Source organism: Mobula hypostoma, chromosome 4 (genome assembly GCF_963921235.1).
Source record: "Mobula hypostoma chromosome 4, sMobHyp1.1, whole genome shotgun sequence".
Taxonomy (NCBI): domain Eukaryota; kingdom Metazoa; phylum Chordata; class Chondrichthyes; order Myliobatiformes; family Myliobatidae; genus Mobula; species Mobula hypostoma.
The window spans coordinates 65,905,925-66,194,282 of record NC_086100.1 but is presented as its reverse complement, the minus strand read 5'-3'; the positions used below and the strand labels follow the sequence as shown (position 1 = coordinate 66,194,282).

Sequence of the window (288,358 nt, the reverse complement as noted above, 5' to 3'; positions counted from 1 at the left end):
GAAATTCAAGCAACACACATCAAAGTTGCTGGTGAACGCAGCAGGCCAGGCAGCATCTCTAGGAAGAGGTACAGTCGACGGTTCGGGCTGAGACGTCGACTGTACCTCTTCCTAGAGATGCTGCCTGGCCCGCTGCGTTCACCAGCAACTTTGATGTGTGTTCCTGGAGTTACACACTGACTTTGATTCTTTGCAGAAATGGGACCCGCTCTCAGGGCCTCACTACCAGGAGCTTTTCGATACGCCAAGGACACGGCCTGGAAGACTAGCACGCCTTCAGAGTGCCAGATTTTTGTGACTCTGGAGGCGGCGGGTTCGAGGTCAGTGCCACCACCTGATGTGTGATGCAAGTACTCAGAAGATCGAAAGCGAAAGCCCAGAGACCCGAGTTCTTTAGGCACAGAGCTCGGAAAAAGCAATGCAACAGATTTTTATCACCGTAAATCGGCGAGTTGTTTTCTTATCTCTTCTCTCTCACTGTGAAACGGAGACAACTCTTCTTCCCTTAATAGGGAGATGGAGTGCCTGTGGTATGTCAAATTACAGGTTGAATGAGTAGTCTTTGGGGTACTGCAAGTCTGTGTCTTTATTGATGCTTTGCTGCTCGCTTGACTGCTCGGTGGAGGGTGTAGATGCTTTTTTGCTGGTGGGGGAGGGAGGTCATCGCTTTGCTGCTGCTTATGTGTGGGAGGGGGAGCTGGGGGGCTTTGCGGTTTTAACATTTAACTGTCATTCATTCTTTGGGGCACCCCACTGTTGTTGTGAATGGTTGTGAAGAAAAAGAATTTCAGGATGTATATTGTATACGTTACTCTGACATTAAATGTACCTATTGAAACATATAACGTGAAAAATAGCAGACCCAATACCAACATCTGCAGAACACTATTAGTCACTGCCAACCAAATGAAAAGGCCTCATTTATTCCCACTCTTTGCCTGCTATCAGTCAACTAAGCTTTTCTCCATGCTAGAAACTTTCCTGTAATACCATGGGCTCTTATCTCATTTAGCGACCTTATGAATGACATTTTGTCAAAGGCCTTCTGACAATCCAGATAACATCTACTGACTCTCCTTTGTCTATCCTACCTGTTGTTTCCTCAAAAATTCCAACAGGCTTGTCAGGAACATTAACAAGAAGATATCTGAATCTCCATAGTTATCTCTTCTTTTTCCTGGATTCAGTGAGTACAACGCAAAACTCACAATTTGGATTTGGCATGATCCTGAACCATGAATGAACTAGTCTCAAATAGTGAGCAGACTGAACGGCATTTCATAGTCTGCCTCATGCTGCAATTGCAGGTGTCAGGTATTGTGGAAAGACCCCGTTTCGCTATGGCTGAAGTCAAATCCAAACTAAAATTTATTATCAGATTATATGTATGTATACTACCTTGAGATTAATTATTTTGCAAGCATTTACAGGAAAATAACAAAAAAAGAATTTATGAAAAACTTATACATAAACAAAGACTGACAAACAACTAACTTGTAAAAAAGACAAAATGTGCAAATAAAAATCATACTGAAAACATTAGTTGTAAAGAGTCCTTGAAAGTGAGTCTGTAGGTTATGGAATCAGTTCAGAGTTAGGGTGAGTGAAGATATCCATGCCATTTCAGTAGTCTGATGGTTGTAGGCTAATAACTATTCCTAAACCAGGTGACGTGGTAGCTGAGGCTCCTGTCCTTCCTCCCTGATGGAAGTAGTGAGTAAAGAGCTGGATGGAGAAGGTCCTTAATGGTGGCTGCTGTTTTCTTCTGGCAGCGTACCATGTAAATATGCTCATTGGTGGGGTGAGCTTTACCTATGATGCACTCAGCAGTATCTACACTTTTTGTAGACTTTTCCATTCCTGGGCACTCGTGTTTTCATACCAGGCTGTGATGCAATTGATTAGGATACTCTCCACTGTGCATCTATAGAAATTGGTCAAAATTTTTGGTGATATGCCAATTCTATGAAAACTTCTAAGCAAGTAGAGGGGCTACTTCTAAGCAAGTAGCGTATAAGGGCCATCCTTCGTTGTGATCCAAGGAACTTACTGACCCTCTCCACTTCCATTCTCTGAATGCGGACTGGCTCCTGGACCTCCGGCTTCTTCCTCTTGTAGCTAATAATCAACACCTTAGTTTTGCAGATGTTGAGTAAGAGGTTGTTGTTGTGGCACCATACAGCCTATACAGGTCTTCCAGATGATCCATTCCTCAACTATCCTTGGAGAAAACTATTCATGAAGACTAAAGATAATTTAGAAGCACAGAAGATGTGAGAGATCTGAAATAAATGCATGAAAGGCTATAAAATACTGAAGAGGTCTGGTGGTATCTGTGAAAAGTTAACAGTTAAAATTTCAGGTCAGGGACTCTAAGAGATGATCATCAAACTGGTCAGGTTTCTATTGCAGCCAGCACTGATGCAGCTGAGGTCAATTTATTTTGCTTGGGAGGAGCATTCCCACACTGTATCAGCACACAGGGCACTGGAATAATGAGGGGCAAGTACAGGGGTGCTGACTGTGAGTGATAATGTAACCATTCCAGCTGATGTACAGCATTTCATTCACATCCACAGCTGAAGAGAGTGGCCAGTGATTTGTTTGGCTTTGTTTTGCAGTTTTACTTTAACTCACAGTACAATAGCTAGTCCCACTGAGTAGTGCCACTGCTATAGTATCACCATATCTTTGGTATAGTTCAAACTGCATGTCTGGATAGATCAGTTGGCCAATTGTCTGAATGTTAGAGAGCAAGGATGCTAGTATATTTCCTCACAAGCATCAGTGGCTGTGTTTTTTCGCCAAGTTCCACATTAAACGTTGGCAAGTGGTTGGATCTTTAAAAAAGAATCAAAGATTGACAGTGCTGTATGCTGCTGATATATCAACATCAATAATTAGGCAGTTTTTATGGTAAAGCAACATAATGCATTTGATTTATTTATTTGTTAGGTGGTTATCGTTACTTGTGATGAAACTACTCAGAGGTGGCAAGCCAACAGCACATGGACCCGAGATGGCTCTGCAAAAATGCGGTTGACTCACAGAATGCAGTGCTGCCCTTCTAATCTTTAAACCCCAGTTAAACTCCATCCATAATAAAAAGATACATAATGATTATTTTTAAATTTAAGTTCAAGTTTATTGTCATTGAACCTTATACATGTGTACTGCCAAGCAAAACAACCTTCCTCTGGACCAAGGTACAAAAAAAAAGTGTATATAACACCAATACACAACACATAAAGTAATATTACCTAAACAAACTAACAAGCAATAATATGCATTTATGACACAAAACATAGAAACATAGAAAACCTACAGCACAATACATGCCCTTTGGCTCACAATGCTGTGCTGAACATGTACTTACTTTAGAAATTACCTAGGGTTACCATAGCCCTCTATTTTTCTAAGCTCCACACACCTATCCAGGAGTCTCTTATAAGACCCTTTTGTATCCGCCTCCACCACCATCGCCAATAGCCCATTCCACGCACTCACCACTCTCTGCGTAAAAGAACTTACCCTTGAGATCTACTCTGTACCTACTTTCAAGCACCTTAAAATTGTGCCCTCTCATGTTAGCCATTTCAGCCCTGGGAAAAAGCCTCTGACTATCCACACAATCAATGTTTTTCATCATCTTAGACACAAGTTGAAATATAAACAGTATAATGCTACTGGTGCTTCATAGGTGAAGTGACGGATGGTGGCAGGGAGTTCAGTAATCTCACAGCCTGGGGGAGGAAGCTGTTTCCCATTTTAACAGTCCTTGTCCTAATGCTACGGTACCTCCAGCCTGATGGTAGGGGGTTAAACTGATTGTTGAATGGATGGCAGGGATCATTGACAATGTACTCTGCACTCTTGATAAATATCTTCGATGGGTGGAAGAAAGACCCCAATAATCCTCTTAGCAGTCCTAACAATCCTTTGTAGGGAATTGCAGTCAAATGCCTTGCAAATTCCATACCAGACAGTGATTCAGACTGGTATTGAGGGACCAGCTAAGATCGTCCATTATGTGCATTCCCAGAAACATGGTGCTCCCGACTCTCTCCATGGAGGATCCATTTATGCACAGTGAGGAGTGGGCAGCCTACACCTTCTTAAAGTCCACAATCATCTCTTTGGTCTTGTCCATGTTGAGACTAAAGTGTTGTGCTCACACCATTCTACCAGCCACTCTACCCCCTCTCCGTATGCCATCTCATTGTCATTGTTGATAAGGCCAGCCACTGTTGTGTCATCAGTAAACTTGATGATTCAAATTGAACTGGATCTCATAGCGTAGTCATGCGTCAGCAGCATGAAGAGCAACTGCTTTTTCACTGCCAATTGAAATAGTGAATGGTGTTTGGCAACCTGGAGTAGTGAGATTTGTTCACAGGAAATGGCTCACAGTGGCTTTGGTGTCAGATAGAGAGTTGTGAGAACATGTGATGTGGGATGATATGTTTTAAAATCCTCGCAGACCTGATGCATATATACGGATCAGTAAACGGTTGCCGTTGGTTTCACCCTGCCTCTATTGTTTATTCTGTTGTTTGTGATATTCAGTGATAATGATGGTAAGTACTGTATGCAGTTTAGCACCTGCATGAATATTCATGTGAGTCATTATTTTCAATGATGAACTTGGTCAAGTCTAATTATAAGAATAGACTTACCGATGAAACTGGTGCTACATATATAGCTCTCAAAACAACCAAATACAATCAGATATAAAGTATTGGTCATCGTGCATACTCCCCGAGACCATGTGGCTTTCCTCTGTATGTTCCAGTTTCCCCCCACATTCCTATCTCCTGTGGGTTAGTTGGTCACATGGCTGTCATTGGGCGATGCAGGCTTATTGGACCTATAGGGTCTTTTACTGTGCTGTATCCTTAAATTAAAAAAAATCTGTTCAAAATTATTGTGGCACAGGAGAGGACTTCTTTTGAAGATGATCGCTAATTTAGACACATGCTCTCAAAAATGTTTGCATCCCTGACAGAGGTAGAAATAATGCATTCAATTTATGTATTTGGGAAGAATTATGATTTATCTGAGATCACTATCTTTTCGAAAAATATGCTCATACAAATCTGTAGACCCTAAACAGAACATTTTTAATTTTGTTTAGTATTACAATTTTCAATTGATTTAAATGTTCAGAAAATTTTTGTTAGGGAGCATATTTAGTAAAGTAAAATTTTATTTACTTCCATCTGGTGTAGATTTTAGTATAGCAATAGTTTATGCACAAAGTCATAGAGTCATAGAGCATGACAGCACAGAAACAGACCTTCGGCTTATCAAGTCCATGCTGACCTATTTTTCTGCCTAGTGCCATTAATCGCACCCATAATGTAGCCCCATAACCCTCTATACCCCTCTTATTCAACCTCCTCGTAAACATTGCAATTAAACCCGCATCCACCACTTCTGCAGTCAGCTATTCCACAGCCGCACCACCTTCTACATGAAGGAGAACCCCTTCAGGTTCCGCTTAAATAGCTCACCATTCACCTTAAACCTATGACCTCTGGTTCTAGTCTCACCCAACCTCAAGGGAAAACGGTTGCAGGTTACATTATCTATACCCTCATAATTTTATATACATCTGTAAGACCTCTGCTCAATCTCATCTGCTCCAGGGCTAGACACAGCTTAAATGCCATCTAGTAATTTGCTAATGTTGTTGGCAAGGAGGTGTGTGGGAGTGAGATAGATCATTTGGTTGAGTGGTATCACAACAAAAACCTCACACTCAATATTAGCAATACCAAGGAATTGAAAGTTGACTTAAGGAAGGGGAACACACACCAGTCCTCACCAAAAGATCAATGGTGGAAAGGGGAAGTAGCTTCAAGGTCCTGAGCAATAACATCTTAGTGTATATACCCTGAGCACAACACATTGATACAACCATAAAGAAGACATACCAGTGGCTGTATTATATTAGGAGTTTGAGATATGGGTTGTCACCAAAAATCCTTGCATATTTCTACAGATATTCAGCGGACCACAGAACCTGGTTTGGAGGATCCAATGCATAGGATCACAAGAGCCTCCAGAGGGTTATCAACTCATCCAGTTTGATCGCAGGCACAACTCTTCCCACCATCCACTGCATCTTCAAGAAGTGCCTCAAGGAAGCAGCATCCATCATTAAAGACCCTCATCATCCAGAAAATACCCTCTTTGCATTACAATAATTGGGGCGGATGTATGGAAGCCTGAAGACCCACACTCAATGTTATAAGAACAGCTTCTTCCTCTCCACCATCAGATTTCTGAATGGTCCATTAATGTATCAACACTACCTCATTATTCATCTTCTGAACTATTTAACTGTTTTTGTAATTTTTGGTGATTTTTATGTCGTGCACTATATGGCTGAACTCTGCCATGGATGGTCCCAAGCCTGGCTGTGGAAGGAGGGTTGGGCGTGCAGCTAACATCCCCATCCCATAAAAACCCAGACCTACAGAAGCTCCAAAGACCTCATCCCTGGGAGAGGAAAGATCTTCAAAGATGGGAACACCAGGGAACAACTTGAAAGACAGGCTCAGGACAGATGTTAGCAGCTGTTGTTCCAGTAAGGGTAATGGGATTAAGAAGAAGAAGAAAACTGTTCTGCTGCTGCAAAACAATAAATGTCATGACATACTGTTTGTCAGTGATAATATGCCTGATTCCAATTCTGATTCTGATCATGGCTGAAATTCAAGATAAGATGATGTCTTTCTTTTTTGAGATACAGGAGATATTGACAATTCTCCATTTGTAGTCTTCCTGCAGTGTGGTGTGAACTATCAATTTGCATTTAAGATGTTCTCATATTGACATTAGTAAGACTATTCTAGATATTTACCCAGCAACAATGAGAAGTGTGACATACTGTATGTCTGTGTTGGAAAGTAACTTTGAGGTGATTATGGTCCCATGACATTGTTGTTCAAATTCCTCATTCCCAAAGCCACATCAACTGGCAAAATAACTTTAGTGAGTTGCTACAAATCATTCTGTATTTATTACATACACATAACCAACACAAATGCCTGATCAAATCAAGAGGTATTAGGTTCAGACACGGGCAATATTCAGCTGCTCTATGATATGTGCAGAACATTAAATTTCTTACACCGTGGGGGTGCATCCATTGAGGTGGTGAGTGTTGTAACATGTTCTTGGTTTGCCCATTGTAGGAATTAATAAACCTGGAGCTAATTAATAAACCTAAACCTAAAAAATTTAACCAATTTCCCCCGGGATCAATAAAGTATGACTATGACTATCAGAGTTAAAACATGTATTTCAGAAGGCTAAATCCCTGCCCTACCCTTCTAGTAATTGTGTTGCTATGGGTAATCGAGTTTAAGTTCTCGTCAGTAACTTTTCATTAGATTGATATTATCATCTCATACATGTGTTTAATATTCTCATTATACTTCTATGTCAACATCAGTAACAAAATAATGAGAGCCTTAAATTGTGATTTTACTCCCTCCTTGCAAATCCCACTGCTTTATCACAGTTCTCAGAATACCCTGAAGCAATCCTCATTCAATAAATTACTTTGAAGTACATCGACAACTATTTCGGCAGAAGTACAATCTTACAAATGGCAGCAAGCAAAATGAATGATTTTTAGCTGTGAGGCTTGATGGAAGAATATTGACCAGTCAACCAGGACTTGAAATCATGCCATGAGCTCTGTCACAACCAGCAGAATAGGCAGAGAGATTAATATCTTTGCACCCAACAATACACGCGCTTCTGTCTACACTAAGCTATTGCTATCATGCATAGCTTTGGGGATGAACTCAAATATACTACCATTTCTCTTAGAGCTCAAAATTATATTATATAAACCACTTTCATGTGGTAAGTTTGGGAATGAGAAAACACCATGCCTGAAGGGAATTCTGTTTATGACTCTCTGACTAGCGATAACATTTTGATTAACAGCCAGCTGTACTGTTATCTGTGCCATTAGTACACAGAATAGAGCAGATAGATACAGATGACAGCATCATTTTGAGAAAATAAACCAGGCTTTGCTGCAGAAAATATGAACATCAAATCATGTTTTTATATCAGCATTGGGTAACTCTGATGCCAAACGAGCAACATAACAATAATTCATCATAAATGGTGTGGATTGCATTTCCAGTCAGATTTTAGAATCCGATGCAAAGTATTTTATAAGTTACATGAGTCCACTGTTTACATCTTGGCTCACTGTCCATTAATCAATTCAACTTTAAAGACTGAATAGATTATTACAATGTTGCACTCAAAGAATCTTATCGTCAACCTGGTGTTTGCTCTGTAATTTGCTTGACTAGATATATGAAAGCTGAATGAGGATCTTTTATCAGAAATGCAAAGATCATATGATAGAAATAATATCTACTTTTATTGAAGCAATCCACACAAACTGCAGGAGGATCTCAGCAGGCCAGGCAGCATCTATGGAAAAGAGTACAGTCGATGTTTTGGGCTGCGACCCTTCAGCAGAACTGGAGCACTAGCGGCAAACCAATCAATTTGAAGAGAGAGACAGCTTTGCACAGATTGGAGAGAAAAGTTTAAAAAAGGAACATTTTGCGGCACTCAGCACATTAGAGGCGGACCAAATGATTTGAAGAGAGAGAGAGCTTCACACAGGTCAGGGAGCAGAGTTTAAGAAAGGAGTGTTTCGCGGGGCTCAGCGCATTAGAATAGTGGGTATGACTGTGAGGCCAGGTTTCTGTTCTAGGTGTCAGATGTGGGATGTCCAGGAGACTTCCAGCCTCCCTGATGGCCTCATCTGTGTCAGGTACATCGAGAGGCAGTTCCTTAGAGACCGAGTTTGGGAACTGGAGCTGCAGCTCGATGACCTTCGGCTTGTTAGAGAGAGTGAGGAGGAGATAGGCAGGATCTATAGGCAGGTAGTCACTGCAGAGCCACAGGAGACAGATTAGTGGAAGAGGGAAGGGAGAGCGTCAGGTAGTGGAGAGCACCCCTGGGGACAACCTACCTGGGGGAAGCAACAGTGGCACTGAGTTTGGCTCAGAAGGAGAGGGAACGGAAGAGGAGGGCAGCAGTAATAGGGGCTCTATAGTTGGGGGATAGACAGATGATTCTGTGGATGCCAAAAAGAAACAAGGATGGTAGTTTGCCTCCCAGGAGCCAGGGTTCGTGACGTTTCTGAGCACGTCCACAATATCCTGAAATGGAAGGATAAGCAGCCAAAGGTCATGGTACATATTGGAACCTATGGCATAGGTAGAAAAAGGGTGGGGAGGTCCTGAAAGCAGACTACAGGGAGTTAGGAAGGAAGTTGAGAAGCAGGATCTCAACGGTAGTAATCTCGGGATTGCTACCTGTGCCATGCAACAGTGAGTATAGGAATAGAATGAGGTGGAGGATAAATGCGTGGCTGAAGGATTGGAGCAGGGGGCAGGGTTTCAGATTTTTGAATCATTGGGACCTCTTCTGGGGCAGGTGTGACCTGTACAAAAAGGATGGGTTGCACTTGAATCCAAGGGGGACCAATATCCCGGCGGGGAGTTTTGCTAATGCTACTGGGGAGGATTTAAACTAGATTTGCAGGGGGTGGGAACTGAAGTGAAGAGGCAGAGGATGGGGAGGTTAGAGCACAAGTAGAGACAACTTGTAGGGAGTTTGTGAGGAAGGATAGGCAGATGTTAGAGCAAAGATGCACATAGCCTGATGGCCTGAGATGTGTCTATTTTAATGCAAGGAGTATCATAAACAAGGAGGATGAACCTAGATCGTGGATCAATATGTGGAACTGTGATGTTGTGGCCATTACAGAGACCTTGATGTCTCGGGAGCAGGAATGGCTGCTGAGTGTGCCAGGCTTTAGATGTTTAAAAAAAGAACAGAAAGGGAGGCAAAAGAGGTGGGGGGGCATGGCATCCCTAATTAGGGATAGTGTCATGGCTGCAGAAAAGGAGGAAGTCATGGAGTGATTGTCTACTGAGTCAGTGTGGGTGGAAGTCAGAAACAGGAAAGGGGCAATAACTCTACTGAGTGTTTTTTATAGACCCCCCAATAGTAACAAGGATATCGAGGAGCAGATAGGGAGGCAGATTCTGGAACGGTGCAATAATAATAGGGTTGTTGTGATGGGAGATGTTAACTTTCCTAATATTGGTTGGCATCTCCTTAGCACAAGGGGTTTAGATGGGGTGGAGGTTGTTGGATATGTTCAGGAAGGTTTCCTGACGCAATATGTAGATAATGTCAGATCTCTCGGTGGGAGATCATTTTGGAGGTAGTGACCACTACTCTATCTCCTTCACTATAGCGCTGGAGAGGGATAGGAGCAGACAATTTGGGAAAACATTTAATTAGGGTAGGGGGAAATATGATGCTATTAAGCAGGAAATTGGGAGCAGATGATCTCAGAGAAATGCATGGCAGAAATGTTCAGGGATCATTTGCATGGAGTTCTGCATAGGTATGTTCCATTGAGGCAGGATAAGGATGGTAGAGTTAAAGAATCATGACGTACAAAGTATGTAGAAAATCTAGGTAAGAAGAAAAGAAAAGCTTATGAAAGTTTGAAGAAACTAGGTACTGTTAGAGCTCTAGAGAATTACAAGGTTGCTAGGAAGGAGCTTAAGAATGGAATTAGGAGAGCCAGAAGGGGCCAGGAGAAGGCCTTGGTGAGCAGGATTAAGGAAAACCCCAAGGCATTCTACAAGTATGTGAAGAGCGAGAGGATGAGCCATGTGAGAATAGGACCAATCAGGTGAGATAGTGGAAACATGTGCATGGAGTCGGAGGAGGTCGTGGAGGTACTTAATAAATACTTTACTTCAGTATTCTCCAGGGAAAAAGACCTGGATGACTTACAGTGGACTGAAATGCTTGAGCATGTAGTCATTAAGAAAGAGGGCGTGCTGGAGTTTTTGAGAAGCATTAAGTTACATAAGTCACCAGGACCGGATGAGATATACCCCAGGCTACATTGGGAATCGAGGGAGGAGAATGCTGAGCCTCTTACAATGATCTTTGTCTCTTCAGTCGGGCCAGGAGAAGTACCAGAGCATTGGAGGGTTGCAAATAGCTGCTCTACCTGACTCTGCTTTGGACACTTTTAACTTGCACCGGACACTTATAACTTGATTTTAACTGACATGTGGCTGTTGTGTTTTACTACTTATTGTTATGTTTATTATTTAGTGTTGCGCTTGTTATGTTATGATTGTACAGCTCCTGAGAAACGCTGTCTCATTCTGCCCTGCAGTGCTGATGTACGGTTAGAATGACCATAAAGTTTTTTGAATCTTGAATCTTGAATCTTGAAATGTTGTTCCGTTGTTCAAGAAAGGGAGTAGCGATAACCCAGGAAGTTATAGACCAGTGAGTCTGACTTCAGTGGTCAGCAAGTTGTTGGAGAAGATCCTGACAGGCAGGATTTATGAGCATTTGGAGAGACATAATCTGTCTCTTGGAATGCACTAATGGAAACGGATACAACAGCCTCTTAGACAGGTGCATGGAGCTTGGAAAAATAGAGGGCTATGTGCTTGAGAAATTCTAGGCAGTCTCTAGAGTAGGTTACATGGTTGGCGCAACATGGTGGGCCGAAGAGCCTGTAATGTGCTGTAAATTTCTATGTTCTATGTTAGGTTAAAAAAAAGATGAGGAGTTAGAGTTAGAAGGTGGCGGGGGGGGGCAGGGGAGGAAGAAACACAAGGTGATAGGTGAAACTGGGAGGGGGATGGGTGAAATAAAGTGCTGGGAAGTAGGCATCCCTGGAAGAAATTTTGCAGTGCAGTAATCCAATCACAAACAAAAGAAAATCTGAAGATGCTGGAAATCCAAGCAACACACACAAAATGCTGGAGAAACTCAGGAGGCCAGGCAGCATCTATGGAAAAGAGTAAGGTTGAAATTTCAGGCCGTGACTCTTCAGCAAGACTGGAGAAAAAATATGAGGAATCAGCTTATTTGATTTTATCTTCCCTCATAATGTGTTATCTTTTTATCCCCCTCTGAGGCCCTTCTGAAAATGCTTCTTCCCGGAACAGGAGCAATAACCAAAACTTCAGTCAAGAGTATTATAAGGACAAACTAAGTGCTAGGTGAGCTGCAGAATTAGTCTGGTGAAGACTCAGTATCATTGTCTTCCATGAAGATAACTTCATTTCATAATTCCTCAGCCCCACATAAAATGCAAGCACACATATCATTTGCTTCCTGTACTCTCCATTCAGTTATCTTCTACCAATCCTGATAGATGATTATCAACAATTTTTTTGATTCTTCCTCAGACTCATGGCCACTAAATGTTTCATTGGCTGAACACATTTTATCACAGCCATTCATTGGTGCACTGTTTCTCCCATTGAAGAAAACACCACAAAACTCAGAGGGAGAGAATTGGAACAGTTAATAATGACAGTATCTCCAGTTGAACTCTGTCTTTTTGTGTGTCTCCCCCTAGCCGTCAGTCTGTGGTTTTGTATTGCTATGTGCTCCTGTCCCCGTTCCTGCTCTACTCCGGCCCCTGTATTACTGAGTACTCTGTCTCTCATCTGCTTCTCATTATTACCTGTACTGCTGCCACCTGTGTCTCATTGTGCTCCACCTATCATCTGCCTCTCTGTTTATTGTCAGTGTATTTCAGTCCTGTGTCTTCACTTATTTGATGCCAGATTGTGCTAAAGAATTTTCCTGAACCTTTCCAGCATTTGTATCTCTACTCTATCTGTGTGTGTGATTTGTATTTCTACTCTATCTGTGTGTGTGTGTGTATATATATGTGTATGTGTATACATATATATATATATATATATATTTATACTCACTCTGCCTGTTTCATGATTCTGGTGTTTGGATTTCTCTAGATGTTTTGATCTCTGCCTGAACTTTGATGCTGACTTTGTTTGTACCTCAGGTTTGTACTCTGTCCATCAGAATATCGGCTCTGCCTGTTTCCCAATTCTGTTTTTTTTTTGGATTTTTCTGGATGTTTTGATCTCTGTTTGAACTTCAATGTTGACTTTGTTTGCACCCTGGGATTTGTTACTTAACTAATATCACTGTGTGCACAGTACTGGGTCTGTGATTGGATCCTTACTGCAGTGTCCTGACATTACAATCTGGCCAGAATGGATCCAGCAGACCTCAGTTGCCTGGAGCTGCCCTGAAACAACAGGTAGTGATGCTGGGTAAATACCAGAACCAGCTGGACTCTGTTCAGGGCAGTGGAGTTGCTTTCTACCAATGCAGCTGATCTTCTGGACCCAGTCACTCCAGTTGTCCCAGAGCACCGACCAACATGCTGCAACTGCATCTTCTGCCCTGCCCTCCAGGTCTTTGTATGCTCCTGCCATCCAAGAGCCCCGTCTGCCCCCTCTAGAAAAGCACTCAGGTGAGCCGCTCTCTTTCCCAGTGCACCCTCATTTTTGAATTACAGCCAACAACATTTCCAACTGATTGAGCCAAGGTAGCCTACATCATCACCCAACTGTCCAGTCGGGCAAGAGAATAGGGAACAACCATCTGGGAGGCAAGCTCCCCTTTCTGCATCAGTTTTCAGTTATTTTCTGAGGAGATGAGGAAAGTGTTTGATCGCTCCAAACATGGGAGAGAGGCTGCCTGTGAAATGCTGCACATGCACCAGGGGCACAGATCTGTCAGATTACGCCATAGAGTTCCAGACCCTAGCCACCTCCAGTGGCTGGAACTCGGAGGCACAGTACGACATCTGTAGCTGCCTGATGCCAACTGAAAGACAAAGGAGAATCAGCATCTGCCCCTGTCTGTACTGTGACCAACCAGGACATTTCATCTCCACCTGCCCAGTAAAAGCCAAGCACTCACCAGTAGGACAAGGAGTACTGGTGAGCGTGACCCCTGTCCGGCCCCACTCGACGCCACTAACTCTCATACCTGCTTCTCTGGAGTGGGGTGTTCAATGCCGAGCGGTCTTTATCTAGGACGACTCTGGTGCGGAGGGGTGTTTTATCGATTCCGGCTTGGCTGCCCAGTAGGGATTACTCACGTCTGCTCTCCAGTCACCATTAATGGCCAAAGCCTTGAACAGTCAGAGACTGGTTAATATCACCTATGTCACACCCCCGGTGAGTCTCAGTTTATCTGGTAACCATCATGAACAGTTAACCCTTTATGTTATTGACTCTCCTTAAGCTCCTATTCTCCTGGGCCATCCCTGGTTAGTTAAACACAACCCCCACATTGACTGGCTCAGTCGCAAGATTGTAGGCTGGAGCCCATTCTGTCACTCCCACTGTCTCCACCATGCTCAGATCCCCCTGAGGAATTTCCAGACCTTAGTGCCATCCCTCCTGAATACATGGACCTCAAGGCTGTGTTCAGCAAGTCCCGGGCCACTTCCCTGCTGCCCCATCGTCCATATGATTGCACCATTGACCTCTTGCCTGGCACATCTCCCCCAAGAGGCTGCCTGTATTCTCTGTCCGTACCTGAAACAGAAGCCATGAAAAGTCCATTTAGAGCCTCTGGCTGCAGGCATCATCCGGCTGTCTTCCTTCCCTGCTGGTGCCATTTTTTTTCCTTTCTTGAAAAGAAGGACGGCTCCTTGTGCCCATGCATTGATTGATGGGGACTGAATAAAGTCACTGTTAGGAACTGTTACCTTCTTCCACTCATGACCTCAGCATTTGAACTACTACAAGGAGCCTCAGTTTTCACCAAGCTTGATCTCCATAATGCCTACCATCTTGCCCGCATCCATGAAGGGGATGAGTGGAAGACTGCCACTGGCAGCACCAGAGATGTTTTCCTTGCTGGTGCTACAGTGGGGCTGAATTATTCAGTGATGGTGCTGAGGGATGTACAGTATGGTAATATGTATTCGCAAGGCCAGATGCGTGGTGTTCAAAAGTCAGTTTCAAGCATTATGTGCCTACTATAAATGCCTCTGTTGATTCACAAGCAACAGTAATTGATAGATCTAATATAGAAGTGAACTGTGACAGTGTCAGCAGCATCGGAGACAACCCGGGCTACACAGAGCATAAACAAACAAACCAACAGAGCATCCGACCCACAGCGCACAACATGAATCACGCACCAATCCCGCAATCAGCAGCAAATGTGTGCTTTTCAACTGAAAAACACAACACTAACCCACGATTTCCACTGCTATTCGCATTACATAGACAGACAATGCCAAAAGATACACCATTATTAAAGTCAAATAAGGCAAACAACAGATGCAAGGCTTTACCAGGAATTGGACAAATCGTAATCTGACCATGCAATACCTCAATTAGTTTGGCTACTGAATTTAAAACAAAAATCAACAGAATCACCGCTTGGAAGTCTAAGCAAAACCAGTCAGCTTAATAGCAGTAAATGTAATAGTTTAGGATTTGCAGGAAACATAAGGACTATGGGGTATGCACCACAAAATAACAATTATAATCAGTATTAGTCTAGGCCCAAATTTTTAAAAAAATCAACTGCACTCACCATTGATGTTTTCAGAGAAGCATAATCTGTCTATTGTTGTGATTGGTGGCGAAAGCATCAGTGATTTTCTGGATGTCAAGTGCTTTGGTCCTCCGGCTGTTTATGGCCAACTGTCTTTTCTTTTTAGTCAGAAGTCTGTCTATAACTGGATAGAAACAGTGCTTGCGAAGGTCCTCAGTGGATGTGACAGGTGTGTGTTCAGCTTGAGCCTCAACAACAAAATCATGTAGGCGGCAGGGTGACTGGGCCTGTCTCCTTTCATGTGGTCTGCTCTGTATACCGACCTTGACGCACAGGTCCCTAGCTCTTGCCTGAATTTCGCTCCATGATTCCTCTCCCCGTTTTGCTGAGAGTGCATCGATAACAGACTGAGCCAAGTCCATAGCGGATGAAAGCTCCAAAATGGGAGATTGTAGCTGGTCTGACATGGACTTGGGGACTCGGAATAAATCCTCAAACAGAGTGAGAAGTAAAGCAAACTGCTCATCAATCAGTCCATTTACAGCTCTGGCCTCCGTTTTCCTCCATGCATTTGATTGACCCATAATATTCTGTAGTGCAGCTAGAATGGCAGGGAGTGATTTCCTTATAGCACACAAAGCTGTATACTGCCATGCCCAGCATGTATCTGACAAGTTTTTCAACTCCACGGGCTGTACAGTTGATTCCAGTTCTCTGTGTTTCTTTGTGAAAAGATTGTGGGCAACAGAGTTCAAAAAGAAGTTGTAAAGCAGCTGCACAGTTTCAAAAAACTCACCCGCTTGTTGTACATTGCTCACAACATCCACTAAAATAAGGTTAAGTTTGTGAGAATGGCAGTGTATATATAATGCTGCGGGACCTCTTTCCTGAACCTCTCTTGTACCCTGTTATTGCACCCGGAAATAACTGCCGCCCCGTCATGACACTGACCTATACACACATTCTTATCAATAAAACACTGGGCGAGTGTCTGTTCAATGCTTTTAAGAAACAACTCTGCGTCCAACCCTTCTGCTGGAGTGAAGTGCAAGAATTCTTCAAGCATTTTCATTATTCAAATACCACACCACCACTGATATTTGGTCCTTTTTACTCAAGTCTTTACTTTCATCTACCACAATGGCAAAATGCCCAGCCTCCTTGATTTCTGCACTTATTTGATGTCTGACCATATCTGCCATATACCCATAATTTCATTTTGGATATTGTGATGGCTGTTTTTTGCATTTCCAGGACTGTCCTCTGTTTTATTTTTTAGCTACAGTCTTATCAAACTGCCCAATTACACTGAGCAACTCAACAAAGCTTCCCCTATTGCCAGATCCATCATCCTCCCAGTGTCCTCGCTGGGCAGTGCCTTGGCACGCATTACAGCATAGAGACTCAACCACTGCTCTCATATACTCATGATTTTCTTGGACAATCTTTGCATATCCTTTATCAGGCATATTTCCCAATCTTGAACCGTCTTGTTTTCTCAATCAGAATTCAGCCCATGCCTCCATAGCAAACTTATGAGCTGCATTTACATGGTTGGTTTTGAAAGCTGTTGTAGGTTTCTGCTAGTTGCGGTAACCAGTGACAGTGAAGGTAGACTCAGAATAGAACCCATGTCCTCCACACAGGAAATGCCGGCATGCGAAGTAGTATTTTTCATGATCAAATATTCCAGCCAGAAGTACAGGTCAAACCAGCCACAAATAAAACTCCTTTGCTGATTACCAAACTGTTGCAAAGGGTACTTTTTCAATGCTGGCCGACGGGGTCCTTCCTTAGGCTGCTGGCTAACATCACTAACAATATTCCCACGAGCACAAAGAGCAGCTTCATCCATGTTCTCTTCTGAATCCCACTCCATTTCTTGTTCCTCTACTTCACCCTCACACTCCTTCGATGAACTGCTGTCATCTTTATCCCCACTTATTACTTTCTGCAGGTCACTTTCAATTAAGACAGGCTCAGGCTGAGACACCACTGATTCCTCTGGATGAGGTCGTTTCCTCACTAAAAATCAATCCATTTTTCACACCGGCCAAAATAATGCAGGTGCCAGGCCTCACGTTAGCTTGTAAAAGCACAATGTGTGTGTGTGTGTGTGTGTGTGTGTGTGTGTGTTTCATCCATTAGTCTCACGAGACCATGGATCTGCGCCTGGATCCTGCACAATGTATCAGTCTCTCGCGTGAGTGAGAGTGAGTGACATCACCACCTTAAGTGCTCTTAGATCAGCTTAACTGATCTGAAGACAGCAACGGCGAGACATTGACAACGAACGAATAAGCAGAGTGTAGAGTGGATCTGACCTTAGACCAGCACAGAGTTTATAACTTTATTGCTGCGTGGGAGCTATGGTAATTGGGGACGCTGTTTCACTAGATCAGTGGGAGAAACAGGTTGTATTCAAAACTATACAGAGAAAGCAGTTGCAATTTGTATATGAAATTTCAGTCAATTTCTTGGTGGTGCTATGGTGGTGCTATTGTAATTTCTGCTGGTGCTATAGCAGTGGTCCCCAACATCCGGGCCGCAGACCAATACATTGCTGTGAAGAATGCAGCCGTGCAGCGGTAGCCGGAACGCACCCAGCATATCTTTAAGAAAAAATCTGAAATAAACAAGCCAGTTAATTAGGTGCCGCCCGGCACGTAAATGTCGGCTCAGATCAGAGGCGATTGCCGATTGCGTTGCCTCTGATCTAGGCTGACATTTACGTGCCAGGCAGCACCTAATTAATTAGCTTGTTTATTTCAGCATTTTTCATAAAGATGTGCTGGGTGCGTTCTGGCTACCGCTGCACCGTTGCACTCTTCGCGGCAATGTATCGGTCTGCGGCCCGGAGGTTGGGGACCACTGTGCTATAGCACCAGCAAACACCACCTCAGCACTGCCACTGAAAACTGCCTTCAACACTACCTCAGGCCATTACGAGTATCTGGTCGTGCCATTCAGTCTCACCAGTGCCCCTGCAGTCATCCAAGCTTTGGTAAATGATGTTCTCAGGGACATGCGGAACCAATTTGTTTTTGTGTATCTCGATATTTTGATTTTTTTATTCTAAGTCCCTTGTTGAACACACAGATCATGTCTGCAGAGTTCTCCAGCGCCTTCTGGAGAACCAGCTCTTTGTGAAGGCTGAGAAATGTGAGTTTCATCGCAATACAGTCTCCTCCCTGGGGTATGTATTTACAGGCGGTTCCATTCAGATGGACCAACAGAAGGGCAAGGCGATAGTCGAATGGCCCCAACCTTTGACTTGTTGGGAGTTACAACGCTTCTTGGGCTTCACTAACTTCTATCGCGTTTCATCAGAAATTACAGTACACTGACTGCACCACTCACTGCTCTTACCTCACCAGCTGTCAGATTCTCCTGGTCCCCTGCTGCTGAAAAAGCATCCTCTGACCTGAAGGAACGTTTCACCTCTGCCCCCATCCTGATTCAACCCGACAACAACCGGCAGTTCACTGTGGAGGTGGATACATTTGACATTGACGTAGGAGCTGTTCTCTCTCAGCACTTGGCCAAGGATGAGAAGGTACACCCCTGCGCCGCCTTCTCTCACTGCCTCACTCCCACGAAGCAGAATTATGATATCGGAAACCGGGAGCTGCTGGCTGTGATGCTAGCTCTGGAGGAGTGGAGGCATTGGCTGGATGGAGCAAGGGTGCCATTCTTAGTGTGGACTGATCACAAGGATCTGGAATATATCCGTACGGCCAAGCATCTCAACTCCCGTTAAGCTCGTTGGTCCCTGTTTTTCTCAAGATTCAATTTTACTCTGTCCTTCCACCCAGGTTCCAAGGATAGAAAACCTGATGCCCTCTCCTGAAGATTTCCCTCCTCTGAGTCCCCTGAAATATCCAATGTCATCCTCCCTACTCATTCTCTTGTGGGTGCAGCGCAATGGGACATTGAAGCCAGGGTGCAAGCTGCTCAACAGAGCGAGGCAGCCCCTAGTCAATGCACCACTAACCGTGTTTATGTTCCCAGCTCTGTCCGCTCACAGGTATTACAGTGGGGTCATTCCTCCCAGTTATCCTGTCACCCAGGAACCAAGTGTACTCAGGCCTTCATCAGTCGGCAGTTCTGGTGGCCCTCCATGGGAGATGACATCCACAACTTTGTCTCAGGCTGTTCGGTCTGTACTCAAGGCAAGAACTGTAACCGGTCACCTGCTGGTCTGTTACAACCCCTGTCTATCCCCAAGAAACCATGGTCCCACATTGCCCTGGATTTCGTCACCAGTCTTCCCCCATCAGATGGTAACACCACCATTCACACAGTAGTTGATCGTTTCTCCAAGTCTGTACACTTCATTCCTTTATCTAAACTCCCCTCTGCCAAAGAAAAGGCCAAATTACTAGGCCAAACTGCATGTTTTAAATTACATGGTTTACCTGTCGATGTTATGTCAGACAGGGGCTCTCAATTCACATCCAGCTTCTGAAAGGCATTCTGTAATCTTCTGGGTACCTCCGTAGTCTGTCTTCAGGATTCCACCCACAGACCAATGGCCAGACCGAGTGGACCAACCAACAGCTGGAGACAGAATTGCGGTGTCTGGTTTCCCGAACCACTCTCCGTGGAGTCAGCAGATACCCTGGGCCGAGTACACCATAAACTCTCATCCATCCTCATCCACTGGTCTGTCCCCCTTCGAGTGCTGTCTTGGCTACCAACCTCCACTGTTTCCTGCCCAGGAGGAGGATTAGATTATTAGATTAGATTAGATTATGAGCACACTCAGTCCTCTTTTATTGTCATTTAGAAATGCATACATGCATTAAGAAATGATACAATATTTCTCCGGAGTGATATCACAGGAAACAGGACAAACCAAAGACTAATACTAACAGAACCACATAATTATAACATATAGTTACAGCAGTGCAAAGCAATACCATAATTTGATGAAGAACAGACCATGAGCATGGTAAATAAAATCTCAAAAGTCCCCGAGTCAATCAACTCCCGAGTCCCCAATAGCAGGTGGCAAAAGGGAGAAACGCCCTGCCATAAACCTCCAGGCACCGTCAACTTGCCGATGCCTTGAAAACAGCCGACCACAGCCGACACTAAGTCCATCCATCCGAAAACTTCGAGCTTCCGACCAGCCTCTCCAACACAGCCTCCCGAGCGCCATCCTCTGCCGAGCACCTTCAATCTAGCCCTAGCCGCTGAAACAAGCAAAGCCGAGGATTTCGGGGCCTTCTGCTCCGGAGATTCCAGTTACCACACAGTAACAGCGGCAGCAAAGCGGGCATTTCAAAAGTTTTCCAGCTGTTCCTCCGTACTGTCACATCCGTCTCCATCAAATCAGAATTGTGCACGGTCTTCTACTTGACAGATAACAGACATCATCACCGAAGTGGCCGCGTGCACTGCTGTCACACCGCCATCTTCTCCTCCTCCTCAGGTCGGCGTTCCATCTGTCGAGGCATTCATCCACCATTGTCAACGGACGTGGAGGCACACTCGCTCTGCCCTTCTCCGTGACTCTGTTCAGATCAAGCATCAAGCTGACCGCCATCGCTCCAAGGCCCCAAGTTACCACCAGGGACAGCGTGTGTGGCTTTCAACCCGAGACCTGCCCCTCAAGGTGGATTCCCGCGAGCTCCACGCCCCCCCCCCCCGGCTTCATCGGCCCCTTTCCCATTGCTAAAGTCATCAGTCCTGCTGTCGTCCGTCTCAAGCTCCCCTCCACTCTCCACCACATTCATCCCACCTTCCATGTGTCCTACATCAAGCCTTTCATGAGCCATTCCCTGTGCCCCTGTTTTGATATCTGCTTGAACTTTGACATTGACTTTGTTTGCATCTTGGAATTTGTTACTCAATTAATATGACAGCATGCACAGTACTGGGTCTGCAATTGGATCCCTGCTCCAGTGCCCTAACAGATAATTGCAGGTGAGGAAGTACTGTGTCCTGTCCCCAAACCTCCACCCCCACCCCCCATGGCTCATCAATGGATCAGAGGCCTTCACGGTGCTTCAACTTTCGGATATTCGTCGCTGGGGCCATGGCCTCCAGTACCTTGTGGACTGGGAGGGCTATGGTCCTGAGGAGAAGTGCTTGTCCCCGCCCTTAACATCCTAGACCCTTCTCTCATCAGGGACTTTCATCGCCAGTTCTACCTGCCATGACACCAGGAGGTGACCATAGAGGGGTGTACTGTCAGTATCTCCAGTTGGACTCTGTCTTTTCGTGTTTTTCCCCACCCCCCCTAGCATTCAGTCTGTGGTTTTGTATTGCCATGTGTCCTGTCCCCTCACCTGCTCTACTCCAGCCCCTTTATTATTCAGTACTCCGTCTCTCAACTGTTTCTCATTATTACCTGTATTGCTGCCACCTGTGTCTCATTGTGCTCCACCTATCATCTGCCTCTCTGTTTGTTGCTCAGTGTATTTTAGTCCTGTGTTTTCACCTGTTTGTTGCCAGATTGTGTCAGTGGATTTTCCTAAGCCTTTCCAGCATTCGTATCTATCTGAATATTGACTCTGCCTGTTTCCCAATTCTGGTTTTTTGGATTTCTCTGGATGTTTTGATCTCTGCTTGAACTTTGACACTGACTTTGTTTGCACCTTGGAATTTGTTATTCAATTAATATCACTGCACGCACAGCACTGGGTCTGCAATTGGATCCCTGCTCCAGTGCCCTAACAGATAATTGCAGGTGAGGAAGTACTGGAATTCTCCTAATTCAGAGCTCCTTTTCAGCAGAAATGGAGAGATTGTGATCTCCCTGCCAGCTCTACTAGGGCAAACACAAAGTCACCCATAAGCAATCTAATTCTCAGTGATGTTGGCTAGATTTTAACAGTAAAACAAGATTATTTTCTTGAAAATGTACCATTTGTATCTTGCTAGTACTGTTATTTTCCTTTCCATGAAAAATTTCAGATGTGCAAAACCAATGGAAGGATCTCATAAGTGATAAATCACTGAGAATGTGTTTATCATGGGAGTTGTGCTTAAGATGCAACAGTGTGGCTCTTATTCTTTGAAGGCAAGGCAGTGTATTTTGTAAGGCATTTGACATGGGTGGTCGATCTAGAAGGTTCAGACATTTGGCATTCAAGATAAGGTGGTAAATTAGATTAGATATTGGCCTTGTTGGAGAAGCTAGAGAGTGGTAGTAGATAGTTGCTGCTCTGACAGGAGGCTTGGGACTAGTGGTGTGGCACAGGGATTGGGTGCTAGGTCCATTGTTGTTTGTCATCTATATCAATGAACTGGAGGATCTCCATGGTTAACTGGACCAGCAAATTTGCAGATTACACCAGGATTAGGGATGTAGTGGATAGCAAGGAAGGCTATCATGCCTTGCAGCCAGATCTGGACTAGCTAGAAAAATGGACTGAGAAATGGCAGATGGAATTTAGTGTTGAGTGTAGAACCAACCAGGTGAATGGTAGGGCACTGAGGAGTGTGGTAGAACAAAGAGATCTGAGAAAACAGGTCAATGATTCGTTGAAAGTGGGTCACAGGTAGATGGGGTCATTAAGAAATCATTTGGCACATGAGCCCTCAGATGATAGTATTGAGTACAAGAGTTGGGATGTAATGTTGAAATTGTATAAGACATTGGTGAGACCTAATTTGGAGTATTGTGTGTAGTTTTGGTCACTTACCTATTAGAAAGATGTAAATAAGTTTGAAAGAGCACAGAAGATACTGCTAGGTCTGGAGCACCTGAGTTAAAGGAAAAGGTTCAATAGGTTAGGACTTTATTCCTTGGAATGTAGCAAACTGAGAGGAGATAGATTGGGTGAACCAAATTGGTAAGGGTGCTGAGGAAGTGGATTTCTTGGAATGTATGTGGGATGGTTTTTTGAACCAACATGTCGAGGAACCAACTAGAGAGCAGGCTATTCTAGACTGGGTATTAAGCAATGAGTAAGGGTTAATTAGCAATCTTGTTGTGAGAGGCCCCTTGGGTAAGAGTGACCATAATATGGTGGAATTCTTCATTAAGATGGAATGTGACATAGTTAATTCAGAAACAAAGGTTCTTAACTTAAAGAAGGGTAACTTTGAAGGTATGAGACGTGAATTAGCTAAGATAGACTGGCAAATGACACTTAAAGGGTTGACGGTGGATATGCAATGGCAAGCATTTAAAGATCGCATGGATGAACTACAACAATTGTTCATCCCAGTTTGGCAAAAGAATACATCAGGGAAGGTGGTGCACCCATGGCTGACAAGGGAACTTAGGGATAGTATCAATTCCAAAGAAGCAGCATACAAATTAGCCAGAAAAAGTGGCTCACCTGAGGACTGGGAGAAATTCAGAGTCCAGCAGAGGAGGACAAAGGGCTTAATTAGGAAGGGGAAAAAAGATTATGAGAGAAAACTGGCAGGGAACATAAAAACTGACTGTAAAAGCTTTTATAGATATGTGAAAAGAAAAAGATTGGTTAAGACAAATGTAGGTCCCCTACAGACAGAAACAATTGATTATGGGGAGCAAGGACCTGGCAGACTAATTCAATAACTACTTTGGTTCTGTCTTCACAAAGGAGGACATAAATAATCTTCTGGAAATAGTAGGGGACAGAGGGTGCAGTGAGATGGAGGAACTGAGGGAAATACATGTTTGTAGGGAAGTGGTGTTGGGTAAATTGAAGGGATTAAAGGCAGATAAATCCCCAGGGCCAGATGGTCTGCATCCCAGAGTGCTTAAGGAAGTAGGCCAAGAAATAGTGGATGCATTAGTGATAATTTTTCAACACTCTTTAGATTCTGGACTAATGTAACCCCTCTTTTTAAAAAGAAACCGGGGAATTATAGACCAGTTAGCCCAACATTGGTGGTGGGGAAAATGCTAGAGTCAGTTATCAAAGATGTGATAACAGCATATTTGGAAAGCGGTGAAATTGTCGGACAAAGTCAGCATAGATTTGTGAAAGGAAAATCATGTCTGACGAATCTCATAGAATTTTTTGAGGATGTAACTAGTAGAGTGGATAGGGGAGAACCAGTGGATGTGGTATATTTGTATTTTCAAAAGGCTTTTGACAAGGTCCCACACAAGAGATTAGTGTGCAAACTTAAAGCACATGGTATTGGGGGTAAGGTATTGATGTGGATAGAGAATTGGTTGGCAGACAGGAAGCAAAGAGTGGGAATAAATGGGACCTTTTCAGAATGGCAGGCAGTGACTAGCGGGGTACTGCAAGGCTCAGTGCTGGGACCCCAGTTCTTTACAATATATATTAATGACTTAGATGAGGGAATTAAATGCAGCATCTACAAGTTTGCAGATGATACGAAGCTGGGTGGCAGTGTTAGCTGTGAGGAGGATGCAGGGTGACTTGGATAGGTTAGGTGAGTGGGCAAATTCATGGCAGATGCAATTTAATGTGGATAAATGTGAGGTTATCCACTTTGGTGGCAAAAACAGGAAAACAGATTATTATTTGAATGGTGCAACGAGATCTGGGTGTCATTATACACCAGTCATTGAAAGTGGGCATGCAGGTATAGCAGGCGGTGAAAAAGGCGAATGGTATGCTGGCATTTATAGCAAGAGGATTCAAGTACAGGAGCAGGGAGGTACTACTGCAGTTGTACAAGGCCTTGGTGAGACCACACCTGGAGTATTGTATGCAGTTTTGGTCCCCTAATCTGAGAAAAGACATCCTTGCCATAGAGGGAGTACAAAGAAGGTTCACCAGATTGATTCCTGGGATGGCAGGACTTTCATATGATGAAAGACTGGATCGACTAGGCTTATACTCGTTGGAATTTAGAAGATTGAGGGGGGGATCTTATTGAAACGTATAAAATCCTAAAGGGATTGGACAGGCTAGATGCAGGAAGATTGTTCCTGATGTTGGGGAAGTCCAGAATGAGGGGTCACAGTTTGAGGATAAAGGGGAAGCCTTTTAGGACTGAGATTAGGAAAAACTTCTTCACACAGAGAGTGGTGAATCTGTGGAATTCTCTGCCACAGGAAACAGTTGAAGCCAGTTCATTGGCTATATTTAAGAGGGAGTTAGATACGGCCCTTGTGGCTAAAGGGATCGGGGGTATGGAGGGAAGGCTGGTACAGGGTTCTGAGTTGGATGATCAGCCATGATCATCCTGAATGGTGGTGCAGGCTCGAAGGGCTGAATGGCCTACTCCTGCACCTATTTTCTATGTTTCTATGAGATTTGATAGGGGTATAGATAGGGTAAATGCAAGTAGACTTTTTTTTTCCCCACTGAGATTGGGTGGGACTACAACCATGAGTTAAGGGTGAAAGTTGAAAAGATTAAGGGGAATATGAAGGAAATTTCTTCACTCAGAGGGTCGTGAGAGTGTGGAATGAGCTGCCAGCACAAATGGTGAATGCGAGCTCAATTCTAACATTTAAGAGAAGTTTCAGTACTTAGATGGTAGGGGTATGGAGGGCTATGGTCCCAGTGCAGGTTGATGGGAGTAGACAGTTTAAATGGTTCAGCATGGACTTGATAGGCCGAAGGGCTTGTTTCTGTGCTGTACTTCTCTGACTTCCTTGGTGGTTATTAATTCAGGGAGTAACAACATATAGTGTTGGCAAAGTACTGCAGTGAGTCTGTATCAAAGCAAGCAGGCCTCTCCAACCTCTCAAATAGACCTAAATTCCTTTTCCAAGAATCCAGAACAACCAGCCTTTCCATGCTCAGTCTTCACTGGCAATCATTACAAAGTTGCCACCTTCTGTGAATATAGCTGCAAATTCTATGGATATACTGGCTAATTGAGTGGTGTCACAGCGACAACTTTGTACTCAACATCAGTAAGACGAAAGAGCTAATTGTGGACTTCAGAAAGGGTAAGAAGACGGAACACAAACCAATCCTCATAGAGGGATCAGAAGTGGAGAGAGTGAGCAATTTCAATTTCCTCGGTGTCAATATGAGGATCTAACCCGGTCCCAACATATCGATGCAGCTATGAAGGAGGCAAGATAGTGGCTACACGCACAGAATGCTGGTGGCTATATTTTATTATGAGTTTGAGGAGATTCTATTTGTTGCTTAAAACACTTTAAAACTTCTACAGATGTACCATGGAGAACATTCTGACTGGCTGCATCACTGTCTGGTATGCGGGGGGGGGGGGCGGTGTCTACTGCACAGGATCGAAACAAGCTACAGAAAGCTATAAAATTGGTCAGCTCTATCATAGGTGCTAGCCTCTGTAGTATCCAAGACATCTTCATGGAGCGGTGCCTCTGAAAGGACTCCCATCACCCAGGCATGCCCTTCTCTCAGTTTTACTATCAGGAAGGAGGTACAGAAGCCTGAAGGCACACACTCAGCAATTCAAGAACAGCTTCTTCCCCTCTGCCATCTGATTTCTAAATGGACATTGAACCCATGAACACTACCTCGCTTTTTCTATTAATTCTGTTTTGCACTATTTTTAATTTAACTATTTAATATACATATACCTGCTGTAACTTATTTATGTATTCTCTATATTTATCATGGATTGCATTGTATTGCTGTCATTTAACCAATTTCACAAATATGCCAATGATATTAAATCTGACTCTGAATCTGAACATCAAATGAGCTGACACGGTCCTTGGCCTTTAGTTGTCAACACTGAGAAATTAGTGTTAGAGTATATTATAGGTTTGCACCAAGCTATTCTCCAGTACGATTAAAGTGCAGTTGTCTCATGAAGAAGAGAGGTAGAGGTGCTACCTCACTCAGCTTACTCTGCTTTCCCATCCATCATGCAATCGTCAGTCAGTCCCTGCTTTGTACGTTGTATGAGGTGAATCACATGGGCTGTGGCTGTCATCTCAAAAAGCAGCTGCTGGTGTTCAGCTGATCCTACGTCAGCGAGTTGCAGAGACCACATGGATGCCCACGTTGTGCAGAATGACCTGTACCACATATCTATTGCTCCTGTCCATTGCTGCATTCCATGTGATGTCCAACAATAGAACTTGTCTTGCTCTGTATTAAATGGGAATCAAACTTTCTCATTTACTTCAAAGGGAATTTTAAGCCTGGTAATCAGGATACAAAATATGAGTTGATTTGTGTTACTTAATTTAGTTTGTTGTCTTACATTAATTATCAATGATTTGACATGTTTTGTATTGCCTTCTGTTGTTAATTTTTTATAATTTACTACAATTTTAATAATTCTAAATATCTTGGAATAGAAATGATAAATAAAAACTGTTGCAATTACCTCTAAGCTTTAACAAACGACTGTGCTCTTCCCCACTTCTAACTCCCTGCCAGAGACAGCTAGAGCATACTACGGTGAGACCCAGGAATACTGCCAGACCCACTTGCTGCTGAGACCCAACCTCACCTGGCTGGACATTTCCATGCTGTGACAGATCAGATTATTGAGTCTGCAGCAAGTGCAGGCAGGCAGAGTCCACAAGCAATATGCATTTGGCCCATTTTCAACGTGGAATGTTACTATATTAATTTGGCTTCATTTAATAGATTCTTATGAAACCAACTCCAGAAAATAAATCAATAGTGAAACTAATTTTGGGATAAATGATTTAACATCTTCAATTGATAGCTGACATTATTAAGAGTTATATATATTATGATATACATAATTAGTGGAACATATTTAGAATTTTCCTGACTAAGTATATCTTAACAGAAAGGGAATAGTTAAATTCTACTATGCCCAGAACATCAGAAAATCAAAGAATGATTTAATAGCTCTTCCTCACTCTAAAATTTAGTATAATTGGTGCTTTAGTCACTGTGCAATAATTCATCATGACTTGTTTGATTTTTCTCCCTGCATCTCCTGAATGCACAAAACGTGGCTTCAAAAATGTTGGCAGTCCTCCAATATTTACCCACATTGTCATTATTCATTTACTAGCCTTGATGCTGGAAGTCAACAGACTTTCAGCTACAAATTACATCTATGTGGTGCCTTTGTAATGTAGAGAAATTTTCAAAGGAAAAATAGTGACATAGCACTTCTGCAAAGGTCAGCAGCATAAGGAGGACAAGAGGTAACTTGATGGAGGGCTTTGAAGGAGAATTTTGCAGACTGCAGGGTTTAGAGATTTGATAGTCATCTCCAGAAGCACTTTTGGCTTCCTCTTTCATTTGCAGCATGATATCAGTCCTTATAATCAGACTATCTTCATTTCATCAACTTTATTTCTCCATGCCCTGTAACTTCCATTATTTGGCCAGAAATGATTAATCCCTTAAATAAATCAGGTAGCTTGCTGCCATATCCAAAGAGGAACAGAGAAATCAAGGACAGGACCTTGGCATATGCTGGAGTTTACTGTTTTGGCACAGGAGAAAGAGGCTGCTCAAACTGTGCTGGCAGTTTGAGATAAGTTGGAATGGAAATACATGCAGACTATTCTAGAGAGGTAATCACGAAAGACAGGGACTGAGAAAGTTTAAAAGCATTGATCATATAAGATCAAGAAGGCATGGTATTTCAAGATCAGAGTCAAAGCATGATGGTGTCTACAGAAAAATTGGAAATGAAAGAGAGGAGATTTGAATGGTGAATTTGAACTCAGATCTTTATCATCATTAAGTGGCTTTAACGCAGAGCACTAAATTGCTTTTTAATAATTTAAATAAAATCCCCAGCTTTAAACTTAAGCACATCCAACAAGTATTACTGGATAACGATCTCAGGAAGCAGGTATCAACCTTGTAGACGCACCTTGCAGGATCTAAATTGTGAAGCACATAAACCAATAGACATTAGACAGTGCTAGATGATCCCACAACCACTAAGTCAAAGCAGAGCTCAATAACACTCCCAGTTTTAAACAAAAAGCAGTATAGATAATCAAAGAGAGATGAAAGAAGCTGTATGGACATCCCTCAGTATTTAGTCACCAATAACATTTGTACGGGCTTACTGCCTAAATAACACCAAAATGACTCAACTCCAATATCTCATTGCAGCCTGAAACTAGTGATGAATGTCAGAAGATGGGGAGATAGGAGTAGTTGCTCCTCTGATAGTGATTGGAACATTAGCAAAATTGGAATAACTTAGGTTTGAAAGAAAAATCTAACTGTGGCTGGACTCCGAACAATTACTAAATAAAATAACTGTTGTTTTCAGAGGCTATTCATCCCAACTCCATTAAAATCTTAGTCTGAATTGTCTCGTGCACCTATAATGATCTATTCCATCATCTTTTTCTCTCTGCAATATTGTCTGGAGTGAGGCAATTCATTAAAGAGTCCACAGTGCACAACTCCTTTCGCCACTCCTTCAGAAAGGAAGTGATCAAGAGCAGTCCAGATCAGTGACAGGAAAATACCTAGGCTTGGGTAGATGTGTGACCTATTCCATAAACACAAGAGATTCTTTAGATACTGGAGGTCCAGAGTAACACACACATAATGCACAACCAACTCAAGTCATGTGGTATCTATGACGAGGATTAAACAGTCAACGTTATGGGCCAAGACCCTTCATCAGGAGTGACATATTCCTCTCCAAATCACGTGTCATCTTGGCAAAATGAAGTTCCCAACTGAACACCACTCTGGAGGCAACACTGCCACAGCGTAGAGTTCAAACAGGAGATCTGTTTTCATGGCGATAAAAATAGCCATCTCTCACACCCCATAAAGATGAGTAAAGAAAAATGACCTTTTTCTTTCCCTGGCTGGTGACAATAGTAAGCAATTGTAACCTGCCAATTTCTGTTCTGAGTATGATCATGTAACACAAAACACACCAAAGAATTAATTCAGGGCCTTTTTGATCAGCAGGGCTTAATGCATTAAACCATTAGAAACCAGTTAATTCACTATATGAACTTTGGAAAATGAAACGAAAGAAGAATTGCTTGTGAAATATCTACTAAATTGGAGAGGATAACTGGTTCAGTTTCTTCAGCTGGCAAGAATCCATTCTAAATTATTACTGAAAATGTGACAAGTAAAGTGTTTTTTGTTAAAATGATGATATAATATTGGCAACATGCCAGCAAGGCATTTTGAATTTGCACTAAAGCATAGCTGTACAGCAGTTGTGCATGGAATAGTGATACCCTCAGTAATTCCATCCTCCCACTCATTAAACCATGCCCAATTAGAACATTGCTTTGTCAGGGGAGCCTCCATCCTCAGAGTCAAACATGTCATATTGCTCTTGATGGGTGCTTTAGATTGCAGCTTCTCAACCTAAGGCCAGGGATTTTGGACAGTGGCAGATTTGCAAGGATAAAAACACAAAAGCTCTGTTGGATGGTAGCATCAGGTAAAGACAGAGGCAGCAGCATTTACTTCATTATGAGTTCATGGTGGTGGATAGACATAGCAGTTCTGTCTCAGTCCTGCTCCTCTGACCTGGGAGATCAAGTATCATCCATTCTATCTGCTGAGGAATTTCTCTGCTGTCATCCTGGAAACAGTACACATTCCACTCCTGGCAAATGTCAAACAGGCACTGAAGGAGTTGAGCAGTGTGATCGGCAGTCCCAAGGCAGTGTAGCCTGATGCCTTCCCCAGTATTGTGGTGTCTTCAAACAGGCCAGCTTGAAGGTGTCTCTGATAATCAGCCACCAACATGTCACCTGTGAAACCAGAAGAAACAACACTCAACCAATGCTACAACACCAACAAGAATGCTTTCTGCTTCATCCCATGGTTACTATTTGGAAAGTCTGATCGCCGGTCTGTACTTCTACTCCCGACATGCGGGCAAAGGCTAAGGGTTGCAACACCAGTGATGAGGACCGAGAAGGTATGGTCAAGGGAGACCGCAGAACACTTACAGGACTGCTTTGAATTGGTGGACTGGATCATATTCAGGGGTTTATCTTAGGATCTGAATGAATACCTTATGGCCATCACTAGTTTTATGAAGACCTGCATGGATGTGTGTGTGCACCTTCAAGAACATATAGAATCCTCCCACTCCAGAAGCTCTGAAGTGAAACAGAAGGTTTACAGTCTGCTGCAGCATTGAAGACTGGTGATCCATTAGCTATAAGAAGTTCAGGTACAACCTACAGAAGGCAATTGTGGAAGTGAAAATGTAATTCCATGTGAAATTAGAGACACTATTAGATACACAACAGCAGTGTCGGAGTTTACATTGCCATTACTTCCTATAAGGCAAAATCTGATTGAGTAAATGACAGTGATGCTTCACATTTTGATGAGCTCAGTGCTTTTTATGCATGTTTTGAAAGAGGGGATAACAGTATACCTGTGTGAATCCCCACACCATCTGGCAACCCTGTGATCTCCATCTTGCAGGCTGACGTCGAATCATCCTTCAAGAGGGCGAACTTTCACAAGATGTCAGGCCCCAGTGGTGTATCTGGCAGGATACTGAAAACCTGTGCTGACTAACTTCTCATTTCTACTATTGGGTAGAAGTACAGAACGCTGAAGACCCTCAGTAGATGTTTTTGGAACAGCTTCTTCCTCTCTGCCATCAGATTTCTGAACGGTGAATGAACACCATCTCATTATTCCTCTTTTGCAGTACTCAGTTATTTTTGTAACTTATGGTCTTACACTGTACTGCTGCTGCAAAACAACAAGTTTCATGACACTTGTCAGTAATAATAATCCTGATTCTGCTGTCATCGCGGGAAAGGATAACAGGTTGTGTTGTCGTCAGTTTTGTGCCAGTCTTCAAGGCAATCTCATCAGTTCCATTCCTCAACTCCCTATGCCCCACAACATTTTCTTCCTCATTTCTTTCTTATTATTGCACAGAAGGAGAATATTTGAACTATTGAGTCCAGGCCAGCTCCCAGCAGAGCAATTTCATCAGTCTCAATTCCCTTCATTTCCTGAAGCACTACAAATTATTTCTCTCACATGGCCAAAAATTTCCCTTTGTTTCTTTTTGCCACTTAACTCCATGAGGAGTAATTAACAATAACCAACAAGGAGTAATTTATAACAGCATGTCTTTGGCAGAGCAGCATTTAACAGTAATCTGCTGTATGTGATAGCTGTAAGAATGTGAAAGCACGACACAGACAATACCCAAGAATAGGACTGAACCGGGTCCCTGAATCTGTGAGACAAACTCCTCACAGCTTCTCTTTTACTAACTGCTCACTAACTGCTGCAGCTTCTCTTTTGAACGTAGCAATTAAATCTATTTCCTCCATCCGTTCAGACAGTGAATCTCACATAATGACAAATACTTATATGAAAATTTCTTTCATTATGTCATACCTGGTTCTTATGCCCCAAACCCATTAATTCCGTGCCTTCTTGCCATGAACCTTCCAGCAACGGAAACAGGTTTTCTAATGTATATGTACTTTGTTCAGACAGTTCACAGTTTTGAACATTTCCATCAAATCAGCTCTCAAACTTTGTTTATCTAACAAGAACACCCCAGCTTATCAAATCTTCAATTCCAACCAAAGTTGTATTTCATTGAGCTTCTACATAACATTGATTTTAGGTTCTAAATTTCTATTATAAACCTTAAGCTGCTCTCTGCTATTTTTTATCTTCCTAATCTCTTTCTCCACTGGTCCTATCATGCTTAAAGACTGGTACACCAATGTTCACTGTGCTCTCATTGAACTTTCAGTCTTCCTCCTCTTTTACCACACTTCAGGCAGTTTGCAATTTGAGACATCCAAAATGAAGAAAGCAGAAGACTTGGTTGTGGTGAGAAAGATGTAAAAAAGGCATGCTTAAAAAGCAGAACAGAATTTGGGACAGGGAGAGTGGAAAAAGAAAAGAAAGTTGAGCTTGAAAATAAATGCTCAACATCAACTCCTTAAGTCGCTTTGGCAACAATAATCTTAATAAAAATCCTTGCCACAACTCTGCCCCTTTCCTTTTCTAGTCCTGATAAAAATTTTCAGCTGGAAACACTGACTGTTCCCTTCTTGATTGCTACCTGATTGGCGGAGTTCCTCCAGCATTTTGCGTTGGTTGCACAATCTCCTTCTTGGCGTTTAGAGCAGGATGGAGCATGTCTTCTTTTCTGGTTAAGTTATCCATATTCAATTGTATGCCACCTTCTCCTTTGAGAGTGGGGTTAAGTGTCATTGAGCATCATGCAAATTGTTAATGCAATTTGTTTCTCATGGTTGAATAGTTGGCAGGGTGTAGAAGCTATAAGAATAGGGGTATGAGACATATGACAGTGCTAAACGTTTGCAGGTGCAGTGAAGCATATGAATGTTTGATAGCAGTCCAATTAAGAGAGATTTTTGTAAATTGAGTGGCAAGGCACTGGTGAATTAAGCATCAGCCTGGTATGAAGAATGAATAGGTTGAGTTTTGTCTCCTTAGAACAAAGGAAAGCTGATTTGATTGAAATATTAAATTTTGCAAGATTCTGAATAAAATAAACAAAAAAGATGGGGAAGAAGACTAGAAGAGGATTCTGAGGGGGAGATCTCATAGATGCAAGCACAACTTTGAAAAGCATTCGAATTGAATTGACTGTATTTCTTACTTCCTTCACATACATGAGGATTAAAAATCTTTGTTACGTCTCCATCTAAATGTGCCATGTGCAATCATTGTAATTTGTAATAATTTATAATAGAAGAGTCAATGTTATATAGAGTACACTCAAATCAGTGTGAGTTCATCAGTCTGGTGGCCTGGTGGAAGAAGCTGTCCCAGCGCCTGTTGGTCCTGGCTTTTATGCTGCGCTACTGGTCCCCAGATGGTTGCAGCTGGAATAGACAGTGGTTGGGGTGACTCGGGTCCCCAATGATCCTACGGGCCTTTACACACACTTGTCTTTGTAAATGTCCTGAATCATGGGAAGTTCACAACTACAGGTGTGCTGGGCTGTCTGCACCACTCTCTGCAGAGTCCTGCGATTAAGAGAAGTACAGTTCCCATACCAGGCAGTGATGCAGCCAGTCAGGATGCTCTCAATCGTGCCCCTGTAGGAAGTTCTTAGGATCTAGGGGCCCATACCAAACTTCCTCAACTGTCTGAGGTGAAAGAGTACACTGTTGTGCATTTTTCACCACAGAGCTGTGTGTACAGACCACGAGATCCTTGATGATGTGGATGCCGAGGAACGTGAAGCTGTTTACCCTCTCAACCCCAGATCCATTGATGTCAATAGGGGTTAGCCCATCTCCATTCCTCCTGTTATCCAAAACCAGCTCCTTTGTTTTTGGAACATTGAGGGACAGGTTGTTTTCTTGAAACCAGTGTGTCAGAGAGATGACTTCTTCCTGTAGACCACATCGTTATTGTTTGAAGTAAGGCCAATCAATGTAGTATCATCATCAAATTTAATTAGCAGATTGGAGCTGTCGGTGGCGATGCAGTCATGTGTATACAGGGAGTAAAGAAGGGGACTCAGTACGCAGCCCTGAGGGGCTCCTGTATTGAGAGTCAGAGGGTTAGACTAAACAGTAAGAAACTTTTTTTAATTGTGTCTAATACCAAAGAGCATAATCTCAAAGTGAAGGTAAAAGTTTTGGAGGGAATCTGAAGAATATATTTTTTCATTATGGTGGTTGGAATCCACGATGTACTGCCTGAGAAGGTGATGAAAAGACTGAATCTCACATAATCTGGATGAGTGTTTGAATTTCCAAGGCATTTTAAACTATAGAGCAGGTGCTGGTAATTGGGATAGGTGAAGGACTGAGGGTCTTATTCCTAAACAGTATGACTCTACAGTTCTATTGCTCGGGCTTTTGGCAAGCCATGACAGTTGAAGGTTCATTCTCTAACCCTGTGGTCATTAAGCTTTTTTGAAATCACATCCAGGCCTGTTTAACAGTGCTTTCTGCAGTCAAAACACAATGAGTGTGGTGAGTTTCTTACAACCGTTATGAATGCAAGATGCATCACCTTCTCCCCCCATGTCTCCAACAAGATCACTGACACAGAACCTGGTTTCACATCCTATTCCACAGACATTTATTATTTTCCCTTTTCCAATTAGCAACAGCTGTGGAATGCCACCCAGCACCTGTTTTGGCCAGAATGCACTTTTCCCCGAGTAGGCCAGCTTTAGTTAGTACCCATGGAAACCATAGAAAAACTACAGCACAGAAACAGGCCTTTTGGCCCTTCTTGGCTGTGCCGAACCATTTTCTTCCTAGTCTCACTGACCTGCACACGGACCATATCCCTCCATACACCTCCCAACCATGTATCTGTCCAATTTATTCTTAAATGTTAAAAAAGAACCCACATTTACCACCTCGTCTGGCAGCTCATTCCACACTCCCACCACTCTCTGTGTGAAGAAGCCCCCCCAATGTTCCCCTTAAACTTTTCCCCCTTCACCCTTAACCCATGTCGTCTGGTTTTTTCCCCCTTGCCTCAGTCGAAAAAGCCTGCTTGCATTCACTCTATCTACACCCATCATAATTTTATATACCTCTATCAAATCTCCCCTCATTCTTCTACACTCCAGGGAATAAAGTCCTAACCTATTCAACCTTTCTCTGTAACGGAGTGTTTCAAGTCCCGGCAACATCCTTGTAAACCTTCTCTGCACTCTTTCAACCTTATTAATATCCTTCCTGTAATTTGGTGACCAAAACTGAACACAATACTCCACATTCGGCCTCACCAATGCCTTATACAACCTCATCATAACATTCCAGCTCTTATACTCAATACTTTGATTAATAAAGGCCAATGTACCAAAAGTTCTCTTTATGACCCTATCTACCTGTGATGCCACTTTTAGGGGATTTTGTATCTGTATTCCCAGATCCCTCTGTTCTACTGCACTCCTCAGTGCCTTACCATTTACCCTGTATGTTCTACCTTGGTTTGTCCTTCCAAAGTGCAATACCTCACACTTGTCTGTATTAAACTCCATCTGCCATTTTTCAGCCCATTTTTCCAGCTGATCCAAGTCCCTCTGCAAGCTTTGAAAACCTTCCTCACTGTCTACTACACCTCCAATCTTTCTATCATCAGCAAATTTGCTGATCCAATTTACCACATTATCATCCAGATCATTGATATAGATGACAAATAACAATGGACCCAGCACTGATCCCTGTGGCACACGACTAGTCACGGGCTTCCACTCTGAGAAGCAATCCTCTACTACCACTCTTTGGCTTCTTCCATTGAGCCAACGTCTAATCCAATTTACCACCTCTCCATGTATACCTAGCCACTGAATTTTCCTAACTATCCTCCCATGCGGGACCTTGTCAAAGGCCTTACTGATGTCCATGTAGACAATATCCACTGCCTTTCCTTCATCCACTTTCCTAGTAACCTCCTCGAAAAACTCCAATAGATTGATCAAACATGACCTACCACGCACAAAGCCATGTTGACTCTCCCTAATAAGTCCCTGTCTATCCAAATGCTTGTAGATTCTGTCTCTTAGTACTCCCTCCAATAATTTACCCACTATTGACGTCAAACTTACTGGTCTATAATTTCCCAGATTACTTTTCGATCCTTTTTTAAACAACAGAACAACATGAGCCATTCTCCACTCCTCTGACACCTCACCCGTAGACACCAACATTTTAAATATATCTGCCAGGGCCCCTGCAATTTCAACACTAGTCTCCTTCAAGGTCCGAGGGAATACCCCGTCAGGTCCTGGGGATTTACCCACTTTAATTTGCCTGAAGATAGCAAGCACCTCCTCCTTTTCAATCTGTACAGTTTCCATGATCTCACTACTTGTTTCCCTTAATTCCATAGACTTCATGCCAGTTTCCTTAGTAAATACAGATGCAAAAAAAACGTTTAAGATCTCCCCCATTTCTTTTGGTTCTGTACATCAGGGGTCCCCAACCTTTATCGCACTGCGGGCCGGTTTCATATTGACAATATTCTTGCGGACCGGCCGACCCGGGGGAGAGGGTACGGTTGCCAACGGACGAGAGTAGCAGTCAAATACACTGGGTTTACCCCGAGAAAGACTACAATGACCATGAAGCCTTGCGCGAGCACCAGCGTGCATGCGTGTACGGTTTTTTTCTACAAGTCGTTTTTGGCGATTCTGTTCGGGGGATCTTAATCACGACCGGAATATCGGTGATAAGTGGCTAATACACTCAATTTCCTTTCTAAAAGGGTTTATCTAACGAATTTAATATTAAACACACAGCGCATATTTTCCTCGCATGAATATAGTGATAAGTCAATTGTCAGGGGAGCTTGAAGTAAGTTTTGAACGAACTTCCAGTAGAAGTGGTAGAAGCAGGTTCGATATTATCATTTAAAGAAATATTGGATAGCTATATGGACAGGAAAGAAATGGTGGGTTATGGGCTGAGTGCAGGTCGGTGGGACTAGGTGAGAGTAGCGTTCGGCACGGACTAGAAGGGCCGAGATGGCCTGTTTCCATGCTGTAATTGTTAAATAGTTATATAAGTCAATAGCATCATAACATTTTAAGTAACGTTTGGATATTAAACACGCAGCGCATATTTTCCCCGTATGAGCATATAAAATCATTGCAACACACCAATATCGCTGAATCAGCGGGAGCCCTGAGTTTATTTTCCTGCAACAAGACGGTCCGATCGAGGGGTGATGGGAGACAGCGATACTCGAAGGGGGTTCCTTATGTCCAGTCTATTCCTCAATTTAGTTTTCGTTGCATTCATTGCAGAGATATGTTGGAAATGGAAGCAACGTTTTCAGTGCCTTCGTGGCTATCTCAGGATTTTTACCTTTGACTTTGATCCAGAATGCCGGCAGAGATGTTATGTCCAACAGACTTTCCAGCCCGCCGTCATCTGCAAACTTGAGGAGTTGATCTCCTTCCCGCGCTGACATGGATGACGCGTGCGTAATGACCTCGCATGCGTACTAGCTCAACAGTGGGCATGACAAGGAATGAGGAAAGGTGCAGCTGACTCCTGTCGCCAAATCGTATCGCTTCCTCATGGCTCGGTAACGCATGCTTTGCGGCCCGGTGGTTGGGGACCACTGCTGTACATAGCCGACCACTCTGATCTTCAAGAGGACCAATTTTATCCCTTACAATCCTCTTAAACTTAATATACCTGTAAAAACTCTTTGGATTATCCTTCACTTTGACTGCCAAGGCAACCTCATGTCTTAGCCCTCCTGATTTCCTTTTTAAGTATTTTCTTGTACTTTTTATACTCCTCAAGCACCTTATTTGCTCCCTATTTCCTATACATGTCATACAACTCTCTCTTCTTCTTTATCAGAGTTGCAATATCCCTTGAGAACCAAGGTTCCTTATTCCTATTCACTTTGCCTTTAATCCTGACAGGAACATACAAGATCTGCACTCTCAAAATTTCTCTTTGAAGGCTTCCCACTACCGATCACATCCTTGCCAGAGAACAACCTGTCCCAATCCACGCTTTTTAGATCCTTTCTCATTTCTTCAAATTTGGCCTTCTTCCAGTTTAGAACCTCAGCCCTAGGACCAGATCTATCTTTATCCATGATCAAGTTGAAACTAACGGTGTTATGATCACTGGAACCAAAGTACTCCCCTACACACTCTTCCGTCACTTGTCCTAACTCATTTCCTAATAGGAGATCTAATATCGCATCCCTTGTAGTTGGTACCTCTATATATTGGTTTAGAAAACTTTCCTGAACACATTTTACAAACTCTAACCCATCTAGACCCCTAACAGTATGGGAGTCCCAATCAATATGTGGAAAATTGAAATGTCCTACCACCACAACTGTATGTTTCCTGCAGTTGCCTACTATCTCTCTGCAGATTTGCTCCACCAATTCTCGCTGACTATTGGGTAGTATATAATACAACCCCACTAATGTGGCCATACCCTTCCTGTTTCTCAGCTCCACCAATAAGGACTCAGCAGACAAGCCCTCTAATCTGTCCTGCCTGAGCACTGCTGTAACATTTTCCCTGACAAGCAACGTGACCCTTGGCACGTAATTCATCTGCACTGGCTGTTTACTAAAATCACTATAAATAACAAGCACCATGGAGTGGTCATGCTACAAGTATTCCATTAAATGCACACAGAGTGATTTGAAAGTTTGATTTTTGTAAGTTTGCTGCATTTTATCTACAGCTTTTGACACTCCCTTTAACCAGTTTTCTGAACGTTGCCACAGAATGTTGCAGGTCTGCTGTGTATTCCTCAGTAAGCCTGTGAACTTGGTACGTGTGGTTTCCTACTTAAATCCTAATACTTAAATTGAAGATTACAAGGAATGATTTAATACCCAAGCTGAGAGCCAACTTGTCCTTTCTAAGTTGATGCCAGACAGCCCATTTGCTATCTTAATTACCTTCAGTTCTGAAGTGCATGATAGTTTATGGGTGAATTGGCATGTTCTGTTCTGGTCTTTGTGCTTGCTTACAGTAAGGGCAAATGCAGGAATTTAAGTTTGTCAGTTTATGGACAGACATACAAGCACTCATTGAACATTAGGGGCAAGCATGTGCATGTGCATATAACTTCAAATTACACAGTTGTTTTGGATGGTTATTGCCAGAGAGATGCTGTGTTTCTCCATGCTTCTACCTTTTTGTGTGGCGCATTTCCAGCACACTAATAGAAATCCAGACAACTGTAAATGTGTGAATATGTATAAAACATACAGGACATGCACATGCAATTCATAAAGCATGAGGCTCAAACATTGTTTAATCAGATCATTTTTCACGATAAGTAAAATTAGGGCAAAACCTCGGTAATATGATAAAGATCTTAAATAACATAGACTTGAAAATCCTCATCTGAAATTCGAGGTCAGATATCAAGAATTCAACTGAAGTGTATCAGCTCGAATAATCAAATAAAGGTCAGACACAAAAAGCATAAGTGGCTCCTTCAAAAGCTTTAAAGATATCCTTTTGTTTTTGAGTAGTTAATATTTGCTTACGCATTCCTAGGCTGGGACATGCTGCAACAGTTACATCCACTTCAATGATCTCTTCATGTGTAGATAAATATACAGATGGACACACTGACACAGATACTGTGACCTCCCAGGAACTTACCCTGAAATGTGGAATGACAGAGATGAATTGCTTTTGATCTTAAGGCTAAGAAGTGAAATTATTTGCTATTTGGAGAGACTTTGGCAGAGTTGCAGATAAAAGATGATGGAAATATACAGTAACTATAAAAAGTATTCAGCCCCCCCCCTTGGAATTTTCATGTTTTATTGTTTTACAACATTGAATCACTGTGGATTTAATTTGGCTTTTTTTGATAAGGATCAATAGAAAAATATTTTTTCATGTCAAAGTGAAAACAGATCTCTACAAAGTGATCTAATTTAATTACATATACAAAACACAAATCAATTGATTGCATAATTACTCACCTCCTTCAAGTCAGTATTTAGTAGATGCACCTTTGGCAGCAATTACAGCTTTGAGTCTGTGTGGATAGGTCTCTATCAACTTTGTACATCTGGACACTGCAATTTTTCTCCATTCTTCTTTACAAAACTGCTCAAGTTCTGGCAGATTCGATGGGGATCATGAGTGAAGAGCACTTATCTCAACCACAAATTCTCAATTGGATTGTGATCTGGAATCTAACTTGGCCCCTCTAGGACATTAACTTTGTTGTTTTTAAGTCATTTTTCTGTAGCTTTGGCATTATACTTGGGGTCATTTTCTTGCTGGAAAACAAATCTTCTCCCAAGTTGCAGTTCTCTTGCAGACTGCATCAGGTTTTCCTCCAGGATTTCCCTGTATTTTGCTGCATTCATTTTACCCTCTACCTTCACAAGCCTTCCAGGGCCTGCTGCAGTGAAGCATCCAAACAGTATGATGTGGACACTACCATGCTTCACAACCGGGATGGCATGTTTTTGATGACGTGCGGTGATGGCTTACGCCAAACATAGTGTTTAGTCTCACGGCCAAAAAGCTTAATTTTGCTTTCATCAGACCTTAGAACCTTCTTCCAGCTGACTCCAGAGTCTCCCACATGCCTTCTGGCAAACTCTAGCCAAGATTTCACGTGAGTTTTTTCAAACAGTGGCTTTCTATTTGCCACTCTTCCATAATGCTGTGACTGGTGAAGTACCCGGGTAAAAGTTGTTGTATGCAGAGTCTTTCACATCTCAGCTGCTGAAGCTTGCAACCTCCAGAATTGTCATAGGTTTCTTGGTGGCCTCCCTCACTGGTCCCCTTCTTGCACAGTCAAAAGGTCCCCTTTTTGAGGACAGCCTGCTCTAGGCAGATTTACAGCTGTGCCATATTCACAATCAGAGCTAGGTTTATTATCACTGGCACGTGATGTGAAATTTGTTAACTTAGCAGCAGCAATTCAATGCAATAAATAATCTAGCAGAGAGAGAAAAAAATAAAATACAAATAATAATAAATAAGCAAGTAAACCAATTACATTCTTTCCATTTCTTGATGATTGATTTAACTGTACTTCAAGGGATATCCAGTGACTTGGAAATTTTCTTATATCCATCTCCTGACTTGTGCTTTTCAATAACTGCTTCGCGAAGTTGCTTGGAGTGTTCTTCTGTCTTCATGGTGCAGTTGTTGCCAGGATACTGACTCAGCAGCAGTTGGACCTTCCAGATACAGGTATATTTTTATTACAATCAATTGAAGCACCTTGACTGCACACGATGATCTCCATTTAACTAATTATGTGACTTCTAAACCTGATTGGCTGCACCAGTGATGATTTGGTGTGTCCTATTAAAGGGAGCGAACACTTATGTAATCAATTAATTTGTGTTTTAAATTTGTAATTAATTTAGAACACTTTGAAGAAATCTGTTTTCATTTTGACACAAAAGCGACTTTTTCTGTTGATCAGTGTTAAAAAAGCCAAATTAAATCCACTAGTTTCAATGTTGTAAAACAATGAAACATGAAAACTTCCAGGGGGCGGTGGGGGGGGGGCAGTGAATATTTTTTGGGCACTGTATTATCCAGGATTTCATAATTGTACTGAACAAACTTAACCAGATGTTAACAAGTTAGTAAATTTAGACAACAGTGCAGAGCATAGTGATTGGCTTGTCCATGAGGGCATTGACCTCCACGTTGTGGAGTGGGAGACGGCACTGAGCTGTAGTCTCCGTTGAGGTTGTGGCTCAGACCGAGTTGATTATTTAATTATTTTTTTTAGATTCATAGGAATGATCTGCGAGACAGAGAGGGGAGTTAGGGCTCATGTTAGGGTTGAGAGACAGTCATGTGTGGGAGTTAGGCCAGAGTCTAGACCTCTGCTGTGCTTGAAGACCAGCTAAGTGTACATAGGATGAAGCACATCCGTGGTCAGATGTCAGGCCTGCAGACCATTAAGGACAATGGCTGGAGAACATTCCTCCAAGCCTCCACCCCTCCGAAGGTCAATGAGTCTTTGGCAAGTTCCAGGATTAGAGCTCCATGCATGAGGACTGCTGATCCTCTAGCTATGCAAATAAGCAAGACCAGAGTTCAAAGCCTAGTGCTCAGGGTCCTGGACATCAGAGAACCCAGTGTTCAGGGTCCTTATTCAATGTCCTCATCAAGTCCAGGGGTTGATATTAAAGATTGAACTCCAAAGGTTAGTGGAGCTGTGCATCCAGAAGTCAAGACATGATGGCTGGAGTTCTAAAACCATAATAAATAGGAGCAAAATTAAGTCATTTGGCCTATCGAGTCTGTTCAACCATTCCTTCATGGTTGATTTTTATCCCTCAGAACTCCATTCTCCTGCCTTCTCTCTGTAACCTCTAATGCGTTTAATAATCAAAAAGAATTATCAACCTTCACTTTAAATACACCCAATGACTTAGCCTCCACAGCTGTCTGTGGCAATGAATTCCACAGGTTCAATGCCCTCTGGCTGAAGGAATTCCTCCTTATCTCTGTTCTAAAGGGATGTCCTTCTATACTGAGGTTATCCTCTAGTCCTAGTCTACCACGAGAGGAAACATCCTCTCCGCATCCATTTTATATTTGATAGGTTTCAATGATTTCACCTCTCATGCTCCTAATCTACAGTGAGTACAGGCCTAGAGACATCAAATGTTCCTTATCCGTTAACCTTTTTGTTCCTGGAATTATTCTCATGATCTCTTTTGGACCCCCACCAATGCTAATGCGTAAAGGGCCCAAAACTGCTCACAATTCGCCAGGTGCAGTCTGACCAATGCTTTATAAAGCTTCAGTATTACAACCTTGCTTTTATATTATAGTCCTCACAAAATGAATGTTTACATTGCATTGATCCTCACCACAGACTCAAACTACAAGTTAACCTTTAGAGAATCCTGCATGAGGACCTTCAAGTCCCTTTGCACCTCTGATTTCTGAATTTGCTCCGTATTGAGAAAGTAGTCTACACCTTTATTCCTCCTACTGAAGTGCATGACCATACACCTCTCTGCACTAAGTTTTCATCTGCCACATCTTTGCCTATTCTCGTACTCTAGGTCCTACTGCAGACTTCCTACTTCCTCAGCACTACCTGCCCTTCTTCCTGACATGGTCACATTTGCAAACATGGCCACAAAACCATCAATTCTATTATCCAAATCATTGACAAATAATGTGAAAAGAAGCAGTTCCAGCACTGCCTCTGCAGAACACCACTAGTCACTGGCAGCCAGGTAGAAAAGTTCTCTATTTTTGCCACTATTTGCCTCTTGCCAGTCAGCCAATCTTCTATCCATGCCAGTACCTTTCCTGTAATACTATGGGCTCTTATCTTGTTAATCAGCCTCATGTGCAACACCTTGTCAAAGGCCTTCTGAAAATCTAAATAAACAACATCCACTGACTCTCCTTTGCCTATCTGGCCTGTTACTTCTGAAAGAAATTCCAACATATTTGTCAGACAATATTTTCTCTTAAGGGAATGATGCTGACTTTGTCATATTTCATCACCCGGCTCCAAATTCCTCGAAGCCTGATCCTAAATAAAGGACTTCAATGTCTTACAACCACAGACATCATACTAACTGGCCAATAACTTCCTGTACTTTGCCTCACTCCCATCTTAAAGTGTGAAGTGATATTTGCAATTTTCCAGTCCTCTGGAACCATTCCAGAACCCAGTGATTTTTCAATGATCACTATTAAGGCCTCCACAATCTCTTCATCTACCTCTTTCAGAACCCTGAGGTGTCATCCATTTGGTCCAGGTGATTTATCTACCTTCAGACCTTCCAGCTTCCCAAGCACCTTCTCCTTAATAATAGAAACTACACAAACCACTGCTCCCTGACAATCTCAAATTTCTGGCATACTCTTGGTACCTTCCATAATGAAGACTCTGGGCGCTCCAAATTCCTCCCACAGTCCAAAGACATACTGATTGGTAGGTTAATTAGCCATTGTAAATTGCCCTGTGGTTAGGCTGGGATTAAATCCGAGGATTGTTGGGCAGCGTGGCTCAAAGGGTCAGAAGGGCCTATTCACACTATACCTCAACAAATAAATAATAATAAAATACTTATTAAGTTAATCCACCATTTTGTCCCTCATTTTATCTCTCTAACATCATTTTCCTGCAGTCAGATATCCACTCTCACCTCTCTTTTACTCTTTATATATCTCAAATATATACCTTCATATTTCACCTTTTCTCTCAGTTTTCTTAGATGCCTTCTGTTGGTTTTTAAAAAGCTTTCTAATCCTCTAGCTTCCCTCTAATTTTTGTTATATGCCCTCTCTTATCTTTGACTTCCCTTGTCAACCATGGTTGCCTCATCTTCCCTTTAAGATACTTCTCCTTTGGGATGAATCTATTCTATGTCTTCTGAATTGTTCCCAGAAACTCCAGCCATTGCTGTTCTGTTATCATCCCTGGTAGTGTTCCCTTCCAATCAGCTTTGGCCAGCTCCTCTCCCAAGCCTCTGTAATTCTGTTTACTCCATAGTAATACTTTATTTTCTCCTTCTCAAACTGCACGGTAAATTCCATCATATTATGATCACTGCCTGAAGATAAGGGTTCCTTTACCTTAAGCTCTCTCATAGAATCTGATTCACTGCACAACATCCAATCTGGAATTGGCTTTTATCTAGTGGGCTCAATCACAATTTGCTCAAAATAGCCATCTCGTGGGCATTCTACAAATTCCTTCTCTTGGAATCCACCATCAACCTGATTTTGCCAAGCTACCTGCATATTGAAGATCAAAGATTCAAAGGTTCAAAGGTGGATTTATTATCAAAGTATACAACTCTGAAATTCTTCTTCTCTGCAAAGCCATGAAACCAAGAAAGAAAAGAGAGGAAGCACAATCATCAAACCCCAATTCCCCCTTCCCGCACAAAAAAAATCAAAAATGGACCAAGCACATTAACCTCCCCCCCACCACACAAAAAAGTGAACAAAAACAGAACAGGTACATCGATTCTCAAATCCCTTGCCTGCACAAAAAGAAACAAACAAAATGGAACAGGCATATTGATTCTAAAACCCCTCCCCACACAGAAAGAAACAAGAAAGATCAGACAAAAAACACAGAATATGAAAAACTAAAGACTAAAAAAAAGTCTAAAGTCCAAGTTCATATTCAAAACGCTGAAAACCTGGGTAACATTCTTCGGACACAGTGGTAGGCTCTCCCCACTCCTGTAGCAGAGCAATCAAAATATGTGCAACTGGCATTTACCTTCCACATTCACCTCGATGTTTCAATTTCCCTCATCGCTTTAATCAGCGCACAATGGAAGCTTTAATCGGTGAAATGGAGTCGAACGTCACTCATGCCCTACCCCACAGCCTGCCCACCACAAGGTTTACCCACGCCGCCTCTGAATCCTGGAATCCTCTCGGAGACTGCTGAGTGCTGAAGCACCCAAACGATCTCCAAACTTTCACATTCACCTCGATATTTCAATCTCCCTCGTCGCTTTAATCAGCGTACAATGCAAATTTTAATCAGTGAAATGGAGTCGAGCATCAGCTCATGCCCCGTCCCAAGGCCTGCCCGCCATGAGGTCCGTACACACTGCCTCTGCCTTCTGGAATCCCAGACAGAAGTACAATGCAAGAATATATAAAGGAAGCCCTTGCTATGGGACTCATTCAGCCCTCCACCTCACCAGCTGGCGCGGGCTTCTCCTTTGTACAAAAAAAGGATGGGGGCAGGCGGCCATGTTTTGATTATAGAGGATTAAACTGCATAATAGTCAAGAATCATTACCTCTTGCCACTCATAAACACTGCCTTTGAGATTCTCCAAGGGGCAAGAGTATTCTCTACGTTAGACCTGTGGAGTGTGTACAATCTGTTCTGTATAAGGGAAGGCAAGAGTGAAAAACTGCATTCAATACACCAGCGGGGCACGATGAGTACCTGGGTGATGCCCTTCAGCCTTGTGAATGCCCCAGCAGTTTTTCAGGTTTTATGAACAATGTGCTCTGGGATACTGTCTGTAAGTATGCCTTTGTCTACTTGGATGATATCCTAATCTTCTCAAAGTCCATGGAGGAACACGTCATTCATGTCAGGGACATTTTAAAGAGACTTCTAGACGATGGACTTTCTGTCAAGTTGGAAGTTTGAATTTCCTGTGATGACTGTTTCATTTTCGGGTTTCACCATCTCCCATGGCAGTCTCAAGATGGACCCCATGAAAACTCAGGCAGTCAGAGATTGGCCACACCCAAACAATGGTTCACATCACTCCCAACTTGGTTTCACCTAACCCAGACCTTCCCTTCATCGTGGAGGTAGACACCTCGGATATTAGAGTGGGTGCAGCATTATCTCAATGGTCTCGATCATCTTCAGACAATAAACTGCACTCGTGTGCACTCTTCTCCAGGTGGCTATGCCCAGCAGAGAGGAACTATGAAATTGCGAATCAGTTAAGTTGGCATTGGAGGAATGGTGAAAGGAGCTTGAGGGGCCAAGAACCCTTTCATTGTCTGGACAAATCGCAAGAACCTGGCTTATATTCAGGAGGCCAAGAGACTGAATTCTAGGCAGGCCAGGTGGTCTCTTTTCTTCAACCATTTTAACTTTGTCCTGTCCTATTAACCAGGGTCAAAGAATTGAAAACCGGATGCCTTGTCTTGTCAGTTCAGTGAATCTGAGGAGAGGAGCGACTTACCACCATTTTGCCCCAAACAAAGGTGATAGCGCCAATCAGTTGGGGAACTGATGAGTTTGTTTGCATTGCCCAGGCACAAGGGGAGACGCCCAAGGATGGTCCTCCAGGTTGACTGTCCGAAGCTCCATCAGTTCACATGTATTCCAGTAGGGTCATTCAGCGAGAATGACCACTCACCCAGAGACTGCAGGACCCTTGAGTTCATCAAGATAAGTTATTGGTGATCTCAAATGGCATAAGAAGTTTGGCAATACATGCTGGCATGCGAGGTTTGCGCTCAGAACAAGGAGCCCCATACCCAAACCCAAGGGTTTTTCCATCCTGCACTTGTTCCAGACAGACCATGGGCACACATCTCCATGGACTTTGTCATGGGTCTTCCTCCTTCCAGGGGGAAGACCATTGCCATGGTAACTGTTGATCGATTTTTAAAAGCCTGCAGATTCATTGCCTTGGACCAGCTACCATCTGTGGTGGAGACAAATGAAATTGTCCTAGATCAGGTCTTCAGAATCTATAGTTTTCTGGTGGACGTAGTCACAGATCGTGGTTCACAATTTGCATCACATTTCCAGAGGGCTTTTGGCAAGATGATTGAGGCAATAGTGAGTCTTTTCTCTGGATTTCACCTGCAGTCCAACAGCCACACAGAGCAGGTGAACCAAGATTTGGAACATACCCGAAGGTGCCTGGCCTCAGAAAGAATGGATGAGTGGAATGATCATTTCATGTAGGCAGAGGTCACCCTCAACACTTTATGGCATTTGATACATAGGATATCCCCTTTTGAATGCCAATTTGGGTATTTAGTGACACTCGTCCCTGAGGAGGAGACCAAGGTTGGGGTTCCTGCACTGAAAATCTCATCTGACACTGCAAAGAGAAATGGACTAGGGCAAGGGAGATTTTGCTAGCCTTTACCCAGAAGGCTGAAATAAAGGCTAATTGCAAGAGCATACAGGGATCAGATTTGCAGCCTGGGCAACATAGTTGGCTATTGACTCAGGATTTGCCTCTTCAGGTGGTGTCTAGGAAATTGGAGCCCAAGTTCATTGGACCCATCAAGGCTCTCAGGAAAGTAAAATCTGGTGGTTTACACCTTACAGCGACCCAAGACACTCAAGGTCAATCCCAGTTTCCATATTTGCATATTTAAACCTGTGAACACCAGTCCTTTAGCCCCACCACCATCAGTCCCACCACCACCCAGGTTTGTTGATGGGAAACAGGTCTTCACTGTGAGAAAAAATATTAGAATCACGGGGTGTTTGGCAGTTCCACATGGACTGGGAGGGATTTGGACCTGAGTAATGGTGCTGGGTTCCTGAAAGGGACATCTTGGATCTGGCTGTTATCCATGACTACCATCATTATCTCTCCAAGCAGCCAGATCCGTCAGGAGTCAGCTGTAGGGGAAGGGGTCCTGTTATGACATGCACCCAACCTTGTCAGCTTCTGGAGTTTAGACGCTCTAACTCTCTAAGTGTTCAGGACTGTCCTGCTAATTAGCAATCACGTTTTGGGCAACAAGAATTGAGTATTTAAAGAGCACCCGAAGGGAGCCTCAATGCTCAATTGTAAGCCTAAGTAGAGATATCATCCAGCGCTTAGTTTTTGCTCAGTTCTCGTTCCAGCTTTATATTGTGTCTTGATCCTTGCCTCGGATATTCCAGCACTTGGGTCCAAACTATCTTCGCCAAGGTCTCTTGTCACATAACCAACACAATCTAAGGATGTGCTGGGGCAGCCTGCAAGTATTGCCCCCAGCACCAACATAGCATGCCCACAATGCTCATCAGAACACTGAAGAACACAACAATACTAAACACAATAATCAACAATGCAACAATAGAAAAAATAAGTCCCTTTTCCTCCCACCCACCCACCCATCCATGCAAATACCCCGACCTCCATCCCCAGGACAAGCTACCTCCAGTCTTCAACTTGCAATGAGCTTGCAGATTTGTAGACAGTGGACTTGTAGACTCAAGGCTGGTGAGATGTGGGAACTCTGGGAAGCCTCCAGTCCCCCTGGTAATTCCATCTGCACAGTGCATAGAGTTGCAGCTCCTTACAAACTGTGTTATGGAACTGAAGCTGCATCTGGAGCTGCAGATGATACGGGAAAATGAGGAGGTGATAGATAGGAGCTACAGGGAGGTAGTCACCCCTAAGTTGCAGGAGGCAGGTAGCTGGGTGATTGTCTGAAAAGGGAAAGGGACTAGGAAGGCAGAGGAGCAGACCAGGCATTCTGTCGATTTGAAAGAGGCATCCAGATGGAATGCTGCCTCTCAGGTGCCAAGGTCAGGGATATCTTGGACTGTGTCCACAACATTCACAACTGGGAGGGCAGATCCAGCAACAAGTCTTGTAGATATTGATACCAGTGGCATATGTAGGAAAAGGGATGAGGTTCTGAAGAGAGAATATAGGGAAGTAGATCAAAAGCTGTAAAGCAGGACCTTGGGGTAGTAATCTCTGGATTGCTACCTGTGTCACTCGCCAGTGAGGGCAAGAATAAGATGGTTTGGCAGATGAATGTGTGGCTGAGGAGTTGATGCAGGGGGCAGAGTTTCAGATCTCTGTATCATTGTGATACCTTCTATTGAAGGTATGACCTTCACAAAAAGGATGGTTTACACCTGAACTCGAGGGGGACCACTATCTTTGTGAGTAGCTTTGCTAGAATTGTTGAGAAATTAAACTAATTTGGCAGGTGGGTGCAGTGTGTAGTGAGTCTGAGGAAGGACCAACAGCTGATAGGGCAAAATTGCAGTCAGTCGGATGGGTTGAATTGTGTCTTTAAACTAAATTGTAGGTTCAACAGTTCAACAGTTTGGAAAAGAGACGATGAAGTCAAAGGAAAGCAAAGTGCAGGAGAGATGATGAAAGTCTCCAGGATAAGTAGAAATACAAAAAGTTTTGAAAAGGATAGGAATTTAATTGCTGCAACATGGGTGGATTAGAAAAGGGAGATGAATACAGGACTCGAGGTATTATATTTGAATGCATGCAGCATATGGAATAAGGTAGATGATCTCATAGTGCAGTTTGAAATTGGCAGGTATGATGTGGGCATCACTCAGTCATGGCTGAAAGAAGATCATAGTTCGGAGCTTAACATCCAAGAATACAAAGGACAGGCAGGTAGGTAGAGAGGGTGCGGTGACTCTGTTGCTAAATCAAATGCTTAGAAAGAGATGACATAGGATTAGAAGATATAGAAACCTTGTGGGTAGAGTTAAGAAACAGCAAGAGTGAAAAGACCATGGATGTGATTCTGGACCACATGGAGAGCAAGTACCAGGCAGAAAATCGATAGCACATTCATAGGGTCGGTGTGGTGGAAGAGTCGAGACTTTTCCCTTGCTGAAGTCCTCTTCAAGGTCCTTTTATATGGAAGGATCTTCGACCGGCCTGGGTGTTAGAAGTTCTTCTGAAACCTCCTTCTAGGACAACTCTTGAGGCTTAATGGGTGGCAGAGTGTTTCGATCAACCTCCGACTCTCCTCCCTAGGCTCACTACGCTTCAGCATATCCTCTCAGGATAGCAACAAGGTGTCACAGATGGTCCTTGAGCCTCCGAGAACAGGCTCCAAGAGTCTGCTTTTAGGAATTGTCCCGTTAGTCCATACCTCACACTGACATCTGTCCCCTTGCTACCTGTTGGCCTCGGGACAGTCTGTGTGTCAGAAAACCATAAACATACTCTCTACCAGTAACTGGACCAAGCAATGAATCTCCTCTCCCTGCAGTCCACAGATAGGTTATGCTGGGACAGCCAACGGTACCCAAGGATCTGGGGTATGAGTGGAGAGTCAATGATGTAGAAACTAATGTCTTCCACATGATTCCCTATCCTCATCTGCAAAACCACAGTCTGTTGCTGGATCTGCCCAGAACCTAGCAGATGACCGTCCAAGACAGTTGCGGACACGGACTGGCTCAACTCTCTCAGTGGTACGTTGAGGAGACAGGCGGTTCCCAAGTCCATAAAACTACCTGCTGCTTCAGAGTCCACAAAAGCCTTCACCTGCCTTAAATTCTTACCGCAGGTGGACTCCACCATCAGCACAAAAGCAGAATCCATGGGATTGGGAGTAGTGGCTCCTACCATCACAGCCATCCCAACACTGGATGGACTTTGCAGTTCTCCAGGCAGCTATGGCTTCGGACATTTGGCCCGCAGATGACCTGCCTCCCTGCAGTAAAAGCAGCAGCCTTGATTCCAACGCCAGGACCTCTTAATGGCAGCCTCATGTAACCGATCTGCGTGGGCTCGATGGAGACCCAAGCAGGAGATGGCTAGTCATGGTCTGAGATTCGGAGGTGGAGTTGGAATCATAATAGATTAAAGCTGGGCTTAGACTAGCCCTTTGGCCTCATGATTTAATCCCTCTTACTCACTGTCAGACTCTTTTTAAGGTGGATGGACTGATCAATGAGGACCTCTAAATCCTCTGTTGGCTTTCCCAAGGTGAGGGCATCCTTTAATTCATCCCGGAGTCCATAACAGTACAGATTATCCAAGGCATTCCCATTCCAAAAGCTCTCTTGCGCAGAAGTTTGGAACTCGATAGTGTAGTTGGCCACTGACCGACTTCCCTGAGGCAGCTTCATCAGAACATCTGAGCCTTTGTTTGTGCCAGTGGGATGATAAAATACCTTTCTCATGGTGGCCATGAATTCTTCCAAATCAGGGAAAATCTCCAACCTTCATTCCCAATTGATGGTGGCCCAGGCGAGGGCTATCCCAGTCAGGAGAGAGATCAAGAAGGCCACTCTTCCGCACTCTGAAGGGAACTGGGACAGCTGGAGTTCTAACACCAATGAGCATTGAATGAGGAAGATGTGACAAGAACACATGTCTCTGTCAAATCGCTTCAGGGTCGGAAGATATACTGGTCCCACTGAGCGACCAAGAGCTTCACCTGAGTGACTCGGTCATCCTCCTTGCGAAAGCTGGGATATGGTGGCCTGGAGGTCATGTATCTCCAGGTTCTGTCTGGCAATCCTCTCGGTCCGGGTGGCCATAGCAGCCGAGAGACCCTGATACCCCGCTGGATTCCTGTTGGCACAATCATACTGTGACGAGAAACCTTGATGAGGATGGTTTGGACACAAGCGCTGGAGTATCCAAGGCTGGACAAGGTATAAAGCTGGAATGAAAACTGAGCAAAAACTAAATGCTAGGTGATATCTCTTGCTTGGCTTACAATTGAGCACTGAGGCTCCATTCAGGTGCTCTTTAAATACTCAGATCTTGGTGCCAAAAACATGATTGCCAATTAGCAAGCCGGTCCTGAACCCTGAAAGGGGCTGTGCCAGCTATTCTCACTCCAGAGAATGAGAGCATCAACCGCTGGAAACAGGCACGGTTGGGCACGTGCATTAACAGGTTGTTCACATAAATAACACATTTCACCCTATGTTCTGATATACATTTGATAAGTAAAATAAATGTGAATCTGAATCAGAAGATTAAAAATAAACTAATGTTGAGGCACATGTTATTGGAAATATTTGTATATCCATCATACAATTGTGGCTACTTGAATGTCCAACAAAGAAAGCTAACTTTTAAAGTATCAAATTAAAGGGAATTTATTCTTCCTTAACTGCAGTTGCTTTGAAATCGGTTTGTCCTGTAAACATATCCGCCCAACTTGAAGGTCTATCTGTTTTGTAATCTGAAGTGTGCAATAGATGTCCAATCCCTATACTGTACACCTCCATTCCCTGTCAAGAAGGCCTCAAAGCCCTCCACTACTTTCTGGATGATAGACCTCACCAGTTCCCCACCACCAGTACCCTCCTCCGGTTGGCAGAACTGGTTCTCACACTCAATAACTTCTCTTTTGGCTCTTCCCACTTTCTTCAGACTAAGGGTGTAGCTATGGGAACTCACATGGGCCCTAGCTATGCCTGCCTCTTCGTTGGTTATGTGGAACAGTCTGTGCTCCAAACCTATTCTGGTACTGCTCCCCAACTTTTCCTTCGGTACATTGACGACTACATTGGTGCTGCTTCCTGCACCCATGCTGAGCTCGTCAACTTCATCGACTTTACTCCTAACTTCCACCCAGCCCTCAAATTCACTTCTCTCCCCTTTCTCGATCTCTCGGTCTCCATCTCTGGAGACAGACTGTCCACTGACATCTTCTACAAGCCCACTGACTCTCATAACTACCTCAACTATGCCTCTTCCCACCCCGCCACATGCAAAAATGCCATTCCCTATTCCCAGTTCCTCCATCCCCGCTGCATCTGCTCTGAAGATGAGGTTTTCCGTTCCAGGACATCTCAAATGTCCTTTTTCTTTAAGGATCGTGGTTTTCCTTCTGCTATCATCAATGATGCCCTCACCCACATCTCCTCCATTTCCCACACTTCGGCTCTCACCCCATCCTCCCGCCACCACAACAGGGACAGAGTTCCCCTTGTCCTCACCTACCACCCCACCAGCCTCCAGATCCAGCACATTATCCTCCGCAACTTCCGCCACCTTCAACAGAACCCCACCGCTAAGCACATCTTTCCCTCTCCACCCCTCTCCGCTTTCCGCAGGGATCGGTCCCTCCACGACTCCCTGGTCCACATGTCCCTCCCCACGGATCTCCCACCTGGCACTTATCCCTGTAAGCGTAAGTGCTACACCTGTCCCTACACCTCCTCTCTTGCCACCATTCAGGGCCACAAACAGTCCTTCCAGGTGAGGCAACACTTCACTTGTGAGTCTGTTGGGGTCATCTATTGCATCCAGTGCTCCCAGTGCGGCCTCCTCTACATCGGTGAAACCTGACGCAGATTGGGGGACTGCTTCGTCGAGCACCTCCGCTCCATTCGCCATAACAGACAGAATTTCCCAGTAGCCACCCACTTCAACTCTGCTTCCCACTCCCATTCAGATATGTCCATACATGGCCTCCTCTACTGCCATGATGAGGCTAAACTCAGGCTGGAGGAGCAACATCTCATATACCGTCTAGGTAGTCTCCAGCCTCTTGGTATGAACATAGAATTCTCCAACTTCCGGTAATTCCATGCCCCTCCCTTCCTCTATCCCTATGTCACTCTGTCCCCTCCCCCAGCTGCCTATAACCTCCCTCATGGTTCCGCCTCCTTCTACTACCCATTGTGTTTTTCCGCATTCTTTCTTCACCTTTCCTGCCTATCACCTCCCTGCCTCCCCTCCCCCACCCTTTTATCTTTCCCCTTACTGGTTTTCACCTGGAACCGACCAGCCTTCTCCTTCCCACCCTCCCCCCAACTTCTTTATAGGGCCTCTGCCCCTTCCCTCTACAGTCCTGACGAAAGGTTCCGGCCCGAAACGTTGACTGATTGTTTCTACGGATGCTGCCCAACCTGCTGATTTCCTCCAGCGTTTTGTGAGTGTTGCTTTGACCCCAGCATCTGCAGAGTATTTTGTGTTTACAAGCCAGATAACTCCATGCATGGGGTTGAAGTTCACTAGACAGAGAGTCAGTGTGAGTGTTGTAGAGGGAAGTTCATGGATCAGCGGCAATGGATTGGTAGAGGTTAAAGTTGGTTTCCAGAGGTCATTGGGTGAAGTGTGTTAGATGATGGGGAGATGCTGGAAGGAATGGGATGAGTTGGGGGTTGTGCTTCTCTCATAGTCAGGATGGGAAGAGTTACTTTGGTACTTGATGATTATGATAGCTCTTTGGAGTTGCGACCAGCATCAGTGAGAGTTGGTAGTTAATAGTGAAAAACAATTGATTGTTAGGAATGTCCCATTGGGTTAGATTCAGTAGGAATTGCATATCAGTGTGTGCAGGCAATGCAGGTTCAGTACAGGAGAAAAGAGCACAAAGAATGGGAGAGGATTCTGTGAGCTGCCTTAATGCCTGTCGCCCAGTAGCATTCACATTGAGAGGTTCAGGACTAGACCGAACTCCTGCCTCAGCAAGGACCTGGACCCATTGCAGTTTGCCTATCGCCACCATAGGTCAATGGCAGACGCAATCTCAATGGCTCTCCATGCGGCTTTAGACCACCTGGACAACACAAACACCCACGTCAGGATGCGGTTCATCGACTATAGCTCAGCATTTAATACCATCATTCCCACAATCCTAATTGAGAAGTTGCAGAACCTCTGGGCCTCTGTACCTCACTCTGCAATTGGATCCTCAACTTCCTAACTGGAAGACCACAATCAGTGTGAATTGGTGATAATATATCCTCCTCGCTGACGATCAACACTGTGCGCAGCTCAAGGGTGTATGCTTAGCCCACTGCTCTACTCTCTATATATACACAACTGTGTGGCTAGGCATAGCTCAAATACCATCTATAAATTTGCTGATGATACAACCATTATTGGTAGAACCTCAGGTGGTGACGATAGGCCGTACAGGAGTGAGATATGTCAACTAGTGGAATGGTGCCGCAGCAACAACCTGGCACTCAACATCAGTAAGACGAAAGAGCTGATTGTGGACTTCAGGAAGGGTAAGACGAAGAAACACATACCAATCCTTATAGAGAGATCAGAAGTGGAGGGAGTGAGCAGTTTAAAGTTCCTGGGTGTCAAGATCTCTGAGGATCTAACCTGATCCCAACATACTGATGCAGTTATAAAGAAGGCAAGCAATGGCTATACTTTATTAGGAGCTTGAAGAAATTTGGCATGTCAACAAATGCATTCAAAATTTCCATAGATGTGGAGAGTATTCTGACAGGCTGCATCACTGTCTGGTATTGGGGGGGGGGGGGCTACTGCACAGGACCAAAAGATACTGCAGAGGGTTGTAAATCTAGTCAGCTCCATCTTAGGTACTAGCCTATAAAGTACCCAGGACATCTTCAGGGAGCGGAGTCTCAGAAGGGCAGCGTCCATTATTAAGGACCCCTCCAGCACTCAGAGCATGCCCTTTTCTCACTGTTACCATCAAATAAGAGGTACAGAAGCATGCAGGCACATGCTCAGTGACTCAGGAACAGCTTCTTCCCCTCTGCCATTCGTTTCCTAAATGGACATTGAACCCTTGGACACTACCTCACATGTTTTAATATACAGTGTTTCTGTTTCTGCACATTTTTAAATCCATTCCATATACATATACTGTAATTGATCTACTTATTTTTTTTCTCTTCTATATTATGTATTGCATTGAACTGCTGCTGTTAAATTAACAATTTTCACATCACACGCAGGTGATAATAAACCTGACTCTGATTGTGGAACTTGGAAAAATCACTTCACATAGAACATCAGCGCCAGAAGCAGATCTCCACAGACAGTGTAGAAGCAACCTCTTGTAAGTAATATGAAAATATGCTTCTGGTGACTATCCCATGGACTGTTTGTATTACTCATGTGTTGAAAAGTGTGCAGTGATATCCATTTGGTGGTTGCTTTCCAAGGAATGCCACTGTTTGCCTGGAATCTCAATGTATCGGAACCAGGAATCTATTCATACTATGGCCTCAATTTTCAGCAGTGTTTCTTGCTTCATAGGGGCTATTTTCCTGAACAATAAAGTGAACAAATTCTACTTGCCCAGGCTCTGTTGTTAGTGGTTCTAGACCCTCTTCATTAGATTTCCGCACACTATATTGCTTCAAGAATTCATTGATTAGAAAGCAATGAGGCAGCATGTGGGGCAGACACAGACTGATGGCAGAACTGCAAATAATACAATAGGATTCATTCCCACCCTCCCTCCACATTTTACTGAGCCTACTCATTTGAGAGAACATGATTCCTGCTAGTCAAAGACTGCATGTCGATATAATGTACAGATTTTTAACGTAAAATCACTGAGGTCAATTTTTTTTTTGATTTTCCACTTTTCTTCTTTCTTGAATGCACTGATTCATACAGTTCTGGAAATTTCAGTTTAGCTTGCTTTACTTCACTTATCTGAGGATTTGCTGAGAAATAAGTATTTGCACAAACCACTGAACAGCGGGGCTGATTACATCCCATCCTCAATCAACAATTCCTTTTCTGTGCTTTCCAAGGGGATAAGTGGATTTAAAATTTGTCAGGAACACTACTGCCTGTCCCCACCCTTCTCTCCACCACACTACTATGATTTCCTGAGAAGTGCCAAGGACAATTATATAGCTTCTTCTATTACTAAAACCAAAATAAGCCAATCTAAATTTCATGTACCTCATACTGGATTTGTTTTTGGTTTGGAGGCACTGAAGTTGTTACCAGTTGAGCCACTTTTAAACTATCAGTCTTGAGACTCTGTAACATTTCTCTTAATGCCTCTGACATTCAGGTCTAATTACCCTGTTTTCCACAAAGGCATCTTTCAACACACCCCACTCAACCCATTCCCACACACTACAAGCATCAACGTATCTGAAATCTTTAACTGGTTCCACAGGGTTTTCAAAACAAAAGCCTTTAATCCACATTTTGCATATAATACAGATTCTATCATGTATATCTTGGATCTTATATTTAATTGGCTATTGTTGTCAGGGGCCTCCCACACAAAACTGGAGCAAAGGCCTTCACTTCACATTGATTTAACCTATCAATTTTAAGTATTAAAGAATTTCCAAACCATTGACTCGTGCGGCATATTAATTGCCTTCCGAAAGCAATGCCTTTGAAATGTTTGAGTATAAGCTTTTCAAAGATTAGTTCTTGCAAGAGACATTCAAGTCTCAGCTGGTGAAGTACTTCAGCTGAATTGTACACCATGCTGCTACTTGGAGTGATTAGAAACCAACTTTTTTTAGAATCTGACATCTGGTTCACATTACCTTGTGTGTGCAAGATTGTGCTGAATGATTGTTCTAATCACTTTACACAACATACCATCCTTAGCAGGCTTGAGTCTCAGGCTGGTTTGTCATGTGTTAATATCATCATGGTTTCCCCTCAGTGATACACAATTTGCCTTTCAAGTGAAAGGCTACAGTCAACAGTACTGATGAATACCTTAAAAATATAAAAGCACTTTTTTACTGAAGTAATATCTATCTCAGTAATGCTGCCTTTAAATTTCTTTCAAAAAGACTCCAATATAAGCTTCTGACATGTTGCCAAAATTCTTTTTGTTACCTCCATGCTTGAATATTCAGTTCCAAAAATAATAAACTTACAGTACAATGGTGGAGAACACAGGTTTTTATGTAGGAATGGGGGATTTGGCAGGGATTTGATGAATGGATGGAGGAGAGTGATGTATTTTGAAACAGAATTTTCCCCCAAAGGAACAATTGACAAAACTGCCCCTTTTTCCCATGTACTAAGTAGAAAAAGGGTTCAAATAGCAAACAACTGATATATTCCCACTGCTGCCTGCCTTCTCTGCTTCATTCCGTTTAGCTTTACACTTTTGATGTCATTCTGAACTCATTTTAACTGGGGGTTTTTTGGCCATCTTTTCCAAGTGCCAATGTGACACAATGTTCAGAAGATTACATAACATCGCCTTCTGTCATATCTCTTATTCTAACCCTTGCTAATCCCCTTGGCTGTGATTGGAAATTTGTTACTGCCAAAAAAACAATCTTCTGACTTTAACCTGAACTCATTTCCAGTTTCTCAAGGCAGGATACGGTTAGTGTTACTTAACATCAGCAGCTCTGAACTATTTTAACACACACACCTTTCCATCAGCAAAAGCAGTCAGATTTCTACCTGTAGGGACATTAATGATCTTGAGAACAACTTATTTTACTGTTAAACATTCTAAAATAGATTGGACAATTTTCAGCTATACAAAACTTCATATTGACGACTAGAGGAACAGATTGGCAATTGAAGTAAACTTGGCGACATTCCTTCTTCTCATCTTGAAGTGATTCTGGTTATTGGAATAAATAAATTCAGTTCCATTTCTCTACCCTTATCCTTTGTTGAACTTGCACACAATGGCATATTTGACACGAATAATGTCAGATTTTTTCCCCCAGTGGACAAACAGTACAAAGTGGCTAAATAACAAGAGAACACACACAAAATGCTGAAGTGTGTCAGCAGATCAGGCAGCATCTGTGGAAAGGAATAAAGAGAGGATGTTTCAGACTGAGACCTTTCATCAGGATAAAATTACACAGCAAAATATATGTAATACATTATTTCTCTTTCTTATGCTAGCATTGGCATAGGACTTAGTTCTCCCTTCCATCAGTATTTCCTCCTAAGATTCTGATTTTCATAAGTAACCACCAGTTGGAAGGAGTGTCACGTTAAGACTAGTATTTAAGCACTCATATTATTCACACGTGTCCAGTTCCGGCAAAGTCATGAGTTAGCAGTGATAAGTAGGAACCCTATTTGATTTTCAGCTCCAGATTGTGCATTATAATTGTCATAGAGTCAAGGTATCATAGATCACTACAGCACAGCAGCAGGCCCAGTGGCCCTTCAAGTCCATGCTAAACCATTAATCTAACTAGTCCAATTGACCATTCCTCTCCCATCCAAATACCTATTCAAATTTCTCTTAAATATTGAAATCAAACCCGGCATCTACCATTTGCGCTAACAACTTGTTCCACACTCTCACCACCCTCTGAGCAAAGAGGTCCCCCTCATGTTCCCCTTAAACATTTTATCTTTCACTCTTAACCCTTAACCTCTAGTTGTAGACTCACCCAGCCTCAGTGGGAAAAGGCCTACTTACATTTACCCTATCTATACCCCTAACAATTTTGTACACTGTACCTCTATCAAATCTACCTTCAATCTTTCATGTTCCAACAAATAAAGTTGTAATCTATTCCACCTTTCCCTATAATTCAGATTCTCAAGTCCCAGTGGCATCTTTGTAAATTTTCCCTGCACTCTTTCAATCTTGCTTACATCTTTCCTTTATTAAGTAGGTGACCAAAACAGGACACAATACTCAAAATTAATCTTATACTAATTTTGTCCTATACAAATACAACAAAACATCCCAATTCCTGTACTCAATATATTGGTTTATGAAGGTCATTGTACCAAAAACTTTCTTTATGACCCTATCTGTGTACACGTGGCCAAGTGGTTACGGAATTCGACTAGCGATCTGAAGGTCGTGAGTTCGAGCCCCAGCCGAGGCAACGCGTTGTGTCCTTGAGCAAGGCACTTAATCACACATTGCTCTGCGATGACACTGGTGCCAAGCTGTGGGGGTTCTAATGCCCTTCCCTTGGACAACATCGGTGTCGTGGAGACGGGAGACTTGCAGCATGAGCAACTGCCAGTCTTCCATACAACCTTACCCAGGCCTGCTCCATGGAGAGTGAAGACTTTCCAGGCACAGATCCATGGTCTCGCAAGACTATCGGATGCCTTAAATGTGTACACTCACAAGGAATTATAGGTCTGTATTCCCAGATCCTTCTGCTCCACAGCACTCCTCACTGCTATACCACTCACAGTGTAAAACTTTCCATGGTTGGTCCTCCAAAAGTGCAACACGTCACATTTGCCTTCATTATGTTCCATCTGCCATTTTTCAGCCCATTTTTCAAGCTGGTCCAGATCACGCTGGAAGGTTTGATAGTCTTCCTTGCTGTTCACTACACCCCCAATCTTTGTGTCATCCTCAAATTTGCTGTCCAGTTTACATTATCATCCAGATCATTGATATAGATGAGAAACAACAATAGACCCAGCACTGATCCCTGCAATACTCCACTAGTCATGGGACTTCAGTCAATAAGGCAACCACCTACATCCACTCTCCAGCTTCTCCCACAAAGCCAATGTCTAATCCAATTTACTAACCTCATATTGAGTGCCAAGCAACTGAACCGTTTTGACCCATCTCCTGTGGGGGACTTTGTCAAAAGCATTGCTAAAGTCCATATAGGCAACATCCACTGCCTTGCATTCATCAACTTTCCTGGCAACTTACTTGAAAGATTCTTTACAATTGGTTAGACATGACTACCAGGCACAAAGCCATGTTGACTATCTGCGACCTGTGTAGGGTCCACGATCTCTCTGCTGCATTGCCTTGTATATATAGGCTCTGTGTCCATCTCCAGAGTAAGTACATATGCAAGAGATTGGTTTAAGATCTCTCCCATCTTTTTTGGCTCCACACATAGAATATCACTCTATAGTATTCCAGAGGACCAATTTTGGCCCTTGCTATCCTTTTGCTCTTAATATATCTGCAGAAGCCCACAGGATTCTCCTTCACCTTGTCTGCTCGAACAACCTCATGCCTTCTTTCAGCCCTTTCCTTCTTAAGTGTCGTTTTGCATTTCTTATACTCCTCAAGTACCTCATTTGTTCTTGCCTGCCTATACCTGCTACGCACCTCCTTCTTTTTCTTGACCGGGAAGTCAATATCTCTCAAAAATTAAGGTTTCCTTATTCGATTATCCTAGCCTTTTATTCTGACAGGAACGTACAAGTTCCGTACTTTCAAAATATCACTTTTGAAGGCCTCCCACTTACCAAATACACCTTTGCCAGAAAACAACCTATCCCAATTCACATTTGCTAGATCTTTTCTGATACCATAAAAAGTGGTATCTCCAATTTAAAATCTCAACCTGAGGACCAGACCTAGCCTTTTGCATAATTGCCTTGGAAGTAATGACATTATGATCACTTGATGCAAAAATCTTTGCCTACACGAACTTCTGTCACTTGCCAAGTCTTATTCCCTAATACGAGATCTAGTATCTCTAGTTGGGACTTCTATGTCCTAATAAAGGAGACATTCCTGTATACATTTGACAAACTCTTTCCCATCCAGTCCTTTTGCAGTATAGGAATCCCAGTCAATATGTGGAAAGTTAAAATCACCTACTATCACAACCTTATGTTTCTTGCAACAGTCTGTGATCTCTTGACAAATTTGTTCCTCTCAATCCTGCAGACTGTTGGATGGTCTATAATATAATCCCACTAATGTGGCTATGCCTTTCTTATTCCTCAGCTTTCCCCATAAATCCTCAGTAGACGAGCTCACTAGTCTGTGCTGACTGAGCACTTCTGCGACACTTTCCTTGACTCGTAGCACCACCCTTCCCTATTTAATCTCTTCCGCTCTGTGACGTCTAGAACAACGCTACCCCTGGAATATTGAGCTACCAGTCTTGCCCCTCCCGCGACCAAGTCTCAGTAATGGCTATAATATCATTATTCCATGTGCTGATCCATGCCCTGAGCTCAACCACATTTCCTACGATACTCCTTGTATTGAAATATACACAGCTCAGAATATTAGTCCCACCATGCTCGTTCTTTTGATTCCTGACCTAGTATGTAGGCTTAATAACCTCTTTCTCCACAACCACTCCACTATCTGCACTGGCACTCTGGTTCCCATCCCCCTGCAACTACAGTTTAAACACCACCCCCCTTCTGCAGCACTAGCAAACCTTCCCATTCGGCTCATTTAGGAAATCCTGATCTTGGATTATTTCCATCTGTGTCGGTTAAAGTTTCCAGGTTCCAATTGTCAATTAATTGTTTGCTATTTAAGAAATCTGCAAGTATTTTCACATTTGAGGTTCATATTATGTGTGAAGGGCCACAAAAAAAGCTTGTCAATGTTAAATACATATCACATTCTGAAAGAGATTCTTTTTAAAATAATCAGGAATATTACATTTACAAAGTTTATAATGTTTAAAGAACTATTTAATTCCATTTCTCATTACTGATGTTAGTTTTTTATGAATTAAATAATTGCAATTATTTAAAGAAGGTTACGATTTATCATGATGTTGAGTGACCACACAATTTGGCACTATTGTTTCCATATACCCTGTCTCCAATAGTTTAAAGGAAAAGTCACCGGACTGTTGTATAACTTGTTTCTTCCCTTTAATTCCTTAATAATATAAGGAGGATTACTTAAAATGGCAGCCTGTTTTCTTAAGATTAAGAGAATAGGATTTTTTCCTTCATTGAACTCAAAGATTCAATACTTAAAGAAGTTAGAGACTTTTTTAACTAAGCATGAGTTAGGATTAAAAGGGAGAGCTTTAGAGCACAGGATATTTTTTGCTGTAAATCTGCCAGTGCAGGAGCTGGATTGAATCAGTTGAGCAGGAGTCTTAGGGTTAGGTCGGTATGATCAGAACCATTGTGCCATTAGTGCAGTAGATGTATAAATAAGCCTGACTGAGCCCGTTTCAAAACTTCCTCAAAATTCCCAGCACAATTGCAGTGTAAGAGAGAATGCATGTCATTTCCTCTCCAGGATGCATTATTGTAATTAAGCAGCCGTTGCAGTATTTACACCATTTTGATCTGGAAGAGAGGATGGGGATTATACAGTAGTTAAAAACCACTGATCTGTGAAAGAGGTCCTTGCCTAGCCTAGTCAGAATAGATACCTCTGATCTGTGAAAGAGGTCCTTGCCTAGCCCAGTCAGAATAGATATCTATATCTTGCCCTCGAGGGTGCTTAACAATTGTTTGGCTTATCGGTAACGGTTTACAACAGTCACACAAGATAACATCTTAACCAGCAATTTAGCAGAGTAAGAAAAGGAATTAATGAACTAATTATCTTCCCTCAGTCTTTCAATCAGATGTCAATTGATAGGGAATTGATGTCACTACAAGAGGCTTCTAAATGCAGATCAGAACTGTTTCACACTTAGTACCCTATCATCCCCAAAAGTAAACAGCTTCTACAATAATTTAGGGTGTATGATGATTATTGAATCACATTTGATTTATTAGAATTTTAGTAATTTAAAGGTATTGTATCAAGAACATGATTAAAGGCAAAGATATTTCCTTTACAAGTGAGGTATAAAATCATCAACAGCAAATTTTAACCTCCAAAAGAAGAATACAAAATGCATGAACTTAAACAAATATAGTGACAGATATTAATGTTTACAGAAAGAAGGGAAATTATGATAGCATCTTGTATTTATATTATCTTCTAATTTTATTCTAATCTTCACTGATTCCTGTATCAGGTCTTAAGCTGCAAACTTGGGAATATCATGCTGTGCCCTGAACACTTTGTAGACAGACTTTTCATTATGCCTGAATTATTTTCTGTGCTCCAGCCCTCCTGAAACTGCAAACTATAAATCATGGTTCTGCACTTTCCACATGACACGCAGTCCAGATGCTAATAGAGTATATTTAATGAAAAAAAAACCTTCATTTCATGTTAATGCCATATCTTTAGATAAATCTGAAGAAATACTCTTCTTTATTCTATTTTTTACCGTAAAATTATATGGCATCCTTGGGAAGCACTTAAAATAATTAGTACAGAAATATTATCTACATCAGACATTATTGTGGCAAAAATATACATTGTCTTTGTACCATTATAACTTGGATTACCACAGCATTTTTAAGGTAGAAGTTGGTTGGACAGAAGTACATGTTGAGCTAAATACACAGTAATCCTTAATGAGATTATGAAGTGGAGCAAGCATTTGAAGGAGCAGTGGAAATCAAATCCCCGAGAACAAGGCCTCAGTGGTTGAACATATAGCTGCCAGTACTGGGGGCCAGGCTGAGAGTTATACAGAAGGCCAGTTTATAAGGCCGTGGGGGTGGAAAGAACTGGAGTGATAAGGAATGTAAGGCCATTAAAGGATTTACTTGTGAGGGAGAAAGTTTTAAACTGCATGGAACCTAATCAAAGAATTAATTAAATTCATGGCAAAGAAGGAAGACTTTCAAACTATAGTGTACACACCAGCCAAAAAAGAACCACTACATTATCAAGATTAGCCCAGCTCCCCTTGTCCATGGGGTAGAGCACATCAAATGATCATCTAAGTCTCCTCCACCACCTTTCTGCAATGTTTCAGGCTGTCTGGCTGGAATTTACCTCAGTTCTCCTCTAATCCTTCTTTTGCTGTAAATTTAGGCCACCTAGTTATATAATTAAATAATCAGAATCGGGTTTAACATCACTGGCATATATCATGAAATTTGTTGTTTTGCAATACATAATTTAATAACTATAAAGTACAATAAGAAATATATGTATGAAATTAATTAAATAAAAAATATTGAGGCAGTATTCATGAGTTCATTGTCTATTCAGAAGTCTGATGGCGGAGGGAAAGAAGCTGTTCTTAAAATGTTGAGTTTGTGTCTTCGGGTTCCTACACTTCCTCCTTGATAGTAGCAATGAGAAGAGGGATGCCCTGGGATGCCCGGATGATAGATGCCACCTTCTTAAGGCATCACCTTTTGAAGGTGTCCTCAATACTGGGGAGGCTACTGCCGATGATGAAGCTGGCTGTGTTTACATCTTTCTACAGCTTTACCTGATCCTGTGCAGTGGCCCCTTCAAATCAAATGGTGAAGCAAATAGTTAGAATGCTCTCCATGGTACACCTGTAAAAATTTGTGGGAGTCTTTGGTGACATTTCAAATCTCCTCAAACTCCTAATGAAATACAGCCGCTGTCGTGCCTTCTTTGTAATTGCATCAATCTACTGGGCCCAAGATAAATCCTCGGAGATGTGCACACCCAAGAGCCTGAAACTGCTCACCATTTCCACTGCTGATCCCTCAGTGAGGACTTGCATATGTTCCTAAAGTCCACAACCAATTCCTTGGTCTTACTGAAACTGAGTGCCAGGTTGTTGTTGTTGTTGTTGTTGTTGTTTTAATAAATTCATAAAATTCATTTTATTGAGAGAGGGAACAGTGCAGATAAACACACTAGGTGTCTTGGTGAGTCTAACTGTTTTTAGAATATTCATTGCAGAAGCGGCAGCCAGCAGGTTCTCAAACTGGTCCCGATTTACTTTGGCCCCCAGCATTCAGGTTACACCTCAAGGCAGCGCCAACTGGTGCAGAGAGATCTGCCAATTTTTTTTTAATTTTTGAAATTATGCATTCAATGCCAAGTGCATGAGGGAAATCCACCCATAATGTAATTTGCAACAGTGATGAAGCACTGAACCTCACAGTCCAAACCCACTTTAGAGGTCATCCAGTCTCATCTAATGAGATTAGGTTTCAGGCCATCACTTTGGAGGAGGAAACTGGGTTACAGTAAAATTGGAGACATTTCAACACTGTTGGTTGGACAATAGGAGACCAGCCTCCAGTGACTCTCCTTCAGTAAACTAGATGCAGTTGAAGAAAACAACATACTTCTGTAATGGAAAGGTGATGGACAGGGTACTGCTGAAGTGAACTTTACCCTGTCTCAACAACAGTTGCCAGACCTCAAAGTAGACTCCAAATAACCCCAAATTATTAATTTCTGAACAGAAACACATCCACAGGTTACTGCTCAAAAACAGCAACTTAATGGAACATATTATATCTATTCAGAGCTGGCAAATGGCAGCACTCCAGCAGCAAAACAATAATCTTTTGGTTGCCACATGTACTATAAAATAGACTTTCAGTGAATCCACAACTTAGACTGGCAGTTCCAAAAATATAAGAAAAAGATAATTCAGATGTTGACCCAGGGCTTCTTGACATCAGATCCATACAAGTACCCTTACTAGATTACACTATTCAAACTTGTTTTGCAATACAAATTAGAAGGCCAGGTTGTAGTTTCAACACCACTTAACCAGTTGATCTGTCTCACTCCTGTATGCCTCCTCATCCCCATTATGAAATTCTGCCAACGATAATTATGTCATCAGCAAAGTTATAGGTGGCGCTTGAACTGTGCCTAGCCACTTAGTAATGGGTGTGGAGACAGTAGAGCAGTGGGCTAAGCACGCATCTTGAGGTATGCCAGTATTGATGGTCAGCGAGGAATATTTGTACTTTTCTTAACTTGGTCTCTCTTAAATTCTCAAAACTTCACATGCTTCAGTCAAATTTCCCTCACACTCAGTCATGCAGAACAGTATAACCAAACATGTCCAGCCATGCCAACAGCCTCATAAATCTTTTTTTGTCTGTGTAATTTTGGATAGTTTTACATCCTTCTTCCTATGTGGTGGTTCTGGAGGTTAGTTGGAATCCATCTGTCCCAAAGGACAATGGATCATCATCATCATCATCACAAGCCTAGGCGGACAGTATGGAGATCCTGAGATGCCCTGTTTTCAAGATCCCGTTCTTGGCCTCACCAGTGTAGTCCAAAGGAAAGCTTACGAAGCAATACATTTGGCACCAGCTTGGCTGCAGGAGCTGCTGGAAGGATGTTCAATGATGTCCAGCCGCTATAGTGGCTCCACTTCAGATTTGCTGTCTGGGTTTACTCCTGTAGCCTTCGTCTCTCCTAAGGATGCCCACAAAGCAGTGGGGCTATTTACCCATAGCTGAAGATCTGGTTCATGAGCAAAATTCCGTGTCCATATGCCGGTAGACCTGTGTGCTACATGTGTAGGGACCAGGCCTCCTTCCATGTCCTCTATAGTTCAACCTGAGTCCGAAAGGAGTTCAATTTCCATGTGTCGCCAGCGAGGTGGGAGAACATGAGACTTGCTGTTGGACAGGCTACGTACTGGGAGGAAGAAACTTACACATTCAGCTCTCCTTTTTGCGAGACTCCTAGCCAGGAGTGGAAGCTGAAAGTGAGTGCGACAAGCACTACCCACTACACTACCACACTAGATGTGTCACAGCAACCATTTTGACACCTATGTGGTAACCATAACTATATTCACCACTTCAGCAGTGATCTGCCTCGTGTTTTACTCTATCTACCATCATTATCATCCTAACTTCGTGCCCTACTTCCTTTGGAAATCAGTGGACATGCACCCAAAACCCCTCCGTTCTATTTATCATCTCAATGACCTCCCAGTTCATTGCCCATTCCATTTCCTTGCCTGGCCTTCATGAAACCACTACTTCTATAGGTTAAACCTATGTTCTACTTTTTCAACTCTCTCGTCAATCCATCTATGTCTTTAATTTGAGAAGTAGGAACAGTTGCAATGGGGGAGTAAAATTTTGATGGCAACATTCTGGATGGAGAAATGCAGTAGATCCTGCTCAGATGAAATTTTGAATAGCTGTATCTTGCTGTGCCATTTCCACAGATGAGTGTTAATTCAGTGGGTGGGCTGCAGCAGTAGTGGGGTAGAAAACATAATGGAGGAAGAAATATTTATGGAAACAAAAAGGTAAGATGCAAACATCATTCAGGTTTGAATATGATGCTGGGATACTGAGCACCTGAAACTGTTGCCAGAAGGGATGGATTCAGTGCCAGAGCAGTAAGGAAAGATTTCCATAGATGCTGCCTGACCTGCTGAGTTCCTCCAGCATTTTGTTTTCGTTGTTTTGGATCTCCAGCAGAATTTCTCGTGATAGGAAAGATTGCTTTAATTTTCTCAAAGAGCAATTTATGATAATTGCAGCACATCCCACTTCAGATTTTGAGCTTTAGTTTGACACTACAGAGTGAACACAGAGATCCATGGGGTGATGGAGCAGTAGTGTTGAGTGTCATCAGCATACACATGAAAGCTAACCCTTTTCCTGGTGTAGTGCAACTTTTGAGAGCTATTTAGCTGAGAGATAGTTTTAGCTCTTTTCAGTGGCATTTTCAGATGAGCCGTGAAGAGCTCAATTCCCACTTTAGAAACTTCAGAGAAGTCTCAGCTGCAACTTCAGTTCAGTAGAACAGGAAGATTCAGCTGTATTAACTGTCTTCTGGCCAAAACAGACAATTTCATCACTAACATGATGCACTTTGTGGAGTTTATTAAGCTGGCATGAGGGGAAACAAGAGTGATGAAAGAATTGGAATTGGGAGTAGAGCAGTTTAGTACATACCTGGCGATGAGTTTGGCTTGGTCAGCAAAGGGAGGTTAACAGTAGAGGTGGCCAAATGATGGTTTTAGTCCAAACAGCAAAGCTATCCATTAGCCATGTGCATATTGTGGAAGATGAAAGCAGAAGAGCTGAGAAAGAAGGGTTTAGGATCTTGATACTGTTGAACTAAGAAAGTCATGGGATTTTGACCCTAGAATAATGGACAGTTTTAATTAAGGAGAGTTAGGCTGAACTGAAGTGATAACTGAGACTTTTGTGAAGTTTCTGATTTATTAATTCATTGGATCTTGTGAAGTATTACAGAACTAAAAAAGCACCAGATACATTTACTGAGCACATCAGCGAAGGAGGCTATTAAGCCCATTATGTCCATGCCAGTACCTAGCAGAAAAGTGCCAACAATCCCGTTCCCTTCATTTTCTCCCTGACTTAATCTCAATTTCCCTTACTATGTATACTTACAGTAAAAGTCAATTTGAAGTAGCCACTAACCCATCAACGACCTTAGGAATGTGGGAGGAAAGTGGAAGAAATACACGTGGCCACAAGGAGGCCTTGCAAACTCCACACAGACAGACCAGGGGTCAGGATTAAATCCGTGTTTTGGATCTGTGAGTCCATGGAACAATTCATCTTCATTACCCACACAAGTTGTTGCCCTTGGACTCAGAGATGATAATCTTGATGTGAGACAGTCCAACATTTTAACCTTTTTCCAGCCCTTTTCTTCCTTATCCTTTAAATTCAAGAAAATTAATTTCTTATCAACATTGATCCATCAGCAGAAAGCAACTCCATGCATATCTTTTTACTGAATGAGCACTTTGCTAGTGCATTTTTTGCTGAAGGTATTTGTGCATAAAATAACTGACTTGCATGTGACTTTATTTATAACAAGGAATTTTATCATCACAGATAAAATGTAATGGAAACCAAATGAATCCTGTTCTTGGGATCGAGCCACCTAAAATGTTCTTGAGACGGAACCATCTTCACATTTACTTTACAATGTCAAGTAATATGCAAATAAAAATCCTGTGTGAATATTTTCAGAACTAGCTAATCTTCAATCGAATGAAATGTTACTGTGGAAAACAAAGAACCCCTTACAAATGATTACAGATAATGATCAGCTTGCTTAAAGGTCACCTACTCCAATTTGCCATAAAGCATTTGTAGCGAAATCCCCGAGGCTGCTTTCTCAATCTATGCTACCTGTCCTTTCCACACTCTGGCACTATTTATCACTCATTACATAATTAATCTCACAGATTACAGGAGGATTTAATCACTGATTGGAGTCAGTTCCTATAACTGCAGTTCTAAGGAATGAGAAGCTGATTCTTTTTGTACCCAATGAGAATATTAGACTTTCTTTTTCTGAGCGTAGATGGGTTGATATACGAAAGCACTTCAGCTATTACCTGTGATTTATTCAGCAATGCACCAGGGAACAGGCCGTTCTGGCATTTTGAGCCACCCCGTCCGCCAATTTAACCCTAGTCTAATCAGAGGACAATTTACAATGACCAATTAGCCTGCTAACCAGTATTCTTTGGATTCTAAGAGGAAATCGGAGCACCCAGAGAAAATCCACGCGCACATGGGAAGGAATGTACAAACTTGCTTACGAAGGACACTAGAATTGAACTCCAAGCTCCAACACCCCAAGTGGTAATAGCATCGCACTAATTGCTACACTACCACGGTGCCCCGATTGATTCCATCTCCCGTACCAAGGGTAAGAATAAACTTGTTAAGTAATGCAGACTTGCTAAAGTAGATTGAGTTAATGTTGCTTTACAGTTAAGGCAACTATATGATTTTCAATTTTGTAGACTCATGCCTTCTGTGGTGCAGGATTTCCCACTGAAGGACACAATGACTGAACCTCAACAAAGGTTTAATGAGAAAATTACCTACAATGCACACTGAGCAGCTGGAACGTATGGTTAAAAGAAACATCTATTTGTTCACAGAATGTATAGGGTGCTCAAAGCCTGTGCCCCTCAGCTATGTGGAGTACTTCGCCATGTATTCAACCTGAGCCTAAGGCTCCGGAGGGTTCCTGTACTGTGAAAAACGTCCTGCCCCGTCCCTGTGCCGAAGACGCCACGCCCCAGCAGCCTCAATGACTACAGACCAGTGGCATTGACCTCCCACATCATGAAGACCCTGGAGAGACTTGTTCTGGAGCTGCTCCGGCCTATGTTCAGGCCACACTTAGATCCCCTCCAGTTCGCCTACCAGCCCCGACTAGGAGTTGAGGATGCCATCGTCTACCTGCTGAACCGTGTCTATGCCTACCTGGACAAGCCAGCGAGCACTGTGAGGGTCATGTTTTTTGACTTCTCCAGTGCGTTCAACACCATCCGCCCTGCTCTGCTGGGGGAGAAGCTGACAGCGATGCAGGTGGATGCTTTCCTGGTGTCATGGATTCTTGATTACCTGACTGGCAGACCACAGTACGTGTGCTTGCAATACTGTGTGTCCGACAGAGTGATCAGCAGCACTGGGGCTCCACAGGGGACTGTCTTGTCTCCTTTTCTCTTCACCATTTACACCTAGGACTTCAACTACTGCACAGAGTCTTGTCATCTTCAGAAGCTTTCGGATGACTCTGCCATAGTTGGATGCATCAGCATGGGAGATGAGGTTGAGTACAGGGCTACGGTAGGAAACTTTGTCACATGGTGTGAGCAGAATTATCTGCAGCTTAATGTGAAAAAGACTAAGGAGCTGGTGGTAGACCTGAGGAGAGCTAAGGTACCAGTGACCCCTGTTTCCATCCAGGGGGTCAGTGTGGACATGGTGGAGGATTACAAATACCTGGGGATACGAATTGACAATAAACTGGACTGGTCAAAGAACACTGAGGCTGTCTACAAGAAGGGTCAGAGCCGTCTCTACTTCCTGAGGAGACTGAAGTCCTTTAACATCTGCCAGATGATGCTGAGGATGTTCTACGAGTCGGTGGTGGCCAGTGCTATCATGTTTGCTGTTGTGTGCTGAGGCAGCAGGCTGAGGGTAGCAGACACCAACAGAATCAACAAACTTATTCGTAAGGCCAGTGATGTTGTGGAGATGGAACTAGACTCTCTTACAGTGGTGTCTGAAAAGAGGATGCTGTCCAAGTTGCACGACATCTTGGACAATGTCTCTCATCCACTACATAATGTACTGGTTGGGCACAGGAGTACATTCAGCCAGAGACTCATTCCACCGAGATGCAGCACAGAGCGTCATAGGAAGTCATTCCTGCCTGTGGCCATCAAACTTTACAACTCCTCCCTTGGAGTGTCAGACACCCTGTGCCGATAGGCTGGTCCTGGACTTATTTCATAATTTACTGGCATAATTTACATATTACTATTTAACTATTTATGGTTCTATGACTATTTTATTATTTATGGTGCAACTGCAACAAAAACCAATTTCCCCCGGGATCAATAAAGTATGACTATGACTATGTATACAAAGGGAAATTACTGTCATGCTGATAGTAATGAGATGACTTTCTCTCTCTCTCTCTCTCTCTCTCTCTCTCTCTCTCTCTCTCCCCCCTCTCTCTCCCTCTCCCTCCTCCCTCTCCCTTCCCTTCCCCCTCCCCCCTCCCCCTCTCCCCCTCTCCCCTGTTTCTTTCTCTCTCTCTTTTCATCTTCAGAGTTGAGAGGCAAAAAAGGTGCACACAAAGTGTTCAGGAACAGGGATTAGCAGTCCAAAAGTGTTGGATTAAAGGTAGGCACGGTGGAATGCCTGTACAGATTTTGGGGAGGCAACAGTCCATGGGAAGTCCACGGTCCCTTTTTATCAATGTGTTTTTTTTTCAATACATGATTTGTTAATAGTGGTTCATATTTAACAAACCTGTTCAAATCAATGTAAACCAACTTCATTTTTGACTATTAGCTCAGCATAATGCAACTTGTGCACAAGTACAGGGGTGAGATATCAATAATACAGTCTCAGGTTTTAACACATGAAAATACATGATAACAGGTATGTTGCAGTGGAAAGTTAATAAACATGCAACTAAAAAGATACATAATTCACCACAGCATGAAAATAAAGGAAAATTCAGACTATCATTAACTCTCAACTTCAATGTCTTCCAGCAAGAATCAATTTTGTTTGCATTAAGAATTGACAAGTTATTTCCATGCATACACAACTATGTGACTAAACGTTACTATGAAAGGGCCAATAACCCTACTGACCTACCAGAAGCCCAAATGGGTGGTCAATTAAAATTGGCCAGCAAATGGACTTGTTGACAGACCAGACCATTAAAGCTGTTCCCCTTTACTCTAATATGTCCTTTTGGGTTAGTAGCAAAAATATGTTTAAAGCTGGTGGAATCCTTCAATAAGAATATAATCAATGTAGAATTATTTCTTGAAGATTCAGCTCTACCTTTTATTGGTGATCCATGAGAAAATTGTTGTATGCTCTCAACGTTCCTCAACCATTATGCCTCTCCCCAACCTTTCCAAACACAAGGTTTTTCTTGAAGCCCTTGTCCACAGTTGAGTTTGTCTTATTGAAGCAAGACTGGAATTTCATTCCACTCTCTTGACCAGTTTTAGGCTGGCAGCTGATTGTTAATTGCAGCTAACAAAGATGTTAAATTCACTTGACTAAAGTCACTAAAAAAAATGCTGCAAGATCAAGGGTTATTTTACTTAGTATTCACCTCAACCCCTCTACCCACCTGATACCAATTTCCATTTAAAATTGACCCTGACATCTCTGGATCTGTATTAGCTTGGATTGTTTTTCAATTCCACAAAATATCAAAGTATTATTTGGCTGTGTCCATTGCAAAGCATTGAATTTAGTGATTGTGTCTGTTGCGGTACTGCACTAAGCTACTATGTTTCAATCACATTTTGAAATAGGAGGGAAAATAAGTTATTTTAAAACAAGGGCACAGTAGTGCAGCTAGTAGAGTTGCTGCCTCACTACTCCAGAGGATAAAATTCAATCTGGACCGCTAATGCATACCTGCTTGGAGATTTCATGTTCTCCCTCTGACTGGGTTTCCGTCAGATGCTCCTGTTTCTTCCCATACCAAGACATTCAGAGTGGTGAGTTAAATAGCCACTATAAATTGTGAGTAGGCAAGTAATAGAATTAAGCAGGAGTTGCTGAGAATATGGGGAGTATAAAGAAAATGAGTTTATGGATGGTTGCTGGTAGTGTGAGCTTGGTTTGCTGAAGGGTTTGCTTAGGTAATGTTTCTCTCTAAGAACCTGTGAAAAAAATTATGTCTTCACAAGATGTGAAGATAATTCTGTTGAAGGTTTGCCCAAAACTGCTCCTGTGCTAATAATCTGGTTGAAATCCTTTGGATTAATACACAGTTGATAAGATAAATAGATCTATGCTCACAATCAAAGCTTGCCATGTAGTGTTAAGAGGTTAATGTTGTTATAATATGCAAATGCTGGATCAGCTGTAACTCTAAAGAGCTGAGTAATAAGAATCGAGCATTAGCAGAACATTATGCTGTCAGAAAATAAATAATTTATCCATATTTAAATGAACTTTCTTGCTCAGGTCATAAGCCTCTAAAACTAAATCATTCCCCTAATGTACAATTTTACATTGTCATTTTAAAAATTATTTTGCACACTAATGAGTTTCTTCAAATCATTATATTAACAGGATAATGTTCAAGACTATATCCTGTCAACTGAACACAAAATTTTAAAAATACTCCAGTTGTTAATTACTGCTAAAAATGATAAGACTTTCAATATTATCTTATTACAGAACAGACGTTTTTCCCTTTCTTAGGTTTGCCTTAAAATTTTGAATTTTAGGAAAACAGACTTGAATAATGTTACAGATTTTTAAATTGCGGTAATTAGGAAAACCTATGTATTTATTCCAGAATTAAAATTGAGATATGAATTTAACAGTTCAAAGTAAGCTTTCAAAAACACTTACAAATGTAATATTTATTGTGGAGAAGAAATGCCTAGAACCCATTGAAAATCCAATGAATGAAAAAGTAGCCCATGGGAATGCACTTCCAAATGATGAGTGTTTTAACTAGAAAAGAACTTATGCATTTCATTTGTGACTCAGATCACATCTTCAAGTTGCTTTATAATTTCATGAGCACTGAGAGAAGGTAGTCATTATCCACTGTAGAGTCTGTCCCAGGAAAATAAGGTCCATGGCATGATGGATCTCAAATTTAGCTCTAAAAACTAATCAGGCTAAATTGAATGAAACCAGAAAATGTTCCTGAGGTTCACAATATTTGCTTAATCTGTGCGAGCAGCACACAAAATTATCACTGCATGTACAGCACACAAAATTCATTGTTATTGTATTGATTTTAGAACCCATTCAGTGCACAACACATCATCATAGGCCAATCTCTTGAGCACCAATTCAAGCAGGTTTTCTGTAGTTAAAGGTCACAATCAATCTTAAAGAAAAAATTGCAGTGGGTGATGGAAGATGTTCTAAAGAGACCATGGACAATGTGGCCCATTCTGGGAGACACAGCCTCATAATTTTCTGAAACTGCAGTAGAAACTTCAATAAAGAGCTGCAAAAGAGGACAGATTTCCTTTACCTGAAGGGGTGAAAATAAAAACAATTCAAAAATGTGCTGTATAGGTACTGGGGGAAGCAGTTCTGGGACTGAAAACAAGTAGTCAGGCCCAGAGAGCCTAAATGCAATGCCACAGAAATGTCACCACCACAGTTAAGATCAATGAATAATCTTCAAGTGATACATCATACCCGGTACTTGCCTCACGCAGTGCTTAATGCACTGCACACTCATCAATCACCATCAATAGTTTCTAACAGTCAAGGCTTGATCCTGAATTTCATATCCTCTGCCTCTCCCCCGCCCTTACTGTTTTAGGCCTCAGATCTAATCCTCAGAACCTGAAAACAGTAACAACTATTCAACACAATGCCACATTATACAAACAGAACATTTGCTTGTATCACTTTATCCCCAGGGAAGAGAATATCCCCCACTTGCACACTTGGAGTATTTTATTCAGTTCTGGTCCTCTCATTATAGGAAGGATGTAGAAGCTTTAGAAAAGGTGCAGAGAGATTTACTAGGATGATGCCTGGATTAGAGAGCATGTCTTAAGAGGACAGGTTAAACGGGCTAAAGCTTATCTCCTTGGAGTGACAGTAGTGTATAAAATGCTTAGAAGCGTCTTCTCAGTGGCTACTTTGTTTGGAACCTTCTGTACCTAAGGAAGAGGCCACTGAGTGTATGTTCATGATATTCTGCTGCTGTAGCCTATCTACTTCAAACTTCAATGTGTTGTACATTCAGAGATGTTCACAGCGCTGTTGTAACACAAGATTATTTGAGTTACTGTCAACTTCCTAGCAGTTTGAGCTTGTCCAGCCATTCTCTTCTGACCTCTCTCGTTAACAAGGCACTTTCACCCAGAGATCTGCCACTTGCTGCGTGTTTTTCTTGCACTATTTTTTTGTAAACTCTATTTTTTGTTGTTCCTGAAAATCCCAGGAGATCAGCAGATTCTAAGATACTCAAACCAACCCATCTGGCACCAACCATCATTCCACGATCTTAGATCACTTAGATCACATTTCTTCCCCAGCCTGATGTTTGGCCTAAACAACTGAGCCTCTTGATTATGTCTACATGCTTTTGTGCATTGAGCTGCTGCCACATGATTTTCTGTTAAATATTTGCATTAACGAGCAGGTGCACAGATGTACCTAGTAAAGTGGCCAAAAGGGTAGATAAAGTGGACAGCCAGAGACTTTATCTCAGGGATGAAATGGCTAACGCAAAGCAGCATAATTTTAAGGTGATTGACAAAAAAAGTATAGGAGATGATGTCAGTGGTAGATTTTTTTAATAGAGGGTGTGGTGGATAAATGGAATATGATGCCAGGTGTGGTAGGAGAGGCAAGTACTTTAGGGACATTTAAGAGACTCTTAGATAGGCACATAGATGAAAGAGAAATTGTGGGTTATGTCAGAGGGAAGAGCTAGATTGAACTAATAGGATGGAATTCAACATTTCTGTTGGGCAAAAAACCACAAAATCGGCAAGAGATCCACAACTTTCTTGTGGTTGGGAGGTTTGCATACCTCAATGACATGGAGACCTATGCTGGCTGGAGTCAGGGCCTTATGCTTTAGCTCTTGGTAAAGTCACCCATGCCAGACAGGTCAAAGAGTAGAGATCAGACTAAAGGAGGTCCACCAATCCTCCAGGTTTGAAGGTTCATCTCAGTGCTAACAAGCCTGACCGGTTAAACAGAACTGTTATGGAAATAGCAATGAAGAACCCTTCTGCACCTGTGTGTGACAGTATTCCTGAATCTCCACTTGGGATTTGCACGGCTGACTGTAGTGAAAACTGAGAGAAAGCTACTGCACAATGAAGGAAGCCCTGAACACCACTGCTCAGGACAGATGGAGATGGAGGAACTTCATTGCTGCTCTAAGTGCCAGTGGCATAACAGGCAGTAGGTAAGTAAGAAACCACAGAAACTGCCAGCATTCTCATATCGAATGGTCCACTCTTCTCCGATGACCCTCACCTCTCCAGACCCTTCCCCAAAAGTCACTGAATCACGAAGAGTAAACGTAAATCTTCCAAGTTCTGAATTTCCATTCACTACACTGCATGGAAATTTAGAAACATGCACCCTGTCCCCACCTCTCCAGTTGGCATCTGCCAGCCCCAATAAGGCTGCTGACTACCAGCCTTTTCCCTCCAACCCCTAACCTGCTCTCAGTCCTGGATGGCATATTTTCCTCTCTGCCTTCTGTCACATATGAAGTAAGAAGTATAATGTCAATTCTGTAATACCTGAGACAGCACACAAATAAGCAGCAGAAATGCCACAACAAAATTAGTGGAGGCTGCTTTCAGAATTAGCGGGCAATGAATGCATTAAGGACCGCTATAATTTCTAGGCTATTACTTTTTCGTGAATAATTTGCTGCTCAGTATTCTGCATTCTCTGTTGTAATACATCAGTAACTTCAGATCCTGTGCAAACTCTCAGAAATATGGATATACAGGGATGAGATTGGTTAGTCTATTCATAGAGTTAGAATGACAAAGGAAAAGTGAAAGCATCTCTTTTACTATTATTTATTCTATCTTTATTGATAGTCAAACATTATTTTGCACAGAATCTTTACATAGTGTGTAAAGCTTTGCGAAAGGTCTGTATACTTAAAAAAAAAAGTGAAAAGATGGTCTGCTGAAAGAGGTGAGACTTTCTACCAGCAGATGGTACGTTTTCTGAAATAGACAAATTTAAGCTTTTTGGGCCACTGTTATGTTTGATCTTTAACAAAGACAAACTTGATTGAGTAAAAACATGAGAACTATTTCATTTACAGCTTTAAACAATGGCTTCAGCTCGATCACATTGCACTTGAGACCTTCAGTCCACCAAAAGCATGTGTGTGTGTTACGTTCACCAACATCCACTTCCAGTTCCGGCTGAATCACCCGAATTGCACACTGGAAATTGAAGTTCTTTATTATGTACAGACATAATAACACATCTTCCACCTTTAAAAAATAAACACAATAGTATGCCCTCATAAACCTGCAATACACAATAATACTTTCTAACGAAGATATTTACATTAACCAATTGTAATAAGCAAATAGTCTCTTATCCACTTAGCTACTCTCAATCTGTCTCTGTGGTGTCTTAATGATTCCTTTTTGGAGTGCTATTTGTTTTCACTTGCTGTGTTAATACCAGTGTCCTTTTGAGAACTCTGATCTGCGTGTTCCTTTCTTTCACCTCCTTCTGCCAAGATCCTACCTGTTCACCTCTGTTCTTGTTCTTACAGTGTGACCATAATTCACTCCACGTGCCTCAGACTGGAGCCCTAGACTACAGCCATGTGATCAGTGAGTCTTTGCAGAAGTTCCAACTGATTCTGTCTCAATTCGCAGAGCTCCTTCTGTTGGCTGTGTATCATAGATAGCAGCTCCTCCAGTGGGTTTATGTTAAACTGTTGCTGTTGTTCTGACATTTGGGTCTGTGTGGTCTCTCTATCTTCCTTTTTATTTTTCCTCTTCAACTTCAGAGAGGATCATGGAGATATTCTTGATTTCCAGTCTTTAACTGGAAGTCGATGAGAGACAGATTTTGAAGCAAAGCTGCATGATGTGGAAGCCATACTGGTGACTTCTTCATCATGACCATTCTGATCAGCACTGGCATCCTGACTGTCATGCTGGTGTAGCTGATACAGATGAGTATGGAAGGTGGGTTTCTTGGGCTTCTCTTGCATAAGAATCTCTCATTGATGCTGTTATGAGTTTCTTGAGACACATCAGATAAGCTTCCAAGCCCTTCAAAGACATTTTCATACTCCTTATTGAGAGTTGCCTGGACATCTTTGGTCTGTGAAGCCACTACAAAATCTCTTTCCACCAGATTGAGCCTTTCGTATGCAGTCAGACCTAATATTGGCTGTACTCACTTTTCAAAAATCAATAGCTGTCCCTTGTGCTTGAAGGTCACTACAGTTCCCTTTTACTGGAGCATTTTCTCCAGAATAGCCTGTCACTTTTAACTTCACTGGGTAAATCTTGCTCTTTACTTTGAGAGTCTTGTAATCATCCATAGATAACAGATTTACCTGGGCTCCAGTGTCAAGCTTGAATGGAATTACTGTCTATTCATAGTCACTGGAGCAATTCATTCTGTTTTACCAGCACCAGCAGTCTGTAGAGAATCTATCAAAGACTTCTTCCATTTCCTCAGCAACCATGTGCACGTTTCTCTTGGTAGCCTTGCTGCACTTTGTGAAGTGATTCCTCTTCCCACAATAATTGCAGGATTTTCCGTGAGTAGGACATTTCATGTGCCTACCTCTGCATTTGTTGCATTTATTGTTTGAGACTATCTCTTTGGTTTGTGGTTTATTTGTGAAACGTCTTGTGTTCTGCCCCCACGTTCACAGCGTGCGCTGTTGTTTCTGGTCCATGTAGCTCTTTAGCTTGTGCTCGTGTGGTCTCTGATGCCCTACACATGGTCACAGCCTTTTCTAGCATTAAATCTTTTCTACAGAGCAGGCTTTTTCTGAGCCCATTATCAGGAATTCTACAGACTATTCTATCTTTAACTAGGGAGTCTCTCAAACCTCCAAACTCACAAGGTGTATTCCATGTGAAAGGCTCAGCTAAGCATTGGTCAAAGTGAACACCTTGTTTCTGGTCACAAGGAAATATTTAATAGCTTTTAAACATGACTTTTTTTTTACCTGGGACAAATACTCCTCAAATTTTGTCAACAGAGTGTCCAATTTAAAGTCAGTCTCGTCATTTTGAAAGCTATTGCAGATGTCCAAATCGTCTTCGCCAATTACGTGTGGAAAGGTAGACACTCTCAATTTTCCTTCTGCAACTCCAGCTCTACTCGCTGCTAAATATAAATTGCATCACTGTTTGAAGCATTTCCAATTATCACCTAGATAGCCAGTGAACTGCATAGGTTATCATAATAGAATTTTTTTGGGCTTCTCTTACCTCAATTTCTTGGTGAACTTCGAGACAGCATGCTCTCTTGCCATCAGAACCTAGCATCTCTTACTTAGTCACTTGCAACATTGATTCGTTCTGGCCTCATGCCGACTTCTGACACCATGTTATGTTTGTTCTTTAATAAGGACCAACTTTCCTGAGTAAAACTGCCAGAACTATTTTGTTTACAGATTTACAGAACAGCTTCAGCTGGACCGCATTTTATTCAGGGCTTTCAGCCTGCCAAGAGCGTGTGTGTGTGGCACATTCACCAATGGCACTTCCAGTTCCGGCTGAACCGCTCACATTGCACACTGGGAACTGAAGAACTTTATTATGTACAGACATAGTAACACAGCCACAATACAGAATCTTACAAATGGGGCAGAAGAGAATTTAAAATAGTCACCCTGGTGGATTTTGGTACCCGGAACTGAAGTGAAGTAAAGCTAGAAAGTGAACTTTTTGCTTTTAAGTTTAATAAATTAAACACAAGATTACTTGATGCTGATGTTTGTGGAGTGTTCTTGTTCCCTGTACTAACATCCAAGCTTAATGTGTGCAGAATTTTCCCCAAAAGAACTGACAAGCACCTGAACAATACAGGCTCAGATTTTCGAGAATGATTGAGTGCAGACAGTTTAGATTGAACTACTTTGCAGCAAGGGGGAAATTAAGGAAAGCATTTCTCAAAATATATCTGAGGCAGATAGCATGGGAATTTATATAGTCTTCTAAAGGAGCAGACAATTAAGAATATCAATTTTAGGGAATGGTTAAATAAATTCTTTTCAAAAACTATTTTTTAATAGCCAGATAAAGAAGAAAGACCTCTGCTTGCAATTGGTCTATAAGCAGATGATTCAGATTGACACTACATTCAGGAAATGAATGAGATCCGAGGAATTAACTTTGTCAAAATAACTTCATCAAGCTCATTCTAACTTTAGCATGAATCCACAGAATGATCCTATAATTAGAAACATTCATTCTTTTGCAGATAAAAAAATAATGTAAATACTAGTGGAAATCTGTTGAAAATTTAGTGCAATTTGCAAATAACTATATCAAAGAACTCTTGATGATTGTAGAGGAAACATGCAGCATTTTTTTTGTCATTTCCTTAACTAAAAGTTCTTCATACCAAACGGCTGAAGAAATACTCATTACATGGTTTATGTTGACATTACTATGAACCACCAGAAATTAGCTCCTTTTTTACTGAATTGTAAATTATTTTCAAATGCTTGGGACAGTATGCCCCCTTTGTGCACTGAACAGCATGGTGACATACCAGAGCAAATGCTTCTGCCGATTAGTGTGTGATTGCAGCTGTCGTGCCATTGCAGGAAAGGAGGATAGCAGGAAAGTTAGCTCAGTTAAGGACAAACCAAGAGTGGCCAGAATTTCTTATCCCTCAGTCACTGGTTAAATAGCAATCATAGTGGTGAGCTAATACATTGCTGCAGACAACTTAAAAGGAGAAATTACAGAGGGCCAAAATTCATCCATGTGTCAAAAAGTACACTGATCTAGGAGACCCAACAAATGTTACACATTTGTCCACCGTCAACCTCTCCTTCCCTTCACCCCGCCCCATCATAAGAATAAAAACATGCTTGTGGAACTGCTTTCTTCTAGGAATACTTTGGCCACAGGTCACAGGGGAGTGGTTGTAATTGGGGATGTCCTGGTTCCTCTGGGCAGTGAAAACAGGAAGATCAGGACTTAAAGTTTGGAGAATAGTAACTTGAGAGTTAGATCCAGAGATTAGTGGGTGTACAGAAAGTGGAGAATGGATTTCAATTAGCTGTGGATGTGGAATGGATTTGAGTGAGGTGTAAGTAAAAGTGTTAAAGGTAATCTCCTTGCTGAAGGGTATATGGTGATGCACTTGATTAAGGTTGATCCATTCAAATTAGTAAAAACACCTGGCTTTTAAAAACCTGCTTCTGCATGCGTATCACATGGCATATATTCACAGCCTCTGTATATACATATGTACGTTGCAAGTAACATCAATAGATGTTTTGCACTCATCTCATGTCATTTTGTTCTGTAGGGAGCCTCTGTACCTAAGCAGGGATGCATAGAAGACCCAAAATTGATCAAATGTTTGTTCCAAGACAGGGGTTCCCAACATTTTTTGTGGCATGGACCCCTCCCATTAACTGAAGGGGCCATGGAGCCCAGGTTGGGAACTACAGTTCTAAGAGATTTGTGTAATATATATCAGATAATTTTTATTAGAGTTTTGATTAAATTTCTTGAATAAAGTGCAAAAATAATTACACTGCCTAAAAACTTCTAAAAATTAGAACAAGTTAACAGACATTTTCTTTAAGAATTTTTATTGGATTCTTAATACACAATTACAATTTAAGGAGACATCACAAAACTAAATTATTAGAATTCTTGATTCATTAAAACAAAAATAGAATATTATATTTCATGTGCCATTCAGAAAGGTTCATTAATGGATTATTCTAATATAATTTATGTGTCCTAATTAAGTGAAGAATAAGTTTTCTCTTTGCTATCATTCACATTTGCAATACTTATAAAAACTTGACTGATATAATTGATATATTAGATCTGCATATTATTTGGTTATGCTAAGTAGATTCAATTTTACATATGTTAACCTCAGGGTAATTGGAAAATAAATGCTCATTTCTGAAAATGATCTGTATTTACAAATTTATGCAATGCTAGCTTAGTGTTGAACATTATGCTGTGAAGTATTATAAATAATGTATTCAGTACACTGTATGAGACGTCTTTCATGCATTGTCAAAAAAGTTCTGTTCAAACAGAATTATGCTGGTGTAATCACGAGGAATTCTGCAGATGCTGGAAACTCAAGCAACACACATCAAAGTTGCTGGTGAATGCAGCAGGACAGGCAGCATCTCTAGGAAGAAGTACAGTCGACGTTTCAGGCCGAGACCCTTCGTCAGGATGGATGTGTGTTGATGTGTGTTGCTATGCTGGTGTAATAGCAGTTCTCTTTGTTACCACCAAATAGTAGTTATTACTAACAAGCCAGTTATCAAAACATTTGAAAGAATGCAACTGTTAATGTGTAACGATGCATATCTTTGAATATGTTCCATTACAATGCAAAAACTTGTTGAAATTTCCAGACATTTTTCCTTCTATTCACCATATTTAATTAAGACAGTATTTAAAATAAACCATAAAGACCAATTCTAATTACAGTCATACATGCTCCAGGAAACCCAGGTTTCCTTCCATACTCTAGGTGTTGGGTGTTCAGATCAGTTCCACATCTCAAAGACATGCAGCTTGGTAGAGTGATTGGCTGGTGTAAATGACTGCTTAGTGGAGGTTCGTAGCAAAACATAATCAAATGAGAATTGATGGGCATGTGTGAGAGAGGGAATAGGCTGCAGAGGTACAGGGAAATAATGAGAGGGGAAAGGCAGTAATGGGATTGCTTACCTGGGATGACCATTTTAAGTATATGATAAAGAGGTGTTCCTTTATCTGTGACTACACTCACACTGCTGGTACACTAATTCAAGTGAAACCCTCACCAACTGATGTGACATCGATCTCGCAGTCTGTTAATCCTCACTAGAAATGTTTGGACAGTTTGGAAACCAAGAGAACATAGGAGTCACTGGTTGGTATGACCAGAGAGAAGCCATTCAATTTGTCTGACAGGGTTTAAGTAGCGACAATAACAGCAAAGAGAAAGAAAGGAAAGGAAACAATAATGGAGATGTGAAATACAGAAAATAGCCATTGTTACATTATGAGCTGCATTCTCCTTATTCTAATGAAATTTCATTGGCCTGAACTATTAGCTCTGTTTCTCTTAGAATAAATACTGTCTGACCTACTGAGCTTTTTCAACATTTCCTGTGTTTATTATTTCCTGCAGGCAATAGAACAAAGAATTCCCGTCACAATTGCATAAGGAAACATTGATACTTTCCTGGTTAGGCAACCTTGCACAGGAACCAAATCTGATACACGTCAGGGAACTTTCCTAAAGATCCCTGTTGTCAACTAATTTCTGAGTATATTCTACTCTCAGCCATGGCCTTTTCGTTATTCTAAAAAAGTTATCATTTGGCACAGGTGAAACACAGAAAAAACTTACTGGCAGCAAACAAAACTACTAACTACTTTATTAAGTACACTTTTTCTGGAAAGTGACCACTGCCTGAACTTCCCTTTTGGAGTTGAGCTTTCGAACCGCCTGTACGACTTGACATTTTTGTGGTGGTGTGAACTGAAGTCTCAAAGGTACAGGACGGTTGCAGTTTTGTGTATACAGATCAAATCAAGGTGCCGGGACCCAGGCCCGAAAGCAAGGAACAAGCAAGTTAATGGCCATTGCTAGAGCAGACGGGTGATTCAAATTGGTGGATCCAAGGTGAGGCAAGGAAGTGGAGCCCATGCCTGAGAGTGAGGAACAAGCTGATGTTTAATTGATTGAAGTGTCAGACCAGATTGGAAAGGTCGAGTATGGGTCAAATTGAGGCAGTGGTGCCTAGGCCTGAAAGCATACTGAAGTGGCAAGACCCGGGTCTGAAGTGAGTAATGAGCCGAGCTCTGGCTGATTTAAGCACCAGGCCACAGTGGAAAGGTCAAGGTGTCAGGGCCGGTGGCAAGGGATGGGCCAGTGTTCAGCTCACTACTCGGCAAGTTTTACTCACCTCTGTGCTGAACTGAGGCCTGCAACTAATGAGCTCCTGGAACGGCTGTGACTGGCTTCATGGCTGTTCTGAATGATATTTGCTTACTTTTTATTGTTTGCAGGATTAGTTTTTTTTTGCACATTGCGTGCTTAACAGTGTTCTTTTTCTATGGGTTCTATTGAGTTTCTTTGCTTTTGTGACTGCCTGTAAAGAGACAGATCTCAAGGTTATATATAGTATAGATAGTTGATAATAAATGCACTTTGGACATTGAACTTTGAATAATGATTCACCTGGTTAATTTGGCAGAAGACTCACTCTGTGATTTAAATCACATCTGCCTCTGATTCCATTAATCTTATATTGTGGAAATATTGCTTCTACACTTCTCCTGATTTGACGATAAGTGAATATTATATCCATTGTACGTATAGATTCCACTCTGCATAACTGGGAACATCTTTGCAATCACATGGAGTGGGTGGTTGAGAAAGCTTCAACCTATGAAGGTCTGGAAGAAGCAACTGTGAATTTGAGACAAGTTCTTCACCATCAAAAACCAGAACTCCAAAAATATCCACTTCTGAGGCATTGTTGTTTTTTGTTTATGACATAAACTTTTCTAATTCTCGTTGATGAGGGATGGTAAAGTGAACAAAATACTTTGCTGTGGGATTAGGTGGAAGGATACACTCAAAATAGAATCACAGTTGATGAGTTCCTCAAAGTGTACCTTCCTTGTGGAAGCCAACCGCCTCTCTGCTGTTAATAAATTCTCCTCTAAGTCGAGTAGGCCCTTGCAAGTTCAGGCAGTGCTAAAGAATTCATGCATATCATGGTTATCAATAAATTGCTGTATTTATTCCAGCCACTATTTGTTCATTAGATCCCAGATATTCTTCTAGACTTTAACCTTCAGGTGGCTCTTGGGCTGTTTCTTTTCCCTTGAGTCATGATGCAGTTTCCAATCTATGAACACTCTGTTTTTCTAGTAGACTAACTCCTAGGTCTTTTGATCATTCTCATTCTGTCCTGGATTTATCCTGTAGAGATGTGTAAAGTCTCATCACAGGTGCTAATTATGGTGAATGTCTGGGCAGTCCAGATACTGTGGATGATCCAGCTATTGTTAACTGAAAGTTGGACAATGGTTTGCGAGTTATCTTTGTGGAGTCATTTAAGAATTTGAACATTAATTTATTTTCTTGAGGCAATGGTTTCATTTCTACTATTGCTGGGGCCGGGCTGATGGAGATAATAGAGCAAATTACAGAATGGTTGGGGGAGAGGTAGTACGAAGATCTCTCACTTGGACCATGTCCTAATCTAACAGTTTGCAGTAAACGAATTGGGGTTGTTACAATGAAGTTATGAGGCCTTGTGCTGGTCTCTTTGAGGAGACAGGATGATTGTTGCAACAGGACTGTAACGCAAGCATTTGGTCAGAAGAAAATCTCCAATAAATTTAACCCTCCATGTTAGAGTGAAATAGAGGGCCTAGAGGAAGACACGTATCAAAGGGAAAGTCTGAGTTGTTAGAGCAATTAATGAACGAGAGTGAAGGCTACTACAAAAGATGAACGTCCTCTTCCATTTTGCCTCTGGAAGACTGTGTGCCAAACATCTTTCTCTTTGATGCTAGAATATCTTACCCAGAGAGGAGATGTCATTCCCAAAGTATCCAAGTCAAAGGGCTATGATAGCTCAAGTTCAAGTTCAAGTTTAGTGTCATTTCACTCTGTGTGTGTGTGTGTGTGTGTGTGTGTGTGTGTGTGTGTGTGTATTTAGAACCAAATGAAACCACATTCCTCCGAAACATGGTGCATCCACACAACATATATTAAGCACAGCACATAAACCAAAATATGATATTGTAAATAAGTTAACAAAATATAATCCAAATGCATGTAGTAAAGTACAGCACAGGTAAACAGTAAATTGTACAGTAAACAGCTTGCTGTCCTAGTGACGAGATCTTGGTGGTGGCTGGATATTCATTAGTCTAACAGCCTGACAGAAGAAGCTGATAACCAGTCTGGAAGTTCTAGTCCTGATGCTTCTGTACCTCCTTCCTGACAGTAGTGGGTCAAAGAGATTGTGGGATAGGTGGCAGGGATTCTCAGCAATGTGTTGGGCCGTTCATCTGCAATTCTCCTGGTAAATGTCACAAATAGGAGGGAGGAAGACCCTAATGATCCTCTCAGTTGTTTTTACTGTCGTTCTGTAGGGTCTTCGGTCCGATACCTTGCAGCTTTTGTACCACACAATGACGAAGCCAGACGGGACGTGCTCAATGGTCTTGCTGTAAGAAGTTGTTAGAATGGGGCAGAGACCTTGCACACCTCAGTCTCCTGAGAAAGTGTAGATGCAGCTGTGCCTTCTTGACTAGTGAGGAGGTGTTGTGGGGCCAGCTTAGATCATCTGAAATGTGCACACCCAGGAACTGTGTGGTCTTCACCCTCTCCATGGCAGAGCTATTGATGTACAATGGAGCATGGTCAACCTGGTCCTTTCTGAAGCCACAGTTGTCTGTTCTGTCTTGTTCACGATAAGACTTGGGTTATTATTCTCGCACTATTTACACGCCTCACTACCTCCTCTCTGTATTCTGACTCCTCATCGCTGCTGATGAGGCCAGAGTGATTTTCAGGTTTTTCACTGTTGATGATGTTCTTGAAGTTCTGGTAGTCCAGGTCCCAAACCACACCAAGGACTTGGTGTGGCTTATGGATACATGAGAGACTGCAGATGCCGGAATCCCATCACCCATTTTCATTCCTCTCCCCACTCCTTCCAACTGTCCACTACACCCACACAAAACACAAGATTCTCCACCCCACCATTTGGTTCTGGTTCCTACTGGCATTTCACCTCTCCCCTGACAAGGTGCCGCACATGAGGCTGCTTAGCAAGATAAGAGCCCATGGAATTACAGGGGCATTACTAGCATGGGCAAAGCATTGGTTGATTGGCAGAAAACAGGAGAATAAAGGGATCCTATTCTGGCTGGCTGCCAGTAACCAGTGGAGTTCCACAGGGGTTGGTGTTGCGACTGCTGCTTATTACAATGTATGTCAATGACTTGAACTAAGGTATTAATGGATTTGTGGCAAAATTTGCCGATGACACGAAGATAGGTGGAGGAGCGAGTATTATTGAGGAAACAGAAAGGATGCAGAGAGACTCAGATAGTTTAGGGGAATGGGCAAAGAAGTGGAAAATGAAATACAATGTTAGAAAGTGTATGGTCATGCACTTTGGTGGAAGAAATAAACAGGCAAACTCTTATTTAGATGCGGAGAGAATTCAAAATGCAGAGATGCAAAGGGACTTGGGAGTCCTTGTGGAGGATACCCTGAAGTTTAACCTCCATGTTCAGTCAGTGATGAAGAAGGTGAATGCAATGTTGGCATTCATTTTTAGAGGTATAGAATATAAGAGCAAGGGTTGGATGTTGAGGCTCCATAAGGCACTCGTGAGACCACACTTGGAGTATTGTGTGCAGTTTTGGACTTCTTATTTTAGAAAGGATATATTGGCATTGGAGAGGGTTCAGAGAAGATCACGAGAATAATTCCAGGAATGAAAGGGTTACTGTATGAGGAATGTCTGGCAGCTCTTGGGCTATATTCCCTGGAGTTCAGGAGAATGAGGGGGGATCTCATAGAAACATTCTGAATGTTAAAAGGCCTGAACAGATTAGATATAGCAAAGTTATTTCCCATGGTAGGGGAGTCTAGGACAAGAGGGCATGACTTCAGGATTGAAGGATGTCCAATTAGAACAGAGATGCGGAGAAATTACTTTAGTCAGAACGTAGTAAGTCTGTGGAATTTGTTGCCACGAGCGGCTGTGGAGGCCAAGTCATTGGGTGCATTTAAGGCAATGATAGATAGGTTCTTGATTAGCCAAGGCATCAAAGGCTATTGGGAGAAGGCAGGGGAGTGGGATGTCTGGAAGAATGGATCAGCCATGTTTGAATGGCAGAGCAGGCTCGATGGGCAAATGGCCTACTTCTGCTCCTATATCTTATGGTATTTTGGTCTAATGATTCCCAATCTCACCTCCTTTACTTATCAGAGTTCAGCTCTGGTAACCCTTTGTGTTACTGCATTTCTCTGATGTCTATAGCCTTCACACTCCCTCTCACCACCTTCCTCCATCTGCCTCTCCATACATATACATCTTTTCCCTATCTTTGTTAGCCTCGATCTATCATTCGCTTGCCACAATTTACCAACTCCACCCGACTCCCCTTCCCTACCTGTTACAACATGTTTGTTATCTTACACCCCTTCTCAGTCCACCAATCAGCTTGAACTCCTTTCCCACCACTCCCTTCCCTTTATACCCACCAGCTTGCCTCTCCTCTGGTTGAGGCAGGTACAATAACAACACTTAAAAGACATTTGAACAATTACATGGATAGGAAATGTTTAGATGGATGTGGGCCAATTATGAAGAAATGGGACTAGCTCAGGAGGCTGGAATGGATAAGTTGAGCCAAAAGGCCACGATCCATCCTTATAGATCTTCGACTCCATGTCAAAGTGAGGTAATGATCCAGTGGCATGAAGCTCCAACATGAGGAGAGAACAGGCTCTCAATATCGACAAGTCGATGCCCTTGCCAATAGCCTGCTCCTCACATCATCTCCACTAACCTTGACATTTTTCCTTTTGCTCTTGATCCTTCCTATCTCTGCTTTAGTGTCCACCACTCTGTCATCTCACCTCAGATTGACTCCCTCACTCCCCTCATTCTTTATTGAACCCAGCCACTTATCCCCTCCTTCCATGTTTGCACCAAGCACCATCATCTTCCCATCCGCCATCAGGTTTTCTCCTTTCTCCTGCTCTCCATATCACTTCCCCTATTACAAGACTTCTCTTTAACCTACTGCTCTCTCTGAATACAGAGTGATGTTCTCATGGCAATGGGTTGGACTTGTGCAAGGTGACTAATGTTAATGGTCTCAAGTCAATCGGCAGGTGCTGTGGTGAGCCCCAAAAATGTGGCTATGAAAAGAGGGAGAAAGAGAAGGCGGAGTCCTCTTCCCCTCAGTACCCTTCTCCTTCAATCACTCCCTTCCTTCTTTGACGCTTCCTCTATTTTTTTCCCCTCAGCACCCTAGGTCTTTCGATCATTCCAGCCTCTTCAAGTGACAGTGGCCACATCTGGGCTCCTTGCACCTTTCCCTGTAAGGCCCCAAGGGAAAGCTGCTCACCTGGTGTTAGTAAATCATTGTTGCCCTGATCTCAGATCATCAACATACTGGTTGTGAGTTCAAAGACCACAATGGTTATCCCTAAACACATATGTGCCTGTTCCCTTTAAACCCACAGCGCCTCTGTTTCCCACACTCCCTTTAATTTCCCAGGCCTCTGGCTCCCATGCTCACTAAATCCACTTACGGCTGTGGCATTTTTGTTTTGTTTTCCATCTCATGTGCAGTGGTATCACTGAGGAATTCGAGGTCAACAAGGCAACAGCTGGTAAAGTGTTGACCTGTATCTGACTGTGCCTCACCCCAATCTCAGAATAGAGCAGTTTCCTGCTGCAGCATTTAGCTGTTTCTACAGCTCACAGTCTATATCTTCCTGAGTATGGACTGTTGAATCAATGCCAATCTGAGGCAGTTCTATGATCTTCGTTACTAACAGCATGACTGAGGCCCTTATTTTCAGAGTGTTTGATCTTCTAAGTGCCTGGTTTTCTGCACCTTTTACAGAGTGTCATGAGGGTTTGTAGATCCCCAAGAGATTTGAGAAAGCAAGAGCTTTTTCACTGTTTGATGTTCAGTTGTTTTCTTCCTTGGGCGAAAGTGATAAACTCACTGCTGGAGATTTGCAACTAACAATCACTCCATTTACACAACATCCTGCAGTTGCAGATGGTGAAGTGGCTGATGCACAAGGCAGTGAAAGCAAAACTTTACAGACAAATTAGTAATTCTGCTTTAGCCGTTGAACACAACAACGTCTCGTGCTTCCCCCATTTGTTCTGCAAAATGAGAGGCCAAAAGATTTTTAAAGGGAATGTTCCTATCCTCATAAATGTATTGTGGACCACCCTCAATTCTCTCCATTGGTTGACACCTGCTCTTCAAGCAATAAGTGTTGACCTCAAGCTCAGGCCATTTAGGAAAGTATCAGTTCTCGGACTCCCAATTCTCTGACCAGCTAAGAAGAATCACTGGGAGGTCTGGTAAGTGTCTTCTAATGACTCCTAACCTAATAATGGTGGTGGTGGTCTCCATGGCATTTAGATTGAACACCAGAAACATTGCTGAATTCTGTCCATTCCGATCATACGTTTAAAATTGCCACCCGTGTCCATTTTATTTTGGTAATTGAATTAAAATGCCGGTAGATCAGCGGAGATTGTTGCCTCTCTGTCCACCCACTATGCATTCTCTTCCTCCTTGCCCAACCTCTATATCCCTGATGGTAATTTCCTCATTATTTCTGATGGTAGCAAGAGGTCAAAGTTCAAAGTGTACAACGACAACAAATGGCATAAATACAAAAAAATGAAAAAAAAGAAAAAATAATAAATAAATAAGCAATAAGTATCGAGAACATAAGATGAAGAGTCCTTGAATCTAAGCTATAGGAACAGTTCAGTGATGGGGTGAGTAAAGTTGAAAGAAGTTATTCCCTCTGGTTCAAAAGAACATAAGAACATAAGAAATAGGAGCAGGAGTAGGCCATCTGGCCCATCAAACCTGCTCTGCCATTCAATAAGATCATGACTAATCTGGCCATGGACTCATCTCCCCCTACCTTCCTTTTCCCCATAACCTTTAATTCCCCTACTATGCAAAAATCTATCCAACCTTGTCTTAAGTATACTTACTGAGGTAGCATCCACTGCAGAGAATTCCACATATTCACCACTCTCTGGGGAAAAGCAGTTCTTCCTCATCTCCATCCTAAATTTACTCTCCCAACTCTTGAGGTTATGTCCCCTAGTTCTAGTCTCATCTACCAGTGGAAACAACTTCCCTGCTTCTATCTTATCTATCTCTTTCATAATTTTATATGTTTCTAAAAGATCTCCTCTCAGTCTTCTGAATTCCAGCGAGTACAGTCTCAGGTGACTCAATCTCTCCTCATAGTCTAACCCCGTCATCTTCGGGATTAACCTGGTGAACCTCCTCTGCATCACCTCCAAAGCTGGTATATCCTTCCTCAAGTAAGGTGACCAGAACTGCATGCAGTGCACCAGGTGTGGCTTCACCCTCTACATATGCAGCATAACCTCCCTGCTCTGAAATTCAATTCCTCTACCAATGAAAACCAACATTCAATTTGCATTCTTGAAAGCCTGCTGCACCTGCAAACCAACCATTTGCAATTTATGCACAAACACTCCCAAGTCCTTCTGCAATCTTTTACCATTTAAATAATAATCTGAACTTCCATTTTCCCTTCCAAAGTGGATGACCTCGCATTTACCAACATTGAACTCCATCTGCCAGACCCTTGCCCATTCACTTAACCCATCTATATTCCTCTGCAGACTGTCCGTATCCTGTACACAATTTACTTTTCCACTCAATTTAGTGTTATCAGTAAACTTAGATACACTACACTTGATCCTCTCTTCCAGATCGTTAATTTATATTGTGAACAGTTGCGGGCCCAGTACCGACCCCTGTGACACATCGTTCACCACTGATTGTCGACCAGAGAAACACCCATGTATCCCAACGCTCTGCTTTCTATTGGTTAACCAATTCTCTATCCATGCTAACACATCACTCCCAACTTTATCCATCCTAATCTTATGGATAAGTCTCTTATGTGGCACATTATTGAACACCTTCTGGAAAACCAAAGTGAATAACGTCCATCTGTTCCCCTCTATCCACTGCGCTCATTATATCCTCAAAGAACTCCATTAAGTTTGTGAAAAAGGACCTGCGTTTGCTGAATCCATACCGCATCTGCCTGATAGATCCATCTCTTTCCAGATGCCTTGCTATTTCTTATTTAATGACAGCTTCAAACATTTTCCCAACTACAGATGTTAAACTAACTGACCTCTAGCTACCTGCCTTTTGTCGATGTCTTTTTTTGAACAATGCTCCGTATAGATGTGCTCAATGGAGAGGAGGGTTATACCCATGATGGACTGGGCTGTATCCTCTACGTTTTGTAGGATTTTCCATTCAAGGGTAATAGTGTTTCCACACCAGGCCATGATGCAACCAGTCAATATAGTCTCCACCAAGCATCCATAGAAGTTTGTCAAAATTTTTGATGCTATGCTAAATTATCACAAATGTATAAGGAAGTAGATGTGCTGCCTACTTTCTTCAAAATTACACATACATGCTGGACCAAAGATAAATCCTCTGAAATGATAACATTGAGGAATTTAAAGTTACTGACTCTCTCCACCACCGATCCCCCAATGAAGACTGGTTGATGGGCCTACTGTTTTCTCCTCTTGAAGTCAATTATCTATGATGGGTCTCACCAATATACAGGAGGCCACAACAGAAGCAGTAGATGCAGTAGATGAACCCAACAGACTAGCAAGTGAAGTGTCACTCACCTAGAAGGACTATTTGGGGCCCTGAATGGTAGTGAGGTTTGAGGTGTTTGAGCAGGTGTGGCACTTGTTCCGCATGCAAGGAGACCTAGCGTAGATTGGGAGACTGCTTCACCGAGCACCTTCCCTACATATGCCACAAAAAGCAGGGTCTCCTGGTAGCCACCTATTTCAGTTCTACTTCCCATTCCCATTCCAGCATGTCATTCCACAATATCCTCCTCTACTGCCACAATGAGGCCACACTCAGGATGGAGAAGGAAAGCCATCTGGGTAACCTCCAGTAACTGCCCCCTCCCCACCTCCTCTCCTTCACCACTCCCCATTCCTGTTTGCCTCTCTCACCTTATTTCCTTACCAGCCCATCACCTCCCTACAGTGCTCCTTCCCCTTCCCTCTTTTCCATTGTTCTTCTGTCCTCTCCTATCAGATTCCCCCTTCTCCCACCCTAATCTTTTTCCAGCAATCAACTTCCCAGCTCTTCACTTCTCCTCCCCCTCTCCCAGTTTCACCTATCACCTGCTACCTTGTACTCCTACCTCCCCTCATCCCATCTTCTCTTTTTGACTTTTCTCCTTCCTTTTCAGTCCTGAAGAAGAGTCTTATCCTGAAACAGTGACTGTTTACGCTTTTCCATAGATGCTGCCTGGCCTGCTGAGTTCCACAGGCATTCTGTATGTGTTTCTTTGGATTTCCAGCATCTGCAGATTTTCCTGTGTTTGTGTCACCTATGTCACTTGGTTTCACTTTGTAAGAAGTAACTAGATTCAAGTCTTGCCACAGCTGTCAAGCATCCTTCAGTGATTCAAGTTTGGTCCAGAATTGCCACATTGCACGTGAGATGGCTTTCCAGAGATTGTACCAGGATGTCTTGTATTTTACTTGATCACCAAACCTAAATGCCTCTGATCTGACCCTCAGCAGATTGTGCATCTCATGGTTCACCAAGGGCTTCTGATTGGGGAAGACTCTGAATGATTCTGTGGGGACACACTCATCTACGACTGTTTTTTTATGAAGTCCATGACAACCGCGTTGCATTCATTCAGATCCTTTGATGAATCCTTGAACACGGCCCAATCCTCTGACTCAAAGCAATACTGTGCCTCCCACAATCACCTCTTTGTTGTCCTTATCTCTGGAGCCTTGCTCATTACCCTTGCCTGTATGCAGGTAGGACAAGGACAGCCAATGATCAGATTTCACAAAATGTTTTCTAGGTATGTATTCAGTAGGCATTCATTATTGTAATATAGTAAGTGTGTAGTGGACTAATGTGTGCAAACCCTGGTTCTGCAGGTTATATGCTGGTGGGATCTCTTTAAGCAAGTCTGATTGAAGTCCCCGACTATGATTGGGAATGTGTTGGGATGCATCGTTTATTGTTTGATGATGGCAATTCAGTGTCTTGAGTGCCTGGTAGAATAGTCAGCAGTTAATCATCAGATATTCCACATTGGGAGAACAAGTGTGCAACAAACTGCCTGAGAACCACAAAAGGTTTACCCTGAAACATAGACTCCACCTTTTTCCTTCTCCAAATCAGCAGTTTGGTCCATCCTGGGTATCAAAAAGCCTTTGGGTCATACCTACATATCCAGTATGTCTGGAGTGAGCCATGTCTCCATGAAACACAGAACACAGCAACTTCTCATTTCCCTCCGACACAGCGATCTTGCCCTTAAGTCTTCAGTCTTGTACTCCAGCAACGGTACATTTACTAACAAGTTGCTGGATAGAGGAACTTTCGTTGTTTGGCATTTCAGTCTGGCTTAGAGACCTCCCCTCCTCTCGCTCTTCCAGCCATGGCAAAATACTTTTATACTCTTAAAGGTGCCATACCTATATGCTTGAGAGTTAAATCCACTGACTCCTACAGAAGATCATGGAATCACTAGTTCACTGAGATGGTTCAAAATTCTGATAAAGTTAACAGTAACCATTTAAATTTACTTTCTACCTATTTTGTGTAAATCATAAGTACTGGTCAACTTGCCAAGCAAATAAGAATTACGCTATGAAAACTACAAGTCAGTATACAAATTCTGACCAAGCGTACTGAAAATTTGTATAATATGACTGAGCACCCTGAATAACCCTGTTTTGATAAACAACACCATGCTCACTATGCCATTTAATAACACTAGACCACCATGTCCACCATCTGATATTATTAAATGTTCTCCATTTCGAAAGACTGGCATTACCAGAACTCTAATAAATCAACATCAATATGTGGGTGGCAGAGAGGCATGGATCCATGTTGAATCCTGACTTCTGGTGCTGTCCTTGTGGAGATTACATGTTCTCCCTTTGATTCCAGGAGCTCTGATTTCCTCTAACATCCCGAAGGCATGCATGCAATTCCATGTACTGTAAGTACTCTGGTCTCGACTTCCATTATTTATTTCTGTATGGTCTTTAGCCTACCAGGTTCACATCAACCACCAATTTATGTTAATCCTTCACTGATCCAATTTTTCAAAAAAATTCTCACATTCTTATCAAGCACCCCCGCCCCCATCCCAAGATGCTATCATTCCCTTCATACAAAGAGCAATCCACATGTCTTTGGAACATGTGAAGAAACCCATACTGTTACATGAAGAATAAGTAAATTCCACGCAGATTGAAAACCCACAGTCAAGTTTGAACCCAGGTCTCTGTGTCGCAGGCAGTTGAACCCTGACCCAAAAATGTCAACCAATCCTTTGTCTTCACTGATACTGTTTGATTCTGTGAGTTCCTCCAGCAGTTTTGTTTTCGCTCCAGTCTCCAGGTCCTGCAGTCTCCTGTGTCTCACTTCTGCTAGTGATGTCACTGTACCACCCATTTGTTTAATGATGTTTCCTTCCATCTTTTCATTTCCATTTGTAAACTTCTAAGTTTTTGATTTGTTTATGCCAACGTTCAATCTAATTGCCCTGTGCATCAGGACAGCCATTAATTAATTCTTGTATATTCATCCACTGTGAGGTAATGTTATTGAATGTGTATTTGTGTATGAGACAGCATAGGGTGAATAATTCTGCCTTATAGCCAAATATTAATCTCACTGCCACACAACTGATGAATGATTTAACTCCCTCAAGAAAGACCAGATGTATAGTTAAATATTCACCTTCCTCTCTGACTCAGTGGCAGATTATGACTGCAGAAAATTCTCATAAATGATCCTCAGCATCACCTTAATGAGTAAATTTCTACCATTTTACTGAAAACTAATTTGGTAAAAGTAATTGAAGCAAGTATGGTTTGGGGATCATGGGAATGCTCGATAAAATTTATCACTGTGCTAGTACTCTTTTTTTAATGAAATTGATATGTGAAGTTACTCGCGGCATAGAGATGTGGCTGTCTGTGCCATTCGGATTTGCTGGAAGAGCTGACATTATCTTTATTTACAGAATCTTTTAATTCTTTTCCCTAAAGCTTACTATTAATGTTGGCAAGTGCCCTCTGCAATATTATAAGGTATGAAAGCTGCATAGGACTGAGCTGGAATGCTCGCTGAGACATGTAAATTAATTTAACTATATTGCTTTCTGAAAACAAAATATTAGCCTCAGCTGGATTCAGAGTGTGAAAAGAATAAAAATCCTGTTGATCTCTTGTAATACAGCAACAAGTAAAGATTCAATTAAAATATATACTGTATATATACTTTATTTCTTAATCAGGTGCACTAATGTCTGACATAATTCCAAATTGCTTGCTGAATCTTAACTTTACCCCTTAATATCAATCATAATTGTGTAAAATACTGCTAATCCAAGTCAATTCTGGATAAAGCCTACCTAATAAAATTCTAGATGTGCTTAGAAGAAATTAGTCTTGGTGTAGTACGATAAACTTATCAAGCATTCCAAGGGTAAATGCTGGGACCACTTTCTCTCTTTGCATGTTTTAATGGTTTGAACTTGCTTGCAGGAAAACAATCCCTAAAGTTGCCACAGGTGCAATAGTGGGAGATTTGACAGACAGCAAAAAGGTACAATTTGTAAAAAAAAAGGTGGAGATAGTTTAATGGAACAGGCAACAAGTGGTAGAGGTAATTTAATGTACAAACGTTTGTAGATAAATGTGAGGGTAAAGAGAGAATGTCACTGTGCTCAAGGAAAGGGCACAGAAGGATATGGACGGTCAGCTAGCACCTTGGGATTTTAGTCCAGATTATTTTCTTTGTCGAGAAATTGGCTATTCAAAGAACTTCAAAAGGAGCTATTATTTCCATAGTGTTTTTTTTTCAGAAGACTGCATTCAGAAAATCTGCATGCTATAGGTAAGGTAGCTAGTTGAGATTCCAGTTCAGTTCAGCAAGATAGCTTCATTCATAAGAGGCTGTATTTTTTTAATTATCTGAATTGCAAAATATTAATGTTCCTTATCAGCGACGATATACTATTGTGTTCTCTGTAGCTCTGAGATTCTTCCAGATGCGTTTCACAGCCCACATTAACCACGTCTACTCCTAGGGGAGTTGGGCAGCGACCAGTCAACAAGAAGGTTTAGATAAAAAGAGCTAACTTTCAATCAGGTCCGCAATCTAGCTTTAAAAGGCAGAGCTTCGGGGCAGTTTCTCTGAGTTGAGCTGTGACCAATCAATGAGAGGGATTCATTAGAATGGGCAAATAAAAATAACTCCAGTGCAAGCGGAGTGGCAATTCTTCTGAGTGTGCAGATTTAGGGTGGCTTTGGCTCATCAGGCTTAAGTGAGATCAGGCTTGGGCCAGGTAAAGTATCTGGTCAGTGTCTCTCTTTTTGTTCTTATTTGTTCATTCCAAGTCTGTTAAGGTATAGTAGTACAGTGAGAATGGCTCCAGGGCAGTGTTTTGTACTGTGTGTGGGATGTTGCAAGTCTAGGAGACCTCCAGTCTCCCAGGTAAACACATCTGCACCAGCTGCACCAAACTGCAGCTCCTGGGAGAACGTATTAAGGAACTGGAGCTGCAGTTTGATGACCTTTGACTCATATGGGAGACTGAGGAGGTGATAGACAGGAGCAACAGGGAAGTAGTCAGCCCTAGCTTGCAGGAGATAGGTAACCTGGTGACTGTCAAGAAAAAGAGGGGACATGCACTTTCCATTGCAGAGTGCCTCTCTAGTCATCCTGTCAATAGTAAGTATACATCTTTAGATATTGTTGAAGGGGATGACCTACCGGCGGGGGGGAGGGGGGTGGGGGTGGTGACAGGGTCTCTGGTACTGTGGCTCAGAAGAGCAGAGAGGTGAAAGGGAGAGCAGTGCTGATAAGAGATTTCATAGTCAAAGGAAAAGAGACAAGATTCTGTTGGCTCGATAGGATACCCGGAAGGTATGTTGCCTTCCTGGCGCTAGGGTCAGGGATGGGTTGGATCAGGTCCATGGCATTCTCAAGGTCAAGGGTGAGCAACCAGAAGACTTGGTGTTTATTGACATTGGTGACATAGGTAGACAAGGTAAAGAGGTCCTGAAGAGAGATTTTAGGGATCTAGGTAGAAAGCTGAAAAACAGGACGTGGAAGGTAGTAGTCTTTGGATTGCTGACAGTGCCAGGCACCAGTGAGGGTAAAAATAGGATAGTTAGGCAGGTGAATGCATGGCTGAGAAATTGGTGCAGGGGGCAGGGTTCAGATTTATCAATCATAGGGATCTCATCTGGGGAAGGTACGACCTGTACAGAAAGGATGGGTAACTCCTGAACCCGAGGAGGTCCATAATCTTCATGGGCATGGTTGCTAGAGTTGTTCAGGAGGGATTATACTAATTTGGCAGGGGTATGGGAATGGGAGTGATAGTGCTGATTATGACATATTTGATCTACAAACTAAGTTAATGTGTAGTAAGACTCCTAGCAAGGAGAGACTGATAATAGGGCAAAATTGCAGTCAACAGGATGAGTTGCAACGTAAAAGGTGGACAAAATTGAAAAAGCTGAATACAGGACTGAAGGTGTTATACTTGAATGCACACAGTATACAGAATAAGGTAGATGAACTTCTAGTACATTTGCAGATTGGCAGATATGATTTTGTATGAACCACTGAATTATGGCTGAAAGAAGATTATAGCTGGAAGCTTAACTTCCAAGGGTACACATTATCTCAAAAGGACAGGAAGGTAGGCAGAGGGGGTGGCATGACTCTGTTGGTGAGAAATGAAATCAAATCATTAGAAAGAAGTGAGGTAGAGTCAGAATGTGTTAAATCATTGTGGGTAAAGCTCAGGAACTGCGAGGGTAAAAAAGAGCCTGAAAGGAGTTACATACAGACCCCCAAACAGTTGTAAGGATGTGTCCTCCAAATTACAACAGAAGATAGAAAATGCATGCCAAAAGGGCAATGCTACAATAGCAATGGGGAATTTCAGTGTGCCTGTAGATTTGGAAAATCAGGTTGGTGCTGGATTCCAAGAGAGGTAATTTCTAGAATGCCTACGAGATAGCTTTTTAGAACAGTTTGTGGTTGAGCCCACTAAGAGATCAGCTATTTTGGAATGGGTGTTGTGCGATGAACCAGAATTGAATTGAGAGCTTATCGTAAAAGAACCATCAGGGGCAAATAAATTCACCCTGAAATTTGAGAAGGAGATGCTAAAATAAGATGTATCAGTATTACAGTGGAGTAAAGGGAATTACAGAGGCCTGAGAGAGGAGATGGCCAGAATTAATTGGAAAAGAACACTGGCAGGGATGATGGCAGAGCAACAATGACTGGAATTTCTGGAAGCAACTTGGAAAGCACAACATTTATAATCCCAAAGAGGAATAAATATTCTAAAGGCAAGATGACACAACAATGGCCAACAAGAGAAGTCAACATAAAAGCCAAAGAGAGGACTTACACTAGAGCAAAAATTATTGGGAAGTTGGAGGATTGGGAGCTTTTAGAAACCAACAGAAGGCTACTAAAAAAAAGACATTAAGAAGAAAAAGGTTAAAGAGGATACTAAAAGTTTCTTCAGATACTTAATGTGTAAAAGAGATGTGAGAGTGGATATCGGACGACAGGAAAACAATGCTGGAAGATCGAAATGGGGGACAAGGAAATGATGGACAGACTAATTAAGTATTTTGCATCAGTCTTCATGCTGAAGAGACTAGCAGTATGGTGAAAGTTTCAGTGAGTCAGGAGTCAGAAGTGTGTGGAATTGTCATTAGGTGGATGTTTTTCAGGAAACTGGAAGGTCTGAAGATAGATAAGTCACCTGGACAGCATGGTGTACACCCCAGGGTTCCAAAGGAGATTGTGGAGGCGTTAGTAATGATCCTTAAAGAATCACTAGATTCTGGAATGATTACAGTAGCCTGGAAAATTGAAGAAGACAGGAAATTATAGACCAATTAGTCTGACCTCAGTGGTTGAGAAGGTATTGGAGTTGATTGTTAAGGATGTGGTTTGGGGGTACTTGGAGGCACGTGATAATATAAGCCATAGTCAAGATAGTTTGCTCAAGGAAAAGTCTTGCCTGACAAATCTGTTGGAATTCTTGAAGAAATAACAAGCAGGATAGACAAAAGAAAATTGGCTGATGTTGTATACTTGAATTTTCAGAAGGCCTTTGACAAGGCACCCCATATGAGGCTGCTTAACAAGATACAAGGCCATAGTGTTACAGGAAAGATTCTAGCATGGATAAAGCAATGGCTGATTGACAGGAGGCAAAGAGTGGGAATAAAGGGAGCCTTTTCTGGTTGGCTGCTGCTGACTAGTGCTGTACCACAGGGGTCTGTGTTGAGACAGCTTGTTTATACGTTATATGTCAATGACTTGGATGACAGAATTGATGGCTTCATTGCAAATTTTGTGGATGATACTAATATAGGTGGAGGGGCAGGTTGTTTTGAGGAAGTAAAGAGACTACAGAAAGACAGATTAGGAGAATGGCCAAATAAGTGGCGGATGGAATACAATGTCAGGAAGTATACATCATGCACTTTGGTAGCAGAAAGGAAAGGGCAGACTATTTTCTAAATGGAGAGAAAATACAAAAAACCGAGTTGAAAAGTGACTTGGGAGTCCTTGTGCAAGATTCTCTAAAGGTTAATTTGCAAGCTGAGTCACCAGTGGTGAAGAACACAAATTCAATGCTAGAATTAATTTCAAGAGGACTAGAATGTAAAAGCAAAGATGTAATGTTGCTATTTTATAAAGCACTGGTGAGGTCTCACTTAGAGTATTGTGAGCAGTTTTGGGCCTTCATCTGAGAAAGGTTGTGCTGACATTGAGATAGTTCAAAGGAGGTTCACAAAAAAAGATTCCATGATTGAATAACTTGTCATATGAAGTTTGATAGCTCTGGGCCTGTTTTCACCAGAATTCAGAAGGATGAGGGTGACCTCATTGAAAAATATCGGTGAAAGGCCTTGATAGAGTGAATGTGGAGAGGGTATTTCCTATGGTGAGAGGGTCTAGGACCAGAGGCCACAGACTCAGAATAGAGGCTTTTTGAACAGAAATGAGAAAACATTTCTTTAACCAGAGAGTGGTGAATCTGTGGAATTCAATGCCTCAGGCAGCTGTGGGGGCCAAGTCTTCACAAATATTTAAGGTATAAGTGGATACATTTTTGATTGGTCAGGACATGAAGGGATACCGGGAGAAGGCAGGAGATTGGGGCTGAAAGAAAAAGTGGATCAGCCATGATGAAATGGCGGAGCAGACTCAATGGGCCAAGTGGCCTAATTCTGCTCCTATATCTTATGTTATTATGGTTTTATGTGACTCATTGTGGGCCTACAACTCCCAGAGGTGAACCAAACAAAACTGGCTGACATGTGGGGAAGGGAGGGAGAAAATAAGCAAATAATATTTCAAAGCTTTTTCAGATAGACGGGTCTTTGGCTCTTTTCCACTACTGGCAAGGTGCCGGTCTGATGATCTAAGTATATTGAGTGGCTACCTCTAAAATGCTTGTATGGAATGGGCAGCAGTCCCAGTATTTAAAAGACCCTTTTCTCTAAAAATCTGGAACAGGGCCATGTGGCAAAGAACTGCAGCATGCTTTTATTTCAGGTAATCAGACACCCAAGCATACAATTTCTTTTTGTCAGCTTGTCTGCAGATGTGGCATTATATCCAAGGAGAGCAAAAGACTTCTTACTGGTATCATGGCCAACAACTGTCTCTCAAAAAGTGCCCAGAATATCTGGTCATTATCAAATTAGTGCTTGTGAAATATGGATGCATGCAAATTGGGCATTGAGTTTCCATCAACAAAATGGCGCAAAATTTCAGCATTGCCCAACAGAAAATATGTATGGATGTGTTCAGAAGAACAATATGATTATTATCTATTTCCAGGTCAGTTTTCATCCAGAAATCGAGCCAAGCATTTCTTGTGAGAAAATGTGCTTGTCATCTGATCTGATTCCTATGTCAGAATCTCTTAACTTTACATTGTTACTAATGAAATGCTGCTTTTGGAGCAAACCTGGAGCAATTAATCCATGCTGTCCTGTAAGTGCCCATTGTTGGACTGGTCTTCACGGTGCATCATCATGTCTCACTTCTAATTTTCATTGTTCCAGCATCTCTCCACTGTACTGACGGGGCCTCATCCATTATTCCAACCCTGAACAAACAGCGTTGTGCTTGTAGGCGCCGTACTTCATAATGCCATAGACAGGGTTCAGTCCTGACCTCGGGTTCTGACAATGTGGAATTTGCATGTTCTCCCTGTAAGACCATAAGATATAGGAGCAGAATCAGGCCACTGGGCCCATCGAGTCTGCTCCACCATTTCATCACAGTTGGTTCATTTTACCTTTCAACCATAATCTCCTACCTTCTCTCTACATCCCTTCATGCTCTAACTAATCAAGAATCTATCAACCTCTGCCTTAAATATACCCAATGACTTGGCCTCCACAGCCACCTGTGGCATTGAATTCCACAGATTCACCACTCTCTGGCTAAAGAAATTCCTCTTCATCTCAATTCTAAAAGAACACCCCTCTATTCTGAGGCTGTGTCCTTTGGTTTTAGAGTCCCCCACCCTAGCAAGCATGCTTTCCATGTCCACTCTGTCGAGATATTTCAATATTCAATAGGTTTCATTCTTCTGAATTCCAGAGCGTAGAAGACTACAGCCATCAATCACACCTCAAATAACAAGCCTTTCAATCCTGGAATCATTTTTGTGAACCTCTTTTGAACCCTCTCCAATGTCAGCACATCTTTTCATTGATAAGGGGCTCACCAGTGCTTTATAAAGCTTCAACATTACATCCTTGTTTTTATACTCTAGTCTACATTGGTTGTGTCTAGTTGGTAAAAATAACCTCCACATCCCAAAGTTCCATGGGTTGACGAGTTAATTTGCCATTATAAATTGCCCCTGTGCAAGTGAATGAAAGACCTGAAGGAAATTGATGAGAATAGAGAAAGGGATTACTGTAGGGATGGTGCAGGCTCATTGAACCAAACATCTTGTTTCCATGCTGTGGCTCTGTATAAGTATTTGTGATTTCACATCTCCTCCAGTCTAATTAGAGGGCCTTTTCTCCCAGCTCCCCTAAATCTCCAGCAGTCAAACTGACTGCTGATCTCAGTACCTATCCCAGTCTCCACCCTTCTGGTCAGATCATTCACACTGCTGGAGATAGCAAACCCCAGCTCGATCAGGGATTGCTAGTCCTCAGTCATTGCAGGATGATTTCAACTGCTTATAGGAGCCATAGAAGCCTTGGCAAAAATGATTGTGTTCTGCCTTTGGGGTGCCCTCGAATTTCTAAGCCTGTAATTACATTCAGATATACACCATGCTTCTAGCACGCTTGAAGATAACCATGCTGTTGTGTGGCAAATTTATATTTCTGATATTCAAGCTCCGAAATATGGATATTTTTGTCTACCTCCGTACAGTGTGCAATAGGAAACTATTTTTTGTTAAAATTTTCAAAACTGGTGTACTGGAAAGATCAATGCATGGTCAATATCTTTTTTTTGCATAAAGGAAATGATTGAGGTTTTGATTATCAATTATCCAAGTTGATTATCTGTTGTCCATGTGCGTGGCTACCAATGTTGTTAAAGTTTTGAAGAAAAGACTTACAGTACATTCATACTAACTAATCAAAACTTCAGATAATCTAAGACAAATAACATGCAATGCTATAATCTCTGAAGTATATTTATTGTTGTAAAGAGCAGAGAAAGCATCTTATGCCCAACAGGGCTCTGTAAACAACAAGATAATAATGACCAAACTTTGTTTCTAAGTGTTTATTGAGAAATACGTTATGCCACAACTTAATTAAGAAATCCTTTGTTCTTCTTAAGCATAATGCTATGAACTCTTTTATGACCTTGTTTTAATAAGCTAAAGCCATGTAGATTACCAAAACACAGAACAAGTAAGATACCTCCCTATCACCGCCCCCCACTTCCCTCATCTTCAGTTCCCCATTCGGTCTCCCCTCTTACCTCTTCTTCTCACCTGTCTATCACCTCCGTGGTGCCACTCTTCCACCCCTTTCTCCCATGGTCCGCTCTCCTCTCCTATCAGATTCTTTCTCCTCCAGCCCTTTACCTATTCTACCTATCACTTCCCAGCTTCTTACTTCATCCCCCTCCCCCACCCACCTGGTTTCACGTATCACTCTCTAGGCCATGCTCCTTTCCCTCCCGCCACTTTCTTATTCTGGTTTCTTTGCCCTTCCTTTCCAGTGCTGATGAATGGTCTTGGCCTGAAATGTTGACTGTTTATTCCTGACCTGCTGAGTTCCTCCAGCATTTAGGTGTTGCTCTGGATTTGCAGCATCTGCAGAATCTCCTGTGCTTAAGACACCTATTGTTTGTTCAGATAGGACCACTCTATTTATTAGTTGTCAAAAATAACTAGTTCTACTTTGGAATAATCCCTGCACCAGCAGCGAATCCCTTAACCTCCATCAAGTCTCAATAAAGAATCAAATTGAGTAAACTATCATCAGTAAAGCTCTGACATTCAACAGAATTGGTTGGATCAAGTACCGGTTTTAGCAACTTGTCAAAGGGAGTTAATTGGCTTTTTGAATCTTATGTCACCGATTTGGCCAAGTGGTTAAGGCGTTCATCTAGTGATTTGAAGGTCGCTAGTTCGAGCCTTGGCTGAGGCAGCGTGTTGTGTCCTTGAGCAAGGCACTTAACCACATATTGCTCTGCGACGACACCAGTGCCAAGCTGTATGGGTCCTAACACCCTTCCCTTGGACAACATCGGTGGTGTGGAGAGGGGAGACTTGCAGCATGGGCAACTGTGGGTCTTCCATACAACTTTGCCCAGGCCTGCGCCCTGGAAACCTTCCAAGGCGCAAATCCATGTTCTCATGAGACTAACGGATGCCTATGATAATACAGACAAACTGTTCAGACATTATCATTCTATAAGGGGTACCAGTGCCTTAAGTGTTTGCTGATTCCACCCTAACACTAGGGAAAATTGTAGGTTGCTCTGTCGAAAAGCACCCCAACCTGGCCTTCACCTGTCTCTGCATATGAATGAGAAGAGAGGGCTTGAATGACAGAAAAGAAGAGGTGGAGCTTGTTGTTTGTTTAGTGGATGAGGGGTGGGGTGGATGATGGTTGTGAAGGGTCAGAGGCAAGAACAAATGCACAGCATTAGATATACCTGGAAATGGGCTAACTCTGTACAGAATTCAAACTGCTGTCTCTTAAATTAAATTAACAACCTCTTTCTCAATGTCAACAAGACAAAGGAGATGGTTATCGACTTCAGGGGTTCTCACATCACTCACTCTTTACATCAGTGCCAGCAGTTTTAACCTCCTGGGAGTACCCATCTCGCACAATATCTAATGGTCCCAGAATACCTTGCTCACAGTCATAAAAAGCTCACCAACGCCTCGACTTCCTGAGGAAGCTGAAGCAAGCCGGGCTATGCTCATCAACAAGCAGGACCTGCTACAGATGTGCAGTAGAGAGCAATCCAACGTGCAGAATCACGGCATAGTACAGAAAATGCGCTGCAGCGGACAGGAGGGCTCTACAACACGCCCTCAAGATTGTCCAATGCATCATCGGCACCAGCCTACCTGCTATCAAGACCATATACATTATAAAAAAGGTGCCTGAAAAACCCGGCAGTATTACGCAGGATCCCACCCCCAGCAACCTAACTATATAAAACTAGCCTAATCAAAGGACAATTTACAATGACCAGCTAACCTACTAAACAGTACATCTTGGACTGGGGGCAGAGACTTAGAGCATTTGGAAGAGATCCATGTGGCTCACAGGAAGAATTTACAAACCCCTTACAGGCAGTGTCAGAACTGAACTCTGAACTCCGACACCTAGAGCTGTAATAGCATTGCATTAAGTTCTACACTGCTGCAGCGCCCACAATAATGATAAATAATCATCTAATCCCCTACATGATTGTTCCAACATTGTCAGGTCTTGTTGACCTTTCAGCATATGAAAAGAGAATGTGTTCTAACAGAGGTGGAATTGCATGAATACTCCATAAAGTATCTAGGACAGCAAGCAGCTGCTGAAGATAAGTGGATATTCAAGTCTTCAAAAGAATATTGTTTTACTTTTTTTTTAAATTTAGAGATAGAGCACGGTTAACAGGCCCTTCCGGTCCAAACAGCCTGCGATGCATAATTCCATCCATGTGCCCAGTTCATTTATCAACCCCATACAGCACTTGCAACATGGGAGAAAAACCTTGCAGTCACAGGGAGAGGAATTTCAACCTTACAAACAATAAATTTCCCTCATTCAGATGATTGCACAAAGTGAGTTTGGATGGTCTGTTGAATAATGTCATTATTATTTAGTCCATCTTGAGGATATAGGACAGGATTAGTTACTGTTTTACTGCCAGTTAAATTCATTAAGGAAAATATGACTCCCTTAAACTATTGCTTATAGGTTATCTGAGCTGTAATGCAGTTGCAGAATGCTAATTATATCCATTGATAGTTTTCTCCTCCCTTCCAAAGGTGGAGGTTGATGGGAAAAAGATCATGAATTGGTACCAATGTGCTAATAATTTATCAGCGTACAATTTAAAGGTAGAAAAGCCGATCAAATGTTGAATTGTATAGGAATAGTGTCACAGGAGAGTTCCAGCTAATACTTAAGATCTACAAATTCTGTGATGTAGCAGGGAAATAAATTTGTTTTCTCTTGCGTTCTGTAAGACTGGAGCTGAAAATATAGTCCCCACCATACCATGAACCAATTACATTTTTCTAGACTGGGGATCAATACCACAAACTTCCTGGTGAGATTACCCCAGTCAGGGGAACTTGTGATCGGTTTTAAGGAAATTTTAGTTGGGTTCAGTACACTGTTGGTGAACAAATGGAAGACAACAATAAAAGAGCATTTAACTTTGAACCCCATAAGTGTTAGAGGGCAGATGAAGCTACACCTAGGCCCTTTCCTTATAATGATTAGGGCCATCATTGTTCTTTCCTTTCACCTGAACTTTTTGTCTTTCAGTATTGATAACAAGGGGACAGATGGGTGGTAGTGAATTGGCCTTCACAATATTTCCAGCGCAGACTGAAAAGGTGGGGAAGAGGTGAGCTGTAGAAAATATGAAATTACAATTGAGGAGGGAAAGTACACCTCAAAACCTGCTCTCCATTTATTCCAAGTCAAGCCCCTTTCCAGAATTGTCTAATTTTTAGAAGAAACTCCAGACCATATTTTCCCAATACACCTTACTGCTAGGAGTCATGATAAAGTTGTGTTCTTTTGAAAGCATGATAAAGTAAAACATAGAAACTAAATCCTTAAGAATGAATTTGAATTCCAGTCATTGCATTTGAATAAATTATGCAAATTAAAACATTAAATAACAAAAATATGAGTTGCTCATCGTCTGGAGGAGTATGAAGTCACCAAACAGTTATTATTTTGCAGTGTCACAATTTTAGTTATAAATGTCATGTTTGATCACTTCAATTGTAAAAATCCAGAAAAATAATAAAGCACTTGAATTTATCAATATAGAACTAAACCTTAACCAGCCTTTAGATGGAGCATTTAATCACTAGTCACACCTTATTGAATTAAAAATACAGATGCTTACAGCCATTTTCATAATAAAACCAAATGAACTGTACACTGAGTTATAGAATGAAGGCATCAAAAACCAATTATCCTCGCAAATTAACAATAGCATATATTTCGTTTGCATTCATTACAATGAGGGAAATAAGTCAAAATGTTCTTTACACACAGAGAAGTCTCCAGGTATTCATTACATACAGAAGATGTTTTCAAGAACTCATTCTGTAGAAATACCTGACCACCCAATGCATAAAAGTGCTTTTTTGTGTGTGTATAGAAAGATATCTCCAAATGCTCATTACATAGAAGAGATATCTGAGTACTCATTGCATACAGAGTGGTTGTTATATAAAATCTCAGATCTCCCAGTATGCACAGAGTATTCAAAACATTTTGAGAAATATCTTCTGATATTCCATTCATGCAAAAATTCATTTTGAGTTACATATTATGCATAGAAGAAATGCAGGATTCTGCATGTGCTGGAACTCACAAAATGCTGGAGGAACTCTGCAGGTCAGACAGCTAAGGAGGGAAAAATGGTCGACAGGGTATCTCAGAGCACAACACACAGAGAAAGACTTCTTCAAGAACTTGTTACAAGTAGTGACATCTCCAAGCACTTAATGCATGCAAAAAGTTCATGATCTCATGGCATTATTTGAAAATGAGCAAGGAGATCCCCTGTTTCCTGACCGACATTCATGCCTTTTTAATCCTCAGGACAAAAGCAGCTAAATTGGACCATTTAATTACATTTGCTGTCATGGGACAGCGCTGTGTGTGAAGTGATTGTCAACCTGCTTCAGATAATACATTTCATAGCTAATTAATTGACCAGAGAAGGAGGTTAGGAAAACCAAATATTTTTGTCTGCATTTTTTCATGACAATGTCTATTAAGTTCAGACATGAGGAAATCTGCAGATGCTGGAAATTCAAGCAACACACACAAAATGCTGGTGGAACGCAGCAGGCCAGGCAGCATCTATAGGAAGAGGTACAGTTGACGTTTCGGGCCAAGACCCTTCATCAGGACTAACTGAAAGAGATAGTAAGAGATTTGAAAGTGGGGGGGGTAGGGGAGATCTGAAATGATAGGAGAAGACAGGAGGGGGAGGGATGGAGCCAAGAGCTGGAAATTTGATTGGCAAAAGGGATACAAGGCTGGAGAAGGGAGAGGAACATGGGACGGGAGGCCTAGGGAGAAAGAGAGGGGGAGGGGAGCACCAGAGGAAGATGGAGAGCAGGCAAGGAGTTATTGTGAGAGGGACAGAGAGAGAAGAAAAGAGAGAGGGAAAAAAGAATGAATGAATGAATGAATAAAAGAATAAATAAATAAAAGAATAAATAAATAATAAATAAATAAGGGATGGGTTAAGAAGGGGAGGAGGGGCATTAATGGAAGCTAGAGAAATCAATGTTCATACCATCAGGTTGGAGGTTACCCAGACGGAATATAAGGTGTTGTTCCTCCAACCTGAGTGTGGCTTCATCTTGACAGTAGAGGAGGACATAGATAGACATATCAGAATGGGAATGGGACATGGGATCCTGCTTTCTCTGTCTGCCAGAGGAAGCAGGATCTCCCAGTGGCCACACATTTTCATTCCATGTCCCATTCCCATTCTGATATGTCTATCCATGGCCTCCTCTACTGTCAAGATGGAGCCACACTCAGCATGGAGGAACAACACCTTATATTCCGTCTGTATAGCCTCCAACCAGATGGCATGAACATTGACTTATCTAACTTCTGTTAATGCCTCTCCTCCCCTTCTAACCTCAGCCCTTATTTATTTATTCCCCCCCCTTTTTTTTCTCTCTCTCTTTTTCTCTCTCTGTCCCTCTCACAATTACTCCTTGCCTGCTCTCCATCTTTCTCTGGTGCTCCTCTTCTCCTTTCTTTCTCCCTGGGCCTCCTGTCCCTTGATCCTGTCCCTTCTCCAGCTCTGTATCCCTTTTGCCAATCAACTTCCCAGCTCTTAGCTCCATCGCTCTCCTTCCTGTCTTCTCCTATCATTTTGGATCTCCCCCTCCTCCTCCCACTTTCAAATCTCTTACTAGCTCTTCTTTCAGTTAGTTCTGATGAAGCATCTCGGCCCGAAACTTCGACTGTGCTTCTTCCTATAGATGCTGCCTGGCCTGCTGCATTCCACCAGCATTTTGTGTGTGTTGCTTCTATTACGTCCAGGTTTTTTTATGCATTACCTGATTTTCAGATAACATTGCATAACTTGAATATGAAAAATTAATTGGAAATGTGTCAAATGACAGGGGCAGCTACAGAACAGAATCTGCCTAAAACTGCATCTTGTGAACTGTGATCATAATTCTTGCTTGTCGGATACCTAGAGTCAGAGGTGAAATCAAAGTATATACTTAATATCCTGAAGCCTGTGTACAGAATGCTGTAGTGTAAAAGCTTGTAGAATTATATACTATTACTTACTAACATATAACTTCACAAATGAAATGTTTTATTAAAGCTAATATTTATCTCAATGATTTGAAGTGGAGTGCATTGTGGCCACTTCTCCAAGAAGTACCAGCATTTTACCCACATTCCTGCATCTGTAGACAAATACAAAAACACTTTATGCTGACTGACATTTCGTTCCACCTACTTCCCAAAGCTAGTTGTAAAAATAGATCCAATAACACCACCAATATGAGTAAATACCTGACTGCCACTTCAAAAATGTTTACATTACTTTACGCTATGCAGTCAATGCTGTTGCATGGAAGGCATGTACAGTAGTTAGGAATGGGTTCTAACTGATCAGATCTAAGAATTCCAGCAATACTGTGTTAACTTTAGGTCTTGGTTAGCAAAGGAGCAGATTCAAAGACATGGCATCTCCTCCAAGGACATTTTCTGTCCCCAGGTAACAAAAGACTTGCATATTCAATTACTGTAACAGTCAGCCAAATCCTTAAATCTGCTTTCATACCCTGCAGATTATGATCCAATACTCATCTGTAAAAATGGCCCCATGCAACCTTGCATAAAGAAATATTCCCACCATTCTTTCATACAATATTGCCCCTGTTTCATTAGCTATTAAAAATAGCATTTGTTTAGTTTCTCTATTGCAACTGGACTGAAGTATTTAGAGTTTCAAACCCTGAAAAGCTTTTCCTTCAATTATTCTCATCACTGTAAAGTTATTTCGATTACATTTTCATCCTCCATTATTTGGAAGTTTTTCTTTTATCTATCTGGCTTTCCATTTAAAGTAATAGTAATGATCTGATCTTAGAAGGTTAGCTGTAAACAGCCCATTTTTGAACATTTTCCAATAGCCAGTCTGGGAAATGTTAGTGTACTTGGATTCTTCGAGTCATCGTCAGCATCACAAAGGTTAACTGCTTTGTTTTGAAGATTTATAGAAAACCTAGAAGGTACAAGAATTAGCTTGCAATTTTATTCTGGATGCCATTTTTGTGGTTTGGTGATTGCACAACTAAGGTACATGATATTGCAAGAAGCCAAGTGAAGAGATGAATATTTGGTAGTCACCATCCCGACCACGGTCAGTTCATTGTTCCGGAAGTAGATTGCTACTTCAGCGACCACCAGTTGTATACATTCAAAGTTTTAACCACATTTTTAAGAAAATGTTGTTATGTTTTGTAACTCCAAAACATAAAACCAATTGAAAGAAAACATGGTGCTGGGCGATACATGTGCTTAGTTTGTTTTTACTTTCAGTGAGCTGCGTACTTATGACATGGTGGCCAATCACATAGAACCCGTAATGCACATAATGAATTATGTAAACAACAAAGGATGCATAATCAAACAATGTATTTACAATGTCACTCAAATATTACTGAAAAATTAAATACATGACACTCTTCCCTGCTTATCTATAAAATCCAACTCAATATAGAAAGCATACAGCATATATATAATACAACTACTATACAGACATACATAACATAGACATTTTTAAATTGTCCCATTCAGGCTTAAAGATTTAACCACTGTGGAGAATTTCTTACTCTTGTGGGACTATGTCTTTCCCGACAAGGAGGGTCACTCTGCTTGGCAGGTGAGACATATGGCTGTGAAACAATCTCAGGTTTCGGGGCCTTCCATGGTGGTTGTAGGAACTGATTCTGGCACTGCAGGAACTGATGCTGACAGCTCTGGTCACCTTTCTTCAGGATGTGTTGGCGTCCTGAACAGTGCATAGTAAGCTGCTCGATCTGCTGATTTATCCCAAACCACCAGTCAACGCTCAAGCCAATGCTTTCACTTTGATCACGCCTAGATGACCACCATATAGTTCCTCCAACTTTAGCTCTCAGCTTGGATGTACAACAGCTTTTAATCTCCACATAAGGCAACCTCTGTCAGGGCAGATTCATCCCAGTGCTGGTAAAAATGGGGAACAGGAGTTTCTGCTGCATATTTCAGCAATTTTGAGTGGCCATATAGACTTAAGACAGTGTGATGCCGTTTCTGGTTTCCCTTTGGGCCATTTCTGCCACAAAGAGACACAATTACAAGATTGAATTCAAGAGGATAACTAATAATGGAAACGCTGATGGATTGTCCCATTCACACCTGGAAAAGGAAATGCCTGAAAAAAATTACAAAAGGGCTCACTCCTCTTGACATATTCTCCCTAATGCAAGTGAAAAGTCTCCCTGCCCATCTCTGCATTTGTGGTGCTGCTGTTAATGGAACACCCTTCTGTGGATTCACCTGTACCAGAAATCAAGGAATCCTGGACAATGTGGATGAAAATGTATGAGTACTGTGTCTGCCATTAGCATTTCCTTTACCCTTTCGAAAGCCACTTCACATTGCTTTGTTCATTGCCAGTTCTTCCTAATCTGTAGGAATGAGTTCAAGGGTTGGAGCACAGAGGCCAGGTTTGGCAGGATACTGCTGACAAGTCCTAAATAGGACCACATCTGTGACACGTCCTTTAGCCTTGGGACATCCACCACTGTTTGAATTTTCTCAGCACATTTATGGAATTCTTGTGCATCAACGGTGTGACCACAGTACGTGATGCTTGGTTTAACTAATTCATAGATTCTGTTTAGACATTACAATTTTGTTCACCCTCCCTTTCATTCCTAACTGCAACTCAATTGCACCTCTGACTGCCATTTCCATTGATACAGCGATTTCAACTCTTCTTCTAAATGTGAGTTGTGCTTCAGTTAGGAGCTGTTTTTGAATGCTTTCTTGTAAGATTCCACAAACTAAATAATCTCTCACTGCATCAATAAGCCTGTCACTAAATGGAGCATTGCCCCCTGGACAGAAATCTGACAAAGGTTCACATTCCATGCTATGACAGAGGACTGTCGGAATAATCTGTCAAGTCTCTAGGTCCCTTTGATCGATCTACAGGAGCGTATAGGGTGGTCTCCATTTGAACACCAACAAGGACCTTATATCATTGGCACACCCTCCAAAAGTGTTCTTTTGTTCTCTGGCCCAACCATTGAAATGGCCTTGCTCACTTGTGTTCTCTCCTATCCAGGCCTTCAGATGCTCTGTGCAATTTCTTCTCTCTTTCTCAGTCTGCCAGGGCATCATAGTTGTGGAACTTGATGTATTTGCTATAACTTGGATCCCATCCCATCTATTTTCTCAATGTATTTCAATTCTTGTCTATGTAGCTATGTAGCTAATCAACTACCTCCCAGAACTAGCTTTCATTACAAAGTATGATTACCATTATACTGCAACACTTCATTCACAGCTTGCTGACATGCTCTCATTCTCTCTCTCATTCTGTCTTCTGCACTTGCAATCACATTCCTTTTCATTTGCAGACCTGCTTCCTTCAGGAGTGGTCAGATTTGAAGCAAACGGCTGGTGCTCATCACTTAGATACTCTGTAATGACATTGTTACTGGGTGGACTTGGTCCCTTGATCTGCCTGTGAGGGCGATAAGAAGGTGAGTCATACCATTTAATCTAAATCCAGTGTTTTCTCTGGCTGCCCAGCACACAAATGCAGGTGTCGCTTATCAGGAGCACCATTTATGACTCTATCTAGCTGGGAGTGTAACCTTTTATGCAGCTCCCTTATCATGACTTGGTCACCCAGTTATGGGAGGATTATAACAGCATTGTGGGTGTACCTACACCTCAGGGACTGCAGTGGTTCAAGAAGGCTAGTCATTACCACCTTCTCAAAGGCAACTATGGATGGGTAATGAATTCTGGCTCAGCTGGCAATGCCCGCATTCCATAAATGAATAAATTTAAAAATTCTCACCATCTGGCTTTCTTTGATTAGTATTTTCCTGCTCTTTTGTTCTATCCCTCAACATTCAAGAGCAAGGATGTAATACTGAGGCTTTATAAGGTGTTTGACAGACTGCACTTGGAGTATTGTGAGCAGTTTTTGGTCCCTTATAAAACAAAAGATGTGCTGGCATTGGGGAGGGTCCAGAGAAGGTTCACAATAATAAGTCCTGGAATGAAACGGTTAATGTATGAAGAACATTTGATCCTCTAGGCCCGTATTCGCTGGAATTTAGAAAAATGAGTGAAGGTCTCATTAAAACCTATCGAATATTGAAAGGTCTAGATAGAGTGGATGTGGAGAGGATGTTTCCTATACTGGGTGAGTCTAGGACCTGAGGACACAGCCCCAAAATTGAAGGAAGTCCATTTAGAACAGAGATGAGGTAAATTTTTCTTCAGCTAGAGGGTGGTGAATCTGTGGAATTCATTGAAACAGACAACTCTGGAGGCCAAGCCATTGGATATATTAAAGGTGGAGGTCGATAGGTTATTGAATAATCAGGGATAAAAGATTACAGGCAGAAGGCAGGAGAATGGGGTTGAGAGGGATAATAAATCAACCATGATGGAGCAAACACAACGGGCAAATGGCCTCATTCTGCTCCAATCTCTTATGGTTTTATGGTCTAGCTATTTAAGATGGTTACAATGGTCCATCACATCTCCATATATTTGTACTAAATTGTCACTTATGACTTATTTCTCATCACTTTCCATTTCTGTAGTGTCATGCTTTGCTGTGGCTTTCTTTGACCTGTGAAATGCACATTAATTCCCTTTCTGCTCCTTCTTCACCCCCTTCATGTATGCCTTTACTTTAATTGCTGCTCCCTCGACAGCCAGATACACCAACAGTTCTTGATTGTGTTTGGCCCCTACCCTTGCATCCAGAGCACTTATATCCACAGTGATGAAGTGCTTTGAGAGGTTGGTGTGAAACTTATCACTCCCAAGAAGCAACTTGGCTCAGCTCCAATTTGTCTACTGTCACAATAGGTCTACAGTAGATGATATTTCATTGGCTCTACACTCAACCCTGGAACATCTGGACAGCGAAGATGCATATATCAGGATTTTCTTCATCAACTACAGCCTGGCATACAATATTGTCATTCTTTCAAAACTAATCAATAAGCTTCAAAACCTTGGCTTCAATACCACCTTGTGCAAATAGATTCTTGATTTTCTCACTTGCAGATTCTAGTCAGTTCAGTTTGGCAATAACATCTCTTCCGCAATCTCCAGCAGCACACGTGCACCACAAGGCTGTGTGCTTGGCCCCCTGCTTTACTCGCTTTATACTTAGGACTGTGAGGCTAAACACAGCTCCAGTGCCATATTTTAGTGTGCTGACGACACCACTGTCGTAGGCTGAATTAAATTTGGTGACTCATCAGCATGTAGAAGGAAGATTGAAAATCTGGCTGAGTGGTGCCACAACAGCAGCCTCTCACTCAATGTCAGCAAGAGCGAGGAGCTGATTATTGACTTCAGGAGGAGGAAACTGGAGTTTCATAAGCCAGTCCTCATCAGGGCAGCAGGGGCAGAGAGGGTTTGCAACATTAAATTCCTTGGCGTTATCATTTAAGAGGATCTGTCCTGGATCCAGCATGTAAATGAAATTATAAAGAAAGCATGGAAGCACCTCTATTTCCTGAAAAGTTTGTGAAAATTCAGCAAGACACTTAACACTTTGATAAACTTCTATAGATACATGATGGAGAGTATATTGACTAGTTGCATTGTGGACTGTTATGGAAACACCAATGTCTTTGAATGGAATATCCGACAAAGAGTTGCAGATCTTGCCCAGTCCATCACAGGTAAATCCCTTCCCACCATTGTGCGCATCTACACGGAGCACTGTCACAGGAAAGCATCATTCATCTGCAAGGACCCTCACCATAGGCCATGCTCTCTTCTCACTGCTGCCATCAGAAAGAAGGTATAGGAACCTTAGGACCCACACCGCCAGGTTCAGGAACAGGTGTTACCCTTCAGCCAACAGGCTTTAGAACCAGGGGGATAACTTCACTCAACTTCACTCGCCCTATCACTGAATTGTTCCCATGATCTATGGACCCACTTTCAAGGACTATTCATCTTGTGTTCTCAACATTTATTGATTCGATTGTGTTTCTTAGATTTACTGTGTATGCCTGCAATAAAATGAATCTCAGGGTTGCACTGTATGTGGTGACATACCGTATATATACTTTGTTAATAAACTTACTTTGAACTTTGCCTCCCCCTGACATGATTATAAGATTATAAGGCATATGAGCAGAATTGGGCCATTCAGCCCATTGAGTCTGCTCTGCCACTCCATTGTGGCTGAATAGTTATCTGTCTCCGACTCACTCTCCTGCCTCTCCTCATAACCTTTGAAGTCCTGAATAATCAAGAACCCATCAACCTCAAATTTAAATATCTTCAATGACCCAGCCTCCACAGTCATCAATGGCAATAAATTTTATAGATCCATGGCTTCTGCCAAACAAAATCCCACTTCATCACTGTTCTAAAGGGACATCCTTGAATTCTGAAACTGTGCCCTCTGGTCCTAGACTCCCCCACTATAGGATACTTCCTCTCCACATCAACTCTATGTTTGATAGGTTTCAATGAGGTCACCCCTTCAAAACAACAGCAAGTGCATGCTCAGAGCCATCAAATTATCACCAAATGTTGACCATTTTCTTCCCTGAATCGTTCTTGTGAACATCCTCTGTGGCATCTCCAATACCAACACATCCTTTCTTAGGAAAGCAGCCCAAAACTGCTCCCAATTCTCCAAGTGCGGTGTTGACCAGTGCCTTTAAAAGGCACAGCACTACCTCCTTGCTTTTATATTCTATATACTTCTTGAAATTTATTCCAACATCACATTTGACTCAACTGACAGTTAACCTTTCAGAAAATCCTGCATGAGGACCCCCAAGTCCCTTTGTACCTCTGATTTCTGAATTTACTCCCCATGTGTGTATATAAATAAATAACAGATGGGGTACGAGGGGGAGGTGGGGCATTAGCGGAAGTTTGAGAAGTCAATGTTCATGCCATCAGGTTGGAGGCTACCCAGACGGAACATAAGGTGTTGTTCCTCCAACTTCCGCTAATGCCCCACCTCCCCCTGGTATCCTATCCGTTATTTATTTATATACACACATTCTTTTTCTCTCTCTCCTTTTTCTCCCTCTGTCCCTCTCACTATACCCCTTGCCCATCCTCTGGGTTTTCCCCCCTCCCCCTTTTCTTTCTCCCTAGGCCTCCTGTCCCATGATTCTCTCATATCCCTTTTGCCAATCAACTGTCCAGCTCTTGGCTCCATCCCTCCCCCTCCTGTCTTCTTCTATCATTTTGGATCCCCCCACCCCCTCCCACTTTCAAATCTCTTACTAACTCTTCTTTCAGTTAGTCCTGACGAAGGGTCTCGGCCCGAAACGTCGACTGTACCTCTTCCTAAAGACGCTGCCTGGCCTGTTGCATTCACCAGCAACTTTGATGTGTGTTGCTTGAATTTCCAGCATCAGCAGATTTCCTCGTGAGTGCCCTATACCATCCCACACTCACACATTCCACGTGCATTTAGCTTCTACTAATTCATGTATGTGTACATTTTGGGTGTATCTCGTGAATTTCAATCATTGTTTGATGCCCTGTACTGGTAATGTAAATCACCTCTCCAGTCATTGGCAAGAGTTGATTAGTTAATTTTACTAATAACTCTGTGTGCACATTACTTTACTGGCCCCCTTTAAACCTTTTGTGTACATCTTTGGTTGACCGGTACTGGCAATAGACGCTGCCAGCAGCTGTTTGTCTGTCCTGTCTAGCTTTATGATCTGGTTGGCCGTCAGATCAGACTGAGAGAGCACTACTGTGATTTCTGCAAGTTTTACTGGCTGATTCTCACACTTTCCTCCCTTTTTAGGACACTGCCTCCAACCCTGGTCTGAGAGGCCACCGTCAAAATAATAGACATAGTCATACCCCTCTATGTCTACTTCAATAGTTCCTTGCTAGATGCCCCGGTTGCTGGCACACAAAGCAAATCTTCAGTATCTTTTCATTCACTATGGACACCTTGCTGCCTTTCTTCCCCCTCTTCTGGTCTATCTCCTGAGCCCATGATACCATTAGAGGATAGGTTGATCCCACTGCTATCCGCAAGTCTGTACTGTGCTTTAAGTAGCAGAGGTATATATTTAACAATCTATTGCCTTTTCCAGGGAAACACACCCAAAATGCTGAAGGAACTCCACAGGTCATGCAGCATCTATGGAAATGAATAGATAGTGGACATTTCGAGCCAAGACCTTTCTTCTGGACTCTTTCCCATTATAGTTTCAATGAGACAGTATCAAAATGCCCCACATTCAATGACTGGTTTCACTCACTAGGAAGTATCAATTGGAAGTCAAGTTGTAGACAGGTTTTATTTCCTGAATACTGGTTTTCAGTTTAGATAATCCATAATTATGCTATCCATAATTTCATAACTCCAGAATGATCCATAACACCCACAATCTGAGAAACGGTACACAACATTCACATCAAATGTCGTCTTTACATAGGGAAACTTCAGGCAAAATTATCAATTATCTTTTGGCAAAGGAGATCTTGTATTGCAGACCAAAATGTTAAGAGGCACTGACAAGGCAGAGCTCTAGGGTCTCTTCAAATGAACTGGCTGCTATGCACAATATTGCAAAAATTCTTAATCTAAATTTGTAAACACAAAACACTCTGCAGATGCTGGGTTCAAAGCAACACTCACAACACGCTGGAGGAACTCAGCAGGTCAGGCAGCATTCATGGAAAAGAACAGTCAACGTTTCGGGCCTGACGAAGGTTTCCGGCCTGAAACATTGACTGTTCTTTTCCACAGATGCTGCCTGACCTGCTGAGCTTCGCCAGCGTGTTGTGAGTGTTGTTAATGTAATTTCATTCCTCATATGTTGCCACTGTGAATAGTATTCTATTTCAGTCAAGCAATTGAGCAATTTTCTTTCAATCATTTTTCCTAAAGAAATTGATTAAATTTTCCTGAAGATGTTGCCACTGGGGTGCCGTTCCACCAATGTGAGCTTTGACAATGTGTATTTGTTTTATATTCAACCACAAGAGCCATTACATAGAAAAAGGATGGTGAAGCTAATTAAATAGAATGGGAGTTGTAGCTGTATTGTGTACAAAAGTTTATGAAGTTGCAAATAAAGAGGTTTCAGCATCACTTCAGTGGGTCCAATTGTTGCCTGGTAGAGTTTCCATGTGACTATTTTCATCCATTTTGCTTAATGTTCACGTCAAAAATTTTAGCTGTTACCATAGGTTTCTGTGCTGTGAACTCTACAAAATCCATGGCAACCTCTTAACGAGGAGAGCAGAACGAGCAGTAGTTAGGCATATGTAGAGAGAGCAGGTGAGAGGAAGCTGTTCAAAATGCAATACAAGATGCTGGAGGGACTCAACATCTGCAGTCACTTGTATCTCAATGAAAAATACAATCTCACTTTAGGAAGCTTGTTTATCACATTGGAAATTGCAGCTTACAATTGGGCATGCTGCTCAAATCTCTATTTGATCAGGAGGGTACATCTTTAATTATGCCCTGGAGATAAAATGTTCTGTTCCTCAAACTGGGGCCTTCCCATTCCCCGCCCGTCTGCTTCAGGCCTGTGTTAAGATTAGATCTTTGGCAAGTCTTTTGATAATTATTTCACTTTGGCAAGGCACTGTGTAAAATTAGATAGTTAGAAGTAAAGGAGTATATATGCATTGTGGATATTGTATGCCAGAATTGCCTTGTATGTACTGTGAAACCAATTATTTTGATCTAGACAAACATTTCAAAAAGTTGGAATTTTGAGTATTGGGTAGCAATTTAATATTTTTGCAAATAAGAAGCACTTATAGTGATGTTAAAATAAAGTGTTTTGCTTTTGGCTGGATTTTATGTCTACCAGGTCACTCAGTAAACCTCAGACTGTTAAAACGTTTTTTGTTTGAAGGTGCGGGTAGGAAAAATTGATTTATTTGTTTAATATATTTCAGTCCCTGAAGAGCACTCTAACAAGTTGGCAAGAAACAAGATTGAAAGTAGACAGATTTGAAGGCATTAAATCATATCCAAAACTCTTTTTGATTTAAATACATAGAAAGTAAAAGTTCTGTTACTCTGTGCCAATTATTTATTTCAATCCAATTTCAGGACCACTCTCTCTCTCTTCCACCAATCTGATAGTTTTGTCTTTTAACACCAGCTGTCCTTCAGTTTCTGGCCGAGATGGCTAATTTAATGCTAATTAATGTTTTCCAATTGCTTGTCCACCATCAGATTCTGAATGAGTAGAAGTTCACTTTCTCACAATCCTGGTAAACCCAAAACCATCATTTGTGGACCTGTGGGGATTTACATAGTTATGGACCTGATTTAATCTACCCGCCCAACTGCCCCTATTGAGAAAAGTTGCTTGATTTACTGCCTTGACATACTGCTTCAAGATGGTTGTATTTTCTGCCTTATATTCAGCCAACTGCTATAATCGTGCTTTTCCACCACTGGAACATTGCTTGTTTTTGCTTCTACACTTACTCCATCATTTAGCCACCTCTCCTCTCCCAAAAGTTGCTGAAATTCTGCTCTAAACACAAACACTCATGATTACATCACACTCCTCATGGGCCACCATGTTACACCCTGCACAAATACCAGCTAAACTCTAGTCTGCCAGTTGACATTCTCACAGGCCCATTTGCTTGCTTAACTTAAAATTCAGCTTTACCTTGTTGGAGTGCTGAAATGTCATTGTGTGTGGCTCTAGTTCCAACTCAGATCCCCCTTTTTTTCTGCCAGCCCCAACAAGGAAAACATCAGATCGGCTCTAAATGAATTTTGAACAACATTGGGATTGTTTCCTGCTGGAATGATGTAGTAAACGATGAATTGTGTGTGTGGGTCCATTCTTTCAGTGTGACAGACACTTTAACTACATAGTAGTTAGGAAGGATGTAATTTCTTAACATCCCATGACTGTCAGACATCAACAGGCCATATTATGGCCAACAGGGAAGAGGGAGAAAGGGAGAGAGATTTGCAGAGGGAAATTTTATTCTCTCTCTCTCCTGCCATCCATAAGGATCTTTAAGAAAGAAGCTAAATGGAAGAGATGCCAGGAAGCAAAAATTAAGAATAATTAAGCAATGTCATTAAAAAATTATGCCCTCTTTATGGATGTCGTGGGGACCACTACTTAACTCTACATTCCGCCCTTTAATGTACATAAATGCACACCTTTCTGAAAATACCCCCATCCCCATGATCCTGGACACCATGAGTATCTCCACTGATTTTATAACTAGATGGGCTAATTTTTTATGGCGTGCCAAATGATGGTTATTTTTATTTTCCGCCAGCAACTCCATTTCTTTTGGGAAGGCTTCAAACTCATGATGCACAACAGTTGTTGTCATTAGGTGCATAACTGGGAAAGCCACAGAAACAATACCTTAGATTCCGATGGCAATTGCATCATTCATTTTCCAAAGGATGTGAATTCATCCAACACAATTTATTACAAATTGTTGTGCAATCGATTTTCTGGGGAAACCTCTTCTACCTCTTTGTGCCTCAAGGAATCCATTGGTAGATTTGTGTCTCAAAAAATCTCAAGTTACACTCTAGTCTTTCCGAAAAGCTTGCTGAAATTTGGGCAGTCCTTCCCACTGACTGTAAGAATTAGCTTACATCTCCTCTCTCTCCTTCACCAGAAAAGCAATCATCAATCATCAACAATTACAAATTTGTCACCCCAAATTCACAGTCCCAATGTTCCACGACATCATCTCCCTTGCCTTAAATCTTCCTGAAACTCTCCTCTTACGATGTGTAATGGTGTCTTCTCCATCAGAAAAGTAAAATAGTTGTTGAACTGGAGGCAGCTCCATTTTGTGAACTGAAACCTGCAAGAAAATGGATTACATAGAAGCAAAATTATTTCACTAAAACTCTTTGCAAGCAGCATGTGAAATGAGCGAAGGAAAACCACATGTTTAACTATTGCAACACCTAGACTTCATGCTTAACTATATTTTCTGTTTCAGGGAGCCTTTCATTTTTATTGCTCTACAGACTAGTGAAAGGTTTTAAAGCTAAGTGAAGTGCAGCATTAATCATTGCTGCTTTAATATTTTGCCTGGCAGCAACAGTGAATTACTTTTGTTGTTGGCAGTGATCAGTTACTGCTGAACTGCCAGAATTATGTGTGAAGATTGGCAGTATTACCTACCCAGCGACTAAACCAGACATCTGCTACATTTTGACAAAAGCAGCATCAATAAAGCCTAAGTGAATTCTATCTTGGAATGAAGAAATACTGATTAAAACCAAATTCATTTTTTAAGTTTTCAACAATCACTCAACTAAGAATGAAACTTAAGTAACATGGAATGAATGTTATGATTGCCTTCTTGTTGAATGTGGGTGAAAGTTTTTTTCTGTTCATTAGCTGCAGTGAAATTCTAAACCTGTTTATAAAACACATTTTTTGTGATTTTACATATACTTAGGAGGAAAACTCTCCGATAATATTTCATACTCTCATTCATTTGATTGTTTCAACAATTAATATAAAGCCAATTCCCCCAAGTAATAAAATTTTAATCCTTCCACATTTATGTAAATTGTTTACTATTAAGTTTGAATATATTTTCAAGAAATACAGATTATCTAACAAAATCAACAATGAAAGAAAATTAGCGCAAAATGATTAAAGAATTCAGATGGTGGAAGTAACATTAACCTTGTCATCTGACAAAAAAATGACAAGATTGAATGAATTAGATCTTGCACAAATTTGTTTCCATTGCAAAAGGCAGTTGCTTGAAACATAAACAATCAGCTAGCTTGCATACAATTAAAGTCAAAAATTAAGTTTAACCTTTTCTCATGTTCTGTATATCAATACAATTTCAATTAGTTTGTTGTAAATCAAACAGGTAAAAGACATTTTACACACATGTAGTCTTTCTGGTACTCTGGGATGTCTAAAACACTTTACAGCCAATAAAATATCTCTTAAAATGTGTTCATTTTGGTAATAGAGAAAATATGACAGCTGATTGGCACACAGCAAAATCCCACAAACAACAATGCCCAAGTCTTCCTCCTCATGAACTAATCAAATAATATGGATCTCATAAGAGCTCTGGCTTGATATATAAATACTCTCTTGAAGCATCAGATAATTTCAGGCTGGCCAGTAGTAGAGTTGAGTACTATAATTGACTTCAGTACCGTTAGATGAAAACTAAATTGATGATTTCCTAACTATTTCTGACTAACAGAATTTGGTGAAGTTGTGAGGCTGCCTGCTGGCACAGTCAAGAATAATGATTACCTGCAGTGTACTGGGGCAACCTTCTTTGAGCATCTTTCCAATAAATGGATGTTACCTCAGGAGAGGTGGAAGAGTGCAGGAAACTAATGGAAATATGACAACTCTTTGAAAAATTGTTTGGAATGAGTAAAAATGGAATTCGCTCTGAAGAAACTGGTGGAACTGAAGACCTGCCAAATCCCTATGGAAATCACATCATTTATGTTGGTGAAAGGAGAACATAAGATGTTCTGATCATTGTTTCAATCATCTTCAGATACACATTTTCAAAAAGGATTGGAAGTTAACTATTGTATTACTCCTAAGCAAAAAAAAAATCAACTGACACTTCACAAATTGGTCCAATATCACATCTGAAAAAACAGTGGATCCATCATTTGAGATCACACTAGTAAGTACATAGAAATTATGAAATTATGACATTGGCATAAATTTGTTAAAGATAGGATATGTTTGACTAAGTAAATGAAGTATAAAAGTAGTTATACAGTGAATAGTCATTCATAAATTATTTATTTAAATGATTCAGAACAGACTTGTAATTAATAAAAAAAAAACAGACATTTAAGTTAAAAGGAAACTGAGTAACAGCAAAATGATGACAGGAAACAAATTGAGAACTGGGTATCAGTTCGAAGTGGTGCAACCCAGAAACCACCTTGGACAATTATCAAGCACTTCCGCTCCGTCCGACACAAGGGGGACTTCCAGATGGTCAAATATTTTAATTCCGATTCTCATTCCTGTTCTACGTTTTGGTCCATGGCCTCCTCTTGTTCCAAAATGATTCATTGATTGCCTATTAGACATTTTACAATAAGAGATTCAATCCTGCTTCTGTACTCATACGAAAAGCATGTCAGTCCATGTGCTTCCTCTTGTATCAGGGTGGAGGAGCAATTCCCTCATACTCCATCGAGGCAGCCTTCAGCCTGATGGCATGAATATCGGTGTCTCCTTTCGGTAAACGAATTCCACCCCCCCTCCGATCTAATCCCCACTCTGAGCTTTCACCACTTTTCACCTGCCTATTACTTCCCCTGGATCCCCTCCTCCTTCGCTTTCTCCTATGGTCCACTATCCTCTCCAATTTGATTCCTTCTTCTCCAGCCACCTGGCTTTACCTATAGCCTTCCATCTAGCCCCCTTCCCCTCCCTTCACCTTTTAATTCTAGCATTTACCCCCATCCTTCTCAGTTCCGAAGAGTGGTCTTGGCCCAAAACATTGACTATCTATTCATTTCCGTAGATGCTGCCTGACCTTCTGAATTCCTCCAGCATCTTATGTGTGTTGCTTTGGATAATTGTACTTCAGCACTGAAGTCACAAGATTAAAATTTCCTGATAATGAAAGTGAGTCATTTAGGAATCAGCAGTATTGACTATAAAATACTTTGGAAAGACCTTGAAGGAGTTCAAGCAAAGTGGCACTCAATGTCCAAAGTGTGAGTTAATCCACTTTGGTAGAAAAAAAATGAGAAACAGGAGCATAAGCTCCAGACAAATTTGCTGAACGATGTGGGTGAACAGCTTTTGAGGGGGAGACTGATTTATTTGTAGCAAGAAATTGCATCCAAACGCATAGAATTGTGCTGTTTTATTTGTTTCAAGCCTGAAAATGCAATCACAGACACCAATTTTTAGGTGGCATGAGGTTGTATCACAGGATAGAAATGATTGTGAATTCTGATTGATTGCTTATTGAGCATTTTGCAATGAGAGATTCAATCCTGCTTCTATACTCATACGAAAAGTATGAAACTGCATACAGGAATGATATCAGTCATCATTCAAGACATAATTGATGTTCCCCCTGCAATTAACTCATAATATGGGCCACAGTCAGCACATTGGTTCAGAACAGTAGAAGCAAGCACTGCACCTGTGCTATTTAAAGGAATCATCATTTACTTCTAGTTTTGTTGGGGATTCTCTTAGAGTAAGGCTCTCTAGCGTCACATTCCTGTTTCAGATTTCTGAGAATTTTTAATGTGAAGTGTTTTGTTTTGATTGTTTTAATGGTTTTACTGGGTCTCCAGAATGACCAGAATGATAGGAGAGGGGTCAAAGGCAAAGTTTTGAAGAGGCCAATAATGAAGCAAAAGAATCCAAATCAGGTTTAATATCACTGACATATGTCGTGAAATTTGTTAACATAGCGATAGCAGTACAATGCAATACATGATAATACAGGGAAAAAAGTAAATCAATTACAGTGAGTATATATATATATATGTGTGCTTATTAAATAGTTAAATTAAAAATAGTGCAAAAACAGAAATAATAAGAGTGAGGTGGCATTTATGGGTTCAATGTCCATTTAGGAATCAAATGACAGATGGGAAGAAGTTGTCCCTGAATCACTGAGTGTGTGCCTTTAGGTTTCTGTACCTCCTTCCTGATGGTAACAATGAGAAGAGGGCATATCCTGGGCGATGGGGGTCCTTAATGATGGATGCAGCCTTTCTGTGACACCGCTCCTTGAAGATGTCTTGGATACTACGAAGGGTAGTATCCAAGGTGGAGCTGATTAATTTTACAACTTTCTTTAGCTTCTTCCGATCCTGTGCAGTAGCAACTCCCCCTCCCCCCGATACCAGACAGTGATGCAGCCTGACAGAATCCTCTCTACGGTACATCTGTAGAAGATTTCAAGTGTCATAGGTGACAAACCAAATCTCCTCAAACTGCTAATAAAATATAGCTGCTGTTTTGCCTTCTTGATAGCTGCATCAGTATGTTAGGACATGGTTAGATCCTGAGAGATCTTGACACCATGGAACTTGAAATTGCTCACTCTCTCTGCTTCTGATCTCTCTATGAGGATTGGTTCGTGATTCCTCATCTTTCCCTTTCTAAAGTCTACAATCAGCTCTTTCGTCTTACTGATGTTGAGTGTGAGGTTACTGCTGCAACACCACTCAAGAAGCTGGCATATCTCACTCCTGAACTGACTCTCATCTCCATCTGAGATTCTGCCAGCAATGGTTGTATCATCAGCAAATGTAGAGATGACATTTGAGCTATGTCTAGCCACATATAGGTATAGAGAGAGTACAGCAGTGAGCTAAGCATACATCCCTGCGATGCATCATTGTTGATCGTCAGTGAGGAGGAGCTGTTAATACCAATTCATACAGATAATGGTCTTCCAGTAAGGATCCAGTTGCAGAGGGAGGTACAGAGACCCAGGTTCAATAGGTTATCGATCAAGACTGTAGGAATAATGGTGTTAAGTGTCAATGAACAGCATCTTGATATAAGTGTTTGTACTGTCCAGGTGATCTAAGGTCATGTGAAGAGCCATTGAGATTGCATCTGCTACACACCTATTGAGGTGGTACGCAAATTGCAGTGGGTCCAGGTCCTTGCTGAGGCAGGAGTTGATTCTGGCCATAACCAACCTCACAAAGCATTTCATCACTGTAGATGTGAGTACTACTGGATGATAGGTATTAAGGCAACTCACACTACTCTTCTGGGAACTGGTATAATTGTTGCCTTTTTGGTGGGATCTTCTGACCATAGCAATGAGAGGTTGAAAATATCTTTGAATACACCTGCCAGTTTTCCGAGCCTTACCAGGTACTCCATCAGGGCCTGCCACTTTAAGAGGGTTCACCTTCCTGAAATACAGCCTGACATCTGCCTTCAAGACAGAGATCAGGTGCAGAAGGGTTCTTCACAGCTGTAGTTACATTTTCCCTTTCAAAGCAGGCATAAAAGGTGTTGAGCTTATCTGGTAGTGAAGCATCACTGCTATTCATGCTACTGGGTTTTGCTTTGTTGGAAGTAATGTCTTGCAAACACTACCAGAGTTGTCCTGCATCCAATGTTGCTTCCATCCTCACTCAGAATTGTTTCTTCGCTCTTGAAATAGCTCCTGAAACAAGTCATTCCTGGTTTTCTTATATAGGCTGCGGTTGTCAGATGTAAATGCCACAGATCAAGCCCACAGAAGACAACAAACTTCCTGGTTCATCCATGGATATTTGTTTGGGAATGTACAGCAAGTTTTCAAGGCGCACGCTCATCTACACAGGTTATAATGAAGTCGGTAACAACTGCAGCATATTCATCCAGATTTGACGATGAATCCATAAATACAGTCCTGTCCACCCATTCAAAGTAGTCCTGTAAGCACTCCTGTGCTTCCCTTGTCCAAACCTTCTTGGTCCTCACTTGGTGCTGCAGTCTTCAGTCTCTGCCTATACTTAAGGAGTAGAAGTACAGCCAGGTGATCAGACTTCCAGAAGTGTGGACGTGAAATAGCATGGTAAGCACTCTTCATGGTGGTGTTACAGTGATCCAGTGCATTGTTTCCTGTGGTTCTATAAGTGATTTGTTGATGGTAATTACTTAGTGATGTTCTCAAACTGGCCTGATTAAAATCCACTAAAATGATGATGAAGACATCAGGGTGCGCTATTTCATGCATGTTGATCATATCGCTCAGATCACCTAGAGCTTGTTTGATATTGGTCTGAGGTGGCATGTACACCACTACCAAAAAGATCACTGAAATCTCCCATGGCAGGTAAAATGGACAAAACTTATTTGCGAGATATTCCAGATCTGGTGAGCAGAACTGGGACATCACTGATACATTTGTGCACCAAGAGGAATTGATCATAAGATCATGATCATGAGTTGATCAAGTCTTTAGGTATGACAGAAGCCCATTGACTGCCTGTCCCACCTCCTGCAAGAGCATTCGAAGAGTTAATCATTGCGTTGCAAGATGCTTTTCTGGCTAAACACTGAAAAGTGTGGAAGGTTGAAATATGTATTTGTGTGATTGTAGCACTAATTGTGTGATTGTTAGGTCTAAGATTATTGCTCTTTAAGTGATGGGGATTTAGCTGGTACTTGATACATGAATTTTTTTTTGCTGCTTCAACTGGTTTTGATCATTCATAAATTCCTTCAAGCACTGTGACCAAGTCCTCGGAATTACTGTTGACACTGACCTCTCACCAATGCTTCCTTCTTTTCCCTCATCCTCGATGGGTTTCCTGTGTCCTTAACTGTGCCATGCCAATCTCCAGGTGTTCACATCTTCCACTCTGATGTCATTGCTGTAAGTGTAGCCTACTCTCGGGTCTATTGTACATTCTTCTCTACGACCCTCCCCCAATTGCAACTGGATTTGGTAATAAATCCTCTAAGAAGTGCAGGTGTGGCATGAGTTCATTCTTACTAGTCTCAGCTGGGGATCTGGATTCCTAAAATCGCTTGTGGTTAATGTGTGTAAATCAGGAAAGTGTCACCAATAGCAGCTGATTGCAGAAAAATCAAGTCAGACCGCACGTTGTGCCATTTTAATGAATGAAATCAGGAGCTTCAATCTCTACTAATATTTATTTTGAAGTTTGTGCATCTTCTCTAAACTAGTGCATTCAGACACCGAAATGAAACATTTTTTGTTCCATAATAAAATTTGATTTAAAGAGGAACATTCAGTCTTTTAAATACAGTAGTTAAAAATAGAATAGATTTATAATTAAGTCATCTAATGCTTTCTGTAGCGTTCACTTGTCCCATTAGTAAGCTTGTATATTATCCATAATATTATTAATATATACAATATTTTAGAACAGTGCTAACAAAACAGGCATGATGATTTCAATTAGTGAAATCAAAATTTTAATTAGTAACTTTTTCGGGTGTGAGTGATGTTAATCTTGAACTGACATAAGAAACTGTACATTTATTTGAATAAACATTATGTATTTTTAAATCTGTTTGTCCTCTCCTTTTCAAGTGATTGCATTTTTTTTTAAACCAACCATTACAAATGAGAGGAAGCAACATCTGTGTTGGTGGCATAGTGACCCAGCAGGTAATGCCACTGCCTCACATCTCCAGCAACCAGGCCTGACCTAGAAATGAGTGTAAAGGAGGTTAGCGTAAATGTGTCCGAGACAATAATTAGACCAGTTATAACATAAGAATGCTCAGTTACAGAAACAACACTGAAGCCTTTGAGAACAGAAGTGCATTTGCCGATATTGCAGATTCACCAGGATGATGCTAGCACTAGCCTGCTAGGAAAAGCAAGCTCAGAGGAAAATTAATGGAGCCTTTCAAAATTATGAAGGGCTTTGACAGTGATTAAGGAAAAGCCATTTCCTCTCACTGGGGAGCCAGTGACAAGAGGTCATCAATTTACAATTCTCATTGAGCAGGAAGAGAAGTTAGAGGAAACTTCTTGATTCAGAACGCTGTGGGAATAAGTGCCACAACTTGAAGAAGCTGTTCTATCTCTTAAGAGAAAAAAAACATAAACATTCAATTTGGATAAGTTTTGTCAGTTGCCTACAAAGTATTGTCGAGTTTCACCAGTGCCATCTTGGAACAAGGTTTTGTTCCCAGATGAGCTATATGCCTTTTATCCTCTCTTTGCCTGTCAAAACATCTTCACAAACTCAGACAATTCCTGATGACCCTGTGATTTCAGTCTCTGAGGCCTGCGTGAGACCTTCAGGAGGGAGAACCCACGGAAAAAATGGGGTTTTTGGCCAAGTACTGAAAACCTGTGCTGAACAGCTGGCTGGAGTGTTCACTGATATCTTTAACTTCTCACATTGGCAGACTGCGATACACACCTGCTTCAAGCAGGCTCCAATTATACTGGTGCCTAAAAGGAGTGTGGTAACCTCAATGACTATCATCCAGTAGCACTTACATCCACTACGACGAAGTGCTTTGAGAGGTTGATATCAACTCCTGCCTGAGACGCAACTTGTTTCCATTCCAACTTGCCTCCTGCACAACGGGTCCACAGAAGTTGTCATTTCACTAGGTCTTCACTCTACCCTGGAATATCTGGACAGTAAAGATGCATACATCAGGATGCTCTTCATTGACTATAGGCTGCCATTCAATACTATCATTCCCTCAAAAGCTCCAAGACGTAGGCCTCATTACCTTCTTGTGCAACTAGATCCTTGATTTCCTCACTTGCAAACTCCTGTCAGTTTGGATTGGCAACATCTGCACAATCACCATCAGCACAGTGTACCATAAGGCTGTGTGCCTCGCCCCCTACTCTACCCACTATGTACTGTGAGGTTGTGCACAGCTCCAATGCCGTATTTAAGTTTGCTGATGACATCACTGTCATTGGCCAAATCAAGGGTGGTGACAAGTCAGCATACAGTATAGGAAGGAGATTGAAAATTTGACTGAGTGGTGTCACAACAACCTCTCACTTAATGTCAGCAAAGGTAGTTGATTATTGACTTCAGGAGGAGCAATTTGGAGGTCCATGAGCCAGTCCTCAGCGGCGGATCAGATATGAACAGCGTCAGCAATTTAAATTCCTTGGTGTTATCATGTCAGAGGATCAGTTCTGGGCCCAGCACATGAATGCCGTTACAAAAAAAAGCACTGCAGCACACTTACTGTCTTGTAAGTTTGAAAATGTTTGTCATCTAAAACTTTGACAAATTTCTATAGATGTGCAGTGGAGAGAGTATGGTGACTGGTTGCAACACAGTCTGGTATGGAAACACCAGAGCCCCTGAACAGAAAAGCCGACAAAAAGTTGTGGATACAGCCCAGCCTTTCACAGGTAAGGCATTCCCCACTGTTGAGCACGTCTAGGTGGAGCACCGTTGCAGGAAAGCAGCATCTAACACCAGAGATCCTCACAATCCAGGCCATGTTCTCTTCTTGCTGCTGACATCAGGGAGAGGTACAGGAGTCACCAGGTTCAGGAACAGTTATTACCCCTCAACCATCAAGCTGTCAAACTAGGGGGGATAACTTCACTCACCTCAACACTAAACTATGACCTGTGGACTCATTTTAAAGGACTCTTCATCTCATGTTCTTGATATCTATTGCTTATTTACTTACTATTGGTTGTATATGATAACACATATGTACTTTGATAATAAATATATTTTGAATTTTGATTTGAAGTGATATTCTGTTTAATAGAATGTCTGCGTGTTTCATTAAAATACCAGCAGCTACAGTAAATTGAGATTTTCAGTATTTTATGTTGTAGGTTTTAATGGCTCATTTGCTCTCATATTATGTTTCTCTGCATTGCTCATTGATTAAGAAACAAGGCAGAAAGTTCGAAATAACTTTCAGTCCTTCTATTCAGATCTAGCAAGTGAGATGTAGGTCAATTGAGATCATGATTCCTCTATCATTTAATACCCTTGACAATGTAAACACCTGTGTGAATACGTATAGCTCACCTCATGACTGATGATTCTGCGGAGAATTTGTAATTCCCTCCTCATTAACCAACCTCTCCCTGATCTCTAAGCCTACATATTGAAATTCTGAAGTCAGTGACAAGCTATTACTGAGATGGCAGTGAATCAAACTACCTGCTCGGTTACTAGCCTCAGTGCCGTGTCTCGGGTGGAGCACTGGATGTACTTTGTATTTGGCTCCTCTGCATTACATCCGCCAAAGGATGTGGAGGCAAATATATTTTTAATTCACTCTGCTTTACTTGTTTAACTTTCTGATAGTCAAATGAAACTATTCAGAAGCTTTTGAAACAGGGAGCTGTTAGTAGGTCATAAATGTGGTCTGTGGAAGAAACCAGGATGTACTACCAGCCTGTTCTGCTTCTTGGGATGCCACTCAGTCAGCCATTCTTATTCTAATCAAGTGAGTTCAGACAGACTCCTCAGGTAGTCATTTCGGGTAGCAGACCGCATCTGTTGTGATCAGACCAATACGATTCCAATTTCAATTTCTTTTTGAATGATTGCTGTATGTGTTTCTGACTATTCTCTAAAAACCTCTGCTAATATACATGTTCCTCATTGTCTATCTAACTAATCCACCAATTGTTTTTTCTATACTGTAAGCACTTTCTTGAGTTCATCTAATCTCTTGTACTGATGTTTCCTCTCTCACTTTAATGAACAACATCCATGACCTTCTCTTCCATTTGTGGCCCGGATTAGAATGGGAACTCGTACTGCAAGGTTTCAAAGAACAGAAGTCAATACTGAATAATTAATTGAATAATTGAAAACTAAAAACAATAATTGAGCATTAATCATTCTCCCAAACAAAGACTGTGCTATAACTACTTTATTTTGTATGCACTTTCTGTGCAGTTTTTGTAACTATTATTTTACAATGTACAAACTAGGTACAAAAGATTCTCAAGACCATAAATAAATGACATAAGTTACATGTACCTAAAATTCAAATAAAAAAAATACAAAATAACACAGCAAAAAAAATCTATGCCTAACTCGTCAAAGGTATAAAGTAAAGTATTGGACTGTTAGAAGAATTCCAGTTTGAACTAAATTAAAATATGCTGTACACTTTTATTCAGAAGACCACACACAGTCTTGTACTTATCCAATCAGGTCCAAGCAGGAATACAAAAAATAGATCTATGTCATTTGTTTAAAATTAGCATTTAAGAGAATACTGCTTAAGACAGAAGAACGTGAAATGTAAATGAAAATATCAGTTACAGTTTACGATAACTTTGAAAGAATTATGTCATAATTGTCACACACTATAACAAAAATGTGCACCAAGCTGTAAAAATTTCTACCAAAATGTTCTGAAAGAAAAATGAGCAGGTGTTGAATAAGAAATTTTTGACATGATCAAATGTATACCAAATGACAGTGGCACAATTTGAAAAACTACTTCAATAAAACACACGTGTACAGCTCAGTGACAGGTCTGGGGATCTGGTCCTATATAACAAATTCCATACATTTTTAATAGCTAATAATAGTATTTTGAACAGGTTGTCACATTAGGCGTAGCAGTGACATGCAGAAGTCCACAATGTTTAGTTATCTTACACACTACATTCCACTTGTGATTTTCCAGAACAGATGCTGAACTTTGTACACTTGAGAGTTTTCTTTTTTTTTGCTTTGAATTTGGGCTTGTCTGAAGCTGGTGTTTTTGAAGCTGAGTTCCTTCTTTGGATCTGATCTTCGTGGGAATAGCTACTGTGGGATTTTCCATGTTCATTGTTGTTCCTAGTTCCGAGTTCCCAGTGCTTACATGAGGTTATTAGGCAGTTCATTCAGTTCTAAAGCAAAGCAAGGGATAATTAATGCTTTTTTTGCATAGTGCAGTAATGATGATTATATATTATATTTAAAGATTAAATCAATTTTGTTTAGTTAATCATTGTTTTAAATCAATCTTTATAGAATATTGTTCATAAGAAACAATTTTATCAGCTACATTTAATCCCCAGTTTGTCATCAATCAATGTCACTATATTTAACCACAATGGGTTCACACCATGTGATGTACTTTTCCATTAAAATATATTTGCATTATTGTAATCAACTTTTAAAGGGAACTTATTTTACATAATAACTCCTAGTTGCAGCCACTAATACACCAGGTTTATGTATTTTGTGAAGGGCCCTGGCAATGAGATAAATCATCTCATTTGTTAAACATGATGCAGTCTATTTAGATCAGATGCATTAAGACTTCGAGAATGCTTAGCATCCACCCTGGCATGGACAAATACATGGAAGATATACCTGGAGTCCTGGAACTTGAAGTAGGCTTCCCTCCTTCCTGGAAAATATCTCCATCTAATAAGCCTTGATTTAATTGGGGTTTGAAGATTTGCTGAACCATTTAGACTTACAAATATTTAACTCTAATAGTACCTCTATTAAACTTCCCGTGATATCTTGCTTTTAACTGAAATTCAACTCTTGCAACCAATTAAGCATGAATTATTCTGCTGTAAATAAGCCAAAATACTTGCTCCAAAATTTTTGTCCTTAAACATAAGTAGTTGGCTTCAACAAAATCAGATAAGCTAAGCCACATAAAATGGGGGGGGGGGGGGGGTTGCGGTGGCTGTGTAATTTACTTCAGCCCAAGGAGGTAATTAACCTACTATTGCTTTAGTTGGAAAGCAGAAAATTCACCCATCTCTGATCATCATTTATTTGAAAAACACTTATGATGACCCTCCTCCAGTGCGTCCCCAAACTCTCGCTGACTCACTGAAGAGCCTGTTGCCATTCAGTTAAGGAAAGGCTCATTAAATGTGACACTAGATGCCAATGGATTATTCCAATGGGAGAAAAGCTCAGAGAGCTGTATTTGTTTGAACTACTTGGTTTATTCAATGAACATGCACCAGTTTGCCCTGGCTTTAGTATGGACTGAATGTAGACAGTTGGACTGTCATATCCATGGTAAACCCTGGCCAGTGGAGGTCTCCATGTACCAGTTGCTTTGAGTGATCTAATTTCTCTATTTTTTTTTGGTGGAAGGAAGGAGAGAAATTTTATAAATAGATAAAAATTTAAAATGGAATGTCAAAATTCATTACCTAACAGTTACATAAAAGAACAAAAGGGAATTGATACGATTATTGCACAAAAAACTGTGTTCCATTCTGACCTATTTAATTTGCAAAAATATAATGGACTAAGTGCACCAATGATTTTCATTAAATTAAGAATGATTGACTGTTTTCAGATGCTCTAGTGGTTTCTGAGAAGCGATTTACAAAGCACTTAGATCAAGCTGGCCACCTTCACCTGCCAGCCTGGCCTCCTTTTCTTGATGAAGTTGAGCACCTCCTCCTGTAGGCAGCATATGGTTGGTGGGACACACATGTAAAAACTTCATCAGAGGAAAGTTGGAAGCATTTCAAACATCACACTGGATAGAAAAATGGATCCAGAAAGATGTCGCAGCAATAAGCTGGCCTAGAAATTTTTATTTTATTATCTATTTATTGAGATACAGCATGGAATACGCCCTTAGGTCCTTCGAGCTGTGCAGCCTAACAGTCCCCCAGTTTAATGCTCCCTAATCATGGGACAATTTATCATGATCAATTAACCTATCAAGCAATATGCCTTTGGACTATGGGAGGGAACCAGAGCCCCTTGAGAATACTCACACGGTCATGAAGAGAATATGCAAACTCCTTACAGGCAGTGGCAGGAAAGCATATAAAATGGGTGGTGTGAGGCTGATGTTTTCTTTTTGTGAGGATGTGCTACTGAAAATTATACCCTGCATTAAGACAAAAGGTGTTTTATATACAAGAACAGGTCTTGCATGATTATTAACCTCATTACTGTTCCCTCCATAGTGATTGTCACTGGGAAATGAGTGGAGGTTCTGGTTCTCGCAGAAAGATGGTCATGACACACCTAGTCTGTTCTGCAAGAGCATGTACCATCAGATTGATATGTATGTGCAAATGCAATGCGTGGAAAAGGCACAACTTTGAAAGGAAAAGATGCCTAATGCAATCGGATGTTGCTGTGCATGTTCAGACACCTTCATGCATTGCCCTGTCCTTTAAGAATCCATGTAAGAATCAATGTTTAGAAATAAATTCACCAACTTTCAAAAGATTATGTTTGTGATGACTCAATTGTCAAAGTAATTTTTACCTCATTATCTTTTGTAGTTGGTTGCAATAAATTCACTCCATTGTTAATTGGTATTTCCTTGGTCAACATTTGATGGTCCTCCATTCCAAAAAATTATTTAGACACTTCTCGATGGAAGAATTTGCCACTATATTTGTGTTAGGCTCATTCTAAGTTACATGACAGTTTAAATCACTATATTTCATAACTGTAATCCTCAGGTCTGCCTGCTCAATTCAGCAAAGTTTTGGAAGAACATAGTGGCAGTTTACAGAAATCTCCACATATGACGCAGTCATTGAAAGGGCATTGTTATTCATGATGCACCGCAAGTCAAGATTGTATCTGCAGGAATGTCTTGGGAGAGCTTCAAATCAGCTTTTCAAATCCTTCATTAGCAAGCCATGTAGGAAAAGTAATCTTCAATCCAGTGATTATTCAAAAACCACTGAAATGTGGTATGAGTAATGGTATTAATAGATTGGCTCCTTTGTGATTGTTCATCCAAGAGAAACAGGAATTTAAAAACAAATATACTGTACATCCAATCCAGTTTCCTCTTATCAGGACGAAGGTCTCTATAAGTCATACGATGGTCATGAAGTTCAGCATTCTGTCCTCAAATCAAGCAAAATCACTGACAAAATATCCGTATATCAAAGGGCAACAATGAAGTAAAAAGTGCAGTTCTTTTCCTGTTAAAGTGCATGAATGAGGTAAACTAATTTCATTGAGTTTTTCAAATGGCTCAGACAGGAACCATTCTTCCCTGCATCTGTTGCACCTGGGCCCTCATTCCCTGGACGCTGCTCAGGATCTTGTTCTGGTGCACCATTGTTGTGATTCCAATGCGGACCAGGTCACTATAGAAACAAATAGTAAATGACAAGAGTCAATATATTGTTCTTTCAAAAGCATTTTATATATTCCTTAATATAACAGAAGATGCATGGAGATTGCAATTTTCTACAGGTCTGCCATTTATTTTCATTTAGATTTGCAGTAAAATTGTCCTCATGAAAGGATTCTATCTTTAGGCAGTTTTTGCCATTTGCAGCAAACTTACAAGGCAATTTACCAACAAAAGAAAATCTGCAGATGCTGGAAATCCAAGCAATACACTTTTGTTTTTTAATCCCATAGTAATGAATTCCAGTCCTTTGGTCGGAAGTACTAAGTAAGTAGAAACTACAATCCATGTACTTGGATTCAACATGCTAAATGCCATTAACAACTGAAGACAGAACCTATATTTCCCTTACCTTGGAAATGTAAGCTCATGGCCCACAGGCTGGGCTGAAAGGGACTAGACAATACTCTAGCCATGGTAGTATTAATGTAGTGAATAAGCTATGGGGTTTGAATTCCACTGTGGCAGATAGGGGATTTAAATTCAAATACTGAAATAAAGCTCGTCTCAAATTGGTAACCATAAAACCACCAGATTGCCAGTCAATACCAAAACATCTTCCTTTTAATCACTGCTTTTAATGGCAGGAAATCTCTCACTTTTACCTGCTATTGACCACAATACAAGGCTCAACCCTTGAATGTGGTTGACATTTAACTTGATGCAGTTCAGGAGTCATCAAGCAAGGACAATCAATGCCTTCACTGTCAATGTTGTTCCTATCCCCTGAAGGGCGTGGGGGTCAGTGGCAAGGAGAAACCTGAGTCAGGGTGCTACAATTGTCTTAGTAACAGTGCTAAGTCCTGTTGAAGTGTCTAGGCCTGAAACGTTGACTGTGATGCTGCCTGACCTGCTGAGCTCCTTCAGCATTTTGTATGTAACTCTGGATTTCCAGCAGCTGTAGAATACTGTATTTACGATTAGCAGTAGTGCTCTGTCTTCTGAAGCCATCTATATATTTGAACACTAATTTGAGCTGATACTTTGTGTTGTAATGGAGATGTACAACTGATAAATCATGTCTTTCAGATTTGATATTGAACAAAGCCCAACCTATCCTTCCAGGTAAAAGATACCATGAAAATAACTAAATGCCATACTAGGTCTACAGTGAATGCAATCTTACTGGCTCTCCAATCGGCCTTGAATCACCTGGACAATAGAAATACTTCTGTAATAGTCTCCCCAGCATCAAGGACACCTTCAAAATGTGATGCCTCAGGATGTCGGCATCCATCACCCAAAATGTGCCCTCTTCTCATTGCTATCATCAATGAGGTACAGGAGCCTGAACACTTAAGGCTGATTTACACTTGTGCCTACGCAAGTGGCCTCCGCCGTTGTGAGCATTTATACTTGTGCGTTGGTGTGTTTGCATCATGCTGCAATTCACTGCTAAAACGCTAGTTGGTGATGGGGTTTCTATGCCACTGTGTTGTGTTTCTTCGTGTTGAAACTTAACACGAAGAAACTCAAACTTTAAACAATGGAGACTGAAAACTGAAGGAGGGTGAATTTTCTGTGCTTCTCCGGCCACTGAGAGACATGGATGAGGAAATGCATTTCAAATATTTTCGGATGTCGGCAGGTAGACTTGACAATTTGGTTCATCGTCTCCAACCATTTATTTCACATCAGTGTATGCACAGTATTTTCAGAGACTGGTAATCACCATTCGAGTTTTAGCTTCAGGTGGAAGTCAACAGGCTGTAGCAGCTAGCTACAAACTGGTGTCAAGCACAGGGTCCTCCGTAATTTCAGAGGTCTGTAAAGGTTTATGGAAAGCATTGCAGCCAGAGTTCCTTTCCTGCCCTTCATTCGCCCAATGGGAAGCTATTGCAGTGTAGGATGACATGCAATGCTACCAGGCGGACCAATCACAGTTGTTTTAGTCTGCTTCGCCGCAATACGTAGTTACATTTTTGGGAGAGGTGTGCGTCAGGCTACGGCGTAGATACAGCATAGGGTTCATGGCTACGCCGTACCTGCAGTGCACATTTGACACACAAGTATAAGTCAGGCTTTACACTCAATGTTTCAGGAATAGCTTCTTCCCCTCCACCATCAGATTTCTGAATGGACAATGAACCCATGATAATTACCTCAGTAATACTTTTCCTCTCTTTCGCACTACTTACCTTCGGCCTTTAGGCTCTATAATGGGTCAACCTATAGCTGGGGAAGTGATGACACCCTTCCTGTTAGACTGTTTGAGGTAACTTATTTTTTATTCTTTCTTACTTCTCTTCTTATATTTGTATACTTGTCATCCTACTGTGACACTGTAATTTCCTTTGGGATCAATAAATATCTATCTACTTATTTAATTTAAATTTTATATATACTTATTGTAATTTATAATTTTATTATTACATATTGCAGTGTACTGCTGCTGCAAAACAACAGGTTTCACGACATATGCCAGTGATATTAAACTTGATTCTGATAGGGCCAAAGAAATCTTTTTGGTTCTTGGGCAAATACTTAACATTCAAGCTGCACCATCTGAAGCAGATGAATTGGTCATTTATCTCACTGATGCTAGTGGAACCATGTATGTAAATTAGCTGCCACATTTGCCTCCATTACAAGACTGTCAACAATTCAAAGAGTGTATTTGGATGACTTAAGTTCATTTAAGAAGTTATCCAAGTCCCTGTACTTTCTGATTAAGTTCAAGCAAATTACTGTTGAGGAAGACAACTTCCCTTTCTATTATCAAGTTCAAATATGAACAGTTACATAGAGATTCTCATGTATCTATTTTACTCCAGAAGAAACTCAGCAGCTTACTGTATCAGTAACTATGAGAGCCAGTATGAGAGCTACTCAAAAGTAGTTAGTGCGTGAATTCTTTTACAGCTGTCCATCAGGTGGTGTGGTTCTTCTGTCTTCAAATATTTGGTGTAGCATTTAAAAATGTATTGAATCTCACATGGCAAATACACATTTCATTCCAATCACCATACAAGTGTTGGTACTTACTCTTGGTTCATGTGTACTACAGACTCTAGAGAGGTGTATCCTGCTGCTGTGAAGTTATCTTTGTATCTATCCATCTTAATAACCTGAAGCCAGTCATCAACAGAATCCAAAGCAGAGAAGTCAGGTGTGCCTGGGTCTAACAAAGCAGTGGAGGGCCTATGGGGAAAGAAAATGAATATATCTTTAAAATAAACCATGAAATATAATGGTTTGAGAAAGGACTTCCCTACCCAATACATCTACATTATACACTACTAGGTGAAGAAGTTGTATTAATGTGTAGGATTTGTTAAATTCTGGAGTAAATTGCCAATTTATGCAGAACAGCACTGATATGCTCTTTTATTTCCCAAAAAGCTGGCAAAGTGCTTGGTTCTGATCGCAATCATAGAATATAAAATTTATTTGGAATATTCAGTGAGCTCCTTGTCACACTCACAGCCTGAGTCAAGCACTGGGAGCATACAGATCTCCTGCTTAATTAGCGAAGAAGTCCACCACCTTCCATGGAAGAGTCTACAGTTCCTCCATGAACCTCATCATTCACCTCAACCCACAAACCAAATCAACCTCAACCTCAACAAATAACCTGAAAAAAATGCAGACAGATCCTACAAAGGTTTGCTTTTTATAGATGGCAGCACTGGGAATTCCAAAAACAGTCTATAAAATTAACATTTATTTAGCTCCTCTGTTAAACATAATTCCCCTTTTTGTTACGTTATGTCTTAAAACTTTAATAACAGTAACCATCAGTATTATATTCTTTGATGTACTCTTAATTATAAAGAACTGGAAGTCAGGGCTTTCTACTAATAATACTGGAAAGTAAATTATAGAAATCTTATTAAGCTGAGCATTACAAGTTAATTTTATAATCTGCTAGCACAACAGGCACCTTCCTTCCCATAACCTCTTTCAGAATGGTTTAATAATGATTAATGAGGAAAGAAAGCATAAAATTTGTGTTTCTATTGATAACATCCTGCTCATTTATTGTTAAGCAGAAGTGTAGGGCCTTTGAGGCAAACAGTAATTCAGCTGAATACAGTTCAGCAATCGGCTTAATATTCATCTGAATACCTCCTTCGGCTCTTTTGAATGATTAACCTGCATAATATGGATGCGTTGTGGGCTCCTGGTCTGACAAATTTAAATCAATTTGAAAAAAGATGTGCCAACTAATAGCCCCAAAGTAACACACACAAAATGCTGAAAGAAGTCAGCAAGTCAGGAAGCATCTATGGAAATGAATAAAACAGTCGATGTTTTGGGCCAAGACCATTCATTAGGACTAGACAACAAGGGGGAAGATGCCAGAATAGCTCCAGGGTAGCTATTACCTATTGAACTCATGTAAAGGTCAATCATATCTAGTAATAATCTGTAACAGCACCAGCAAAGAACTTTGTGGTATTTCTCTCAGTGTTATGATTTGGAAAGACATCCACTATGTTGGTAATCACCGCAATCATTTCATTGCGTACAAAATAAGTAAATAATACTAAAACATTTGATATAGGACAACTATGTTGAATCTTATTTTTAATTGTTATATTCTTTAATTAAGGACTAGTTTAAAGAATTAAATACTTAATTTGAGAGACGTTGAAGGACTGAAATGTATTAAGCAAGGTGTTTCAATGTCCTTTATAGCCAATGAAGTACTTAAGTATTTTTCTCTGAAAATTCGAGAGAAATTCAGTCAATTTGCACATAGCAAGTTCACATGAACAGTAATGTCATTACGAAGACAACCTGTTTTAACAACGTTGCCTAAGGTGTAAAGATTGAATAATTTCCCCAGCCTTTCTCCAAAGAATACTCTGGGATCCTTACATCTATTTGACAGAGGAAACTGAATTTTCTGGGACTTAGGCCTCTGAAGTAGGACTTCGGCGTCTGAAGAAAAGAAGGCTAAACCAAAGTGAGCTTTGAGGAGCATGAGAGTGAAAACAATGTTTGCATTCATTTTAACTTTGCAGCAGAAACAGTAAGAACTACTATCTTGGTTACCTTGATCAGAATCATCAGCTGAATATTTTAATTCATTAGATGTAGCATAATTAGAAATAAGCAATTGAAAGTGACAATTGCAAAATTAAAAGTCAATAATAAGCGACTTGCAGAGAAAAATCTTAGATCTATCTTTACATGTAACACTTTATAATACTGACCTTGTATTCTCATTCACTGCTGTTCTTTTTAAGCTGCTTGGATTTCGAATCAGCTTGTCCAATATGTTGACAATCTGCACAAACTTGGGCCTGTCATTGCGTTCTTTTTGCCAGCAATCCAGCATTAACTGATGAAGGGAGACGGGGCAATCCATGGGAGGTGGCAATCGGTAACCTTCCTCTATCGCTTTAATCACCTGCAATAGCAACAAATTATTAAAGAGTGGTTCAGACCTTCTGGCCCTTCAAGTCTGCTCCAAGATTCTGGGTGACCACCTGCCTTAGCTCTAAATTTCCTGCAATATCTCCATTTCTTGATAACTCAAAAGTTTATTGATCTCTGTTTTGAATGAACCCAGCAAAAAAACCTTGGGTATAAGATTACAAATCAGCACCACCCGCTGTGTGAAGAAATCTCTTCTGCCTCAATCTTAAAATACCTGTCTCTCATTCTGAGAGTGTAATCGCTGATTCAAGACTTGACAGCTAAGGAAGAATTGTTTCTATATCTAGGCTGTTGGGCCCTGTAAGAATTTTGTAACTCTGATTGAGATCATTTTTAATTCTTCTGAGTTCTCCAAAGAATACAGACAGGCCTGCCTCCTCACATTGTAAACCCTCCGTCCCTTGATATGGTCTGATGAATATTTGTTGCTCTCCCTCTATGGCAACCAAATTCATTGGGTTTAAATCAATTTTTCTGACTTTGTATTCACATTCTAACTTACTTCTGTATGAACTGGTTCATGTCAGATGTAAAGAAGTTATCAGTGTTAAGTTATCCACTCTAGGATTTGTTTGCTCTCCTTGTACCTATTTTCCTGATGACTATACCTGTGCAAGATGAGCACCAACAGATCAGTGTGGTATCTCACCTAATCACATGTAGCTATAGACCAGGACCCTTTCACGCCCACCTCCCACCTCCATGGTAACTAAAACTAGCTGGATTTACGGAGTGCAATGAAGAAAGGCAGGTTGACAGCAAAAGAGCTAGCTGAAGGAAACAATTCCAGAGGACTGATCCTTACTGGCTTACGTCACTGCAATTCACAAGCATAGCACACACCAATGGATAACACAAGGTCTTCCCTGCTCGTGTGACTGAATCCCACAACACTGACTGTTTCTGTCCACTCCATGACTGAAATAAGAAGCATTTCCACTGAGTAATTAACCAGAGAGCATAAATCTAGCAATTCAGGAGAAAAAGATTGTTATGAAGCATGCTATTAGCATCTGACACACTCCACTAAGAACAGTGAAGAGAAGAAAATCTATAATACCTTTTCAAATGATAATGAATACCTAGAAGTAACACACAATTTGCTGGAGGAACCTAACGAGCTGAGCAATATTTTATTTTTATTTAGAGATGCAGCACAGTGCACTCTTCCGGCCCAATACACTCTCGTTGCCTAGTTACATTCATGTGACCAATTAACCTACCAACGCACATCAAAGTTGCTGGTGAACGCAGCAGGCCAGGCAGCATCTCTAGGAAGAGGTGCAGTCGACGTTTCAGGCCGAGACCCTTCGTCAGGACTAACTGAAGGAAGAGTTAGTAAGAGATTTGAAAGTGGGAGGGGGAGGGGGAGATCCAAAATGATAGGAGAAGACAGGAGGGGGAGGGATGGAGCCAAGAGTTGGACAGGTGACTGGCAAAAGGGGATATGAGAGGATCATGGGACAGGAGGGCCGGGGAGAAGGAAAAGGGGGAAGGGGGAAAAACCCAGAGGATGGGCAAGGGGTATATTCAGAGGGACAAAGGAGATTGAGAGAAAGAATGTGTGTATAAAAATAAGTAACAGATGGGGTACGAGGGGGAGGTGGGGCATTAGCGGAAGTTAGAGAAGTCAATGTTCATGCCATCAGGTTGGAGGCTACCCACTCTCCTTTTTCTCTCACTCTCCTTTTTCTCCCTCTGTCCCTCTGAATATACCCCTTGCCCATCGTCTGGGTCTGAAACGTCGACTGCACCTCTTCCTAGAGATGCTGCCTGGCCTGCTGCGTTCACCAGCAGCTTTTATGTGTGTAGCTTGAATTTCCAGCATCTGCAGAATTCCTGTTGTTTGCGAATTAACCTACCAACCCATCTTTGGAACATGGGACGGAACTGGAGCACCCAGAGGTAATCCATGCTGTCACAAGGAGAATGTACAAACTCCTTACGGACAGCAGTGGGAATTGAAATTGAGTTGCTGGTGCTGTAACTGTGTTACCCTAAGAACTATGCTACCTACTGTACATCGGTGGGAGATTTTAAATTGTTGATGTTTCGGGTTGAATGCAGCATTTCAACCCAAAACATCAATAACTTATTTTTTTCCATAAATGCTACTTGATGCAATGAGTTCCTCTAGCAGATTGTTTGTGCCTCAGGTTTACAGCATCTGCAGTGCCTTATGTCTTGGAAGTGAATATCTGTTTGATTAAGGAAACTATTACATTAAACATTCTGAGGCACAGGTTAAGGAAATTGGCTGAAGTGAAAAGCTATCTCAGCCACACACACAAAATGCTGGAGGAACTCAGCAGGCCAGGCAGCATCTATAGCAAAGAATAAACAGTCGGCGTTTCGGACTGAGGCGCTTCATCAGGACGTTCCGTGTGTGTTGCTTGGATTCACTGCATCTGCAGATTCTCTCGTCTTTGAGCTACCTCAGCCAATGGGTGCATACGGCCAGAATGTCTGCTTTACCTTCCTGTTTAGTTTTCATGGAAAGGGTGCAGCTCCTTTAAAAAAACACACCCAAAGGAATCAAATTGACCACATTTCATTGGAGTGATTTCCTATGATGCTCTGTTGAAGAGCAGCAGGGGTAGACAAGATCAGGTGTCACTACAAAATGCTGATTTTTTTTTGCGCTTATGTTTAGCATAAGTTACCAATTTAGTAAAAGAGTTGAAGCTTAAACACAAAGAGGCCAGCTAAAGCATTGTTAGAGAGTTGTTTTTCATTACATTTTCTGGAAGCGTTTAAGGAAACGATTCTCATTGGTGACCAGACTAGACCTGAGATGTGGAGAGCAGCCAGCTGTTTGGCAGGAATATCTGTTTTAATGTCTCAATATGTTCCAGTTTTGAGGACCAACAGGTCATTATAAAATGCGGAGTGTTACTTACAGGTGTACAGTCTTTTGCTGCACACCTATTGGGAAAGGTGAGGGCTTTTGGAACGGACCCCAAGAGTTTCTGAGCCACTTTGTCAAGTCTTCAGTTATATACATTTAAGATTTATTTGAACATTATTTAATGGTTTACCTAAAAAAGTGTGGTCCTATGGTTTAGATCTGATTTTAGGAGTCACCAGAAGAGTGGGAATGTTTGGTGTCTTGCAAGGAGAAAGGGGAGAAAGCTCCTAGGACATCAAAGCAGTATAGTGGTTAGCACAATGCTTTACAGTACAGGTGACTTGGGCTCAATTCCCACCACTGCCTGTAAGGAGTGTGTACGTTCTCCCCTGACTGTGTGGGTTTCCTCTGGGTACTCCGGTTTCCTCCCAAAGTCCAGAGATGTACCAGTTGGTAGGTACATGGCTCCAGGGTGACCAGAGATGGGAGCTCAACATTCAGGGATATTCAATATTCAGGAGGGATAGACATGAAGGAAGGGGAGGTGGGGTGGCGTTGCTGGTTAAAGGAGAGATTAACGCAATAGAAAGGAAGGACATAAGCCGGGAAGATGTGGAATCGATATGGGTAGAGCTGCGTAACACTAAGGGGCAGAAGACGCTGGTGGGAGTTGTGTACAGGCCACCTAACAGTAGTAGTGAGGTCGGAGATGGTATTAAACAGGAAATTAGAAATGTGTGCAATAAAGGAACAGCAGTTATAATGGGTGACTTCAATCTATATGTAGATTGAGTGAACCAAATTGGTAAAGGTGCTGAGGAAGAGGATTTCTTGGAATGTATGCGGGATGGTTTTTTGAACCAACATGTCGAGGAACCAACTAGAGAACAGGCTATTCTGGACTGGGTTTTGAGCAATGAGGAAGGGTTAATTAGCGATCTTGTCATGAGAGGCCCCTTGGGTCAGAGTGACCATAATATGGTGGAATTCTTCATTAAGATGGAGAGTGACATAGTTAATTCAGAAACAAAGGTTCTGAACTTAAAGAGGGGTAACTTTGAAGGTATGAGATGTGAATTAGCTAAGATAGACTGGCAAATGACACTTAAAGGATTGACTGTGGATATGCAATGGCAAGCATTTAAAGGTTGCATGGATGAACTACAACAATTGTTCATCCCAGTTTGGCAAAAGGATAAATCAAGGAAGGTAGTGCACCCGTGGGTGACAAGAGAAATTAGGGATAGTATCAATTCCAAAGAAGGAGCATACAAATTAGCCAGAGAAAGTGGCTCACCTGAGGACTGGGAGAAATTCAGAGTTCAGCAGAGGAGGGCAAAGGGCTTAATTAGGAAGGGGAAAAAAGATTATGAGAGAAAACTGGCAGGGAACATAAAAACGGACTGTAAAAGCTTTTATAGATATGTAAAAAGGAAAAGACTGGTAAAGACAAATGTAGGTCCCCTGCAGACAGAAACAGGTGAATTGATTATGGGGAGCAAGGACATGGCGGAACAATTGAATAATTACTTTGGTTCTGTCTTCACTAAGGAGAACATAAATAATCTTCCAGAAATAGTAGGGGACAGAGGGTCCAGTGAGATGGAGGAACTGAGGGAAATACATGTTAGTAGGGAAGTGGTGTTAGGTAAATTGAAGGGATTGAAGGCAGATAAATCCCCAGGGCCAGATGGTCTGCATCCTAGAGTGCTTAAGGAAGTAGCCCAAGAAATAGTGGATGCATTAGTGATAATTTTTTAAAACTCATTAGATTCTGGACTAGTTCCTGAGGACTGGAGGGTGGCTAATGTAACTCCACTTTTTAAAAAGGGAGGGAGAGAGAAACCGGGGAATTATAGACTGGTTAGCCTGACGTCGGTGGTGGGGAAACTGCTGGAGTCAGTTATCAAGGATGTGATAACAGCACATTTGGAAAGCGGTGAAATGATCGGACAAAGTCAGCATGGATTTGTGAAAGGAAAATCATGTCTGACGAATCTCATAGAATTTTTTGAGGATGTAACTAGTAGAGTGGATAGGGGAGAACCAGTGGATGTGGTATATTTGGATTTTCAAAAGGCTTTTGACAAGGTCCCACACAGGAGATTAGTGTGCAAACTTAAAGCACACAGTATTGGGGGTAAGGTATTGGTGTGGGTGGAGAATTGGTTAGCAGACAGGAAGCAAAGAGTGGGAATAAACGGGACCTTTTCAGAATGGCAGGCGGTGACTAGTGGGGTACCGCAAGGCTCAGTGCTGGGACCCCAGTTGTTTACAATATATATTAATGACTTGGATGAGGGAATTAAATGCAGCATCTCCAAGTTTGCGGATGACACGAAGCTGGGTGGCAGTGTTAGCTGTGAGGAGGATGCTAAGAGGATGCAGGGTGACTTGGATAGGTTGGGTGAGTGGGCAAATTCATGACAGATGCAATTTAATGTGGATAAATGTGAAGTTATCCACTTTGGTGGTAAAAATAGGAAAACAGACTATTATCTGAATGGTGGCCGATTAGGAAAAGGGGAGGTGCAACGAGACCTGGGTGTCATTATACACCAGTCATTGAAAGTGGGCATGCAGGTACAGCAGGTGTTGAAAAAGGCGAATGGTATGCTGGCATTTATAGCGAGAGGATTCGAGTACAGGAGCAGGGAGGTACTATTGCAGTTGTACAAGGCCTTGGTGAGACCACACCTGGAGTATTGTGTGCAGTTTTGGTCCCCTAATCTGAGGAAAGACATCCTTGCCACAGAGGGAGTACAAAGAAGGTTCACCAGATTGATTCCTGGGATGGCAGGACTTTCATATGAAGAAAGACTGGATGAACTGGGCTTGTACTCGTTGGAATTTAGAAGATTGAGGGGGGATCTGATTGAAACGTATAAGATCCTAAAGGGATTGGACAGGCTAGATGCAGGAAGATTGTTCCCGATGTTGGGGAAGTCCAGAATGAGGGGCCAGTTTGAGGATTGAGGGGAAGCCTTTTAGGACCGAGATTAGGAAAAACTTCTTCACACAGAGAGTGGTGAATCTGTGGAATTCTCTGCCACAGGAAACAGTTGAGGCCAGTTCATTGGCTATATTTAAGAGGGAGTTAGATATGGCCCTTGTGGCTACGGGGGTCAGGGGGTATGGAGGGAAGGCTGGGGCGGGGTTCTGAGTTGGATGATCAGCCATGATCATAATAAATGGTGGTGCAGGCTCGAAGGGCCGAATGGCCTACTCCTGCACCTATTTTCTATGTTTCTATGTTTCTATGTTAATTGGTCATTGTAAATTGTCCTGTGATCAGGCTAGGGTTAAATTGGGGGATTGCTGGGCAACACAGCTTGAAGGGCCAAAAGGGCCTATTCCGTGCTGTATTTCAATAAATAAATAAACATGAGGCATCTGCTATAGGAGAGAGGGATGGAAGGACAAAGTAAATTCCCACCCCCGCAAGAACAGGACTTCCATTCCTTTCAGAAATTCCTCCACCTGCAGCTTCGGAGTCATCCTGAAACTGCTGATTTAAGGCAGCAGTAGACTAGACATCAGTGAGGTGCATTTGTGGAGATGGATATGTCACTCCACAACAATAATACCTGATCATCTGTATGTTATATCTGCAGGAATATCTGTTTTACTATCTCAATATGCTCAAGTTATGATGACCAACTGTTCGGAACAAAAAAGATTTTCAAATCGGTATGTCTTATTAGTGCAGCACCAATTGGAGACAGCTTCCAACCTTTTATCCTAAAAAAATAATAGACTCAAATTAAACAAACTTACGTCTTGATTGGACATATCCCAGTAAGGCCGCTCTCCATAGGACATAACCTCCCACATCACAATCCCATAACTCCAAACATCACTTGCTGAGGTAAACTTGCGATAAGCAATTGCTTCAGGTGCTGTCCACCTGATTGGGATCTTTCCGCCCTGTAAACAAGAATTTGATCATCAGTTAGAAGGCAAAAGTTTGTTGTGCTGCCTCTGGTCATTTGATCATCTTACCCTGGCTTCCAGCACAAAGATCCAATTGTTGAGCTAGGTGAGTGTGGCCTTACCCGTGTGGTATACGCTGCCTCTGGATCATCTTCAAGAACTCGGGACATGCCAAAATCAGAAACTTTGCAGACTAAATTACTGTTCACAAGAATATTCCGAGCAGCCAAATCTCGGTGCACATAGCTCATATCAGAGAGGTACTTCATTCCTGAGCCAATTCCGCGCAGCATTCCCACCAGCTGAATAACGGTGAACTGGCCGTCATTCTTCTGTAAACAACACAAATCAAGTTCACTTCTACGATAATAGAGCAGGACTACATCTTAGAAAGAGTCTCTTTCCCAAAAAAAATGCATTTTCTTCAGAGCCTGACAATGACTTACCCTGAGGAATGCATCCAGAGATCCATTTTCCATGTATTCAGTTATGATCATTACCGGTTTACCTAGAGTTTCAAACAAAATGGAATTATTTGCCAAACATTTCCATTAATGAGATGAAAATGAGATACAGAGAATTACATTGGCTGTACTGTCATTTATCATGATAGATCTAATTTAATTAAAAATGCCACAATCTATGCCCTAGATGCATAGAAGTCTGGATGATTTATTGAATAACACGTTGGACACCATCTGTCAGATTAACCCTTACTAGTTATATATTTGCAAGGTCTTGTGTAATTTAGAGAATGTCTCTGGAGTTTAGCTGCTTGAAAGAAGTTCGTCTTTCCTTCCCATTCTTTACGCCGACTCTAGGGATCATAATTGCACCTTTTTAGGACATGACATGTTGCCACAAATTGATTTCACAGGTCCTTCTTGAAGCTGTACCTACTCACTGGAGCTATTTTCCACTCTGGCACTAATAATAAAAAGTGGAAGAAAAATCAGATAAGAATATACTCGGTTGCTGGTCTCTGTCAATTTAACAAGTGTACAAACAGTAAAATCTGTGCTACTACAATGGGGAATAAGGCATTAAAAATTTAGATGCCAGTGGTTGTTCACTGAAGTCACTAAGCAAAACCTGCTACATTCCAAATCAAATGTAGTTTAATTTTACACATGTAGTTCCTGATACATTACTGAAGATAATTATTTTAAGATTCTATTTAAATGCACTATAAGCTACCCCAACTCTAAATTGTTCATTTGGAATTTAGTTAGCAAGACACCAGTAGTCCTAAGCAGAAACATCTATTCTTCATGTGCAGAAGTGGCCTGTGTCTGCTCGCCGACTATTGACAATGAGAGGCATCACAATAGATGTAACCCTGTCCACACCTTATATTTACTAACTCAGTCACCAGATAGCAAGTGGATCCAGGAATGTGACTAATCTGGCTCTTCTTCCCTCCTCCCCCACATTCTCACAACCTCAATTCAGGAGTGCCAAAATCCTGCTGGATTACACAGGTCTACCCAGCTCAATACCACAGCAGACTCTTATTCCCAATTACTAACTTTATCACAGCAAGTCTCAAGAGAAGATTTCAGTTATACATGCAATTAATCTGCTAATAGCAGTTTTTCTCTCTTTCAGGACAGTGAGAAAAAAGATGGCTGTATGTTACAACATGACATAGTCTCAACTCTGCAGACCAGGTTCGTATTCAAGTCAGAACACGACGTGTTGAAGTGACAGCTTAGAGGCAATTCTGGAACTAAGGTTGGGGACTTGATTTGCATTTTTTATTTTTTGTTTACTAAATACTGTCTATTATCATACCTATCAAAATCTAGCTGAGATGAATGTTTTATTAAGTGACAGCCATTAGAGAAGCAGGAACAAGGGCAAATGTGCTCATTACGGTTCTGTACAGTCTGCTGGGTATCAAGCAATAGGATACAATAGGTCAGGTTACACATTCTCTAAATTTAAATAGCAATTTCTAAAAACTGCTTTTACAAAGAAATATTCTTCTGTTACTGCTATGCTTGCAGATGAGTTGCAATGCTTAATTGTTGCACATTTATCTAGAGAAGCTTGACTTCTTAGTCACAAGGGAAGAATGAAATTCTTGTGCATGAACATTTATAACATCTCATCCTTTCACAGGCAGGTAGCCTTAGATATGGTTTACGACAAAAAGGAATTGTTTTGCTGCTTAATATCGAGTTCCTTGCCATCTGTTTTCACCTATCCCATGACACCCTGCCAAGTCTGTCACAGTTTCAAAAAATATCCCGGCCTAAATAGACCTAGATATTAATTTCACTGCAAATCTTAGTACAAGCTGTCTAAGGATAGAATGTCAATTTGCACCATAAACTCATTTGAATCTGCCACAAAGATTAATGACTTGTGTTCCAGGGCTTCTCCCTTGTTATTTATCAGAAAGTGTCCCATCTGTCATTTCTAGATGAATGTATACGGCATTTATGCACAGTCCGTTCACTGGACCTACATTTTGTAACAACTCCCTCCAAGTGGATGATGTTCGGGTGATCAAACTGGCCCATGATGCTTGCTTCACTCAGGAAATCTCGTCTCTGTTTATCAGTATAGCCAGCTTTCAGGGTCTTGATGGCAACACAGATCTCTCTCTTGCCTGGCATTTTCAATCGTCCACTACATACTTCGCCAAATTCACCTGTGGAAAAGAATAGGACATATGATCAAAAATGGCAGACTTAGTCCCTTGGGCCAATCCCAGCAATCAACAAGGTCATGGCTGATCTTTGAAATAATGGTATGTACAAGCTTCCTTCGATAGTAACTCCTAACTCCAGATGAAATCATAGAACCATACAGAATGAAAACAATCCTTTGGCCCAACTCACCTATGCCAACTGTCATTCTAACTGAGCTACTTCCATTGTCTGTGTTTACCCATATGCCTCTGAGCCTTTCCTATCCACATAACTGCTAAGTTCCTTCTGAACCTTGCAATTGTACTCACATTTGCCACTTCATCAAGCAGCTTGTTCCACATACCTGCCACTTTCCATGTAGAAAGTGTTGCCTGTCAGGATCTCCTTTCTCCCCACTCAGCTTAAATCTATGCCCTCTAGTTTTAAACTCCCCTAACCTGGAAAAGACTGACTCTTCACCTTATCTATGACCCACACAATTTTGTAAACTACAATAAAGTCACCCCTCAGTCTCCTACACCCCAGAAAGTGCCCCAGCCTTTTCTTAGAACTCAAGCCCTCCAGTCCTGATAACATCCTTGTGGATATTTTATGTACCCTGTTCAGATAATTGACATCCTTCCAATAGTTCAGTGATCAGAACAAAACACAATACTCCAAGTGTGGTCTCCCGAACGATTTGTACTGTTAATCCTTCTCCTGAGATCACATCATGATTTTGCTTGACAGTAAATTATCAATGTAAGAATTGAATTAACAAATAGTTTTTGCATCAGTTGCTAAGTTCTACTACTCCTTTTCTTGGAAGTATTTTCTAGCTTCAATGCTGACAGTTTTGGCTATAAATTTTAGGTACACATTCTCCAGTCCTAGATTCTCAAACCAGCAAGAATACTTGTTCTTAATTTACCCTATCAATTTTCCTTCCTATCTCAAACTTCAAACAGAACAGCCCTTGCTTTTCGAAACACTGGGGAATTCCACCCTAGTTTCTGCATCTCTTCACGTAATTTAACTTAGGAATATAGGTGTCATTCTCGTCCATCTACACTGCAGCTCCTCCGAGGCCAAAATATTTTTCCTATGTTGTAGGTACTTCAAACAGAGAACTCCAGATGTAGTCTAGTTAATGTTTTGCAATGCTGTAGCATATTTTTATGCAATTACATTTTTTTATTTAGTTGTAGAAAGCACTTATCCTAACAGCCTTAATTTCATCCCAATTAATGAAACGTGGATGAACATAGAACAATACAGCACAGGAACAGGCCATTTGGCTCACAATGTTGTGTCGAACCAGCTAAAAAGCAAATCAAAAACACTCAGACACTAATCTCTCCTACCTACACCATGTCCATATCCCTCCATCTTCCTCATATCCTTGTGCCTATCCAAGCGTCTCTTTAAAGTTTAGATGTTTTTTGTCATGGGCCAACGGGCCAGTTTCCGTGACCCTAAAACTCATGGTCACAATTCACAACTATGGAACTATTTTCTACCATAATCTATAACATTTCTTTTTACCTAAAAGTTTACAAAGCAGTGGTGGTTATCCTAATTAAATGCAGTGTGCTGTTAATAATGGACTGCTAAAGTGGCAAAGCTAAACTACGGACAACCTTTCCATTCCCTAAAGACTGAGCTAATCAATACTACACCCAATGGATCAGATCACAAAAACTCTTTTTACCAGATACAGTCATGAAAGCTGGAAGACAATTAAGCAACCAACAGGAGGAAGTTCCATGACCATCTCTAACCTCTGGAGTTCAAAGGATATGACCAGAGAGAACCTAGCATAAACATTAATGATTCTATAATCTTCTGAGATTAGCCTTGATTTGCAGAAGAGCAAGCATCTAAATCCTTCTTAATCATGGTATGCAAAATAGTTCTGTTCCTTTGCATCTGCTGCCTCACCTTTATCAAGCAATTTTCAACAAGAAAGTTTAAAAATATAGTGTCCAACCAGAAAGCTGATCATAAATACACTCTGGTTCAATCTATAAATATATTGTCTCAATAACTTACCTACACCAATCACTCTTTCAATCTTAATACAAGAAGCATCAATTTCTTTGGCAAATTCATGAACAGCTTGATTGGGATCTTCATATGTGAAAGGGTCGACATATGTCCTCACCCCTTTAAAATACACACAATAGAAAAAAAATATTTTTCAGTGTTTATGCAAATTGATGTGAAGGGAATATATGTTTCCATTATAAACCAACAAAACATTGTTAATTCTGTAAACACAAGGAAACCTGCAGATGCTGGAATTTCAAGCGACACACGTAAAAGTTGCTGGTGAACACAGCAGGCCAGGCAGCATCTCTAGGAGGAGGTACAGTCGACGTTTCGGGCCGAGACCCTTCGTCAGGACTAACTGAAAGAAGAGCTAGTAGTACTAGCTTTTCTTTCAGTTAGTCCTGACGAAGGGTCTCAGCCCGAAACGTCGACTGTACCTCTTACTAGAGATGTTGCATTGTTAATTCTGTACCATTATAATGTAGCAATATCAGCATTTTACAGGGAGGAATCTGTTCACCAATCTTTCTCTCCTGATCTCCCAGACACCAGTGTTTGGCTTCAGAACAAACTTGTATATCTAATACTTGTTTCCTGATGCATGTTTTTGGATGGTAATTGACTGACTGTCAGCCAGCCTTTCATCCACTGAAGGACTGTAAAAACTCGACATCTGACTTTACATAACAGCTTGTAACATGAGTAACTGGATAAAGATCTGGAGATGGAATCTTAGTTCCTTCATGCTCCAAAGCCTGAGGCAAATTGTGCTTCCTAAAGTTGCTCAGCTAAATTAACACAGATCAAGATCCAGCTGAGATTTTAGAATGGTTAGTATTTTTTTAACTACATGCCAACATACTGTGAGGTATGAGTATAAGTTTGTTATCCTTTTATCAACAACAACATTTGTGAGTTCTTTGAAGTTTGTTGAATTGATGTTTAAAGGCACAAAGCAGATTTCTATATGATTTGGCATAAGGAATGCTCTCAAGGACATTTCTCTGATTTGAAATGAATATTAATAACAACATAAATTTGGCACCAACAATATTACAATATGGAAACCACTTGTATTTGAAGTAACTTATGTACAGTCTTCTGTATGGTATTAGTCTGGTGTTAGTCTTGAAATAAGATAGCAGGTCCTCCTGGCTCAGAACTTAAAAGACACTACCTGATCTCACAAACCCACTCCAACTTTATCCTAATGTCAGATCAATATAGTATGGTGATGCAAGTAGGGTGCCCACATTTTTAATAACATTTCAAAGAAATGAATGCTCAAAAGACAGCCTTGAGAGTTTACAGATCTGAGCCTGGATATCTACCCAGAGCTCTCAAAATAAATAACCACCAGGATGAAAGACTATTGTTACCTAGTAGAACGGAATTAGTACAAAGGGCTGATCTACAATGCTGAGCCCTGTAAATTCTTTAACACATTCTCTTTAGGTACAAAAGTGCAAATACCTTTCTGGTATAAATTGTTGCTTAATATCACATACCTTGCCCATTATGTAAATGCTTCTCCTCATCTGCATCCTGCTTGGCTTTACTGTATTTTCTGCGTCTGCATAGACAGAAAATAAAGCATTAAGATTAATGACAATAGGGAGGTGGGGGGGGGGCGGAAATTAGGAATTCAAGACCACCTGCTTAGCTGGGAATGCACCCCACCGTTCAAACATTCAATTGTACTTTTTTGCTTTGTAATTATAGGTCTGGGTCTCCTCCCCCTCGTCCCTACTTGCATGACTGTCACCTGCTGAACTTTGCCTGGGGTAAGACACTGCTGTGTATCATTAACCACTGAGAAAGCTGGAGAACTCATTAGCCACTCATGGAACAAGGGAAATGAATGTTAATAGCCAGTTGCAGACTTAGAAAATAAATTGACATTTGGAGATGGCTTACCTGACTAAGCCTGAATAGAATAAGGAAGCCTTTGTAACTGTTTGACTTATGTAATTAGAAAGGTTTATGTGGAATGACAGGGCACAGGTAGAGAGTGCTTTGATAAGCAGCAGGGGTCAGAAGGGTCCGCAGATTGTAGGTGAGACAGAGGGGACATCCTCTGCAGGCTGCCAAAGCACAAACAATACAGTATTAACATGGTTGGATTCACTCAAGGGGGCAAAACAGTTGGAGTCTCAACGCCAATGCTTTGTTCTTGCTGCCATTATTATTCAAAGACTAGATAAAGACGAGAATAAAAGATATTGGCAATGGGTAAACTTTTCACTGATAATATTGTCAAACCTCTGACTTCAATCTGCCCTGCTCGTACAAGAGAAAAGGAGGTAAACCTTGATTACTTTTTCTTTGAATATGTAGAATGCTGATGAAGGATTAATTACTGGGATCACTCTGTAGCAGATCATTGACCAGGATTCAGTGAAAGGTTTATGCAGCTAAAGAAGATGCCAGAAAATGAAACCTTTGTGTTAATTTTGACAATTAAGAGCTTTTGTTCATTTGGAAAAACAAGAATAAAAAAAGTCATGCAATGTTTTTAAATCCAAATACAAGATTAACTTAACATCCTTGTTTGTGACCTCAGTATAGTTTAACAAATAGTACATGGGAAGGGGTCTTGCTCTAACCTGTAGGAAGTTATTTACAGCTATCAGATGCTCCATGTGGATCATTTAAAAATACTTTGTTTCAGTGTAGATTAGCATTATGTCGGCAAGTGGATAAACACAATGCTAGCAATGGGGACATCCAAGCCCATACTCTTTCCATCAGAATTAATTCTCAGTGTGTACTCTCCCACTGTGATGGAACAGCATCGTTATCAGCTGTGATTCAAATAAGGTAGGCTTTGATAATTCACTCAAATTGGTGTAAAGCATTTCACAAAGAGACTTTCAATAGGAAGCCGCATTGGACAACAATGTGGGCCATTCAATCTTTATTATCTTGTTTACTATTTAAAAAAGTCATGGCTGATCTTTTATCTCATCATCACTTTCCCATACTAACCAAAACTCTATCTATCTTTGTCTTGAATATTACTGATCCTCCTCAGATCTCTTGGACAGAGAATTCTAAAGATTCACTACTCTTTGGAATTTAAAACAAAACATAATTTCTGAATGGATAATCATTCCCTCATTGTTAGATACTCCCTTGTGGTAGATACTCCACTCAGGGTAAACATCATCTCTATACTAGTTCTGCCAAGTCATGTAAAAATGTTAGCAACACACACAAAATGCTGGAGGAACTCAGCTGGCAGGCAGCATCTATGGAACTGTGTAAACTGTTGATGTTTCGGCCCGAGACTCTTCATCAGGATGTGATGAACATTTCAATAAAATCCTTACACATTCTTCTAAATTCAAAGGAGTACAGAGCCAGCTTTTAATTTTTCCTGATACAACAAACCCAGCATCCTACAAATTAACTTCATGAACCTCACTTTTGCAAATTTAAACTTTCTTTGGTAGGGAGACCAGACTTGTATCCAACATATTTGGAGCACTGGTATTAGAATTCATATAATTGGTGCAAGACATTTCTAGTCTTGTACTCAATACTCCTTCAGTCAAAGGTCGACATACTGTTTGCTTTTCCAATTGCTTGCTATCTCTGTGTGTTATCATTGAATGATGCATTTACAAGCTCTTTCACACCTTTCAATTCCTGAGGTATCAGATAATTTAAAAAATACTTGTTTTTTTTCATTACCAGAATGGATGATCTCACATATTTCCGTATTGGATTTCATTTGCTTAGCTGACTGAAGCCTATCAGCATCTGTTTCAGAGGTTATACTCCCACCCATCTTTGCTGCAACTTTGGATATATTACACTCCATCCTCTCACTCACAGCATGGGTCTAGACTGTGAGCATCGAGATCCTCAGAGTCCAGCAACATTCCACTGCTCCCAACTTCCTAGCCTGTAAATGACTGGCTGCATTACTGTCTGGTATGGCATTTCAAATGGAAAGGGACATAAGAAACTGCGGAGTTGTGGACCTAGCCCAATGCATCACAGGCACATTCCTCCCCACCACTGGTAGTATCTACAAGAGACTACCTCAGGAAGGCAGCATCCATCATCAAAGATCCCCACCATCCAGGCCGTGCCACCTTCGCAGAGCTGCCATCAAGAGGGAAGCACAGAAGCCTGATGTCCCACACCACCAAGTTGCAGAAAAGTCACTTTCCTTCAATCATTTGGTTCTTGAACCAACTGACATAACCCAAATTATTGCAGTTCAGCAATACTATGATCACTTTGCACTTAAAGAAGAACTTTTGTTCTAACCTGTGTTCTTTCATGTAAAAATTCAGAATCATTTACTTTTAATTTATGATTTTTTCTTCAGAATGCTGTTTATAGTTGCTATGTATCTTTGATATTGCTGCATGTACGTTTTTCATTGTACCTGTGCATACAGATGTAGATGACAATAAACTTGAATTTGACTTTAAATAACCATTTCGATACACACCAGTATATTAGCTCTACTCTTGTTTAATATACTTTTGTGTGGCAGCTTATTCAAAGCTTTTTGAAATTGTTGATGTATTACATCGGCTGGATTTGGATGTCACAGTGAATGTTTAAGCAGAGGAAGAACCCAAAAAGTCCATAAAGTGTTTGCCTTCTCTTCAGTATATTTATTCCATTATTCCCACTAAATTATATAATCCCAAATGCCTGGAAATACTTCACCTTCAGGTATTTAAACAACTTGCTTATTAAAGTTGTTAAATCTGCCTCTACCAATATTGCATTCTAAATTATTATAAATTGAAGGGGAAGTAATTTTAATCCCCACCTGTGCTCCCTTTATCAAATACCTCCAAGTCCTTAGTTAATTAATATTAATTTCAGTACCTAATCGATACTTAACCTTTTCTGGATAAAGAAAAAAACATTTAATTCTTTCTGTTCTCTGCCAAAAGAAGCTGAACCAAACATAGTTCAACTTCAACTAAATCATCTACCCCTGAATAATATGGTCATTTGAGTATTCAATGCTATGCTTGACTATCTAACATAAATCATGAAATAAGCTGGAATCTATATGGTCTATGTTGTCTACTATAACACATCATAAATGTGTAGAAATTATTGGGCATTTCTGAATGAGCACGAGATCATCCGAAACGGAATGACAAATATTTTGTCAGAAGCACTGCGATGGGAAATTCTGGAGCATACATGACTCAAACTAATAAGTGTAACAACATGGGATCCAATTTCCAATTCAGTGTATTCTGCATACTGCTATAGCTAACAGAATCAAAAATTCACAGGCAAATTAAAATTATAGCTACATACTTAAGCATTCATACCTGATGTCTTTAGTTACTCATTTTATCTGCCTCCTTCCAGTAAACATCAGGAAATCACATTTTGCTTCAATTGCTCTTTCAAGCAAATATAAATCCTATGTAAGTATTCTTACATCAAAACAACCTGCTCACCTATTACATCCTCCTGAAATCCAAATACCAAATTAATTATGCACATAAAGCAGAAATTCTAATTTTCAGTGATGCATGTATGTTAGAACTGATGTAAAGAATTGGAATAAGCTTGAAACAATGTCGTTCCTGTTCCTCTTCCACTTTATCAACATCTACGCAATGCCCATCCACATGACACCTGGCTGCAACTGTTTCTATATAAAAAGAATGTAGTTCCATAACATTCCTGTCCAAATCTATTACTTATTCCACTATTGACTTGTTCCATAGCCCTGCAAACATTCCCTATTTGCTTTTCCCCCAGTTTATTACAGATTTTTGGGCTTTGACAGATTAGTTGGCTCACCCATAAGTAAACAGCGCTGAAGTACTTTAAATAAAAAGCAATCTTTAAAAGGCAAGGAGCAGAATTCAATCGATTTCCATCTGTGATTTATTGCGATCCACAAGCATGGCTGTTATCACCAGATTTAAGGCTCCTTTGTAGTAACATAAACAGTAGTTCACCTTTGAACAGCAAATGCACAAGATTGCTCCCGACATGGCAAAACTGGTTACCCCACCAGTTTTCTTCTGACAATTTTCCATCTGATACAAAAAAAATCAATGAGGCCAAAGGTGAACATTTCATTTTCTAAGAATGATCCATGGAGAGCCAATCACCAGATCCTGTTTATCAAAGCCTGAGAATAACAGTATTTATAGCACAGAATTCATCAGCTTCTACATTCAATGAATCTCAATGCTCTTAGGTGGCAAGTCATAATTAGAATTCCAATGAATAGTGCCATCAATCCTGTCTTAAATAATAAAGCCATCAAAATAAATGGATGTGATATTAAACTATCATGCTTGTCATTACTACGTCCTATTACAGTGGCTTTTAATAAAGATTTCTCAGCAAATTATGCTGTCTGTTACTTTTTGCTTTGTTTCCTGGAAACAGCTTCAGGTTAGAATATCTCTGTACAATTATTCATGATGTATTACTCAGAATAATATAACCTGACAGATGTTTCAAGGTTACCAGAGTTGGAGTTTGGCAAGAAATACAAGCGACCTGCAGAGTATTTTGGAAATTTTAAGCGGTCTGAGTAAAGTTGTATTTTGCTGTGATATGCTTTCCCAGGTTAATGCAAACAAGAATTTTTTTTATTGTATCATAAGACGCCAAGTCAATATCATATGATATTTAATGAATACTGAAGTTTGATATTTTTAAAAAATTGCTTTCAGTTATATTTTGGAATTTCTTTTAGAAATAGTAGACAGATTGGTCCATTGGAGGGCTTTTGTTTTGCTTTTCAACTTCTTCCTTCTCAGTGGAAGTATAATTTTATGGTACCAGGTGTAGCCTAATCAGTAGCAACATTGATCTTCACTGCAAAAGAAAAGAAAATCAGGTGTAGTTTAAAACTGGTGATCTGCTAGTTCCCATTTTGTCAGCTATTCTGGCTGAGAGCAATTTTAGCCCCTTGTAATCTAGACAAAGTTATGATCAATCTTAAATAAAGATTGAAGCCAGGTTTGCTGAAGTGATCCGATTTTAGTGGAATCATTTTGTTAATAGTTAAGTGAGTTGAAGGGTGAGAGAGCAGAAACAAGATAAGGGACATTGTGAGAGCTGTGAAATGCTGGTCAGAGCTGTTCTGGAAACTTCAACAAGAAAACTAGAAATGGCCAGCAAATCAGGCAGCTTCTGTGAAGAGAGTAAAATGGGTCAGCTCTGAGAAATAGTAGTCAGAGCAAGATATCTAAAATGTACCCAAAAAGAAGATGAGGTGTCTTTCCTTGATGGAACAATGCAGAAAGCCAATTAGGAGTGGAAAGAACAACTAAAGTGACAGTCAACTGGAAGTGCTGAGTTGCCTACGCAGACTGAATAGAAGTACCACCCAAACAATTAACTAATTGGCATTTAACTTCTCCAATATAGAGAAGACCACATTGTGAGCACCAAGTGTGGTACATTCATTTGCAAGAATGCAAGTCAATTACTGACACACCTGCAAAGGCTATTTGGGTTTCTGGATGGTGGAAGGGAAGGAGGGGCAAAATGACAAGTGCTGCATCCCCTCCAGCGGCGCAGGAAAGGACTGTGAGAAAGGTTGTTGGAGATAGAATAAAATACCAGGAAGCTATAAACAGAATGACTTCTTTGGAATGCTGGGAAGAGAAGGGAAAATTGCCTAGCAATGGAATTATCAGTGAAGGTGGCATAAATTGTGAAGAATGATCTATTGAAAATGGAGGCTGGTGGGAACAGGAGGGCCAGGGTTACTCTATCCTTGGTCTATTTAGAATGAGATTAGGTGAGAACAAAGCAGCAAGAATTAAGATGTGAAAAGTTCAAGGGCTCTGTCAAGGTAACTCAGAGGCAATAATGTGAAAACTTAATGTCCAAAAAGCCAAATTTAACTGGGAATAAAAAGGGAAATCTCTGTACAATGTATAATTATACCATGCACAAAAAAAGATTATTGTGGTTGTTGTAAATTAGCTATCTCTGTTCTAGGATATCAGTGTAGGAATTGCTCAGGGTGTGTTCCTGCAGCTGCTTCATCAATGACTTCCCTCAGCTATGCCAGATGTCAGGATAATCACAGCTGGTTTGATGGTAGTCAGTTTTGATCATAAGTCCTTGGATTTTCAACAGTCTTTTCTTGCCTGCACATTTGGGCTTGGATGGATAAAATGTCATGCAATGTTCTTGTGACATTATCGACAAGTAGTAACCCTATTCAACAAAGAGTAGTCTAACTACCTGACCACTGTTGCTGAATCTTTGACCACCTGTAACCTAGAAACCCACATCACCATGATGATAAATAGATTAGTACTGATTACAACACCAGGATGTTCCACAGCAAGTGGCTCAGCTTTTTACTCCCCCATGATCTCTCTCTTCATCAGTGAAAATGAACAATCAGAAACGCTATGGAATACTGTGTGCCTAAGTGAGTGTGGTTCCAATATCTTTCAAGCATCCGACACTGTCCAGGACAAAATGGTCTACTCCCATCTACCAGCTCAGATGCTCCTACTCTTCACCACTCATGCATTCTGGCTACAATTTGTAACAAGAAGAACTGCATCAGATCATCAACAACATCACTTTAGTCCCTCACTTCTACAACCAAGGGGTCCGCCATTCAAATAAAACAGCATCACCAGCAAAACACACTTAATATAAAGCAGCATCCCATCTTGGAAATAGGAGATCATCCCATTGATTATCACTGAGTCCAAATTCTGTCGCAACCCCCCGCCCCCCCAACAAACCAGGAAGTAGATTATCCAAACAATGTATGGGGATTCATGAAGTCAGTAAGTCGATTCACTAACAGTTGCTCAAGCGAGATTACAGATGGATAATAAGAACTGGCTTTGCCAAAAATATATTCACAGCACATGCATGAAAAAGAAAAAAATTGTCAGTAGCATGTCTTTAGCTTTCAGTCGTCGAGCAGCTGGTGCATTGATTGAAAGAATCAGATCTTACCTCCTACTTATAACAAAGGCTGAGATGAGTATCACAAGTAGAACTGCACTTCCAGCCACGGACACCAGCAAAACTGTGGGGCTGGCACCATCACCAATGATAGCTGAAGGAGCTAGAGATGAGCAGAATATTTGCATTGATCAATAGAGACACTTTGCTTTGAAAGATAGGAAAAATTGGAGATGGGGTTGAATTTAATGAAACATTAAAACTTTAATGTGGCTCAGTCAAGAAGAACATGATCACATCTTCCCGAGTTAATTACGGATCTTTGCTGAATTCAGCTAGGCTCAGCCAGAACTACCGTATCAGTTGAGTTCACCTACTGACAGTTACCCAGCCTGGAAAGAGTAAGCTGCCCCATAGGTTGAAGGGCAGTTGTAGCTTGAACTGAAAAGCTGTTACTTTTGAATAGCTTGTTGGCACTCTCTGCCACACACAGGGGTCACATACAGGAGACGCAAAGATGTTTCTGGGTAGGTATTGCTTACAGACGCAGCTCAATATAATATGCAACGTAAATTGAGAAAATCAATGGGAACAGCATTGACTGAAAAGATATCTGAATTGCTTAATACCTGAGTTGGTTATGAACTGAAATGGGGCACTGAACTCGCCATATCCTGCAGCTGTTCGTGCACGAACATGAAACATATAGGCTGTTAAGGGGTTCAAGCCTTTGATTTCTGTATTTCTGGAGAGAGTTTTAACAATCCTGTAACTGCGTTCATTTTGATCCTACAAAGAAATCAATCATATGTTAGTAAGGAAATGGTAATACAATGAATTAACACACAGACTAAAAAATACGTTAGTTCTGTGTTCAGTATGTGCTCTACCCCAGGGAGGAAAGGAGGTTCTAAAAAGAGCTTACTGACATGATTTTTCAGTTCATTGTGGTAGAGAGATTACATTTACTGTTGCAAACTGCATACTTATGAACCTACGATCTGCCTATGCCTTAAGAAGAAACCGAAAGAAAAAAATATGAGCAAATGAACAAGTATGACCACTGTTTGAAAGCGCTGGTAAAGGCTCAATGCACTGTGGTATTGTATATTTTGTAAATATTGTACATTCGGGCGCTACGGTTAGTGTAATGCTATTACAGCACCAATGACCCAGGTTCAATTCTGCCACCACCTGTAAGGAGTTTGCACATTTTCCCCATGACCACATGGGTTTCCTCCCACATTCTAAAGATGTACTAGTTAGTACATTAACTGGTCGCAAGGATGTGATTGGGCATGTTAGTACGTTAACTGTTCACAAGGATGTGATTAGGCAGTGTGGGCCTGTTGAGCAGAAAGAGCCTGTTACCAAGCTGTATCTCTAAATAACAAATAATAATTTATGTAACTTGACAGCTACAGATCACTAACCTTTTCATAGTACTTGATCTCATACTCCAGTATAACACCGTTTGGTCTCTCAGGTTCTGGCCAGACCAAAGTAACACCATGTCTTGTTATCTCTTTAGCTTGAATTATGCCAACAGAAGATGGAGCTGAGTGGAATAAATACAGTAGATTACCTTTAGAAATTAATTCACTCGCTAAATATGAGACTTCAAGCAGAAATAATCTTTTGCAGGCATTGCAGGGGCATTTTTTTAAATGATCTTCAGTGAAATTCAATATATTTCCCCATTAACCAAGACAATTTCCAACTTAACTGCTTTCTTGAAGAATGTATGCAGTAGGAATAAATGTTGATTCTTTTCCCAGTATTCATGAACCTTTGCACATTTTGCACCTGAAGTTTCTGGCATCTGACTTCAAATACTGAATGTGCCTTAAGAAGGAGCAGAATGTGCTCGGTTTACATTTTTAAGGATGTTGAGTCTTAAGGAAATCCATTTTCAGGTCAATTGAGAACATGGCCTTCTGTAGCCTGTGCAAATGATTTCACATTGATTGAAGATTGATTCCTGCTGTCACTAAAGGCCGTGCCCCTGCTGTTATTTGCCAATATCACTAGATGCAATGATGTACTCAAATTAAATTTGTCTCAGAGAGCCAGTCTTCTTTTTATCAAAAGTGTGCTGTCATTGATTCCAACTACTTTGACTAAAAAGTCCATCACTTTCAAACTGAACTAAACAAGACATCAATAGTCACAGCTTTATGCCATAACTCAACTGATAGCACTCGAATCTCTGAGTTGGAAAGTTGTGGATTCAAGTCTCACTGTTAAAACTTAAGCTCAGAAATTAAGGTTGACACTCCAGTGCAGTGCAGAACGAGCATTGTGCTGTGCTGCCTTTATAATGAGCTGTCAAATTTAGGTCCTATCTGCATCTCTCAGATTGACAGAAAATATCCCATTGCACTATTTTAATAACAGCTAGGGAATTATCCACAATACCTTGATCAATATTCATCCCTCAATCAACATCATTTCAAAAGATTAACATTATGACAAATCCATTTCTGGAACCTTGCTCTGCACAAACTGATCGCTTCATTACATTTTGACATCTAGCTAATTGGGTGTAAATCACTTTAGTTCAGAGTATATAGTATTGTATGTATATGTCGCAATATACTACCCTGAGATTCATTTTTCTTTCAGGTATTCACAGTAGAACAAAGAAATATAATAGAACCAATGAAGAACTACACAAAACAGCCACTGGGCAAATCACTGGTTCAGAGGAAATACCATATTGCCTTCTAAATGCAGGCTTTCCTTTCTTTCAAATACACAGAGAGGGGGCACTGACTATGGAAAACAGTAAGCATAAATAGTCACCTGAGCAAAGAAATGAATTGAAATGATAATAGAAGCCAACAGCTTTTGTGCTATTTTCTACTATGATACACAAACAATATTTATGCTTACTTCATACTATTTTCAAATACTTATAATCGCCATCTGAACAAAATGTCAATTATTGCTTATGGTTGTGTAGATTATCTTTAAGCAAATTTTAAAACAAGACAAATGTCATGGTTTAGAAAAAGGAAAGCTCTATTTGAGCTTCTAATCCTGCTTGCCAGCTGCAGCTTTCAGAGAAGTGCTGGGCTTGGCAGCAGAACCTCCATGTTTGAACAGTCTCCTGAGGCTCACTGTCAAAAAATGGTCCTTGGTCAAGAAACTAAAATGTTTAATTCCAGCCAAGAGCTACTGCCCAAACAAGTTTCAGAAAGAGAAACTAGCACTGATATTCCATATTTTACTTCTGCATACAGCAGATAACCTAATTATTTCCCTTCCCTAGTTTTCCCCGATGGCTGGCATCAATATTGCTCTTAAATTAGCTTGTGAGTTCTTGCTGGCAAATTCATGGGAAACACTACTTTCACCAAACAGAAAATCTTGTAACAGCACATACCCAGGAATTCAGAACTGAATATAAAATTCCAGAGTGAAAAGGGACAATGACCACTTCGGCCTCTTTTGAAAATTCAGCCACATGCTTCTGAACGTGAATCAATTTTGTCCCTCTGATACCATGTCTATGATAAGCAAACAGGATATAATTTCCTGTGCAACTTTCCTTTTACAGAGAGGACTTTGGACTAAGGCGTAATCAGTTACTTCCTGGATGACCTGCACTTCACAGACCAGCACTGGGCCGAGACCCCTTCAGCTCACCCTATCTTACTCTGTGTAAATATGGCCACCACACAGCACTCAGCCATCTTGATCTCAATTACCTGGGGCAGAGCTTCAACCAACATAACCTTGTGAGGCCCAGGCTCTAGTGCCCTGATCTTCCCATCCCATCACCTGCCTAGTTTTCCAGTGCAGCTATCAATTTGCAATCTTATACTACGTTTTTCACTGACTGCCCTATCCTTAGCCAGATCCCACTTCATGAACCTGACTGAAGATCCAGACCTCCAGTGCTTTCCCTGCCCACTGACTGCAGCACATGTCCCTACCCTCCAACACCACAGTGATACCACAAGTGTCAATGCTCTATCTTCCACCATCACCATAGAATAGAACCCCACACTCAAAAGTAACACACTATAGGCTCTAATGCCCCATATCAGTTACAATGTCAAAATGAGAGTGTGAGGTCCTTTAACATTACCTCAACCCCATGCACTGTATGGATCTGAGAATACCTATAATCAATGGCATCCAATTTGGTCAGTGAGGCACTAGAGGTACCTTCAATGAAAATCAGTCACTCCTTTCAACTCAGTGAAGAATGAAAAGGAAAACTGATTCTATAATATTTCATACTATTATTGAATGACGTAAGATATGGAGAGTATCAAGCATTTCCCTTCAAGTAATTTATTTCAATAATATTTTGTAGTGAAGTATGACTGGTACACCTTGAAACAGCACTTGTGGAACTAACATTAAATATATGGGGCTTTGCAATCTGTGTCCCTCTGTATTTAACTGGAAATAAAGAAGTGCTGAAAGTCAATTTTACTGTGACATTGACTTTATAGTATTACAGCAGCAATGTGCAAGACAGAAAATGTACATTTCACATTATTCGTTTCAGATAAGAATCCAGAGGATTTTCATATTCATACATTAAAATATACTTCGACTTAACAAAACATAGTTGGTTTGTCTCCGCCAATTCAATCCATCAAATGTGTGTGTTTTCTTAAAATCTGGTAATGAAGACTTATGACCTGCCAAGAAAAACATAGCATGCTACTGCATATATTTCCTACAGAGTTGGCCTCAAATCTAAATATCAAAACAAAACATTCAGCTTGAAAGCAATTTGTGAGTGATGTTTTAAAGAAAAATTTAATTTTCCCTATTAATTTTAAATATTTCATGAGTGCCTAATTTTTGCAAACAGATCAAAGAGCAAAGGACAATTTTTTGCTGCGTTAAAATCAAATTGAAAAATTGTTCATGTTTCTAGATTTTTCATATAAGAAGTTACATTACTGAATGGAATCCTTATATAAGCAAAAAGGTAAGTAGTTAACCTATTACTGAACCCTTCCGTCAAAAACACAACTCATTGATCATTTTGCTGGAACTGCTGTTCTATTCCAGTAAATAGATTTGGTCGAAATATGTCATCTGTACTTCTAATGTGTTATGGCTATCTTTTAACAATTAAGCATGTCCATTTGTGTTCTCAGATCAATCATGTCAAAACAAATCAACAAAAAATGAATTTGAGAACCTCCAGAGATTTGGAAAGTATGGAATAATTTAGACTTTTAGTATGAGTGATCAGCACAAGGCTGGTTTTAGCAATTTTCATGATTCTTGACCATTGATCCTGTGTGATGCCTTCCCCTGTATCTCATGTAATTCTAGTAATTCCGTGCACCACACATAATGCAGTGTCCACTTACAGCACTTTGTCGATACAGAGTTGCTGCTGTTGATTAAAGCGCACAGAATAATGGACAGATTGAGTGGGGCTTAAATGGATGAAGCTTGGCCAAGACATTCAGAAACATAAGATATTACGTGAACTCAGAAGTTGTATTCAAACATTTACTGAACCACTCATATTTTTCTCCTGCCTTCAACTCTGATTTGATTCATTAATTCATAAATGGCTAAGAAATTAATCTTTATTTATAAGGAGTCACATCTTGAGGAAGATGTCTCATCGAATGTATATCACAGATCCTTTTGACACAACTAAATAAGGAACTCAGTAAGTAAACAGCATCTATAGATGGGAATAAGCAGTTGACTTTTCGGGCCAAGGCCCTTCATCAGGACTGAAATGTCAACTGTTTATCCTCTCCGTAGATGCTACCTACCTTGCTGAGTTCTTGCAGCATTTTTACATTAAAGTTCAATAGATGTTACTGTAGCCTAATCCACATTGTGCAGCTGTTCAAATACACCTATCCAACTCAAGAGCACTAGAAATGAACAAAGGTATGGATGTTTTCCATGCCAAAATCACAAGAGTGTGGTGGAAATTTCCAAATGATTATAGCAAGGAAAGATAAACTACTCATGGGAAACAATGCCCAATTTTGAGAACAGTAAAAACTACTGTCAATATTATCGATGCAGGTGCACTGTTCTAGTGTTTTTGCGAAGTGCTTGGTTATCTGTTGCTAATTAAGATATTGATTTTCTCTGTTAGTAACTTATACAATGAATGCTGATTGATTATTCATTTTGCTATGGCACCGTTTATATAGAGTGGGAAACTGAAGTTAGTAACTTAAAGTCTGACAACGTTTGACAGAAAATTAACTCATTAATTTCCAGCAGCAGTTACTCCGACTCTGATGCTGTCCTTGCCTCCACTGCACTTAAAAACTTCCAAGTCAGAATCGATACAATGTGATCATGAATAGGAAAATTCACCAAGCTGCTCAGTCCATGTAGTGCTTCTAACACTATTCCTCTAAAATAAAGGACAGTACTTACCCACATTGGATTTGTCCTGCCTTTTGTAAGCAAAATTGTTAAGTTGAAGTTGTAACTGTTCTGAAATAGAGATACGAGTTCTGAAGCATAAATTTCAGTACTATAGCCCAGATTATCATCTGGTCCCATAGTCTTTGCTGTATCCAGTTCCCTCAATTGCCTCTTGATATTACATGTGAGTGGATTACAAATTGGAAGCAGCAGGCCATTCAGCTCCTCAAGCCTACACCCATATTTAATGAAATCATGGGTGATTTGATTTGGCTGAAGACAGGATTATGTCTTAGTGGGTGAAGCTGAGAGGGATCACTCATTTAGCATACCTGGGGGAAATTATTGTGAATATTTTCACTCTGACTTTTGCACCCTCATGCTGGGCCACACCATGGCTGAAGACTGGGATTCTCTCAGAGCCTCTTCCTTCCATTAACTCTAATTGTCCACCCATTGTGCAAAAAAGGACAAATTACACCTCAGAACAACCAAAGTGTTTTCCACTGGGTGAAGTTTGCTGTTGTAAAAGCGCTGATGCAGGAGCCAAAGTGTGTTCACCATTGAAACAAATGGCCACATCAATTGTCACCAAGAGCAACCCACCACCTCCCTGCCTCCTGACCATATCAATTGCTCGAGGCTTTGGTAGAAGCAAAAAAAAAATCCAATGGCAATTTTACTGGGAGAATACCCCGCTCTTTGAATATTATCAAAGGGCCTTTTACATCTGAGACAGCTGACAAAACTTTGCTTTAAATTACATCTGAAAGCCCTCCAGCCACCCAGCATTCTTTCAGCTGTGTAGTGAGGTGTCTGCCTAGAATATGTGCACAACTCTCAGGAGGGGACAAGCCCACCATCTTCCAAGACAGAGGTAAACCAGCAACAAATTACTTGAGCAGCTGATCCTGATGGAGCACAATAGAATGTTTTGAAGGAAATTTTCCTGAATCTTAAGATATCCCAAGTGGATTTGTAAATACTGAACTGGCTCAAGTGCCTTTATGCAAGTTGCTATACTGCACATTGCAAAGCAAGAATTAGTTCTGAACGTGTCATTTATTCAAGTTAAAATATCATGAAAATATTTTCAAAGATTCAAAGTACACTTGTTGTTGAAAGAATGTATGCAGTATACAATCCTGAGATTCATTTTTCCCACAGACAGCCACGAAACAAAGAAAACCATGGACCCCGTTCAAGGTATAAACATTAACCCCCCCCCCCCGGTGCAAAAACAAATCACACAAACGGCAACAAAGAAAGAGCTAAAAACACAGAATCAAAGAGTTCAGACACATTCAGTTCAGCTCAGTGCTTGTTATCTGCGTGCTGCCCCGATTCAAAAACTCCCAAAAATAGCAATAACAAAAGGGCAACTGAATATTGTGATTCAAAATGAGAGTTCATTTTATAATCATATATAAAAACAAAACATATTGCCTACTTTTAATTCACCAAAGAAAAGTTGTTCTGACATTTAGGCAACTGAATGCTTCACAATGTTTTTTCCAATTACATAACATATAATTATTGTTCTTCTACTGTATCATGAACAGTAATGGGGGTTATAGTTATCAAGTAATTATTTCAATGGTATGAGTTAAAAATTCTCCATATATTTTCATGGAAACTACCTGGATCCAATTTACTTTGACATTTTAAGGATGGACATTTCTTCCACGATTTGGTTAGACATTTTCCTTTCCTTGTTGCATTATCAGTTGTGTGGTTGCGACTGCAAGATGAGCAGTTAGTTTAAGAGAACTAGACATAACAAGTTGTTAACGGAAGGTGTATTGTTATCTGGATTTCTACTGATACGTCTCATATTTACGAACGTATCCAAGCAAGACTTATTTACCATTTTATTTTCACCAGCTAATAATTATCTGGAAGCCTAGGAAATTCAGCTGCTACAAATACTTTGTTTGCTTGCAAGAGAAACGGTTTTTTCATTAGAGAAAAATAAATTCTAAATATTATTAATTCTTACATTATGATATAACTTTAAAAATTCTGATTGACAGAGTTTTTAGAATACACAGATTATCATTGATTTTTCTTCACTCTCAACCTTTCATAGGATATCGGAAATATCGTTACTGTTCTTCAGTCTCAGGAAATGAGCAAGGCAGTTGTACAGTCCCTCTCTATATCAGGGGCAGTTGCTCACTCAAAGTAGGATAACAATCATAAAATTAAAATGTTTCCCTGTGGAATACTAATTCAAAGCTGAATCCGTTTTATAACTTCAGTCAATCAACTGACAACGTCCAAAATTCTGACTGGCAGTTAATTAGTATTGGTTGCCAAGAAGATCATAACTCAAGGACAGAAAGCTAGAAAATAAACCATCTCATCATAGATTCTCGAAAATATACCGAAAATGAAACACCTTGCAAGTACATTGTTATCGTTCCTGGTCTTGCTAACAGCAGCTTTTTACTACCTGAATATATTTCTTAAAACATAGGTTTTTACAAAAAGGAAGGATAGTCGAAGCATTGTTAGAATAAAAGAATCTTAACAATATATCTATGGAGCAAAAACATCAATTAGTATAGCAATTCAGTGGGTAAAGATTTTAATTCTTTAAATGAAAGAGTTCCTACATGTTATGCTGTCAGGAACATTCTGCTGCAATTAAACCACGCAAAGGTAAAGTGGTTGTAATCTGATGCTTAGGGCCTGCTACATTTCTGAAGGAATGTATGATAGGAAGGGAAAGATAAAAGAATTTGGTCTATAACCTCCTCTTTAATGATGGCCTGTGCACTTTGAGGAATGCGGTTACATTTTGCCTGAAACTAACTTACCATCTGTTCTGTTTATAGTTAAATGACACAAAGCTTTTTATGAGCAATAAAACTTCCATTACACACCAGGAAAATGAAGGTATTTGGGATGACTGTGTATTGAGATAAACTTGACAGTGAACTAGTGGACTGGCTCCAGCCTGACTTGATGTATTCATAGAAGAAATTGTTGGGGAAACTCAAAAGACATTAATGATATTGAGCAGGACAAACAAGAGGCTTTTAGCTAAAATACATTTTGATCCTCCAGTATAGCCAGTCAATCACAACAAAACGGGAGCAGAATTTGTTCATGATATTTCCTGGTTTAAAATTCACTGAGTTCCCAATGAATTTGTATTGAGGCAGGAAGAATATCTTCTGTGTGCTTGGTGCTCCTGTATAGTCAAATATCCAGATAACTCTTAGAGGTGTAGAGGTGTAATAATAAAAAATGTGGGTTTTGGTTAAGATGGCATGTAAGGAGGAGAGACTGATAATTTAGCTGAAGTGCATTTTTATAAGGCAAGCTGAAGGAGGAGATGTCAATAAAGAAATGGGGGAAGTGTTATGAAGCATCGACTCCAGAATAGAGGGTGGATATAAAGGTAACAATGAATGCAGGATGGTAACTGCTGTTAGCTGTAACAATTAACAATGTTCCAAGCCGCTCAGCAGCAGTAAGTGGAAGCAGTAAACTCTGCTTTAGCAATTGCTGTCACTGTACTTCATTTCATGAAGTCAAGTTGGATCTCACTAAGTTACTGTGGGTAACTATTCTACTTTGTGCAATACAAAAGACTGAGCAGAGTTATGTGCTTATTGATTGTGAGGCTTACTGCAGTTGGTTTCAGTTTTCCTCTACTTGGAAGACAGTGAATGAAATTTCTGCTGTGATCCCTATCCCATAACATCTGCTGAAAAATGGCCTATGAGGGCAGTGAACAAGGATGGGACTGTGCTCGGCTTTGATCTCCTACCACCATCAATTTGTTTCCTGACACTCACTGCCTGGCTTTGCACAGATGAAACCGACACTTGAGCGAGGTCCTTGTGGGATTTTAGCACCTAACATCTGCATCTCAGCATGAGTAACAGATTCCAAAGCTGGTTCAGTGCCTAAAGTACGAATGACTTTATCAGCACATCCACTTGCTATTGTAGAAAACCACAGGACTTCCATCAAATGTTCATTTATTTTAATATTTTACAGGCACTGGGTGGAGTTTGCAGGCAGTTCTGGAGAGAGCTACTAGCTAAGAGGATTGCATGGGTCAGCGTGTTCCTAAGTTCTACATCTTAGAATTCCAGCATGAAACTTTACAACATACAGGTAGACCCGAGCTCTAGCTGTGACACTGGACTTGGTATTGAGTCATGCGTGGAGTTCATTTATCCCATGCTGAAAGATCAGATGTGTTCTGTATTAGTATCCTCAGCCTAACATGAGTTACGAGCTGAAATTCTAGCACAATCCCAACCATCAAAATGTGGTTGGCAATCAAGAGGGAAAACAGTATCTGGGGACAGTATTAGTTTAGTTTCAATAAATTAACACTTTTGATTGTTTTTTGACAATTACAAGTTATTTTATTTTTGAAATATTTTAAATGTTTTGAATTATATAAACCTATTTCAAATTGTTTTTAAACGTCTCTGATCATCAGATCTCCTTTCAACCGCCTCTGCTCCAAGTTGAACATCCCCAGATTCAATAGTTCTATCTTCTTAATTGAAATATCTCATTCCAGTAATTATTCACTGCATCCTCTAGTGCCATACGTTCACATATTCTGATGTTAAGATCAGATGTACAAGATGTGAAATAGTGCTTGGTGTGAAATAGTTACTTTTATAAGTTTTACAATCTCAGAGCTAGATTCACCTGATTTTTGCAATCTGAATCATTAGTGTCTACACGCCAATTGTGTCTTTTGTTAATGACACAAAAACATGGAAATACTTGGCCTGTCATGATACCAAGTACACAGCATTTACATGTGTTGATATTAATGGAAAATAATATAGGGTAAGATGTGACCATAGCAATTTTGGCTACCTTTCAATCAATTCTCAGGCAGGCCGATAATGTTTAAGGGAGGGGATGGATGTCTTGATGTAGTATTAAGGTAGATAAGCCCCCAGGGTCTGATGTGATCTATCCCAGGATACTGAGGAAAGCAAGGGAAGTGATTGATCTTTTTTGGCTATGCTGATGTGCCAGAAGACAAGGTCATCCTTTGTTTAAGAGAGGCAACAGGGATAAACCAGGATACTACAGGCTGATGAGATTTGTAGCAGTGCAAGGGAAATTACTGTTGACATTTCTTAGAGACAGGAATTAGCTGCAATGGAAAACATGGACTTCTTAGGCTTGGGTGCATGGCTTTTGTAGGGAAGGTCTTGTTTCACATGTTTGACTGATTCTTTTAAGGAATTGACAAAGATGATCGATGAAGATAGGTAAATGTGCACGGGCTACATGAAGAAGAGCACTTAACCAATTCCCTCATGGCATGCTGGTCCAGTACATTAAGTCCGGTTGGCAGGTTAGTTGGATCCAGAATTAGCTTGCATATAGAAGGTAGGGGGGTGTTTTTCTGACTGTTTCTGATGCAACAACATCAACATCACATCAGAAAGACAAAAAAATTATTGTGGACGTCAGGAATGGAAATAGGAAGAATATACACCAAGTCTCATCGAGGGTTCAGCTGTGGAAAAGGTGAGCAGTTTCACATTCCTGGGAGTCAACATCTCGGGAGATCAACGCTGGACTCAACGTATTGATGCAATCATTACGCAGAGAGCACTCAACAGGTTGCATATCACCTGGTATGGAGGATCCAATGCACCACCACTACTACTACATCGACTCGGGCCTAGGGGCCAGCGCCGGGCACGATGACGGACTCTCCACTTCTCCCTGTTCCTCATCAGTGTGTTCAGTTCATCTATATTAGCCGTGCCACTGTCTTCTAGAAGCGTGTTGACTATAGTCTTGGGAGGGCACCCAGGGTTCATCCTCCCGTGCTTGGGCTCCCATATGATGACTAGGCTGGCAGGTAGCTCGGGGTGGCAGAGACAGTGTCCCGCTAGTTGCATTCTTCTCGCCTCGATTTTAGTGGTGAGCATTGGTAAGTCGTCATAGAGCTCGACGTTCGTCATGTGCTGTTGCCAACTCACAACTCAAGAGCCATCCGGAGCATTTGTGTATAGCAACCATCTAGAGACTTTCGCATTGTCTTGGTGAGTGTCCACGTCTCGCATCCGTACGTGAGAATGGACTCTATGACTGCTATGAAGATCCTCTTTTTAAGCCCTCTGGTCAGGTTTGACTTCCAGATTTCCTTCATGTTGTTCATAGCCCTCCACGCCAGCGCCTTCCATACCTTTATGTCCTTCTCCGAACTCATCATTCTTGACCCGAGGTACTTATAGTCAAAGACTTTCTTAATGGTATCATTCTTTTTGGTCTTGAGAGTATCTTTGTCACAGTCAAACGCCATGTACTCTGCCTTTTTAGCGTTTAGGTGAAGTCCAACTTTATTGCACACGGATCAAAAATAAGACGACAAAGGGTTGTAAACTCAGGCAGACCACCATGGCACTTCCTAAACACCATTGGGAATATCTTCAAAAGGCAGTGCTTCAAGAAATGGCATCCATCACTGAGAACCCTCACCATTCAGGACATACACTCTTCTAACTTCTACCATCTGAGGTGAAAGAGGTGCTGTTGTGCTTTTTTCACCACACAGACAGTATGTACAGACCAAGTGAGATCCTTGGTGATCTTTGTGCAGAGAAACTTAAAGCTGTTCACCCTCTCAACCCCAGATTCATTGATGTCAATAGGGGTTAGCCTGTCTCCATTCCTCCAGCAGTCCACAACCAGCTCCTTTGTTTTTTGCATCACCTCAGATGGTTGAAGAAGTTTAGCATGAGCCCCCAAATCCTTTCTACAGGGGCAGAATTGACAGCATCCTGACTGGCTACATCACTGGCTGGTGTGGGAACTGTACTTCCCTCAATCGTAGGAGAGTGGTGCGGACAGCCCAGCACATCTGTAGGAAGTGCCTGTGTGATTACTCCAATTGAATTTACCACATCAAGCTCAAATAGGTCACCAAAAAGGTACAGCATAAAATGAGTATACATTACAGAGAGCAGCACATAAAGGTTGTAACGGTGGCGGCATTCTGAGAATCAGAAATTACCTCTAAAGGCACATAAAAATACTTTATTTGTGTGTTTGAGCTCTTTTGCTTTGCACCTTTGTATTTTATTTGCAAACAAACATTTGTTGCTATGTGTCATAATGCACAAAGGCCAGTACTATTGTGTGAGGAATATTTCTGACGTCAAATAGAATTAACACAAAATAGCCCTCGGCAAATTCAATAAATATAAAATGAAAATGTATAGTGTGTTAAAATAGACATATAAATGTTCTGAGAATGACAATGAATGATATCGTACTAAAAGGTAATTTATTTGTTCTTTCCATGACACTGACAAACTTGGTAACTTTTCCTATATGTTTGTGGTCAACAATAGGTTTCCCTTGATATGAATCTTATTAGCTTTTTAGCAATGATGTAGTGTACGCAAATAAACTCTTACTTCCTGTGTGTTCCTTAAATGGCTGAACTTTTGAAAGTTAATGAGACAATTATGGTAAACTTATGGAGCTAATTCAGTGGCTTTCGTAAATGATTGATGTTGCATTGCCTTCTTAAGCTATTACTCACCGTGATGAAAAACTGGTGTGTTCATATTATAGACAACCAATCCGCTTTGCATGTGTGTAGTTAACCCCAACCTCATTTACTTCTGTTGCATTTAATCACAGAATCAAACCACACAAAAGAAGGCCATTCAACTCATTTAGCCCATGAGGACTATTTGAAAGAATTATCCAACGAGACTTGTTCCTTTGACCTTTTCCCAGACACTAAAATATCAAGCAAAACTATTGATAGTAAGCATTGAACTTGCTTTCACCAACACACAACATGGAAAGCACCACTACTTTCATCAACATTGCTCCAGCTGTCTACCCACAAGTTTCAGGTTCCTTCATGTCAACACCTCTGAAGATCTACCCTGGGCCCAATATATTGATGCAATTATAAAGGAGGCACAACAGCGACTACAATTTCACTAGGAGTTTAAGGAGAATTGGTACGACACCAAAGGCACTTGCAAATTTCTACAGATGTACTGTAGAGATGATTCCAACTGGTTGCATCACCGTCTGGTATGGAGGGGCCATTGCACATGATCAGAAAAAGCTGCAGGAAATTGTAAACTCAACCAGCTTCATCATGGGCATTAGCCTCCCTACCATCGAGGACACCTTTCAAAAAGTGATAGCTCAAAAAGGTGGCATCCATCATTAAGGATGCCCATTATCCAAGACATGCCCTCTTTCATTGCAGAGGTACAGGAGCCTGAAGACACACACTCTACATTTCAGGAACAGCTTGTTCCCCTCCACCATCAGATTTCTGAATGGACAATGGATCCATGAAAAATACCTCACAATTTCTTTTCTCTTTTTTTGCCTACTAACTTAATTGATTGGTCCTATTCTCTCACGTTTCATCCTTTTGTAGAATGCCTTGAAGTTTTCCTTAATCCTGTCCGCCAAGGCTTTTTCATGGCCCCTTCTGGCTCTCCTAATTTCATTTTAAGCTCCTTCCCGCTAGCCTTATAATCTTCTAGATCTCTATCATTGCCTAGTTTTTTGAACCTTTCGTAAGTTTTTCTTTTCTTCTTGACTAAATTTACAACAGCCTTTGTACACCACAGTACCTGTACCCTACCATCCTTTCCCTGTCTCATTGGAACATACCTATGCAGAACTCCATGCAAATATCCCCTGAATGTTTGCCACATTTCTGCCATACATTTCCCTGAGAACATCTGTTCCCAATTTACGCTTCCAAGTTCCTGCCTGATAGCCTCATATTTCCTCTTACTCAATTAAACGCTTTCCTAACTTGTCTGTTCCTATCCTTCTCCAATGTAAAGGAGGCGGAATTGTATATATATGTTTTACTGTAATTTATAGTTTTTATTATTATATATTGTAATGCACTGCTGCCACAAAACAGCAATTTTCATGACATATGCCAATGATATTAAACTTCAGTCTGATTCAAGTTCAAGTTTAATTGTTACTGAACCATACATGAATGCCCATGAATCAGCCAAATGAAAGAGAATTCCTCCAGGCCCAAGGTGCCAAATGCAGCACCAACAATAAGCATATGGCATATATAAGATAGCAGGAAACATGCTGTCTCATACAGTTATAACAATATAATATTATTGCCCAAATCCCTGAGTCCTTGAGCAGGCCCGTAGCAGTCTGCAGTCGAAAGCAACCCAGCTTGTCTTCCAGTGCGTGAACACTGGAAAGCAGCACTGATGCCAGCATGGGTGCCGTGCCACACTGCCTCTGGCACCGACTCCGACGCCTAGTTCTCACTACAACTTGCGCCACGTAGTTCTCCTGCCATCGGTCTCACCAATAAACCAACGAACTAGACTTGCAGCATTCCACATTACCAATGTCCAACAGTATCTTGTGATGACAAGAAAAGCATCCAAGCCAATCATTCGCTGTCAGACTGCATACCACCTTTGTGCACCACCTCCAGATCCTGCATCTCATCTGCCAATGCGCAACTCGTTGAAAGGGTAGACCTGCAGTACTTCAAGTTCTTAATATCCTGCAGTATCTTGTGATCGTAAAAAGACATTTAGAAAGGACACTAACACCCTTGAGGCCACTGCGTACGAGCACACCGCTATCTTATTGGATAATGCCACAGCAAATCTTAAATAAATGTACCTGTGTATGTGTACACTTGGCATCTTTAGCACTTCTGAATCTGACTTCTTACTTTGACTTCCCTACTGATTATAAAAGGTTCATACAGAGCAGTCACAGGCCTGCATAACGTTGGTATCAGTATTCAGATGATGCAGTATTCATAGGTACATTTATTTAAGATTTCTGTGGCATTATCCAGTAAGGTGGCTACACATTTGGATGCAGGCCTCTACAGGGTCAACCAAAGGTGTCATTGCCTTTTCTAAACATCTTTTGTACGATCACATGATACCACAGGATATTAAGAACTTCAAGTACTACAGGTCTGCCCCCATCATTGTGTATCCAGAAATTCATTTTCATTCATGATACTGTTAGAAATTCTGACAACTATCTGTAATTCATTGATTAATTACATAGCTAATTTGGTACTTAGAGCAATTCTGCTGTCTCCACAATAGCAAGGTCCAGAAAAACTGCAGCCAGATTTACCAGATTCATGCCTGGACTCCAAAGGTTAAATTAGAAGGCAAGCTCACACAAGCTAAGCCATGGTCCCTTGAATTTAGGAGATTGACTACTCCTTTGATATAGTTTTCAAGATCATGGGGAATCTATAATGGCAGAAAGAACAACTATTTCCTCTGGCTGTGCAGTCTATTGAGGTGAACAAATTGTATCATAAGTATTTCTATCACTAAAGATAAATTTGTTCCTTTTTATCACAATTTCTGCAAGATATTTGAATATTATCAACCTTGAACAAAATCACTGACAAACAGTCTAGATTACAGTAACATTTCTGGATTTATAATTATCTGAAAGACAAGAAGAATAAGGTTTGTATAAGCAAATAGATAGCATCAGCTATCAGCATCACTTGGAAGTACAAAAGTTGCTAGTTTAGTAACTCCAAAGGTAACAGCAAATCTTACTTTTGCAGAGATTTGTGACCAGCTGTCAGATATTGATCTCACTACCACTGTGTTGGGAATTAAACCTGTGAAATAATTCCACTTCTGATTTTCAACAGAATGCCACACAGACTTTGATTCTCACAAAATTAATTCTCTGCTGAAGTAGAATAGTGCAGAGAATTTTCGGTGTAAAATGTTCTCTCCGCATGTCAACAATTTCAAATTGGAGAATTCACTAATATCCTGTCCTGTTGCAATTAATTTGTGAGCAAAATCAATTTGGCACAAAAACACTCGATGTTCTCCTTGAATACCTGGATATGAGAGTTGAAAAGACCCCTGTATTTATGATGGCTGGCACAAGGAGCTATATTATAAACAAGTTAAGACCATAAGACAGAGGAGCAGAATTAGGCTATTTGGTTCATCAAGTCTGCTCTGCCATTCAATCATAGCTGATTTAATATCCCTCTTAATCCCATTTTCCTGCCTTCTTCCCGTAACCTTTGGTGCCCTTACTAAACAAAAAACCATCAGCCTCCACTTTAAATATACCCAAGGACATAGTGTCTACAGACACCTGGGGTAATGAATTCCATAGATTCACCACCATCTGGCTAAATAAATTCCTCCTCATCTCTGTTCTATTCTATGTGTCCTCTGGTCCTAGACTCACCCACTATAGGAAACATCCTCTCCAAGTCCACTCTATCTGGGCCTTTCAGTATTTGATACGTTTCAAAGAGATCGTCCCTCATTCTTCTAAACTCCAGTTATTACAAGCCCAGAGCTATCAAACGCCCCTCATATGTTAACCCTTTCACTCCCAGGATCATTCTTGTGAAAATCCTCTGGACCCTCAGCAATGACAGCACATCCTTTCTTAGATAAGTGGTTCAAAATTGCCGATGATACTCCAAGTGTGGTCTGATCAATGTCTTATAAAGTCTCAGCATTACATCCTTACTTTTATAATTTAGTCCTCTCAAAATGAATATTATCATTGCATTTACCTTCCTTACCACCGACTCAACTTGCAAGTTAACATTTAGTGTATCCTGTATGAGAACTGCCAACCCTTGTGAGTTTACTCCCAGCTTTGAAAATAGTATATGCCTTTATTCTTTTTTCCAAAGTACATGACCATACACTTCTCTGTGCTATATTCTATTTCCACTTATTTGCCAATTCTCCTAATCTGTGCAACTCCTCCTGCAGACTCTCTGCTTCCTCTACACTATCTGCCCTTCTATATACCTTGGTATCATCTATAAACTTGGCCACAAAACCATTAACTTCATAATTCAAATTATTGACATACAACGTGAAAAGAAGCATTGCTGACTTCCAGGGATTACCACTAGCCACCAGCAGCCAACCAGAAAAGGCCCCTTCTATTCTCACTCTTTTGCCTCCTACCAGTCAGCCAATCTATCCATGCTAGTATCTTTCCTGTAATGCCATGGGCTCTTATCTTTTTTTGCAGCCTCGTGTGTGGTACCTGTCAAAGGCCTTCTGAAATCCAAGTAAGCAATATCCACTGACTCTCCCTTGTCTATCCTGTCTGTTATGTCCTCAAGGAATTCCAAAAGGTTTTTCCCCTTAAGCAAACCATGCTAATTTCAGCCTATTTTATCATGTGCCTCAAAGTACCCTGAAACTTCATCCTTAATAATAGACTCCAACATCTTGCAAGACAGTGAAGTCAGGCTAACTGGCCTGTAATTGCTTGTCTTTTGCCTCCCTTCCTTCTTAAAGGGTAGAGTGACATTTGTGATCTTGCATTCCTCCGGAACTATTCCAAAATTAGTGATTCTTGAAATATCACTTCTCATGCCTCTACAATCATTTCAGCCACAGCACCTCTTTCAGAACCCTGGGGTGCGGTCCATCTGGTCCAGGTGACTTATCCACATTCAGACCTTTCAACTTCTCAAGCACCTTCTCTTTAGAAATAGCAACTACACTCACTTCTATCCCCTGACATGCTCGGATTTCTGGCATATTGCTGGTGTCATCCACAGTGAAATTTGACCCAAAATTCTTCCATCCTTTCTTTGTCCATCATTGGTACCTCTCCAACTTAATTTTCAAATGGTCTGATATCCACTCTCACCTCTCTTTTTACTGTTTGTAAATCAGCCATGATGGAATTGCAGACCAGATCACTGCATTGAATGACTTAATTCTGCTCCTATGTCTTGTGGTATTTGTATATCTGAAAAAGTTTGGTATCCTCTTTTATATTATTGGCTAATCTGTTATCAAGTTTGGAATAAAAACAGTAAATGTGATTTGATTTCAAATATTTATGGCATTAGCATTATTTAAAGTTTACATCATTCCATATAATTTCTATAATCTTTGTTACAATACTTCAAGTTCTGAAGTAAATCCTAATGTATGTATGGATGGCCAGCAGGTCTCACTCATGCAACTAACTTTTGTACAAGACAAGCTGTAAATGATCAACAGGAAACTGTAATGTGAATGGAACAATTGGCTCCCTTGGGCCCCAATCAATGATGTGAAATTGTCTCACATGTGAATGAGAGTAACGGATGAGTCTGAGGCAAATCCAAATATATTGTTAACTGCTGTGCACAATGTGACATTCAGCAAATCTTTATACATGGATTCTCCTCAAGACTCTGTCAGGAGCCAGTTAACACTTCACACCCCATTTGCTGTGTAAATGGATGTCAACTGTGCTTCTGAAAAAAACAAGGAAAACTGCAATTTATACTAATGGAACCAGTGCTAGTGTGGAACTTATAACAGTAAGATAGAAAACAATTACTTACACATATTTTTGTTTCAGTATTATTTGGTGTTAACAATAATGCATAGGCAACGGTACTGAGCCATATTTCCTGCTCCAATTTTGGGACAAATGTATGCACTCACAAAATAACAGAATTTGCATTTGTAGAATTCTAACTGCATTTATGCCATTGTGAATCGTTCGTAAGGCCAGTGATGTTGTGAGGATGGAACTGGACTCTCTCACGGTGGTGTCTGAAAAGAGGATGCTGTCCAAGTTGCATGCCATCGTGGACAATGTCTCCCATCCACTACATAATGTACTGGTTGGGCACAGGAGTACATTCAGCCAGAGACTCATTCCACCGAGATGCAACACAGAGCATCAAAGGAAGTCATTCCTGCCTGTGGCCATCAAACTTTACAACTCCTCCCTTGGAGGGTCAGACACCCTGAGCCAATAGACTGGTCCTGGACTTATTTCCTGGCATAATCTACATATTACTATTTAATTATTTATGGTTTTATTACTATTTAATTATTTATGGTACAACTGTAACGAAAACCAATTTCCCTCCGGATAAATAAAGTATGACTATGACTATGACTATGTGAAGGACAAGAGGTGTGACACTGCTTCTTCCAGTACACATTGTTTCCACCTTGCATTACTTCACACTCAATTAAGCTACAAATTCCAACACATTTGACAATTTCACATCTCACATAGAATGAATGGATTACAATTTAAAACATCCACCAAAATTGTAATGAGAAAGTAAGATTGTTGCATTTCATTGTACTCACAATTCAACAACTGATAGAAGTGATTGTTCCTGTCCATGTTAATGAATTACTCATTTAATTAAAGCAAGTTATTGATGATTATTGGAGTTACATAACATATGAGCAATTTGTGTAGACTCAAGGGACTGCAGGTACTGGAATCTGGAGCAATTCAGTAGATCAGGTGGTATCAGAGGAGGCAAAGGGATAGTTGTTTCTTCAGGTTGTGACTCTGCAACAGGATGAAGAATATAGCAGGAAGACAGCCAGTATATAGGGGTGTGAGGGAAGGGTCAAACATGGGCTAGAAGGTGATAGGTGAAGTCAGGGAAGTCAGGTAGGGGAATAATGGACATATGGAGCCAGGTGGGGGAGAGCAAGGGTGGCATTCGGATACTGAAGTTGATCAGTGATAGCTGGAAAATGAATGACAAAGAAATAAAGTGGGCATATGGAGTGAGGTGGGAGAGGGGGAGGGTGAGAAGAAACCCAAGTGGATAGTTATGTGGATGACAAGCAGATGGAAATGGAGAAGGTGAACAGCGGGAAACCACGATGGGAAAAACACAGAAGGGGATGGAATTACTTGAAAGTGGAAAATTCAATGTTCTTACCATTGGGCTGTAAGCTACCAATGAAGGAGACCACATGAACAGTACCAAATGTAATAGACAATGTTGGAGAAAGTGCACGTGAATCTCTGCTTCCCCAGAAATGCTGTTTAGGTCCCTCAATTGTGGTGAGGAAGATGATTTAGGGATAAGTATTGCACTTTCTATGGTTACACGAGAGAAAAAGTCAGGCAATGGAGAAGGGTAGGTAGGGAAGGATGAGGACCAGGGAGCAAACTATGTAAATGCTGTCAACCTGAAGTAAACAGAGATTTGATAGAAAAACTCAACAGGTCAGACAGCACCTGGGGAGATAAAAACAAAGATAATGTTTCAGTTTGCGAACCTGGAATAACTTAGTTTTAAAGGAAGTACCAAGGCAGGGAGAGTGGGGAGGAAGGGAAAGAACAAAAGAGAAGGTGTATGATGGATGGTGCATGATGATAGAGTTGACTAAATGACAATGGGATGGAAATACTTCTGCAAAGCAAACAGAGATGGGCTGGAGCAGATGTGAATCAGGGCCAGCAGCAGCTGGCCAAAATATGGGATGTAATTTTGGTCTGTAGCACTGAGTGCTTCTGCAGCATACTGTATTTCATTGAAACTGCATGGAAAGTCAAGGACAAAGAGGTTAACTTAGGAGTGGGTGGAGAATTCAAATGGCAAGAGACCTGGACAACCAGTCATGCTTATACACTAAGAAGGATTAAATTATATAATGGAACTTATTTTATGTTTTCATATATATCCAAATTATCTGCACATTCAAATATACCCTACTTTCAAATTCCTTGTGAAACAAACTATAAGGTATCAGCCTAGCTCAGATGGTAGCACACACAGAACGTTGTGCATTTAGGTACCTCTTAAGACTTGAGTACAGAATCTCAGTTGACCCTTCATTTCAGTATTGAAAGGCTGTTACTTTTCTGGAGGCATCATATTTTGAATCAGAGGAACACGCACAAAATGCTGAAGTAAAATAGATGAAACCAGGTATTTGTGGAGGGCAGATGGTAAAGTGAAAAGCTGGGAATTGATAGGTGGAAAACGTAAAGGGCTGAAGAAGAGCGAATTCATTGGGAAAGGAGATGGCCCATGGGAGAAAGGGAAGGAAGGGCACCAGGGAGGTGGTAGGTGAGAAAGGAAGAGGTAAGAGGTTTCACCTATCACCTCCTAGCTTGTACTCACTCTCCTCCCCCACCACTTTTTTTATTCTGGCATCTTCCTCCTTCCTTTCCAGTCTTCATGAAGAGTCTTGATCCAAAATGTCAATGTTTACTTATTTTCATAGATGCTTGCTGATCTACTGAGTTCCTCCGGCATTTTGCGTGTGTTGCTCTGGATTTCCAGCATCTGAAGCATCTCTCGTGTTTCTCAATGAGATATTAAACTGATGCCCCAACTCCCTTCTCATGAACATAGAAGATCCTGTGACACTTGTGTTAGCAATGGTGACTTGCCAAGATTTAGCCTCAGTCAACTCCTCACCAAAAAACAAACTGGCTGAACATGCTTCAAAGGTAAATATACAGTATAAGGCAGTAAAATCCTTTGTGACAAACTTGAGATCATAAAGGACACTTTATAAATACAGCCCCATTTTGGTCTTAAATTCCACAGCTTAGTACATTAAGATAACCAATACCAAGAGCATTTAAATCAGAGATTTGTAATACAGAAGTGTGCCCAACTGCCTGTTTCCATTATATACATGCCTCATATCTCCTCTCTCCCAAGTTCTTTTAAAAACTATCCCAGTATAAAATCAGTTATTTATCCTTTTCTATTCATAATTCTTTTGGTTTGCAGGTTAGATTTTAAAACCCAGTCCCAGGCCATTACCAAGTTTGAAGTTGCTCCTCTTAAAGTCTACTGGAAGACGGAAGAAATGACTTCCTGTAGATGTAGTTATCAATCTGCTATGAAAGGTTAACAAAGTAATTCCCGTTATTTTGCAGAGTCCTTGTAACAGTATACAAGGGAACTCTATAGATCTTTTGATAAGGAAAAATATGCCAGAAGCCAAATTCATCAGTAACTTAATTCAGTGCTGGCTTACTTTTTTTGAGAATGTCTGGGTATACTTAATATTTCAATTGCACTATTTCCTTTAATAGTTATTGTGTGACATTATGTGGAAATCAAAACAGCCAAATTTATGAGTTCTATTTTATCAAAAATCAACAGGAAGCAAACGTTGTAGAGAACACAATACTTATGTGAAACTTTCAGAAATTCAGTCTACGCCATATTTCTGGAAGGCAGCTTTTTGTGAAGTTGTACTTCACTGCTATAAGCAAAACCTTTCTCCTTGTTTCTTGCAGAAAGATTGGAGGGGTACTGAGGGAATTTTGATACAAGTCATTAACTGTTTGATTTTTTAAATTCACTACTACATGGGAAGACAGCTGATTTTAAAAAAGTCCTAATTTCATTCCCAGAATGACAGATGGACAGCCTTCTGTAGAGTTATACTTGCATCACTTTAGCAAATACACAGCCAAAGGTTCAGTTGTCAGCTAAACAGTTCCACTATCTCAAAAGTAAAAATGTTTTGTTGTTTTAATCAATCTGCATCTGTTTTAAAATAATGTGTACCTTAAACAGTAATTACAAGCTGTATTCTATAAAAAATCTAGTGACTGCCACAATCTAGCCAATAAAAAAAAATCATGCTTGCTTGAAGAGCCACACTTGCAGGATATGCTGGCAAATATAGTTTGGACTTTAATATAATTGCATTGGTTTGAATTTTCGCAGTAAATTACATAGAGGATGGAAGATAATTCAAATGTTTTGTAATTAAGCAGACTTATATTGCTATGCTGTTTGTCCTGGTAGAAGAAAAGCATAAGGACAATTTTACCAACTTAAACTGTTATTTTGCTACTGAAGTATGATTCAAGCACGAAAAATCTGATGTCCACACATGCTATAGAAATAACTCATTTAAATCTAGCCACAACCCTGTAATTGTATTGCTGCTTGGTGATTTAAAATATAGGGCAAACAATTAAGATTCTTAATATAGCATAGATCATGCATTCTTCTTGTCTGTTATAGGTCGAAGTTCACTTTACTGAATTGCCAAATAAATGTCTTTTACAACTCGCTCACTCTGGGAGTCCATAGAGCCAAGTGAGTTTGGCATGGTCCTCAAACACTCAAAACTAGCTTCATTTGTCTCTATTAAGTGTCTCTGCTGGCTAATATGGTATGAATTTGGGAAGTGACAATGAGATTAATGGTAGGAAGCTGCTTCTAGTTGGCGATCTCACAAAGATATACTCCAGTGTAACTTAAAACGCAAACAACAGGAATTCTGCAGATGCTGGAAATTCAAGCAACATACATCAAAGTTGCTGGTGAACGCAGCAGGCCAGGCAGCATCTGTAGGAAGAGGTGCAGTCGACGTTTCAGGCTGAGACCCTTCATCAGGACTAACTGAAGGAAGAGTGAGTAAGGGATTTGAAAGTTGGAGGGGGAGGGGGAGATCCAAAATGATAGGAGAAGACAGGAGGGGGAGGGATGGAGCCAAGAGCTGGACAGGTGATAGGCAAAAGGGGATATGAGAGGATCATGGGACAGGAAGTCCGGGGAGAAAAACAAGAGGGGGGGAACCCAGAGGATGGGCAAGGGGTATAGTCAGAGGGACAGAGGGAGAAAAAGGAGAGAGAGAGAAAGAATGTGTGTATATAAATAAATAACGGATGGGGTACGAGGGGGAGGTGGGGCATTAGCGGAAGTTAGAGAAGTCAATGTTCATACCATCAGGTTGAAGGCTACCCAGACGGAATATAAGGTGTTATTCCTCCAGCCTGAGTGTGGCTTCATCTTTACAGTAGAGGAGGCCGTGGGCACCCGTATGGGTCCTAACTATGCCTGCCTTTTTGTTGGCTTTGTGGAACAATCTATGTTCCATGCCTATTCTGGTACCTGTCCCCCACTTTTCCTTCGCTACATCAACGACTGCATTGGCACTGCTTCCTGCATGCATGCTGAGCTCGTTGACTTTATTAATTTTGCCTCCAACTTTCACCCTGCCCTCAAGTTTACCAGGTCCATTTCCAACACCTCCCTCCCCTTTCTAGATCGTTCTGTCTCTATCTCTGGAGACAGCTTAACCACTGATGTCTACTATAAGCCTACTGACTCTCACAGCTATCTGGACTATTACTCTTCTCACCCTGTCTCTTGCAAAAATGCCATCCCCTTCTCGCAATTCCTCCGCCTTTGCCGCATCTGCTCTCAGGATGAGGCTTTTCATTCCAGGACGAGGGAGATGTCTTCCTTTTTTAAAGAAAGGGGCTTCCCATCCTCCACCATCAACTCTGCTCTCAAACACATCTCCCCCATTTCATGCACATCTGCTCTCACTCCATCCTCCCGCCACCCCACTAGGAATAGGGTTCCCCTGGTCCTCACCTACCACCCCACCAGCCTCCGGGTCCAACATATTATTCTCCGTAACTTGTGCCACCTCCAACGGGATCCCACCACTAAGCACATCTTTCCCTCCCCCCGCCTCCGCTTTCCACAGGGATCGCTCCCTACGCGACTCCCTTGTCCATTCGTCCCCCCCATCCCTCCCCACTGATCTCCCTCCTGGCACTTATCCTTGTAAGCGGAACAAGTGCTACACATGCCCTTACACTTCCTCCCTTACCACCATTCAGGGCCCCAGACAGTCCTTCCAGGTGAGGCGACACTTCACCTGTGAGTCGGCTGGGGTGATATACTGCGTCCGGTGCTCCCAATGTGGCCTTCTATATATTGGCGAGACCCGACGCAGTCTGGGAGACCGTTTTGTCGAACAACTATGCTCTGTCCGCCAGAGAAAGCAGGATCTCCCAGTGGCCACACATTTTAATTCCACATCCCATTCCCATTCTGGCATGTCTATCCACGGCCTCCTCTACTGTAAAGATGAAGCCACACTCAGGTTGGAGGAACAACACCTTATATTCCGTCTGGGTAGCCTCCAACCTGATGGCATGAACATTGACTTCTCTAACTTCCGTTAATGCCCCACCTCCCCCTCGTACCCCATCCGCTATTTATTTATATACACACATTCTTTCTCTCTCTCTCCTTTTTCTCCCTCTGTCCCTCTGACTATACCTCTTGCCCATCCTCTGGGTTTTCCCCCCTGCCCCTTTTCCTTCTCCCTAGGCCTCCTGTCCCATGATCCTCTCATATCCCTTTTGCCTATCACCTGTCCAGCTCTTGGCTCCATCCCTCCCCCTCCTGTCTTCTCCTATCATTTTGGATCTCCCCCTCCCCCTCCCACTTTCAAATCTCTTACTAACTCTTCCTTTAGTTAGTCCTGACGAAGGGTCTCGGCCTGAAACGTCGACTGTACCTCTTCCTAGAGATGCTGCCTGGCCTGCTGCGCCCACCAGCAACTTTGATGTGTGTTGCTCCAGTGTAACTGAAGGAAACGAGACAAAAATATTCTTATGTTGAAGAGTACGATATCATGGGATTGAAACTGACCCACAAGAGTTGGACAACACACCGAGCCCCTAATCTTGCATCTAACTGTGCTCTACAGGATATCAGGAAAGCCTGGTACTGTAAATGGTTGCTTGAAATGGGATGATATCCATGATGACCACATAAACATTAAAGACAGTAATTTGATTTGATTTGAATGTTTGTAAAGTGAGTTCTCACATCTCACAATGAGTAGACTTAAATGTTCACATAAAAGGGCAACAACTGCTGCACTTACTGTGTCATTTCATCCTCTTACCTGCCTGATTGGTTTTGACAGTGACTGAGACAGACTGGTCATGATTTGGATTCTGTCTTGTGACTCCATTTACAGCAAAAACTTCAAAGGTGTAGTTGGTGTGAGCTTGAAGATCAGTGATAGAAACCTTGGTATTTTTCAAGCCTGTTTGTTGGGGGATGAAATGAATCCCGCTCCCACATGGCCGGCAGCGGCTAAGATCACTGGTGCACTTCTTACAGACAACGTTGTACGTAACGTCGTGCCTGCCTCCGTTGTTCTGAGGAGGACTCCACTCCAGGATGACTGAGGTCTCATTAATGTTTGAAATCAGATTCAGTGGAGCAGAGGGTGGTCCTAGTTAGAAAGGAGAAATCCAGTGAATGACAACTTTATTGTACTGAAAAAATTGAGTACAATGTTCACTCTACTTAATCCTTTCTAAGACATCTCTCGGGCATTTAATGAAAACAAATCACTATCAAAATAATTTAAAAGATAGACATGAACCTTTTTTTAAAAAAAAACATCTTGGCTGCTATACTTCTTCATTCCTATTAACTCAGTTATCTAGGATTACTGATGTTTTATATAATGGCCATGGGCAAAAAATCAGGCCTTGAATGTAATCTGCTTCACCAGCATCAACACTAACTGCTGATTTTCTATTTTGAGGATTTATTGCAGAAATTAATTATATTTCTGTTGTGCATGTCTTGTAGTATCACACACAATAAATTACTTCTTACATATTCAGGTCAAAGTTGATCTTATGGTATAGTGCACATTTATCCTGTTTCAGATGTAACAACTGATTGCCATCAGTAAATTCCATGCCATTTTGATTGTAAGCAATAAACTTTCAAGATATTCAATATACCAGTTCAAGAATCACCTTTCAAAAACATCAATTAAATGATCACACAGTTAATTACTTACAAGGAAATAGCTCTGATGGATTAGAAGTCCATTTTCTGCAATGGACTTCTGGGAGTGGATCATAACAAAATGCTCTGTGCTCATCTGGGAAAATGGCCCACACTGAACAAGAGTTGCTTGGAAGCAAAAGTCAATAATTATTATGTGGGGCAGGGCTCGATGAGAGACATTGATCGTGTGGATAGTCAAAGGGTTTTTCCCAGGGCTGAAATGGTTGCCACAAGAGGACACAGGTTTAAGGTGCTTGGGAGTAGGTACTGAGGAGATGTCAGGGGTAAGTTTTTTACTCAGAGAGTGGTGAGTGTGTGGAATGGGCTGCCGGCAACGGTGGTGGAGTCGGATACGATAGGGTCTTTTAAGAGACTTTTGGATAGGTACATGGAGCTTAGAAAAATAGAGGGCTATAGGTAAGCCTAGTAATTTCTAAGGTAGGGACATGTTCGGCACAACTTTGTGGGCCGAAGGGCCTGTATTGTGCTGTAGGGTTTCTATGTTTCTATGTCTCTAAACAGGGAACCAGTAAGGTGTAAAACTGTGCAGCAGATGCTAGCAAGAGCTGAGGAGCAGTATACTAAAGAGAGACATGGTTACACAACAAAATGGAAGCATGAAGCATGAAAGGAATTCTACTTTCTCAGAGAGAGGCAACCATTTCCTTTCTAAACTAGCTAGAATAGTGTTCATTGCCTCATTATTAATTTGATATAGTTTCAAAATATGTAGCAAATAAATCCTCCCATCAGTGTTCTTCCATTATTGGATGGTGTTAGATTAAGGAAAATAATCATATTTACATTTCCGAAGAAAAATAGTCAGATTCTTTACTAAGCCCGAGAAATAGTATAGTTGAATTCAAAACAACTTTGAAGCACCATAACCAAGTCTCATTAGAAACATTTCAGAATATAGGGAGTTAGGAAGGGAGTTGAAAAAAAGGACTACAAAGGTAATAATCTCGGGATTACTGCCTGTGCTACGCGACAGTGAGAGTAGGAATGCAATGAGGTGGAGGATAAATGCGTGGCTGAGGGATTGGAGCAGGGGGCAGGGATTCAAGTTTTTGGATCATTGGGACCTCTTTTGGAGCAGCTGAGACCTGTACAAAATGGACGGGTTACACTTGAATCCTAGGGGGACCAATATCCTGGCGGGGAGATTTGCGAGGGCTACTGAGGTGACTTTAAACTAGAATGGTTGGGGTGAGGGAATCAAATTAAAGAGACTAGGAGAGAGGAGGTTAGTTCACAACAGGGGGATGGGAACAAGTGCAGAGAGACAGATGAGCGTAAAATGAGGGTAGAAGCAAAAAGTAGTAAGGTGAAAAGTAAAAGTGGCAGGCCGGCAAATCCAGGGCAAAAATTGAAAAGGCCACTTTTTAACATAATTGTATAAGGGCTGGGAGTGTTGTAAAAGCAAGCCTGAAGGCTTTGTGTGTCAATGCAAGGAGCATTCGTAACAAGGTGGATGAATTAAAAGTGCAGATTGTTATTAATGAATATGATACTGTTGGGATCACAGAGACATGGCTCCAGGGTGACCAAGGATGGGAGCTCAACATTCAGGGATATTCAATATTCAGGAGGGATAGACATGAAAGAAAAGGAGGTGGGGTAGCATTGCTGGTTAGAGAGGAGATTAACGCAATAGAAAGGAAGGACATTAGCCGGGAGGATGTGGAATCGATATGGGTAGAGCTGCATAACACTAAGGGGCAGAAAACGCTGGTGGGAGTTGTGTACAGGCCACCTAACAGTAGTAGTGAGGTTCGGGATGGTATTAAACAGGAAATTAGAAATGGATGCAATAAAGGAACAGCAGTTATAATGGGTGACTTCAATCTACATATAGATTGGGTGAACCAAATTGGTAAGGGTGCTGAGGAAGAGGATTTCTTGGAATGTATGCGGGATGGTTTTTTGAACCAACATGTCAAGGAACCAACTAGAGAGCAGGCCATTCTATACTGGGTATTGAGCAATGAGGAAGGGTTAATTAGCAATCTTTTCGTGAGAGGCCCCTTGGGTAAGAGTGACCATAATATGGTGGAATTCTTCAGTAAGATGGAGAGTGACATAGTTAATTCAGAAACAAAGGTTCTGAACTTAAAAAAGGGTAACTTTGAAGGTATGAGACGTGAATTAGCTAAGATAGACTGGCAAATGATACTTAAAGGGTTGACGGTGGATATGCAATGGCAAGCATTTAAAGATCGCATGGATGAACTACAACAATTGTTCATCCCAGTTTGGCAAAAGAATAAATCAGGGAAGGTAGTGCACCCATGGCTGACAAGGGAAATTAGGGATAGTATCAATTCCAAAGAAGAAACATACAAATTAGCCAGAAAAAGCAGCTCACCTGAGGACTGGGAAAATTTCAGAGTCCAGCAGAGGAGAACAAAGGGCTTAATTAGGAAAGGGAAAAAAGATTATGAGAGAAAACTGGCAGGGAACATAAAAACTGACTGTAAAAGCTTTTATAGATATGTGAAAAGAAAAAGATTGGTTAAGACAAACGTAGGTCCCCTGCAGACAGAAACAGGTGAATTGATTATGGGGAACAAGGACATGGCAGACCAAATGAATTGACAGAGGGTCCAGTGAGATGGAGGAACTGAGGGAAAGACATGTTAGTAGGGAAGTGGTGTTAGGTAAATTGAAGGGATTAAAGGCAGATGAATCCCCAGGGCCAGATGTTCTGCATCCCAGAGTGCTTAAGGAAGTAGCCCAAGAAATAGGGCATGCATTAGTGATAATTTTACAAAACTCTTTGAATTCTGGACTAGTTCCTGAGGATTGGAGGGTGGCTAATGTAACCCCACTTTTTAAAAAAGGAGGGAGAGAGAAACTGGGGAATTATAGACCGGTTAGCCTAACTTCGGTGGTGAGGAAAATGCTAGAGTCAGTTATCAAAGATGTGATAACAGCACATTTGGAAAGCGGTGAAATTATCGGACAAAGTCAGCATGGATTTGTGAAAGGAAAATCATGTCTGACAAATCTAATAGAATTTTCTGAGGATGTAACTAGTAGAGTGGATAGGGGAGAACCAGTGGATGTAGTATATTTGGATTTTCAAAAGGCTTTTGACAAGGTCCCACACAAGAGATTAGTGTGCAAACTTAAAGCACACCGTATTGGGGGTAAGGTATTGATGTGGATAGAGAATTGGTTGGCAGACAGGAAGCAAAGAGTGGGAATAAGCAGGACCTTCTCAGAATGGCAGGCAATGACTAGTGGGGTACCGCAAGGCTCAGTGCTGGGACCCCAGTTGTTTACAATATATATTAATGACTTAGATGGGGGAATTAATGCAACATCTCCAAGTTTGCGGATGACACGAAGCTGGGTGGCAGTATTAGCTGTGAGGAGGATGCTGAGAGGATGCAGGGTGACTTGGATAGGTTAGGTGAGTGGGCAAATTCATGGCAGATGCAATTTAATGTGGATAAATGTGAGGTTATCCACTTTAGTGGCAAAAACAGGAAAACAGATTATTATCTGAATGGTGGCCGATTAGGAAAAGGGGAGATGCAACGAGACCTGGGTGTCATTATACACCAGTCATTGAAAGTGGGCATGCAGGTACAGCAGGCGGTGAAAAAGGCGAATGGTATGCTGGCATTCATAGCAAGAGGATTCAAGTACAGGAGCAAGCAGGTACTACTGCAGTTGTACAAGGCCTTGGTGATACCACACCTGGAGTATAGTGTGCAGTTTTGGTCCTCAAATCTGAGGAAAGACATCCTTGCCATAGAGGGAGTACAAAGAAGGTTCACCAGATTGATTCCTGGGATGGCAGGACTTTCATATGATGAAAGGCTGGATCAACTAGGCTTATACTCTCTGAAATTTTGAAGATTGAGGGGGGATCTTATTGAAACGTATAAAATCCTAAAGGGACAGGTTAGATGCAGGGAGATTGTTCCCGATGTTGGGGAAGTCCAGAACGAGGGGTCACAGTTTGAGGATAAAGGGGAAGCCTTTTAGGACCAAGATGAGGAAAAACTTCTTCACACAGAGAGTGGTGAATCTGTGGAATTCTCTGCCACAGGAAACAGTTAAGGCCAGTTCATTGGCTATATTTAAGAGGGAGTTAGATATGGGCCTTGTGGCTTAAGGAATCGGGGGTATGGAGGGAAGGCTGGTACGGGGTTCTGAGTTGGATGATCAGCCATGATCATACTGAATGGCAGTGCAGGCTTGAAGGGCTGAATGGCCTACTCCTGCACCTATTTTCTATATTTCCATGAATGGAACCATGCAGTTGGACTGAGCGTTTATTTGGAATGGATATACATACAGTGCAGCGATGAAGTAAAATTTAGAATCCTCATTAGCTTGATTTTCTAGGGCTATTTTTGCTCTTTTGAGAATAAAGTTAGTTAATCTCTCTTGGTGCATAATTACACTGCATCCCATTATTTAAATGCAAATTTCACATTGGTGGTAAAAGTTTACATGGAATGGGTAGGCAAGTGTAATCTCATTGAATGGCAGAGCTTGTTCTAAGTGTCAAGATTTAATTCCTGCCCATAGTTCATATGTTTACATGAAAACATGTCCTTTTAGGTAATATAATGTTTAATACCTTTTTAATGCAGAGTAATGAGTGCTGAAGCTGTGCAATTTGTTTGCTCAGAATCATAGTGCACTGGGAAAGATGGCATGAACATCAATTTCTCTAACTTCTGGTTATTTCTCTCCCTCCCGCTTCCCTCCCTCTTAACTTTATGATCTGCCTATCACCTCACCCTGGGCCCCTCCTCCTTCCCTTTCTCCCATGGGCCACTCTCCTCTCCTATCAGATTCCTTCTTCTTTAGCCCTTTACCTTTTCATCTATCAGCTCCAAACTTCTCACTTCACCCCCGCCCCACCCGGCTTCACCTACCACCTCGTACTCTTTGTCCTTCCCCCACCTTTTATTCTGGCTTGTTCCTCTTTCCTTTCCAGCCCTGGTGAAGGGCCTCAGCCCGAAACGTCCATAGATGCTGCTTGTCCTACTGAATTCCTCCAGCATTCTGCATTAACCCTGTACTGCACATCAGTCAGGAAGGGCTCAGTGCCTCAAGGATCAAATAATCAGGAAATAAACTGAGGGATGGTAGACGCGTCAGTGAGATGTTTGGGTTCTACTTCAAGATGCAGGTCAGATGGGGTGGGAAGTTGATTTCTAGTTGTGGTGGTGTTGGAGTGGGGTCACAATCCAAGCCATTTTACTTTAGGATCCATTAAAGACCTCATCAAGAAGTAAATTTTAACTAAAAGGGCACCGAACTGCAGCCGTTTGCAAATATCAAGCAGGAAATTGTGTTGGCAGGTCCCCTTTAAATGTTGTTGAAATACATCTCAGAAGACCTTTTTGAGTGCCATGTGCACAAGTGAATTTCCCAGAAGGGTCGTTCAAAGATATACCACATGCTGTTGATCAACACCGCATGATCAGTATGTTTAGTGTTGCTTGTCCACTAAAATCCTATTGAGAATTTAAATATTATGTTATGATGTAGAATAGCTAGACCCCAGTTCCATATTCAGTGAGAGTAATGTGACTTTATTACTGGTATCAGATTTCATTGGGAAAGAAGGAAAGGTGATTAAAATGGAATGCTTTTATGAGGACACATTGCCTTCTTGCATTGGTGCTTTCGAACCTGAACACACAGCAAGACAAACAGAAAAAATCTCTTCTTGCAGCAGCAATGTGCTGGAGGAACTCAGCGGGTCGTGCTGCATCTGTGGGAGGAATGACATTGTTGACATTTTGGGTGTAATTCCTGCATTAGGTTTGAGGAGGGAGACAAAATGGCCAAATTAAAGCAGTAAAAGGATTCCAAAACAACTGGTGGATTGAGGAGGGGTGTATGATAACACCATTAGATCATAAGACATACTAGCAGATTTAGTCATTTGGCCCATCAAGTCTGCTCTGCCATTCCATCGTGGCTGATTTATTATCCCTCTCAACCCATTCTCCTGCCTTCTCTCCATAACCTGACTAATCACAACCTGACAAATTCTGCTTCAATTATACTCCATAACTTGGCTTTCACAGCTGTCAGTGGCAATGAATGCTACAGATTCACCACCCTCTGGTGAAAGAAATTCCTTCTAACCTCTGTTCTAAATGGACATCTCTCTATTCTGAGGCTGTGTCCTCTGGTCCTAGACTTACTCACTATAGGAAACATGCTCTCCACGTCCACTCTATCTAGGCCTTTCAATATTCAATAGTTTTCAATGAGATCTCCCCTCATCCTTCAAAATTCCAGTGAGTACAGGCCTGGAGCCATCAAACAATCCTCGTATGTTAACCCTTTCACTCCCGGAATTATTCTCATGAATCTCCTCTGGACACTCTCCAACGCCAGCACATATTTTCATAGAAAAGGGGTCCAAAATTTTTGATTGGTCAAGGCATGAAGCGATACGGAGAGAAGATGGGAGATTGGGACTGAGAGGAAAATTGGATCAGCCATGATGAAATGGGGGAACAGACGCGATGGCCAAATGGCCTAATTCTGCTCCTATATTTTACAGTCTTAAAATTGCTCACAATACTCCATCAATCCCTGATAAAGCTTCCGCATTAGATTCTTGCTCTTATATTCTGGTCCTCTCACAAATTAATGTCTCACTGCATTTGCAAGATGACAGACAGCATATGCCAGGTAATGGGAGGTGAGCAGGAGTGGAACTGGAAGATAGTGACAAGTAAAAGGTAGATGGAGGCAGACAAGGAGAGAAGGGTAAAAGATAAATAAAAACAAATGGAGCTCAGTGGAGGAAAGGAGTGTGAAGATATGAGACAACTGCTAGGGAAAAGTACAAAGCACTTCCTCTTCATGTGCCTTGCGCGTTACATGCTTGGGTGATCATGGCTTTCGACATTGAACAATCTCATGCGGCGTCAGTGATAACTCACACACATAGTTCTGTTAGATCGTTCACAGTGTCCATATATTTTCTTCTTTGCCTTCTTCTTCCGTGTTTCCCAGGCATACGGCCTTGTAATGTAAGGCATTCTATTTCTCCCTTTCTGATGACATGCCCCAGGAATTTAAGTTTCCTCTCATTTAATGTTCTCATTAAAGATCTTTTTGTATGGGCACATTGGAGTACTGTCTCATTAGTTACCCTATCTCTACATGGTATTTTCAGTATTCTCCTAAGAAACCACATTTCTGTTGCTTTGGAGTTCTGGTGTTATAGTCCATGTTTCAGAAGCATACAGTAAGATTGACCAGATGTAACATTTTAGTAGCCTAAGCCTTGTTGTCATAGAAATGAGTCTGTTGGTAAAAATGGGTCTCATTTTTTGGAAGTTGGTTTTGGCAATGGCAATTCTTCTTTTTATTTCTACTTTACTTCTAGAATCTTGTGATATAAAGCTACTACGGTAATTAAAGCTGGTCTTTTGTTCAATCTCTTTGTTACCAATGTACAATTGGCAGTTGGGAGTATCCTGCTGTTTTGATATTACCATATATTTGGTTTTTTTACAGTTGATGGTTAGACCAAAATCTGCACTTGTTTGTACTACTTTGTCTCGGAGGATTTGTAGGTCTTCTGCAGCACTTGCTATTAGGTTGGTATCGTCTGCATATCTTATATTGTTGATGTTAACACTTCCAATTTTTATCCCATCTAGGTCTTCTATTTCTCTGAGAATCATTTCACTATAGATATTAAACAATTCCAGTGAGGCAATGCATCCCTGTCTAACTCGTCTTTGAATTTTAGTCCAACTGTTTATATTATCATCAATTTTTACCGTTGCCATTTGGCTCCAATATAAACTTTGAAGCAGTTGTTAGCACTACCAGTGCTAAATTCAGCTAATTACTGTAAGGAGGTGAAAATGATAATGACAGTTAGAACAAGATGCGGAATAGAGGGGGAGAGGTGGAGCCAGTGTGTGAAGTGGGTGGATGAAAATGTAGAGGTGACCACATTGGGTGTACCAAATGCAATAGACAAGGTTGAAGGAGATGCATGTGAACCTTCGTCTCACCCAGAAGGACTGTTTAGTGCCCCCGATGTTTTTGAGGGAGGAGGCGAAAGGACAAGAGTTCATCTACAGTGAGGGCAAGGGAAATGCCAGGGCTTAAAAGAGGGATCGAATGTTGATGGATGAGCAGTCCAGGTAAGGTCAATCTGCCAGACCACAATGCCCTGGTCTGTGGGTTTCATGACTAGGTTGTGATTATTGCAAAATGAATGGAAGGCTGTTCATTTTGAGAGGTGAGGTTGGAGTGGATGAGGGGAAAGGAAAAGTTGAGATAGTTGTTGTCACGGCAGCAACTGGAGTCACTCCTTGCTGCCTCTCCCAACAACTTGGGTTTATGATCTCCAATGCACTATTTCATCAAATGCTTCATTCTCATTTTAAGTGGTCTAATGAATGTGTTGAGAAATCTAAACATAAATTTAACAAAAATACTTGTGTCATATAAATAGTACACAGTGGAACCAAAACCCCTCTGACTTATTTTGGATGAATAGGGATATTGTTTGAAATGTTATCTTCCAGGAATCAATCCAATTTTAATGTGGTATAATATGCTTTAAAAGAATGCTTTATTGGGCTCCAGATGGCTTAATGGGAAAAATTTGCATTTATATAGTGCCTTTCACAATCTTGAAATATCCCAAGGCCATTTGAAGCCAATTAGGTACTTTTGAAAATTAAGAATGGTGAAACAGTGCTGCCACTTTGAACAGTAAATAGTGAGTCATTAGGTGCAAGATTAACCCTCTAGCTGGTAATGAACCCCATATACTCTTGAGCCAGCTGCTTTCCACTGGCTGAATGGGAAGATACTACAACTTGCTGTGCTAACTACAGGAGACAGACTGTATGAGTACCATACAGTAGTCTCAAATGGAAAATATATGATAATGATAGCATGTGACATGAGCATCCAGGTTCACCGAGGAAAACTGCTCAGGATACAGCAGATGTGGGACATCTGGTTGGTGTGGGGGAAAAAATGATAACAGGTCTAGACTGCAATCATTTTGTGCAAATAAAGAGCTCCCCCCCCCAATTAAAACATTTCTTCCTATATTTCGCCCATCCCAATATTGGGGTTGACAGGTAGATTATTGAAGCTTGCTTTTGAGAGGAATTTTATGAATGGCTTCAGAACCTCATCACTTCTGGTTAACATTATAATTTCTTATGGGCTTTGGTGAGCAATTCAATCACATGATACATCTTTGTCAATATCGAAACAGAAAGGCTTGTTTCTGTGAACATGAATGATAGAAGCAACAGAAGTACCTTACTTTAATTCAAAGGATTGCTGAGGTTCTATTTTGAGCAACGCACACAAAATGTGGTAAGAGCTCAGCAAGTCAGCCATCATCTATGGAGCAGAATAAATAGTTGATGCTTCAGCTTAAGACCCTTTATCAGGACTGGAACGGAAGGAGGCAGAAGCCACAGTATGAAGGTTGTGGGGAGTGGGGGAGGGAATGGCGATAGGTAAGGAGGATGGGGAAAGGGGGATGAAGTAATAAGGTTTTTTTTTGTTGCTTTCCTGACAGATTCACAAATCACCCATGCTAACAGATTTCTTTCAACAGATATGGAAAGTGTTTAGTTTGCTGGAGGCCAGTTTACTCAAACACAGGTGCTCAAGTTACATTACCTGTTAGTAACAGTTTCTCTGGCATTCTGCATTGCTTATCATTCTACAAGACACAGATTTGCATTTAATGATCCAAGTTGGAAAGGAATAATAGATTCGTATCCAAACTTCAGAGACAAAAAAAAATGTATGCATGGATTCTGGCTATGAGCAGAAGGAAATCATTTCATCTAACATTGCTAGTGTCACTGTTGTAGGAAGTGAACGACAGAAAGCACACTATGTAACCAAGGGAAAGGTCACAGATGGTGAAAAGTTGAATACAAAGTAACCTGATGTTGGAATATACTTTAAAAAGCTTACATTACCAAAATAACCATATTTAAAGAACCAGTTTGTCTTTAAGAACAATAGAAACTAATGGCACACAAGGACACTATTCAATGCATTAAATCCATGCCAGCCAAAAATGTGCAATTTATGTTAATCCCATGTATCAGCTTTGGTTTATACAAACGTTTTTAGTTTCGTATGTTATTATTCTTCATATATCCCTCCAGCTACTTTTTAAATGCAATGCAGGTTCCTGCCTTCGACATCCTTTTGGGAAGTGAGTACAAACTCCTAATCTAGGAGGGAAAAAGAAGTCAAAAACTTCTTCTTTTGGGGGAAAAAACCTTGTCTGCCCTCTAATCCCTCTACAAATTAATTTAAATCTATGCTTCCTGACTATTGAGGTCTTACTAAGGGAAATAAGTCCTTCCTGTTCACCCTGTCTAGGCCATGATAATTTTGTACACCCCAATGAAATGTTTTCTAAATATTACCATCTCGGGTTAGCAACTTAATACAAATTTATCTGATGGGTTCATACCAAGTTAATGTATTGGAATATGTTTATCAGACTGACACTTCCTTTTTTGTCAAATAAATTCATGTTTGAATTTAATTACTGCGCAAACTATGTTTACATTAGATCTTCTTTCTGTCTAGTGAGACAAAAAAGCAGTGTGAATTCCAGACTAGAGTTTAGTTTAACATCCTGACTATTTTGGAGAATTATATGGTTTTAGTTTCAACTTTATTTGTGATCATACTGGCTTATTTTAGAAACCTGTCCCTCTGATTCAGCGAGTCTAGTGGCAATGAATTAACCTTCAGACACTTTATTTCCACACCCTGATTTAAAATTTCCAAGTCTGTAACATTTAAGCATTTTCTCTCACTCACTGGTATCCTTTGATCCTCCAGAAGCTTCAACATACATTATAGGCACAGGAAATTCAATCAATTATATCCTTCAACAAAGGCTGGTTTATTGCTGCTTTCTTAGAAGGAGACATTTGGCCTATCGAGTCAATGCCAACTGCCATAGCAATCCAATCAATTTCATTCTCCACTTACTGCCACATTGACAACAACCCAGATCGACTCGCTTGCCCATTAACTCCTCCCCAGTTCTCCTACTAACCACCTCCACAAGGGTATTTCATAGAGGCTATTAATCTACCAGCACACCTTTGGGATTTGTGAGGAAAGCAAAGCACACAGAGGGAACACAATCAACCTAGGAGGGAATAGTTTCCTGTTGATGACTTCGTTTGCAAGCTACCTTAGAATCACTATTAAGTGTTTTGTGGCTCAGGTACCTCTGACTGGCCTCTTGGGCACGCACACTGAGTACTTTTATTTCTTTTATGTGCCATTACGTTTGCACTTTTTATACTTTTGTTTGATATTTTATTGTTGCAGTTTTTGGCATTTATAGTTGTGTTATTAAATGTTGTAATAAATGTTAAATATTAATCTTTTTTCTGATTTTATCTTCAAATCTTATCAAGACATTGACATGAGCAGCCATATTCTTGCTGCTAAACTTGACGTTGGGGATCCAGCTCCTGTCAACCTGATCAATAGAACAGTCGAGCCAGCCCAAGAAACTTCATTGCAGAAAATATTCAGGGTTCTAGAGTCTCTATCCTGGGAACTTCAATGTTCACACATCTCCTGGAAACATGGCACAGGTCTGATTCATTGACCAATTTATTCCATCCTAGTCTAGCCAACACCAAGTTGCTCTTCACAGGCTAGGTATTCGATCTCAAAATCAATTCACAGGGAGAAAACTTAAACTCCATACAGATACTACCAATGGTCAGAACCGAACCCAGGTCAGGGAGCTTTAAGGCAGCACCTGCCATCTGCCTGCCATTCCTTTGCTCCACTACACAAGTTATAACATGTTCATTGTAGTTGTACAAGACAGTGGTGAGGCTGAAGCTGGTCTTTTCTGTACAGTTGTAGTTATCCTATTATAGGAAAGACATTATTATTAAGCTGGAAAAGGTGCAAAGAACATCCAAGAGAATGTTGCCCTAGGGGCTTGAGCTATAGGGAGAGATTGGGAGAGATTATTCCTTGCAACATAGGAGACCACATCGAGGTGTATAAAATCTTGAGAGACACAGACAGCATGAATGTGTACAGTCTTTTCTCCCCCCGGGGAAAAGGAACCAAGAAATTGAGAACATAGGTTTCAGTTGAGAGGAGAAAAGATTTAAAAGGGACTCAAAGGGCAACTTCTTCACAAAGAGGGTGGATTGTACATGGAGCGACCTGCCACAGGAAGTGGTGGACGCAGGTACAATAACAACACTGAACAGGAACATGGATAGGAAATGATCAGAGGGATATGGGCAAAAGGCAAGCAAATGGAACAACCTTTGATGGGCTTGGTCAACGTGGGTAAATTTGCCAAAGGGCCTATTTCCATGCTGCATTACTCTATAAACAGGCGAGTTCTACTTTAGCCATGAATGCAGCATAACTAAAGTACGAATAAATCCCAGTAAAAATGATTTTGAAAAACCACAAAATCCTGAGAAATAGTTAACTTCTATGGTGGCCCTGAAGTCTGAAACTCCTATGTTTTGACAGTTCTGTCACACTTTAAAAAATCCTCTTGTAAACCCTTCTATGTCCATGTGATCTCTGTCATCTTCAGTGGTTCTTTATTCTATAACTAATCAGGGGTTTTCTCATTACGTTATCAGACGATATAGTGCTGATGCACAAACACACTACTTTTACTGTAAAATTGTGTTAAGTATATTGGCATTCATTTTGTTTTCCTAGTGATGACAATCTTGTCAGATTTAAATTTCATCAATATTAGCTTGGTACTGCCCCAAATCGCTTTGTTTTGGGCAGAAAAGGTGATCAACAACCATTTCAGAATACAAACTCTTTGGGCAAATTGCAAATCAAACATGAAACTTACTTGTACAAGGCATGGATAAGGGATCATTTTCAGCTCTGAAGTAGCCCCTTTCACAGATGCAGGAGGTAGAAGCTTCGTGAGTGGAATAGCTGTGTGGTGGACACTTTGTGCAGCCTGGATCTGTTGACAAGGCCTTGTAATATCCAATTTTACAAGCTGGAAGAAAGAGTGGAAGTTTTATTGCATTATTTATATAACTTTATATGAACACTCCAGTGACATTTTTGAAGTTCTCACAGTAGGATAACACTTGATTTTTAATAGAAGAGAAATGGAGTGTTAGTGTAAATAACCAGAGGGGTGAAGAGAAGGAATGCAAAACATTTACATGCCATTAGTTTTTGTGTCTCAGATTTAATAGTTCTGCTGCTCTGAATGCCATCAGTTTTTTTTGTAGCTAAGCAATATTTCTTTTGAACCTTGGCAGAGATTTGAATATGTGAAAAAGGAGAGTTAAAACACACGTCACCCAGACATTATAAACTCATTCTTTATGGTTGCTTATCCTCAGTGATGGATAAAAAATTATCAAGGGTTTTAATTGATAGGATAAACTTCTTCTGATGGTACATATATAGATTAACCAAAACTATCAATCCACCTAAACCCAGTTTCAAATCCCTTACTGAGGTGTCTAAGATTTATGGGGCCAGCATTATTGTACAAGGTTGTAAGATGCTTTTGACTGTAGGTTAGTTGGCAACTTCAGGATTTGCTGACACAAAATCATGAACCACAGCAGAGGATAATGTATAAGGGTCAAAGCTTCCCCTCAACATCAGACACAATCCCTAAAGCAAATATTATATCTCAAGTGCATGAAGAAAAGTGTCAGATTAAACAAGTGGAAAGTGTGAAACACATTCTCCTATTAGCATTCACCATTTCAAGCCCTAATTTTAACAGCTGTATTGCATTCCTATAGTCACATTTGCTCATGCATTCCTCATCACTCATTTGGTTGGTTCTCAAGAAAATAATGCAGACATGTAACTTGATACAATGAAATCTCCCATGTAACCTCTTTACTAATTGAATCCTACTGCCAAACTATTTTGACTAGACAAACTTCAGATGAACTTTAATAATTTCCTCCCATAGCCAAACTTAAACCAAAATTAAAAGGAATGTTTTTATTCACCAATGCCTTCAAATTCTGACTGAAGCATTTCTTATATCATTAGAAAAGAGTGACCAGACTGCAAATGCTGGGAACTGAAATAGAAAATGCTGGAAAAGCAGAACAGATCAGTAAACATCTGTGAACTGTGAGTGTTGAGGGTCTATTGGTTCCTCAGAGCTGTTCACAGGTTGCAATGTAGTCTTTGCATTTTCAATTTTAAATACCAAGAAAGCTCCGAAACAAAGAAAAAAATTAAACTTCAAACTAGTACATTTATTCAGCAATACTTCTTTCATTTCCATTTCAAGTCAAAGGGGAAAATCCACACAGTTTGTCTTACTGCCAGCATCTAATAAAATCAGGGAAGAGACCAGTCAAATTGCAAGGCATAGAAATATTCCATAAACTGGGCAGTACTGGAAATAAAAATATTCTGACTTCCATGGGGCAATAGAAGTGGGAAAAATTTGGGAGGCACTTTATTCAAATCATTAAAATTGCATGAAGAACTGCTGTAATATCTGTAAGCAGATGGGCTACATGAATATGAAAGCTGTAGGAGAAAAATTTGACCAGATATTTACACCTGCTCTCTGTTTTAGAAAATTATCAGAATTAGGTGATAATTTGAGACAAAAGCATTGAGACTAATTTGCCATGCAACATCACAACCTACCCAGAATCAGCTTCCTCAGTAGAATATGACCTTTAAACAAGGACTTTTTTGCGCAGCTGAGCTCTACACCAAATATGGCAGTTGCCATCCCCCCAAAACGTTTGAACAAACTTACACTCTGTGGCCACTTTACCCACACACATCCACACACTTGCTCGCAAATGATAAATATCCTATTAACCAAACATATGGCTGCAATTCAATGCATGAAAGAATGCAAACATGGCTAAGAGGTTCAATTGCTGCTCAGACCAAACATCAGAAACAGGGAGGAAATGTGATCTAACTGACTGAATATGGAATGATTGTTGGTGCTAGATGGGGTGGTTTGAGTATCTCAGAAACCGCTGAGTTCCTGGAATTTTCACCCAGATCTCTAGAGTTTACAGAGAATGTTGCAGAAGACAAAATAGCATCCAATGAGCAGCAGCTTTGGGGCAAAACACCTTGATAATGAGAGAGGTCAGAGGAGAATGACCAGAATGGTTCAAGCCGACAGGAAAGCGACAATAACTCAAATAACCTTGTGTTACAACAGTGGTGTGCAGAGGAGCACCTCTGAACACACAACACATCGAACCTTGAGGGGGATGGGCTACAGCAGCAGAAGACAACAAACATACAGAAATACACTAATGTCTACTATTAGTTACCTACTGTACCTAATAAAGTGGCCACTAGAGATGGAATCTGAGCCAGTCTGATAGCACTGATAAGTTCAATGTGTAAAATCTCCAGGAAAAAGTAGAATTAATAAAATTTAGGCATACACTTTAACACAGAATAACAACAGCAAACTTGTACTCATGACACAAGTATGATGATGTCACCATGTTACTTCCTTTCGTGCTCCATTTGCATATTTAATGTAAGAGTATAAGGGATAGAAGCTGAAGGAATAGGCGATGATCTGCTACCTAAATGCTGACCTTTTACCTCAGAGTCACTTTTCTGCACTAACACCATTTCTCTCAATTTTCTTGTATAATCTTTTGGATATTTATTCATCTCTGCCTTGACGTGTACTTAGAGACTGAACCTCCTCAGCCTGCTTGAGAAGAGAATTCAAAAGATTTGTTAACCTCCAGGTAAAGAAATTTCTTTTTATTTTAATTCTGAATGACTAACCTCATATATTGAGACTGTGACCCCAGGTTATAGACATCCCAAATAAGGGAACAATCAATAATCCCTTGTTAAATCAGGTAAGGAATGTATTTGTTTCCGTGAGATTAACTTTCAGTCTGCTGCATTTGAGTTTAAAGTTCAAATTAAATTTATTATCAAAATATGTATTCATTAGCATTTACTACTTTGCAGTTCATTTTCTTGTTGGAATAAATATCAAACCCCAGGCTTTGTTATCACAGTTCATCCTCTTCATTTTACATTTGACTTCTAAAAATTACATTTCCTGGACAATTTGGTCACATTACTCTATATGAACTCATGAATACCTCACTTTTTAAATATATAATTATTTCTGTTTTTTGTATGACTTTAATCTAGTCAATATACCTATACTGTAAATTGATTTACTTATTTTTTTTTTTAATTTTTTTTTTCTTCTTCTTCTTTTATATTATGAATTGCATTGTACTGCTGCTTCTAAGTTAACAAATTTCACGACGCATGTCGGTGATAATAACCCTGATTCAAATATAGCTTTTATGTCATAGGATTTATTTCTGTGTGTACTATTAGTTCATCCATCTTGTTAGTAATAATCTTTTGCTCAGATAAAGAAGTTTCACTCTTGTCAATTGTATAGTCAACTGTACTTCAAAGGCTCAAAGGGAAGCCATGAAACCAAGAAAGAAAAGCAAGGCAGCAAGATCATAGCCCCCCAAATCCCCTCTCCCTGCACAAAAAATGAACAAAAACGGAGCAGGCACATCAACTCCCAAATCCCTCCTCCTCCCACACAAAAAATGAACAAAATGGAATGAGCACGTTGACCCCCAAATCCCTCTCACCACATAATACAAACACGAAAGATTGGGGAAAAAACATTAAAAAACTGTAAGATTGAACAAAATAGTCTATTGTCCAAGTCCACATTCAAAACGCAGAAAACCTGGGCAACAATCTCCAGGCCCAGTGGTAGATCTTTCCCTCTCCATAGCAGATCCATCAAAAGACAAGCAGCCAGCACTCTTGAACATATAGTATACTTTCCCATATACACGCACTGTTCCTTCATTGCAGATTCTGTTCATTATTACTCACTTTGCTCCCATGCACTATTACTCTGTCCTTTAACTTTCTAACATTTGTTCTATCATAACTCACTCTCCTTTAAAGCAAAAGACTCAATCCAAAAAAAAACTATAGCATAAACTACAACTAATTGCAACATAGTCAGGGAACTATACTCCCTTAGAAAGACTGTCCAAGGGTTAAACTGTAAGAGACAAGGTTAATTTGTTATCCACTACATTTAACAGCTCTTCATTTTGTGCAAGAACTATAAGTGGGTCTCCTGAGCATGATGTGGCTGTTCAACCCATATTTTTAACTGTTTTAATTGTATATTAATTTAGTTTTGTTTTTTTATTAGCTGACAATTACAATTGATAAACCTACTAATGAAGATTGTTGCAAGCATTAAGTAAGCATTGCTCTCATCATTATGTAACCACTACCTGACCCAGTCAGCAAACACCATTTCACTATTCAGCTGCATTGATCACAGTACTAAGTCATGAAGGCCACAATGCTGTTCAAACTGCCTCTTTGTTATATGCTGTTAACTTATGTCATTCTTGGGATATAATGAGGAAATAAGTAGCACAGCTCTGTAAACATCGAGTTGCCTCTCTCTCTCAGTCATTTCACATATAATGGGGAAATCTTAAAAGCTTTAGGATAGGAGAGAATCAGGAAGAATCAATGTAGCAAAAAGAATTTACAAGCTAAATTTCTTCTCCCATTCTGACAGATAATTTCTGAAATTCTAGCTGAGCTTTCACAGAAACATAGAAGACCTACAGCCCTTTCAGCCCTGGGAAAAAGCCTCTGACTATCCACACGATCAATGCCTCTCATCATCTTATACACCTCTATCAGGTCACCTCTCATCCTCCATCACCCCAAGGAAAAAAGGCCGAGTTCGCTCAGCCTATTCTCATAAGGCATGCTCTCCAATTTACAAGGCAACATCCTTGTAAATCTCCTCTGCACCCTTTCTATAGTTTCCACATCTTTCCCGTAGTGGGGTGACCCGAACTGTTTCAATACAATACTGTGGAAGTAGCTAAGACCAGGGGACATACTAGCCTCGAAATTCCAGTGCACTCATCAGAGAATCATTGAATTAGACCCTAATTGGACTTGGGTACCCTTTGGGTAGAACATTTCTGGGTAGCACGGATGGAGTGTGGTGAGTGTTGGAACTGGGAGTGGGAAGGACAGAAAAACATTTGTGGGGGCATTGGAGTGAAGCTTTGTGATCTGCCAGGAGGTATCACAGGTGAGACTATGCTTGGTGTGGTGGAGATGGAGGGGATTGAATGCTAAGGTTGATAGTTTGCTGGGGGCACAGTATCAATGGGCTGGCATTCAGCGGATTGCGTAAAGGTTTGGAAAGGGGGAAATTGTGACGAGCAACAAGTTGGAGGGGGTGGCAATCTGGAGGTTTGAATGTGTTATTCTAGTGATGAGGAAGAATTGCCCAATAAAGCAGGTAAGTACTGTGGAACTTGGTCCAATGCTAGGAAACTCATGTGGCCTTTAGTGAATCCAAGCAATAGTACAAAGCCTACGTCCTCCATGCATCTGTATAAGTAGTATGCAAGACAAGCTTTTCACTGTATCTTGGTACATGTGACAACAATCATATGGGTGCTATGGTAGCATAGCGGTTAGCACAACGCTATTATAACTCGGGGTGTTCTGGAGTTTGGAGTTCAATTCCAGCGACTACAGCAATCCCTTAAAGGAGTCTCCGTACATCCGCCCTGTGGAACGTGTGGATTTTCCCCAAGGTCCTCTGGTTTCCTCCACAGTCCAAAGATGTACTGGTTGGTAGGTTTATCGGTTATTGTAAGTTGTCCCATGATCAGGTTAGGGTCAATCGGGTTTGTTTGGGGTTGTTGGGGCAGCGCGGTGAGAAGGGTCAGAAGGGCCTACTCCGCAATGTACTGCAAAATAAAAAATAATAAGTAAGCAGAGTACTACCAGATACTCATTTTTTTTTCAGAAGAAGGAAAAACAGGAAAGATTAAACGTGAAGATATATCTGAGTAGGCACTCTTTGTGTTTAATGCGCAAAATGTTGGAAACAAATCATAAAAGTATGCGCATGCTGCATATATAGAAGCTGGCCATCAGTGCAAATGTCTGTTGTAGCCTCTCATTTAAAATTCAAAGTTCAAAGTAAATTCATTATCTAAGTATATATATGTCACCATACACAACCTGAGATTTATTTTCTCGTGGGCATACTCAATACATCCATAATAGAATCAATGAAAGGCTGCACCAACTTGGGCATACGACCTGTGCGCAAAACAAATAAACTGTCCAAATATGGGTTTCCCCCGCCATCCGAAGGTACAGCGTTCCTATGAAACGGTTCGTAAGCCGAAATGTCGTAAAACGAGAAGCAATTACCATTTATTTATATGGGAAAAATCTGTGAGCGTTCGCAGACCCAAAAATAACCTACCAATTCATGCCAAATAACACATAAAACCCAAAATAACAGTAACATATAGTAAAAGCAGGAATGATATGATGAAAACACAGCCTATATAAAGTAGAAATGCTTTTCCACAATAATTGCCTGCACTGTTCTCCGTAGCAAAAATCTCATGTAAGCGCTCTCGGCAAAAACACGGCGCAAGCGCTCTCCAGTAACCTTTAAGCTACGAAGCTGCCAAATCATACTAAATAACATGTAAAAATACACAGCCGATATAAAGTAGAAATAATGTATGTACCGTGTAGTATCACTTACCGGAATTGGGAAAGTGCCGAGCACACTGATGACGGTGTGTTAGGCTGAGTCGTCGGAGGTTAGGGTGGTGCAGTGGCCCCCACCCTCTGGGTCGCCGACACGATACCAATCCACGAAGCATGCAGGGGTACAAGCGGTAGCTGGGACGCACCCAGCAAGTCTTTAAGAAAAAAGCCGAAACAAAAAAACTAATTAATTAGGTGCCGCCCGGCACGTAAATGTCGGCCCAGATTAGAGGCGACACAATCGGCAATCGTCTCTGATCTGGGCCGACATTTACGTGCCAGGCAGCACCTAATTAATTAGCTTCTCTAGGAAGAGGTACAGTCGACGTTTCAGGCCGAGACCCTTCGTCAGGACTAACTGAAGGAAGAGTGAGTAAGAGATTGGAAAGTGGGAGGGGGAGGGGGAGATCCAAAATGATAGGAGAAGACAGGAGGGGGAGGGATGGAGCCAAGAGCTGGACAGGTGATTGGCAAAGGGGATATGAGAGGATCATGGGACAGGAGGCCCAGGGAGAAAGACAACGGGGGGGGGCGCGGGGAACCCAGAGGATGGGCAAGCGGTATAGTCAGAGGGACAGAGGGAGAAAAAGGTGAGTGAGAGAAAGAATGTGTGTATAAAAATAAATAACGGATGGGGTACCGGGGGAGGTGGGGCACTAGCGGAAGTTAGAGAAGTCAATGTTCATGCCATCAGGTTGGAGGCTACCCAGACGGAATATAAGGTGTTGTTCCACCAACCTGAGTGTGGCTTCATCTTTACAGTAGAGGAGGCCGTAGATAGACATGTCAGAATGGGAATGGGATGAGGAATTAAAATGTGTGGCCACCGGGAGATCCTGCTTTCTCTGGCGGACAGAGCGTAGGTGTTCAGCAAAACGGTCTCCCAGTCTGATATACTGCGTCCGGTGCTCCTGATGTGGCCTTCTATATATTGGCGAGACCCGACGCAGACTGGGAGACCGTTTTGCTGAACACCTACGCTCTGTCCGCCAGAGAAAGCAGGATCTCCCAGAGGCCACACATTTTAATTCCTCATCCCATTCCCATTCTGACATGTCTATCTACGGCCTCCTCTACTGTAAAGATGAAGCCACACTCAGGTTGGTGGAACAACACCTTATATTCCGTCTGGGTAGCCTCCAACCTGATGGCATGAACACTGACTTCTCTAACTTCCGCTAATGCCCCACATCCCCCTCGTACCCCATCCATTATTTATTTTTATACACATATTCCTTCTGTCACTCTTCTTTTTCTCCCTCTGTCCCTCTGACTATACCCCTTGCCCATCCTCTGGGTTCCCCCCCCACCTTTTCCTTCTTCCCGGACCTCCTGTCCCATGATCCTCTCGTATCCCCTTTGCCAATCACCTGTCCAGCTCTTGGCTCTACCCCTCCCCCTCCTGTCTTCTCCTATCATTTTGGATCTCCCCCTCCCCCTCCAACTTTCAAATCCCTTACTCACTCTTCCTTCAGTTAGTCCTGATGAAGGGTCTCAGCCTGAAACGTCGATTGTACCTCTTCCTAGAGATGCTGCCTGGCCTGCTGCGTTCACCAGCAACTTTGATGTGTGTTGCTTGAATTTCCAGCATCTGCAGAATTCCTCTTGTTTGCGTAATTAATCAGCTTGTTTAATTCGGCTTTTTTCTTAAAGATGTGCTGCGTGCCTCCCGGCTACCGCTGCATTCTCCACGAATCGGTATCTGTCCGCGGCCCGGGGGTTGGAACTACTGGGGTGGTGGGACACCGGGGTGTCATCTCGTTGTCTGCTTCCATGAGGGTAGGCAGGCCATCTTCTTCTATGTCTGCCTGCCTCGATGTCGAAGGTTGAGGTTCGTCATCTGCTGTGGCTGATGTGGAAAGCTTGCTTGACTGCTGAGCCTCGCACATTTTTCTATCATACAGTTCTTTGTAAGCACTCAAACCATCCAGCAAATATGCCCTAAACTGACATACTCTTTCGAAATTAAAGTCGTACTTTATCATTGCAGCGAAAATCTCATGTAGTTGCCTGACGTTCAGTTCCTGGACGACTTCACTTTCGGTCGGTTCGCTACAGCATTCGGTTTTGATTGTTATCCTTTCCTCTTCCAATTGCATCAGCTCTTCATTTATCAGTTCTTGGTCATGGGATGCCAAAACCTCTTCAACATTATCTTCGTCAGCTTCCACAAGTCAAACTCACTATGTCCTTACTTATGTCTAGTTTTACGCTAAGTGTAACACCCTTACGAGCTCTTTCAGGCTTTTCCAATACCTTAGAACTCATCTTGCTAACGGCTGCTCACAGGCACGTGTCCGAATCCGGGGGAGAGCGGCTGCTTGGGACTGATCAGACCCCAACTTATGTCCAGATGGCTAGCTACTTATGACTCCATGGCTCCCACTCTTTTGAGCCACAGCCATCTTGAGGCCCTCTCTGCCACATTGGTGGTACTGCGGATGGCTCTCCTCTTCCTTTCTCCCTCAATGCCCAAAATGCTGAAGGCTCTAACTAAAGAACGGGCTATGAATCCCCTACAACCAACCTCCACTGGGAGACACCTCGCTCTCCATCCAGCCTGCTGACAGTTGCTGACCAGTCCTGCGTACTTGGAGAGCTTCCTTTCAAAGGCCTCTTCCAAGCTATCTTCCCATGGGAGAGCCAGTGAGATGGCATCTGATCTGGTAAGCAAAGTGGAGTGGATCTAAGTTGCTTCTCAGGCAGGTGTTGATGTGTTTCATCACCAGTATCTCAAAACACTTCATCACAGCTCATCAAAGCACTCATCAGGTTAAGTTAAGAAGCAGGAATATCTTTTATTACTTAAACAGATCTCCCTGCCTTGGCACCTTTGCAAAACAAAAATTAACAGATATTCAAGTGGTAACTGCATCATGAAATACTACCCATTAGCAACTGCTGTGCTTTAATATATCACTCTCCTGGATCTCACATATGTGACAGGAGAATCTTTTACATGTCTCCTGGAACAATGAAAATTGTGATAAGCAAAGGAAGTATAGATACATATCTTGAAGAGTTGACTGAACTGTTTGGGATTACCTCTGATCTTTTAAGCTTCAGTGATCTTTAAAAAGCCAATTAACTCCCAAATTCAGAAAACAGCTGCAATCGACCCAAGTGGCATAGCTGGATTATTAAAATAAGAGTAATTATTATTCAATGATTCAGTTGACACTGCTATCAGTCTCTGGCCATAAATCCTTTAAAAACTTGTGGGATTCATCACTGGAGTGCAGCAAATGCAACTTTTAAATTAGATTCACACATGTGCACAGATACATTAACAGAACAGAACTGATGTTGAAGTACACACACAAAGTACTGGAGGCACTCAGCAGGTCAGGCAGCACCTATGCAAAGGAATAAACACTCAATCTTTCGGGCTGAGACCCTTCATCAGAACTGGGAAGAAAGGGAAAAGAAGCCAGAATAAGGAAGTGGACGGGAGGGGAAGGAATACAAGATGGCTGGTAATAGGTGAAAACAATTTGGGGGGGGTGGGTAATGTAGGAGGGTGGGTAGGGTGAATGAGATAAGAAGCTGGGAGGTGATAGGTGGAAGGGCTGAAGAAGAATGAATCTGATAGGAGAAAACAGCAGACTACAGGAGAAAGGGAAGGAGGAGGGGCAGCAGAAGGGGCTGGGGGTGATGGGCAGATGATGAGAAGAAATGGGAGAGGGGAGCCAGTATGGGGAATGGAAAAGGAGAGAAATTTCCTGCCATCTGGTTGAAGACTACCCAGATGAAACATAAGGTGTTGCTCCTCCAACCTGAGTGGGGTCTCCTTGTGGCAGTAGGACAAGGCCATGGACCAACATGGGAACGGAAAGTCAAATTGAAATGGGTGGCCACCAGGAAATCCTGCCCTTTGTGATGGTTGGAGCTCAGTAGCTCAATGCATAACCTCCGCTACTGCCATAATGAGATCTCACTCAGGCTGGAGGAGCAACACCTCATACTCAGTTATAAAGCCTCCAACATAATGCCCTGAACATCAATTTCTTTAACTTCTGGAAGTATCTCCCCTTTCCCTCTTCTCTTATTTTCCATTCCTCATTCTGGTACCCATTTTACCACTTTTCTTCTCCTCACCTGTCAATTGCCCTCCTCTGGTGCCCTACCCCTTTCACTCTCTTCCATGGTCCATTGTCAGCTTTTCACTTCACCCCTCACTCCCATCCAGCCTCCTTCCCCCTTATCTGGTTTCACTTATCACCTGCCAGCTTGTATATCAGATATATCCTCTCCCTCCCCACCCCTACCTTCTTATTCTGGCCCCCTCCCCCTTCTTTTCCAAACCTGATGTTGAGGCTTGGCCTGAAACAGTTTATTCCTCTCCAAAGATGCTGTCGATCCTGCTGAGTTGCTCCAGCATCTGCAGAATCTCTTGTTGAACTATGCCATTTTTAAATTTGAAAGGGTAAATGGCGAAAGGCTTAAGGAATAGTAAATAAGGCACTCTCTTTCTGAATATTGTTGGAATCAGTGTATTTCAACAGGAAGGTTAAATATGTTTTCATCCTCTATCCTCACAAAAAAATTAAACACCAGAATAGTATTAGTTACTCAGTATGACTCTGCATTAAAATACACAGTGTTTGATACTTGCATAATAGATTTTTGGGCATTTGATAACTTTTTGAATGAAGTGAGCAACAATAAATTAACATCCAACAAACAGTGGGAAACATTTAATTTAGGCCTTAAATCAAAATGCTCACTTTATTTGCAATATAACCATACTGTCTATATTTTCTGTTAAAAGTTGCTATTAATCATAGTGGGATTGATAAATCAGCTCTGTAACCATCCAGCATAGATTTATTAATAAGAATGATTTTAAGTATGTTTAGATAGCAAAGTATGTAGGCAGAGAGCAACTGCATCCAAATTAGGAAGGTTTTGTGCATGTAAATTCTTAAGCAGAATCACTTAAAGAATGCTGCATCGAAAAAAAATCCACCCCCAGAAAATCAGGTGGAACTCAACTAATAAAAGCTCTTAAAATAATTTTTAGCAAACTCAATCATCTTAAAATTCCCTGTGTTGTGACTAATCTAAACAAGAATCATCAGCAGTTGTGTTAAATATAGGACAATGTCTGTCTCTGCAGAATCAAGCACTGGGATTGTTTTTTTTATTGGTATTCTCATTCTTAACTGGATTTGTAATCTCATTTTCAGCTCAAAAACACAAAACTATAGCTAGTGAGCACAGTATTGAAAGAAGGAATTTCATGTAATTCTGAACAGCTGCAATTCTGAAATGATTATATACCATAGAGTAACTTGAGACTAATTTTTCATTAAACATAAATTCAATGCAATGTTGCTTGCAATTTTATTCATTATAATTAACTTACATTAAGTTAGTCATCCTTAAGAACCTTTTCTGTAAAATGCTGATTGTAATCAAATTAAGCTGAAGATGTGTTGCGGGAAAGCTGAACATAAGATGACAATATTAAGTTTCAATAAATGCTTCATTCATTTACAAACCAAATGGAAGATTTTTTAAATTAGTGGACATTTAAAGTTTTAAGGTGAAAAAATTACCTGGAGTTTCTGTGAATGAAATTTATAACTATTAGTTGAGGGATATCTGTATTGAGGAACTTTGTTCAACAAATGTCAATATTAGATAATCCTTCAGAATGTACATTAACTCTGCTAATCTACGCAACAGCGCTCTTTGACGTTAACTCCAGGTATCCACCATCTTTTGCACTGTGTGTAGTTTCCAATGGCATCCTTGGGTCATTTTTGAGTGAGACTAGTACCGACCTATGCCAAAAATATCAGTTATATGGTGGTTACAGATCAATCACCACATTGAAATCAGATAAACTCAGATCGCTTAGAGGAAGACTTCCACACACTTCCAAAGGTAAAAATGTGTTACATTCTCTCTTCAGAAGGTCATTTAGAGAAACTCCAGTATTGCAAAATGATGTAGTAGAACATTTTAAGTGCTTTTATGTTCCTGTTATAAGTTATTCGTAACTGATAGCTGTGAAGTGTTTTGATTGTTCACTTTAAGGCTAAATATGGATATACTGTATAGATAGTATTTTGCCAGGTTTTCATAGTTCTAAAGATACTCCCTGGGAATGGGCCTTTAGCCAACATTGCCAGCAGGTAAATTCCAATCAGATGATAATCTTTTGATTTATACTTGCCTGACTATAACAACTCTATCTGCTTTTTAGAGTTCATTAATCTTCCCAGAACACTACCCTTCACAATATACAACTAGCTGTTTTGCCTTATCCAAGATGTGAAATTGACATCTGCTTTGGAGATGATAAAATACCATGAAATCTACAAGTAAAATTCCTCCACACTTACATTTCTTCCATGTAAGGTACATCACGGAAGAATTTCAAAATGCTTGACTGGATTCCAGTAGGTTATATTCAATTCCATTAAAACACTTCTATTGGGATCTGCTTCAGTTGGCACATCACCATTAATATTATTAAACATCTCCAGCTTGTTCCCCAACTACACACAGCTCTCTATTTTGAATTCACTTATGCATTGTTTGTGCTTTTGTAAATAGCCCTTAGCTCCAAAAAGTTTCTGCCATTCAAGTTCAAAGTACATTTATTTTCAAAGTTCATATATATTATACAGCCTTGAAATTCTGTCCTTACAGGCAGCCACAAAATAAAGAATCCCAAAAGAATCCACAGAAAAAAAGACCATCAAACACCCAATGTGCAGAGAGAGAAAAAAAACAGATTGTGCAAACAATAAAAGCAAGCAAAGAGTGCTCAGAACTGAAGTCCATGAAAGGCAGTTCATCCACAGACCCTCAGTTCAGCACAGAGCAGAGTAAGTATCACGGAGCGGCGAGGTATACCATCTCATCCCTGGAAGCAAGCTCTCAACAACCTCACCTTCTCAATCTGTCCTGGTGCTTATATCATCATCCAAACATCAGGTTCTATTGCTATGATACGTTCTGGGGCCTGGATCTCACCACCTCATTTTGGTCTGTACCCAACCTTTCTAATTCAGCCCAATGCTTAAGTCATGATGCCAAACTAAACTAAATCTACCTGCCTGCACATGATCCTTATCCTTCCATTCCCTGCACGTTCATGTGCCTACTTAAATGCATCTGTAATGTCATTATCGTGTCTGTATACAAAATGGAAGTACTTAATCTGGAAATTCTACATAACTTTAATAATACAGCTTCTTTGGGAAAAATCAGATCTTAAACAAAAATATACCTGAAGATATTTTAACATGAGAAAGGTATTAATGTTGCTAGTTCACGTGAATTCTTTATTGACTACATGATTAATTTACTGAAACTATTTTGGCACCATGTTACTAATGGCTTGACTGTAGCCAAATACTTTGAAAGGGTAGTAGAGTATGGCTACAGTGTATCACTAACAGGATCATGTTACCAACTGAAAAATAAGTAAGTGTCTTTACACAAAAGAGGGAATCATAAAAGACTGTCCATTCCACATTTATCTACACAATTAATTACATGCCAAACTGAATTAGGAGTTACATTCATTCTTACTCCTTGACAATTACTTATTCATAAGACGTGGCTATCACTGTCACATCCAGAATTTACTGCCTACCTTTATTGCCTTCAGAAAGTTATAACACAATCGTATTCCCGCAGTGTAGTCAGGTAGGAAGTTCCAGAAGTGTGGCCCAAATGTGCACAATGAAATGATGACATATTTTCAAGCTAGAATGGTGTGTAAATTGAAGATGAATTAGAAAGTGATGGTCCTATGTATGACACATAAATTCGTCATTCTTCTAGATCAGGAAGTTCTAGATGGTACAGGTGCCAGGTATGGGAGGACCTGTTGAAGAAACCTTGAGAAAACACAATGTCACAATGTTGCTGGTGAACCACAGCGACATTCTGTAGGCTGCGGACAATACCTCTACGTATAGTTTTAACTGTACCTCTTTTGAATTATTCTCGCTGCAATCTGCAGCAAATGATTTCCCTCTAAGCAATGTACTTTTAAACCATCTTAATGATTCACAGATTTCATGATTGTCTGAGAGTCCTGACAGACCAGGCAAGTAGGGCACCCATAGGCGAATGAAGTTTCATCACATGGCCGAAAGCGAAGCGGGGGTGGGGTGGGGGGAACAAGCCAGGCTAAAACACAGAAGGATGAGGCCCCTCTACCAAGCATCATGTTAGTAAATGTGCAGTCACTGGAGAACAAAACTGAGGACTTATGGACAAGATTGCTGTACCGGAGGGAAATGAGAGAATGCTGTATTCTATGTCTAAGAGAGAGTAGGCCTTCTCCCACCATGCCAAATACAGCAAGCAAACCAGAATGCTTCTGGATTTTCCATATGGACCAAATTGCTGATTTGGAAAAGGCAAAATGTGGAGGTGTGTGTTTCAGTGGTGGTAGTTTTGGTCCAACTCATATTCCCCCGAACTTGAACACATAACGGTCAAGTACCACCCGTTCTATTTACCTAAAGAGTTCTGCTCCACAATCCTGACTGCAATTAACATACCACCAGTGGCCGATGGTGATCAAGCGCTTGGAGATACTGCATCATGCCGTCTCCAAACAAGAAATGGTCCAACCCGAAGCCTTTCAAATCATAGTTGGGGACTTCAACCATACTTGTTTGAAGAAAGTCCTGCCCAATTACCTTCAGCATATAACCTGTAGCATCAGAGGGCTCAACGCACTAAACTAATGATAAGAAATGCCTACTGTTCCATCCCCAGTCCACATTGTGTAAATTGGATCACTTGGCTGTCCCTCTCCTACCTTCACTCAGGCAGAAGCTAAAGAGCAAAGCTCCAGAGATTAGGACAACAAAGAGTGGTCGCAGGGGGCAGAGGAATGGCTACAGGATTAGTTTGATTCAGTGGACTGGGCTGTGTTCAAGGACTCATCTCTGGATCTGAATGAATACACCATGATTATCATGGACTTTATTAAAACAGTTGTAGATGAGTATGTCCACACAGAAATCATTCAGAGTCTTCCCCATTCAGAAGCTCTGGATGAACAATGAGATCACCAATCTGTTGAGAGCTACCTCAGAGGCATTCAAATCTGCTGACCAAGAAAGTTATAAGAGATCCAGGTGTGGTCTCCAAAAAGCCTATCTCATGGCAAAGTAGCAATTCACTACTAAACTTGAATCAATGAAGGATACTTGACAATTAAGGCAGGACTTATATTCTATTGCCTCTTATAAAGTTAAATCAAACGACAGCAGGACTTTGCTTCCAGATGAGCTCAATGCCTGCTATACTCACGTTAACTGTCAAATCATGGAGGAACTATCACAAACTCCCACAGCCCCCAATGATTTCAGCCTCTGTTGACATGAGAGCTGCATTCAGGAGGGTGAACCAAAAAGCATTCAGCCAGATGGGCTAACTGGACAAGTCCTAAAGACATGTGCTAATCAGCTGGCTGGAGTGTTCACTGAGGTATCCATCTGCTTCAAGCAGGCTTCAGTTATAGGCCCAAGAAGAACATGGTTACTTGCCTCAACGACATTCATCCAGGAACACTTGTATCCATAGTGACGAAGTGTTTTGAGAGGATGGTGAAGAAAAATATCAGCTCCTGCCTGAGAAGCAACTTCAATCTGCTCCAATTTGCCTACCAGAGCAACAGGTCCACAGCAGATGTCATCTCATTGGCACTTTACTCAACCCTGGAATAGGTCTGGACAGCAAAAATGCTCTTTAATTGACTACAGTTCAGCATTCGAGACCATTAACCCCTCAAAGCTAATCAATAAGCTGCTAGATCTTGGCCTCAATATCTCCTTGTGTAATTGGATCCTCAATTTCATCACTTGCAGACCCCAGTCAGTTTGGTTTGGCAACAATATCTCCTCAATGATCTCCATCAGCACAGTGCACTACAAGGCTCTGTGCTCAGCCCCCTAATCTATTTGCTTCACATTTATGACTGTGAGCCTAAGCATAGCTCTAATGCCATATTCAAGTTTGCTGATGACATCACTGTCAAAGGCTGAATCACAGGTGGTGACGAATCAGCACATAGGAGGGAGACTGAAAATCTGACTGAATGGTGCCATGACAACAACCTCTCACTCACCCAAGGAGCTGATTATTTACATTAGGAAAAGGAAACCAGAAGTCCATGAGGCAGTTCTCCTTGCAGGGGGATCAGAGGTGGAGAGGGTCAGTAACTTTAAATTCATCGGTGTTATTATTTTGGAGTGCCTGTCCTGGGCCCAGCACATGAACACAATTACGAAGAAAGCGCAGCAGCGCCTCTACATCCTTAGAGTATGCTAACACTCAGCATGAATCTAAAACTTCTACAAACTTCTATAGGTGTGTAGTGGAAAGTATACTGACTGGCTCCATCACAGCCTCATATAGAAACAGCGATATCCTTGAGTGGAAAATCCTTCAAAAAGTTATGTATATGGCCCAGTCCATCATGGATAAAGCCCTCCCCACTATTGAGCACATCTACATGAAAACAGTATCCATCATCAGGAAGAAGGTATAGGAGCCTCAGGATTCACACCACCAGGTCCAGGAACAGTAACTACCCCTCAACCATCGGGCTCTTGAATCAGAAGGATAACTTCACTCAGCTTCACTTGCCTCATCATTGAAATTTTCCCACAACCAATGGACTGGCGCTCAAGGACTCTTCAACTCATGTTCTCAGTATTTATTTCTTATATATTTATTATTATTATTATTATTATCATTATATATTTCTTCTGTTATTTGCACAGTTTGTTGTCTTTTGCACACTGGTTGAATGCCCAAATGGGTGTGGTCTTTCACCGATTCTCTTATGCTTATTATTCTATGGATTTATTGAGTATGCCCACAAGAAAATGAACCTCAGGGCTGTATATGGTGACATATATGTACTTTGATAATAAATAAATTTACTACTTTAACTTGAACTTAGAAAGTTAACCACTTTAGCTAAGTGCACTGTTTGTTTGATAGTGAGCTGTTTGGGTAGCTACTTAAAGTGTGCAATGGAGAGATGCACAGTCGGGGGTGATTTCTCCTGGTTAGTGTTGATCTCTTTTGAGTATTCTCTCTTTCTATTCATCAAGAGAAAGTGAGATTATTCCATCATCCTTCGAACTTCAGCCTCAGAGATAGTATACTTCTAAATGGCTCATAAAATCATGGCTGCATTGTCCTTCTGCTCCCTCCTCTGCAGCTCAGTGAATTCGTCCTCTGGCTATCATCAGCAGACTAAGGAACAGTCAGGTGAAATGGGATCCCTGGGACTGGAAGGTTAGAAATGTGGTAATAGTTGTCAAATTTCTACTAACTGTCAAAAATCTCTCATGGACCCGGTCACGTTGCAAACCTGAATTCGTCTTCCTAATTTTTTTTAATAAGTGAAATGTTGGCAATATTGGCTGGAGTGAATGCAGTGCCCTTCAAACAAGTGGAATTATCCTGGAACATATTGATCTTCTGAATATTGATGGAGCAGTCGTTAAGCAGACAAATACTTGTGCTCTTTACATGGGAAGTCAGAAAGCCACATTTATATTTAGCTCAGCTGGTTAAGTTTCTAGTCAATGATGTTGATGGTAAAGGCCTGGTGGCAGTGATGTCAATCAATGAAACCTAGGCCAAACCAACCTGGTCATTCCCTGACACTTTTTATGTATAAGACATGACCACTTTTTATCTTATGTCTCTCTTTTCTTTGGTCTTTCTGTCCGCAGGCACGGGAGGTTTCCGTTCTGTTTGGGCCAAGTCTCCTCTACAGTTCCTGACAGTTGGCGTAAATGGCAAAGTTTATTACACTGTGATCTGCCACATTAAAAGTTATTTATAGGACTAAAATATGATTTTTCCTTTTGCAGTCAGATAGCAGCAAAAAGTTTTAATACATAATTCAAAATTAATCTGAACAATTCTAAAATTTAAGCTTTCAGTTCTGTAATTTTAGAATCACAATTATCTGTCGGCTTTACAAACTGGTGGAAAGTGACGAGTAAGAATCAAATTTGTTATTGCTGACATATGATTTGAAATTTTTTGTTTTGCCCTAGCAGTACAGTGCAAAGAATTAAAAACGTATAGATTGCAAAGTGAAATAGTGAAAATAATCGACTAACAAGGGAGTGTTCAAGAACAATTCAGAAATTTGACATCAGAGGGGAAGAAACTGTTCCTAAATCATTAATTGTGGGTCTTCAGGCTCCTGTGCCTCTTCCCCGATGGCAATAACAAGAAGTCTAAACTGGATTGTGATCATTCTGAATGATGGATGCCACCTTCTTGAAGCATGGCCATTTGAAGATGTCCTCGATCGTGTAAAGTGTTTTGCATGCGGAGTCTACGACCCTCTGCAGCCTCTTGTGATCCTGTGATTTGGAATTCCATGAGGCTTTTGTGACATGCGCACTCTCCTCTGTGATTGCATCAATATGCTGTGCCCAGGATAAATCCTTTTGAGATGTTGACAACTGTACACCCTCTCTACCACTGATTCCTCAGTGAGGGCCGGTGTGGGTTCTCCTGAAGTCCCCTTGCTGGTCCACAATCGGTTCCTATTGCAAGGTTGCTATTGTGACAGCACTCAACCAACTGATCTATCTCACTCTTGTAAGCCTCTTCATTGCCATCTGAGATTCTACCAACAGTGCTGTCATAGGCAAAGCTGTAGCCTATAATTGAGCTTTCCTTCATCACACAGTCACTTGTGTAGAGAGAGTAGTGTGGTGAGTGAAGCACACATCCTTGTGGTTACTTGTGTTGTCAGTGAGGAGAAAATTTATCAATCTACACTGACTGTGATCTCCCAATTAGGAAGCTGAGGAACCAGTTGCCGAGTGAGGTACGGAGGATCAGTTTGATCATGAGTGCTGAAGGAATGATGGTGTTGAAAACCAAGCTGTAACTGATAATCAGCAGTCTGATTTATGTCTTGTGGATGTTCAAAGCAGACTAGAGAGCCTGTGAGATAGCATCTGCTGTAGACCTGTTTGTGGCAGTAGACAAATTGTCATAGTCCAAGTCCTTGTTCAGGCAGCAGTTAATTCTAGCCATAACCAAACTCTCAAAGCACTTCATTAGAATAGATGTGAGTACTATCAGATAACAGTCTTTGAGGCAGCGTACCAAGCTCTTCTAGGGCACTGAAATGATTGCTGTCCTTTGCAAGCTGGTGGAAAGCTTAGACACATGAGCAAGAAGTTGAAGATGTCCTTGAATACTCCAGCCACTTGATTGTCACAGAGCAAGTGCACCAACAGGCCTGAAGCCTTGCGAGGGTTCATCCTCCTGAAAAATATTGGAACGTTGACCTCCGAGACATTGTCACTGGACGCTGTGCAGATTCGCAGAGATATAGTGTTATTCTCCCTTTCAAAGTTTGCATAAAATGCATTGAGGTCACCAGGAAGTGAAGCGTCACAGCCATTTATGCTGTTCGGTTTTTGCCTTAAAGGAAATAATGGCATGCAAGCCCTGTCACAGGTGACATGCATATGATTCTGTCTCTAATTTCACTCAGAATTGCCTTTCTGCTCTCACAATGGTCTTCCTTAGATCGTACTTGGAATTCTTGTAAGACTCTCGATCACCAGTTTTGAATGCCACAGATCTAGTCCTAAGCAGACTGCAAATCTCCTAGTTCATCCAGGGCTTCTGGTTTGGGAAGACACAATATGTTCTTGAAGCCCACACTCATCCACACAGGTTTTAATGAAGTCAGTGATGGCTGTGACATATTCAGATTTGAAGATGAATCTCTGATTATGGCTAGCCCACCAATTCAAAGCAGTCTTGACCATATGTTCACTGTCCTCACTACTTGTGCTGCAGTCCTCAGTCTGCGTTAGTTTGCCAGGAGCAGAAGTACAATCAGATGATTGGATTTGCCCAGGTGCAGACATGGGACGGCATGGTATGCATTCTTGATGGTGGAGTAATTTTGATCATGTGTGCTGACTTCTCTGTTTCTCCAGGTGACATGTTGGTGGTAATTGCAAACAAATCCAAAACCAAGCAGCAGGAAGTATTAAAATACACTAAAGAAGGAAGTCAAATATCTGGTAGCTCCAGGAGTGGAATTGCGTAGTTTCTTTTCCTGGTGTCATGCAAATTAAAGCCAAGTTTGCATTATGCTTTGCATGCTTTATAACTCAAGCCAGCAATTAGCTACAGGTAACCAAATACATTTCTTATGTCTCACATATCAGCAATGGTTTGGCCTTAAATTGAGAGTTGGTAATTTAGTGAAGTGTAATTGGTGAAGATTTCTGTTGAAAAATCTTTTGGAGATACTTCAACAGTAAACAAATCTGACTCTAAAAATAAAGCACTTCTTCCAAAACAGGACAATAAGAAGCTTCTATTGTATTCCTCTTTTAAATACATATTACAAAAATAAATTGAATTGAACCTTGGACTCTAGCTTAGCATTTCATTTGTTCTAATTAGTCTCAAGCTAAAGGCTATACCAACACTTTAAATTTGCTCATATAAAAAACTGAGATATAAGTGAAAGTTGAAAAAGGCTTTCATGTTAAACAACTAATAGTTTAGCTGTTTACCATTCTCTAAAAGTTAAACAACTAGTGGTTTAGCTGCTCACCAGACTCCAATTGGAAGACAAGCTTCACTTGGAACTTTATTGTACTGTAATTTGAATGACAACTTTGAAATGTTAGATAGAATCTGCAACAGTCTTCAATAATTTGAATTGTAAAGCAATTATTTAACACTGTAATCAAGGATACAAAGGTGTGTGTGTGTAACAACGTTGAACAATTGTGGTTGGTTCATAGGTGGCAAGATGCCATTGTGATTCACAAACATGAGAAAATCTGCAGATGCTCGAAATCCAAGCAACACACACAAAATGCTGGAAGTACACAGCAGTTCAGGCAGCGTCTATGGAGAACAGTAAACCAGAGTTACAGACTACTGATTCAGAGACATGAATTTGAATCCCACCTTGGTGGCCATGGAAATCTAAATTTAAGTCAATAAAAAAAATTGATCTCAGTAACAGAAACTAGGGAATTAATGGACTGTTGGAAGAATCAATTTGTTCATTAACATCCTTCAGTGATCTGCCACCTTTAGTCAAAGTCAAAGTAAATTTATTATCAAAGTACATATATGTCACCATATACTGCCATAAGATTCCTTTGTGCATCTGCCTATGTATATCAGACCAATCCAGTTTGTCTACTCCTAATTTCCTTCTTACTTCCAGGTGAGGACAAAAAGAAATGGACAATGAAAGAAAAGTGTTTGCAGTGATATCCACATTCTGTAAACGTCTAAATAAAATGTAACATGTTTGGTTGAAACTGAGGTTGTACTATTCATTCTTTTGAAATGCTTAGAAACTCAAGAGGTTGCAGAAGCCGGGATTTGGATTTTTTAAAAAATGAACCACTAGATGAACTGCATCGGATCTGAGAACATAGAGGGAAGACAGCCAGTGTGTAGCAGTAAGGGAGGGGTGAGATTGAGGTTGGTAGATGATACATGGAACTAGATGAGGGGGTTGTTAGGCAGATGGAGAGGAGGGGTGGGGAGTGTGGAGAGAGAAGCAGGCAGGTGATAGGCAGAAGCAGAGAGGAGTGGGAGGATAGGTAGTTAGAACCAGGTGGGGAGAGGATAAAAAAGGTGAATCATAGCAGAAGATACCCTGGTTTATAGATAGGTCTAGATGCATAGATGGAAACTGTTGCTCTTCTCTGCAGTCTCAATTCAATGTAAGGACCTAAACAGTCCTGGGCAAGGTAGAGATTCGCATACTCTATTATTATATCTATTATACTATTATCTATTATACTCTGTGCACACAATACACTGACAACAGCAAGCAAGACTAATTGAACATTTTGCTGAGCACCTGTGCTCTGGATCAACCATCCTGAGCTTTTAGTTACATGCTACTTCAACTTCCCCACCCATTCCCACACAAATATTAGCCTTCTTACAGTGATGCCAAATGCAAACTCGATAAACAACGTCTGATCTTAGGTAGTCCACAAACCAATGGATTTAACGGTGAATTTCCTAATTTCAATTAAGCTACACCTCCATTGCTCCTCTTCCACTCCTACCCGTCCAGCCAAGGACTTTCCAACTATGTTCACCTTTTCCATCCCCTGCTTAGTTACTTAGACTGGGTATTCTTCTCACAAGGTTTCATCCTGAAGGAAAAAGAATTCTGTGGAGTTATATGATTTACCTATACTTTAGGATATTTTAATTATTGCAAAGGCTTCAAAACATGTTTTATCTAATTTTGCTTACTATCTTGACTCCATCTTATGGACACTTCAGTAATATATGTTAAATATTTTGGAAATAGTGCTGTCCTTACCCTGCACTTCATAACGTCTATCGTTGTTCATGCTTTAAAACGGCTGATATTCACTGTCAAATTCTTTCAGTTTTTCTATGCCATTTTCTGCTATCGCTAGACTATATCAATGGCTCTATTTTAAAGTTAATGATTCAGGAATAGGCTGAAGAAGTTGACAGCTGTCCATTACCTATTTTGTAACTTTTTGAACTCATGGGCATCAGTGAGCAGGAAAAACGTGGTAAGGCTCATCAATAAATCAAGCCCCAGCTTCCTGAGATGAAGCACTGCAAAGTTTGAACTGTAAAGTATAAGGCTAATTTAAATCAGGAAGAGAGAGAAGGCAAAATCAACTGGGAAAGAAGAACTGGATTAAAAGATACAAATTATTTTATGTAGGTCAGACTATAAATTATATTATGCAAGAATATGTTTCTACACTTTTAAAGCCACATTTTCCATGCCAAAGTGATTCTTTATGAATAATTAAGCACTTATTACTCAGTTAAAATTTATGCTCTGAGGTTATCTACTTTTTCTTTGGTATGAACTTTAGATTTATATCGATGCATTTTCAATTTTATCAGTTTCTATTATATGCAGCTGTTATAGATTTCTGCATTTAACTCTGGACATACATAATCTGGAACTTGGAACCAGAGATTACTGACTGATTATCAGAGCAGAGAAAATGTTAGCCTTCCTATTAGTATTCATCAAGACCTCTTTGTTATTTACACACAAATCACCAAAATCCATGTATCCCTGCAAATCACAGATTAAAGCAGTTTTACAATAGCCCACCTGCACACTAACCCATCGGTACTTCTTCATCCTTGGTCCACCCGTCCTATCCCCTCTGCCACCTAAGTTACATCTACTCAGCTCACCCTTACTATTTTCCAGTTTGTACCTCTAGCCTTCATCCCCTGTTTCCTACACCCCTGCTCCAAACTGCCTCCATCTGCTTAACATCTCCCACCTCACCTGATTCCACCTATCACCCCTGTTTCTCTCTCTCACTCTTGCACCATTTTATACCGGCTATCTTCCCACTAGGGATGAAGAGTCTTGACCCAAAATATCAATTATACCCTTGAATCCACAAATGCTGTTTTACCTGCTGAGTTCACGCAGCAGTTTTTTTTGTTCCATATTCACACATCTGCAGTCTCGTGTCTCCATTAGTGCTTTTTGAATGTGTTGGATCAAAGAGCAACTAACACATATTGGCAGAAGCTAAAGTAATAAATCACAATGCAATATTAAAAGATAATCTCTGAATAAATCCCATAAAACCTCATTTCAAGTCGCATGTTTTCATTAGTTTTAAAGGAAAATACTTTAAGCACGATCGTTTCATCCTGTTAAAAGAATCAGCTGAATCTATTTACTTAGAACACTTTCAGACTCAAGTATCTGAAAAGTGTGTGGCAAATACAAACTGCAAGAGCCTTACTTACTGTGATTTAAAATTACAACTTTATCACCTCTCCAAAACGATTACTTTATAGGTTTTATTTCATGCCAATATCTTTGCACATTAAAAACCAGGTTGTTTTAATATTTTAAATCAAAATTGAAAATTCAGAAGTTAATTTATTATCTACGTACATATACATCACCATACACAATGCTGAGATTCATTTTCTTGCAGGTATGCTCAATAAATCCAATAACCATAATAGAATGAATGAAAGACCACACTAACGGGGTGGACAACCAGTGTGCAAAAGACAGCAAATTATGAAAATACAAAAAGAAAGAGAAAAAGAAATAATAATAATTAATCAAATAAACAAATAAGCAAGTAAGCATGCAATAAATATTGAAAACAAGTGTTGAAGAGTCCTTGAAAGTAGTCCGAGGTTGTGGGAACAGTTCAGTTTTGGGGCAAATAAAGTAGAGTGAAGTTATCTCCTCTGGTTTGAAAGCTTGATGGTTGCGTGTTAATAATGGTTTACTGGTCCTGTGGCGTGAAGTACTGAGGGTACTGCACCTTATTCCTGATGGCAACAATGAGAAGTAGGTGGTGGGGGTGTCTGATGACGGATGCTGCTTTCCTGTGACAACGTGCCATGTAGATGTGCTCAATGGTGCGGAGGGCTTTACCCACGATGGACTGGGCCCTACCACTACCTTTTGTATTTCAATGATGTTTCTCTACATCTGGTGAAGTAAGATGGCTTTTGGTTGTTTCAGTTTGTATTTAAATGGCAGCATATCAAAACAGGGCAAAAGAGAGAGGAATGGGTGGCATGGATTGGAGAGATAGTTCAAGGTGATGGGAGGGGACTTAGAAGAGAAAATAATTGGGATGGGGAAGACTGGAGCTGAGGGATAAAAATGAGAGTGGACTGGTTGGGGGGGGGGGAAGGCAATGAGGAAGAGGCAACAGAAAAAATTGTCTTTGATCAAGATGACCTGTACGTATGAAGATATTCATGTAGCCAAGCCAATTCTTCAGGTATTTTTGATCACCTTATCATTGGATCACAAACACTTTCACTTTGTGGGAGCTCTTACAGTATATAATAGCTATCCTTTACTAGAAGGATTTACAGATAAGCCACACCTCAATTTGAAGTATGAGACCTGAAATGCAAGGACCCCTGCAGACATCCAGATCTGAATGCCATCTTGCCTTAAAAATCTGGGAATTCAAAAGATTTGGCATAGAAAATGGCCAAAGTACAAGGCAGTGGGCACACTGCTTTCCAGCTCACAATAACATGGAACCAGCCACACAATGATGATCAGTACATAAGCCCAACCCTGTAGACCATTCATGTAGCTAACAATAACTTCTACTCTGACCTATAAAAAACAACGGCTCACATTCCAGAGGGAGGCAAGCTGATACTTGCAAGTGACTTCAGTGACAGGTTTGGAAAGGCAAAATCCTCTGACAAGGTGTAGTTGGCACGAAGGAAGTGGATAAATCTTACTCCAACAGATCTCTTCCTCTGACAAAACACTTGGAGCACAGTCCTGGAATAACAAATGGCCTGTTTCATCAGAGAGACAGCACAGGATCTCATATTAACACCCCTATCAGCCACTGGTACCTATTACATTGTGTCATTACCTAAGATTACAAAGATATCCACACTCCCAACCACATGATGTGTACTAGTGACTGTTGCACTACCTACTGCTTAGTCCAAACAGTTGTCTCCACTTTCCACGAACCAAAACTATGCAGGCATGAGAACAAGTGTCATGAAAAAAACAGTGTCTCAAGAGTTCCACAAAGATAGATGACAATCTGACAAAGACAGGATTACAGCTCCATAACAATGTCTCACAGATAGCTTGCTGATCCTGAAATATTACGTGACCACCACCTCCGAACTACCCAGAAATCTCCAATAAATTTACCTGCCAGAAAACACCAGGACCTTACAAAAACACCACTGACTCCATCAATCGCGGAGTATCCTTCTCAAAACAACTGGCTGCATAAATTTGTCTTCATATTGCATCTGCTTTATAATGGCATGCATGTTATGATCTTTCCAATGTGTCCATAAGAGTCATATTATCCGACCAGGCTGACGCCAGCCAAAGCTGCAATATTGTAGCTTAATCTATGTAGGAGATCTAACCCATTTCCTACAAACTTCCTGCTGGAGTGGAGCTGATTCACAGGACAAACTGGAAAGGAGTGTCTATGTTGCCTCCAGTCTGGAACGGGGTCACTTCAATTTCAGTCACTGAGTTGTGCTACACAGAAAAAGCCTCTGTACATACAGAGTTAGAGAACGAAGTCCAAGTCATTGTTGACTCCTTTACTGAAACGTGCAAGAGAATGGACACTGCATGGTATCATAGGCAAAATGAAGGCCCTCCACCAGCCTGGCAACCGTAGGTAGACTCTGTCTCAGAAGCAAAAGGCCAGTTTATGGCCATGATCTTCAAACAGTAAAGGCTGTACTGATGTGCAGAAAGTGATGGTGAATTTCATCCCCAGGGTTGATGTTCATTCAGATGTATCTTGAGAAAATGGGATGAAGTCCATGTACTCCAGAGTCTCATCATACATTTTCAGTGTCAGAGATACCATCAACACTCTTTGCAAAACCTTCAAATCCATTGCCAGGAAAAGCAAACTGCTGTCAGTAATATCCTCACTACTAAGGCCTTTATTAAACTAAGTTGGTTGCAATGGACAAACCATGCTTTTCATATGCCCATAACAGTCACTGTGTCCTGAACTCACCAGGTAAACAGGGAAAGGCGTAAAGGACATTCTAAAAGTCTCTTTAAAACAATGTAATATTCCCAGATATTCATGGTAGAATATGGTCCTTGGTCACTCAAAATGGAGAATGGGAATCAGCAGGACATTAAGGATCTGAAGTCTATTTGTTGGGTGCACACAGAAACCTAGTGTTAGCGGTGAAAGGAATATACCATGTCGCAAATCATTACCCAAATACTACTAAGCCCCTCCTGCTCCACCTGTAGAAGAGTCTATGGGTTTTACACTGGCCTTGACTGCTACGTCAGAACCCATGGAACTGCTGGAAAACAAGTTATTCATGAACTCTGAGGCTACCTAAAAGGAAGAAGGATTCAGAACATTGCTAGTAGATCATGTTGCCTGTTTAGCATGCAGTTGTCTCTTATATTCAGGACAATTCTAACATTTGTCAGGCTTCAGGTTCTATCAATAACCATAAAGACCATTGTCCTTTATGACATGAAAATATATGTACAGCATAGTGCGATAGTCTTAGGCACATATCCAGTATATAGCTAGGGTCTAAGACTTTTGCACAGTACTGTAGCCATTTTATACTGCACTGCTGCCACAAATAAAATCACAACATATGTGAGTGATGATAAATCTGTCTCTGATATGGGTCTCTCTTGTGGACTGAGTGAGAAAGGGAGCGAGAGGGGTGGGAGCAGAAGGCACCAGAGAGACATTCTGTAATGATCAGTCGACCAATGACTCAGAATCAAATGACCTTGCCTGGCGTCTCAGGGCTAGATGTGTCTGCACCCCGCACCAGCTCTCCTTCTGTCACCTGTTTCACACCCCTCCCGCAGCACTCCACCCTCACCACCCCAAAGTCCTTTGCTCCCACCATATTTACAAACTCGCTTTCTGCTCCACATTGACAAATCCAGTACTGTGCAAAAGTCTTAGGCATCCTAGCTATATATATGTGCCTAAGACTCTTACACAGTGCTATAGAATTCATTGGCATGTCTACTTGAGTGGCCTCATGAGCAACACTTGAAAGTTTAAAATTCTTGTAACTGCTTTTCTTTTCACCTGAAGCCGTGATTTCAACTTTGCCTTTGCATTTCTTTATGCATTGGAAACTTCCAAATATAAGCAGGGAGAAATCAGATTTTAGCTGGCAGTGTTAAAGATGTACCTTTAACCAACAAAGTTGGTTGAATATCAACCAACAAAGACCACAGATCCGTCATTCAGTTCTATTAGCATCAATGCAGTTTCTGTTTTAATTTCTTTTTAAATTTTAAATATGTAAGTTGTAACTATTTCAATTATCATATTTGAAATAAAACAGCAAGTTTAAGTGTGATAGAAGGAAGATATGTGACTCTTTGAATAAAGTAAACATCTTGTTTTGTGCTCCCTGAAAACAGTACATGAGAGATCTCATCCGCCACTGCCTTCAGTAGTAATTGATTCTCATTGAGTGATATTTGGTGCACGTACTGATACTATGCGATCCACCATTCACTGACTTAGGAGTCTTTCTGTCTGTATGAGGAAGAGGAATAAAAGAGTGAGCTTTAGACCACAAATTCACCAAAGTTCGCCAAATTCTGGTAACTTTCAGAAATTACCTGGATCATAGGGTGAAATTCGGAGAGTTTCTAGGTATACTCTTCAGGCAAAATTGTAAAGACATTAAACCATAAGACACAGGAACAGAAATCATTCAGCTCATCTGGTCTGCTCTGGCATTCAATTTTGCCTAATTTATTATCCCTCTCAGCCCCATTCACCTGCCTTCTCTCCTTAACTTTTGACACCCTTACTGATCAAGAACCTATCAACCTCCACTTCAAATATATCCAATAACTTCACCTCCACGGCCATCTGTGGCAAGAAATTCTTGCTTATCTCTATTCTAAAGGGACACACTAGTCACTCTATCATGCTGTTAATCACATTGCTTGAATCCTGCTTTTATTCAGTTTCCCCATCCATCCCCTATAGGTTCCTTATACCAGAGTCAAATTCTATATTTAGTTACGTTAATAATGTCAGACTGCAAACAGCCCACTTACATTGCGGATGGTCTAAAATTTGTCACAAGAAATTCTACCATAAGTAAATCTAAAGTTAAAAGTACGGTCTTAAGGGAAGGGAGCAACAATCAGAAGAACCTAAATATCTCCTAATGAAACATCCTCCTAATGAAACATCCTCCTTCTTCACTGTAGAACACATTCAGCATGCTGCCATGTCAGGGTGATAAACTTTCTCTAGCTCAGCATTACTATATTATATCAAAAACAATAAACATCTAGGGAATAGTTGAAGGCTGTAATCCATTCTCAGGGTTCAGATGACATCCACAAACCAATCAAGTTGCATTTATGTAATCTGTGATGTATTTGAACCACTCTACTTGGATGGTTGCCAGGTCTCTGACTCCTCTTATTTCAACATGTACCTTAATTCAGCAAATGCAAGCTTGCTGTAAATTATACAATCATTTGATTTGTTACCATGGATGCACAATTACAATGGGAGACATGTTAAACTAAGCATGCAGTTTTAATTCTGATGTGGCTTAAATGACCAATGCATAGCTGAGTGTTTCAGGAACACCCCAATCACTACCATCCCCCCACCTCCCCCCCACCGCCCAACCAACCTAAGTACTTGCTTCAATTCATTGCCAAATCAAATACGTTTTCAAAAATCTTTTGGATTGGTTTATCAACAGCTGGAAACAATACTGTTCTTGGAAATCTGTATGGGGAATCAGCCAAATTAAAACCAGAAATAAATCTGATGTTGTTTAGCAAAAGGATGTGGTAATTAAATACTAAACTGAAGTTATTCACATTAATGCATACCACTGCAATTAGGACCTACTCTGCTGAGCACTGTCTTGGTAACTACTCCGTTTTGATGCTATCAGAGGCTGTTAACTATGTATTGATTTTCATTGCAACTAACACTTATAGTGTAAAACCTAATGGGAGATTATATATTTAGTCTGGGTCCCAATTCTCACTGGCTCAATATCTAGAATGTTTCACTTCTCACTGAAATCCATTTACAGCCAGTTTATTGATTCTTATGCAAGGACTCTGACTTAGACAAGGAAATGGTTGTATAAAGATATCTATGCATTGCCATCCACTAACCTTTTACAATGAGCAGATCACATAACATCATTAAGAAAAAAATTATAATTTTTGAATGGAGTTATTATCTAGGATGAAGTCCTGAGAGTGTAAAGAGCACGAAAGTTATAAAATTTCACGAAGTAAAATATTTTACTATCTACTAACTGTGGTAACACACCAGACTGGCCAATGATTTGTGTTCAGTTTAATGGTAAATGTAACGAGAACTTTCTGATAGATTGGTCTTTTTTCCCCAATTATCCTGTAACATGAGTATCTATCATTAAAATTCACACTGAAATTGAAGGAAAGGAACTGAAATATTTTCAGGCATGGATTTAATTAATGCTATAGATTTTTTAAAAAATGAAATCAGCTTTAGTTTGAATTTTCTGTTTTTCATTTTTCTTACTCTTACTCTTCCTTCCTCATGTTTATTTTACAAACAGAATTGAGGTGGTATTCAGTTTGCTGTTCATGATGTTCTAAACTCAACAATCTTAAGCCCTATCCAATACAGATAGTTATAGGTACCCTCATTAAAGACAGGTTATACTGTAGCCACTTACTCTTCAAAATCTAGCTTATTTCCCTGTTTATCCTCCATAGCAAGTTTAACTAGCAATTTGAGTAGTGGGTTCCCCTTCCCTACTAAGGGAAGATACTTCCAACTAACAAAGTAGTTTAAACACAGGGCATTTACTTTTAATGATACACATTTAAATCCAGACAAAATTCTTAAAACACATTCAAATCTCACAGAGGATTTCTATCTTATAAAAGATTTCCAAATTACAATTAATTTCTAAAACACAAAGGTTTTGTAAAATACAGGTACAATTCCTATAAGCTAAAAAGACATACCATTGAATTGCAGTCAAATGAGTTGTCTATCGAAGGCAGAGGAATGCATCCTAATCACCCAGTCTTTCTGTCATTCTTCTTGCTGTTCCTAGACCATTCCTAACAAGCCTGACTGCTCATTTATATTTATATTGTTTTTCTGCCACTTGGGTGACTTCACGTTCATGAGATATATTTTTCAGATACCTTTTTATACAAACTGTCTAAAACAGGGGTTACCATCCTAGAGTACATGGACCCCTTGGTTAATTGTAAGGCTCCATTGCATAAAAAAGGTTGGGAACGCCTTGTCTGAAAGTTTCTGGGGTAAGAGTGCCCAAATACCCACAATTAATACTATGAAGCTAACTCTTTGAGTACACAAACCTTCCAATTATTAATAGATCAGCTAATTAATTTGTTAAGTGATAGTGTCAATCTGGTCTGCAAGCTTCCTTGAACTAAATAACTTAGCCAGTGCTTTATGGCTTGAAACAGGCCAATTAACATAACCTTTCTGTCGTACACTGTAACCAGCCCCTTGCTCTGGGCCACCACACTGTGCTTTACATACAGAACTGTTTGTTTGCAAAGCTGTCCTTTTAACTTCAGACTGATTATTGTTTGCCTCTTACATTATGAAATGAAAACTGGCTCCAGTTTACAAGAAGTTGAACAAAGAATATGGGTTGGAAGTGTAACTTATTCAAAAGCAACTCTTTGATATCTACAAATGTCAACTGCTATGTTGGAAAGCTGAGCTCAGCATAAAAATGGCCCCATAGCCCTGGACTGTGAATACTCATCACAGATAAACTTCCTAGTTTACACTTTGCAAATGACTGAGCATTCTCATTCAGTTAGAATGTAAATATTGTGAGAGATTTTACAAAAACTAAAGCACCTTACACATTTTCTTTTGTCACTTCCACCTTTTAAAATCTTTTAGTGCGTACATTTTTACTTGTTTTCTCATATCTGATTTTACATTTGTTTATATTTTCTCATTTCTACCCATTAGGTAAGACTCTCTATCCTCAACAATTCTTGGGGGAGGTGGTGGTGGAATAGGAGAAAACGGAGACTGGGTTTGGGTTGAGATTGTGAAGAATGGAAGAATGGAAGAATGGAGAATGAAGAATGAAGAATGCAACATTCTCTTCCACACCCCTCCCCCTTGAGTCCCCTATTTCACTTAATAGCAGGATCTCATTTGTATGGCCTTTTTCTCCAAGCACAGCAAACCAGATGGAGAGACTGGCCTGCTGTTAGGAGACCAGATCAAAACAAGGCCTTGAAGTAGAGTGCAATGATCACACGTTCTGAATGCAGGGTGTGAGAAAATTGAAAAAAAAAGCTTTATGCTAGTGGAGACAGGAGGCTTAGAAAAGAAAATAGTAGGGTTTCCAAGAGGAAATCGTAAGAGCCAGTGGTGGAAGAATGACCTAAGGAGGGTGGGTCAGAAAAGTCAGTTGGTGATAGCCTCTGAGAAGAAAGTAAGCAACAAATTTAATCTAGCTGTCAATTGAATAGCTATTTACCCCCCAATTCAGCAATCGACACCTCTCTATTTCTACGTGCTAGGAAATATATGTGTAGGACTGAATTTAAAATGCAAAATGTAGCTGAAGCACAGCACTTTATTAGAATACTTGAATGACAACCCTTGCCTTGGTTCCCTACCCCACTCTTGCACCCAGTTTGGAGGTGGTTGAGGCCCTCCATTGTTCTGGGTTGACCATGGACATTGTGTCTCAGCTGCCTGCATGATACAGTATGATAAGGAGAGCAAGCTGTTGGAGGTGGTCCGTGAAACTGACGTTAGATTTTTGTATTTTTCGGTTACATCAGATCCATACTGTCTAATTTACAGGAACTGAAAATCTCTCCTGCATGACCCAGAGAGGATGAATCCACTTGACTGGTTGCAAAGCCACACAAATGCATCTTTTGCTATCATGTACCACAGATCCCTGGTAAGGGACACCACTGTTGCTACTCAAAAGCCCACAACAGATCTGTGACCATTATTCAGTTCTGTGCAGTCCCTTCATGCCAACCACAAAATCCAGAATACCTATCAAACAAAATAATTACCATTTTCATTGGGGAAAAACATGATACCATGGTATAGAATTATACAACAAATAAAAGAGGATAATCTGATACTGTTTGTGGACAATGTCACAAAGGTTCCATTAAACCCTGCTCACTGATCATTATTGTCATTGTAAGTGCATTTTGCACTTACAAAAACCCATCTCAAAAATGCAGAATCACACAGGTAAACAGAGTAACATATTAAAGAAGAAACAATGGTGAACTCTTTGCTCTATTTTACGATATACACCAAATCTCTGTATTGATCAAATACAGAATTGGCTTGCCTGCAGAAGGCAGAGGGTGGTGGTGGAGGGAGTACATTCAGATTGGAGGATTGTGACTAGTGGTGTCCCACAAGGATCTGTTCTGGGACCTCTACTTTTCGTGATTTTTATTAACGACCTGGATGTAGGGGTAGAAGGGTGGGTTGGCAAGTTTGCAGACGACACAAAGGTTGGTGGTGTTGTAGATAGTGTAGAGGATTGTCGAAGATTGCAGAGAGACATTGATAAGATGCAGAAGTGGGCTGAGAAGTGGCAGATGGAGTTCAACCCGGAGAAGTGTGAGGTGGTACACTTTGGAAGGACAAATTCCAAGGCAGAGTACAAAGTAAATGACAGGATACTTGGTAGTGTGGAGGAGCAGAGGGATCTCGGGGTACATGTCCACAGATCCCTGAAAGTTGCCTCACAGGTGGATATGGTAGTTAAGAAAAGCTTATGGTGTGTTAGCTTTCATAAGTTGAGGGATAGAGTTTAAGAGTCGCGATGTAATGATGCAGCTCTATAAAACTCTGGTTAGGCCACACTTGGAGTACTGTGTCCAGTTCTGGTCACCTCACTATAGGAAGGATGTGGAAGCATTGGAAAGGGTACAGAGGAGATTTACCAGGATGCTGCCTGGTTTCGAAAGTATGCATTATGATCAGAGATTAAGGGAGCTAGGGCTTTACTCTTTGGAGAGAAGGAGGATGAGAGGAGACATGATAGAGGTGTACAAGATAATAAGAGGAATAGATAGAGTCGATAGCCAGCGCCTCTTCCCCAGGGCACCACTGCTCAATACAAGAGGACATGGCTTTAAGTTAAGGGGTGGGAAGTTCAAGGGGGATATTAGAGGAAGGTTTTATACTCAGAGAGTGGTTGGTGCGTGGAATGCGCTGCCTGAGTCAGTGGTAGAGGCAGATACACTAGTGAAGTTTAAGAGACTACTAGACAGGTATATGGAGGAATCTAAGGTGGGGGCTTATATGGGAGGCAGGGTTTGAGGGTCGGCACAACATTGTGGGCTGAAGTGCCTGTACTGTGCTGTACTATTTTATGTTCTATGTACGTTCTATGTTTACTTTTTGCATCTTAAAAGAAAGCGCACTATTTCAAATTCTGTTGACATAAGATTGATAAGTAATGGCAATATAGCACTTACCAAAAATACTGTAGCTTGTAATTAAGCTGTAAGAGTTGCAAGAACCTCTCTCACAATATATTAATAGAAAATAACAATTCTCCCTGTGCTGCCATCTTGTTGTTTATGTGGGACTATGATTAGCATAAATATTGTTCGTATTTCAGATGAAAAATTACAGTTCAGACAAAAGATATTCTATTATAGGCAAACTTCTGTCTCTCCAAATCTGTTAGCAACTATACAAAAGCAACTCCTTGAAAGGTTCAAAAATAATAATCAAGTATTTCTTCATCACAGCCATGCTCTTAGAATACTGTGTGACATAAAACATTAAATTTGCTTAATAATGGTTTCCTATTTTCATATGATCACAAACAGCACAGTCCTTATAAAAGGATATTTGGTAAGCTTTCTTTCATCTGATGCAAATTTTATCAAAATACCTCATCTGAATATTTTCCAGTGCCACCACTTTTTCAGATCAATTTTGCTACCAACTTTGACCCAGCTCTTAAATTCACCTTGGCTTCCATTTCTGGATCTCTCTATCTCCATTTCAAGCTATCCACCAATATACTATAAACCTCCTGACTACAACCTCACATTCTGTCTCTCTAGGGTAGTGGTTCCCAACCACCGGGCCGCAAAGCATGTGCTACCGGGCCGCAAGGAAACGATGAGTCATCTGCGCCTTTCCTCATTCCCTGTCACGCACTGTTGAACTTGAACATAGGGTTGCCAACTCTCCTGTATTTGCCGGGACATCCCGTATATTGGGCTAAATTGGTTTGTTCATACAGGACCGCCCTTGTCCCATATTTCCCCCGCTAATGTAGACCATTCCTATGAAACCTTTCGTAAACCAAAATGGCGTAAAGCGCAGAAGCAATTACCATTAATTTATGTGGGAAAATTTTTTGAGTGTTCCCAGACCCAAAAAATAACCTACCAAATAACACATAAAACCTAAAATAACACTAACATATAGTAAAAGCAGGAATGATATGATAAAGACACAGCGTATACAAAGTAGAAATAACGTATGTACAGTATAGTCGGGAAGATTAAGTCAAAACCGATTTGTGGGGAAAAAAAATCGACACGTACTCGCATGCGCACACAGGTGCCCGTGCAAGGCTTCATGGTCATAAATACAAAATACTCCGCAGATGCTGGGGTCAAAGCCCGAAACGTTGACTGATCTTTTCCACGGATGCTGCCTGACCTGCTGAGTTCCTCCAGCGTGTTGTGAGTGTTGCTTCATCTTCATAGTAGTCTTTCCTGGGGTAAACACAAGTGTCCTGGGATTTGACTGCTACTTTTGTCCCTTATTTGGGAGTGAGAAAGTTGGCAACACTAACTCTAAAAGACATGTTGAGGTGAGTTTAACCTTACTTGAACAACCCCGCACCCCGGGTTGGCCGGTCCGCAAGAATATTGTCAATTATTAAACCGGTCCGCGGTGCAAAAAAGGATGGGGACCCCTGCCCTAGGGACACCACCTCCTCCATGTCTGCTGCATCTGTTGTCAAGTTGAAACTTTCCACTCCAGGACCTCTGAAATATCCTCTTTCTTCAGGAACTGTGGTTCCACCCTCTGTACTTGTTGGAGATCACATACACGTGTCTTCAATTTCCCACATGTCTGCTCCAACTCACCCTCTCCAAACAAAACAGAGTCTTTGGTCTTCATTTGTTAAAAGGCTGGCACATCTTGGGCCGAGGGGCCTATTCCAAATTTCACCCACTAACCGCCACAATACAGCATACAATCCTTAGCCCCTTCACCAGCTATTTTCCCTCTCATTGTGATTGGGCCCTTTCACCCCTTCTCACCCCGTTCTCCCTGTGCTCTGCAACTGCAGGACATACAACATTTGTCCTTTCACCTCCTCCCTCACTATCAATCCGAAACAAAGTGTAGACCAGGCAACCATTTTGCAGAACACCTGTGCTGTCTGCAATGACCATCTTGAACTTCATTTCACATCATTTCAACTCCCCTTCCCACACCAACTGTCTATCCTTGCCGTGGCTTTACCAAGAGCAAACTAGAGGAAAAGAAGTTCATACTCTCCACTTGGTCAACCAAAACCCCAATGGCATGAACTGTGAATTTTCTAATTTCAAGTAAACCACACATCTGCTCCATTACCCCATATTCCTTTCCCATACCACTGGTCTACCCAAGGTCTCTCTTCCTTTGTTCACCTTTTCCATTCCCTCCCCAACACATTATCTAGGCTCACACCCTCCCCCACCTGGCTCCATCTATCACCTTTTTACCAAGGATTCTTCTCCATTGGCTCACATTTTTATCCACTTTCCCCTTCCCACCTGCTTTCATCTGCCCATCACCACTCCCTTATCTGATCACACCTATCATCTCCCAACCTCTGTCCCAACAACTCCCCAGCCCTCACCTCACTCTATTTGTCCATTATTCCAAAAATCACTACCCATCCTTTCCCAGAACCTGGTTCCACCTATTACCAATCAGCCTCTGCCTTCCCACTTTCTCTCTCTTCTATGTATTGGCTTTTTCCCTTCTAGACAATCAGCCCTCATCCAGAGTCTTGACCAAACTTTGACTATGTATTTGCATCCACTGGTGCTCCACTAAGTAATTCCAGCAGTTTATTTTCACTCTATATTCCAGCATCTGCAGACTCTGTGTCTCCAGCATATTTTTTTTTCACCTCCCACTTTGGGAAGCAGAAATTAGGTGGCAAAACCCAATTTAATTTAACAATGTACCAAATGAATTCTGGCATATTCTTCTCTGTAACCTCATGTTGTTATACTGACAAAGAGGAAGAAAGATCCTAAGGGGAGTAAGGGGAGGCTGTGGCTGACAAGGGAAGTAATGGACAGTATAAAAATAAAAGAGAAGAAGTATAACATAGCAAAGACGAGTGGGAAGCCGGAGGATTGGGAAATTTTTAAAGAGCAACAGAAGGTAACTAAAAAGGCAATACGCGGAGAAAAAATGAGGTACGAAGGTAAACTAGCCAAGAATATAAAGGAGGATAGTAATAGCTTCTTTAGGTATGTGAAAAGGAAAAAAAAATAATTGACCAAAATTGGGCCCTTGAAGACTGCAGCGGGTGAATTTATTATGGGGAACAAGGAAATGGCAGACGAGTTGAACAGGTACTTTGGATCTGTCTTCACTAGGGAAGACACAAACAACCTCCCAGATGTAATAGTGGCCAAAGGACCTAGGGTAATGGATGAATTGAAGGAAATTTATATTAGGCAGGAAATGGTGTTGGATAGGCTGTTGGGTCTGAAGGCTGGTAAGTCCCCGGGACCTGATGGTCTGCTTCCCAGGGTGCTTAAGGAGGTGGCTTTAGAAATCATGGATGCATTGGTAATCATTTTCCAATGTTCTATAGATTCAGGATCAGTTCCTGTGGATTGGAGGGTGGCTTGGCCTGACGTCGGTGGTGGGAAAGATGCTGGAGTCAATTATAAAAGATGAAATTACGACACATCTGGATAGCAGTAACAGGATCGGTCCGAGTCAGCATGGATTTACTAAGGGGAAATCGTGCTTGACTAATCTTCTGGAATTTTTTCAGGATGTAACTATGAAAATGGACAAGGGAGAGCCAGTGGATGTAGTGTACCTGGACTTTCAGAAAGCCTTTGATAAAGGCCCACATAGGAGAACAGTGGGCAAAATTAGGTTACATGGCATTGGGGGCAGAGTACTGACATGGACTGAAAATTGGCTGGCTGACAGAAAACAAAGAGTAGCGATTAACGGGTCCCTTTCGGAATGGCAGGTAGTGACCAGTGGGGTACCGCAGGGTTCAGTGCTGGGACCGCAGCTGTTTACAATATACATTAATGATTTAGATGAGGGAATTAAAAGTAACATTAACAAATTTGCCGATGACACAAAGCTGGGTGGCAGTGTGAAATATGAGGAGGATGTTATGAGAATGCAGGGTGACTTGGAAAGGCTGGGTGAGTGGGCAGATGCAGTTCAATGTGGATAAATGTGAGGTTATCCACTTTGTTGGTAAGAATGGGAATGCAGATTATTATCTAAATGGAGTCAAGTTAGGAAAAGGGGAAGCACAACGAGATCTAGGTGTTCTTGTACATCAGTCACTGAAAGCAAGCATGCAAGTACAGCAGGCAGTGAAGAAAGCTAATGGCATGCTGGCCTTTATAACAAGGGGAATTGAGTATAAGAGCAAAGAGGTCCTTCTGCAGCTGTACAGGGCCCTGGTGAGACCACATCTGGAGTACTGTGTGCAGTTTTGGTCTCCAGATTTGAGAAAGGACATTCTTGCTACTGAGGGAGTGCAGTGTAGGTTCACAAGGGTAATTCCTGGGATGGCAGGACTGTCATATGTCGAAAGATTGGAGCGACTGGGCTTGTATACTCCGGAATTTAGAAGGCCGAGAGGGGATCTTATTGAAACATATAAGATTATTAAGGGATTGGACACACTGGAGGCAGGAAGCATGTTCCTGCTGATGGGTGAGTCCAGAACCAGAGACCACAGTTTAAGAATAAGGGGTAGGCGATTTAGAATGGAGTTGAGGAAAAACTTTTTCACCCAGAGAGTGGTGGATATATGGAATGCTCTGCCCCAGAAGGCTGTGGAGGCCAAGTCTCTGGATGCTTTCAAGAAAGAGATGGATAGAGCTCTTAAAGATAGTGGGATCAAAGGTAATGGGGATAAGGCAGGAACTGGATACTGATTGTGGATGATCAGCCATGATCACAGTGAATGGCGGTGCTGGCTCGAAGGGCTGAATGGCCTACTCCTGCACCTATTGTCTATTGTCTGAACAGGAGGTATATTTTGATGAAGCCATTATTCAACTTTTAGTTTGTAAGCATGCACAGAAACAAAATCTTTCCCCATCCAAAGCATTGCATGATACTTTCTGTCTTGCAGAGCAACCTTAAAAATGTCAAAACTTGTGCAAATTTAAGCGATGTTCTAGGGAAAGCAATATAGAGCACATGTTTTTAAATACACAAATCAAATACAACCAATACAGGTGCAATTAACAAGACTAACAATACAATATAACTATTGCATGACAAGTCTAAGTTCAACCTCATACCCTCCACTTTGATATTCTATGGTGTGATCATTATTAAATATGTCAATATCCAGGGGGTTAATAACAGGTCAGGGCCAGGGTATTTTACAGTGAATCATTAAACTTCTGACACCTAAAAAGATCATCTACCAGAAGGCAGATAGAATGCTTTCTACTTATCTGGACACTCAAACACTTGACATTGCAAAACATCTTTGACTGGCACATTCATCCTGTAAACATTCTTACACTCCAACACCAGTACATCACGTATGCATACACTGTATACCATTTACAAAAAGGGCTGCAGCAACTCACTCAGAACTTTGTAAGACTCTGTAAGCTTGTAAGCCCCACCACCTGGAGGGAAATGTGCAGTGGATATATGTAAGCACCACCAACACCATATCCCCACCCCCGCCCCCCCAAGTCCCACAATGAATTAGATATGTATTTAATTCTTTCACCTCTGCTGGAACTTTTACAGAACATTCAAACCAACAGCAGATGGTTTGCTCCAGTTCAAGCAGCTGATTGCTTTACTCAAAATGGCATTTAGGGATGCAAAACATGCTGGCCTGGCCAAGAAAACCCATATAAACTGAATGAATAAGAATTGTTCTGATCTCTTACAGCATCAAAAATCCAGTTTTTAATGTATATGATGTGCTTTACATCTGATTTCATTTGACTCTGTTACGGCAAATAATTTTCAAAAAGGTGCTGATCAGAAACATACTGCCAGTGACATTTATAGATTGAAGAGGAATTTGTTTCCAGTCTAGGGTATGGCATATGATGATTTCATTATTAGTTCTTTCCCCATTTAAAATGACAAATAACAATCTCTTCATGATTCAACACTGAGGAATAATTGATAAGATATACAATTTTAAGTCAGGGCATTTGCTAACTATTGTGTATAATTCTTATCATAAGTCAGCTATGACAGGCAATTTGTTAAAAGAAGCCAGGTGTTATGATTCCAGCACTGCCTGCTTTATGCATTGATATTTATCTGTCAACCATTGTTTATCTCAGTTGTTTAAAAGGAAATAGACAAATTAAAATGCAGAGTTTTATTTTCTTGTGGAGTACAGACAATGGATGGGTGGGGGGGGGGGATTATTACAACCCTGAATTGATCAGACTAATGAGTTTCCAAATGTTGATAGAATCACAATCAGCTTTAATATCACTGACATACGAGTGTCCATTGATATCTTTGCAGTCAGTGAAGAGAACCTTTGCATCTAGCTTTTGCACTTTTGGAATTCTCTGCTGTGAACCATGAGCCAGAGCAGAGAACAAACAGGCTGAGATAAAAGCTAAAGTTCTCTATATGCTCACCCACTAGGAATGATTCAGAATAATACTTCTTTTACTTCAGTCAAAATGCAAAATATTGAAATTTTGCAAATATTTATAAAAGTACATTTACAAGCATTGCCAACTCAAATGCTAGCATCAATACTTTGTACTGTAGCACTGTATCATACAAGCACAGTGGATTCCGGTTAAGTGGGACACATTGGGACCAGTATATACACGCACAATTAAGTGGCTGCCCCATTTAGCCAAAGCTTCATGGAAACAGTTAAAGGTATAAAAAAGACAAACTACCATTTAACTGAGTAACAATTTATGTAATTAAATGAGATACAGAATAAAGGACTATAAACTGTGTATCAGCTCCTAACAGTTATCAATGGAGGAATTCATCTAGATAGATAGATATACTTTACTGATCCCGAGGGAAATTTGGTTTCGTTACAGCCGCACCAACCAAGAATAGAGCGTAAATATAGCAATACAAAAAACCCCAACAATCAAACACCAAAATGCAAACTATGCCAGATGGAAATAAGTCCAGGACCAGTCTATTGGCTCAGGGTGTCTGACCCTCCACGGGAGGAGCTGCACGTTCGATGGCCACAGGCAGGAACGACCTCCCGTGCCGCCAAATGTTGTATCACAGTGGAATGTGGCCGAAGTCCAACAGTAAAAAGTTCAATATCCAGTCTGCAAACACGTTTGTCAATCGTAATATACCCAGGATTGCACCATCCGTTGTTAGCTAGAACAGTAAGCACCCAATTCCTTTACGCTTACCGCTCTCAGTGCACTTCCGGTCAGCCAGAACGGTATTACCTACCGAACTCCTCTTCTCCAAAAGACTCTGTTGTCTCGAGCCGGTCCTCTTTCCTCGGCTTTGTGATCCCCCTCTGCATCCTCTGTGTGTTTTCCTCCGGATTTCAGCAGGGGTGTCCACCGCTCTGTTCGCTAAGCCGACCAGTCTTTGCTGGTCCGTGGAATACACAATGCGACCTTGCTTCTGTCCCGTGTGTCCGGATGTAACCATTTCCAGCGCTAAAGAAAACCCAAATAAAACTCTCTCTACCAGCATGTTAGAGAGGGTGCAGCTTCGACATGTTACCGTGAGAAAAAAAATACAAAAAATAACGTCAATTAAAAAGTAAGAAGAAGAAAGTAAGAATAGATCGGAACGGCTGTACCAGGCTGCATGCACGACCGGCGCATGCGCATTAGCATCTGCCATTTTCTTTTGATTGTAATGACTGTAAATGAACAAAATCAGTGCAGACTCCTATTGTAGATAATGGACTGCTTTTAAAAGACTGCATCCTCCAAATCTTCTTTTCATTGTAAAATTCAAGATAATTGTCGATACCTTCATAGTTCCTAACTTGCTGAAGTAGTGAAATCATTTCATTTTTACTCCCGGTTATTTCTGGCATCTTCAAGCCTGATTGCTTGAAACCATGCTGAGCAAAACAGTTCTGAATTGTCTTATTGCTTATTTCTTGTCAACTATCAGTGACGAAAATCACTGCATTTTGAACACAAACATATGCAACGGACGCCATTTAATAACTCAAACAACAGGAATTCTGCAGATGCTGGAAATTCAAGCAACACACATCAAAGTTGCTGGTGAACGCAGCAGGCCAGGCAGCATCTCTAGGAAGAGGTAGAGTCGACATTTCAGGCAGAGACCCTTCGTCAGGACTAACTGAAGGAAGAGTGAGTAAGGGATTTGAAAGTTGGAGGGGGAGGGGGAGATCCAAAATGATAGGAGAAGACAGAAGGGGGAGGGATAGAGCCAAGAGCTGGACAGGTGATAGGCAAAAGGGGATACGAGAGGATCATGGGACAGGAGGTTCGGGAAGAAAGACGGGGGGGACCCAGAGGATGGGCAAGAGGTATATTCAGAGGGACAGAGGGAGAAAAAGGAGAGTGAGAGAAAGAATGTGTGCATAAAAATAAGTAACAGATGGGGTACGAGCCACTGGGAGATCCTGCTTTCTCTGGCGGACAGAGCGTAGATGTTCAGCAAAGCGGTCTCCCAGTCTGCGTCGGGACTCGCCAATATATAAAAGGCCACATCGGGAGCACCGGACGCAGTATATCACCCCAGTCGACTCACAGGTGAAGTGTTGCCTCACCTGGAAGGATTGTTTGGGGCCCTGAATGGTGGTAAGGGAGGAAGTGTAAGGGCATGTGTAGCACTTGTTCCGCTTACACGGATAAGTGCCAGGAGGGAGATCAGTGGGGAGGGATGGGGGGGACGAAAGGACAAGGGAGTTGCGTAGGGAGCGATCCCTGCGGAATGCAGAGAGAGGCGGGGAGGGAAAGATGTGCTTTGTGGTGGGATCCCGTTGGAGGTGGCGGAAGTTACGGAGAATAATATGTTGGACCCGGAGGCTGGTGGGGTGGTAGGTGAGGACCAGGGGAACCCTATTCCTAGTGGGGTAGGGGATTGCTGAACGTCACGAGACACGACGCAGACTGGGAGACCGCTTTGCTGAACATCACATCCCCTTCTCGCAATTCCTCCGTCTCCGCCGCATCTGCTCTCAGGATGAGGCTTTTCATTCTAGGATGAGGGAGATGTCTTCCTTTTTTAAAGAAAGGGGCTTCCCTTCCTCCACTATCAACTCTGCTCTTAAACGCATCTCCCTCATTTCACGTACTTCTGCTCTCACTCCATCCTCCCGCCACCCCACTAGGAATAGGGTTCCCCTGGTCCTCACCTACCGCCCCACCAGCCTCCAGGTCCAACGTATTATTCTCCGTAACTTCCGCCACCTCCAACGGGATCCCACCACTAAGCACATCTTTCCCTCCCCGCCTCTCTCTGCATTCCGCAGGGATGGCTCCCTACGCAACTCCCTTGTCCATTCGTCCCCCCCATCCCTCCCCACTGATCTCCCTCCTGGCACTTATCCGTGTAAGCGGAACAAGTGCTACACATGCCCTTACACTTCCTCCCTTACCACCATTCAGGGCCCCAAACAATCCTTCCAGGTGAGGCAACACTTCACCTGTGAGTCGACTGGGGTGATATACTGCGTCTGGTGCTCCCGATGTGTCCTTTTATATATTGGCGAGACCCGACGCAGACTGGGAGACCGCTTTGCTGAACATCTACGCTCTGTCCGCCAGAGAAAGCAGGATCTCCCAGTGGCCACACATTTTAATTCCACATCCCATTCCCATTCTGACATGTCTATCCACGGCCTCCTCTACTGTAAAGATGAAGCCACACTCAGGTTGGAGGAATAACACCTTATATTCCGTCTGGGTAGCCTCCAACCTGATGGCATGAACATTGACTTCTCTAACTTCCGCTAAGGCCCCACCTCCCCCTCGTACCCCATCTGTTACTTATTTTTATGCACACATTCTTTCTCTCACTCTCCTTTTTCTCCCTCTGTCCCTCTGAATATACCTCTTGCCCATCCTCTGGGTCCCCCCCCCGTCTTTCTTCCCGGACCTCCTGTCCCATGATCCTCTCGTATCCCCTTTTGCCTATCACCTGTCCAGCTCTTGGCTCCATCCCTCCCCCTCCTGTCTTCTCCTATCATTTTGGATCTCCCCCTCCCCCTCCAACTTTCAAATCCCTTACTCACTCTTCCTTCAGTTAGTCCTGATGAAGGGTCTCGGCCTGAAACGTCGACTGCACCTCTTCCTACAGATGCTGCCTGGCCTGCTGCGTTCACCAGCAACTTCGATGTGTGTTGCCATTTAATAACTAATGGCTCTAAGCACAGAGTTGATTGTAACAGCCACACGAGTGCATATGACTGACGCTAGTTAAAAACTATTTAGCAACAGTCTCCTGCTTCAATTAAGCAGTATACTGTCCCAAATAAAAGAAGGGAATCACAACTGCTTTCTCAATTTATTATTTGTTCTTTAAGAGTTGTCCCAAATGGCTGCCCTGATTAACCAATGGCCCAATGAACCGTAATCCACTGCACTTCTTTATTCACGGCTATTAATGACTCTAAACATTATCACAAGCAATGGCAGGACTGTAACTATTATTATTTTAACTCAGTATTACACAGCTGCTGCTATGTCGATGTTCTAGACACAACCCAGAAGGGCAAAACACTTAATTATATTCTCCACTCCTCGGAAGTGCAAAATTGCATTGCAATTTTACACATTAACCACTGCAGTGGCAATAGCAACTTACAAGTATATTTTAAAATATGATCTTTGTTTGTATTTTTAACTGAAGATTTACTGGTTTGAGCTCTGTACATTAGTCATTACTGAAGCTACTTTGCCTGGTCTGGCTCGTTTTCTACATCCAAATTGTCTTGAGCTAGATCTGGGCAATCCAACTTTGTAGATATTCACAAGAAACTAAGATCTATTCTGGATCTATGGAACTGTCAGAAATTTTAGATTATTAAGTTTAGTGACTGATTCCATGTTGAATCTTTATGATATAAACTGGTTTCCTTTTCAACCTTGAAGACAGATTTTCATAAAATATAAATTTTAATAGAATTCACCCCTCAACATCTTAAGTCATTGGCATGGTCCTCATCCCAATAAACTGTCAAGACACATCATTTGGGTTTGCAGTATATGGTGACAACAATAACTTTTATTTACATAACATCTTTAATATGGCAAACCATGTCACAGCATTTCACAGAAGTGATTTCTGAACAGCAACTGACACTCAGCCAGACAGGGAGACCTAAAGTAGGTGATTCAAAGCAAAGGAATAGCTTTAAAGAGGCTTTGAAAAGAAGGAGATGGAGAAGATTTGACAGGGAAGTTCAGAGCTTAGGGCCTACATGCCTGAATCCATGAATGGGAGTAGTTGGAGAACACATTGTTCCTGGAGGGTTCTTGGGCCGAGACACTTTACACAGCCAGACAGAAATGAGACCATGCAGGAATTTCAACACAAGGCTGATTATTTTAAAACTGAGGTGTTGATAATCGGGAGTCAATGTAGGTCAATAAGCACAGGCCCTATGTGCACCATGTCCAAGTCACTTTGTTCAGGAGCACCGTCTGTAGTACTTAGTGAAATATTCAAATCAAAAAATGTCTTTCCGAAGGGATGTTTTTGCAGTATTTAAATAAACTACAATTAAAGTTAGCTGCTACCAACTAAGCAGGGAATTTTTGATCCAAATGAGGTAAAAGAGTATGATACAAAAGAAAGGCCTTTTCATACATATTTCAATAAATTACATTTGAAAGATATTTTAAAAATTTATTTACAATCTGACAGAAATGTCTAAATAGAGCCTACAAACCTAGATATTTGGATTAAGGCTCAGTCTGAAAGATATGAATTAAATTGTTACCCATTAACACAAAGCCTAAAGGCATTAATACCTCTTTGTTGGGGATTGGTCTTATTCAAACCTTACCACTGAAAATGCATGGGTAAATACTCAATATAAAATAGATCTGGTGGTAGTAATGCATACATCACTAATTTCTCTGCAATATTCTTAATTTCATCACCTTTTTTACAGTTGAAACAATTAGATACATTGAAGTAGTTTTCGACTAATCTGCTCTAGTCGTTTTTTGGGATTAGCGTCACTGAGATCAAGCTTTGCATGTCTGCATCAGCATCGACAGTCTCTTTTGCAGATTGCCACAGCTGTCAAGAGCTTCCTGGTGCTTCTCAAGCTTTCCCCATTCCATCCAGCTAGCACAAAAAGTACTGGTATTGATTCAAAGCTTTTGACATGCTAATTTGCTTAGCGACTGCATTAATCACTTTCCCATGCAGGCACGCTTCAAAATGAGACATTTTTTTCAAAGCTGGATGTCTTTTTCAATACGACTGCATTTATTTTCAAACAATATTTTACTGTCAAATTCAATCTTTCAGATAATATGGTTACAAATCTTATTTTTATAATACTGCTCATGAAAGCAAAAGAGATTTTTATATCATTCTTTCATTTTGACTCAATAACCCTTTGAGAAAAGTTCAGAAATAGTGATTGCAAATAACAGCCTAATTACAATTTAATCACATAATGAGGAGCTATTTAATATTAACTATAATCAGGATTTAACTTTTTTTAAGTAAGTCTATGATTGACAAGAAAATCATTAAACATGACATACTAATTTGTTGGTGAAAGTTAGCTGGCACAATACAATAATCACCACAGCAAAAAAAAAACCTGTGTAAATTGTGTAAGTCAAGCTTCAATGCAATGAATATTCTATTTTGGAATTAAATCCAAGTTAAGCAAACATGATGTTGCTATAATTATAAAAATAAATTTGTATCTAAGACAAAAATTTTAAATTTGAATTCAAACTCACTTTAATGCAAAATAAAAGAACTGAATAACTGAATATTTACCCACTTCCAAGATTGTCATTGGTGGAGGGAAAAAAATGAGTTTTCAGTTAACCTCTGACCCTTTGAGCAGAAAGAAACAAAGAGTGGATCTGGAGCCATGTCAGAACACAGTCAAATGGCAAACGGCAGGGGATCAGACTGTCAAAATAACACTTGGCACTTTACGGTGGACAGTACCGAAGATTCTCGGGCTATTCACAGAATAAAAGCATGAAAAAATGGTCTGGAATCTCAGGAGAAAACAAAATTAGAAACTGATTTGTCTCTGAAGCTTTATCACTTACAAACTTTATTCTGCATATCAATATTTACCTAACTACCACAGAGAAACGGTTCACAGCAGGGGTGATCCTGTGTTAGTTCCTGCACCATATATGGTTGATATGTCTGATCTTCTATTGCTCATAAATTTAAGTAACTGCTCACAAGAAATCTTTATAATCCCCCAAAGGTTTTACTGTTAGTGATGCAATTAACTTGGAATCAGTAAAAGAAATAGGATTGTCTACATCAGTAAGTAACAATACTTGCTTTGGATAAGAGATGATTAGCACAACAAAACTATGATTAATTTGTTGAGTTATCAGGTGTTCCATGTCTCATTTTGGTCCAGAACTTATAATTCTTAACAAAACCAACATAACAGAGATCAAAGCATGTGATTAGTTCTTCACAAATGAAAACTTCAAGGTTTATAATCAAGAATCATCATCTAATGAGCACATATGAAGCTCTGTGTACCAGTCACATAGAGAGAGCCAAACATGTTGTACAAGGGGACTATGTAGAGCAGTTGTAGTATGTAACACTGGCGAAAGAGTGAATGAATATGTGCAGGGTCTCTGAAACAATGAGATCAAGTTAACTTGCCGCAATCACTAACCCACCCCACTCCACCAAACAGAAATGGCACATGGGAAGAGTTAAGATGCTCAAAGTCTTTTGTGAAGCCATAATAAAGGCCACATACAGCAATTGATGCAGCCCTCTTCAGTTACCTTGGAGTAGCCATGAGATAATGATGACTACCGTGCCTCAAGATGGAGAAAATCCAAGTTTTGCAATTTGAGGAAAAGCGCTCAAGTACTGAGAGGCGGGAGTCATAGAGGACCCTGGGCAATGGCTTTTCCCTTATCAACATTACGGAGAACCCTAGGGAGTTAGAGCAAAGAGATTTGTCTCTTCTATGAAAATGCCGCTGTTGCGACATCTTCAAGTTTCCCCAGAATGTCCTTCTCTTCCAAGAACTGAGAGATGAGTTTCTGAATTTATTCCTCTTTGCCAGGTTTTAGAACTTCATCAGGAATATTGTCTGCGCCCTGGGCCTTGTTGTTTTCCAATTTAATTGGCCGTTTCAATTTCGCGTCAGGTTGGAATTGTGGTGAAGCTAAACCAATTAGATTGCTGTGAACTGGAGATAAGGACATTCATATCAGGGACAGACTCAGAGATGAAGTTTAGTTGAAAGTGCACTGGGTGCTGGTTGACTCATTGTCCGTGATAACCTCTCTTCAATTAGGGTGGGTCTTGGATGTGTGGGTCCTAGATTCCCAAGAAAGCACTGGCCAATTAGAGCATGTCTAGTTTATGTCACAGTCTGAACCCTGTTAAATATGGAGAGACTGTGGCATATTCTTCTCAAATTGGGCTCTCTGCAGAAATTCATTATGTTACTGAGCTCTGAAACTCAAATGATGTGTGTGTGACTGTACATTCAGAGAAGGAGCTCTAAACTATCACCATCTCATTTATTAAAACATAAAGCCTCCTTCTATGCAATCCCACTCTTCAACAATAAAGATTCACAAGAGATATGAGAAACTGAGCCAGTCTTTATATGCAGGAGTGACCCAATGAGGTCATACATTGATTACAAAATTCCCTATTGCCTTCAGTGCTATCTGAGGAAAATTGTATTTGAAGGTCAAGATCTCAAGCTTGGTACAAAGCTTTCTGTCCAGTAGACATCATGGTTACCCTGCCAACCTGTAATCTTCGGAGACACAGGCTACCTTCAGCAGCACCTCAAAGCACAGTTACCAATGCTCACCCTGTCCTCCAAATCCACCAGCAGGCTAACAGCATCAATGCTAGCATCCACTCTCCTGGGCTAGGCTCCCCAACACCGACACCTTAATGCACTCAATTGGCTTCAAAGGGCACACTACATTGTTTTTACGCGAGGCATCAGAGCCCCAAGCTTTATTCCAAGCTCTGAGAGATGACCAGTTAGACACAGGAAACAACTCAAGGATATTTTCAAAGCCTTCTCAGGAAATTCTAAAATCTCCAAAAAATCATGAGATTGCACAGTCCTTAATCACTGAAAATAGAAAAGAGGCATTCAGAATAACAATGAGGAGCTCAGGTCCATGCATAAGAGCAATGAAACCCAACATTGATGCAGAAAGGATGTATTATCTCCAAGCTATGCAGCCGACCACCCTGTTAACCATCATCTGCCCTAACAGTGGCTGCGGATCACATTGACCTCATCAGCTTTGTCACACCCACAGAACTGGAAGCAAGGCACCAACAACCCCAAAACACTGCTTAACATAAAGTCCCTGCTAATTTACATTTCTGAGGCATCTTATATAACCATATAACCATCTAACAATTACAGCACAGAAACAGGCCATTTTGGCCCTTCTAGTCTGTGCCGAACTCATACTCTCACCTAGTCCTGCTATCTTCCACTGATACTTGATCATATTTTAGTTTCTCATGAGCCACCCACTGCAGGCAAACAGGCATCTCCTGTCCACTCTGTAATTCAGGGGTTCTACAAATAAATGGAACTCATTGCCATTTCAGGTCAATAAGCAGGAACCCACTCCATCTGCCGGTCTGTTAGCAATACGTAGCTCCAGCGTGCACTGGCTGCTAGACTGCAAATGGCTACAAATTACAGGAGTACAAAATAGTTGTCAAAGAATGGCCTATATGTTGCTGTTAGCAACAAATGGATTATCACTGACACCAATGAAAGCTGCCAAAAAGATTACAAGAGCTTGATCCAAATGACTTAAATAATTTTCTTCAGCTACAATGCAGGAAAGAAATAAAGTGATTTTGATGTAAAATTTTAATTATTTGACAAAGTGCTAAAGATTGAAAAACACACCTATTAAATATTTAAGCTGAAATATCTGAAACTTCTTGAAAAGTATTTAAAATATTATAGATTTTTGAAAAAAATTTTAGAATATTTATAATTGAGGATTACATGGGACTATTTAGTTTGGGGTCAGATAATTTGATGAATAGTATTTAGGCTCAGTTCACCACTGACAATTCATTCGGACCTCACGCAATGAAGCTAAACATTTTTAGGTAATTTTACACTGAGGCAAGTTTGTAAATAGTTTGTTTTTGCCAATGATTACTCTGGAAAAATCTACAAGAAGTAGAGCCTTGGGAGAAAAACTGAATCATTGGCCATAATTGCAAAAATTACTCCATTAGGCACGTGGTTGCTGGCAATTTTACTGTGTAATGACAGTGAAATCTGGCAGTTTTGCCATCATTTGTAGTGTACAACCTGAGCCACTGCAATTAACCTTATTGGCTTTGGCATATTAAAACAGCTGATTGATTGCTCATTTTCTGAATTAGTACACAATTGAAGGGCTTTCCAACAACTCTGCCTGGAAAAGAGGGAGTAAAGGTGGCTGTTCTTCTTGCTACATTGAACTGGGTGCAAAAAGTCTAGGAACGGCATGAGTAGCAGTTAAACAGCAAATTGCAGACCCCACTATAAGTTGCTGGTGTGAAAGGCATTACCCAACCAAAAGGATCTATAGAGACCCTTCTCAAACTTTCTGAAGAACAGTGCCAGAAGGCCTGTCTATAAGTCTCCTACAAGACCTGCTACTTTGAAGACCACAATGCCTTGTAGTCACAACCATTATTATTATTATCAGCTCCCTATTTTCCACCTCCAGCTACAAGAAGCAGAAAAAAAAACGTGCAGATCAGTAACAAATTGGGCACTGAATGAAATTAACCTATACTTATCAGGTTGGATATGCACTGTAAATACTATTCCTGGATTCCCAACCTAATAGAAAGACTCATTACATGGCTATGATATGACCATCTAACCAACCTGCCCCACCTCAAAATCAAAATCACCAAGTCGTTGCAATGCTTTTGCAAAACAAGCTTTCAGAATTCCAGATGAACGCTTCAGGAAAATAACACTCTACATCCAGCATGCATGCTGCAAACACCATTGTTGCATTGCGGTAACGTCAACAGCTACATTTGCATAAACAGTGATTAGTGCAAATGAGCGGCTGATGGTTGCTGCCGGCTGAACCTCTGTTTCTATGCTATGACATTAATATGTCTACCCTCAGACAAAATTTGGACATTGTCCATCTTTTGAGAAACCCCTGGGCCCAATTTGCTAGGAAACCTCCTTTCCTTTGTGAATATGTAATGGGACATACTATTTTGCATAATTTAGTGTAGAAAATTTGAAAACAAGGAAGCTCATCTAAGCAGAGATAAGAAGTCTGGCCATTTGACAATGCTCATTCATCATAACAGATGAATGGCGGAGGTTGGATTTTCAGTGTAATGATGACATTGGGAGATCATGTTGATCTTTCAGCATTGATTGACAGTAAAGCACAGATGCTGTACATGTGAGTACCACATACTGAGTTCAGGGATTTCTTTTCAAATTCAGACATTCACAACTGTCGCCCATCACAGCACAGGTGTAGTTATAAGATTTATGTGAATTTTTATTTTCATTTTATTTTTATATGCTTTTTATTTAAAGATACACCATGAAACAGGCTCTCTGGCTCAACCAACAGTGCTGCCCAGCAAGCTACCCATTTAACCCCAGTTGAATAGAGGACAACTTACCAAGATCAATTAACCTCAGAGGAGCAGAGCAAAGTCAAGATAGTGCTAAATGGTGAGTACTTTGCTTGCATTTTTGGAAACAGTTCTATTTCTATCTTTGATATCTCTTTTTTCCCTTTTCAAGGTTCTTTTGGAGACCCTGACCTGGAGTTACACTCTGGACTTTGGTTCTTCATTGGAATGGGACCTGTTCTCAAGGCCTCACGACCGGCCCTTTTTGATATCCCAAAGAAGCAGCCTGGAAGGCGAGTGCACCTTCAGGGTACCGGATTCTCATGGCCCTGGAGACGTGCTGATTCTAGGGCGGTGTCCCTGACTGAAGCATCGCGGGAAAACACGGAATATCGGGAGCAGCGGGTTAGCAGCCGGGGTTGTGTGTCCAGCGAGCTGCGCCTGTCTGAGGTCAACTCCCTGGTGCAGAGCTCAGAAAAAGTGATGTCACATACTCATAACATCATATATCAGCCAGTTCTTAGTCATGTTACCCCTCTCGCTGTGAAACAGGGACACCTCTTTTCCCTTTATTAGGGAGAGAGAGTATGTCGAATTACCGGGTGGGTGAATGAGTAGTTCTTGGGGTACTGCAAGTCTAACTTTTCATTGATGCTCTGCTGCACGCTTGAGTGCTCGGTGGAGGGGGCTGATGCTTTTGCTGGTGGGGGTGTGGGGCGGGTGGCCATTGCCTTGCTGCTGCTTGAACGTGGGAGGGGGAGCTGGGGGGGGTGGCTTAGGGGTTCTAATGTTTAACTGTCATTCATTCTTTGGGGCACTCCTCTGTTTTCATGGATGTTTTCAAAGAAAAAGAATTTCAGTATGTATATTGTGTACATTTTCTCTGACATTAAATGTACCCATAATTTCCTGGCGTAATTTACATATTACTATTTAACTATTTATGGTTTTATTACTATTTATTATTTATGGTGCAACTGTAACAAAAACCAATTTCCCCTGGGATCAATAAAGTATGACTATGACTATGCCTATGAAACCTACTAACCTGTAACCTATTAACCTACTAAACCGGAGTACCTGAGGGAAACCCACATGATCACGTGCAGAATGTACAAATCCCTAACAGGTGCCTGAACTCTGACCCGCACCCCCAACTGCAATATTGTGCTAACCACTGCGCCACTGTTGCACCCTAAATTTGACATCCTGCCTTTACATTAGTGAATAGACACCTCATTGAGCAATATTTTGAAACACAAAAGTACATTAATAATATAATTAGGATCTGATTTTTTTCTTAATAAGCATCTCTATATCATGAAATAAAGTGTAATTATATTCTGTCTGCTCTTCTCTTAAATTTAAATTACAAACAGAAATGCATTATTTCTAACTAAAGTGTCATGAAACAAGTCTTAAAGAGCTAGAACTATGTGGGTATAGTTACTAGATGGGAGTTGCCATCATACTATAATGAGATGTACAAATGCATTTAAAGAGTTCCCATGTTTATGAAACTGTATTTAAGCAGCTCTACTTCTATATTAGCAAGTATAGTTGATAAGTAGCTGAGTCAAAGAACATTACAACTTTAATAAAGGAGGCACAAGAGATACTGAAGATGCTGGAACTCTGGATCAATATACAGAAAATGCCACTAAAGGCTTATTTTGAGAGTTGCAGGTAATTTTCATTATCACATCGAACATTCTGCACAAACAAGGGTTTGTAAATAAAGATACAGAATTTCTTAACATTCATCCACAAAAGTCAGTGCCTTTTTAAGCTCACTATAATAGGAAAGTGAAGATTGCAAGCACCAGCTTCCTGTGCTGGTGATGGATGTAAAACCTGCTTATTATTCAATTCTTATGTGACAAAAGCTGCATGCAGTAGTAGATTAGTCCTATCGCTCACAATGACATTCTCGTCCTCTACAAAACAGGCAGCAAATGCCCTTCCAAAACAGTTTTTCTCTCAAAAAGATAATGTTTGGTTCCCTCTCAAAAAATTGAAATAATTTACCAGATTTTGCTTAATAAAATCCATTCAAGGCAGCACCATAATTAAGAGATTGCCTTCAACATGAAGATTATCATAATGAGGCAATATTTAAAGAGGGATCAATCAGAAGTTTCTACATTAGCAATAAATCAAACAAAGTATTTCTTCACAAACTATGTTAAAACTAATTACAATGATGTCCAGAGAATTCTTGCATTACAGCCAAGTTATAAGAGCATGCTGAAAATAACCAATTTGATTAGTTTTCACTATTACATAGTTAGTGATATATTGATATCACGAATCAATTCTATTTGTTACCTTACAAGGAAGTCCGTCAGACATCATTGGCCCTTTCAAATGAACTTGCAGGTGGTACAGACAATACCAATCTGTCACTTTGAAACCTCAGATCCATCCCTACCAATCTGTCAATTCTTTCAAGTATTAACACATTCTGCTGAAGGTGACAACTGGAAGAGGAAATGTAAGTCTGTCCCTAGCAGTCCCAGGCCCCAGCAGATGACCAGCATTGGTGACTCCAATAACAATAAGCACCCACCACTGATTGCCAGGTCTTTGTCACGCCATGAGATCTTAATCAATCTAACTCTGACCCCCAGTGACAGGCGGAAGATGGATGAGGAAGTAAATGACCCTTGACCCCTGCTCTATAATTGTGCCGTCAGGGTTCTCCCATGCAAAACAATAGGGCAGTTCCTATTCACAAAATTTCAAACACATTCAACGTTACTTGAATCAAATGGCATGGTGGGGGCAGAAAATCTTGGCTCCCTGCAGTAAAACCTTCTCAGTCCTCGCTCAGCAAAGGCTAGATATTGTATTTCAAAAGGTAATACTACTGATTTGTCCAACTAAATTCAGCTGGAATATGATTAAAAATTATTATAATTTGAACGCTGTCATAACATACAGAACAATACCACCCATTAAAACACTTCCCAGTTTTTTATTTTTACTTTGTAAGAACCGGAGTGCTTGGCCTCAAAATGGGGAATAATTTAGTAAAAATACAGTCTTGATAAAAGTTAATGTGTTCAAAAAAACAGCACCATAGACTAATTCTGGTGACGTTGTAGCCTTCGCTCTGTGTACTGGACTTGGTCGCTGAGCAATGTCTTTTGGTTAGATTCAGGCTTTTGTTAAGGAGCCGTCCCATCATTTGTACTGTTTATCAGTGTAACTTATCAAAAGGCTCTTATTGAACAAAGCAATGTAATTAGCTGCACCAAATATGGGGCACAAAGCTCAAAACAAGAAAACTCTGTTATTCTCCCATTAATCAAGATAACCCAAGGAGGCTGCATTTTGAGCTCTTTGAATAACCTTGGTATGACTAAACCAAACAGATCACTTAAAGGTTATAGATATATAAATGATGGCTTACGTTTTCCTTCCATCATACTGAAAATTTGGAGGCATTAGCATAATACTGCCTTTTAAGTAGAAATACTGGAATGCAAGAACTAACTAAGAGAATCCAATACTTCTGGTTAAGACTGTAATTTAATTCAGTTTATTTTTTTAAGTTACATATTCTTTCTATCTTTTTCCTATTGTGTAGTTTTGCTTTACGCCTAAACGAATTATGTTCTGGCTAAGCACCTTCTGAAGTTCACATTAAAATAATAATGATTCTTAAATACATCTTCAACAAAAAAATTACATTTCATTCCATTTTTATTGATTTCAGTTTACATTCTGCATGTTTTATATAATAAAGGTTATGTTCAGCTGAATGAAATGTAACATATTTTCAATTTAAAGCCTCCATTAAAACTAAATCAGTACCATGTCCATTTTATTGTTTCCAATTGGAAGTCACTCCAGTTTTACGCTTTCATGTAGATGCATGAACTAAAATGAACACTCAATGAAACGTTTGCAGCTATAGCTCTTTCTCAATCTACCAGTACTTAGTCTTTTAGTAAACACATATGTTGAATAAAAATAGGTTCTAGTCTGTTAGGAATCTGGCAATTTGTAAATTACTTGTAAAGCTCTATTGCTTAGTCTGAGTTTGAAACCTGCTTTAACTTAAATTGTTCATTTTGCAATAATATCAAGATACTAAAACCTCTCTGTTAGATCTATCATTACCAATACAACATTGGAGAAATTATCAGTGTATCACTGTCACCAATGAGGGGCTATTTACAATTATGAAAGGTCTCCTTCTTCTTCTCCTCATTTTAACCCAGCAAAGATTCCTAATGGTGAACACAATGCAAAATCCCAAACAATTCATGGCTCACATTTGAGCAGTAGGTAGACAAGAAGGTTTGCATGGTCTGCCTCTTGTCATAATCATTGGTCTCTTTTATTTGCTGCAGTTGCCTTTCACTGTGGTGGTTCTTCTTCAGCTGGCTTAGGTATGATTAAGGGAAATTTAGTGATTCATTTCTACAGAAAGCTGCCAGTCATATCACATTGTCAGAATCATCATGTTGCTCCTGTCATAAATCTACCATAGAACCACAGCAGAAACAGCCATTAAATAATCCATATAGTCTCTTTGTCTGCTGATCTTATTATCACATTCGCCAAGGAACCATAGATCCAATGTAGATGACAGGAATGGGATGCGAGCCTTGCAGCGACATCATTAGCACCGAGACAGGTACTTACTCCCAAATGCTAAATACGAAGTACTGTATTGACTGGTGTACTATTTTAAATTATCGTAAACCAACTGATACACGTTTGAGCCATTTTTTTATGAGATAATTGAATACAAATGTTATAATTATTAACTTTTGACAGAAGTAGACTGATATTATTAGTTACTTTCAAATAACTCAATTGATGTGTGTATACTTGCTATGGAGCAAAGAGACATCACATTAAACAGACAGAGTTGCTAATCACTCAGTTGTGGCCTTTAATCTCCCAATAGACAAGTTAATTATCTCGCTTTACACCATACTAAGCAAACACTAATTAAATAGCTTATGTATAAAATCTAAAAGGAATTACATCAAAAATCCAATATTTTATCCTACCTTGGCATTCCCCAGACTGTTCTTCATAGCCAGTGTTGCACAGACAGTTGCCTATTGGCACCAACCATTCTCCATCCGCACCGCAATACATTTTTGGCTCATCTTTCTCCTCCGAGTTGTTCACACAGGAACCACGCACTTCCACAAGAGATGAGGTGTCAGCACCTGTAATGGTGTCAGGGAACTGTGCCAAGTTGTGTACTGTCAGGGGGCATTTTTTGTAGAAAACACGGACGGATACCAAGGCAATGCAGGCACCTACATCTTGAAATGCCAAGTAGAAGCCTTTCTTAGTCAGAGGGCCTACGTCCCGAACTTCTGTGTTCAGTTTCATTACCCGGTCACCTATGTCCACTTGTGTAAAACTCTCATCAGCTGCAATGGTGTCAATCTTTACGTACCGGTTTTCTGAAATATACCACTCTTTATCATTATTTGATTCAAAGTAGAACAGATTAAAGGTTTCTTTGCATGTTCCCATGACACCTGGCAGACTGTTGCAGTCTCTAAGGGTAAATTTAATTTCTATATAAACTCTCTGGGCTCCCTCACGAGGGATCCAGTCAGTTCGCAGCCAGTTATTCTGATTTGGTTCCATCACGTTGCAAACTTGGTAGGTTCGGATTGGAGTATTCTTCTCATCCATGATACTCACTTCCTCCCACTGTTAAGATAAACACATACACAAAACACACATATTTTAGTCTTTCAGTACACATTTCTGTGAAATGCTATTTAACATTAGAACTTTTGTTTTGCAGAAAGTCTGGACAGATACCAAGGCAATGCAGCCATCTGCATTTTGAATTTTTTTCCCAAGACATGAATACAAAAGTGCATTTACCTATCTCTCCCAAGGCTTGTCTAATTCTGCATTGCATGTATGCAAGTTAAAATACATTCTAACTGGATATAGTTAAATAAACTAATTAAGCTGACAAAGATTTTAATTTGCATAATACCTTTAGTGAAATGGATATTCATTTTAATGGTCACTTGATTCCTACATCATGAAGGAGCACAAATGCTAAATAACAATTAAGATTATGGGAAATAATTGATCTCAAACAGATTTAGACGCTTGTTGAAAATGTTGAGAGAACTACTAATGCAGACGGATTACAAAGAAAGTTTCTGAGAGTCAAAAGTTAAGGTGTTGCCGAATGTGCAAGAAAACAGGAGGATCTGATCTTGCATCATAATCTTTATGGAGAATGCAGAGGTAGGATGGGACTAAGCAAGGGCTGGACAGGTCATAGAATTTGGGAAAGCATGAAGTGGTTACATAAATGTACAGATGCAAACAAATGTTGGGATTTAAGTAGGATGGAGCAAATCCAGTTTCAGATAATGTAATAATCTGTGATTTGTTTCCAGCCCAATCAAAGAGGATCTTTAATTATGAATGTGTTAAACAGATTTGCCTTTAAAAGGAATACTTTAAAAGGTAGTGTAATTCTAAGTATAACAGAAATACTCAACACTATGCATATATTCACACTGAAATCACTCTGTAGATATTTATTTTAACAGTGACAGTGCATAAGAGACAAGGAAGGCGCTCGCTGGATGGTGTTTAACTGTAAAACCTTTTATTCCACGTGAGTCAATTTGACTGTTTACGTTTGATTTTAAAAAAAGCAAAGCCTACAAGCAGCACCTGCCGTCTTCCGAGATCGCCAGACGTGAATACTCATGTCAGGCCCATACTGTCTCGATGATTACCTAGACTTGATTGCGAATTAATAAAGGTTCAATGACCTTCATGACGCTCTGATCTCCCAGGAGATTTAATTCCAGTGGTTAATTCATCAGAACAATGTGTTAAAACAGGTTAGTGACAGAAAAAGATAAACTCTTGTTGATGGTGGTTTAAGGGAAGCTCATAAGCAGGTTAGCGTCGCTACTCTTTCACAGCTGCTTCGAATGAATCCGTTAAATTCAAGTCATGGACGCGCACCGCACCTTAAACTGTACATTCCCCACCCTACGAACGGTACGATTTTAATTCCAAGATGATTTTTCGCTCACTGATAATCCTGCACCCCCTCCCCCCCCCCCCGCACACACAATATTCCTTTTTGCAAAACTGAATATCTTTGTTGGAGTTAGTTGTAATTAAAGAAAATACTTCCGTGTATAGCATTTTGTAATGAAACATTAACCACCAGTAATTCAAATGTTTCAACAGGACTTTGGGCGACGGGGGCAATTTAACGTTTCACAGAGGTTTATAAATTGAGCTCAAGTGCATGATATGAAACTATCTTTCAATGAAATAGAACCAGTTTTATCCTTAAACTCAGTACTATAAATAAAATTAGGGCTTTCCTCGTTTCCAGTTGTGGCCTTACCCTTCAATCAAACCTAAACATCCTCCGCCTAGTTCCTTCAAGCCTGCGAGCCATCATCTGCAGACCATCCCCGGAATCAGTGACCTTCCTCGGGGTCAGATTTGAGGACTCGTTGTACTGGAGGTGCTGAATTTATTCCCCAATGGTTAATGAAAGGGATAGAAGGGAGTAAGGTGGTGGCACATGCTGGCATCCGCTATCTCTGAGAGTTAACTGTTAATCAATATGAACTGAGGAAAATGACCCGGGAGTCATCGGCGTGTAAAGACATACCCTGTACTGCAAAAGAGCTAAGTATCTCAGGGTCAGCTCAATGCAATCAACCAGCCATTAACAAAATTCCTCACATTCACTTATTTAAATTGTTATATATAATTTGTAAATTAATAACTTGATAATGCAGCCCCGCTATAAGTACGAAGGTGTTACTTCAATTTACTTTTATTGACTGATTCGTTGTATTTTTCTTCGAAAAAAGTCAAATGCAAATTGTTGTTTAATGTCTTCGTTTTAAAAAAGCACGTTAGCAGGGAAATTGGAAATATAATGTATTGTTGTTTCCAGGCGCCACGATCAGGCCAGTGACTGTACAGAGCGAGTCTTGTTTAACTTCTAATTGCTGGTGAACGGTGCTGGTCCAAAACCTTGTCACTGCAGGAAACCTCAGACGCGAGTTTCCTTGTGTTTTGACATTTTCAACTTATCTGGAAATGGAGACTGCGTGCACACTCGTACTCATCCCACCGAAATACCCAGCTCCAATTCCACCTCCTACAGCAGATCAGCTTTCCCGCTAATCCTAGGTAAGCAGCCCCTCTGTCGATGTCTGATCTTCCTTCCCAGCCCGGCCGCGTCCACAGGGATCGCCCAGTTTCTGTCAGGGAACAGAATCCCTTCCCACTCAGCCTGTCCCTGAGGTTTGGAACGCCTTTTGTAATTTGTAATCCAACTCAATCCGCTGCTAAACTGTAGAAATAACAACTCTGAATTCTGTGAGAAAATGTTCATTATTTTGGGACAATTTCGACAATCTAGACACTGCATCGTAATACTAGAGTTTCGGAACAATAGTTCCTTCATTAGTTTCCCTACAGTTAATGTAGATTTCTGAATCAAGTGACCAGCAAAAATGATCTTATCCGTTCTCTATTTAATTATCTCCCCTGTACTCCTGCCCCTTTTGGTGTCCAATTCTTCAGCCTGCAGCTTTCCGAAGGGAGTATATGGTTACCCCGCACAAAGAATAATTCACTTCACGCGAGCCCCGCGGAAACCTGACCTCCCCGGCGCAATCTGCTGAAAATGCCCCCATTAGCTCGCAATCGAATACTTCCCAACGCGATTCCAAATTCTCATACTCACTCCGGCTTCAGATGGGAAAGCTTCCCAGCCCAGCTCGCCTTGAACAGATCGGGAATCCAACAAGATAACTGTGAAGAGTTAAAGCAGCCAATTACCAGGGTGGAAAAGAACAGCGGCGTAAAATGCCGCACTCTGCAGTTTTCAAACTTTCTTTGCTTAATGGCTATTAAACTTCTTCAGAAATTGAGCAACAGAAGAATGTGCTATGGCGTACTGAATTCAGTTTTATCGCTAATTGTTAATATCGTATCTGGTATTGAAACCAGAATTTGCAAACTCTGATGAATTTGGCAAGGCATATTACGTTTGAATTGGAATTTAGAATAATTGGTTCGCTCGTCCTATATCAGAGAGTTACTCAAAAGTGAAGTTCAGTGTGTGGGGATTACCCACAAAATATGTAGTGATTAAAATGTTTTCGTGTAAAATATACACTAAACAATAAAACAGCAACCCAAGCTTATTGGTTTATTTTAGTGGCAGTGAGAGAGTTGTTCAGATTGGAGATGAAGCGGTTTTAGAGCTGTCTGCAATGCTCCCCTCGAACGCTCGCTCAGGTAACTATACGCGAAGCAGCTGCCGCCGCATTCACTGGCGTTGGACACTGGAAGGGTGAGAAGATATTAAAGAGAATACATCTCCCCGGCAAATGTTTTCTGCCAAAAATCACGTCCTATTGCCCGATCCGCGTGCAATAACTCAAAATGATATAGGCATTTCTGGGGGAAGAGGGTCAACCGTGCAAAACCAGTAAGTTTAACTGTTCTCCGCGATGGCTATCAGTGAGCGTGAGTGAGCCCGAAATACTTTCAGTTTAGGATTTGTTGAAAACTGCCCACTAACTTCTGATGGGTGGCATCTCCTTCCGATTTCCAGGAGAGATAAGGAGCTGGACGCCAGGCAACCCCCGCCCCCACCCTCTGCAGTGAAGGCGTGTTCCGAATTGCACACCAGAAGCATCTGGATGAATCTACCGTGGATTACACTGCGGCAGGACAATGAGGACTCAATCGCAGGCTCAGAAAGGAGAAACGACGTGGTTTGAATGTTAAAACACGTCGGCAATAGTCTGGACAGTTTCGGCCGTACAATCAATTCCCATCGTTGAAACATGTATTCACGAAGTTAGCTCAGTTTTGCACCGGATTTCAAAAAGTACGCGAAAATCACCAGTCCATTCCCATTCAGTTTATGGTCTGTGCCCGACCCAGTTAAAATGCCACAACTCTGCACTAATTCCGACCCCTCCCCCTATTTCAATCCGAATTTCTCTTTTTTAGGACTGGTACATGTCTTCAATAAGTGTTTTCACTGTTGAAGGGGGAGCTTTCAACGTGTGAGCTGCGGCGACTGCAGGATCTCACCGTGCACAGGTCTGCGCTCCGCTTGTGCTTGCGGTTGTCACACTGTGGGCACGGTGGCTAAGGTCCACGGACGAAGAAGAGGGAAGCGATCTCCCACCGAAAGTGGACGGGAGGGACTTCTCGCTTGACGCTCGAAATAAAACTCCGCAGAACTGCCGGATACTCTAGCCATCGGCAGCAATCTACGTTTCTATACCTAAGTCTATCAGAAACAAGCGAGGTTTGGGGAGGATCAGGTATTGGCGGTGAACAGAACAGCCCCAGTCATACTAACATGCAGACTGTCCCACCTGCCTGTCCCACAAAGCCCACCGTCAGGCACTCCAGCAACGGGTCGCGCTATTAGCTTAGTTAGCCTAGCAGCTACCAGAGTACAGATTTCAAGTTCTGCTCGCTCATTCGGAGAGCCCCGCAACGCGAAGTGATCGCCAATTTACCTTGGTTGGGCGGATGGCTCTTTGAATTATAAAATGCTGTCGCAATCCCGAGAACCAAAGCACAGACGCTTAACTGCACAGTCCTGGCCATTTCCCCCATTGTTTCCTTGTTATAACCCTGCCAATCGAGCTTCACTTTAGATCGCTCTTTCCCGGTGGAATAGAGACTGGATTTGGGGAGCAGCAGCTCGAAGACATTGCCGAAGGGGCGGTGCCATCGACTGACGTCAGGCGTCAATCAAAAAGAAGCAGTCAAAATATGTACTGGGACACAACCCCGCCAGCACTGTCGACCACCTCCTCCGGAGAGAGCAGTCCGTTTGAAGCAGGTTTTCCCCTCCAGTCTGAAACGAGACTTCTATTGCAAGAGGGCCTCGTCTCCACCCCCCCCCCCATCATTAAGCAGAGAAATCGAAACCGTCCCAGTAAACACAAAAGCCTGCAAGAAATCTACTTTCGTTTTGACAAATAGATTTATTAGAGATTGACAAGTGATTTCAGTGTCACCTGCGACACACATCTCTCTCTCTTGTCCCCCCAGAAGGTTTGAACATAAACTGGAAGCACACCTTCACAACTTTATGCGCTGCCGCCGTCTTCTCGTGCGGCTTGTGAAACTCTTCCAAGATCCCATCTGGGGAAATCAATGCCCCGGACTTAATGCAACACATTTTGAGGGAGTGAGGAATGGCCTCTGGAATCCCTCGGTTCAGTACCCTGTGGTTCTTCACCGTTCGCTTTTAACCTTCTTCACTGCCTGGTATTTTTATTTACAAACCTTAATGTATCGAAGTTAAAAGTTGTAAAATGTTCTTTGAAATAGGGTTAGAACATGAAAAAAAAACAAACCATAATCTACTTAGGTAAATGGATAATGCCTATTGACTGCAAGGCTGCCTTGTGCTTTTGATTGTACTCAGTGAGAGCATTGAATTATAATCTTATATTTTGCAAACGTTGTTCAAACGCTTTATTAGTTTAACCGTTAACTTCCTTCACAGCGATCTGCAAAGCAGATTCTGGCTCTATTATTCTTTTACGTGCGCCTTATAAATATTTCAACATAGTCTCCACCATGTAGCATCTGAATGCTAACTATACACTCTCCACCGTGATGCAAGAACCGTCCTGCTGTCTGGTGACATTCTGATATGCCTGTGGGATTACAGGATCGGCACATTTTTTATAGTGCTGATGACAGGGAACACCGTATTGTTTCATTTCGTTTAGAGTTGGGAACGGGGATAAAACAACCGTGCAGAACTCAACGAGGCTTTGGTGTAACTTCTGATATTTATTAAACCAGGTCAGGGGGCGATCCTCATCCCCGTTTTTCCTCTCACTTATTTCATTCAGCTCTGCCTTCTCACATTGCTTTTCGCACCTTTTTCTGTCCAACGCAACGACTGATTTCGGGCCCCTGCGTTAAAGGACGATCTCACTTTGCAATAGAACCGAGAGTGAGCTGGTTTCCATTGCCTTACAGCTGACCCACCAGCACCACCCAGTGGACTGTTTAGGGTAATTCACGTTGATAGTTTCACCTTTCTTTTGCTTCGGATTCCAGCATCTGCAGTCTCTTGCGTCTCCGGTTTCACCTTTCTGCGGCGAAGTGCAATTGGATGCGAAAACCATTAACAATCTTCGACGAGATTGGAACTTCAGAGATTTCTCTGTGAGTCTGTGGATAACAGCTTGACTCGATATGTTCTTTACTTTACAGTGCTGTGTAAAGTCATAAAGATGAAAAATACCTTTTATTGAACAGTAACCAGGAAGGTGTTAACGACTGTCGTTACATGGCGAACATTAAATCTGCGTTACGTTTTTGTGTTCGGCACAACATTGTGGGCCGAAGGTCCTGTAATGTGCTGTAGATTTCTATGTTTCTATGGTTATTATAGAAATATTTGTGGGAGTCATTTATATTTTATGACTAAATCTTAGCGGGGAAATAATTAATATATTTGCATGAAGATGGCTTAAAATTAGGTCAGATGGCACAGAGGCCGAAGTTCTTGCCGAGGCGACAAAACCTAGCTTTAGAAATTAAAGGAAGCAACATGGTGGTGTGATTTTTTAAAAATCTTATGTTTATTGATACTGAAGGTAGTCAGCTTGTATGTAAAACAATGCATGCCTTCTCTGGTTAGTATTCAAAAGGGTCACGTTGAAGTCAAACTGGCAATTTTATATCAAGTTCTCATTGAGAATATTGCTTTGTAAAACAAAATAAGATGCATTGGACAACTTGGAATAAGTAACAAGTAGCCAAATTATATATAAAAAAACATTTGGGACTAAAGTGGGCTCTAGTTGTGCTAATTGTCCTGACGTAGCATTTTGACCCAAAGTGTCCACAATTCTCTCCCCACCCCAACCCCCACTCACACACCCACACACCCACAGATGCTGCTGGGCCTGCTGAGGTTATCCAGCAGATTGTTTTGCTCCAGGTTCCAGTATCTGCAGTCTCTTGTGTCTCCATTTGTTCCAATTCGTGTTGGTTCCAACTTTTACTATAAATCAGCAGCACAGATGTTCAGCAGTACTGGGGCCACTCAGCAAAGTGAGAGGGTATTACCTTATGTCACATGCATGTCTTATAGGAATACAATGTAGGCTGTTGGTATGTGTGATCCTTGTGTAATGCTGGAGCATCACTCTAGTGGGGCTGTATTGTAGACTCCCAACCCCATTCATCAACAGGAACTTGAGCAGGTGTGTGGAGACGCTCTCTACAAGTTGCTCATAGTTGTAATAATAGCAGGGCTTATTAGTGGGAAATTTTAATTTCCCCAGTATTGACTGAGCCACACAGAGTGTTAAGGGCCTGGATGGAGAGGAATTTTTAGAATATGTCCAGGAAAGTGTCCTGAGTCAATATCTGTACAGAGGCATCTACGTGGTATGTGCAATACAGGGCCTCCTCTTGGAGAATGAGGCAGAGCAAGTAACTGAGGTGGAAGTCAGAGAGCACTTTGGCTCTAGTAACCATAATTCTGTTAGTTTTAATGTAGTGATGGAAAAGGATAGGACAGGCCCACAGGTTAGGCAGGGCTAATTTTGAGGGAATTTGGCAGGATCTAGCAGAGGTCAGTTGGGAGAACCTGACTGAAGTGAAAGGAATGAATGAAGGCAAGTGAGAGGCTTTTAAGAGTGGGATATCAAGAGTTCAGGGTGTTCCTGTTAGGGTGAAGAGTAAACCCAGCAAAGATAGAGAACCCTGACTGACGAGAGATATTGAGGCTCTGGTTAATAAAAAGAAGGAAGCATACATTGGGCATAGGGGGTCAGGCATGATTGAATTCCTTGCTGACTATAAAATGATGTAGAATACACGAGAGAAATCAGAAGGTTAAAGAGAGTGTATATGGTGGATCTGGGAGGTAAGGTTAAGGAAAGTCCCAAGTGAAAATCTAGCTAGGAAGAGAGCATTTCCTTTAGGGATCATCAGGTCTGCCTTGTGTTGAGCCACTGGAGATGGGTAAGATTTTTGATGAATATTTCTCCTTGGTGTTTAATGAGCCAAAGTGCTCTCTGAACTGCCACCTGAATTGCTTGTCCTGCTTCATTCCCCAACAGAAGGTCCAGTACTGCACACTACCATGTAGATCCCTCTGTTTGCCATACAGGTTAGCATTTGAAAGAGGTGACTCTTTGCTTGCACCTCCAAAGGGAATCTTCAGATGTTTCCCTTTAAGATTACTGTGGCTGAAATCCACCATCACAGCCACGGGTACTTCAGTAAGCAATAATTGTTTTAAAATCTTTTTAAAAATCTATTGATCTTCAAAATCGGTGGACCCCAGACTGCAGACTCAGATTGCAAGTGCAGTTTCCCTTCAAGAAAATGGAAATTGGGTGAACGTGTAGTCTTTGGAGTACTGCAGGTCTGTGTCTTTGCTGTTGCTTTTGCTGCACGCTTGAGTACTTGGTGATGGCTGCTGATGCTTTTTTTTTTGCCAGAGGGGGGATTGTTGCTTGTGTCACTTACACGCGGGCGGGATGGGAGCTGGAGAGGACTTTGGGGTTCCAACATTTAACTGTCGTTCATTCTTTGGGGCACTCCTCTGTTTTCATGGATGGCTGCGAAGAAAAAGCATTTCAGGATGTATATTGTATACATTTTTCTGACACTCAATGCACTTTAGAAACATTTGAAAGTATGCTGGGCTGCAAGTAAGAAAGAAACACAGGGTCACGAGACCTTTGCTACTATCCTGCTGGTGAATATACAGGCTCTGGAAAATAAAATTGAAGACACCATAGCAAGATTACAGTACAAGAGGGATATCAGGAACTGCTATGCACTTTGCTTCATTGAAACATGGCTTACCTCTACCATTTCAGACTCGGAGCTGCATCTTGAGGGCTTCAGCATCCACCCTGGAGACCGAACAGCGGTGTCTCTTAAAGGCAGAGAGGCAGAGTGTGCTTTATGATTCACTCATCATGGTGCACAGACGTGGTAGTTGTGTCCCAGTCCTTCTCATCCAAGCTGAAACATATAGTGGTCAAGTGTTGTCCATTTTCTATGCTGAGGCAGTTTTCCACTGTAATCCCTGTCGTAGTGTACATTTCAACTTTGGCACCGGAGGAGTTGAGCACCATGATCAGCAGTCACAAAACAGCACACCCTGATGCCTTTTCAATCATTGTGGGGAATTTCAACCAGACTGGCTTAATGAAGTGTCTGACCAACTGCCCCCAACATATCACCTTAACTACTGTTTCACCACCGTCAAGAATATTTACTATGCCATCCCATGTCCACACTTTGTCAAGTTTGATCATCTGCCTGTACTTACACTCCCAGCGTACAGGCGGAGACTGAGGACTGAAGCACCAGTAGTGAGGACCATGAAGGTATGGTTGAGAGGTGGTGGACCACTCACAGGCCTGTTTCTAATTGGTGGACTGCACAATATTCAGGGATCCATTGTGAATCTGATTGAACATGTCACAGTTGTCATCGACTTCATCAAGACCTGTGTGGATATGTGTGCCTTTGAGAATATACTGGACATACCCAAACCAAAAGTCATGAATGAACTAGGAGATTTGTGTTCTGCTGAGATCTAGAACTATGGCATTCAGGACTGGTGATCCAGAATTATACAAGCCCAGTTACAACCAAATGAAGACTATTTTAAAAGTGAAGAAACAATTCTGATTGAAGATAGAGATGGAATCTGATGCATGCAGCTCTGGCAGAGTGTGCACGCCATTAGTTCCTACAAGGTAAAACCTAACATCGTGAACGGCTGTGATGTTTCATTCTTAGATGAGTTTGTACATACATTGAAAGGGAGAATAAAACGAAACCTCTGCGAATCCCTGCAGCATTTGGTGACCCTATGATCTCAGTCTCGGAGGGTGACATCAGAACATCTTTCAAGAGAGTGAACCTTCACAAGGCATCAGGTCCTGATGGTCTACCTCGTAGGGCATTGAAAACCTAGAGTGTTCAAGGACATCTTCAATCCCTCACTGCTGCTGCTAGAGCTGCAAAAGGGTATTAATCTTAGCAGTGCCCAGCAGGGTGAGCTGCCTCAATGACTATTGCCCAGTTGCACTCACATCTACAGTGACGAAGTGCTTTGAGAAGCTGGTCATGTCAATTCCTGTCCAAGCAAGCACCTGGACTTGATGCAATATGCCTATCACCATAACAGGACTACAGCAGATGTAAACTCACAAGCTATCCACTTGGCCTTGGACCACCGGGACAACAGCAATACCTATATCAGGCTGCTGTTTATTGATTCCAGCTTGGCGTTCAACACCATCACCCTCTCAGTACTAAACAACAAGCTTCAAAACCTGGGTCTCTGTACCACCCTCTGAAACTGGGTCCTTGACTTCCTCATCAGAATACACCGTCAGTGCGGACTGGAAATAATAGCTCCTCTTCGCTGATCGTCAACACTGGCACATCACAAGGATGTGTGCTTAGCCCACTGCTCTACTCCCTCAATAGCCATGAATGTGAGGCTAGGAACAACTCATATGCAATCTATAAATCTGATACAATTGTCATTGGCAAAAATCTCGCATGGTGTTGAGGAGGCAGCAACATTGCATTCAACATCAGTAAGACCAAGGAATTGGTTGTGGGCTTCAGGAAGAAGAAGTCAAAGTTCAAGCTAAATTTATTATCAAAGTACATACATGTCACCATATACCACCCTGAGATTCATTTTTTTGTGCGCATTCATAGTAAGAACATAAAAAACAAATAAAATCAATGAAGCATTGCACATAACAAGTTAGACAGACAACCAATGTGCTAAAGATGATAAGCTGTGTAGATACATAACGAAAAAACAAAATAATAATAGCAATAAATAAATTAAATATTAGCAATGTAGAAACATAGAAAACATACAGCATAATACAGGCCTTTCGGCCCTCAAAGCTGTGCTGAACATGTCCATACCTTAGAACTGTTTAGGCTTTACCCATAGCCCTCTATTTTCCTAAGCTCTCTGTACCCATCCAGGAGTCTCTTAAAAGACCCTATCGTTTCCGCCTCCGCTGCCGCTGGCAGCCCATTCCGCACACCCACCACTCTGCGTAAAAAATTTACCCCTGACATCTCATCTGTACCTACTTCCAAGTACCTTAAAACTATGCCCTCTCATGCTAGCCATTTCAGCCCTGGGGAAAAGCCTTTGACTATCCAGATGATCAATGCCTCTCATTATATTGTACTCCTCTATCAAGTCACCTCTCATCGTCTGTTGCTCCAAGGAGAAAAGGCCCTGTTCACTCAACTTATTCTCATAAGGCATGCTCCCCAATCCAGGCAAGGTCCTTGTAAATCTCCTCTGCACCCTCTCTATGGTTTCCACGTCCTTCCTCTAGTGAGGCAACCAGAACTGAGCGCAGTACTCCAAGTGGGGTCTGACCAGGGTCCTATATAGCTGCAACATTACCTCTCGGCTCTTAAACTCAATCCCACCATTGATGAAGGCCAGTGCACCGTATGCCTTCTTAACCACAGAGTCAACCTACGCAGCAGCTTTGAGTGTCCTATGGACTCGGGCCCCAAGATCCCTCTGATCCTCCACACTGTCAAGAGTCTTACCATTAATGCTAAATTCTGCCATCATATTTGACCTACCAAAATGAACCACCTCACACCTACCTGGGTTGAACCCCATCTGCCACTTCTCAGCCTAGTTTTGCATCCTATCAATGTCCCGTTGTAACTTCTGACAGCTCTCCACACTATCCACAACACCCCCAACCTTTGTGTCATCTGCAAATTTATTAACCCATCTGTCCACTTCCTCATCCAGGTCAATTATAAAAATCACAAAGAGTAGGGGTCCCAGAACTGATCCCATACCACTGGTCACCGGCCTCCATGCAGAATATGACCCGTCTACAGCCACTCTTTGCCTTCTGTGGGCAAGCCAGTTCTGGATCCAAAAAGCAATGTCCCCTTGAATCCCATGCCTCCTTACTTTCTCAATATTGTATAATTGAAGCCTAATTGAAGCAGGTAGGTACCTCAGACTACTGAAGCGAGAGGTTAAAGATCTCAGTGAACACTGCAGCCAGTTGATTTGCTCAGTTCTTTAGTACTTGACCACATACCCCATATGGACCAGATGCTTTTCATGCGTTCACCCTCCTGAAGGATGCTCGCACATTGTACTCAGAGACTGAAATCACAGGGTTATCAAAGGCTGTGGAAGCTTGTGAAGGTACATCCTCTCAGTGAAAGTGAGCATAAAAGGCACTGAACTCATCTGGGAGTGAAGCCTTGTTGTCACATACGAGGGGTGATTGATAAGTTCGTTGCCTAACGTAGAAGGAGTCAATTTTAGAAAACCTAGCACATTTATTTTTCCTACATTTACACACTTAGTCCAGCGGTCGTGGAGCATACGGATCCCTTCTTTGTAGAAGTCGGTGTCTTGGACCTCCAGAAAGTGGTCCACAGCAGGGGTGATTGATAAGTTTGTGGCCTAAGTTAGAAGGAGATGAGTTATTAACTTCAAACTTTCTGCATTTTGACTCAAAGAGTTGAACTGCACATGCATGTAACGAGAGCTGTATAACTTATCTCCTTCTACCTTAGGCCACGAATTTATCAATCACCCCTGCTATGGACCACCTGGAGGTCCAAGACACTGTTACATGTATGTGCAGTTCAACTCTTTGAGTGGTAATGCAGAAAGTTTGAAGTTAATAACTCATCGTCTACCTTAGGCCACAAACTTATCAATCACCCCTCATATGTCGCTTGGTTTCATTTTTTTGAGAGGTGATGGCATGGAACCCTGCCACAGCTGTCGTGCATCCTTCAGTGATCCAAGTTTGGTCCGGAATTGCCACATTGCACGTGAGATGGCTTTCCAGATGTCATACCTGGACCTCTTGTATTTTATTTGGTCACCCTGAACGCCACTGATGTGGCCCTTCTGCAGATCGTGGATCTCATGGTTCATCTGGGGATACTGGTTGGGGAAGGCTCGGAATGATTTTATGAGGATTACACTTATCTATGACTGGTTTATAAAGTCCATGACAACCATGGTGTATTTATTCAGATCCTCTGCTGAGTCCAGTCCACTGACAAAGCAATCCCATAGCTGCTCCTCCATCTCCCGTGACCACGTCTTTATTGACTTTATCTCTGGAGCTTTACTCTTTAGCCTCTGCCTGTATGCAGGTAGGTGGACATCCAGATGGTCAGATCTCCCAAATGTGGGCTAGGGGTGGAGCGGTAGGCACCCTGAGTGTAGTACAGCAGTGGTCGAGTGTGTTGGGACCCCTTGTGTTGCAGGTGATATGTTGATGATAATTGGACAGGAATTTCTTCAAACAAATCACATTTAAATCCCATCCAATGACTTGAAAGGTGTTGGTGTAGGCTGTTTCTCATTTGCTGATCACGGCACATAATACCCCAAGTGCTTGATTACCATCAGCCTTTGGTGGTATGTAAACTACAATCAGGATCACTGTGGAGAACCCTGTTGGTTAGTACAACAGTCAGCACTTAATCATTAGATGTTCCAGGCTGAGAGTATGACAAGACCGTTATGTCCGAGCACCACAAGGATTTTACATGAAATACAGACCCCCACCTTTTGTCCCCGTCGAATGAGCAGTCTGGTCCAACTGATGGATTGAAAAGCCCTTGGGTCTTACCGACACATCCAGCTTGTCCTGTGAGCTACATCTCCGTGAAGCAGAAAATGCAGCAATCCCTCATTTCCCTCTGATGCAGCAATCTTGCCCTGCATCTCAAACAAGGGAGCTCATATCAGTCCTCATGGAGGGATCAGCAGTGGAAAGGGAGAGCAGTTTCAAGTTCCTGTGTGTCAACATCTCTGAAGATCTGTCCTGGCCCTGACATATTGATTCAATTACAAAGAAGGCATGAAAGTGACGGTATTTCATTAGGAGTTAGAGGAGATTTGCTTGTCACCAAAGTCTAGCAAATTTCTACAAATGTACTGTGCACAGCATGCTAACTGGTTTCATCAGGGTCAGCTTTGGAGGGGTCACTGCAAAGAATCGTAAAGAGCTGCCGAAGCTTACAAACTTAGCTAGCTCCATCATGGGAACAAGACTCCCCAACATTGGGGGCGATTTTTCAAAAAGGCGACATCCTTCAGTAAGGAACCCATCAGCCAGGACACACCCTCTTTTTATTGCTACCATCAGGGAGAAGACGCAGGAGCCCGAAGGCAGACACTCAACATTTTAGGAACATCTTCTTCCCCTTCACCATCAGATACCTGAATGGACAATGAACTACCTCATCAAATCTTTGCTCTACTGCATATGAATGTAAGAAAAATATACAGTATATTATGAAATTTTATGTATTACATATACTGCTGCCACAAAAGAACAATTTTCCCAATATATGCCAGTGATATTAAACTGATTCTGGTTCTGAATAGAAAATGATGGTTGTTCAATAGATAAGGGAAACAAGTGGAGAACATTAAAATACCAAAGGAGGAGGTATTTGCAACCTTGCTATGCATCAAGGTGGACAGATCCCTGGGGGTGAAGGCATGTATGCCTGGACTTTGTGGGAGCTTAGAGAGGAAATTGCAGAGATATTTGCTTCATTGTAGTCACAGGTGAAGTTCCCAAAAACTGGAAGTTGGTCGACATAATTTTGTTGTTTAAGAAGGGTAGCAAGGAGAAGCCAAGAAACTGCATGCCAGTCAGTCTGGCATCAGCAGCAAGGCAGCTACTAGAGGGAATTGGATAGAGAGTCTGATGAGGAGCAGACAGCATGTTGTGTGTGTGAGAAGTCATGTTTGATGAACCCTTTAAAGTTCTTTGAATATATAACCAAAATGGTAGATGGGGGTATGGCAGTGATGTTGTTGATCTGAACTTTAGGCCTTCAACAAGGTCCTACATGGTAGGCTGGTCTCAAAGATTAAATCCTGTGGAATTCAGGAAGAGCTAGTAGGATGGATTCAGAATTGACTTGGGGTAAAATGCAGTGGGTGAAGTTTGAAGGGGACGGAGGATGCAGAGGGTGTTTGTAGGGGAGGGAGAATACAGAGTGTATTTGAAGGGAGAGGTTGCAGAGGGTGTTTGAAGGTAGGAGGATGCAGAGGGTGTTTGAAGGGGATGGGGAATGCAGAAGGTGTTTGAAAGGGGGGGAGGATGCAGAGGGGGATGGTTGAAGGGGACGGAGGATGCAAAGGATATTTGGAGGGGATGGAAGATGCAGAGGGTGTTTGAAGGGGAGGTAGGATAGGTATATGAAGAGGAAGGGCCTGGAGGGATTTGGGCTGGACACAGAAAATTGAGACTAGCTGGGTGGACAATGCAATTGGCATGAATTCGTTGGGCATAAGGGCCAATATCCACACTACTGCTCTATGACTCTACGTTGTATTGCAGTGAAGTCAAAGAGTGAAAATTTCCTTCATAGACGCTATCTGACCCATTAAGTTTCTCCCTCCACTTGTTTTTTTTTGCTCCAGATTACAGAATTTGCATTCTCTTTACTACTGCTCTAATCAAATAGTTTTAGGGAGAACTAGGTTTGCAAAACCTGGCTGTTTCCGTGAATAAAAACTATCATTTTTTTCCTGATAGTAATTTTGAAGAAACTCTGCAGGCAGATTTTGGATTTAACACAAGTGTTGATGTCATTTATGGGAGTTTCTACTGGATGAAATGAATTAGGACAAGGGAAAATTCCACTGAAAATTCAGATTTCTCAGGCATTAGGATATAAAAATAAAACCTCTGAACTTTGGATTCATCCAATTTTCAGATGCAGCGTTGTTTTTTCAGAATACAAAGAAATTTCTAGACCAAATGTGTTTTCTCTTTATAAATGCCTACAGTCCTGCTGAACTTCCCTAAAACTATCAGTTTTGTTATTTTTCTGAAGGGTGATTGAAGTTGAGAGGCATGAGCGAGAGAGAGACTGGCATAATCTTCAGTTGCTGAACGATTTTTCTTTGTATTCTTGTGGATTTAAATAACCATTTCAATCTGCCTAGTTCAGTTTGGCTAAACTGATATTAATGTCGTTCCAAATATGAAGGTTCGGGATTTAAAATGTGAGAAACTAGAATTTTTCATTCTAATGTATGGGATGGCAGTCCAAATAATTACTGGATTATCCGAGGAATTGTATGCTGGGGAAACTGAGGCCCTCTGTACTGGTTCAGATAGATATTATGAGTTTCATATTGCTGTTTTAGTAAAATAAAGAAAATGGTCATGACAACATTTCCCTCGTACAGCAGTAGTGGTCACTACGGGATCCCGCTTTGCAGAGTATGGCTGCTTGCCAATTGTTGCAATTAAATTAATTAACTGAGCAGGCAAACTTTGAAATAAAAAAAAAGCTGAAACACTTCATATATGCCAGATTTTATTTACTGTTTTCTTCAAGCAAATTCTGTTGCTGAAATTTATATTCAAATAACCAAAGAATTGTAAATGCTGATGTGGTTAGATATCACAGTTTGTTTTTATATATTTCAGCTCTCTGATCAGATAGTTCAGGTTTCAAGTGATTGATTGAAGAAATACTACAGTCCTTCCTAAGATTACTGAAAGACTAATAAGGCTTAGTGGTGATGTCTTTTGTTTTTTTCTCTCTAGTAACTTGCTCTTCTAGATGTTGCTGAAGTCCTCCTACTCACAGTTTTACATCTCCCCAGTAGATGTGCTGTCAGTCAATGACAGGCACCAGTCCAGTGGGAGGCTTTGTGTATCCACTGACCTCCCCCCAGGCCTAATGCTGAATATGGATGAAAAGAAACACAGAAGTGTTTGCCTCAATATGCAATCTCAGAAACTCCAAAGCGTCAAAGCAGTCACTTTACTCACTCCATGTTGTGCCCACTTGGCTGTTTTACCACCTACACACATTGACCCTGCATTCCGATGTCTAATGAATGAAAGTGCAGCCATTCCGTTAGACAATAAGCCATAATTGCATCTGATTTGTTGTTGAAAAGTTGATTATATTCTGAGATGGTCACAGATTTCTTTCATGGTTTATATCATTTTTAGATAGGTGATGTGATTGCAACGGGGTTAGACAATATGTAGATTATTATAATGCAGAAAGATAATACTTATTAAGCTGGGTTCATAAATGATTAGTAATAAAAACTTCACACTGTTAGTAATGTAGTATGTACCCAATACAGAAGCAATCATGGAACTGGTATAAGTAGATAGTCAAGCATTTTCATGCTTTTTAGGCAATTTCCAGTTCAGTTCTACTTCATGTCACTCCCACTGCTTCCATAAAATAAAATGCAGTAGGTTTTCAAAATGAAAGTGTGACTTTTTGAACTAACTGATTTTTTTTAAACCAAGCAAGAGCCACTAAACGGATTGCCTTTATTTCTTCGTGATCGTTCAACCATGTTGTATTATAATGAGTCCATCAAAAATATTTTCTGCATAATTATTTTCTCAACCAATTTCAGGCAATTTATACCAATTTAGGAGATAGTTTATGTTTATTGGGCAAGAATATGTTGGATTCTACATGTCTCACTATGGGCTACATCCAAGATATCAACCTTTTTAGGATTACCAGTTTAATAACCTGAACAGCTCAAAGAAAGTAAAACTTGATTACAACAATGAAATCAAACAAATGACCATCAGTGGTTGGAATGCAAAACTTTGTGATCTATTCACAATGCCTTTTAATCTAATGGTAACACATGTCTAAGATGAAGTATTAACACCATGAAGTTGCTTTCACTACATAATATTAATGGAATTTGCATGAGGACTACCAGAGTTTTTCTGGGTGTGACTCTTCAGAACGTACAATCTGGAATGGTGATCAGAATCTGTCTGAATATATAGTGTTTGTTGTTTGGCAGCTGGGTGGTTTTATAAATGTGCTACTGTGTATACTGTATTTAAATTTGAATCAACAGACCCTAGCAACTTCTATGTATCACTTTCAGAATATGCCGTTTGGTAACCTTGTGTAAACACCAAGATATTTAATCACGTTCTTCAATAAAGGACAATTGTTTTGGAACTTTCCTCCAATTCACTCTGTCCCTTTCCATCTGCTTCATATTCAGACACTTTTTCATTCAAACATATTATTCTGAAAACAAAACATAACAACAACAACAACGGAAAAATCAAAATATCATATTCTTTATGAGAGGCTTATAACCTAAAAGTGTGATCTTTTGCATTTTTCAGTTTCAGATAACCCACACGCTGGTGATTTCCTCTGATATACATTTGCCAGTTCACCCAGGTTTCTTCTCCCTTTGTTCATCTTTCACACTCCTTTTTCCCCCAGCTGTTTCCATCTGCCCATCACTTCCACTGCTCTACCCCATGTGGTTCCATCTATCACCTTCCTGCTGCCATACATTGGCAATCTTTCCTCCTTTCACTCAGTTCTTTTCTTGATCCTAAACATTACACCTTCTGCCTCACTGACGCTGCTTAAACTGTAGCAACATTTTCTGTTTGGATATTATTCAATAATACAGAAAGATTTTCCTTCTCTCTCTCTCTTTCTCCCCACCCCCACCCAGCGCCTCTGTAAAACACTCATGCGTACATTCCTTAAATTTCATTTGTGTTGGCTCACATTAGCCTGAGAAATATTGAAGAAGTATTTATATTTCTATCTTCAAGTGTGATTTCCAAAATTCATTTTGCAATTTGAAAATCATTGATATTAATTTTAATTTTAGTTGGTTAGTAATTTTAATTTTAAAAACACTATTAGTAATTGTGTTTTTCCTATAAAAATAATGTGAAAGTTTTATAAATATTTAAAAATATGTAACAAGTAAAATTTTAAAAAGATTTACAGCTTAAGGTTTTCTTTATTTGCCTAATTATAGATCAAGTAGTAGATATATATATTCCTCTGTGTTTGTGTCAAATTTGAGTCTGCATTGAATTTCTCAATCCTATATTCAATGTGAAGCACACTGAAGTCAGTATTTTCAAAGAACTCTACTGTACAAAACATTGAATGAAAATATTTTACTTAATTGTGTTAAAATGTTGATTAGAATGTAAAATGCACTGTCTTTTGTGCTTTGGCAAAAGATAAATATCCCAAAAGTATTCTTTCATGAATGAACTTTTTGTTTAATTCAGCTATGCTCATAATCTACATTAGACTATTAATTTGACAAAAAAAAAGTGCATTAAGAAATAGAAACCATATGTTGGTTTGTTTGGTAAGGCAACACAGATAGGTTTGACATGCCGATTTGTTATTTCAGATAATCAGCTTGACATGTGTCTGGGGAAAATGAAGCTTTATTTATTTGTGATTCATTATATTTTAGCTCTTTGTGTTTTGCAATCACGTAAAAATACCCCATAATGTATGATTACATTATAAACAGCATGAAAAATGTTAAGTACCTTTTTAGATATTTTAAATTTCATGTAACTTAACAACCCAGAATGTTACCTCTTTCACTCAAATTTTTGCCATTTTATCTCCTTTATCTCCAGCTGGCTGCTTAAGATCACACATAAAACCTTTTTCAATTATGTCACTTAAATTTTCTGACTATTTCTTCTTCACTTTGTTCTCCTTCATCTGCTGGTTATGGTCCTGTGATTCACAGGTGTTCAGTGAAATGGCCAAAGCATAACAGCTGCTTCCACTAGTAAAATAGTCTTTAGATTCAAACTACCAAGTTTTATGTTATGTCAAAAAAAATACTGGATTTTCCAAAATGAATTTGTTTATATTTCTAAGATGTTCTATTGAAATCCATATTTGGAAGTTTTCAAATTAGTTATTCACATAAGCTGTTCAGACTTATTATAGGCCACATGCCATGCAGAAATAGTTAGCTTAATAATCAGTTTATTTTCATTTGCCAAAAAAAAGCAGAGATAATTGTGTGAGCTGGGCCCAAGAGTTTCTACAGTTTACATTTAAAAATATGTAAGTTGCATATAATAGGTGGAACAACTTAGGAATTGTGCTTTCAGGAAAGCTGTAGCAGGACAAGGAAATGTCTCTCTAGCTCAATAATGGCTGTTTCTGATAAGTTTATAACCATGTTCTCTGCTGGGATAATGTATGGAAAGTTCATGCAGCATGCTGTTAACAAGTATTTGAGATGGATAGTGTTGGTAATAGAATTAAAAAATATTTGAGCTGACAGAGAAATTCAGCAAAAAAGAGAATCTGTTTACCCACTTTTAGAAAAATTGAAACCAATTTTAAACAAAGTTTTCACAGTTGTTTGGCCGTACAGTTTAAAATTAATCATATCTTTGACATCTCAAAAGATATTCTGAGTACTTGAAGCAATTTTCCACTGAGATTCACAGGGAGCTGTTGTTTTCTGATTGGCATTGCTGCCTGCTGCACCTCCAATGGTTTCCTTAGGTGAGCTGCATGGTCATCAGCCGGGGACCATCACCCATTGATGCTTTGCTCCCTTAGCCCTGGTACAGCTCCTGGTGGCAGACTAGTGGCAGGGATGTCTACCTGCCATTCCCTGCAGCTTTCAATGGAGTTAGTTAGTCCCCCATTTTCTGTCCTTCCTCCTCAGCCACAGCCAAAAGCTGCCCTTTTCTGCCTCTCCAGCCAACTATCCAGTGGTACTCCTGACCCTCGCTCCGGTCCCTGCCATATCACAGAGTAACCTTGTCGTTGATGCGCCGACATCCTACCTCCACAGGGCAGATGACGGTCCTCCATCCAGCTTCCTTACCCTCAGCTGCCAGGTCTGAGTACCTCAGCCTCTTCTGCTTATGAGCAGCCTCCACTCTTCCCTCCCATGGGATGGTTAACTCAATGAGGAGGATTGTCCTGGCAGCCGTACACCACAGTACTATGTCTGGGTGGAGAGATGTCGTGGTGATTTTCGTGGGGAACTGTAGCTATCTGCTGAGATCGGCCCTCATGTTCCACTCCTTGCCTGTGGAGCTAAATCCTGAAGGAGCTCTTGGGCGGGTGCATTCTGTGCTTTTAACAACCTTAACAAATGGGATGAGTTGTCGTCCTGCTGGGGATAGGCTGCTTCTCGCATCTTGCTTGCAGGTCCCTAGGATCTCTGCCAGCTTCTTTAGCACCTTTCGTGCCACCACCTGTAGTGCCCCTGCAACAGTGCAGTCTTACAGCCTGCCAGGATGTGTTGGAGGTTGGCATTGGTGGTATCACACAGGGGGCAGCTATTCTCACTGCTGAACCGCTGGAAAAGATTTCAGGAGCAGGGCAAGATTACCCTGATGAGGAAGCTGAGTCTGGCTTGTGGGATCTTCCAGAAATCAGACCAGCTGAATGGCCTGTTGATGATGTCCATCTACCCTGGTGGCCCTGCGTCACTGCCTTCACCCTGTAATGCTCCAGTCTGTCTTTGTCACCTCCTCCACTACCATGGCTTTCCTCTCTTTTTTCGAGCCCTTGGACCAAAAACGTTCTGCCTTTCCCCAGCCAAGTCCTGCATGTCCAGCCAGGACTCTGCCGACAACCTCTTGGTGCTGGAGCCCGCTGATGTCCTGATCTAATTCAGTTTGAGCTCTCCATTTATGGCCGGTATGGATGATGCTTTCTCCTGCTTGTGCCCCAGGCCAATAAATCTCAGTGGCAGCTGCAGCATGTTCTTCCCAAAAAGGTCAGTGTCTGTGAAACACTGAGGCAGCCCCAGCCATTTATGAATGTATGAGTTAGCTATCCCATCCATCCTGCTGGCTGTTGATGAGGGAATTTTACACATTTTCAGGGGCCACATCACCCTTTGGTACTGTGTGAACACTTTATACTTTCTGGGTAATTGGCTTTGGTCAATTCTGGCCAAGCCCTCTGTGAGCCGTTTGGCTGCTATTTTTCCCATCTGCCTGTTGGAACGCTCTGCAGTGTACTGCCTCCCAAGGCCTTGGACAAGCTGCCTGGCCAACAATAGGATTTCCTTGCCTCCTACAACAATGGTGATATCATTGCTAATAACCCCTTTTCAGAGGGTTTGATCTTCAACCTTGCCCAGGTCACTAGCTTGTCCTGGTCACTAGCTTACCAGCCTCTTCAGCAGCCTTCTTGTGCATGCAGCCATCTGAAGGATGCTTGAGACATCATCCATGTAGCTTCTCAGTGGAGGAAGCCTCTGTCCTGACTGTAGCTTTATCCCTCCAACCACCTGCCTTGCTCCAATGAGGATGGTTTTGAAGACTGCCGCAAACAGGATGGGAGAGATGAAACATCCTATTGCAATGCCCACTTTAAGCTGCTGCCACCCCGTTGTAAAATCTTGAAAAGAGAAGCCAATTGGAAGGTCATTGAATGCAGTGGGAAATGTAAAAGAACTCAGTCGCCAAGTTGATGAGCTGGTGAAGCAAAGATCCAGTCAACACGAAGTGTAGGTCACCTTTCTCACATTTGGCTCGTTGGATCAGATCCCACATCAATGATACATGCTCTACACATCCCGGGAAGCCAGGAACTCCTGCCTTCTTGCAGCTGGTGTCAATGTATCCGTTGCCCATGAGATAGTAAGATAGCTGGTCGTCCTCTTAGTCACGACAGAGAAGATGATTTTCCCCTCAATGTGCAGCACTGCAATGCTCCAGAACTCCAGAAATGGTTGATAGAACTGGAGTTCTGCTCTTTGGGGATGGACACCGCCTCAGGTTCTTTTCCACTCTAATTTGATGTACTGCTTTTTCTAGGCAGTTCTCATTAGTTCCACAGGATCTTTAATACATGATGCCAATTTTTGTAGAGCTTACAAGGAATTCTGTTTGGACCTGGCACTGATGCTGATGACATTTTGATGACTTCTCTGACTTCACTTAGCTTGGCGGGGGGTTGGTAGGTAGTGTCAAACTGGGCGATTGTAAAAGCAGGATGTGGAACATACCCTAGTGATCCAAGGGGAGTTTTCCTTGCTGGATCACTGTACTTCTCCCGTGTTGCTTTCTTCCAATTCTTCCATAGCTGGTGTCACCTTCTTACTAGCTGCTCCATGTCCTTCTCTCTTCCTCCCTTTTCTTTTAGAGCAGTGACTAGCTTGATGTCAACTTTGCCAAATCAATCTCTACACACCTCATAGAGGACTGCTCACAACCTTGTTGTCAGATTTGCCACAAAATAGAACTTAAGATCATATATCTGTGCTATTAATAAGTATTTACCCCATAGTTATACCACAAGGCTTTTCCTTTCTGTCAACTTATTTGGCAACAAATTGCTCTTTCAAGCATTAGATAAATTTTGACAATTATTCCAGCCCTTCTCTTTATTCTACCTTCCACTAAAATTAAAGTCATCCAAAGATATGGTTTGTTTTCCAATGTGCACCCAGTTTCATCACACCAATATTAACACCTTGATTTTAAAGTCTCTCCATTCCTTTCAAATTTCCCCAGAATATTTCCCTCACTCTTTACCTGTAATTTTCTCCAACACTCTGAAGAAGTCTGTACTCCTCAGTTTTGACTTCTTCGTCATTCCTGAAATTGATTCTGATATCCCTCAAAAAGAAACATGTTTTAGTTTAATGTATATAGCTGGCTGATATTTTTAGCTAGAGAAGTGTAGGAATGCCATTGTTCTCACTGCCCCTTTGCTGCTCTCTGCCACTCACTGCTCCTTCAGTGCACTCGGTACCCCTTCCCCACTCCACTTCACCACTGCCCAAAAACTATCGTAAATGGGATGATGACTGAACACCTCAAAGTCGTAAACCCACCTAAATGTAATCGCCTTGACAGGTCCTAAAGGACCTGAGATGTGAGCGCAGCATCAGGTGGGCTGAAAGGGTGATAACTGCTGATTATTGGACTTCTTTCACGATCCACTGAGTTCCTCCAACAGTTTGTTTGCTGCTCCAGATTCAAGCACCAGCAGTCTCCTGTGTCTCCAGTGCTCTGTCATAGGGTGGATGGCCTTATGTTAGACAAGATGGTTTCACCCTAATCATTGCTTTTTTTTTAATATAGTGACAGGGTATTTTGCTCACCGACTAGCTAAAACCTAAGTACTTTGCAAGTTTTGACTAAAAATGTTTCTATGTTTCAGTGGTCTGTATGATTTATTTAATGTTTTTAAATTTTGCTACATTCATCTGTTTGCTAGCTTTTCCACAATTGCAGTACAGAACAATCAAAGATGTCTTCTTAAGTTTATAAAAAGTTGTATGAACTAGTATGTGATGCTTTCAAGACATGGTGCCATGTTGAAAGGTTTTTGAGTCTAGAAGCTGTTGACAAATGCAGGGCATCCGAAATTAAATTAGAATTTGCACTCATGAAATACTCGTATTCCACTATTTGACATTGTGAAATATAAGATGCCACAGTTTAGTATTTAATACCACATGTTTCTTGCCTTTGTAAGAACTGCTTGATATTATTTTGTTTTGATTGCTGGGCATGGAGAATGTTTAATCCATTTACTTCTCAGTGGTCATGGATTCATGTGTTCCGTAATTTGAAAACAAGAAGAGAGATCAAGTATAACACTGGGTATTTCTCTTCCTCTAGACCTTATTAGATTATTTAATTTTAAAGATAAATCTGTAGAAGAATGGAAGTCTTCAAGATAAAGAGCTTACAAGCACATTCTGAAGTGGGTGACAGCTAAGGAGTATGGTAAAAAAAAATCACTTTGAGTATTCTTGGTCTGCATTGCAGATTTTTTGAATTGTTCTGGTGCAAAATATATTGTGAAAGTAATCATGAATGTATTTTCTTTGGAAAGAACGTAAGAAATAAAAACTTTAGTCAAGGAGAAGAAATTCAGGCAAATTTGTGGAAAAAACGTATTGTGCGAGTTGCTGAGTATTTTGATGTTCCATTGTACATAGGATTCATCAGTATTGTCAAGGATTTGTTGCTCCGTTGAAATAATCCCTACGTAATTGTGGGACTGCACAACATCTGGTGGATCCAGAATCTTCCTTACAAATGACTGTCAGAATTGGTCAAAAGACAAATGTAGTCAAACACATAAGGCTGCGCAATTATAAAGATCGTGTTAGGAGGCGCAAGAGAAAGCAGCATTGCTGAGTGCTATGGGCCAATGGAAGTGAACTTTGCTTAATATCAGGCATACAATACATAAAGCCAAGGTATCCTGGGGATTGACACGCTGCGGGTGATACTGACATCTGGGACTCTTGTTGCATAGACACTCTTGTATTTCACCATTTATGTCACTGTTCTGATTGATGACTTTCAGTCTTTCACTATTATAATTTATCTCTGAGAATTTCCCTTCTTCCACCAACTTTTTTGTTCAATGTGTCTCTGTGCTGAAGATGGCATCAACCCACACACACATCTGCATTGTTTGCATCCTACGTAGCTGTTAGTCAGTCCCCAAGCTCCAATTGGTGTCAGCAAGTTTTCTAATATCCTTAACACTTTTCTGCTGTTCAAATTAGCAGGAACATCTTGAAAGTATAGAATCAAAGCCACCCTTAGTCAATTGTGTACAGTGGCTTTTAGGGAGAATTAAATAATCTTTTCCTTCTTGATCAATATTCTACTTGCAAACCTCTGTTTACAAATTTCAGTCTTGCAGTTTTAATACTTCGGACACATTGGAACTGGTACATAATGTTACCATAAGGTGCTATTGAAAGGTTAAATAAAGGTGAAAAATCTTTAAAACTAAAATCATTAGATGCAGTTTTGTGATGAGTCTATAGTTTAAAGTACATATGTTCAATAAAGGATATATATTTCTGGTGTAATT

The 288,358-nt window shown here is 41.1% G+C and overlaps 1 protein-coding gene across 1 annotated transcript; it reads right to left on the bottom strand.

The window, feature by feature from the left end:
* Nucleotides 1-133,564: 133,564 nt before the first annotated feature.
* Nucleotides 133,565-267,400, bottom strand: LOC134345360 (ephrin type-A receptor 4). The gene is made up of 18 exons (XM_063045889.1): nt 267,166-267,400; nt 265,365-265,432; nt 261,649-262,312; nt 204,223-204,378; nt 190,429-190,764; nt 164,992-165,116; nt 164,188-164,347; nt 163,610-163,721; nt 156,163-156,227; nt 154,655-154,768; nt 152,437-152,622; nt 150,410-150,471; nt 150,086-150,295; nt 149,808-149,957; nt 142,957-143,153; nt 140,780-140,935; nt 136,906-137,747; nt 133,565-134,546 (listed from the first exon to the last, which is right to left on the bottom strand). The coding sequence occupies exons 1-17, from the start codon at nt 267,263-267,265 to the stop codon at nt 137,633-137,635; spliced, it is 2,976 nt and encodes a 991-aa protein (XP_062901959.1). The 5' UTR covers nt 267,266-267,400; the 3' UTR covers nt 133,565-134,546; nt 136,906-137,632.
* Between the last annotated feature and the right edge of the window lie 20,958 nt (nt 267,401-288,358).

Excerpts from the sequence above, each read along its gene's own strand:
- LOC134345360 (XM_063045889.1), bottom strand. The coding sequence starts at position 267,265 with ATGGGGGAAATGGCCAGGACTGTGCAGTTAAGCGTCTGTGCTTTGGTT. Across the intron at positions 152,623-154,654 it reads TGAAAGAGTGATTGGTGTAG|GTGAATTTGGCGAAGTATGT; the intron begins GTAAGTTATTGA and ends TCTTTTCCACAG. Across the intron at positions 143,154-149,807 it reads GGGATATGTCCAATCAAGAC|GTGATTAAAGCGATAGAGGA; the intron begins GTAAGTTTGTTT and ends TTGCTATTGCAG.